This window comes from Ctenopharyngodon idella, chromosome 5 (assembly GCF_019924925.1).
Source record: "Ctenopharyngodon idella isolate HZGC_01 chromosome 5, HZGC01, whole genome shotgun sequence".
Lineage (NCBI taxonomy): Eukaryota > Metazoa > Chordata > Actinopteri > Cypriniformes > Xenocyprididae > Ctenopharyngodon > Ctenopharyngodon idella.
Genome location: NC_067224.1, coordinates 7,180,928 through 7,469,285, shown reverse-complemented (window position 1 = coordinate 7,469,285; position 288,358 = coordinate 7,180,928). Strand labels below are relative to the sequence as shown.

The 288,358-nt window shown below is 36.4% G+C and overlaps 7 protein-coding genes across 16 annotated transcripts in view; all 7 read left to right on the top strand.

Annotated features, from left to right (window-relative positions):
- vps37d (VPS37D subunit of ESCRT-I) overlaps positions 1-13,498 on the top strand; it is a 52,599-nt gene extending 39,101 nt beyond the window's left edge. Inside the window, exons 3-4 of the mRNA XM_051893217.1 lie at positions 2,635-2,717; positions 12,618-13,498. Coding sequence (XP_051749177.1) covers positions 2,635-2,717; positions 12,618-13,097 — 563 coding nt within the window. The 3' untranslated portion in view covers positions 13,098-13,498. The remainder of the gene's footprint in view (positions 1-2,634; positions 2,718-12,617) is intronic.
- Positions 13,499-38,453: 24,955 nt separating this feature from the next.
- Positions 38,454-46,757, top strand: prkrip1 (PRKR interacting protein 1). Of its 3 annotated transcripts, none has more exons than XM_051893223.1 (7): positions 38,454-38,647; positions 38,756-38,834; positions 42,357-42,457; positions 44,825-44,910; positions 45,019-45,080; positions 46,035-46,150; positions 46,321-46,757. In XM_051893223.1, exons 1-6 carry the CDS (start codon positions 38,522-38,524, stop codon positions 46,127-46,129), a joined length of 549 nt encoding a protein of 182 aa, XP_051749183.1. In that variant the 5' UTR covers positions 38,454-38,521; the 3' UTR covers positions 46,130-46,150; positions 46,321-46,757. The 3 variants fall into 3 exon arrangements, with proteins under 3 accessions (XP_051749183.1, XP_051749182.1, XP_051749184.1); XM_051893224.1 differs by having other exon boundaries at positions 38,463-38,647; positions 46,038-46,150; XM_051893222.1 differs by having other exon boundaries at positions 38,456-38,647; positions 46,035-46,757.
- Positions 46,758-47,609: 852 nt separating this feature from the next.
- upk3b (uroplakin 3b) lies at positions 47,610-59,686 on the top strand. Its single transcript, XM_051893218.1, has 6 exons — positions 47,610-50,481; positions 53,366-53,500; positions 53,625-53,859; positions 55,924-56,006; positions 56,388-56,517; positions 56,860-59,686. Exons 1-6 carry the CDS (start codon positions 50,418-50,420, stop codon positions 57,053-57,055), a joined length of 843 nt encoding a protein of 280 aa, XP_051749178.1. The 5' UTR covers positions 47,610-50,417; the 3' UTR covers positions 57,056-59,686.
- A 3,366-nt stretch (positions 59,687-63,052) lies between these two features.
- Positions 63,053-111,440, top strand: rasa4 (RAS p21 protein activator 4). The gene is made up of 21 exons (XM_051893213.1): positions 63,053-63,565; positions 69,111-69,167; positions 70,474-70,587; positions 72,012-72,073; positions 80,084-80,216; positions 81,757-81,838; positions 81,932-82,066; positions 86,226-86,317; positions 93,329-93,446; positions 93,984-94,137; positions 96,390-96,454; positions 98,208-98,320; positions 98,408-98,600; positions 99,688-99,825; positions 100,110-100,254; positions 100,522-100,694; positions 106,992-107,129; positions 107,287-107,422; positions 107,778-107,898; positions 108,125-108,183; positions 110,086-111,440. Exons 1-21 carry the CDS (start codon positions 63,501-63,503, stop codon positions 110,211-110,213), a joined length of 2,421 nt encoding a protein of 806 aa, XP_051749173.1. The 5' UTR covers positions 63,053-63,500; the 3' UTR covers positions 110,214-111,440.
- Positions 111,441-113,461: 2,021 nt separating this feature from the next.
- On the top strand, positions 113,462-158,205 carry clip2 (CAP-GLY domain containing linker protein 2). 3 transcript variants are annotated; one of them, XM_051893204.1, is made up of 17 exons: positions 113,462-113,826; positions 114,434-114,654; positions 127,060-127,577; positions 138,432-138,556; positions 141,146-141,359; positions 141,539-141,736; positions 141,874-141,977; positions 143,162-143,222; positions 145,864-145,908; positions 147,315-148,280; positions 148,691-148,748; positions 150,449-150,532; positions 150,684-150,840; positions 151,511-151,670; positions 152,149-152,337; positions 152,497-152,559; positions 156,512-158,205. In XM_051893204.1, exons 2-17 carry the CDS (start codon positions 114,540-114,542, stop codon positions 156,521-156,523), a joined length of 3,069 nt encoding a protein of 1,022 aa, XP_051749164.1. In that variant the 5' UTR covers positions 113,462-113,826; positions 114,434-114,539; the 3' UTR covers positions 156,524-158,205. The 3 variants fall into 3 exon arrangements, with proteins under 3 accessions (XP_051749164.1, XP_051749163.1, XP_051749165.1); XM_051893203.1 differs by lacking the exon at positions 145,864-145,908 and adding an exon at positions 143,756-143,860; XM_051893205.1 differs by lacking the exon at positions 145,864-145,908 and having other exon boundaries at positions 113,463-113,826.
- A 3,004-nt stretch (positions 158,206-161,209) lies between these two features.
- gtf2ird1 (GTF2I repeat domain containing 1) lies at positions 161,210-192,976 on the top strand. Of its 5 annotated transcripts, none has more exons than XM_051893211.1 (27): positions 161,210-161,625; positions 171,668-171,794; positions 171,880-172,021; positions 172,419-172,598; positions 172,714-172,897; positions 174,054-174,349; positions 174,522-174,617; positions 177,067-177,150; positions 178,339-178,522; positions 179,064-179,089; positions 179,406-179,523; positions 181,406-181,449; positions 181,559-181,639; positions 183,711-183,797; positions 185,998-186,048; positions 186,131-186,196; positions 186,350-186,533; positions 186,654-186,715; positions 187,521-187,586; positions 187,794-188,061; positions 188,195-188,223; positions 188,319-188,366; positions 189,651-189,728; positions 189,841-190,033; positions 190,127-190,164; positions 190,262-190,377; positions 191,822-192,976. In XM_051893211.1, the coding sequence occupies exons 2-27, from the start codon at positions 171,669-171,671 to the stop codon at positions 191,888-191,890; spliced, it is 2,916 nt and encodes a 971-aa protein (XP_051749171.1). In that variant the 5' UTR covers positions 161,210-161,625; position 171,668; the 3' UTR covers positions 191,891-192,976. The 5 variants fall into 5 exon arrangements, with proteins under 5 accessions (XP_051749171.1, XP_051749170.1, XP_051749167.1 ...); XM_051893210.1 differs by having other exon boundaries at positions 171,665-171,794; XM_051893207.1 differs by lacking the exon at positions 161,210-161,625 and adding an exon at positions 164,504-165,381 and having other exon boundaries at positions 171,665-171,794; positions 187,524-187,586.
- A 1,483-nt stretch (positions 192,977-194,459) lies between these two features.
- On the top strand, positions 194,460-223,674 carry dtx2 (deltex 2, E3 ubiquitin ligase). 2 transcript variants are annotated; one of them, XM_051893215.1, is made up of 9 exons: positions 194,460-195,424; positions 197,326-197,914; positions 204,674-204,732; positions 214,112-214,249; positions 216,916-216,983; positions 217,306-217,467; positions 218,308-218,469; positions 218,758-218,847; positions 221,607-223,674. In XM_051893215.1, the coding sequence occupies exons 1-9, from the start codon at positions 195,112-195,114 to the stop codon at positions 221,865-221,867; spliced, it is 1,842 nt and encodes a 613-aa protein (XP_051749175.1). In that variant the 5' UTR covers positions 194,460-195,111; the 3' UTR covers positions 221,868-223,674. The 2 variants fall into 2 exon arrangements, with proteins under 2 accessions (XP_051749175.1, XP_051749176.1); XM_051893216.1 differs by lacking the exon at positions 214,112-214,249 and having other exon boundaries at positions 194,464-195,424.
- Positions 223,675-288,358: the final 64,684 nt, after the last annotated feature.

The following is a 288,358-nucleotide window of genomic DNA, read 5'->3' as shown; positions in this document are numbered from 1 at the left end:
TACGGTAGTTTTATGAGAAGAACAGAAAATTAAGTTATTAGAAAAATGTAAGTTATTCTGTGGAAATCCTCTCATGCATAGCTTTTAAATCTCATGCACGCTTGCACGTTCAAACGTGTAACAGTTCTTGACATACTGACAGCTTAGTGAGCGAGCTGTTAATTCACCGCTTGCTTGATTCAGTGAAAAAGTCTTTAATTTGGTAACTGGGGGTGGGAATCAGCAGGAACTTAAGGCCCTTTCAAAACAAGAAAGATAAATATAATGGAAACTATATTGGATAACGTTCTATTTATTATAAGCGCACACAAAGGTTGTCATCTGTCACCTTAAATTATCAAGTTCTTTAAATCGAGTGGATTCTGATTAGCTATCAATGTTTTTATTATTCATCAGCTTGAAAAATTGTCCTGAAAGTGATTCCAATGATATTATTATTGTAATATCATCTATTATTTATTATGATAACATTGAAATGAGTTATGTATAGTGTAAAGTTACTCAAAACCATGGTATATTGTGATCTTTTTCTCTTTCACTGGCATTGGACTTTTATGCTTTGCACAATTCTATGATTGAGTCATTTTGTGAATCTGTTCAACCAATGAACTGATAACAGCTGGCTCAAAAGAATCACTCTATAGCCGCTTTTCCACCATCGAGCCAGATAGGAACTGTTTCAGTTGTATTTCCACTTCAGCCTGGTACGGCACAGCACGATTACAAACTATTCTCTGCCCATAATTCTCATGATGGTTAGCTAACTGTGCTGAACCGTAGAATGCGTGTAGTGACATCGCCACTCAGGATTGGTCACTTGTCTGCTGCCAGCAGTTACCTGGTTACCAGTTTCTCTGTAGCTGGCTAAGCATGCTATTTTAGCGACATTAACACAAATTAAATATGAAATTAAAAGAAATATCTCCATAATGCGGTGGCTGTTTACATCTCATATCATCTGTAAACTCTTGCTTTACCAAGGCAATGACTTGACACATTTGTATTAAAGGTTAGTTCACCAAAAAATGAAAATTCTGTCATTAATTACTCAACCTCATGTCATTTCAAACCCCTAAGACTTTCATTCATCTTCAGAACACAAATGAAGATCTTTTAGATGACAGAATGCTGTCAGATTTCCTTCCATTGACTGACATTGTAACTACCACTTTGACGCTTCAAAAACTTCATAAAGAGATCGGAAAACTAATCCATATGAATCAAGCGGCTTTAAAGGGTTTAAAGGGTTAGTTCACCTAAAAATGAAAATTCTGTCATTAATTACTCACCCTCATGTCGTCCCAAACCCATAAGACCTTCATTCATCTTCGGAGCACAAATTAAGATATTTTTGATAAAATCCGAGGGTATCTGATGATCCACATATAGGCAGCAACAACATTGCACCTTTTAAGGTCCAGAAAGGTACTTAAGACATTGTTAAAACTGTCAACGTGACTACATGGTTCAACCTTAATATTATGAAGCGACGAGAATACTTTTTGTGCAAAAAAACAAAACAAAAATAACAACTTTATTCAACAAATTCGTCTGTCCCCTTTCATACTGCTACACTATTTTCGTTGCAGAGCTTCAGTGTTTACATCCAAACGGCGGCTCAGTATTGGCCGGCTCTGGTCACGTGAGCAGCACAACGCATGTGTGAGCCCGCGTTTAGACACTGAAGCTCTGCAACGAAAATAGCATAGCAGTATGACAGGGGACAGACGAATTTGTTGAATAAAGTCATTTTTTTTTGTTTTGTTTTTGCGCACAAAAAGTATTCTTGTCGCTTCATAATATTAAGGTTGAACCACTGTAGTTTTGTTGATGGTTTTAACGATGTCTTTAGTACCTTTCTGGACCTCAAAAGGTGAAATGTCGTTGCTGCCTATGTCCTCATATGCCCTCGGATTTCATCAAAAATATCTTAATTTGTGTTCCGAAGACAAACAAAGGTCTTATGGGTTTGGGACGACATGAGGGTGAGTACTTAATGACAGAAATTTCATTTTTGGGTGAACTAACCCTTTAATTTATGCATTTACTCACATGTAAACATTGATCAGCGAACAATTCATATGGATTAGTTTTCCGATCTCTTTTCCGAAGTTTTTGAAGCATCAAAGTGGTAGTTACAATGGCAGTCAATGGAAGGAAATCTGACAGCATTCAAAAAGATCTTCATTTGTGTTCTGAAGATGAACGCAAGTCTTATGGGTTTGAAACAACATGAGGGTGAGTAATTAATGACAGAATTTTCATTTTGGGGTGAACTAACCCTTTAAATTCCAACTAGCTCTGTTATCAGCCTCACAGTGGAAAATAAAACCATATCCGTACTGGCAGAGCCGGATTTGCACGGAATGGAACGGTTAAGCAACAAGAGGGATTGGCCCGATGGTGGAAAAGTGGCTTATGTAACAGGAGGTTGTCTATTTATTATTATTATATATTATTTTGTGTTGTCTTTCACATTTTTTTGTCATGGGGCAGTAGATTCAGCAGCGGGGCAGCTGGGGTGCTGCAGAGTCACAGCAGTATCTATAGAAATGACTTTCACTCCTCAGTTCTGAGCCAGTGTCATGTTGAGAATTGAAACTGACTGAGATTAAATGTTTGTGGTTTTTCCAGAGGCCTTGACGGAGAAGCACAGCCCTCAGACTGCCCACAGTCTGCTCCAGGAGGAGGTTGCACGTGCCGAAGAACAGTCTGAGGTGATTTCAAAGTCCTTTGCATCCTTTATATATCCAAAAAGTCTTTTGGTGTCTTTTATGCTCAGTCCCTGCCCACACTGTATCAAAAGACGGGTAAAATTTTGACATGTTATTTTTTTTAGCAGTTCTTTCAGGATGTTTGTTTATTCAGACACACTGTTGAATGAACATGCCCTGCCAACTGAACCAGAACAAAGCAGAATGAAAGCCTGACAAAAGTGCAGAAGGTCCTTACTCTACACGACACAATCCTTATTTACACAGAACTGGTTGATCCGGCTCTGAATTTGAGGGTGACGTGAAGCTGAAAATCCACCATAAAATCCACTAACCTCTGCACTACTTACAAAGATGTACCTGTGATCTAATCAATGATTTAAAGCATTGACAGCCTATGTGTCATTAATAAGAGATGAGGCAAACACATCAGAGCTGATGTCATGTCTCCAGCACTGTGGTTTGTCCCAGAGGTGGAAAACCAGCACTCCCAACATTTCATTAAGAACATTTCTCCTCACATGGTGTTCAATTGTCTTTCTTGCTTCTGTAGATATACAGTAGGTGTATAACTCAGCTTATATGGAATTTGATGCTTAACCCTGAAAATTCTGACATATGAAATAAGTCAGAAAAAAAAACGTTTTTGAAATGGAAGAGTTCATTGAACATTCAGACAAAATATTAAACAATAAAATGCATGTTTTTTGATTTTTTTTTGAGTATCATATTTGATACATTATGCTTTTATGGCTTATATAGTATAAGGAGAATATGGAACATACTCAAGGAGGGGGAAAAAAACACCCCAATTTTTTTCATAGGCCCAAAATGAGCAAAAATATGCAATTGGGTGCAGTTGCTGATATTTATATGGCTAGAAATTAAGATAAAATTCTGATCAGTGAGATCTTTATAACAGTATAGCAGTCCAGTTAGTGTTCATTTTGAAATATTACTTACAATATAAAAGTTATTCATGCGTTTAGTTAAAGGATTAGTCCACTTTTAAATAAACTTTTCCTGATAATTTACTCACCCCCTATGTCATCCAAGATGTTCATGTCTTTCTTTCTTCAGTCGAAAAGAAATGAAGGTTTTTGACGAAAACATTCCAGGATTATTCTCCTTATAGTGGACTTCAATGGCCTCCAAACGGTTGAAGGTCAAAATTACAGTTTCAGTGCAGCTTCAAGGGGCTTTAAACGATACCAAACGAGGAATAAGGGTCTTATCTAGCGAAACGATCGGTCATTTTCGAAAAAAATGTAAATGTATGTGCTTTATATAAACAAATGTTCGCCTTCTAAGTGCTTCCGCCAAAACCGCATTTCCGTATTCTCCAAAACGTTTACGCTGTATGTCCTACGCCTACCTTATTCAACTTACAGAAAAAAATGTAACTGGCGCTGCGTTCGTTCCGTAAGTAGAATAGGGAAGTCGTAGGACATACAGCGTAAACTTTTTGGAGAATACGGAAACGCGGTTTTGGCGGAAGCACTTAGAAGGCGAACATTTGTTTATATAAAGCATATACATTTACATTTTTTTTCGAAAATGACCAATCGTTTCGCTAGATAAGACCCTTATTCTTCGTCTGGTATCGTTTAAAGCCCTTTAAATCTGCATTGAAACTGTCATTTGGACCTTGAACCGTTTGGTGTCCACTGAAATCCATTATATGGAGAAAAATCCTGGAATGTTTTCATCAAAAACCTTAATTTCTTTTCGACTGAAGAAAGAAAGACATGGACATCTTGGATGACATGGGGGTGAGTAAATTATCAGCAAAAGTTTATTTAAAAGTGGACTAATCCTTTAATAAAAATCGGTAAAGATTTCACAGCATAATAGCTACTCAGCAAAATACTCATATACTCAAGAATAGAAAATGTCCCATAAATTTAGAGCCTAAATATACATATACACTACATAAAGCAATGCAAAAATTAGTTTGTCCTTTTTTCTTGGCATTTTAATAAAATGCTATGTATTAAAACAGTTTCATTTGCAGATCAATGAGTCAGTGAGTTGTTCACTCAAAACTGGTTTACAAACCATTTGAATGTATTCATTGAAAAGATATGACTCAGAAGAACGATTTGTCCACATATTGAATATCACAAATGATTACGTGATATGTTAGCCTCACAGACTATTCAACAGAGTGCTTAAAACAGCTCAGCACAACATGTGCCATTGGAAAAATACTCCTTAGATGTCTTCTCTTGTTGTCGTCTCAGCCGCCCTGCCCCATCCGTTCAGCTGCATCTGATTGGTCTACGTGGGGTTATCCATCCTCAAGCTGTAAACAAGCACTGTGTCTTCCACCTCACACAGGCCCGATCGATAGCTCTGTGACTTTGTCATTATGCCCCTGCCGTCTGATTGATGATCTCACTCCATCGTAAGTAAGCTGTACAGAGAGCAAGCCTTCAGCAGGACCTGTGCCAGACAAAACATCAGTACGACACGTGTGTTTCTGAGCCGGATTAAAGCCGTGGATTCCCACGGGACTTGCATATTCTATTCGTAGGGAAAAGGGCTGACGGCAACCGTTCATAGACTGTTCTTATATGAAACTATAAAATTTTAATGATGCCTTGATTGAGGAATTATAAAGAGCTAATAAACAGCAGGAGACCACATGAATAACTGTAGGAGGGCTCTGCTTTATCCATTAAGACAAACTCCTTTAAAAAGTAAACCTTTGAATTTATAACTTTTGGATACTTGTAACTTTGTGTTCATGCAATAGTCATTTTACTTTTGATTACACTGGGAAACCCCACTGAGGTAAGGCATTATTACTATTGCTCATGCTTGAGGGATTTCAACAAACCCCTGACCCTAAATACTAACTTATAATGTAATGTTTTTTCGTGATTGTTTAGAAAGGTTTGCTATGCTGTTTTAAGATTAGATTTTTTGCCTGCCAAACAATTAAATGAGTGAAAAAAAAACATTGACTTGCATTGAAAAAAGGGATTTTAACCACTTAGCAACAGTTTAGTATTATGTATAAACTATTAATATACACTCACCGGCCACTTTATTAGGTACAACTTTTCAACTGCTTGTTAATGCAAATATCAAATCAGCCAATCAGATGGCAGCAGCTTAGTGCATTTAGGCATGTAGACATGGTCAAGACGATCTGCTGAAGTTCCAACTCCGCATTAAAATGGACAAGAAAGGTGATTTAAGTGACTTTGAACGTGGCATGGTTGTTGGTGCCAGACAGGCTGGACTATTTCAGAAACTGCTGATCTACTGGGATTTTCACGTATAACCATCCCCAGAGTTTACGGAGAATGATCCGAAAAAGAGAAAATATACAGTGAACGGCAGTTTTGAGGGGGCGAAAATGCCTTGTTGATGACAGAGGTCGCAACAGTAACTCAAATAATCATTAGTTACAACCGAGGTCTGCAGAAGAGCATCTCTGAATGCACAACACATCAAACCTTGAAGCAGATGGGCTACAGCAGCAGAAGACACACCGGGTGCCACTCTTGTCAGCTAAGAACAGCAAACTGAGGCTATAATTCACACAGGCTCACCAGAATTGGACAATAGAAGATTGAAAAATGTTGCCTGGTCTGACGAGTCTCAATTTCCACTGCGTCATTCAGATGGTAGGGTCAGAATTTGGTGTAAACAACATGAAAGCATGGATCCATCCTTCCTTGTATCAACAGTTCAGGCTGCTGGTGGGGATTATTTTCTTGACTTAGTACTAATTGAACATTGTTCAAACACCACAGCCTACCTGAACATTGTTAATGACCATGTCCATCCCTTTATGAACACAGTGAACCCCCATCTTTTTATGGCTACTTCCAGCAGGACAACGCACCATGTCACAAAGGTCAAATCATCTCAAACTGGTTTCTTGAACATGAGTTCACTATACTCAAATGGTCTCCACAGTCACCAGATCCCAATCCAATAGAGCACCTTTGGGATGTGGTGGAATGGGAGATTCGCATCATGGATGTGCAGCTGACAAATCTGCAGGAACTGTGTGACGCTTTCATGTCAGTATGAACCAAAATCTCTGAGGAATGTTTCCAGCACCTTTTCAGTTTTCATTTTCATATTTTCAGTTTTCTTCATGGCATAGATTCAACAAGGTGCTTCAAACATTCCTCAGAGATTTTGTCGGCTGCACATCCATGATGTAAATCTCCCGTTCCACCACATCCCAAAGGTGCTTTATTGCAGGGTTATTCAAATACAATTTGAGAAGGTCCAGTCGCAAAAATTTCCTAAGTGGGAAAAGTCTGGATAGATGTTGTCATTTATCGGTGCTCTAGTACAGCACAATAACAAACATACTTGTCCATTCAATAATTTGGGATCAGATGTTTTCAGGACTATTATTAAATATATTAAATGAGACCATTCAGACACATTTTAAGGAACTACAAACAACTTCTTTTTTATGACTGTGAAAATGTGCATTGTACAGGCTGTACTTGTCCATATGCTATTACTTGCTGCGTCAAGGAGTTAAATTAAGAAATTAGTAAAACAAAAAGTATTTAACAAATGGTTTCACTTACAAAAATATATTAAACTGCACATTTGTGACAACATATCAGAGCAAAAGTGGTTGCATAGTAATCAAAAATGCAAAAGAAGTCACTTTGAGGCATTGTACGTGCATTGTACGCGCATTGTGCATTTCCCTTAATTGAATAAACAATAATAATAACAAAAGTGCACAATTTATGGAGAACAAAGGAAAATCTGACTGCGTAGACCTTTTTCCATGCATGCACTAGTCACTCTGTACTTTACATCAGTGACTAACGAGAAAAATGACAATTGTTCTTCTGCCAATACTTTGAACTTTGGAAATAGTTGTGTGAGTACAATTCTAAGACAATAGTGCAGGTGTTCATTGTGAAGAATGTTGACTCTCAGCAATATGTGGAACCAAACATGGTCAGGATGTGGTGCCATTTTGTTTAGAACAGGGAAATCAGCTGCAGGCACCATCTTTCCCCAGAAAGCAGCAGGATCACAATTACCAACCTGCTCTTTCAAAGCCACATTTTCTTGCGGTTCAATCAATTCCATTTGTTGTGATGCAACATTTGCCAGTGTGAAGATCTGTTTTGCTTCCTCTGAAAACTTATTTGTGACCAAGAATGGGTTCTGTATGATCAACAGCAATTATCCTCCAGGAACAAAATCATCAAAGCGAGTCTTGAAGTTGTCCATCAACTTCTGTATGAAATTAGCATGGTAGGACATCTTTCCCTCCCTTGATTTGCTTCAAAAGTTTGAGGAAGTGGACAAGTTCACTGTGGAGATCAGTCTTGAAAATCTTTAATTTCCTCTGGAAAGACCTGACTGCTGTTATCACATTGCATACTGTGTTGTTCTGTCCCTGCAGCTTAACATTGAGCTCATTAAGATGAGATGTAATGTTTGCCAAAAATGCAGCTGTTTGCATCTTCTCCACATCTTCCAAAAGCTCCTTTCTCTTATAGGAAAGCTTTGATCTCCAACCGAATGGCCCAAAAGCACTCAAAAACCCTGACAATGACTATGTTTACATGTGCACCAATAACGCAATATTATTTGGCACTGTGATGAACATCACAATGTTGGGTTTGCCTACACTGCCGTCATGTTCTTAATGCCGTCTAGATGAAGATACGAAGCAGCTGACTGAGTTGTGCTGACAGAGTTTAGCAATTTGGAGAAGAGAAGACTCTTTGGTCAGAGTGGTAATAATGCGAGTAAGGTGTTTACATGCCTATTTATTGCGATTAAAATCGGCGTACACCACCTAGTTTAATGCGATTATGGTTACTATGATTATGAGCTTAATCGCATTACTTTAATCGAAGTATTGCGTTTACATGAGGTAAAGTTTAATCGCAATATTGCCAAAATCCCATTATAATCGCATTATGAGGGTGCATGTAAATGCACTCGTTGTGCAATAGTAAGTCATCATAGCTGGCATTGACCTCTGTCAGAAAGCCTCTTAGCAGACAATGCTATAGGGACGAAAGTGTTATCAAAAAGTTTATCAGTTTCATCATTGTTGTCATGACCTCAGCATACTCTGGCCCAGACTAGGGTCAAAAATACCGGTACTTCAGTACCAAGTCGGCGTCATGGCCTCATGGATGTCCTTTCCTCATGTGTGTGCTTCAAGAGTTGTTAAACCCAAAAGGTCTTCACAGAATTCCTTCTTTGTTTCATCATTGAATCTCTCTAATACCAGAAGCTGGGCACAATCAGTCGTATCTGTTGATTCACCCACAGCTAAAGAAATGCATGAATGGCTTCATCAAGTTATGAAATCACATATTTCACAACTAATATTTCAGTTCTTCTAATTGCTGTGGAATCTGGCAATGGGATCTGTTTTATCTTTTTGTTTACCATCAAGCAAGGCCTCGAAAACCTCACTCATACTTTCTCTTACCATCTCTGTGTCTGTAAATGGCTTTTTTTGTTTTCCCAAAATCCAAGCTACTGTATTCTTATTGAGCACTACATTACACATTCTCGGTCTGTCAGGGAACGGACAAGAACTTTGGTAGACTTCTCATATTGGGCTTTGAGCTGATTTATTTTTCTCATTCTTAGCTCTGTGTTTTGAGGATACATTTGCTTGATGACTGTTTCATGTCTTCATGGCTTCACTTTGGCACTTTTGACCAGCGCTACAGACTCATATAAGGCACATTGGTTTTGAACTTGTCGAGGGGAGAATGAATGCATACTTTTCTGTCCACTCGTCTTTAAAAATTAGATTTTTGCTATCAACTCTTTAGAAACAGCTTATTGTACACGTTAATCGCCATTCTAAACTGCGCTGTTACATTACGCACACACATAGACAGTAGCGTGCAGATCGCGCGCGCTCACAGAATCATTCAGTAGCCCAGAAATGTATTGTCAACACTGTTCTGTGATTTCTCAGTAAAATAGCTTAGAAACTGAAAAGTTCTAGCATATATGTAACTAAAACCCACAGCTTCACTAGAGAGAAGCTGCCAGGTAGAATTAATTCACACACTCACTCTCTCACTAGGCATTCATATAAGTGTAATCTTTACTGTGCTACATTATCCCTATCTGATTTAGAACAAGCAGAAATCTGAGAAATATAACGACGGCGTAGGCTGTGTGTAGCACGCGTAGCCTACGACGTAGCCTGATGTGCACCTCTTCAAAAATGTTACAACGTGTCAATTCTATGCGGACCGCAAGCACTGTGATTGGTCTGCTAGAACCCCTCCCTCAGGTCAAAAAACTGGCGCGGAGCACTCGGAGAAGAGCGAGCATTTTCAACTTCCATAGGAATGAAAAAAAGGCTCTGTTTTAGTGGACACATGCAGTCATACTGCAACAAAAGTTGTTACCTATTTGGCGCTTCTATTTGTAAGCTTCTCTGACGACGTACATGACAAGCTGCTTCTTCTTCGGCTTTTGCCTTGATCCTCAACATGACCGCGGACACTGCCTACTAGTGGTCTGCATGCACGTCGACGCGGACAACGACGCAGAAGTATAAATAAAAACAGACGCATAGACTACGCCGCAGAGGCTCCGGCATAGGTCCGAAGCAGAAGTATAAATCAGTCTTTAGGGCTCGTTCACACATTTTTGCTTTCAAAGACGCAAGATGCAGGCAGTGGAATCGGGGGGAAAACGCAAGATCTCAAGATGCGTTTTTAAAAAAAAAAAAGTTGAACTGATTTTTAACTTGAGCGCCGCGTTTTTAGAATGCCATATCATGCGCGAGACGCTGCAAAAGACGCAAGACATGAGCGCAACGGACATACATGTCTGTCTATAGCGCGTTTACATAGAAAAACAATGGAAAAGTAGCGCATTGGAATGGAAAAGTGCTTCTGTGTGAACAGCCCCTTATTTGTTCATTAATGACGTCATCATTGACTAGTCGACGTCGACTCGACTTTAATCACATAAATGTCGACTTTAAAAAATCTGAAGTTGTTCAACCCCTAGTGCAAAGATGTTTGTATATAAGGATGCGATTGGATTAGATGCAGATCTCTTAACGCTCACAGTTGGATAGGACGCAGAACTCGTCATGATATCCAATTGCAAAAAAAAAAAAAAAAAAACACGATTGGATCGAATACAGTTTGCTCACTGATAGAGAGCGAAAGTCTGCACTGGGTCAGTCAATCATGTTTGAAAGCTGTCTAAAATTATTTTTTTGACTTTGATATTGTTTAATGCTGTTCGGTCCATATTGGTCCTTTGCTGGGTCCAGACATGGACCGTGGTCCACCATTTGAATATGACTGCTCTATTGAATTAAGATCTGGTGACTGTGGAGGGCATTTTTGTTTAGTGAACTCATTGTCATGTTCAAGAAACCAGTTTGAGATGATTTGATCTTTTGTGACATGGCACATGGATACACTGTGATCATAAAGGGATGGACATGGTCAGCAACAATACTAGGCTGTGGCATTTAAACAATGCTCAATTGGTACTAAGAGGCCCAAAGTGTGCCAAGAAAATATCCCTCACACCATTACACCACCAGCAGCAGCCTGAAGCGTTGATACAAGGCAGGATGGATCCATGCTTTCATGTTGTTTATGCAAAATTCTGTTAAATTGATATTTTCTGAAAGAACAAGAGGACTTTAAAAAATCATATATTTGTATTCATGCAATAGCTTCTGGATCCTTTTACTTTTTATTTGTGGAATAGTAGCTTTACCTGCAATTATAAAATGCCAATGTGACGTAGATTGGGTAGGACATCATAACCTTGTTTATTTATTTGTTCATTTATTTATTTATTTGAGTCACACACTGCATGTTATTGTCCCACACTGATGTGTAGTTTGCCAAGGGCAGTGTCCTAAAACACTTTATTGTTCTGTCTGCGAGGACATTTAGGGGGTGGGTTTGTGCAGATGAGACTTATCAATTATTCAATACCCCATACTGAGACAGACAAAGTGCAGGCACCTGCCCCATCCACCAGAGGCTTCAGTCGACACACGAGGTCATGTTAAATTTATACTGCGATTATTTGTGCAGACATCGTGTTTGGGTGTTAAACTCTAAGATGTAAAAAACAATGTGAGGTAACCCAAAAATGTCCTTTATGTGTTAACATCTAAATTAATTGATATTCCCTGCTAAAAAAAACAAACAAAAAACATCTTAAAAGTGACATGGTAACCCATACTCGGAATTTGTCATCTGCATTTAACACGTTAGGAGGATTGAGTATTGAACACACACACACACCCGGAGCAGTGGACAGCCATTTTGCTCGGGGAGTGATTTGGGGTTAGGTGCCACTAACCATTAGGCCATGACTGCCCCAATTTAAATGAGCCTAAAGTGTTCTCTTTTGATGGTTTTAGAGAGGTTTTAGGCACTTTTATGCTTGTCAGGCTGGGAGATCAATACAGTAGATCAGAATTTCCCAAACAGGGGTTTGTGAAAAAATTTAAATAAATACATAGGCCAATTAATCGAACTTAAAACTAAAATTTGCAATTCTTTCTATTTAGTGCAACTTAGAGCAATTATCAATTCAAAGGCTGCAAAAATAAAAGCTAGACCATCTTAAACCTGCTAAGACCAGCAGTCTACCTTAGGCTGGTTAAAGCTATTTTTTTTCCAGCAGTGTTTATTTAACTCAAAAATATTTCTTGAAATGACAGAATCAATCAGACTGATTGAGATTATGCCACCAAAAGTCATTTTAAAGTTCATATTAGGTGTAAAAATAACTTGTTTTATGCAACTGGGCTTTGACATTTGTCTTGGAACATGATGAGTCAAAAAGACAACTGCGTCACACTTGTTATGAATCCGGCTTGACTTCCCGTCCTCTTATACCTGTTTATTTGTCATTTGACCTTCACAGGAGTTGCTGGAGAGGTTCATGGAGGGCCACGTGCCCCTGGAGGAATTCCTTGATTCTTTTCAAAGCCACAGGAAGACGTACCATATCCGCCGCGCTCAAGCCGAGAAGCTCCAGGAGTTCAACAGACCCGACAGGAAACCGAAGAAACAGGAGGAGCAGCAGAAGAGGGAGGAGGAGCACAAGGAATCCCGGCCCAACGGCATCAGCGCCCACGGCCCTCCTCGTGTCTTCCAGCTCAGATACGGTCTGACCCCGGCCATCCTGCTGCCTCTTTCCTCTTCCTCCGCTTCAGTCCTACCTCCTCTGGACTCACGCTCATGCCAGCCGCAGGTCTCAGGGCCTGGCGCCCCTCATTCCTGCCCCGGGCAGCCCATTGGCCTGAGAGTAATAGGACAGTTACCCGGCTGGCCGGTGAGACCGGTCCGATTGCAGCAGCTGTACAGGCCCAGTCCCCATCAGCCCGAGCCTCCGTGTCGATAACGTTCAGCACCGCGAGTTTGACGCGAAAGCAAAGTCCGCAAATTACGCAAAGACCACGTGAAGCCTTCATCGAGTCGATATATAATACTGATGCTGCCATGAAATCAAACATTCATGTACCCAAAAAGGGAGGAGAGCAGAAAGCCATAAAGTGTTTGTTAATGTTGCTTGTCATTGTTGCTTGTTCGTTTAACTTCGTTATGTTTTGTATTTGTGTGGATTTAGTTGGGACATGGCAGGAATTTAGCTGCTGTTTGTATGAGGGAAGTGCCCTGATTCATGAGACACTGCTCTTTGACTGGAAGGTCTTTTGGACCGCTGAGGGACTTGTGAAATGGCACCTTTTTGTAATGTTAATGGGTGTTCAATAAAGTCTAATCATGATGTTTATTTTAAACCAATATCTTGGTTGTTTCGTATTTTGTTCTCTGTTTCCTTGGTGTTGTACTTGATTTTACTACACTGTAAAAATCTGTTCTTAGGAGCCGTTCACACAGAACTTTTTTTTTTTGCATTCCACTGCGCTACTTGACCATTGTTTTTCTACAACCTGAATTCCGGAAAAGTTGGGATGTTTTTTAAATTTGAATAAAATGAAAACTAAAAGACTTTCAAATCACATGAGCCAATATTTTATTCACAATAGAACATAGATAACATAACAAATGTTTAAACTGAGAAATTTGTACAATTTTATTCACAAAATGAGCTCATCTTAAATTTGATGCCTGCTACAGGTCTCAAAATAGTTGAGACGGGGTTATGTTTACCATGGTGTAGCATCTTCTCTTCTTTTCAAAACAGTTTGAAGACGTCTGGGCATCAAGGTTATGAGTTTCTGGAGTTTTGGTGTTGGAATTAGGTCCCATTCTTCCAGCTGCTGAAGAGTTTGTGGTCATCTTTGACGAATTTTTGATTTAATGATGCGCCAAATTTACTCTATAGGTGAAAGATCTGGACTGCAGGCAGACCAATTCAGCACCCGGACTCTTCTACAACGAAGCCATGCTGTTGTAATAGCTGCAGTATGTGGGTTTGCATTGTCCTGCTGAAATAGACGTCGTCTGGAGGGGAGCATATGTTGCTCTAAAACATTTATATACCTTTCAGCATTCATAGTGCCTTCCAAAACATGCAAGCTGTCCATACTGTATGCACTTATGCACCCCCATACCAACAGAGATGCTGGCTTTTGAACTGAACGCTGATAACACGCTGGAAGGTCTCCCTCCTCTTTAGCCTGAAGGATACAGCGTCCGTGATTTGCAACAAGAATGTCAAATTTGGACTCGTCTGACCATAGAACACTTTTCCACTTTGAAACAGTCCATTATAAATGAGCCTTGGCCCACAGGACACGACGGCGCTTCTGGACCATATTCACATATGGCTTCCTTTTTGCATGATAGCGCTTTAGTTGGCATCTGCATATGGCACGGCGGATTGTGTTTACCGACAGTGGTTTCTGGAAGTATTCCTGGGCCCATTTAGTAATATCATTGACACAATCATGCCCAGTGAGTGATGCAGTGTCGTTTGAAGGCCCGAAGACCACGGGCATCCAATAAAGGTTTTCGGCCTTGTCCCTTACACACAGAGATTTCTCCAGTTTCTCTGAATCTTTTGATGATGTTATGCAGTGTAGATGATGAGATTTGCAGCCATTTGTTGCCCCCGTGCCAACTTTTTTGAGACCTGTAGCAGGCATCAAATTTGAAATGAGCTCATTTAGTGGATAAAAGTGTAAAATTTCTCCCTTTAAACATTTGTTATGTTATCTATGTTCTATTGTGAATAAAATATTGGCTCATGTGATTTGAAAGTCTTTTAGTTTTCATTTTATTCAAATTTAAAAAAAAAACGTCCCAACATTTCCGGAATTCAGGTTGTATGTAAACGTGAGCTAGACGGACTTGTTTAACCGTTGCGCTTTGTGTTCTAAAAACACAGCACTCAAGTTAAAATAATTTAAACCTTTAAAGAACGTCTCTTGTTTTTAACCACAAAAATGTGTTCTGTGTAAATGGCCCCTTAATCCATATGTTTGTCTTTTTATTTTTATAGTGTAGAATCATTCTTGAAATGACAAATGTACCTGAGTTTTAAAAATGAAATGGTTACATTTTATGAGTACATTCCTTAGCAGATCTAGGCAGGTGGAGCTGGGGGAGGTGGAGGGTTTTAGTGCGCTGCAGGACTAGCCAATGAGAGCGGACACTCTCATTGGCTCTAGTCAAAAAACACCAAATTGAAGTCATGTGGTGCAACTTGCATGCAGAAAAAAACAGAACATAGAACATGTTATCATCGAGAAGACCTCTGCATGACTGTTTGTATTTTAATATATCAGATAATATAAGCTTTTTATTGTCCTGTTTTATTTTTATAGCGTAAAATCTTTCTTGAAACAACAAATTTACCTGAGATTCAAAAATGAAATAGTTACATTTTATGAGTACAAATCTTAGTAAAATTATTATTTTTAATTAGTTTTCTTTAGTTTTTTTAATATTATATTGTTATATTATATTTCTTGGTCATGGTTCACCTCAAAATCAAAATAATGAAAAATAAGTAATTAAGACAAGAACCATTATTTTATTTTTTTATTTATTTATATATATTTTTTTGCGTTGTGAAATTATTTTAATGACAATTAAGCAAATTTTCCCCTAATTCTCATTACATGTGTAATATATGCGTGTGTGTGTGTGTGTGTGTGTGTGTGTGTGTTTGTGTGTGTGTATTGTACTGTAATGAAGTAAAATTCTTTGAAAAAATAAATTATTATTGAGAATATTGTGAAATTCAGGCACATTACAGTAATGAGAACCACGTAAACTGTACATAAAACTAATGTCACAATGCAAAATTAGTAGTGTTCCTGTAATAAGAATGTTTTCTTTGTTTTATACTGTAATGTAGTAAAATTCTTTAAAAATTAATTATTATTGAATATATTGAATGTTTTCTTTCTTTCTTTCTTATATATATATATATATATATATATATACACACTGATCAGGCATAACATTATGACCACCTTCCTAATATTGTGTTGGTCCCCCTTTTGCTGCCAAAACAGCCCTGACCCCTGAAGGTGTGCTGTGGTATCTGGCACCAAGATGTTAGCAGCAGATCCTTTAAAGTCCCCCTGTGGTGAAAATCAAGTGTTTAATGTTGTTCATATGTGTATGTGGTGTTTTTAACATGCTTTAAGACAAACCATTGCTGAGTATTTTCTTTTTAAAACTGCAGTAAACCAAAGACAGTCTCAAATCCGCGGTTTGAAATCGCTGGTGTTTCTGACGTCACAAACTACCTTGTAGCCAATCACGTCAACGTGCCGGCAGGCTTTAGCATATCATTACTGACTGTGCAAGGGAGTCTCAAAAGAATCTGTTGATATGAAAAATCACTGTTGGGTCCAGACATGTTTTTGTGAGATTCACCCTATTATTATTTTTCTACCATCAGACAAGTTTTGTTTTATTAAGGATTTTTCTTCCAAGTACATGATAAAAAAGATTGCAAGTTAGATGAACTGATTATGTATGTTTGTCTGCGCAAGACTCGTTTCACAATGGGAACGGTTCAGATGGTTTATTTATTATTTACACAGCTGCAGCTGAAGTCTTTGAAAGCCCAAACTTTGCCTAACACTTTGTTGTTTCAGGTTTTTTCACCCATTGCAGTCGAGTTTGTAGTCAGAATGTATGGACACGCTGTTGTCTTTGACTGAGCTCTCATAGACGGGAGATTTTTTTGTTATGCCTTTATTCTTAAGCTACAGTTGAGTAGGGTTACAAATAAACTCAGATTAGCACAAAGTACATCATAGTAATGTGTCCTTAAACCAGCATCAATGAAAATCATATCTAAGAGTGAGGGATTTATTTATGGAAATCCTGTTATGGACTCATTTGGACATCAAACACTGTTTATTTGTTAGGTGTTTATGTCCAGGCCGGAAAGTTCTGCATTCATTTTCAGTGCTTGTATTGTATTTTAAGCAGCTATGGGAAAATATGTTACGTTATGAATCATTACAAGGGAGAGAAGGTATGTGCCTTTACTGAGTGGAATTCAGCAAAACTCGAGGATAATGTCAGGGTAATACCACTGTCTGGAAACATAGTAAAGGAAATAAAACCTCATTACAGGAATAAAAAAGGAAAACCTTATAATAGTTCAGCATAATTATTTATAATTATTTCAAACAGAAGTAAGAGTTCAATCATGACAAAAGTATTTTTAGCATGCTAATAAAAATGGCAGTGTTAATGTATTTGGTTTTGGCGGACTAGATCTGCTGCTGCCGTTAGATACACAGACATGCTGCTGAGCTACATGAATAAACATACATAAATCTCATAGCAGAACTAGGCAGGTGGAGCTGGGGGAGGTGGAGGAGTTTAGAGGAACTCTGATTTGCTGCAGAATCAGCAGAGGCCAATCAGCTTGTGCCATGGGGTAATGGTGTGATTGCTTGGAGATTTCATGTAAAAGACCTATCAGCTTGCGCTCTCTAGAGATTCATGACTGAACTAGATATTTTAACAAAACTGCTTCCTGTTCCTTGTTCCTTTGCTTCCTGTCCACTCTCAATGACCCTATCTTAAGGAAGAAAATCCAAATTGAAGTCAACTTTCATGCAGAAAAAAACATAACATGAACTAACATTTAAAAATACTTCTAAAGCATTTATTAAACTTAAATTAAATTTCCTAATACGTTATTAAAATCACAAGTTGTATCTGTTAATATTATTTAATGGGCCTGAGCTAACATCAACTAACAATAAACAGCAGGATTTTTATTAACTAACATTAACAAAGATTATTAAATAATGTAACAAATGTATTGCTCAATGTTAGTTCAAGTTAAAGGGTTAGTTCACCCAAAAATGAAAGTTTCTGTCATTAATTTCTGTCATGTCGATCCAAACAGGTAAGACATTCGTTCATCTTTGGAACACAAATGAAGATATTTTTGATGAAATCTGAGAGCTTTCTGTCCCTCCATTGACAGCTACGCACTACCACTGTGACGCTTCAAAAAGTTCATAAAGAGATCAAAAAACTAATCCGTATGAATCGAGCGGTTTAGTCCAAATTTTCTGATGAGACATGATCGCTTTAGATGATGAACAGATTTAATTTAGGCTTATATTCACATACAAACATTCATCAAATCATCATACATCAATTATGTAAACGGAAGCTCAAGCAAGTGAGTAATTAATGACAGAATTTTCATTTTTGGGTGAACTAACCCTTTAAGTAATGTATTAACTAATGTTAACAAATGGGACCTTATTGTAAAGTGTTACCAGCTCTTTATTACAAAACAAGGTTATAGAATGTCATGTGTTGCGACTCCACAAAAATGTAATATTTATGAATCAGTAATGAATTATTTGTTATAATAACTTTTTACCTTGAAAATCATATTTAAAAAATATACCCTTTGCCGAATAAGTGGCTAAATTCATATGAATTCATACAATCTCATTCATACATTTTAGTACATTTTGCTTAACTATTTCTAAAAATGTTATGTTTTCGAAAACGAATAAAATCGTATGAATTCATACAAAAAAAAAGGTACCTCATAAAATAAAGTCAGCATGAAACAGAATTTGCAATCTTTTCTTTTCTTCCCTATTGTGATGTATATCCAAGTGAAACAGCTTCTCAAAAAAAATGTAGGGCAGGACTTGATTTTGTCCATCAGGAATTGATTGGATGGTTGTGGTTTGCTATTGCTGTGATGTCATGTGATGGACAGGTTGCCCCGCCCTCATGCCAGTAAACGCATCATCAGAGATGAAGAGAAGAGAAGAGATGTCGCTGCAAGAGGGAGGGGAAGATATTTTGATTAAAGATTACTAAGGCACATGTTCACGGGTATATATTATTTATAATTAATACTGCTATATTCCATAAAAAATATAAAACTGTCAATTTTGATTTCATGGTTCTCATGAGATCATGCTGGTTTTAAACCAGATTATTAAAGGTTTTTCATTTTCTTAAAGGAGACCTATATCGCCCCTTTTACAAGATGTAATATAAGTCTCTGGAGTCCCCAGAATGTGTCTGTGAAGTTTCAGCTCAAAATACTCCACAGATCTTTTATTATAGCTTGTCAAATTTGCCCCTCTTTGGGTGTGAGCAAAAACACGCTGTTCTTGTGTGTGTCCCTTTAAATTCAAATGAGCCCGCTTTCCAGAAGAGGGCGGAGCTTTAACAGCTCACGCTTCGGTTGCTCAACAACAACAAAGCTGGAGAATCTCACGCAGCCAAAATGACAATTGTCAGTAACGGTGTTCAGCCTTACGTTGTTCAAACCGGAGTCGGACACTGATGGAGAGACTCAGGAAGAAGTTACAACTTTTAGAATGAAACTGGATGTTTCTGAATGGTTAGTGGATAAATTTATGTAGTTGCTGTGGAGTTGATTCAACTCATCGACTAGCATGTGCCGTCATGTTAATCTTTTGTGCAAATCCAGCATTGAATTGACCCTCGTTTGTGAATTAGTCCAGCGTAAAAACACGGAATGGTAACAACACTCTACTACAACTCTTTCTCTTCTCAAAGCAGCCCAACATGGCCTCACCCCCCTTTGTTGTGTGTTCCCGGGGGCAGGGTTTATGTAAATTTTGGGGTTTGTGATGTTTGTGAACCTGGGAAGAAGCTTGTTGTAGTTCCTACCAGCCGTTTGTTGTAGTCCTTAAAAAGCGTTTTCTGTAAAAGAAAATATCTCCATTTGCATTGAACTTTGAGCGTCGTCACTTTGCAGATGTTGTTTATGCTCGAACAGCAACATTACACAATAACTAAAGTTTAAAAAAAAAGTGAAATGATAAACAAGGACCCTTTTAATGAGAATATAGCAAACATTATCCAAATATTCAACGGATTACCTTGAGAAATGTCATGTTAATTGTGGGGTCAGAAATAGCTACAGTATACAGTAATGGAATTGGCCAAAAGATACATTTTTTAAATCAGACCACTGTTTTCCTTATGCTGTGGTGAATCCAGCCTCAGTATGACATGAAACTCACTCACTAAATCATCTACTGAAGAAGCATGACATCACTGTTCAAGAATTATCATGAAGCCTAGAGGCACAGTGGTTTCTAAGAACATGAAGTCTCTTCTCAGTGTCTGTGACCCTTCAGACATCCCGTCATAGTAGCAGTGTCAGTCCACAAGGTCAGACAGAGTCCACATCTTTCAACTCATCGGCACATCTAGAAAAAGGTGACCTTGAACATGATATCCCTGATCCAATTCCCCCTCCTTAGAGACCCTCAAATCCTGAAACTCCAATATGTCTTCATTTTCATTCCACAACACTGGAGATGCAGAGGGGCGGCCTGGAGGAGTCATTTGACTCTTAAAAGCCAGAGTTTGTTTATCAGTCTGCAGGGTTTTATTTGCGCAGTGGATTAACTTGTTCTAGCATGTGCTTATCATGGACCAGATCAGCGTTTTTCATTATGGAGGCAGGAGGAATGTTGTCAACACATAAACGGGAAGGTGTTCTCTGTTCTTTACTGATTTCATTTGGTCGATTTCATGCTGCAGATTTCAGTCGGGTGTAATCATAACAGATGTCAATCAAGGAAATGCACAAGCGCAACATCTGTAATGCATAATGTTTTACCATATTTTCATGCTTCCTTGTAGCAAAAAAATGTTAAGTGTTATATTTAAAACATTACCTTTTTGAAAATTCATAGGGTGACCAGATTCCTCATGGTGGAATACGGGACGGGTGGGGATGGGTGAGCAAGAGGTGGGCAACATGATATAAGAAATTTTATTTCATTATATATATAGGCGCTCAAAGAAATAGGCTACAAACAAATTACAAACAATATGACAAATACTATAGAGATACAAATTAAATAAACTTGTTTTTCAGATACAGTAGGTTTATTTAACATGTATACATCTATTTAACATCTTTTGTTGTTTGATTAACATTAATGACGGACAAATATTTAATTAGGCTACTGTCCCTTTAAGACCGAATTCATGGATGTAATACTGACACATATCCGGTTTTCACCCACCTGTTTACGTCCATTTAAGCCATAACCGACTATATTTAGGTGAGATACTCCACACGATGGACATTTTGACAACTATATGTGCATTTGACCATTCAGGCGCATAGAGAAGTGATCGCGCGCTGTCTGAGAGAACTGGGATCGCGTGCAAGTAAAGAAAGAGTGTCATTCAGCGATATTCTGCCTATCCCGCCTTCACTAATGGCAAGTTAATCAATAACGAATTGTGATTAGATGGTTATTTTGTTCTACGACGAATTGATTGGACTGTTCTCGCGTGACAGAACACTACTACTACTCGTTCTATGATTAGTTATAATGAAATTTTAGGAAAGATGAAATACGGGACAAAACATGTTTTTTTTTTCCAAATAAGTCGGGACACTAAAAATAAAGCTGAAATACGGGACTGTCCCGGGAAAACGGGACGTCTGTTCACCCTTTATCATATTCATTTCATCATCACAAACTGATGAAAAACTTTGCAAAATTTTGAGGTCAGTAAGGTTTTTGAACGTCTCTTATGCTCACCAAGTCTGCATTTATTTCATCAAAAATACTGTAAAACAGTGAAATATTATAACAAATTTAAAGAACTTTAAATAAATAAATAAATAAAGCATCATATTACTATTTGAAATAGTAATATGTCCAAACTTTTGACCGTTACTGTATAAATTGTGTTTTCATTTTGTAAATGACTGAGTTTGTTTAATTCCATAACCATAAATGCAGCTTGGCATTAATGTGATTCAATCACGCTGTATGCCAAGGCACAGACAGACAGATTTCACAGTGTGCTTTGCATAAAAAAGGAAGATGGAGGCTTTCTCATGAACAGAACTGCTTTGTTCAGCCAGATGACATCTTTGAGAAACATCAAATGATGTGCTCTCGGGCCTGTTGATGTCCTGTGGTAAATTTCAGTCACAGCAGCATTATTATACATTTCAACACTGCAATTTTTGATCAGTGTGAAGCCAGTGTATTGTGTTGCTTTATGAATGCTGAGCTCTCCATGAAATGACTTGACTGCTTGCTGCTCTTGTCGAGAAACACACACATTATTGTGTACAGGGCCGTGGAAAGTGGACGTCAAGACCAAATGGCGCCCGGACCATCTGGTGTGCATTCAAACTGCTGTTTTGAGGGAAGCGTAATGTTTTACCTAATCGTTCCATAATCTTTTCGATGTTTTTAGTTGGTGTTTCTCATTGTAAGCTGTTTAGATGGTTCCTGGATGGTTACTGATGCAATGTCCCCTGGAGTAAAAAGAAGGGTTGTGACCTTCTTTCGCTCTCAGACTGTGCCCCTCTAGGCTGTTTGTGTTGGTCAAATGGTTCATCAGGGCTCAGCTTGTTTCTGGATGGGCTGATCCCTTGATTTAATGCTGAAGATGAAATGAAGGACTAAAGAAGACACAGGAGATGATTATATCTCATGGCAATCATGTTATGAAAGACTCATTTGGACAGCAATTCACCATGCACTACACTTGATAAATGTTCTATAGGGTAAATCTAGGGTGAATTATACCTAAAAAAAAAAAAAAAAAAAAGAGGGGAATTCGTTAAGAATGTTCCCACTGATGGCATTGTATTTGCTCACGCTGTCTGCTTTGTTTTGCAACAAATCACAGTAAAAATACAGTATAATATTGTGAAATATTATTATAATGTAAAATAACTGTTCTATTTTAATATATTTTAAAATGTAATTTATTCCTGTGATGGCAAAGCTGAATTTTCAGCATCATTACTCCAGTCTTCAGTGTCACATGATCCGTAATCATTCTAATATGCTGATTTGATGCTCAAGAAATGTTTCTTAAAATTATCAATGTTGAAAACAGTTGAGCTGCTTAATATTTTCATGGAAACTGTGATACATTTTAATTCAGGATTCTTTGATTAATATAGCATTCAAAAGAACAGCATTATTTGAAATAGAACTAATTTTATAAATGTCTTTACTGTGATTTTTGATCAATTTAAAGCATCCTTGCTAAATGAAAGTACTATTTTTTTTTATCTCAAACTTTAAAAAAAAATAGTGCACAGTAGATTAATACTAATTTAGAAATATACTATGTCAATTTATGTTCATTCATAATACCAAAGACTATAGAATAACACAAGATGCGTCACTCGTATTGTTTGAAATGGGAGAAAGCAAAAAGTATAGAACCCAAGAGGCGAAACTCTGATGCTTTTTGGGTAACAGCCATGAGGAGGCGCTTTGGTAACAAGGCAGCCATTTTGGGGTGAAAATGCCAACTAGACAATAGAATCCAACACATCTTATGCACCCAAAATCGGCGAATCTCACAGCCAAATCAGAAACACAATAGAAAATTTCTCAAATTCAGTAAATTTTATGACACCTACAGTAAATGTTGTATTGTCTTAACCTATAAATGTTTTATGTGATCAGTTGTGGAATCCAACCATTACACATCTGAAGTAACGTAGTTAGCCTACTTTATTGAATATTTCCATTTTATGCAACTTTACATATTTACTATTAATAGTAAATTAATAATTAATAAAGTTAAGATCATCACGTTTGTAGCGTGATCAAGGGGATTAAAACGTATATACAGGTGCTGGTCATATAATTAGAATATCATCAAAAAGTTGATTTATTTCACTAATTCCATTAAAAAAGTGAAACTTGTATATTATATTCATTCATTACACACAGACTGATATATTTCAAATGTTTATTTCTTTTCATTTTGATGATTATAACTGACAACTAAGGAAAATCCCAAATTCAGTATCTCAGAAAATTAGAATATTGTGAAAAGGTTCAATATTGAAGACACCTGGTGCCACACTCTAATCAGCTAATTAAATCAAAACACCTGCAAAGGCCTTTAAATGGTCTCTCAGTCTAGTTCTGTAGGCTACACAATCATGGGGAAGACTGCTGACTTGACAGTTGTCCAAAAGACGACCATTGACACCTTGCACAAGGAGGGCAAGACACAAAAGGTCATTGCAAAGAGGCTGGCTGTTCACAGAGCTCTGTGTCCAAGCACATTAATAGAGAGGTGAAGGAAAGGAAAAGATGTGGTAGAAAAAAGTGTACAAGCAATAGGGATAACCGCACCCTGGAGAGGATTGTGAAACAAAACCATTCAAAAATGTGGGGGAGATTCACAAAGAGTGGACTGCAGCTGGAGTCAGTGCTTCAAGAACCACTACGCACAGACGTATGCAAGACATGGGTTTCAGATGTCGCATTCCTTGTGTCAAGCCACTCTTGAACAACAGACAGCGTCAGAAGTGTCTCGCCTGGGCTAAAGACAAAAAGGACTGGACTGCTGCTGAGTGGTCCAAAGTTATGTTCTCTGATGAAAGTAAATTTTGCATTTCCTTTGGAAATCAGGGTCCCAGAGTCTGGAGGAAGAGAGGAGAGGCACACAATCCACGTTGCTTGAGGTCCAGTGTAAAGTTTCCACAGTCAGTGATGGTTTGGGGTGCCATGTCATCTGCTGGTGTTGGTCCACTGTGTTTTCTGAGGTCCAAGGTCAACGCAGCCGTATACCAGGAAGTTTTAGAGCACTTCATGCTTCCTGCTGCTGACCAACTTTATGGAGATGCAGATTTCATTTTCCAACAGGACTTGGCACCTGCACACAGTGCCAAAGCTACCAGTACCTGGTTTAAGGACCATGGTATCCCTGTTCTTAATTGGCCAGCAAACTCTCCTGACCTTAACCCCATAGAAAATCTATGGGGTATTGTGAAGAGGAAGATGCGATATGCCAGACCCAACAATGCAGAAGAGCTGAAGGCCACTATCAGATCAACCTGGGCTCTTATAACACCTGAGCAGTGCCACAGACTGATCGACTCCATGCCACGCCGCATTGCTGCAGTAATTCAGGCAAAAGGAGCCCCAATTAAGTATTGAGTGCTGTACATGCTCATACTTTTCAGTTGGCCAAGATTTCTAAAAATCCTTTCTTTGTATTGGTCTTAAGTAATATTCTAATTTTCTGAGATACTGAATTTGGGATTTTCCTTAGTTGTCAGGTATAATCATCAAAATGAAAAGAAATAAACATTTGAAATATATCAGTCTGTGTGTAATGAATGAATATATTATACAAGTTTCACTTTTTGAATGGAATTAGTGAAATAAATCAACTTTTTGATGATATTCTAATTATATGACCAGCACCTGTAGGCAGACCTAGTGGAGTAATGTAGTATAATAGTAAATTACTCCACTAGGTCTGAAATACGTTTTAATCCCCTGGATCACGCTAAAAACATGATGATCTTATAGAACATTGTGCATTGCTGTGTCTGTTATCCCATAATTGCCACTTTTGGACACAGTGGCTGTGGTTTTTTGTTTACATAGTCTTGCTTTAATCGACATTAATATAAGACAACACTGCAAAAACAGTTTCTGTCAAGCTGTTATATTGTCCAACATTCACAATTTTCCTGATGCATGTCCTTAATTTAATTTCATATGTTGGTATTAATTCAGTGTTTATAATGCTAATACTTGAACTTCAAAGAATTTTAACCCAAACTGACAGGTTTTTTTTTTTGATAGCAAAGGTTTTGTGAAAAAAGTGTAAGACTTAAACACAAAGTCTGTAAAATAAACTTTTAAAAGGATTTGATGATCACTAGTGATAGTATTTTATTCTGTGTTGTCATCATTCAGGTTGGATTTTAGCTTTAATGTATGTTTTTTTTTTTTTTTTTAACAAAGCAGCTGATATTGCCATAGAAACTAGCGGACTGCCGACTCGCTTTCACCCCAAAATGGCGGAAGCGGAGGGCCGCTGCCAGAGATCGTATTATTATAGGGAGGTAAGAGGGTCTGTATCTCTTACCATTGGAGAAAGCGTAACGGCTAACTTAATCACATGTGGCACCTCTCAGCCTATCGTGTCGCTGTTCGAAACTCCTCCCTGTGTACCGCCAATGCGTACCGCCCGTACCGCCAGTTAACATTAGCCGTTACGCTTTTTTGGCTAAAGGTTGCAGACTTGCTTTCCAGTGGCTTTGGCTGCTGCTGGGCGCCGGTGTTGCATTGGAACGTTTTATTGAGATTTGCTTCTTGTCAGTGTATATTCTTTGGAGAAAGTGCAACGCGCAATATGGCAGAATAAGTCCCGCCTTTTAAATAAGAGCCAATCGCTGATTGGTAACGTTATTGTGTCAATGCAATGGCAGTCAGACGTGCACTTCCTATAGAGACGCACACGTAGGACTGCGAATGCGCATTAGCTTAATCCAGCCTGAAAAATACCATTTTTTGTCATGATTCGAGTGTTTAGAAACAAAATTTATGAGACAGTTGTTGTCAGATTTCATTGGTGATTTAAAATATGAAATTTAATCGATAGCTTGGCAAACAGCTTTGAAGAATTTGATGTTTCCCCATTCAAAGAGATAGGAGCTGCACTTAAATGCCCGAGAGGTGTTTCTAAGATTGCCGCCGAGTGAAATGACTTGTCTTAAAGGGACTTTGATAATACATTGTAGTTAATTTATGCAACTCAAAATGTCAAAATGTATTAGGCCTATATGAACATTAATGCAAAATGTTATTATTTTTTTATTTAGCATTTGTATATTATCATATTGCCTCTATTTTATAAAAGCAACAAGCCTCTCAATGTCCTACCTGCCTGTCGACGTATGTTTTTTACATTCCCTCGCGCACCCTGTTCGTGCAGATATCATATGTCATCAACACGTTTCATGCTATGCAGCGTTTATACAGACATACCTCAGTTACGGAGCACCGCAAACAAACAGCAGCCATCTTTTAAAGTTCTTCCAAAACAACTAGCTTATGCTGCGTTCACGCCATAACTACCATAATTAAGAGATGGCAACCTGTGACATTCTAACAGGAGCTCTTCAGACTCTGAATTATGCGTATTCATGTCAACGCCTAAATGAATCTGCAGCAGTCAGGTACAGACTCTCTAAGTTGTTTATGTTCATTATCATTGTAATGTTATGTGCTTTGAGACATTAGATAGTTTAACGCAGTCTCTTGTGACGCTTTGCCAACAGCAGCTGTGTGTGTGTGCATTCATGTTCATGTTTTGGGGGAGTCGTGGCTTTGGATGGCGATTTGCAGGGAGGGTGGGATTGTATGCTTTCAATGCTAGCAGACTAACATTAGCATTTCTCAGATCACCTGCTGCACCTTTAAGTATCATTGTCTCTATAGATTGGCCTCTGCCACATTGAAACCTCTGATTATCCTGATCTTGTCCTGTGTCCTAAAATCTATAAGCCTTTAGGTTCACAGGATTCTGTTTAAGTCATTCTCTATCCTTTTGAAAATGTCTTATAGTAATACGCACTGACAGACAGGCTTGATGTTTAGGGTAGCTGAAATATTCAAATGAGAGCTCATCATATCTCACTATTCTCAGGATGGGGTATGTGAAATGAGCCTCAAATACAAACTGTCAAAATTGTTCCTTGTTTTGATGGATGCTGGGTAGGCAGACTGCTGAATGCAGTATCAGCTGGAAGGTAATGAGAAAATGAGAAGGGGGATGATATATAGCCACCTTTGATCCTGCACTGCTATTATCAACTGAATCGACTAGCCAAAGTGGACGAGATTGTAAATTTGACAAGCTGTTTATATGAGGGTGTGAGTGAGAGAGAAAGAAATATAGAGAGAAGGAAGAACGACAAAGCCATTTATCACAAACCACTGAGCCATTTCAGATGCGATAAGTCAGATCCATACTATGTCTCTGTTTAGATGAGATACTGCAGGTTTTGAACAATGATTTGATTAAGGGTAAGTCAGTTTCACGTGGCAGCCATCTTGGTAATACAAATAATGCAGACATTTTAGGAAAGCTACATTGTAACTCGACAAACTACAACCTATACTCATATTTTAAAGTCACCATAAAATCAAAATGGACAGTTCTTGTTTTTTTATGGAATATTGGAGTATTTATTATAAATGATTTATCTGTGCAGGGCATTATTTTCTTTTAATTTATGTGCCCTTGTAATCTTTATTGAAAATATCTTCCCCTCCCTCTTGCAGCGACATCTCTTCTCTTCTCTGATGATGTGTTAACTGGTGTGAGGGCGGGACAATCTGTCACTCACATGACATCACAGCAATTGCAAACCACAACCATCCAACAGCTGCGTCCTCCAAAGGTTGTATTTGTTGGTCGCATACATCGAGGCGGTCTCATTTAAGAAAAGTAACCTTTATTGCAAAGTAAGAAAGAAATTACAGTATTTTACACCTCACAAGGAATAACAGTCAATTTTATTTTTCTTAAATAAGACATCCTTGATGAAGTATGCAGCCTACAAATGCAACCTCCGGAGAATGCAGCCTCTGAAATGAGACGCAGCTAGAGATCAATTCATTCCCAATGGATAAAATCAAGTCACAATATACATAAGATATACATCACAATAGGAAAGAAAAAACTATCACAACTTCCTTTTTATGCCGACTTTAATGTACAGGAGTTAAAGTACAGTTAATCTACGCTTTTGAAAAAGTAGCTAGCTACACTACAAGCTATTAGCAAAACATGCTAACACGATTACTACATTGAAGCTACTTAAGTCAGTACTATCTCAAAGGGATAGTTCACCCAAAAATGCGTGACCTGCACCTGAAGCATGTGTGAAATCACTCCATTCTCATTGGCGAAAAGTAGTCTATAAGGACAGCCGGACCAAATATCGTCAGCTTCTTATTGGCTGAAGTTAGTTGCTCTGAGGCATACAGGATGTATGGGATACAGCAGGGTTCTTCAAATCTAGGGCCCGTCCACACGGAGACGAGTTTAGCTGTATACGCAAAAATTTGGTATAGGCGTTTCGTCCAGACGGATCCGGCGTTTTCAGAAGGTGAAACTGCTATTTTTTTAAACCGGGTCCCAGAGTGGATAAATCTGAAAACGACGCCCTTGCGTTTTCGTGTGTACAGCCAATCCGCATGACGATGATGTCATCACCCCACGTGTCGACCATAGTCAGACACCGCTAACAGCACAAAACAGCAACAATAGCGTACTACATGCTTGTGTTTGTGCCGCAGAAGCTACTGAGCCTATTAGCTTTACTAAAATAAAGCTTTATTTCTAAGCTTTACCAAAGTCTGTATATAGCACACAAGGTTTATGCGCATGCTCCAAGTCTTATTCTCCATTTTTAGTGTATCCCATTTTAGTGTAAAAGAAATTAAATAATTAAAAAATTAAAAGGGATTTAAGGGAATAAAGAAGAAATAAGAACGGTAAAAGAAGTTCAAGGTCTAATTATAGCGTATAGTTGTGAAGTAGTCCATTTAAACTTTTTGCAAATAATATTTTATTTAAAAATATGCACACTTACACTCTTGTTTGTATGTCTAATATGTCAAAAATGTAAAAGAACATAGTCTCTTGTCTCATCACATTTAGTTATGAATGACATCATTTAAATTAGATATTTTCAGTTCAAAATGGAGAAATTCCATAAAAAAGTTGAGTAGTTTGCGTCACTGTATGTTACTGTGGGTCTTTAAACATATCCATCGTAAAACAGTCACATATAAAATGTTTAGCTACTTATATCCTACCGCGCACACACTCTTTCACTGTAAAAAAAACTAAAAGCATCACATTGGAATTCACACTTGTCTTGAGTGAATAGTAAGCCCCGCCTTCTATGATCTGATTGACCATCATTTTGACATTGACGAGCGCTGTTAGACCAGCCTAAAAATGTAACTTTTTCTTAATGACAGCATTAAGAAATATCAAATATTTGAAGTCGTTATTTTTGTTTTGTTTTTGCGCACAAAAAGTATTCTCATCGCTTCATAAAATTAAGGCTGAGCCACTCACGTGGACTATTTTAACAATGTCTTTTCTACCTTTCTGGGACTTGAAAGTAGTAATTAAATTTCTGTCTATGGAGGGGTCAGAGAGCTCTTGGATTTCATCAAAAATATCTTAATTTGTGTTCCGAAGATGAACGAAGGTCTTACGGGTTTAGAACGACATGAGGGTGATTACTTAATGACAGAAGTTTCATTTTTTGGGTGAACTAACCCCTTAAGTAATTACTTACTCAAAATAAGTACCTACTCAAGAGAGTATGCAATTTCGGATGCAGCCATACACTCACGAAATTCCTTAAGCATTTCTCCTCGGGGGAGCCATTAAGAAGTGTGTTCAACTTCATCAAGTGGACAAGTGAAGTTTAATTGGACAGACCCTTGACCCCTTGATTTTGACCAGGGGAGCAAGTCTACTCATAAGGCAGATCTATAGACACGTCACAACAGCAACTTGCCATGCTCGCACTTAATTTAAGTGATCAAGCTTAGGGCGTTCCATTTACAGCCCATTGGAAGGGTTCTGCCAGTAGTGGCCACTCATGCAACACGAAGAAATGACGTGAAAGAAATGTCTTAGGCGAAGGGAAGTCAGCAAGGGAAGAGCATAAAAAAAGTGGACTTAATTGCAGCCCTGAGAAGCTGAAATTCATGGTTATGGTAAGGAGTGTGACAAAACACGCTGGAAGCGGTTGACCAATCACAAAACACTGGTCCAGCCAACCTATTAGACCCTAAAAAAACAAGACTTTGTTAAATTTGCCATATCTGATTATTGTGCGGGACCTGTCAATGTGGTCATTATGGCCTTGCATAAATGTATCTCTGTAGTTAGGCTTGCTCTATAAAACAGTATTTTTAAGGCTGGTCCAGCTAATGCTCATGCACATTAAAGAGCAAATAAACAGACAATGGCTCTGTAACAAATTTCACTTGAGAGCCAGGACTTCATTCCTACAGTCGTCATATTGAGTGTTGCGCCATCTTGTCTGCAATTCATTTTTCTAAAAGTGGTCTTTCTTCTCCCCCTTGTACTGTTTTGATATCCTCAGATTTGTCTGATAAAGCATCAGCTTGCACGTGCTAGTGTACGCATGATGTGCGTAGTGTTACATGATTAGTGTCTAATTGTGTTAGTGTTAATGCTTCATGCTTCTATAAGGGAACATCATTCTATAGAGTGGACACATTTGCCCTGGAGGCAGCAATAGCCATGCACAGGCATGACAAGCTAGTCCTAGGAAGTGACACTATGGGCTTTTATGAGAGCAGGATTGGTTTGAGTCACACACAGCGTGTAGAGAACGTGCTTTACAAGTTGACGTTCAAGGGCATTAATGAAGACTGCAAGTGCACTCAACGGCTCAGGTAGGATTCAACATCTCACTGAATGAACGCACAAAACAAATCCACACTGACCTACAAATGAAAGTCAATTATAAAACTTAAAATCAAGGCCACAAAAATCTATTGATCATTTCCATCAATATTTCCCAGGAAAAAGATAGTTTATTGAACACACATGTTCGATTTTTTTGTGACAATATGCCCAAATTGAATTCCCTCAGTTATTCTGATTTAAGATTTTGAAACCCACATATAAAACATGAGGAAAAATACAAAATCTACTAAATCTTAAACTAAATTTAAAATGAAAACTGAAAATATAAACATAAAGGCAAATTCAAAATATTAATAAATAATACAATAGTATATAAATAATATTAAAATAAAATTATATCATTGGCAAATTGTTTTTAATTGTTTTAAGCATAATACAAATATAGGGAGGTTTATGCTGAAAACAAGAGGATTTTTTGCCAATAGATTAAGAAAATTTAAACATAAATTTAAGCTAAGACTACAGGAAAACCATTGTTTTTTCATGCACTATAGTCAATTTTGAAATTTTGGGTTATTTACTTCCATAGTGGAAAGAAAACATTTTATCACACTTTTTCTATTTGTCTGTAGATTTCAATTACAATACATTTAAAGGCAATTTTCTCAATATATGTAAGCAATAAGGTACGAGAGGCTGTGCTGTATCGTGAATAAGTCACGGCTGAAGGGTGTTGTTGCAACCCCTTCAGCCTTGACTTATTCACGATACAGCACTAGCCTCGAGTAACTTGTTGCTTTTATAAAACGGTTACCACACAATAAAAATATTAAAGCCAAAAAAATGTATTAATGCAACTTTCATGAAGTAAACTTTAACTAAAAGCCTTCCTTCCGCCGGAAAAAATAGTCCCTGACCGTGAACAGCAACAGAAGTTACATTATTACGCCATTAGATGGCGTCAAAGACTGTCTTTATGAGTGCGTCAGTCAGTAGCGAAGACTTTTAAAATTGAAAAGACTGAATTTTTGTGAACACGGAACAAGACGCAACTGACAAATGCTTTGACTAGCGCTGTCAGTCACAGGAAAACCCCTTAAATGTTAAAAGGACAAGATAATACATCAGACATTTAAACAGATGTTTTTATTATGAACATAGGACTGACCTGAAGGAAAATGCTAAATCTGAATGCAGGTAATTATCTCGCTCAATCGATCTCTTTCTCACAATACTCTTCTACATAATACAGTAAGCTTCAATGAACAATATCAATTGAGAACATACAGTTTACGTTGTTAAGAGTGGTTGCTAAGGGAGTTGTGTAGTGATACACAGAACCATTGGGTGAAGCGGTCATAACCGTGTTTTATCGTGAATAAAACAGCTATTGACCAATCAGAATCAAGGACAGGAACTAACCGTTTTATAAATATAAATATACACTGAGACAGAAACCTCCACTTCACTTATATACATCAAACTTTACAGTTTTATTCCTATTTATATTCTGCAATTTAATAATTTATCATTTCCCTGATTTATATAACATTTTATTCCTAAATCCCCATCTGTAAAAACCTTCAACTCTAAATGTCAAAGAACGAAACAAGAATTTTCAACCTTGCTTTATCCAATGTTCAGATTTCTATTCTGGAAATGCAAATTAGTGCATATTTAATTAGATAATGCCTAACTTGCATATTCAAATGCTTGAGAAACTTGTCATACAAAACAATTGTCTTAATGTACTGTGATTCAACTAGAAAAGTATATTTTGATTCGTGATTTCAGTTAGTTAAACTTTTTACACTTCATATATCTTGCCATAATTTTAGAAGTTGATATATGATATGGTAACACTTTATTTCAATGGTTCACTTTAGACAGTCTACTAACTGTAAGTAACTTTGCACCTACGTCAACTAGCAGTCATTAGAGTAGGCTATTAGTAGACTGTCTGCTTAATATCTGCTAACACTTTATTTTGATGCTCCCCAACAGACATTCTACTGACTATAAGTAACTTTGCAACTACATGTCAACTTATTCTACTAACCCAAACCCTAACAGTCAATTAATACTCTAACGAGAGTTAGTTGACATGTAGTTGCAAAGTTACTTATAGTTAGTAGAATGTCTAAAGTGGACCATCAAAATAAAGTGTAACCTGATATTTTACTGGAAAACAAGCTAAAAATAACTGATTAAAAGGAAGATTTGAAAAAAAGGCACAAAAAAAGAAGAGACAAATGCAGTAGGAGTAATATCATGATGCCAGCTCGCTCCAGCATGTTTGAGGAATTACCCTACACAATCCGTTTGTGATTATAATCAGAAAATCAACAGCAGCATTGTGTGGATCTGTTAGGCTGGGTCAGATCTTGCATTCACGGTCGAGTGGAGATGTGAGATACGGCTATGGTTGAATTCTGCTGAATATTTCACTGCACACTGATAACTATTAAAATCAAAACAGCCCGTCTGCTGAGCTATCATGTTCATAAAACACTATACGATGATTATAATGATGGCTGAAGCCTGGGAACTATTGCATTTAACATCACATACCGCTGGCATTGACACAATGTGCAAATTATGTTCCCCCAGCATGACAAGGACACAATACACCTGTTTCACACTTACTATCTTTTAATTTAATTTTATTTCAAATAAAACATTATCTGCTGCCTCACCACTGTCTTCACTTCCTTCCTGCCACAAAAGAGGAAAAGACGGTATATGGTGGAAGTTATGTCATTGTCAAAACATGTTAGTGCTTTACGGGTTGATGGTGGTGAATCACATGGTGAGTATATGTTGGCTGATGTGGATTGTCTAATAGGCCCGTTGGGTCACACAATATGTGGGGAGAAAAAATTTAGCATTTAGAATGAAATAGTGCATAAAGGATTTAAAAGTGTATATGATATTGCATTAAATAAACCTATAATTTTGTTCCAGTTGGGAAATACATACGGTTGGTTTGAGGATTGAAAAACAGATGTGGCGGATATGCTTCCTAATTTATATGCATCTAAATACAACTCTGAACAAATAGGGGTGGCAACTGGCAAGCAATGGAAATGCTGATGACCTTGTCCTGCCTGTATGCGTCCTGTTGAGGAAGGGTGAGGTGATGTCTATAATAAGGATGATATTTAAGTCAGTTTAACCGCAAAAGATACCACATCTAACTACCAGCCTAAATCATTTTCATGTAAGCAGCGTGCATATGGGTCCAAAACATACCTTTTGTGAGTTCTTGTTTTTAATGTTGATAATATTATACGAGCAAGAATGCAAATCCAAATATCCACACGTTTGCAAATGTGACATCGATTTTATAGAACAGTTCAACAAAAAAAACGGGTAATATTAAGTGATGTTCTTCACAGTATTGTCAGTATTTACTCTATTTTGCAACGAAATAATAGTTCCAACGAAAGCCACAGCAGAACTACAACAGACACAGCGGTTTCGTGAACGAATCTGTGACTTTGAACGAATCGTTCGTGTATTCATTCATAAACACAGCCAATTGCTTCGTTACTGAATGGACGAATGACTCGGTCACGCATTAAGACTTACTTCCACCTACTGGCATGTTTCAGTATGTAAAAGAATCACTTTTCACGTTTTTATCATCATAGCATATTTTACTGTTGAACATTTTTTTTTTATTATTTAAAACATTATTAATGTTGTAAAGGTATTTATAAAGATAAAAATGCACTGGAAAGTCAATTTAGGGGAAGAGAGGGGGTACGCAGAAGGATGGTAAATGCCTCAGGGGGTACTCCACTCTAAAAAGTTTGGGAACCACTGTTTTATGGCAAATGTACAGTTTCTCTCATGAAGAGCCTTTTAGGGCTACATTGTTGACCAGTGTGTGTTGCTGCTGCACCCGCATGTGCACACACTGTCTGAAAGTTTCCACTGGCATATGTAAATACAAGGGTGTTAAAGTATAGATATTTTTAAAAGCTATGTCTGCAGAAGTAGACGTGTCCATGGGCCAAAGAGTACATTATAATAGGTCTTTGTCTTCACAGATGTATTTGATTTCCACGAAAAGGATGAACTAACACCTTATTTGTACATCTTATGTCTAGTACCACTGTCCAGACTGTACTTTGGACCTGCAAAATGCTGTGATGCATACAATTGTATTATTCTTGATTCACTTTAATAGCTCTTGTGGTTTACCGGTGTTGGTTATGCCCAAAAAAGGAATCTTCTGATGTCTAGCTTTAGTTTAGGGTATACAAAGGTCCATTTTTCTCCTGTATGTTTAGTCACAATCTGACATCTTCTCAGTCATGACTCATTTTCTGCTCTTTGCATTTTTATATCAACGAGATCTCGTCTAACGTTATTCTTCATAGGCACGATCATTTCACTCAGACTTACAGATTTATACTTAGATTTTTGATTAACATTATGTTCAGATTGGGTTAAGATTTTACTAAACTTATATTAAGATTTTACTAAAGTTTTATTAAGATTTTTACTAACATTTTTCTTTGATAACACTTGTATATTGGATTTCAATATTTCAGAGATATTGGAAGTTGATTGATAACTATTATTCTGTTATGATAATTTTCATTTATTAAATTTACATTTTTATCATTCAAAATTAATATGTCTATCATTTATTTTCTGATTATATTTTATTAAGAAATAAAATCAATTTAATCATCTGACCTTGGATCTCCTAATTGCATCACTGTTCCATCAAAGTTGTTGATATGAGTAGTCGATTCAATCACGTAATCTATCAAAATTTAATTGTAATACTTTGTATTACAAATAAAAAATAAAGTACCTGCGACCTCCGGTTACGACTGTTGCAATTCACCCCCTACTGGTGGTGGTGTTGGGGGTAACGCATTACAAGTTACATAATCAGATTACTTTTTTCAAGTAACTAAAGTAACGCATTCATTTTAAATTTACACCAAAATATCTCAGTTACTTTTTCAAATAAGTAACGCAAGTTACTTTGTTTTCCCCATTTATTGACTATTTTGTTATAAAAACAAACAGCCCAGCCCAGATGAGAAAAAAGTAACGCAAAAGTAACGTAATGCATTACTTTCCATAAAAAGTAACTAAGAAACGCAATTAGTTACTTTTTTTAGGGAGCAACGCAATACTGGAATGCATTACTTTTAAAAGTAACTTTCCCCAACACTGGTCGTAATAAACTTTGAATTTGTTCATGAAGAACACATTCAAACATAATGCAGTGAAAAGGAATATGATAAATGTAATTAAAATAAGAACTTAATAAAGGCACTTAAGTAAATAAAGAAAGCAAAGTGAATCATGTCACATCTTCATTCAACCAGAAAGTTTCAGACGAACCGATTCATCAGATTTTCCAAAGCTGCATATGAGACGAGACGCACGAACCGATTCACTTGAAACAGACAAAGATACATTACAGCTATGACTGTGTACACTACTTGCTTTATGCAAGCACTATATAGGATAAATCAATATACAGGATTTACCCTATTATACATTATCGACACGAATTGATAGGTGAAACAATAAACAGCCACCCACAAATAGTCTATAAACAAAGCATCAGGCTGTCTTTGAGGTCACAAGAACAACGGTTAAAGTTACTCGTCAGGCTACAGAAGAATACCAAAATTCCTCCGTTCAATTAGGTCTAATACATCGAGAGTCACGCAGACCTATAACAACCCAGCCACAACACATAATTGCGAATAACATGCCTCACCTTAACACAGGCCTAGGGTCAGCTTCCTTTGCTGTTCAAGTTAACGTACTAGACATGAGTGGAATTTGCACCGCAGCGCCCCCACACCTTGATGCTCATGACAAGAATAGCATGTACAGTTATCTTTATTGAACTGAATTAGGTTGAAATCGCCGTCATGCATGAATGAATGATATTTTTGCAATTTTACACATAATAATCCACGATGATCACATTACACAAAACTGAAATTGCACGTCAAAATAACACATTGTCACTATTTTTTGAGACCCCCCAAAATTTCACAAATCACGTTTTCAGGGGAGCCCATGTCTTATTAAGGGGAGCCGAGCTCCCCCTAGCTCCCCCGTAGTTCGCACCCTGTATGTTTATTTGATTTAATAACTCAGACCTACCTATATTATCAGTGCAAAATTTAATTCAGTCATTAGCTATATACACATGCTATTTATTTGATACCCAAAAACACGCAGCGCCAGGTGGGTCCTGGGAAGAAGGAATAGGATATAGCATCGATAAATTATTTAAGTATGAATTTGTGTATATGTGAAAAATTAGAAAAGAGCAAAAACAAGGAAGAAATTGATTAAAAATAAACCATCACTGTGTCCAAAACCGCTCCCTATCCACTATATAGTCCACTACATCGGATTCGGGTGTCGGCCATTTTGTAGTGCTGTCCGAATTCTGAGTGAACGACTTCATTCCCTACATTCGTTCACTACTTTATACCTACAATTCTCTCTGATTTCGAGTGTACATTCGATGGACACTCGCTGAAGCACTATTTCCCAAAATCTAATGCAGAGAGGACTGAAATAATGTACACTTGTTAATGTGTGTTTATTTTTGTTTGCAGTTTTTTGCAAACACATTAAGCATGAAAAAAAAAAACAATTATACAATCGATGAAACTCATGAGTTTTGATGAAAGTCATGATTATTGTTTTTAACATTATTTTATAATGTAAGTAAAATATAAAATAGTTTTATCACGTGTCGAGCCGTTTCTGTAACAGCTCCAGCTCTCCGACGCACAGTGTATACGTCAGCGTCCGAATTCACTCACTTCATTTCGTTCACTCCATGCAGATATAATGCTCTCAAATGCCATACACTATATAGGGATTAGTGAATAAGTGAACGAGTGAGCGGTTTCGAACACAGCTCATGACTGCATAACAGCAAAAGTATGTGGCGATATGCACACAGGATGCAACGCGCCAAAAACAGAAGAAGAAACCCAAAAACTATGTAGATCCACATCAGTCCAGTAGGTGGCAGTATGTGGTCTCAGATGAGTGAACTGCCACAAGTGAACAGAAGAAGAACTCAAAACCTGCCTCGAAGAAGACACTGGAGGAATCATGGCGGAGGATAAGAAAGATGCGCGATCAGGGAAAGCTCCTAAAAAAGAGTCTCAGCCTTTAATTATCGCCAAAACTCCAGCAGAAGAGCAGCGCTTGAAGTTGGAGAGATTGATGCGAAATCCTGTGAGTTTAAGCTTTACATCAAACTAGCGGTTTTACTCAGTGTAGTAACTCATGATAACGATTCATTGCACATCAAACAGTGCTGAGTTTTATACTGTATTTTTTAAGGATAAACCTGCGCCCATACCGGAGAGACCAAAGGATTGGAATCCACGCGCTCCACCAGAGTTTGTGCGGGATGTGATGGGTTTGTGTTGTTTGTTTACTGTCTCAGATCTGGGGATGGGAATCGTAAGTAATGTAAAGATTCGCCCGATTCCTCTGAACAACTCAGATGCCTTATTGATAGTATCATTAAAGATTCTTTTAGTACTTCTAAGTAAGAAATATTTATAGAGAGAGAAAAAAAAGCTTTTTGCGCTTAATGCTCTCAGAAAATGTTTCCAAATGAGATAACTGCAGATTTTAGCAGGACCGCTATAGCGCAAAAGAAAGGCATAAACTTAATACAATTCTTGCAAAAAAGCAATAATAAAAGCATATTAATTAATGATATAATTAAATGTGTGGTTGTGGTAACATCATTCATTTTCAACTGATTACTTAAATTCATGTTCAAACATATACATCTCATGAATTGTAGGTCAGTAAAACACTACCACTTCTTGGTTCAGCTGGACGTGATTAAAGTAACAATTTGTAATTGCAGTTTAGTAAGTGGGTGAAATTAATTCAGTAACGATCCGAATGTTTCACAAATGTGTTTGATTCAAGTGGTTCGATTCACTAAAAAGAACCGCTCATAAGAATCATTCGGTCGGGAATCAGAAAGTGCTGTCTTTCGCTGTGGTAGTGATGTTGCGGCGCCCCTGAATAAGTAAGCTTAAAGGGTTAGTTCACCCAAAAATGAAAATAATGTTTCACAGACGAGGCTTAAGCTAGTCCTAGACTAAAATGAATGTTTGAGCTGAAAGCAACTTGTACTGACATATCTTAAAATATGTCCATGCCATTGTTTTGTCTCAAGATGCACACCAGTAATGTTTTTTCTAGTGTACGTTTATAAAAGTTACTTAAATATCCTAATTGAACTAATGCCTAATCCTGGCTTAGGCTAAACCCTGTCTGTGAAACCAGGCATTAGAGTGTTTGGGTTGTGCATTTTGAAGAATTATTTTTAAAACACTTGCAGAAGTTGTTTGTTTGAACATTGACTCCCCATATTGCCATTGGCTGCACCAACAGGTAGTCCATCCCCAAACTCACACCATTGGAGCAGAGCTGTCTCTAGGTATTGTGATTGGCTAACACTCAGAACAAACAAACAAAAACATATGCTAATAAAGGGAGATGCATCTCAACGTTTAAATGGTTAGTTTACCCAAAAATGAAAAAATCATCAGTTACTCACACTTATGTTATTCCAAACCCGTAGGACTTCATCTCTGAGACACAAATGAAGATATTTTAAATGTAATCTGAGAGATTTCTGTTCCTCCATTGACAATCCACGTAACTACTTTGTAACTTTGTCGCTTCAAAAAGTTCACAAAAAGAGATTGTAAAACTCATCCATATGAATCGGTTTAATCCAAATTTTCTGAAGAGACACGATTGCTTTATATGATAAACAGATTGAATATAGGCTTTTATTCACATGTAAACATTGATCAGCGAACATAAACAGAATCTCAACCGTACTTGGTTGATGCATGAGAACAAACCTTATTGATTCTTGCGGAAGCTCAAACGTGCTGCGTAACACATGAGAATGAGCCTCGTTTGTTCTCGCACGTCAAGCAAACATGCTTGAGCTTTTGTTTACCACAACTGATGTGTGAGTTGATGAATGTTTAAAGGGTTAGTTCACTCAAAAATGAAAATAATGTCATTAATTACTCACCCTCATGCCGTTCCACACCCGTAAGACCCTTGTTAATCTACGGAACACAAATTAAGGTATTTTTGTTTAAATCCGATGGCTCAGTGAGGCCTGCATAGCCAGCAATGACATTTCCTCTCTCAAGATCCATTAATGTACTAAAAACATATTTAAATCAGTTCATGTGAGTACAGTGGTTCAATATTAATATTATAAAGCGATGAGAATATTTTTGGTGCGCCAAAAACCCCCAAAATAATTTATATAGTGATGGCCGATTTCAAAACACTGCTTCATTAAGCTTCGGAGCGTTATGAATCTTTTGTCGAATCATGGTTCGGATCGCGTGTCAAACCGCCAAACTGCTGAAATCACGTGACTTTAGCGCTCCGAACTGCTGATTCGACACACTGATTCATAACGCTCCGAAGCTTAATGAAGCAGTGTTTTGAAATTGGCCATCACTATATAAGTCGTTTTTTTTGGAGCATCAAAAATATTCTCATCACTTTATAATATTAATATTGAACCACTGTACTCGCATGAACTGATTTAAATATGTTTTTAGTACATTAATGGATCTTGAGAGAGGAAATGTCATTGCTGGCTATGGAGGCCTCACTGAGCCATCGGATTTAAACAAAAATACCTTAATTTGCGTTCCGAAGATTAACGAAGGTCTTACGGGTGTGGAACGACATGAGGGTGAGTAATAAATTACATTATTTTCATTTTTGGGTGAACTAACCCTTTAAATGTGAATAAAAGCCTTAATTGAATATGTTCAGTGTATAAAGCGATCGTGTCTCTTCAAAAAATTTTGTCTAAACTAGGGATGGGCATTTTTCCAAAATATTGTATTCGAATATTTGGCCTCCTAAAAAACGAATATTCGTTTATTTAAATGACGTTACGAGAAAAAGTTTTTTTTTTTTTTTTTAATTAAGATTTTGTAACCATTTCTGAACAAGCTTACGATTAGGCAATATACACAACAAGCTTACGTTATATCTTAAGGTTTTCTTTTAGTTCAAAGCATTAAACAATATGTGCAAACAAAATATAAAGAACAAAAGCATTTAAGCTCAAGCAGCGCGAACGGGAAAAACGCTAATAAAGCAGACGGCGGCAGTTATCGTACAGAACGTACATAATACACTCGAGTCAGTATATGGTTATCGTGTTCATATTGTTTCACATGTTCATGTTGAGAAAAACAATAATATCCACATGCTCGGGTGAGAAAACGAGCTGCGCTAACAGACGTTACAGAAGACATAAAGATAACAGTGTGCTAAGCTAAGTTTCTAACAGCAGCACTTTGTGTTTTCGTAAATATGTCTCCCTCGACGAAACTTGAAGTATATGTCTCGAGATAATTTTGCTATCAGATAAGTTATCTTCTCTGCTCACTTGGGGTACAGCTGCGTTCACCTGTCGTGAATGCAGTGATGGACAGCTGTCTTTCCTCATTCGACGGTTGTTTTGATTTCATGTGCTTTCTCATTATGGCGGTGATATTATGATAACCCGGTTTCATTAATTAATTTGATTAAAAATAAATCAATTTTGTAAGATTATTTTCATCTATAAGTAAATTCTAAGTAAAACTAACCCTTTAACAGTGAATGACCCAATATTTTTTGTTGATCTATGTTGTTATACTATCAAGTTTTCATATGGATTCATATTTTGTCCTGTACTTCATACAAAAACTGTTCATTGATTCCATCATTCCCAGAATTTCTGCCCACGCAAATAATCTGTCAGGATAACAGAATTTATTTATATGTAATTTATTTTTATGTAACTCAGCCACACCACTCTTCAGGGCCGTGGAGGGGTGCTTATGTCTTTATTGAGTGCTGTTATGTTTCATTTTCTCAGGCTCCAGTGCTGGAGCGGGCAGCGGTGAATTCCACGTGTATAGACATCTGCGCCGTCGAGAGTATCAGAGACAGGAGTTCCTGGAACGAATATCGGACAAGGTAGGTTTATTTTTGCCTAAAGCACATGATTATTAACTAGAAGCTGCTTTACAATGTATGTATGTCACTAGTTCAATTTACACTAGGGCTGTCACTAACGATTATTTTAAAGATTGAGTGATTTGATCATTTTTAATGGTAATAAAAATAGACCAAAATTGTCCGCACACTGAAAGACATGCAGTTAGACCAGGGCAAGGGTCTATCACAAAAATGACTGCACTGCTGTTTGGTCTGTTTTTAAGACACCTTTCACTTTTTTTTTTCACTTTGCAGATGTTAAATTAAAGTCATTTTTTGATAAACCCTTGCCCTGGTTTAATTGTATGTCTTTCAGTGTGCGGACAATTTTGTTTTTTTGGTTGATCAAACTTTTCTTGATTTGCGCACCTGAGAACAGACTGGTTTCCTTTTGGAGCGCATACAATATCTTTTTTGATGTAATAAAAATAGACCTAAGTGAACAATAACCAGTAAAATGACTTAAAATACATGGGTATAATAACATTGAGGCAATAATAGTTGGTTCAGATAAAGTATCTAAAGAAAGTAATCATATGATTTTATTGAACAACACTGCTAAAATACACAATGTAATATACATAATATAAGCATCAACAGATGCCTACAGAGGGCGCTAATGGCCTGGTGGTGTTGTTACTTTACAGCAGATTAAATTCTTGTTTAATATTGGCCAAATATTTAATTCAAATGTACACTAATCTTTAATACTTGGCCACTTTTTTACAATAGAAATGCCACAGTATCACCTGAATGTATTTTAGTATTTTTATCTTGTATTAATATGAAATGTCGTATAGTTTTTTTGTTAATTGTATGAGTTTTGTTGTTTGTTCTGTTTTTGCCATTGAAAATAGCCTTGTTGCTGACATGACATGACATGACATGACATACATACATACATACATAAATAAATAAATAAATAAATAAATAAATAGAGGGTTTAAACTTTTATTTTGAAATTGCGGCACTTCCGGTATTTCGCCGGTTAATTGACTCGGGCAAATTGCAATAAAGGATTTTTTTTTAAATCGTGTACTCTAATTTAATCAAGGAATCACGGCAGCCCTAATTTACACCATAATATCAGTTTTTCAAATAATGCTCTTTTACTTTGGAAGTGTATTGACATATACAGCTGGAAATCTCTCTGTTTCACGTGTTGACAAATTGGTGAAAATATAAGGAGCTCAGCATTGTTGCAGAACAATATACATGTGAATGATGGATATTTTACTTTAGTTTTAGAAAGTGTGTCATGTTTATCAGTGACATGCAGAGCACTGTTTTTTTCAGTCCACCCCTTTTTTTTTTTTTTTTATACTTTAAATTATTGCTGGTGAATAGTGCTTTAGTGGAATGCAGTTCTACCCGTTATTTGTAGCGGCTTAACAGAATTTAGGTGTGGTGTCAGAGCAGCGGTGGATCTGCTCTGCTCTCAAGCTCACAGGTGCAGAGGAGGTACATTTTGCTGTTGCTGTGTCGAGCAATATTGATTTGCTTTTGCCACTGTAATAGTAGTTTAGATGTGAATAAAAGACTGGATTAAATCTGTTCATCATATAAAGTGATCGTGTCTCTTCAGAAGACTTCAAACCTTTTTATTCATATGGATTTATTTTACAATCTCTTTATGAACATTTTAAAGCATCAGAGTTTTAGGTGAATAGACTTTTAATGGAGGGACATAAATCTCTCAGATTTCAATTAAATATCTTCATTTCGTTTTAGATGAACAAAGTCTTATGGGTTTGGAACAACATAAAAGAGTAATTGATGACACAATTTTCATTTTTGGGTGAACTATCCCTTTAAGATTAAATTGATTAAAAATGACATTTTCAAACATTATTTTGCATATAGTATGTTTCAGGTCTTGAACTTGGCCTGGGTTAATGTGGTCTGTTTTCATGAATAATAAACAAAAGTTTCTTTGCGAACTCTGCTTTACACTGTGCCTCATTTACAAAACAATCTGCAGTAAAATGTTCCGAACAAACGTGACGTGATTCAGGACGCCATTAAAAAATACACCATCCACTTTTTCCTGATGCTGGTATCTTTCTGAAGTCTGTACAGTTGAGTTTGCCGATGTAATACTCAGGTGTTTATATATGAATAAAAGCCTCAATTAAATCTGTTCATCACAGTGATTGTGTCTCTTCAGAAGACTTTAAACCTCTCCATTTAAAATTTTTAAAAATAAAATTTTCCAACATTATTTGCATAGAGTATGTTTGTCCTGAGTTAATGGGGTCTGTTTTCAAGAACAAAAAAAAAAAAATCTAATATTTCAAGATGGAGTAGAGCTAATATTGATATTGACATAACTTTTCACTCTTGCAGCAAAAGCTGGATGAAGATTATATTGAGAAGGTGAAAGAAAACCAAAAGGCTGCTGAGGAAAGAACAGCCAAACGCAGAAAGAAGAGGTTTGCAAAATACCATCTTGTGTTTGATTTAGATACTACAATCTCTAGAAATCTCTAAGTTTATCTCTTGTTTCTGAATCTCAATTCTTGTTCTTTTGTGTCATTTAGGGAAAAGTTGAAACAAAAGAAGTTGATGGCCAAGAAAGCCAAGATGGAGAGCCAGAAAGAAGGTTAGACATACAAGTATTAACTCCCTTGTTTATATTCTGTGGTATTACAGAATTTAATCACAGTGGACACTTTTTTTTTTTTTTTTTTTTTTTTTTTTTTTTTTTTTTTAACACCACCAGCAGGAAGATATCTACTAAATAAGCAAATGTCATTCTTTATAAGCATTTATCATTCTTTTATAATAATTAATAGTTAATTATAGGGTTGTCAAAAGTACAACTTTGATACCAAGAAGGTACTGAAATTTTTACAAATGTGATGATACCAGCATTTCGCCCTACCATTTTGAGTGCTGTTGAGCAGATTCTTAAACACCTGATTGGCCATTGTGTCCATGCGCAAAACGGGTACATCTGTGATTGGCTACAATGATCTACGGTTTAAAAACATGTAAACAGACATCACTGACGCTCTTCACCGAGCGCTTACACAGATACACACGGGAGCATTTGAAAGCAGGCGTCAATCAGCGGATCCATCAGACGCCTGCTTTCAAACACTGCTGTGTGTATCTGTGTAAGCACTCGGTGAAAGCTTCAAAGATGTCTATTTACAACAAGTTTTTAAAGTGTTGATCATTGTAGCCAATCACAGATGTATCTGTTGAGCGCGTGAACACAATGGCCAATCAGAGGTGTTTATGAATCTGCTCAAAATGATAGGGGGAAATGCTAGTATTTTTAAAATTTTAGTACCGACTTGGTACTGAAGTTAATTGATGTTTGTTTTGTAGAAATGTTCTATTGATCAGTGTCCAAAAGGCAAAATAAATCCTCTGTTTGTGTTGTAACACCCATGAATGTGAATATTTAATCTAGGCACTGTATTTATTACTGCTATTTTTAGATGACAGCACAGGTCATCATCATCATCATTATAGTAACTGCACCTATTGAATTTGAGTAATTTCAGCTTTCATCTAAGCGGTGTGCAATAACGTGTCTTTGTGTCAGCAGCCTCAGAGGACGCGTCGTCATCCTCGGCTTCTGAAGCAGAGGAGCAAGATGATGATGCAGAAGTGCCCAGCTTCATCATGGGGAAAAGGTGACCGAATGAAGGAATGGAAGTTTCCAGCATATATTACCATGTGATGCCAAAAACACCTCAGGCAAAGAACAATTACCAACGTGTTCTGACGACACTTTTTTTTTTTTGTTTGAAATGTTTTAGAAGTGCTCTGGCATCCTTTATGGTAGATGTTAAACGCTTGAGGTTGATATGGTCTGATGTTCAACACTTGACCTGGACATTTAAAAAAAGCTGTAAAAAGCTTTTTCTTCACTGGAGTGTTGATTAAAATAATTTGGTGACTTTACCTAAAGCCTTCATGTATAATGCATTATAAAAGTATTTTAATGCATTAATTATGCCCTGTAATGCACCTTATAAGGCATTGTATGGTCTCATGAATAATTGTAATCTCAGTTATAATACATTATCTATTTATTGAGCACACCTTTTGAAAGTTTAATGCTTTAAAACATGACAAACCAAACTCAGAATCTGCAAATATTATAATGCATTTTAACTTTGGTTAGTTATTTATGAAAATATTTAATGCATTATAATGCATTATACATAAAGGCTTTAAGTAAATTGTTACCAATAATTTGACCAGGATTGACTTTTATTCTATTGTAAATATGTATTTTTTAAATAAACAGTTATGGGAATAATTGTGTGGCATTTCATGGAACAGTTTGTGGATGCTGTAAATTCATCTTTGCCATTACAGGAATAAATTACATTTTAAAATATATTAAAATAGAAAAGTTATTTTAAAATGTAATGTTTTACAATATTACTGTTTTAACTATTTTGGATGAAATAAAAATGCTGCATTGGTGAGCCTGAGACTTTTCTAAACAAAAAAGTGTGTGTGTGTGTATATTTATTTATTTATTTATTTATTTATTTGGTACTTATGGTAACACTTTACAATTAGGTTGATTTATTAACATTAATGTATTAACTAACTTGAACTAGCAATGAGCAATACATTTGGTTACAGTATTAATCTTTGTTAATGTTGGTTAATAAAAATCCATCTGTTCATTGTTCACTTTAATTCACAGTGCATTAATGTTAACAAATACATTTGGTTTTAATAATGTATTAGTAAATGTTGAAATTAAGATAAAATAAATGCTGTTAAAGTGCTGTTCATTATTAGTTCATGTCAACTAATGAACCTTATTGTAAAGTGTAACCATATATATATATATATATACACACACACACACACACACACACAGACATACAATTTTATACACTATATATATTCCCAAACAATTACCTTAACATTGCTTGCACCAGATGAGATGAATTTCTATACGCGCACACACACAGAGACACACACAAACACTATATTGCCAAAAGTTTTGGGACGCCTGCCATTACGTGCACAAGAATTTTAATGACATCCCATTCTTAATCCGTAGGGTTTAATATGGAGTTGGCCCACCCTTTACAGCTATAACAGCCTCAACTCTTCTGGGAGGCTTTCCACAAGGTTTAGGACTGTGTTTATGGGAATTTTTGACCATTCTTCTAGAAGCGCATCTGTGAGGTCAGGCACTGATGTTGGACGAGAAGGCCTGGCTCACAGTCTCCGCTCTAATTCATCCCAAAGGTGTTTTATCGGGTTGAGGTCAGGCCAGTCAAGTTCCTCCACACCAAACTCGCTCATCCATGTCTTTATGGACCTTACTTTGTGCACTGGTGCGCAGTTATGCTGGAACAGGAAGGGGTCATGAAGCATTGGGAGCATGAAATTGTCCAAAATGTCTTGGTATGCTGAAGCATTAAGAGTTCCTTTCACTGGAACTAAGGGGCCAAGCCCAACCCCTGAAAAACAACCCCACACCATAATCCCCCCTTCACCAAACTTTACACTTGGCACAATGCAGTCAGGCAAGTACCGTTCTCCTGGCAACCACCAAACCCAGACTCGTCCATCTGATTGCCAGACAGAGAAGCATGATTCGTCATTCCAGAGAACACGTCTCCACTGCTCTAGAGTCCAGTGGTGGCGTGCTTTACACCACTGCATCCGACGCTTTGCATTGCACTTGGTGATGTAAGGCTTGGATGCAACTGCTCGGACATGGAAACCCATTCCATGAAGCTCTCTACACACTGTTCTTGAGCTAATCTGAAGGCCACATGAAGTTTAGAGGTCTGTAACTATTGACACTGCAGAAAGTTGGTGAAAGCATGCGCTGACCCCGCTCTGTGATTTTACGTGGCCTACCACTTCGTGGCTGAGTTGCTGTTGTTCCCAATTGCTTCCGCTCTGTTATGATACCACTAGCAGTTGACCGTGAAATATTTAGTAGTGTAATTTCACGAATGGACTTATTGCACAGGTGGCAACCTATCACGGTACCACGCTTGAATTCACTTAGCTCCTCTATATATATATACACACATATATATATATATATATATATATATTTATATACACCGATCAGGCATTATGACCACTAACGATGAAGTGAATAAGACTGATTATCTCTTCATCACGGCACCTGTTAGTGGGTGGGATATATTCGGCAGTAAGTGAACATTTTGGCCTCAAAGTTGATATGTTGGAAGCAGGAAAAATGGGCAAGCGTAAGGATTTGAGCGAGTTTGACAAGGGCCAAATTGTGATGGCTAGATGACTGGGTCAAAACTGCAGCTCATTAGTTAACATGAACAAATAATGAACTGCAGTTCTACAGCATTTATTAATCTTTGTTAGGGTTAATTTCAACATTTACTAATACATTATTAAAATCTTGTTAACATTAGTTAATGCACTGTGAACTAACATGAACAAACAATGAACAACTGCATTTCATTAACTAACGTTAACGAAGATTAGTAAATACAGTAACTAATGTATTGCTCATGGTTAGTTCATGTTAGTTAATACATTAACTAATGTTTAACTAATGAACCTTATAATATCCAAAAGTCTGAGACCACATCTACAATTTTAGATTTTTTAAATACAGTAGTAACCTGAAAATTTGCTGATTCTGTAGTTATGCACACTGTTTTTCTGACCTCATTTATGGAGACACAATAGTAATAATAGATATAATGGTTTACTTTAAAAAAAAATCATTCGTACACACAGGCACATTTAAGATGGCAAAATAAGAAACTATTTTTAAAAAACAATTAATTTGAGGATTTTATTACAGAAATTATCTCTAATTTCCCATGTTTCATCTAAATGTGCAATAATCTCAGCATTAACAGAAAAAATTTAAATTACTGAAAGGACTAGCAGTGTAATTGTTCATTAGTCACTAATGGACTCTGTTGTCATGTGTACCACATTCCTTTAATGCACTATACTTGTGAATTCTCTCCACCCTGCATGACCACTCGGTAAATACTGTTAATAACTCTGGATCATAGTCTGATTCACCTCAATTAGATTTTTAGATATTGTTGTATTACTACTGTCATGATTGCAGCTCACCCGTCTAGTCTTTGCAAATAATATTGTTTTACATATTCACATATAGGCCTCTAATAAGAAAGAGAACGTTAGACAAAATGTCAATGACGTCTGCCTATAAACAAGTTCTTATGCTTCATGTCTAAGCAGGTCTGGTTAAGCTGGTTTTAGCTCAGGTAAACACAGTTTTGATTATTTGATTACAATTGCTGGAGTTGTATAATTTGCAGCTTATGTCACAGAAAACCAATATGATGGTGTAAATTAAATTTTAAAAACATGTTTTTATGCTTATTAAGATATTAATTAATGTTCTGCCCTCAAGACAGTAGGAATTGAGCATTGCTTGTATTATTGATTATATTGTATGAATAGACGCCACACCCCTGCTTTTGGATGTCATGTCAACTCATGGAAAACATGGGAAGGACGTCACCATTTAGAGGGTTTGTTAACTTTAACATTAGTCATTCAAACAGCCTTTCGTCTGACTTTGCTTTATTTTCTATTCAGGCATCAAATATGCTGCAACGTCAAAAAAGGGTACCTTGAGACTGTAATCGTGGCATTGTCAATTAAAATGTGTTTGTTTAATATGATTAAAGCAGAAAACATTTTAATATGATTCAAGCATTGTTCAAAGCTTACAAAGTGACAATAGTCAGTCTTTGGAATTTCAGAGCACTTTTTTTATGCCCAAAGCACCTCCCAGTTTCTACCTGGGATTCACACACCCTCATGAGAAACTCCCCCTCCCCTTCAGCTTCTTTTTATAAGAGTTGATTATCTGCCAGGCTTATTACTGAATTGGAGACACCAGCCAGGTGTGATTCTGCTCCGGATTTTATTTATTAGAAACTATCTGCGTCCTTGTTACAAGATGAACACAAACACAGTGATCCGTTTGATGTCATTGCTGTCTATCTGGATGTGGATTGGACAAGGTAAGTGCATTTTAGCTTTAATTGTCAATGTTAGTTTTGTCTTTTTATATTGTTGTTACTATATAAAAACTTCTTCTTTAATCATGTTGTTTACCTTTTTCTCTTAGTTTAACCCTGGTCCTCTCCTCCAGCCATTTATATATATATATATATATACATATATAAAAACATCATTTTTTAAATTTGTCAAAAAAAAAAACAAAAAAAAAAAAACTGGCACAATCCAGAACACACACGCATGAATGAAGGCATCAGACTATAGAACATCCCCAGAACACACTTACTTACACATACACACCTAGAAATTCACATTAAAATGAATACATTTACAATGCAGACCAAATATAGAACATAACATATAGTTCATAAAATGAAAAATATTTGTACTGTTGCCCCGCATGTCTATTCATTATTTAACATTTTTAGAACATATAACTCGTTTGTATTTTTGGTTCATTTCTTAATGAAAATATGATTATAAATATTATATTATATTATATTATATTATAATTATATTAAATAATCAATAAAAATATAATATATGATAAATAGGGACATGCAAATTGGCTGATATTCCAATGAAAATAACATATGTTTGCAGAATCAAGGGGACATATCATGCAAATCAGATTTTTTCCGTGATTTTTCCGTGTTTAAGTGCTATAATAGGGTCCCCGGTGCATATACCATCCAGAAAACGTGAAAAAGGAGTAACCTAGTAACTTTGTTTTGGCAAGCCTTTCTCTGCAAGCATGTGAAAAAAGAGCAGCTCAGATTTCAGATTTTGTTCCCCTTGTGATGTAGGAAGGAGATCTTATTATAATATTACCACCCCTTAATCTGCACGTTTCCATCCACTGCACTGCCATTTTGTTTTCGCAAGCGAAAGCAGTGTAGGTACCAGTTCTAACGCCATAGAAAAAGTTCGAGCAAAGCATGCTAACTGGCTGCACAGACGAGCACAGTCCTGTTAGCTTGGATAGCCTGCAAGTTGACTCTGGCAAGCTTGATTGCTAAAAAAGGAGCGTTTCTGTACGAGCGATATTTTGGAAAAAATATTAGACCATTCACAGCATTTGATAGCAATCATTAATGTTAGAATGGTATGTATGGCTCTGTTTGACAAACAGGTACGCTATGTATAGTGGGCGTCAATATGGGTTTAAAAGATTAACATGCTAGTCGATGAGTTGAATCAACTCCACATCAACTACATAAATTTATCCACTAACCATTCAGAAATGTCCAGTTTCATTCTAAAGCTTTGTTGTTGAGCAGTCGAAGCACGAGCTGTTAAAGCTCCGCCCTCTTCTGGAAAGGGGGCCAGGAGCAGCAGCTCACTTGCATTTAAAGTGACAATCACAAAAACTGTGTGTTTTTGCTCACACCCTAATAGGGGTAAATTTGACAAGCTATAATAAATGATCTGTGGGGTATTTTGAGCTGAAACTTCACAGACACATTCTGGTGACACCAGAGACTTACATATTACAATATTACATATTGTGAAAAGGGGCATAATTGGTGCCCTTTAATAGTTTTAACAAAGTAAGAGGGATCATAAAAATCAGATTATCCAAGTAATGACAAACAGCATTAAGAATCTAGTGTCTTTAAACTTTTAAACAGGTTTGGATGCAGGTTTTTATAAAATTAGCTAGGCTATTATTTTGTCTTGTGGACTATACAGTATTTAAATATCTGTTATGTGAAATATCTTATTCAGAGTAGTACTAACATTTTATGATACCTCTTATTTTGTTAAAACAACATTTTGCAGATTCTGCAATGTACTTGTATAACTGTATTTTATATTGAACTACACGGAGTCAGATCTATTAAACAATATAACTAGGTTAAGTATCAATTATAGCAGTAATAAGGAACACACTTAGCTCACAAGTTTTTTTTTTTATGACCTAATACACAGATATTAAAGACTATAAATAATATATTAAAGACTAACTCTTAGAATAAATGTTTCTATATGGAACCTTAAAGGGTTCTGTCAGTAGAACCTCAATAGAACTTGCTTCATATGTAGAACCTTTTAGGGGTTTCCATCATGGGGTCATTTTATGGATTTAGATTTAATTAATTTTGTTTTAAAGGCACACTATGTAAATTTTCACCGTTAGAAGTCACTTATTCAAAACAAAGGCGTAGCTTGATGACACCTTTATTTCGCGGAATCATGGGAGGTGTTGTCTTCATGTCTACAGCCGGTGGAAAAGAATCAGGACAGGACTCGGGCAGAAATCATATTCATGACAAGATTATTAACGTTACTGTAGTATGAAGCAGAGCAGGACCGAGTGCTGTGCGAGCAGAAACGAATCCAAATTTGAATCCAAAAATCTTACATATTGTGCCTTTAATCCTTTTTTTATTTTGATTAAACTTTATGAATTAAACAGCTTGTAAACATACTTTATCACTACAAAAAATGAAAGAAAATAAAGTATTAAATAATGATTTAAGACCTTTCTCCTTATATAGAACCTTTTTGGCATAAAGAGTTCTTTAAAACTGAGCCAAGAAACCTAGGGTTCTGTATACCACTGAACCTGTGTTCTTAGAGAGATAATGAAGCCTCTCGTATGTCATGTTCATACAAGTCTTAGGAGAAACACACTAAAAGGCAAGACTGAGCCTGTATGTTCTGTTCCTTGCCAAATTTTTCAATTGATACACCTGTACCTCTGTAAAAACAGAATTTGGGGTTGGTAGGTGTTACGCAATCCATTTTCCCTATGACAGGTGCAAGTAAATCAGGGCTGAACCCGCTATTATTCTGTGACAGACTAGAATGGGGTTAAAGAATGGGGATAAAGAACAATGTGGTCACTTAAATTGCTCTTTAACTGTCTCTTTCTGTCTACAGGTCAGCCCCAGCTCACACCGAATGATTTCCAAGCCAAAATCACCAGCAATACGGTGATACTGAAGCAGCCGTATTGTGTTTTTGATCAGACATGCAATGGCTGTGAGATATGGCTGGTAGCTGCGCTGAGCTCAGGTAAAATGTCTTTAGAAATTAAGGTCAGGGTTCAATAATTTTTTTTTTCTAAAATGTTGCAGCACTGAAGGTTTTATGCAAATGCTCCCGTCTGTTTAAATGATCAATCCTCTTTCATCTTTAGCAACCAGCACCTTTGATGCTCAATTTAACAGCTCAGCTCCCTACGTCCTCAGCCTGTCACCCTACCCAACAGCGTTTAACCCATCATCAGGGAACTTCTTTGTGACCAAAGTTGGACCTTTGGCAAGCTTCCCTTGTAGTCAATCCTCCAATGATTTCTACTTCATAGTCGGAGCCGAGGGGAAATGTAGTGGCATCAACTGTAATGGATTATTACCTAATGGATCCATTGTTAGGTAAGACCTTTTAATGTACTGCAATGTGAATCTCAGACCTTATTTTACATATAGATTCAAATTCGCCTTTATAAAAAACACATAGGAAATTTGTGTTGATTCTAAAGACAATTCATGTTGACTTTAAAATGCTAATCCTTTTCCAGGATTTAAGATTACAAAAGCCAACAAAACTTTCATTTTGATGTCATGTTGTCATTGCATAAGTTTATCTCCGAGTAGTAAATAAAGTAGTAAATGTATAAGTACATTTATCTCCAAGTAGCCAGTGCTTGAAGTGGAAAAAAAGTGCCGGTACTCCCGATGCTCAGTTCAAAACACGTTTCTGAAGAAGGGAGGGTACGGCGGGCTTATGTACGTGCAACATTTCGGAAGTGCTGGTGTAGTGCTTAATTTCAACCCCCTGCCAAATTATCAGCCCTCTTATTGAAGTCGATACCTGAATGCCTAATCTTAACCCCACCCTAATCTTAACCCCTCCCCCCGACCTACTCCTAAACCTACCAATACTAGGGGGTAATAATCTGGCAGAGGGTCGAAATTTCGCACAACACCAGTACACAAGGAAAACTGCTTTAACCATAAATTTATCATGGATTTATTTGAGCAATATCACATGAACAAGAGTGTCATGGCTGAATATCTGCCTGGCTGTGATGATATTCAGATCTATAGCATGATTTCAATTGTAAGATTTCTTTTATACAACAGCTAAAAAAAAGTTAATTAGATTTAGACACAATATTGACATTTACGTCGCCTGTTTTTTTCTTACACTGAAGTTTTTAAAAGGAGTCACACTCAAAACAAAGTCAACCTTTGTGCTTTTTTCTGAGCAACAGACAGTAGTTCCTGAATTAAAGGCACAATATGTCAACACATTTAGTCTTATTGTTTGAATCTCATTTTCTTGATTTTCCGAGAGTACCATATTTTCACAATGCCTCAGAGAAAAACACTATTTTGTCAAGTGGCTAACACAGCATAATCAGATGCAGCTTTATTTTTAGTAACAGTAATACAGCATTTTCTCCATCATACAATATGTTTTAAAATTAATTGCATGCCATATGATATTCTAATATCGATCTAGCTTACTGCAGTGTGCAACAATTGTCTCACAGCAGTCGCCAAGTGAACACTCAAAGTAACGTTATAATATATATACATATATATATATATAACGTTATAATATATATTTCAACACACTCAAATGTATCTAATATGATAAAACAGCGCTGCGTTACCACACATACGCTTGACCGGAAGAAGCAGAAGCGGCGACTGCGGCATAATAAAAGTTCTGCTGCTCGCAAGGCATGTGTCGCTCCAGCGGCCTTGTTCAGCTCCAACATCACTCGGCCCTGCTCTGCTTCATACTACAGTAACGTTAATATTCTCATCCATGAACATGATTTCTGCCCGAGTCCCGTCCCGATTCTTTTCCACCGGCTGCGAGGTGAAGACGATATCTCCCATGATTCCGCGCTCAAACTCGGTGTCATCATGCTATGCGACCTCTAGCGGCGAAAATCTACATAGTGTGACTTTAATTAGTGCATTTGAACTAATTGTTAAGTGAATAATTCAATGATTCACGCATAAAGACAGTCACTTGTCGCTAACAATGTAACCTGCAGAAAGAGTCATTGAAAAATCCCCACCAGCAATTACTTGTTTATTTACAAGATCTTAAAAAAATACAATACTTCTCAAATGCTAGTTCTTCTGCAATGCTGTCCTTATTTGAGATCCTCAACTTAGTCATTGAATAGTTTACTGTAAAATACTGTAGTTCGTCAGAAGGGTAGCTTGTCTGCAGTTTCAAAGTAGTTTCTTAAACACTGGATTTAAGTTTGCTGACCGTGAAATCGTAACTGTGTATCAAACCAATTAAAGGTGCTTGCTGTTTTACTGCCTCTAGTGTTCATTTCTGTTGGAAACTAGAGTGATATGTACGTATTGGTACGTATTTTTGCGACTCGTGAAAACATTCCCACAGGTACGTCTTTCCATGAGACCAGGTTGTGTATTGCAACTGTTTTTCACTTTTGTTTTTCACAGTTTCAAATATCTTCTCATCGATGTGAACAACCAGACTATTGTTAATGCTTCAAACTGGTCTCCCAACATTACGCTTCTGACACGTAAGAATGCATAATTTCAAATAATTTGAATTACCATTCTGTAAATATTGGAGTTATTGGTCAGACTTTAGATTAGGGTCCAACTCTCACTATTAACTAACTATTAACTATGACTTTTGCCTCATTAAACTCCTAATTACTGCTTATTAATAGATAGTAATCTAGTTGTTAAGTTTAGGTATTGGGTAAGAAATAGTTAGGATTAAGGGATGTAGAATATGGTCATACAGAATAAGGCATTATTATGTGCTTTATAAGTACTAATAAACAGCCAATGTCCTAGTAATATACATGCTAATAAGCAACTAGTTAATAGTGAGAATTGGACCCTAAATGAATGTGTTACAGAGTTATTAATGTCTTAATAATCTATTCATACAGTACAAAACCCTCAAACCATTAATGATGGTCTAAGTGCGAGATCTGGTGCCATGGTTGTCATTACTACCATTCTATGTGTGGCTGCGGCTCTGCTTTTACTCCTTTTCTTCATCATGTTATGTGTAATCTGGTGAGTAAATCATGTAAATCAATCATGTCCACCTCACAAATACAGTGGTGCCAAAATATAGACCCTTAAATCACACTTTAAAATGATATATTATCATATATTACTTCTTAAGTGTCCAAAAACTTTTGGAGGCAATCTTATTAATTTTGTCCAACTATAATTTTTTTTCCAGACAATATAGCCAACATAAATATTTTTTTTTTTTTCATTGTATTTTGTAGCAGTCTAGAATGCATTACCATGTATTTAATTGTCCTGTTCTCATTATATGATTGTATGTAATGTCATCTTATGCCAGTGCAATTCATTTTCCTAACATACAACTCAATCTTGTCCATCAAGCTGTGGCAGGAAAGAAGGGAAGCCCATATCGGGGGTTTCCCAGACTGTCATGAACTCAATTCGTATCCCCCGATATGACACCCACCTGAAGGAGCGAGGGCACCCCTACGACAACCCAGCGTACGAGTCGGAAGTGAAAAATTATTCCACATCGGACACTCTGCCCAAGTCTGGAATACAGACACAGAAGCTGTGAGCTCCCATAGACACCATCATTGCAGTGCATATTCCATGGGAAGCTAAATTACTATGCAGTATTTCCATTTCAATATGTCACAAGGCAAAATAGAGGAAAGGAAGTGAACTTTAAATTAACCCATCAATTCTATGACACACATCATCATGTATGTTACATTGTTGTCCTGGGATCAGAACTGTTTCCCAGTGTAATATTAAACCAGAATGGTTGTGTTGAAACTTTATTTTTTTTAGCCATTATTGTACATGATCAAAAAAACAAAACAAACAGATGGAACAGAAATACACTACACTGACTACAACATGCAAATTCACTAGATGGCGCTGTTTAGTAACCAAGCAAATGTTATATTGTGACAGTCATACTGTAGTAGCCAATTTACTAGTGCAGTGTTTCCTAACCTTCCTTGTCTTAGGGTTCAAATAGGCTTAAATATCCTTTCATTGACACCAAACCAGGAATTTGTTCATTTTAAGTCATATTATTCTGGATATTTGGTAAACTCAGTTGTTAACAGCTTACTGCATTAACTAACATGAGCAATGTAATTTAAAGCATTAACTTTTGTTAATGTTAGTAATTTAAAAAAAAAAATCATGTTAATGTTAGGTCACAGTTCATTAACTAATGTTAACAAAACAAAATTTGTATCTGTTTGTATTAAATGTATTAGTAAATGTTGAGATTAACTGACTAAGATTAATGAATTCTGCAGAAGTATTGTTCATTGTTAGTTCACGTTAACTAATGTAGTTAACTAATGTTAACAAATGAAACTTTACTGTAAAGTGTTAACTGATATCTTTTATTATTAATATTATAACATTTTTATTACAAAAAACAACAGAAAAAAAATCAACAGCAAAATTTAATTCAGTGAAATCAACTCTGCTCAGAGTACATATGGTCCCTCTCTATATAGTGTTAAAGTAACACTGAAGCAGAGTTAAAGTTAATGAGATAATTATTAACTTTAATTAAGTGATTAAGAGATGATTGCGCATTAGTGATGAACACCTGCTGTTAACAAGCATAATCACTGAAGAGAAACACTGTAATGAAGGGTCGGCAGAATGGGGATCCATTTGCAGCTTTATTAGGTTAAACACCAAGGCAGACAGGGTCAAAGGCAAAGACATAAACAGGAACAGGCAATGGTCGAGGCAGGCGGCAGACGAACAGTAACGGGTCACAGGCAGAGATCAGGGCAGGCGGCAAGCAAACACAGTCCAGTAAACAGGCACAGTTCAGGGCAGGCAGCAGAGAATCACAACGGGTAAACAGTCCAACAGTAACAGAATAAACAATCCACAGGAAAACACTCAGAAATGATCACCGGGGCAAATCAAGACTTCGCGGTGAGTGTGTGTGTGCGGCTTAAATAGTGTGAGCGTGATGGGGTGCAGGTGTGTGCGCAATCAGTCCCAGGAATGAGGGCCTATGGGAAACGTAGTCCGAATGGGAACAGTCAATATTCGGGTGATGGCTCCCTCCGGTGGTGCGGAGGAGGAGGCGAGGGAGCCACATTCGTGACAAACACAAGAACTACAACTGATTTCCAGCCACAGCCTAAGATGAACTCAAGTTAAAAGACATGAAATCTCTCAAGATCTGATTAAACAACTCCACAAACAGCATATTATCTCATTAACTTTAACTCTGCTTCAGTGTTATTTTAACTCTATGTAGAGAGGGACCATATGTTCTCTGAGCAGTGTTGATTTAATTGCTGTGTACGGGTGTAACAATATATCGTGTCACAATATATAGCAATACAAAAATGCAACAATATGTATCGTGGATAGTTCACCCAAAATGAAAATTACTGTGTGAGAAAAAATTCAAGTTGACTGAGTTTTAGTGCCAGTACTACTTTAAATTACTATATATAATGTTGAATATAATGTATAATAATGCAAATAGGGAATATTTGTGAGTCCTGATAATGCCAAATGTCTTATGTTACCAGTAAAAAGTGGCCTGCATTATTTTAAATATATCTAGTCAGTGACAGAGTGCAAACATATTCATCTCAAATAAATCTGTGTTTCAGTGTTAGAATCATGAATATTTTTATTCTGGTGTCACTGTTGTCCTGTGCATTGGGTTACCAGCACCAATTCCAAGCCTATTCATTTCCATCCCCAATATAATACCAAATTTAGCATTTTAATCAACAGTAAAATTTTTTGTTATCCTTTTACCATATGTCTTGGAGTATCGCAATAATATCTTGATTAATATCATGAGTTCAGTATCATCATATGTATCGAATCGTGACATGAGGGTATCGTTACACCCCTATCATCCACACAAATGTAGACTATAAAAACATACACATTTGACATTATTTTGTCTTTCATGTTTATGATTTGTTCTAATCTGTTCATTCTAATCTATTAGCAGATTTATTGTTTGACAGCCCTAATTTTTTAAAAGTTGTATTTGTGTTATATGTTTACAAAGCAATTACCCCTATTGTCTTAATCGTTATGATTAATGAGAGTTATAAATGTATGTTTATTGCATGTGCTGTATCTGGTCATTAAGTTTTTCATGATTGTTAATCACTTTTTATGCAGATTGCTTAAACAGTCTTATAGTGTGACAAATACATTTTGAAAAATACAGCCGTTCCATGTAGTTTTTCAATTAATATGTCATAAAAACATACATAAAAATTATCATTAAAGCATCATACAACCTGACCATCATACAACCTTATTATAGCAAATAAAGTTTAATGTTTGCATGTTTCTAAGCTAACAGCATGATACTCTAAACCTAAAAATTCATAGCACACATACAGTACAGTATTGGCTAATTTGTTTTAATTGCTTTTTTTATTAATACTTCTCAGTAATGATTTACAAGTTTCTAACATTCAATGTTTCTCTCATTTATCAGTTATTTTATTTTATTCAGCTCATCATAGTGCAATCTAGGATTGTCTTAAAGGGATAGTTCACCCAAAAATGAAAATTCTGTCATCATTTACTCATATGTATGAATTTCTTTTTTCTGCTGAAGACAATAGAAGATATTTTGAAGAATGTCTGTAACCAAACAGTTGATGGACCCCACTGACTTCCATAGTATTTTTTTTCCTTCTTGGTAAATCGGTGGCAAATTCGTAAAATCTCATTCCTTTTGATATGACTCACTGATGGTTAAATTTAGGGGTTGGATTAGAGGTGGACCTCCATGCTTGTGTTTTTAATAAAAATCCTATATGTTTTCGTCCAAATTACATTGTACAAATTCAAATGAAATCACCAGCTCACAAAGTAGTTGTTTTCTTATGAGATCCTCATATACCACATGGAAAGCTTCTGCTAAATAGCGACTCACATTCACGCACACACTTTATAGCCTATATAAAGAGAGGGTTGCGCTCTGGTAACTCTTTGATAAATCAGTGAGTCACAGAAGCCCACACAGCATATCCCCTCCTCTGGTCACAGCTCTAAAGGTGCAGGATCTGTCGTCTGTATTCCTGGATCAATGAGTCACCCGTGCCCACACTCACGTATTAGATCGCCTATATTTTGTAAAAACACATATTTTGAAGGAAAACCTCACTGGAGCCTAAACAGCATTGGCATTTTATCTAGTCTGAGAATGTTTTTTGAATCCTATTGCGTGAGCTTCCTTTTCATTCCTGTATAGTCGTGGTCAATTTGTCTGTCTGGAAAGAAACTCTGTTGTGACTGAACAGTGAATCACCTTCCTTTTTCCATGATGAAGGCACACTTCTCGATCTTTTTTTTGATGTTGACAGCACTTGTGTAGCTTATATCAGAATCTGCCAGTGTATTCACGGCTGACATTATGTGAGAGTCCATTTCCATCAAAGACCATAATCAAGGAGTCTTTCATTTTTTTAACCTTGCTTATTTATGCATTGAGCGAGGCTGTCAAACTTCAAAGCTACGACTGGTGTGCTTAGAGAGATATTTTCTTTCAGTTTCGTCTATATTTTTATGTGAGTCATTTCGGTTAGTGTGGAGTCTTTTTCCATTATTATTGCAGACTGGGGTTATTTGGTCACATCATGAGTTTATCAGTCATAATAACCTATGTTGAAACATAAGTCCTCTGTGAAAAAGGAAGTACACTGTCATATTACACTTACAGCTCTTGGCTATTCTGAATCACCCCTTTGAATGTTTTTAGTACTGCTTTTTCACACTAAATAACATTGAATCATTAGAAAAAAGGCATTTCAAAAAGCGACACCAGACAGATATTTCGAGAAATTACAGAGAAGTGGACAGCTGTCAGATATTTAAATTTAAATGCAAGATTGCAAAACAAAGAAGTCACAGTAGTGTGTTTTCATTAGCAGTGGTTTTGCATGTTGATTTACATCCATTTCAAAACCTTTCTGAATTCTTCCCTCCAATATCATCATATCTTTGGGTAACCAAGTGAGCCCAATAGAACCACACTGACACACATTCAGAGAATTGTCAGCAATATAAGGAATAGTATTTTAATGGATTGTAAATGTCGAGTTGGGACAGGTTGCCACATGTGCAAAACATTTTTGAATTGTTTAGTTTTATAATTATTTTCTCATTTAAAATTAGCTGAAAAACCTATAAAAGGCTATTTATTGGCTGGTTTTATTGTGAAAACTTACCCCGTACACTGTAGTCTCATGTGCTTTCAGTTAAAGAATTAGTTCACTTTCAAATGAAAATTAGCCACTTTCAAATGAAAATTAGCTTTACTCACCCTCAAACCTAGGTGTATATGACTTTCTTCTTCTTTCTGATAAACACTCTCGGAGATATTTTAATAAATATCCTAATGCATCCGAGCTGAAGAAAGTGCTTCCATCCTCATCCATCCATCATAAACTTGTGCTCCGGGGGATTAATAAAGGCCTTCTGAAGCGAAGCGATGCGTTTGTGTAAAAAAAAAAAAAGCCATATTTAACAAGTTATGAAGTAAAATATCTAGCTTCTGCCAGACTGCCTTCCGTATTCAACGTACAAATAAAGTATAAAACTCTTGCAGTTCAAAAAGCTTATGCTACGTCCTATGGAAAAAGTTTAACAGATGCGACGCCAGTTTACACTTTCTTTGTAACTTGAATAAGGAAGGCGGTCTGGCTGAAGCTAGATATTTTACTTCATAACTTGTTAAATATGGATATTTTTTACACAAAAGCATCGCTTCGCTTCGGAAGGCCTTCATAAACCCCCCGGAGCCGTGTGGAGTACACGTTTATGATGGATGGATGTGGATGGAGACACTTTCTTCAGCTCATACTTGTGGGTCCTGTTCACTGCCATTATAAAGCTCAGATGTGTCAGGATATATATATATCAGAAAGAAGAAGAAAGTCATATACACCTAGGATGGCTTGAGGGTGAGTAAAGCTTGGGCTAATTTTCATTTGAAAATGAACTAATCCTTTAACTGTATATTTTATCCTATAGAGGTTTTCAATCTTTTAGATGCCACAGACCCCTATATATGATCATTCTCATGTGAAGGACCCCGATTTAAAAGACAGATAAAATGAATGTATAAAGATCCAATTTATACTGTGAAAAATAAATATTATAATTTTATATTTTGTTTAAGTTTGTTTTTTAGTTTGTGCTTCTATAATTCATTTTAATATATTTTAATTATTTATTTTATTATTATTTATTTTATTTTTTTATCTATTTTTAATCTATTTTTTATTTTAATTGTATTATTTATGTATTTTGTCCTCTAAACGTTTCCACGGACCCCCTTGCACTTCCTCGTGGACCCCAGTTTGAAAACCTGTCCAAGTCAATAACGTTTTAAATGTTCAAAAGCTTTTTGCCAAGCCTTCAAGATACGAATGTCTAAACAAATATTGACTTTCAAAACACTGAGAAATGTTTACTGGAATAAAAAGTGTAACCCTATTAGTTTTCATGTGTTTAGTATCGAATAGTCTACCGAGACAATTGTTTGCTAATCTTAGGTAGCTCTTTCTCTCGAGGGTGAGAAATGACTCCTCTTCCCCTCACGCGGAGAATTCAATTTACCCGTCGCGTCACGCCACACCTCTCAAAAGTCCACAATATTCAAAGCCGCTTACAGTCGCGTACTTTCATTTTATAAACAGTTGCGATGATTCTAAAGGGAACGTTGTAGTTTTATCGCGTCGCGTCAGCCTAACCTTCTCTCTTCTAGTGTTTGTTCTAGTCAGTCACTCCTCCTCCTACAAACAACCCAGAGATCAAACCCGCCTGTGTGTAACGCGTGGATTGTATAGACGACCGCTGGACCGAACGGCAGTGCCGCTTCTCAGCACAGGGTTTACATATGATAAGCTTTATAGATAGAAAAGCCTGTTTGCGGACATAATCATTTCTGCAATGCTTATGAGAATGCGCGTTATTGAAGGAATAAGAATTGTCGGCGCGTGATATAGTCACTGAATGACAGCATGGCTAAACGAAGCACACTATTCATCAGGATTGTGGAAGGAAAGAACCTGCCAATCAAGGACATGTAAGTGTTAATGACTTTTTTGTTTTTTGTATTTATATGATGAATTACACAGACATATGTGGGAAGACATGTGTTCAGTGTACATGATGATAAATAAACTGAAAGCAGGATTTGGGAGATATATCATATATTCACAGATACCACATTAGAGAACATTTCAGTGTTAAATAGCAAGAAAAAAATCCTTTTACATTAAACTTTTTTTTTTTTTTTTTTCAATGACCAGATAAAATAAATAGGACTTAAAGAGCAGTTCTGGAATTTTAATCATAAACATGAACAAATATTGCCTATATCCTATACTATATTTGAAAACAAAAGTGTAGTCTACAAATGATAACATATTCTGTACTACCACGAATGAGCATTTGTCATATAAATATGATGTGTGATATAAATATATATAAATGATGATTTTAGTTTCAATTAATGAAATTTAAAAAGCTGTTTTATTATGTAATTTGTACACTTGCCACAGATGCTGGGAATTACACTATAACAGAAACATATAGTGCATTTCTCTCAATCAATATTATTATTAGATATTACTCATTAGTATATCAACCATATCATCAGATTCATCGATCATATTCAGATATTTTACACTCAGAGTTATTTATCTCAAATACACAATTTGCTTATTTTCTATCGTTTTTTTTTTTTTTTTGGAAGCTCGTGCCAAACTACTGTATAAACACTCTTTTCAGACCCTTAATGAGCAGTATAAATGAATTAAGCTTGTTAATTGGTTCGCAGTTTGAAATTGGCAGCATTCCATGAATTAATTTGGCACTCTTTGTCTGGTATGAGGCTGGAAACTCACGTCTATAATTTTGACCACAACAGCCCAGATGACAACGGTTTATAGGTTTTCTATTTGTGGAAAGGACAGCTCTCCCACATTCTGAGGAAATGACTTCATTGGTTAGTAAGGTCATCTGCATTAACATTTCAACAGTGTAGTCATGTCAATGCAAAGAAAATGTGATTCTCTGCTCTTCTCTTCCTGAGTTCACTTCCTTGTATGATTAAATTAAATTATTAGTCACTCTATCAAATTTGCTGAACTAGTCAGTGGGCCGAACCGTCGGAGCAGATGTTACGTGGAGTGTTTGTATTGACACTGTGGTGACATTGCCAAACGGTGCACAGAGAGAGATTGTAGACATTCTCCACAAACACTCCACAACCATCCCTCTTTATGTACACATGCCCTGGCTGAGCTTTAGTAAATAGTATGCACCTTTCTTCAAATGATTGCAAGGCTCTGGAAAGATTTTGGACTGTTTTAGATAGGCTAATTATAATCAAGCAGCTGGTGAGCGATCAGCACCTGGGCAAAGGGAAATGAGCACTTGTTTACTGTGATAAATGTTCATTGATTGGGACTTTTACAAGATCATTATAAATAGAAAGTGCAATCAGATGTTGATATTGTTGTCAGTAATCAGTAAAATGTTTTTTTTCCCCCTTAACCCTGTGTGTAACTCACCCTGCACTGTTTGATACCTTAGATTTTGATTTCATTTTGATTTGCCAAAGTCACGTGATTTCAGTAAACGAGGCTTCGTTACGTCAAAATGTTTTCGAAAAGTTTCAAAATTTCAATGGTTCACCACTGGGGGGCATGACTTTGGCAGTTTGATACACGCTGCAAACCACTGATTCGAAACAAAAGATTTGTAATGCTTCATGAAGCAGTGTTTTGAAATCGGCCATCACTAGATATTGTTGAATAAAGTTGTTGTTTTTTTTTTGGTGCACAAAACGTATTCTTGTCGCTTCATAACATTAAGGTTGAACCACTGTAGTCACATGAACTGTTTTAAATATGTCTTTAGTACCTTTTTGGGAATTTGAAAGTGTTAATTAACTTGCTGTCAATGGAGGCCTCACTGAGCCATTGAATTTTATCAAAAATATCTTAATTTGTGTTCCGAAGATGAACGAAGGTCTTACGGGTATGCAACTACATGAGATTGAGTAATTAATGACAGAATTTTCATTTTTGGGTGAACTAACCCTTTAATTAAATCACAGCCTTTGCGATTTAATAATTGCACTGTCATATCGTGATTTTTTTTTTTTTTTTTTTAAATCGTGCAGCCTCTACGCCTAGTTGTAATTTGAGAGCATAATTCATTCTTTTAGCTTCTCATTTTTCCATTGGCAGTAAGCTTTGTGTTCAGTCAGTTACAGCTAAACTGTACAGTTGACATGGTTGTGTGATCCAACAAGAGATGATAGTCTGAAGACAGAATCACTGGAATAACAAATTAACCCATTGGTCCAAGTGTAGAGCATGCAGACAGATGAGTTTGTAGCTTGTTAAAGAGCTTTCGTTGTAACACGAGCCTGGATTCTGTCAAGCCAGATTCATGTATTTGTGACACAGAACTCACTTAACCCTCATGTTCTCTGGAGATGACTTTAACGTTGTTATGTCTTAGGTCCCAGAGATACCAAAGATGTGTGTGTAAAAAAATACACTCTAAAAAAGCTTAGTTGTTTCAACGCATGTTTGGACAAACTCAAACCTTGGGTTTAAAAATTTAATAAAAATTTAAGCCAGTGGTTAGGCTTGTCTATATTTGTCCCAAATGGGTTGAAACAACCCAGCATTTTTTTTAGAGTGTAGGAGTGTCAACCAATTAAAAATTCAAATCAAATTAATTACATGATATGCTGATTAGTTACATTATATATCCATGTACACATTCAGACTGACATCTATAGGGTGTGTTTACACTTGGCAGATTTGGTTTGATTAAAAGCGGACCAAGACCCCTGAAAATGTGGACCTTGGTCTGCTTCCAAATGAACTTTGGTGAGGTTCGATTGAAATATAAACGCAACATGGACCAAAGACATTTAAACGAACCAAAAACAGGACATGATGTCACAAGATGTCACCCTAAAAGGACAGAATGCTCAAACATACCTGGTTTATATCGTCATAGGAGCTACGTTGCCCATTACACAGTACAGGTATTTGTTTGTGTAACGGAGGAATTCCTGACACTGTTTTGAGTCCTTTACACATTTTATGAGCTCTTTGTGAGTTCTCAGCTAGTAAAAATACCATCATATGTACGCACATACAACGAGCGCATTTAATTTAGAACTCAGTATTGTTTTGCATGTTTGGTAAGTTCTGTCACAAAATATACACCATAAAAGCCTTTTGTTGTTGTTGTTTTGTATCTATAGGTTCGGTCTTAAAAATGACAGCGTGAATGCTAAGCAAACCAAGACTAAATGTATCATTTTCTTTTTTGGTCCGGACCGAAAGAACCAAGAGAACCGAACTACAAGTGTGAACAGACTCTTAGTGGCCACTGCTTTATGTTTTTAAGCATTTTACGCCATGAGCCTTTTGTTGTTGTTGTTTTGTATCTTTAGGTTCGGTCTTAAAAATGACAGCGTGAATGCTAAGCGAACTAAGACTAAATATATAATTTTCTTTTTTGGTCCGGACCAAAAGAACCAAGAGAACCGAACTACAAGTGTGAACAGACTCTTAGTGGCCACTGCTTTATGTTTTTAAGCATCTTACGCCATGAGCACTTTAAGCGCTTATCATCTTTAAGCGTTTTAAGTTAGTTGAAAATTTCCTTTTTATGAAGGAGCATGATTAACTGCGGTGATATTTTTATCGCAAAGTCAAGAAGTAACAACCTGATACTTAAAGTTGCGTTGAAACAGACCTATTTTCTTTCATATTGTGATGTACATACGAGTTTAAAGTCGCCATGAAATGGATGTTGCGATAGACTTTTATCCCTATTGTGATGTATATATGATGAACAGAAGAATGTAGGGGGGACTTGATTTTTCCTACGGAAATTGATTGGACCCTTGGTTGCTGTGATCTCATGTGAGTGATTTTGATTAATAATTACAAGGTCAAAAACAAATAAAAACAAAACATACATGGATGAATCATTGAGAATAAAATATATAACATGAATTTACAAAATAGATAGGTGAATTTTCATTTCATGATAGCTTTAAAGTTCAAGTGTGTGTTTAACTAGTAAAATGACTCTGGGGCCTCTCAGTCCCCAAACAGAACATCATGGTTACAGAAGATAAGAGAAGCAGAGAGAACGAGGGAGGAATCTCTCCTCTTCCTTCTTTTGTCATCATCTCTATCCTCCTCCTGCAGGTGGCATGAGGATGATAGTATGTGGTTTAACTGCCAAGCCTCAGTGCTGTTTGATGTAGCACCTGATTCTGACAGCCACAGGTTTCCCTATTACACTGATAACAACAGGCGAAGATGAATCACCGCACGATGCACTCATTCTCCTCTCTCTGCGCACACACACACAAATACTCATACAGCTCACCAAAGTTGCCAAGGGCAGTCATTACCTCCACAGAAGAATTTCAATATCCTCACAGTGACAACGGACATCTCTACAAATGCTCTCTGTCAATTCATGGCTCATCTGAGACAGCCTGCAATGAACAAATGCTCACCTATCAGACAGTGGGATGTCGAAATGAAAATGGAATTTCTCTCATTTTAAAATATTGGAAATGACATATACACACAAAAAAGGTATTATTTTTTGGACAAAGAACAGGAAGACATTATTATATGCCTGTAATTTAAATCTAAAGTGTGTAATTTACAAGGAGGAGTGTATAATACCTGGAGAAAGCTATGTGTTAGCATTTCCCATTCATCCCATAGGAATTTTCTTAATTGGCATGTGCAGGATGAAGACAGGAAATGATCTACAAGTAGTTTGGCATAAGCTTTTATTATTATTTCTTAGAAAAAACATAAGCAATGAAGCAGTTTTGTTAAAATATTATACATTTATTTTTAATGCCAAAGCAAAGACATGTTGTGTGACCAACAAAGTTATGTTTTAAAAATATAATGATTTTTACGAATGACTTATACATATTTGTAAAAGAAAATGTATATGAGCAATATCAGCTGTGATTCGGCCGTAGGTAATCACAGCGTGCTGATATACAGCCATATCGCATGGCTACAAGTGTGATATTGTGTTTATACAACAGTTCGACAGCGTGTTTAAATAAGAAGTGTATAAATAAATAAGAAATAACAACAGAGTGTCTTTAAAACGCTCTTTTGTGCAGAACTTTTTCCTTCCGCCACTGATTCAAATCTCAAGTTGACAGTTTGACCAAGGCTTGGTTACTAATTTTAAAATGTCACTTTAGAACTAGTAACAAAGGAATGTTGATTCCCTCCACTGAAACTCATTGCATTACCAACATTACCATTAAAACAAGCATTACCTGTGATATAACATTCAAACATTCATTTTATCATAAAAGAGTATGATAAGAAGACAAAAATATTTTTCATTGATTCTTGTAAACCATAAATGTATATTATCTTTATATATTTAAATAAGCCTTGTTGCTGATCTGAGAGAGCAACAGTTGCATAATTAGCATGCAATTAAAATTCTGGAAACCAATCAAGTGTGATCATGAGATTAATAACTATTGAGCTTTTGCCAGTATGCAATAACATTATTGTTCATTTCACTTGCAGAACTGGAAGCAGTGATCCATACTGCATCGTGAAAATTGATAATGAGGCAATAATTCGGTAGGTATGATTTTTTTCCCCCTGACATTTCAATTTGAGCCCCAGAGTTTGGTGAACTAATATTGGACTGTGTTGCTATACAGCCTATAATAAGTCAATTATCATAAACCGAACAGGTTAGAAATGAAATTTTCTGTGAAGCAGAACTGATTCAATTTGTGCCGCATAATTGAAATCCCTCCTGTGCGTAGATTGCTGTGTGGTTGTACCTCCACACTTGGTAGCTATATAAAGGTCATACTAAACAAACCTCTGATTTGAGGTGTTTGAGCTGGAGGTTCAAAACGCAATATATATGACCGTCAGTACAGTGTGGGCATATTGATTCCTGGTGCTCCACGTGGAATTAAGAGTAGGAGGTACAGAAATGAAAATCCATCTTATATGCATGAAAACACTGCTAGGAACTGCTACCACAGTGAGAGAAGTGAGAACATTGGAATTTTGAACTGAACTTACTAAGTTTATTATATTGTTTTATTTGTTATTCACTGCACCGTCTCTTTTGTGACTCACTTTATTTCCAGTTTCTATAAAAATAACTTATTTTCCAGTCAACAGAAAGGTTTAACAATCATACTATTGATTTCTACTGTGAATATTACTGAGTGTTCTCTGAGCCACAATGATTTCTTTGGTCAATAAGTCACATTCTTTCCCCGGTATACTAAATCTGATGGTAAATAAATATTAAGTATGGATCGTAGTCTGATGTTTGTTTCCTCAGGCTAGCTTTATGCTAATTATTACTGCAGTAAATAAGCCTTGTGAGTCTGTTGAGTGAAAATGTTATATACAAAACACACTTGACGATTGACAATCTAATCTTTGCTTAGAATTTCTGATTGGATATTGACATTTGGATAACTGTGGTTAAAGAAAAACTGCTGTCTGGTTTTGTTTATGTTTGAATAAAAATCAATGTTTTTATACTTATTTTCCAGACATTTTTTATACCAAATTAGGGGACTTTAGCACTTTTTGTTTAAGTTTCTTAAGTTTATTTTTTCATTTAATAATAATTATTTCATTTCAGCTTTAATTAAATGAATGAAAACATTGTTTAATAGTTTTAGTTTAAGATTAGTTTAACAACATTGGTGTAAATATATTCTGATTCAGACTCAACAAATTAGATTTTTTATATGGAACAAGTAACGCATTTGATGTCCAAAATGTCACAGGATGAATGTTATCATTTATAGGCACACTGATGATTTTAGCTTCGTTTTACTTCCGACTGTTGATTATATTGTGTGGTATAGTAATAGGTTTTTTAAATTCCTTTTTTTAATCTATCTCTCAGGACAGCAACAATATGGAAGACACTGTCTCCGTTTTGGGGTGAAGAATACACCGTCCATCTTCCTCCCTACTTTCGTACAGTGTCTTTTTATGTGCTGGATGAGGACTCTCTCAGGTCTGAACCTACATACTACTACTTAATCTACATACTACTTACATGGTTGAAGGTGAAGTGTGTGATATTTTTCTGTTAAAATACTTTGCCCTGTTAAAGTTTGTAGAGAAACATCTATAAGTAAGCCATTCGTTAAGGTTGACTTCCCCTAAAATGTCACTTTCAAAACATTTCTCTGGCTGTTTGAGCAGTCCGACATGGCAACTGTGGATCAACCACAAAAATTGGAAATGGGAATGCACAAGCTGATGAAATGAATACTGTTGTTGCGCTTTAAGTCACCAAAATCGATTACTATATCGATTACTATATAATACAAAAGTATTCAAAAAACAGTAGGTGGAAAGTACCTGGATGACTTACTACTTCTGTCTAGATTCTAGAGTGTGCATTCAATGGACAATTTACTATCCCATGAGGCCAGGTGAGAGGATTTGTTAATTCTCTAGAGCTTCTCTACTATATAGTATGCTAAAAACTATGCAAACAGAGCAGTATGTCCGAATTCTTAGTATTCGAAAAACAGTAGCCAAAAAGTACCCGGATGACTTACTACTTCCAGTGAGATTCTGAAGTGCGCATATGATGGATACTTTACTATCCCATGAGGCCACGGGAGAGGATTTGTGAATGGAGTTGAAAGGACGTAACTGACGCTGGTAGGTCATGTGACAGTAACAACATGGCGGATGTAGTACGTACGAATTCATTCATACTACACGCATTCGTACTACATAGAACGTACTTTTTCAACGGTCGTGAAGTAAATTTAAATTCAAATGTAGTACCTACTCACCAGTACTTGATTTCGGACGCAGCTTTTTTTTAATGGTTGCGAAGAAATTCAAATTCAAATGTAGTACCTACTCAGACAGTTTGTGATTGTCAGATGCACCTCTTGGATCCTCCCACAACACGCTAGCATCATTTAAGTGATTTTTACATGGGTATTATCTTCAGAAAATGTAGAAAACTAATTATTTTCCGCTTCATCTTCAACTACTGACATGATTAACATGATCAATTGTAACAGCACTGTAACTGTGGTTCATATACGACTTATACCAGTCACACTTTATATTAGGTGTCATTAACCATTAAAAAAAGGTTAGGTACAAGGTTTGACATTTGTTCTGTGTTCATGCTGTATTGCAAAACACTTTTGCTGCTATTAAGGTGGGATACGGGTAGGGACAGGTTTGGTGGTATTGGTGTGTGGGTTAATTACAATGTAATTACAGCTGTAATTACATGCAGGTATTTTTTTTTTAAATAACTACAATTCAAAAACATGTATGTACACAATAAGTGCATTATATAAAATGATTAATTTAAATGTTAGTCCATAAAGACACTTAATATAAAGTGGGACCCTTATGCTGCTCAGTAGAAACCTACAGTCTCAAAAACTGTTCTGTTCACAGCCGAGATGATGTCATTGGGAAGGTGTCAATCAGTAAGGAGGTTCTCACTGCTAAACCTCAAGGTAAGAGAGTATTTTCCAGAGAGTATTTACGGTCTTTATTCAGTCGCTGTGGTAAAATGGGAAATCAATATCCAGAGCCAACAACACATTTTTCAGTGTCAACAAGACAGAGATTGTAAGATGAGTGCTGCAAGAAAGTTTTGACAAATAATCAAGTCAGACCCTTATTAGTCACGCACAGTCATACATGTGGACTTTAAACTTTGGACTTTATAAGACACTTGATTGTCATGTGACTATGAAAAGCCACAAACTTCCTCAAGTTATTTTTAGTTAAAACTGCTATACATCTGTTTTTTAAACTAAGATATGATCAACCCCTAACACTAAGGCCGTGTATTTTAGCCAGCTGAAAACACCAGCACTCTTCTGAAAATGCCTTGCTGCTAGCGCTTAAGAGAGTTTTAGTGGTGTAGCGTTTTTTTTCAGACGCCATATGTGCAATGATACGGAATATCCGCGGAACTGTTAGTAGAATCTGATTTCGCAAATAGTTGGTTTCTGAAGATAAAATGTAGACACAATGTTACGTACTTGCTCTGGCACTTGTTTTGGATGAAGACTTTCACTGTGATTGGATGGCTGGGTAAAAAGTGACGGTGATGAGCGCTGCGTTTTACCCAAAGTTTAACATTCTTACCGGTAAAAAATGCTGAATGCTCAGCGTGAAATAGATGCTCAGTGCCCCTACACACTGCTGTTCTTTTAAAAAATGTGGCACTCCCATTGAAAACAATTGGAGAAAAAAAAAACTACGCTAGCCTCAGGAAAAAACGCTTTGGTGTGGCCATGGCCGAAGGAACAGAATTAGTCATATTTTCTGCAAACAAGTCTTAATATCTTACATAATTTTGCTCAAAATGTTTCTAAAGCAAATGTATTTTTTATTTGAAAATAAGACAAAAATATTGATAAGGAAAACTGAAAGAAAAACTGCATGAGATGACTTTAAATCAACATCGTTGTAGTAGAAAACTCCCTTGTGTATATGACCACACATTCTGGTGGGGTTCCTGTGAGGTGGCGTTTTGAGTGCTGGTGAGTCATTGTGGTTGTCTAGGCTTGTAGCTCATGTCTATTGGGCCTGAGGGGCAAGGACACGGCAGGGTTATCCATTATCATGACACAAAATGGAACAAAGCATCACTCATTGTACCCCCATGTTGTGTTGATGACTAGTCATACAACGCAGGCTATCCGTGATGGAATAGAAAAGCTAAATGACACCATTCATTAACATTGTTTAGTTCTCTGTGTTGGTGTCTCAGACAGATAGGGTATAATAATGATTGTTTAAATATGCAACTCAGCTTGTTAGCACAATAGCCTAATGATGATTGAGAGCCTACTAAATGTTGCCCAGCAACCCCAGCCCCATTTCAGGACTGCAGCAGCTCTGTCAGTGTTGTGGCTTAAAGGGTTAGTGCAGTTCTCAAAATATTGAGCTGTGGTTCTCATGTGGGTAATGCTGGTTCAAATCTGGCTCGCAACAGTTCCTAGTATTGTTCCCCACAATTTGCTGTCATTGAACACTAACGGGCAAAAGGCATTTTTTTAAACGTTTTTGAAAGAAGTCTCAAATGCTCATCTAGGCTGCATTTATTTGATTAAAAATACAGTAAAAACAGTAATATTGTGAAATATTATTACAATGTAAAAGAACTGTATTCTAATTTAATGTATTTTAAAATGTAATTTACTAAATGTCCTGAATTTACTGTTTTGACAGTTTTTACTTTTTATTCATTCTAATATGATTTGGTGCTTAAGAAACATTTCATATTATTTTCAATTATTTTCAAAACTGTTGTGCTACTTAATAGTTTTGTGGAAAGCCATGATACACTATCACTCACAAGTTTTGGGTATGTAAGATTTACAAAAAAAAATATATTTTATTCAGCAAGGATGCATTAAATTGATCAAAAGTGACAGTAAAGATAATGTTACAAAAAAAAAAAAATATATATATATATATATATATAATTTTTTTTTATTTTTTTCGTAACATTTACTATTTTGACAGTTTTTACTTTTTTTTCATTCTAATATGATTTGGTGCTTAAGAAACATTTCATATTATTTTCAATTATTTTCAAAACTGTTGTGCTACTTAATATTTTTGTGGAAAGCCATGATACACTATCACTCACAAGTTTTGGGTATGTAAGATTTACAAAAAAAAATTATTTTATTCAGCAAGGATGCATTAAATTGATCAAAAGTGACAGTAAAGATAATGTTACGGGAAAAAAAAAAAAAAATTATATATATATATATATAAATACAGTGCTCAGTGTAAATGAGTACACCCCCTTCGAAAGTAACATTTTAAACAATATCTCAATGAACACAAAAACAATTTCCAAAATGTTGAGAAGACTAAGTTTAATATAACATCTGTTTAACTTATAACATGAAAGTAAGGTTAATAATATAACTTAGATTACACATTTTTCAGTTTTACTCAAATTAGGGTGATGCAAAAATGAGTACACCCCACAACAAAAACTACTACATCTAGTACTTTGTATGGCCTCCATGATTTTTAATGACAGCACCAAGTCTTCTAGGCATGGAATGAACAAGTTGGCGACATTTTGCAACATCTATCTTTTTCCATTCTTCAAGAATGACCTCTTTTAGAGACTGGATGCTGGATGGAGAGTGATGCTCAACTTGTCTCTTCAGAATTCCCCATAGGTGTTCGATTAGGTTCAGATCAGGAGCCACTGAATCACTTTCACCCTGTTCTTCTTCAGAAATGTGTTTAGGATCATTGTCATGTTGGAAAAGTGCACGACGACCAAGGGCACGGAGAGATGGTAGCATCTTCTCTTTCAGTATAGAGCAGTGATAATTTCAACATTGATAATAGTGAGACCTATTATTAATAATTGAGCACCAATAATAATTGCACTCCAAATCAGTTTCTGAAGGATCATGTGACACTGAAGACTGAAGTAATGATGCTGAAAAGTCAGCGTTGCCATTACAGAAAATATTATATTTTAAAATATATTTAAAAAGAAAAAAGTTATTTTCAATTGTAATATTTCATAATATTACAGTTTTTACTGTATTTTTGATACAAATAAATGCAGCCTTGGTGAGCATATGAGATTTCTTAAACAAACCAATTCCAAACTTTTGACCAGTAGTGTATACATGTCCTTACCAGGCATGAGCCAAAGAGTTTATAAGATGCTTCCAAAAGAAGTGGATCTGACAGTAACTATAACACAAGTCAGCGTTCATTGACTTTTGAATGAGTCTTTATGCTGGTTCTTTCCCTCTCTTCATCTGTCCTCTTCCCACTCTCACCCTCTCTGCAGCTATAACGAACAAATGGCCTCACATAACCTTTTTCTCCAAGGGCTCTGAAATAGCATTTAGTGAAAGGACACATTCTGCAGAGCACAGAAATAGCCCTGTGCTCAAGTTTCCCTTGGTTTGACAGGGTGTGAACATTCAAGTTAGCTATAAGTCAAATCATAGTCTAACCTCACAGATAACAGGATGGTGTGTAATTAGCTGACAGCGGAACGGTGGCTTATTATGCAGGTTGGCATATATAGACTCTAATTATGACATTCTTAGAATGGAGATGCGCAAGCACTGAGGATATTAGTTAAATCTTTTTATCTGCATTTCCCCCCTGCATTTCAATGCTGTGGATCTTGTTTCTTAAAAGGAGAATGCTCAATTAATTTGAGTAAAAGAGTTTAAATGAAAGCAGCCATCTGCTACAAATGTTTGGGATATGCACGGAAATGGTTAGAACAAACATACAAGCCCGAATCCACCTTGGTTCCACACTCCCTCGGCTCCACCTGGGACCATCATCCCTACGGCTCCACTGGGCTTCCTCGTCCTCTGGCTCTGCCTTCGCCATGGACTTCCAGGCCTTTGTTTGCGACTCATCCCTCTACCCCTTTGGCTCCATTGGGCTCCTCCTTCCCTCCAGCTCCACCTCAGTCCTCCGTCATGCCATCTCCACCTCGATCCTCCGGCATCCTGGCTTCACCTTGTACCTTTTACATTGGTCAAGCCAATCAAGTGTGACCTCTGTGGAACTTAAAAGCCAACACAAAGTTCCCCCAATGCTTGATTCTTCTCCCGATTGCTGTCCGTGTGAGACCTCACCCGGCCCCAGATGCCTCAAAACAGCAAGCCATGTGTACCTTCCTTGACCATCACACTGCAAGTTCATAATTGTTTCTTCATTCAACGCGGAAGAAATCAATTGCAACTTCAGCACTATCGGACCAAACCATCGAGACTTTCTCCTGAGACTGTATATCCAAACGCTCTTCAACAACTAAGGCAAATGCAAGTATTGTACGATATACTAAATCGCTGTTAATTTAGTATTAAGTTGTGAACCCCTTTGTTAACAAGCACTGCGATCCCTCTTAGCACCAAGAGCTCTCCAACAGTGTGTCTCTCCTTCCTCCCAGGTTTCAGCACCAATGTAGCAAAGTTAAAGGCTCAGGGAAGAAGGAGGCAAGAACCGGCAAACGTTAAATATAATTTTAATGACCAAAATAAACAAACAACAAAACGAAAGTAAAGCGGCAGCACCTCACGGACCACTGACGCATATAAACATAATAAAACAACAACAGAAAGTCCCAGGCCTGGTCCTCTCTCTTCCTTCATTGTCGTCACTCCTCCTTTTATCCTTCTGGAGCTCCTTTGTGGGACTTAGAGACCAGTGTGGTTCCCACGGCTCTCGGCCCCGCCCTGCTTGCCACACACCCACAACTCACTATCCTCTCAGCAGCCACTTTTGCACAGGCCACTTATTTTCTGAAGAAAATACAAAAACCATGTTATTATTGTTATTCACTCTCTGTTTTTGTGTTCTAAACATTTAGCCTGTGTGTGCAGGTGAAGGAAGAATGCTCTGTTGTAAAGAATTTTGGCTAGTGGCTTAGCATCTGTTTGAAGCAGAGACCTTGACTCTTTAAAGGTTGGCCCTGTGTGTGTGGGGTGGGGGGGGGACTGTTTTTGAACATATTTATGAGGCAGACCTTTAACTGCTAAGAGACTGTCAGTCAAAGCTTCCTACCTGTTGTTTCATTTTCTTATTGTATGAATACTGTATCTGTGGGAAGATTACTTTCATTTAGTTCACTTTAGCTTTTTTTTTTATCGTTCTGTTTCCTTTCTTCAAATAGATTTCATTTGTGCCACTTGTTTGTGGAGAAATTCATCTGCATGAATGTCATGGTTTTTGTCATGTAGTTTCAGGGGTTGGACGATTGAACTGAGGAATGGGCTATTTCAGACTATTTTCTGCTTATTATAGTCATTTTGCATTCCATTTTCTTTTCAGCATATTTCTTTTGAGCAATACCTAGGAACAACAAACAGCATTTTCCTGAAATGCTTGATGTCTGCTTTAAATTCATATGCTTTTTTATCAGTCAGTGTTGTCTGGTATATTTAAGATACAAATTTCATTGAGCTTCAAACAAAAATATGAAATGTATGCATAATCAGATGCTATAATCATGCTCATTTCCACTAAATAGATTAAAAGCATCAGAATTTTTTTTCTTCATTCAGCTAAATGGAAAGGTTTTCCTTGGCAGACCCAATTTATTTTTGGGCTACTCAACAGAGCGATAAAGGAAAATGGACCTTGACGAGTGATACGCTGGAATACTAATCGAGAGGAAAAACTGCCTATCAGGCCACAGGAATAAACAAGCCTCCGCACCCATGAAAACAAAAGAACTCGTTTTACAATTTTAGACATAACCAGTGCAAAATCAGAGTGGTTTGATGGTCCTTGAGTCAAGCTTTCAGCAAAATACAAAAATGGTTCTTCAACAACTGCATTTACTAAAAACCGAAGGTTGCTAAAGCATGGAGCCCCACACATGACATGTTACATATTACTATTATTGAATAACATTAGATGGACTTCAGGGAAAGAAATAAAAAGCTATGAAAGCATGTAAAATGGCTTGTTGTATACCCTATTCAAGTCATTATTCCTTTCTCCAAAACTCTGAAATCTTATTTGTATCCTTGTCTTGTGTGTCACCTGACTGATTGCAACACAGCAGAATGGGGAAAGAGATTTACACTGTAAAAAGTAATATGTTATATCTACATAATAAAATTGTGGCAACAGATTACAAGCAATATTATTAATTAAATTCAACAAATAAGAATTGTCAAAGATGAGTTAAGAACTTTTTAGTTTTTATTGCCAACATTGAAGACACCTGATGATAACAAGCAGAATCACTGAAGGAAAGAGAAACACAAGAACTACACCTGACTTCAGCCACAGCCTTAGATGAAATCAACTGAAAAGACATTAAATCTCTCTTATCACTAACAAGACTGACTTTATTTCTGTCATTTGTCTACCGTTCTTTTTGAGAATTAACAGAGGTTTAGACGTTAATGTTTTACTGAAAATATTTGGTTACCATTGTGGTGATCAGTGTTTCCTTTAGTTGGGCAGTTTGACTTTGCTTTTTGTGTCAGTTTGTGGTTTTTGTAACAGTGTATATTAAAGCACATAATTCATTGAAAAAGAAACCATGCACAGAAACGATCAGATGAAAAAGTTTTAATAATGTAGGATGTAGGATTTTTTTTTAATACACAGACATACAGAATCAGCATATTAATCAAACAATGGTGACGTACTTCATGCTGCAGTGCATGCTGCGAGTCATGAGTTTTATACTATGGTGGTTCCCAGGATGCATTGCAGCATGAAGTATGTCACCATTGAGATTAATATGCTGATTCTGTATGTCTGTGTATTAAAAAAAAAAAATCCTACAGTGTATTGAAAAAAGAAAATTACGAATGTCTGATCTGTTCCCACAAATTCTGTTATTGAACATCTATTAACATCAAATAACTACTTTTGATCAGTTATGAGATTAATCAGTTTTTCTTTAAGATTATTAGAACTTTTTCACCTGATCAATTCTGTTCAAGGTTTCTTTTGCAACAAATTATGTGCTTTAATAAACTCTGTTACAAAAACCACAAACTGACACAAAAAAGCAAAGTCAAACTGCCCAACTAAATGAAACACTGATCACCACAATGGTAACCAAATGTTTTCAATAAAACATTAACATCTAAACCTCTGTTAATTCTCAAAAAGAACGGTAGACAAATGACAGAAATCAGTCTTGTTAGTGATAAGAGAGATTTAATGACTTTTCAGTTGATTTCATCTAAGGCTGAGGCTGAAGTCAGGTGTAGTTCTTGTGTTTCTCTTTCCTTCAGTGATTCTGCTTGTTATCATCAGGTGTCTTCAATGTTGGCAATAAAAACTAAAAATTTCTTAACACATCTTTGACGTCTGTCTGTTATTCAGATATTTTTGTTTAAATTTTACTCACTTTTAATGGTTGACTTTTAAGGAATTAATTTGATTAATTCTTACTCGATTCTTATTTGTTGAATTTAATCAATAATATTGCTTGTAATCTGTTGCCACAATTTTATTGAGTAGATATAACATATTACTTTTTACAGAGGTACAACGGAGCAGATCTTCATTGAATAATAGCTTAAATCTCATTCTGTTCACATTTTAACACACAATTATTGAACATCCAACATGCCAGTAAATACTCTTGGCCTACGATAAGCTTATTCTGTAGAAATACAGCAAGGCCATTAATTCTATTACCCTAAGCCTCTTAAAGCTAGAGTTACTGAGGAGGGACATGATATATTCCATTTATCCCAACCGTAGGCCTACCCAATGTGTGTGTACAAGTTTACTGACCCTCCCCTATCAGGACATGTGTGTGTGTTTGCAGATATACAGTAATGCAGTGGAAGCCATAATAATACTGCTCTTAATCCTGCTTTTGCGCCATTGTAGTGCTGTGCACTATAGACCGCTTTAGGGTCCCTGTCCTTGAACTTAGCCCAGCATAACTTGAATTGATTCATTTCAACGTCAATGGCAGATACATAAATTCTCCTTTTACACTTCTTGTCATATTTGTTTAGGTGTTGATGGATGGATGAATTTAACAGAGATTGACCCAGATGAGGAGGTGCAAGGGGAGATTCACCTCCAGATTTCAGTGCTGGGAGATCGAGTTATCCCACGAAAACTGTGTTGCCAAGTTCTAGAGGCAAGGTGAGGAACTATGAGGAGCAGCAAATGATTTATGACAGGGAACTTGTTATGTTTTTGTGATTAGATTATGCATTTTATCAATCCATGGATGGGAATCGTAAATAATAAAAGAGTAAATGTAAGTTCTGGTTCTGATTCCTAAAGTGCCCCTATCATGCTTTTTCGAATATTACCTTTCATGTAGTGTTTAATATAGCTGTTTGTGAATGGAAAAGGTCTGCAAAGTTTTAAAGATCGAAGTGCAGATAGATGGAGTTATTCAGGTGCGTAACCCTCATTTCAGAAGAGGGGAACAGAAATGTCAAGTGTAATGCCAGTTTTTCTGACTAATTGACAGTTTTTTTATTTCTTGCTTTTAATTGGCTAAGAAGTAAAATACACTGCTGAACAATAACCAATGAATTTTATTTGTTTTGGGGTTTTTTTTGTTTGTTTTTTTTTCAACAATAACCTTTGAATTTAAATCTAGATTTATTCACATTGGCCCATGAAAACCTCTATGTGAACGTACTTCCCTGAAAAATGTCCCCTGCATCCCTGCATATTCTAATCCCATGGAGTTATTGTCTCCCAAAAGAAGGAACCAATTCTGAACTGCCTGAAACGAGTCATCAGTAATTCAAGTCTTTCTTCCTGTATAAACCTGCGTAGGTTTATCACAAATTTGCATAATGCCAGCCTGTGGTCTTCATTGGCTGCCTGCAAAAAACGTCAACTTTGACCTTCAAACACTTTTTTGTAGTTGTAGCTGAGGCCTAGAAGAGTTTGGTTTGAGAAAATGCTGTTTTCTGCACTGCGAATACAAATCCACTTAGCATGAGGACTCGGGCTCGAATTGATGAGGTAAAACTAATGAAATCATTACTGTTAATTTCACAGTGTGTACAATTGCTTAAGAAGCCTCCGGAGATGAAATTCAGATATGGTAATGGGGGGTTTGTTTACGACACACACTGTAAGCGGTAGACCAATCATAACAGACTGGTCCATCTGACCAATCGGAGCAGAGCAGGCTCTCAGAAAGGAGGGGTTTAGAGAGATTGAATCATTTATTGAACAATTTCAGCCACTGTGAGAAAAAAGGTGATACTGCAATGTATTTTATGAGAAAATTAAAGTGTTTTTGACCTTGGATAAATGTAAACCTATTGAGGAGACCTCCAAAACAAAATTAGGAACCTTTAAAATAGCATAATAGAGGCACTTTAATGATTCTTTTACTTGTAAGGATTTTTATTTGGAATGCAAAAAAAGCTATTTCATTGAAACATTACTTTTTAATGACTTTTCAGACATCTGAATTAGTAACCCTTGGTGAAATATAAATGATGTGAAATATGAAACAAGATCCTCCAGGATTACATGAAAATAAGTTTGAAAAATGCTAAGACAATGTATTCAAAAGATTTTGAATTGAAAACAAAATTTCTCTCAGTGTCTGTGAATCATTGACTGTTGGAATGGGGCTTCAGAGATTTTATCCTCATAAGCTACATTTGGATTTGCATCTAATAGCTTCATGTATCGGCTTTGTTTCTAGAGATCTTGCAAAAAAGGATCGCAACGGGGCCTCTGATCCTTTTGTTAGAGTGAGGTACAATGGCAAAACCTATGAGAGTGCGGTAAGGACATATCTCTGTAAGATTCTGATTTGCTCTGCCACACAGTTAGATCTGACTGTCTGTTACTGATTACCATGACCCTGCTTCCTCCAGGTGGTTAAGAAGTCCTGTTACCCACGCTGGAATGAGAGATTTGAGTTTGAGCTGGACGAGACTCTGGCTGACAGCCTTTTGAGTGTGGAGGTGTGGGACTGGGATCTGGTCAGCAGAAACGACTTCCTGGGAAAGGTGACTGCACAGAATAGACATTTCCTTCTGCAAATCCTGGAATATTTCCTCATGCTCTGAAGCTGACCTTTGTCTTAGTTTAAAATACAACACAAAGCATTTAATTAGTAAAATATTGCATGTTTAATGTTAGTTTTACAGGATAGTTCAACCAAAATGTAAATTATGTCGTATTTTTTTTTACCCTCATATTGTTCAAAACTCGTCTGCTGAACTTAATGTGGAACACAAAAATATATATTTTTTGAATTGTCATGCAACTCTTTTATGTTGTTATTCATTGATAATCTTCACCTTCAAAACCCTGAAGACTCATCTTAAGTAACTTACAAATGTGAGTAAATAATGAAATAATTTTACACTGTAATAAAAAAGGTTTTTGACCAGTAAGCACACCAGGTTAGTTTAATATATAGTTATTTTGTGTGTATGTGACAAAATGAGACAAAATATAGACTTTTTCAGTTATTTAGTGAGAAAAATTATCCAGTATTACATATCTGTGAGTGGCAAAAATATGTGAAGCTCTTAGCAGTTAATGTGAAAGTGAAATTAGGCTCCATCTGTTCTTAGATGTTTTTAGTCAATGGGTTGACAATCAGGTGTCAGTTTGTGCCCTGTTTTATTTAAAGAACAGGGATCTAGCAAAGTCTGAACTTCACAACATGTGTTGGTGAAAGTGTATCAGTTCTACAAACACATGGACCTCAGAAAAAGAGTTGTTGTTGCTCATCAGACTGAAAAAGGTTATAAAACCATCTCTAAAGAGATCTACAGTCAGACAGACTGCGTACAAAGGGAGAAAATTCAAGACAATTGCTACCCTCCCCAGGAGTGGTTGACCAACAAAGATCACTCCAAAAGCAAAACATGTAATAGTCTGCGAGGTCACAAAGGATCCCAGTGTAACTTCTAAGCAACTAAAGGTCTCTCTCACATTGGCTGATGTTAATGTTCATGTGTCCACCATCAGGAGAACACTGAACAACCATGGTGTGCATGGCGGAGTTGCAAGGAGAAAGACACTGCTTTCCAAAAAGAACATTGCTGCCTGTCTGCAGTTTGCTACAGATCATGTGGACAAGTCAGATGGCTATTAAAAAAATGTTTTGTGGATGGATGTGACAAAAATCTAACCTTTTGGTTTAAATGAGAAGCATTATGTTTGGAGAAAGAAAAACACTGCATTCCAACATAAGAACCTTATCCCCTCTGTGAAACATGGTGGTGGTAGTATCATGGTTTGGGCCTGTTTTGCTGCATTTGGGCCAGAATGAATTGCCATCATTGATGGAACAATGAATTCTGAATTATACTAGCGAATTCTAAAGGAAAATGTCAGGACATCTGTCTGTGAACTTTAATATCCAGAGAAAGTGGGTCATGCAGCAAGAACGAGCCCAAGCACACAAGTCATTCTACCAAAGAATGGTTCAAGAAGAACAAAGTTAGTGTTTTGGAATGGCCAAGTCAAAGTCCAGACCTTAATCCAATTGAAATGTTGTGGAAGGAAGCAAGCAGTTCATGTGAGTCCTTCAAGTCGTTGTGCAGGACTGATCAACAGTTACCAGAAATGTTTAGTTGTTGTGTTTGCTGCACAAACCAGATACTGAAAGCAAGAGTTCACATACTTTTGCCACTCACAGATATGTAATTCTGGATAATTTTTCTCAATAAATAATTGACAAAGTTTTATCTCATTTGTTTGATTGGGTTCTCTTTGTCTATTTTTAGGACTTTTGTGAACATTGGGTCATATTTATGCAGACATATAGAAAATTCTAAATCACAAACATAGATGACACCGAACATTAACAATAAAAGGGCTTAATGCTGCCCAATTTCCTACTTCCCACTTCTGAAGTCGTGATTACGAGCTTGTCACATTCAAGTTCTTTATTGTGGAAAGAACAGGAATCACGGAGGATACCAGTTTTATTCTTGGGAAATTTGGGGGGAAAATCTTATTAAAGCCAAAATGATATTTATGGACCCATTCACTGGCACCCATATAAACATTCACCCGTCAGCTTGCTGCCGATCCTGGAATTTAGGTAAAATACAGGCTATTTTCGCTGTGTATAAAACATACAGTATGCTTCAAATGATTATTCATATACTGTATGTAAACATGCACCACTTTGCTTGGGTATCAAAAAAACTTGGGTATCAAAATTGTCCCCAAGCTTCCCAGTGGTAAATACTACTTGAGAGGGCGTTCAATGTTCGATTTTTAACTATGAAACTCATATTTACGATCATTCCAATAGCATGTGAAGGCAGCATAAATACACACAGGAAATAGGCCTAATAAAACAGAACACAGCACAGGTGATTAACTTAAAGGGTTAGTTCACTCAAAAATGAAAATAATGTCATTTATTACTCACCCTCATGCCGTTTCACATGCATAAGACCTTCGTTAATCTTCGGAACGCAAATTAAGATGTTTTTGTTGAAATCCGATGGCTCAGTGAGGCCTGCATAGCCAGCAATGACATTTCCTCTCTCAAGATCCATTAATGTACTAAAAACATATTTAAATCAGTTCATGTGAGTATAGTGGTTCAATATTAATATTATAAAGCTCCGAGAATATTTTTGTGTTGAATCAGTGGTTCGGAGCGCCAAAGTCATGTGTTTGCAGCAGTTTTCCGGTTTGACACGCGATCCGAATCATGATTCGACACAAAAGATTCATAATGCTCCGAAGCTTCCTGAAGCAGTGTTTTGAAATCGGCCATCACTATATAAGTTGTTATTTTATTTTTTTTTGCTCACCAAAAATATTCTCGTTGCTTTATAATATTAATATTGAACCACTGTACTCACATGAACTGATTTAAATATGTTTTTAGTACATTAATGGATCTTGAGAGAGGAAATGTCATTGCTGGCTATGCAGGCCTTACTGAGCCATCGGATTTCAACAAAAATATCTTAATTTGTGTTCTGAAGATGAACGAAGGTCTTACGGGTGTGGAATGACATGAGGGTGAGTAATAAAAGACATTATTTGCATTTTTGGGTGAACTAACCCTTTAATTTGAAACCATGAATGAGAACTCAGGTAAACGAAACAGGGATTACGAAACCAAACAGAGCATGATCGTTACACTTATATTATTTACAATGTGGGTGAATATTATTTAATATTACAAATATTTTTTACAACCCAGGCTCACTGGAAAAACATACCTGTGACATAATTTCTGCAAAACGATGTTACGTTGCGTATTGCACATTTCACAACAGTTTCAATGTCCAGTGAGTGGCGCTAAAAGCAAATTCACTTTTATCTGAAACAGATGAATCTGCCAATGTTTTATTAAGTTGGTTGTTGTTCGTATCGCGGCAGTTCTGAATTGAAATGTCCTGTGAGTGGCGCTAAGTGATTAATGCTATATCGCATTTGAAAATAATGTACCACCTACACTAAACACAACCCTAAACATTTGCTAAAGCAACTATGCAATTATAGCTTGCTTCTACAAGTCTTTGAGCTCTTTTTTCATGACTTGTGTTTCACGGGACTCTTACCCGAGCACTCTACATCACAAGTGCAGTGCTGTACCAGGTGAACTACTGAGCAAGTTTACTATGTCAGAAAAACCAAACATATGGAGCTAATTATGTGATGCAAACGTCAAAATGTATTAGTTTACAAATAATACACTATGGGAAAAAGTGTTTTGAGGTCATAATATAATATTGTGCAAGGAACTGTGTTAAAATATGTCTTTATTAATTGATAATCTGCCCCTGTAATCATAATTTTGTATGAAAAGTATTAAAAGTGATTGCTGTTTTACTGCCTCTAGTGTTCATTTCAGTTGGAATTAAAACTGCAGTGATTTGTATGTATCGGTACGTTTTTTGCGTTTCGCAAAAATGTTGGTAGATGTTGGCAGAAATGTTGGTACGTTTTTCCAATGAGCCTTTTTTTTACTTGTCAGTTCAGCATATCCTGAAGTTACGGAAATAATTCAAGCATAGTCCCTGTTTCGTAACATTGTGTTTGTGGCTGTTTGACAGATGTTCACTGTGACATTGCCTTTGTCAACCAATAATAAATGTTCCAATTGCTGTGTTTAGCTTCGGTTGCTTTGACAGCTAATTGTCACGCCGATTGATATGTGCGTCCTCTGTTTTCCTTCAGGTCCTGTTCAACATCAACAAGCTTCAGTCTGCCCACCAAGAGGAGGGCTGGTTTCGCCTGGGGCCTGACAAATCTAAACACAGTGAATATGAGTGAGTGTATTTGGAATTGTGGCATATATGCACACCACCTAAGCAAACCTTGAACTCTGGTTACCACAGCAACAAGTATTCACCTTTAACGGTTGCCTGTGGCAGAGAACATTAAGCAAATGGTGCAAGCACAATAAAATACAAGGGATAATAAAACTATGCTTTGGAAAAAGTGCAACTTTCCCTAGTCAATTCCTGGGAATTAGTCTGAGCTAACATTGGAGGATTGTTACGCACTCTTCCCTCAGGCTCTAACAGTGTTACGCTTGTGTGTTCTGGTCCATGTGTTGACAGGAAGTACTAATCCTTTCCCTGGCTAAATCCTGGGATTTTTTTTCTGTTCATTCGCTCTATCTCCCCTCCACCCGGCCCTCCTCTCCACCCATAAGAGATCATTTGGCCACGTGGATTGACAGTGGGGATTATATCTCAAGCTGGCACTGGAGGAGTGGGATGGAAAGGCTTATGTAAAAACTCCAGTACGGGGGATTCGGTTGGGTGATGACAAAAGCTATGCGTCATCTGAGAGCTTGTGCGAGTATGTAGGTAGATTAAGGCAGGAAGTGTCTTTTGGGGACATGGCGTGTCCGTGTGACAGACTTGTGTCCACATGGGCAAAGGAGTCATTGACATTCATTCAGTTGTTCATTTATTCATGCACTTGACTTGATTGAACTTACTGTCCAAATCCGTCTATGGGTCATGTAGTTCAAGCTCCACATCTACACGAATAAATGGATCAGGCTTGAGCACCTTTCACACAGTGTTATGTAGACAAGGCGTAATATTGTGTAAATATTACGGAAAACGTTTTCAGCATTTGAGCATCACAAGTACACTCTATTTTGTTTTTAATATTGCTAAAAAAAATGTTGGACCATTCCATAATCGTATCTTCTTAAAGGCCAAAGGATTGTATTTAGGGCATACATGGACTGACTGTCCATGATTTCAGGATTAACCCTCATGTACTGCCGAGATTGACTTGTTTGGGGTCACAGATTGACTTTATTGTCCTTAAGTTTGGGGGTCCCAGAGACCATGTCGTTTCAAACCTGTATGACTTTCTTTTTTCCTTGGAACATAAAAGAAGATATATTGACGAATGTTAGTAACCAAAGAGTTTTGGTTCAATGGGAACCAAAATTAACAATCTTCCGAATATTTCCTTTATGTTCCAAAGAAGAAAAGAAAGTCATATAGGATTGGGACAATATGAGTGTGAGTAAATGATGACATTTTCATTTTTGGGTGGACTTATCCCTTTAACCTCATTTTTTCTCTGTAAACTCTTGTAATTTGATCCTCTGACCTAATCTAAACCAGTTTGACAGATATTATTGGACCACTAACCCAGAAGTAATGTAACATTTTTCATGTACTTTTGAAATAACTTAATATGAACTATAACTTCAGATTTTTTTAATAAGATTAGGAAAAGTTTTTGAGTTTTAATATGATACTTTAATATGATAAGTTGTTTGGGCTATTAAAGGGCCTTGGGCTCTCTAAGGCCTCAAATAGAACATGCAGGTTAATTTTGTAAAAGTCTTTTCTCAAAATGCTTTACAGTGGTATACATGATGGTAAAAATGGCAATGCATTGTGAATCTAATCTGACAATGACAATTCATTGCAAAATGCATTAATTACCAGAAATTAAAAATGGATTTTACTAACAGAGACACATTTTTAACAGAGATGATTTTTTTTCTTATGCTCACCAAGGCTGCATTTATTTGATCAAAAATACAATAAAAACAGTAACATTGTAAAATATTATTAAAGTTTAAAATAACTGTTTTACATTCATCTATATTTTATGTAACTATACTAATGACTACTTACTGAGCAACGCTTGACAACTAAACTATATTATATAAAGTTATCACAATGTTATTTTCAAAATTGGCAGATTTCGTCAGCCTTGAATATGCTGATATACAACCGTCTGTTCCAAACAGTTTTTACTTTTTTTTCTATTCAGAACAGATTTAAAAAAACAAAAACAAAAAAACAAGATGGGAATTAAAATGTCACAGCCAATCCTGAACAAAGGATTATTTGACTCTAGGTTTTTGCCCACATGCAATAAAAAAACAATGTTTGATAATCATCTCTGAGTCATCATGTCCCTATATATATTTGCAGCATCTGAGATGTTGTTATGCACTTATTTTTATATTTCGTGAGGATGCCCCAGAAGTAATTAGTGATTTTTCTGTAGGAAGTTTGTTGGGTTTTTTATTCATTCTGATGTCATCCTGATGAAAAGTTTCCCATTAAGCTCCTATAATCTCTTGCTCCCCTTGGGTGATCCGCTCTCATCTCAGTGAACAAATCAAGCTGTTGTTGTTTTTGTTTATTTTCTCTTTCTCCTCTTTTCACTCCCTCACCGTCTTCTTCCTGATTGGATTTTTGACGGCCCACCATCTGTTGCCTGCTGTTCAGTGACTGGCTGTTATGGTGGCACTTGCCACACACACATACTCTCTTCCAATTCCCACCTTCCCTCGAGTATTACCCATTTTTACAGTGAGAGAGCATGTGGCGTATGGAGTAACTGAATGTACAAGTTACAAAATATTAATGCTAATATCATCTCCACTGCAAAAAAAATTAAGATTTTTGGAATGACATGGCTTTAAGGGAGTCATATCATGAGAAATCTATTTTTTTTAATCTTTCAAAATAAAAAGTACACACATACAGATATGTAACTCTAATATGTCAAGTCAACAAAATTAAACAATAATTTCGAACTTGGCTTTATCCAATGTTAAAATATCTGTTTTGGACATTTTTGCAAATTGGTGCACATTTCTTAGTACATATTGAGTTTTTCTTTTTTTTGTCTTGAGTAATTCTCTCATTCGTCAGAGCAGTATCTTCGTTTTGTGGACCTGGGACAAGTTTCGCCCCATGATGAGTAGACTATACCACAGTGGATCTTAGTGGACCCCCCCTTTTGTCATATTTGCTGTCACATTCTTGCTTGTCCCCCTTTGTATCTTGTACCCTTTGCCTAATAAACAGGTACAACTCTTGCAATCTTCCTCCAGTCACACCTTGTGGTTTGTGTATTCTACATGTTAAAGGAAGCAATTAAAAAAACAGAAGATAGGTCACATTTCCATTTCAGCACCGATTAGGCCGTTCAGAGTACAGATAATGTGGTTGAGTAAACACAGAATCAGTTTTGCTTGTTTAGTGTGAAAACAAAACACTGATGCTTAACAGACTGACCTGATGCAAAACCCAGTGAGCTGTGCGGAAGCAGTATATTAAGTCATCATAGGCCTATAAAGATGCTCAAAAATGTAGGTAACTTCGAAGGGTAGTTCACCCAAAAATGTATATTTCTGGATGAACTATCCCTTTAAAGCTGCTGTCTGTAACTTTTTTTTTTTTTGGTTAAAATTTATTCAAAATCGATTTTTGAGCAAGTACATAACCATCCAGTGTTCAAAACTATTTCCTTACCTTAGCCCAATTCATAACGGTAAGCTTGTAATAATGTTTTCTAATTCGGGTGGTACTGGTAGGTTTCCACAGGAAATTCAAGCATGCAGCCATTCGTCTTTGTGTCTGTTTACACAAAGAATGAGTCCCTGCTAGTAGGCTATATCATGTGAGGATGCTGCTGATAGCGGTCTAGCGGATCATTTATAGCCTTTTCTCACAGCAGCTGGAATAATTAAACTTATCATTTTGATGATATGTTACAGTCTGACAAATGGACAAATGGACGATGACGAATCGTTAGATTTAATCACCATTGGTAGTGCGATTTATTGTAATGCTTTTTTTTCTCAGTTGGTCAGAACAAAAGTGGCAGACATGTTACTTGTTCAGATGACATTCTCCGGTGAAAATTCTTATTTTGCTCAAACTTCCAAGACTACAGTCTGTGATTCCGAAGTACAGTATCCAGCGGTGTGGTGACTGACAGCCACACATTCTCCCTCAAAACATTAGATTCTTCCGCACTGAGGAGCCGCGTTGATGAACAACCCACGTAAAGATGATAATTCCGTAAATAACTCCAATTGCAGGTTTCGAACAGAGATGGCGACAAAAAGGCAAAACTTACGGACTGCAGCTTTAATTATGCCACTGTCTAAGATAACTTATTTTGACCAAATTCTAACGCATCATCATATGTAACACTTATATACTGGTAACGCTTCAGTATGGGGAACAATTCTCACTTTTAACTAGTTGCTTATTAGCCTGCATATTGGCTGTTTATTACTACTTACAAAGCACATATTAATGCCTTATTCTGCATGACCATATTCTACATCCCTTAACCCTACCCAATAACTTACTAAATATTAATAAGCAGTAAATTAGGAGTTTATTGAGGGAAAAGTCATAGTTAATAGTGAATATGTGTTCCCCATACTAAAGTGTTACCTTATCCTTCATGGAGAAGTGAATCCCAGAATGCATTGCTCAGTGGAAAAATAAATCCAAGGTTATGGACTGTCGACCCCAAAAAACGAACGTTTAAGGACACAAAAGTGGATACAGGCAGTGAGACAGAGCGCAACGGGTCATATTACTATAAGAAATAAATTGGAGGGGAACATAATCGGCGACAGGTTATGCTAAACAAACAAAGAAAAAAACATTAATTATTTTTAACCATGTCAAAGAATTATTTCACCTGTCGCCGAGTACGTTCCCCACAAATGCGTTTCTTATAGTAATATGACCCGTTGCGCTCTGTCTCACTGCCTGTATCCACTTTTGTGTCCTTAAACATTCGTTTTTTGGGGTCGACAGCTTATAAAAACTTAGTTCTGGGTTTTTTGGCTTGTTTGCTGTACACCTTGTCACATAGCAGCTTTTAGACATTGTTCTATTTTTTGTTTTAAGCCAGAAATGACAAAGAGGCAGCCTCATATAAAGTCAATGGGGACTGTTGGATTGTTCCATCCCCCCCGGTGGGCGTGGTTTTCAGATTATGACGCGTGTCGCTCTGTCTCTATTGCTTGCTCAACATTTAAAAAGTCTGGTTCAGTGTTCACTGTAATCTGGTCCTGCTGGTTCAGAGTTCCTCTGAAACCCTCCACCTTCCCCAGCTCCACCTGTCTAACATGCTAATGCTATTCAGAGAGTAGTCGTGAACCAAATATATTAATATTACTCCAAAATGAATTACATTTATTAAAGAGGGGGGTATAATGCTATTCCATGTATTCTGACTTATTTACACTGTTAAAGAGTTGGATTCTCATGCTAAACATGGCCAAAGTTTCAAAACATGAGTTGGACGAATGACGGAGTATTTCTGTGCCAAAAATTCTCTTCCAAATCCTTACAGGATTCGGGGTCTTTTTTTCGAGTATGGGCCTGAGTGATGTAAACGGGGGTGGAATTCCTTGTACAGGCACTTCTCCCGGAAGGGTGCGCACGCACACGTCGACCAGAGCGAGAGAGCAAGAACACGCCCATCAACGCGCGTTCGGCTTTACGGAAGTCGTCGGCAGTGCTGCACAGGTCACAGGACTTCACAAAATCAACAATGTCACCAAAGAAGTGTGTTTTTGGTTTTGAGGGAAAGATAACCTTGCTTCCCAAAGAACCCAGTGTTAAGTAGAGCTCAGAGTTTTTTGATTTTGACATTGATGCGCTCTCGACATTTGTTATTAAAATAACCATAGAAACTGATAGTTGCAATCACTTTTTTATTGGTTAAAATGAATGGAGAATATCTTGTGTTTCCTGTGGCTGCTCGAGCCCTCAGGATCGGTGCTTATGGTTTTATAAACAGGGCCCAGTTCCACGCCAGATTTACAGATCGTTTGAAACTGAAAGATGGAGCGGTCACAGCGGTAATGATCATGAGTCAGAACCGTAGGTGGTGAGTTTTGTTGGCAATAGGCACCTAAGTGCATATAATGTAAACAACACGAACGTAGAGAATTCATAAATTCATTATTCATCATTCACTATACGCTATATTCATTATAGTGATTCAAAAGTTATCCATGGATAATGCGATGGTGTATTGTGTGTGTTTAAAGGAACACTCCACTTTTTTTGAAAATAGGCTCATTTTCCAACTCCCCTAGAGTTAAACAGTTGAGTTTTACCGTTTTCGAATCCATTCAGCCGATCTCCGGGTCTGGCGGTACCACTTTTAGCATAGCTTAGCATAGTTCATTGAATCTGATTAGACCGTTAGCATCACCTTAAAAAATGACTAAAGAGTTTCAATATTTTTCCTATTTAAAACTTGACTCTTCTGTAGTTACATCGTGTACTAAGACTGAAGGAATGCGTAATAGCACTACTACTCTATAGGTACTCAAGATTAACATGAGATTGGCAGAAACTGTGTGTGATACAGTGTGATGAGTATTTTACCATTACCTCATCATCATGCTAATGTCAGAGTTTACTGAAATGAGTTGAGTTGTCTCTCCTGTGGAGTGTTTCAGTGTAGTTTGCTGTGTTCTGCTTATAGAGTGTTTCAAATAAGTCATTCATGAGTTTATGGCAGCTCGGATGCTGCCTACGTGGGCAGTAGGTTTGCTTGTATCTAGATTATACAGCTGTATCTGAGAGCCATTTTTACTTCATACATTTCTGAAGCCAAATTGTCTCCAAATGCTCGCTGCAATATTGTGTTTTTCAGTTGGGTTGCCACGGTGTCCTCATTTTCTGTTCCATCATGACAGAGTTGGAAAACACAGCCACCCACATTTACAGTAATAACATTTACTGTTTGTCTTTTTATGTATCGCTGAACAGAACAGTGTCCTTAATGGAGTCATTCTGCCTAATTTTGTTTGTCTACCATGCTGTGCTTTACTTCCTGGAAAGGTTTCACTGTGTTTTTTCCTTAGGAGTAATGTTTTCTTATGTGAAACTACAGGTTAAGGGTATTTTTTCTCATTTTCCATTAAACATTAAAACCACTTTTTAATTTTAAAAAGAAGAAGCTGTATGTTCTTTAACCTAATATAGTATTGTTGCGATTCTCTTATTATTTCCTAGAGGAACTCTGGGTTCTCTGCGGCTTCAGCTACGGCTTCGAGATGAGGTTGTGTTGCCATCCAGCCATTACAAGCCACTCACAGAACTACTCAGCCAGTCGGTCGGCTCTCAGCTCAACGTGAGTCTGATGCCATTTGGACTGAGCCTTATCTCAGGGAGTATGCCTGGGCATTATCTCTTAAATTCACATGGCATATTCCTCGTAACAAGATAACAAGACATAATTCAGTGTATGGATTGCGAAATGCGGCACTCGTTGTTATCTGATCTCATTTGTATGCATGTGATGGATACTCTACTCGTGCCTGCAAATGTTAAAGGGACAGCTGACCTAAAAATTCTCACATCATTTACTCATCCTTACAGTGTTTTTTCAAACCTGTACGAGTTTTTTCTATCCTTAAAACACAAAAAATGTCCTCTTTTCCATAGGTTTTGTGTTCCAAAGTCATACAGGGTTTGAACAACATAAGAGTGTGAATAAATGATGACAGAATATTCTGTTTTGAGTAAGCTATCCCTTACAAATGTTTCACATCAAAACAATAAAGCATGTTCTCTATGGTTAATGTGTTATTGTTTTAGCTCACAGTATATTTTAAGTTCATTTTAAGCATAACCTCATTTGTCACTGAAATGACTGTGTTAATTGTAGGGCAACTGGCCTGATTTCATCATGCTGATTGATGAGACCACTACAGCAGAGAGCAGACAGGAAGTAGCTAATAATCTGGTGAAGCTGTTTTTGGGTCAAGGGCTTGTCAAGGAGTTCTTGGATGTTCTGTTCAAACTGGAGCTGGAAAAGACTAGTAAGCAAATTAGAATATATGTGAATTATCTGTTTATTAGGGCCCGAGCACCGATGGTGTGAGGACCCTATTGTAATTGCTCAGTCAATTATTCTTTCATCTCTGAAATGAATCGCATTTTTGAGGGCCTAAACATGCTCGAAAACTCATGAAACTTTGCACACGCATCAGAAGTGGTGAAAATTTACGTCTGATATGGGTTTCAGAATTAGGTGTGGCAAAATGGCTCGACTGCGCCACCTACAAAATTTCAATCAAGCGCCTTTCGCACTACGTTTCACGTACAATTATGAAATTCGGTAGACATGTGTAACAGCCTACAAAAAAGCCCCTGGGTGCAAAATCTGTAAACCCAACAGGAAGTCAGATATTTTGAATTTTCTCTGAAAAATTTTGGCAGTTTTTGCCATTTGCACACGTTGTACTTTAATGAACTCCTCGTAGAGCTTTAATCAGATCAACATCATATTTGGTCAGTCTAATCTAAAGACATTAAATTGCGAAGATCTAGAGTTTTCATTGAAGGGCGTGTTTGTGGCGGCCTGACAAAGTTCGATGTCTCGCCATGAAACAGGAAGTTGTTGTAACTCAGGCATGCAGTCTCCGATCTGCCCCAAACTTCACATGTTTTATTAGAGTCCTGGCCTGAAGACATCTATATGCCAATATTCAGTTAGTCATAGCGCCACCTGCTGGCAACAGGAAATGGCATGCTTTACACTGTAATTCACTCCCAGAAACACATTTCAATATGCCACGAAGTGCCAAACATACTAGAAACATGTTAAATCATGCAACACTTGGCTAAGTGCTAATGTATGCGACTGATGCCACGAAACAGGAAGTTGTTGTAACTCAGGCATACAATGTTTGATCTGCTCCAAACTTCACTTGATTGATAATAGTCCTGGCCTGAAGACATCTACATGGCAATATTCAGTTACAGTCAAAGCGCCACCTGTTGGCAGCAGGAAGTGTGGCACTTTGAAATGACTTTCCCATATTTCTCCTGTATTTACTCGCTTACATGCATTTCGCCCACTGTTCACTGTTTTCCTAAGGCCAACGGGTGGCGGTGAGCGTGGGTGCGAGGGCCCTTTCATCGCTGCTTGCAGCTTTAATTGCTCAGTCAGTTCTTCTTCTTCTCTGAAATGAATCACATTTTTGAGGGCCTAAACATGCTCGAAAACTCATGAAACTTTGTATACGCGTCAGAAGTGGTGAAAATTTAAGTCTGATATGGGTTTCAGAATTAGGTGTGACAAAATTGCTCGATAGCGCCACTTACAAAATTTCAATTAAGCACCCTTCGCGCTACGTTTCATGTACAGGAATGAAATTCGGTAGACACATGTAACAGTTCAGTACCTACAAAAAAGTCCCTGGTTGCAAAACCTGAAAACCCAACAAGAAGTGAGATATTTTAAGTTTTCTCTGCAAAAGTTTTGCAGTTTTTGCCATTTCCAGACGTTACTTTAACGATCTCCTCCTAGAGCTTTAATCAGATCAACATCACATTTGGTCAGTCTAATCTGAAGGCCTTTGCGACGTTAAATTGCGAAGATCTAGAGTTTTCCCTGAAGGGCGTGTCTGTGGCGGCCTGACCAAGCATAAAAGAGGAAACTGTTATCACTCAGGCATACAATGTCCGATCTGCCCTAAACTTCACATGTGTGATAAAAATCCTGGCCTAAAGACATCTACATGCCAATATTCAGTTAGTCATAGCGCCACCTGCTGGCAACAGGAAATAGCATGCTTTGCACTGTAATTTATTCCCTGAAACACATTTAAATATGCCACGAAGTACCAAACATGCTAGAAACACTTTAAATCGTGCAACACTTGGCTAAGTGCTAATGTATGCGATTAATGCCACGAAACAGGAAGTTGTTGTAACTCAAGCATACAATGTCCAATCTGCCTCAGACTTCACATGTTTGATAAGTGCCCTGGCCTGAAGACATCTACATGCCAAAATTAAGTTATAGTCATATCGCCACCAGCTGGTAGCAAATACAAATGACTGACATTATCCTCTCTATTTATGCATTTAAATGCATATTGCCCAACATGCTCTTTTTTCCTAAAGCCACCGGGTGGCGGTGGCACGGGTGCGAGGGCCCTTTCATCGCTGCTTGCAGCTTTAATTTTGAATTATTTTTGTAACACCCGTATTAGCAAAAACATTTCTATATCTTATGTGCACTGCTATTGATGCTTTGATTTGCGTTGTTGTTGTTATCTTTCAGCTGAACCCAACACACTTTTCCGCAGTAATTCATTAGCATCCAAGTCTATGGAATCATTTTTGAAGGTAAATATACTTATTAATATACATTGGTTATGGTGACCGAATGGAAACAGGAGACATTTCCAAGTTCAGTGGTCAAAATATAATTAAAATCTGACTTGTTATTAGTCATTCATTACAGGTCATACATTTGTCAGGAGTATGTTTGGTTCATTGTGTTCTGTTTTGGTTTCGTTTTCATGGTTTGCCTGATGTTGTTCTGCTAGTTTGTTTCCATAGTTTATTATTAGTTCCACACCTGTTCTTAGTTCTGTTAATCATTATGTGTATTTAAACCCTTAGTTCTTCTCAGTTCTGTGTTCAGTCTCGTATTTGTATTATGTGGTTGTGTTCTATTTTGATTCCTGAGTTCTCCTGCGTTTTCCAAGTTATATTGTAATAAAGAGTTTTTCCTGTTATTTCCCTACCACACCAGCAAACTGTTACATTTTTGAATATATATATATATATATATATATATGTTTTTTTTTTTTTTTTTTTAATTGTTGTGGGTTCCATATACTGTTCCATATACTGTAATGCTGGGGTAAACTCTGGGGAGAGAGTTAATAATAATAATAATAATAATAATAATAATGACTTAAAGATATAAAATATGGTAACTAGTAAACTAGGAAAACAAAACTGAGCAAACCTGACAAAACACCATAGAAGGTAGAAGACCCAACAAAAACAAACACTAGGGCATACTGGAAATACATGGCATCATTCTAATTAATAACTATAACAATGTTTGTGGGTCATAACGACCCTAACTGGTTTTAATACAACTGAATTCACCAAAATCACACTATAAAAAAAAAAAAAAAAAACAGTAAATAGAAACCATTGCATAACAGTATTTTATTATAACAAATTTATGATTTTACAAAAACAAATTATAAAAATAAAAAACAAAATAAATTAAAATAAATATGAGAATATATGACAAATAAAACTAAAAATGTCTAATTGTATTTAATATTTTATTTTCAGAAACTGTGAATATACTGTAAACTGTTACATGTTTTTTTTTTTTTTTTACTTTTCAAATGTTATTTTATGTTTGTGTATCCCAAATTAAGCAAATTATTTTGGAGTTTAGGTTCATTTTGAGCACAAAGTTTGTGCTTTCTGTGAATATAATTGTTGAAATTATAATTGTTTCATTGATTTTTTTAAAAATTTATTTTATTCATATCAGAGTGTACTTTCACTTTTGTAGTATAGTTAAGATGTGTGTGTGGGAATTACTGCATTCAATAATGTTTAAAATTGTGTGCAAAACAAAAGCCGAGGCTGTCCCTTAGAAAACAAGAAAGTCTGGTCACCCTAATGTGTGTAGCATGTCTAATAATTGTGCAGAAATCTTTCAACTAATTTAAAGTGTATATGAAAGCCAGAATTTTGTCTTGCAGCATAAAGTTTGATCCTCATTATTTATTCCAACCAAGAACTGCCCACTTAGACAGAAAGGGAGCATCTTGAGAAAAGATTACGAAGGCAAACATACACACATTGATGAATCAATGTACAAGACCAGAATCAAAACCAGGAACATCCATTTAGAAATTAAATATGGTTCATTTGGATTTAATGTTAAATCTAACATCAGGTTTTGTTTTGTTTTGTTTTTTTTGTTTTTTTGCTGTACTGTATATCTACACCAGCTTATACCTCCTGCTGTTTTATTATATTTCATTCCAGTTTTCATGATGTGATTATGTGCAATATTACACAAAGGCACCTTTGACTTGTCTTTATTTTCTCATTGCAGGTGGCTGGGATGCAATATCTGCACAGGCTTCTTGGCCCCATAATAAACCGAATCTTTGAAGAAAAGAAATATGTAGAACTAGACCCCAGTAAAGTAGAACTGAAAGAGGCAGGGTAAGACAACTATGACTCATGCTTACATTTTACATTTTTAAAAAGGTCAGTTTTTCTGAATTTTTCGTGGGTCTTCTGGTATTATAGGTGTGCAGGTTTGCACCGTCAGCAGACTGAGTCTGATATTATTCAGCAGAGCTCCAGCCTCCTGCAGTCGTACCTGTCTGAGCTGCTCACCTCCATTCTGCAGTCGGCCTCCTACTGCCCCCTGCTCATCTGTCAGGTTTTCCATCAACTCTACCTCAGAGTGCAGGAACGCTTCCCTGACCAAGAGTACCGGGTCAGTGATGTTCATTTTCATAAATGTTATTTATGTGATCATCTGGGACATTCTGGATTCACAAGGTGTCCCAGTGTCCTAACAATTCACTAAAAACGTAATTATGTCCAGTTTTCAGTTGTTTTACCAGCCCATTTTTGCCTGGAAAAAAAAAAAAAAAAACAAAATGTCTAAAAAAATTCCATATACGTACAATGATGGACAGGTTCAAAATTTTGAATATCATGCAGACTCAATGGTGGACTATTTTGCACCATTTTAAAATTAGACATTAAACGGATAGTTCACACAAAAATGAAAATTCTGTCATTATTTGCTCACCGTTATGTCATTCTAGACCTGTTTGACTGTATGACTTTCTTGCATCTGCAGAACAATAAAGAAAATAATAAAAAAATGTCTGTTTTTTTTGTCCATACAATGAAAGTCAGTGGTGTCCAGTGTTGTTTTGGACCACATTGATTTTAATTCAAAAGAGTTTAAAATATCATCTTTTGTATTCCGCATACAAAAAGGCATACGGGTTTGGAAATGATTACATTTAGCAACAAACAGCAGTGCTGAATGAATCCGCATTTCTGAACAAATCGGTTGAGTGAATAATTCAATGACTCACTCATAAAGACAGGCACTTGCTTCATTTCTGAATGAATCAGCCATTTTAAACAAATCAGTTGAATAAATGATTCAATTGCGGTGTCTCATGTCCTCCTGAGGTCACATTTGTTGGTCGTATAAGTCATTGAGGCTGCCACATTTTAGTAAAGTACATTCCAAAGTCATAAAGAAATTTCAATTTACACTTCACAAGGAATAACGGTCAATTTTATAACGGCTACTTTTCAGAAATGAGACATCCTTGATGACGAATGCAGCTGACAAATGCGACCCCTGGAACAGATTGTAATTGCAGTATTATGCATTCATGCAGTTCAAAGGTGGATTTTATAAGATACTGATAAAAATGATCACACATACATTTAATGAGGTTAGAAAAATATGTCATTATAAAGGTAAAAAATGTCCCTGGAAATAAACATATTTAGATCTTTGTTTTTTTATGACCTGGTTGTATATTCTTCCTCAGAAGGTGAAGTTCATTGCTGTGACCAGCTTCCTGTGTCTGCGGTTCATTTCACCTGCCATCATGTCTCCAAAATTATTTCACCTGCGTGAGAAACATGCTGATGCCCGTACGAGCCGCACACTCCTGCTACTTGCCAAAGTATGACCAGTTTTCAAGGAAAACATTGTTGTGAATGCTAGTAACATATCAACTGAAAAGACATAGTATCATTGTCCAGCTGTTATATCTCTTTAACTTAACACAAATCAAGCTCAGATACTTTCAGTTAATGGAGAATAAGGTGTTGCACTCACTGTCGCAATAACATTAACTATTTATCTCACAGTATAGTCATGGATTATGACCTGCATACATTCATAGACCTCATTATGGTTAATATATTCCCTCTTGCATCATCGTGACTGCCCTGTGTGTTTCCTCAGGCTGTGCAGACCATTGGGAATATGGACACTCTCGCATGTTGCTCTAAAGAGCCATGGATGGTCCGCTTGCAGCCAGCCATACAGCAAGGCATCACCCAGCTCAAAGACTTCATCACAAAACTGGTCAACTGCCATGAGTCAGAGGGTGAGCTGCTCTAAATTAGTCATTAGATGAAAAATTGAGTGGATCCCCATGCATGGCTGGAGACTCATTCATACCTGTCATATCTGTTCAATCTTTAGATAATTAATCTCCATTTTTTATCCTTTTTAATTTTCTTGTTGAAGCAGCAGGTTTAATCGTGTAGTTCAACCAAAAAAGAACAGACCCTTAAGAAATGGAGCAGACAGTCAAGAACCTAATTTTATTCACTTGCCTTGCTCTCTCTATTTGCTTTATTTTTTAAAACAGATCTTGAGCTTCAGACACGAATGAGCCTACAGTGTGGCACTATGGAGAAAGAAGGCTTCCTCTTCCTCCACAGGACCAAGGACAAGTGTATGCCCATGACATCACCCTTTAAGAAGTACTATGTCACACTCAGTAAAGACACTCTGTCTTACTCTCGGACGCAACACTCTAAGGTAAATAGCACTGATGGCTTAACTTTAATGTGGGTTGAAATTGTTATTGTGTTATTTATTTTCAGCAACCAGCAGAGTAGAAACATGAAACATGTACTTACAAATATACATGAACATAGAAAATGGAAAAAGAGAATATATAATATTTTAATATATAATTTAGTTGATATTGAGTGAATATTTATCTGCACCGGATGTCCTGACTCATAACAGATATTACCTTTCGAGTGGAACTCAACGCTGCATCATGGATTGACGCTATGGGAACACTTCGTGTAAGCTGGTGTCTGAAGCATGTGTTTACACAAACCAATCCACGATTGGCTGAATGTGATGATGTAACAATGTACCGCAGTACATCACTGAAGGTCTATAAATAGATAAATATATGCCAGCCAAATGCGTCATCAGATTCTAATTGCCTAATTCGCATGTATGTTTTGCTTCACTGTGTGATTTGTTTGTCCTAAACCATTTCTCTTGTCCTCTCCACTACTGGCGAAAATAAATGGGTCACTTGGTCTAAGCTTGATGACCATTACTGAACATCTGGCCAAGAGCAACCTCCCTGCCGCCATTTCCTGTTTATCCCTGACCTCCACTCTGAGGTGTCAAGGTCTTGGAGGAACCCATACTTGGAGTAAGTTCATATGCCGGCCACTTCAATATACTCTGGGGTGGTCGTTATGCATGAACACAGGTACGGGGCGATGCTGAGGGTGGAAGAGATGCTTGCAGGCTATCTCTCCCCCTCGAGTGCAAACCTGCCTTACCGACCAAACCTTGTAGGGCAACATCTGCCCTCATGGGTAAGGCTTATGGGGCAGCAGGTCAGGCTGGTGCATCTCTGCACACCATGGTGGTCTTGCAGGCCTACCAGGCTGACCTGCTTAATGACTTGGACTATGATAAGGGATTGGCCCCTGAGGCGGTAAAAGAGCTACGCAAGGCCACAGATGTCGCCCTCCGTGCAACCAAGCAGACGGCCTGTGCTATTGGCCTTTCAATGGCTGGTAGCAGTATCTGGTAGCAGTATCTGTGGCTCAACCTCATGAGGATCAAGGAAAAAGACAAGGCTTTCCTTCTGGATGCCCTGATTTTGCCTTCTGGTCTGTTCGGCAACACAGTCAATACCGTCGTCGACAGATACCGGGAGGCTAAGAAACAGTTGGCGGCATTCAGAGAACTGATCCCTCGCCAAATCCAGTAGCCGGCTCCATCCACCAGCCGCTCCAGGTCAGGCCCTACTCACAGAGGCAGGGAGACTTGGAAGCGTGCTCAGCCACAGTCTTCCAGGGGGAGACAGGACCTTAGGGCTGCTATCTCCTCTAGGATGGCTAAGAAAAACTCCTGGCTGTTATGGGCCCTGGCACCCGAGGGAGGTCCTTTTGTCCTCAAAAAAAATGTACAATGCAGGCACATCTGTCTCCTGCATATGTAGAGTTGATCCTAGCTGCTATGAAAGATATCAGGCTAGGTCAGGAGCTTTCAGTCTTACAGGCTCAGAGACTTTTAGGTCTCATGGTGGCAGCAGCCAACATCATTCCACTAGGCCTTCTGCACATGAGACCGTTCCAGCTCAAAAGCAGAGGGTTCAATCCTCTGAATCATCCCTCCAGGTTCTTAAGAGTCATGCGTCATGGGCTACGTGTTCTATGACTTTGGAAGGAGCCATGGTTTTTGAAGAAGGGCCAGGTTCTTGGGCGTGCTGCCATCGCAAGACTTTAACGACAGACGCCTCCCTCACGGGATGGGGTGCAGTTTTCAATGGCCGTCCAGCCAATGGTCATTGTCATTGCCACATAAATTGCCTAGAAATGAGGGCAGTGTTTGTAGTGTTGAAATACACCTGAGGGGCTATCATGTGTTGGTCTGCACAGACAACACTTCAGTAGTTCACCAGGGCAGGCTGCGTGTTCAGGCTGGTGCAGCAGATCCTGCTCTGGGTGGAAGAGAAATTTGAGTCGTTGAAAGCAGTTTACATTCTGGGGCATTCAACTGCCAGTCAACTGTCAACTGCCCTGTTGGTTCAGTGCTGGAGTTTAGCCTTTCAATGTGTTGGACCCTGTCTACACTAAAGATCTATATGGCCACCACTTCAGCTAACCACTTACGTTTTGGATGGAGCTTCTGTTGGAAGACATACTCTGGTGTCTTGTTTCTTGCGAGGTGACAGACGGCTGAGGCCTAACTGTTGGTCACGAGTTCCTTCCTGTTGACTGTCATTGGAGGATTAGCAGAAGCACCATTTGTGCCATTGGAGTCAGTCTCTGAAAAAATGCTGACTCTTAAAGTTACTCTTTTACTAGCATTAACTTCACTTAAGAGAATAGGAGACTTGCAGACCCTATCAGTAGCCTCTTCTTGCTTAGACTTTGTTCCAGGTGATGTCAGAGCTATACTGCACCCAGACTGGACTATATTCCAAAAGTTCTTTCTATGGCCGGTTAGCCAGTAGTCTTGCAGACTTTCTCATGAGACACAAGAGCAAGAATCATCCGCTCTGTCTAGTCCATGCTTTGAGAATCTACAATCACCGCTCAGGCCAGTGGTGTAAGTCCTCTCAGCTTCTGTCTGCTTTGGTGGCTGCAATAGTGGAAATGCTGTCACCAAGCAGTGTATCTCTCATTTGATCACTGATTCGATTTCCCTCACCTATGAGGCACGCAGAATGGCTTCACCTCTAGGAGTTAGGGCCCACTCAACTAGGAGTGTTGTCTCCTCCGAAGTTTTTGCTAGGGGTGCACCCTTGCAAGATGTTTGTGCTGTGGCAGGATAGTCCTCTCCACAAACATTCATCAGGTTTTATAGTCTGGACATGGATTAAACTCCAGGGTCTCAAATCCTTCAGGGTTGATCTGGCCTCAGCCTGCACTCAGCAACTGTCTGTGCAGATACATAGCACTGTGTGTCGGGCACTGTCCAACATTGGTATTAAAGGGGTGGTATAATGGCACTTTTACAAGGTGTAAAATAAGTCTCTGATGTCCCCAGAGTGTGTTTCTGAAGTTTTAGCTCAAAATACCCTACAGATCATTTTTATAGCATGTTAAATTTGTCACTTTTTGAGGGTGAGCGAAAATGCGCCGTTTTTGTGTGTGTCCCTTTAAATGCAAATGAGCTGCTGCTCTCAAAAGGGTGCAGAGTTTCAGGAGCTCGTGTTATCACTTAGCAGAGCCTCACATTACCTCATGCAGACTCACTGAAAATGTCAGAAACTGTTCAGCCTTTTATGTTCAAAATGGAGTCGGACAATGATGGAGAGACTCAAGAAGAAGTGACAACATTTTGAATGCTTCTGAACGGTTGATGAATTTATGTAGCTGATGTGGAGTTAACTATCTTAAATTTTTTAAAAGACAATATCTCAGTTTGCATTGAGCTTTCAGCGTTGTAACTTTGCAGATACTGTTTATGCTCAAACAGCAACATTACACACTAACTAAATGATGTTTTATTAACAAAATTCGGGAGGAGCAACGTTCAAATAATCTGACTAATCATCACGTCATTTCAGCCAGCTGTTAGCAATCAGTAATCAACATATCTTCCCAATCAGCATGAGTGAAAGCATATATATAGACACAGTCGACTCACCCATATTCCTCGACAGTTTTACAGCATCCCTCCACCACCCCGTCTCTTCACACTTGTCTGGTTACTTTCCTAACCAGAATATGGGGGGAGTACTCTGGGTTCGGGCCAAAATACCGAGCTCGGAGCCCTCTCCTTGGACAGCACGCCAAATACGCATACTACTACTCATACTATTTACTATCTGATTATTTGTAAGTGTGAACTCGTGAAAGTTAAAAAAGTGAAATCGCAATGAACCACCCCTTTAAAGTTCCCGTAACATCAAGCCATGATGCACCGTTGAGTTCCACTCGAAAGGGAACGTCTCAGGTTATGTATGTATTTGTGGTTTCAGTGATGTACTATGTTGCTATGTCATTATGTTCAGCCAAATGTGTAAATATGTGCTTCCCGCGAAGCATTTCCGTAGCGTCAAGCCATAACGCGACGTACGTAAATAACGTACGTAACCTGAGATGTTTCTATGGTCAATTTTATGTCCCAGGGGATTTTTATTAATGCAACCAGATTTGAGATTTCAACCAGATTTTCTTTTTGTTTTCATTTATTGTTGTTACCTTATAAAAACTTTATTGTATTTATTGCAGTATATTCGTCCTAGACCCAGACTTTCGATCCCAAAAAAAGAAAATTGACGCTAGAGGTTGTAGCCTTTAGCCTCCTTGTTAGAGCGTCCGACTCCCATGCGGACGGGCCGTGACACGAATGGGAGTGAGGTTTAGGGGGGTGAGTGTAACGAAGGCCAGCTAGAAGCTGCTGTGTGAGTAAACCTCACTCCTCTGATCTCAAGAGATGCTCTAGCGACTGACGCTAGAGGTTGCAGCCTTTAGCCTCCTTGTTAGAGCGTCCAACTCCCACGCCCGAGACCCGCACAGAGTGGGGCGAGTAGGACCTGGGTGAGGGGTCACATTGGTGCCATGACATGGATGGGAGTGAGGTTTAGGGGGGTGAGTGTAACGGAGGCCAGCTAGTAGTCACTGTGTGAGTAAACCTCACTCCTCTGATCTCAAGAGATGCTCTAGCGACTGACACTAGAGGTTGCAGCCTTTAGCCTCCTTGTTAGAGCATCCGACTCCCACGCTGGAGACCCAGGTTCGAGGTCCGCACAGAGCGGGGCGAGCAGGACCTGGGTGAGGGGTCACATTTGGATGCCTGATGTTTGGGTACGCAATCATGTGAGACACTTCTGGGAGGTCATTACACCAAATCATTTTGATGATCAAACCAACATTTGAGATGCTGTGCAATGAAATTGGTCCACTGGTTAGTTATCCACTGTTCCACTGTTCCACATCCACTGTTGACACCGTAGTTTATGCGCATGTCTTCTTATTGGATGAAATATTTATCCACGTCAGAGTGCGCATTTTTAGAATTAATGCACATCTTAACATTTCCATCCAGCATTTTTGATATCCCAAAATGTGCATAAAATATAAGTGAATGGAAACATAGCTAATGTGAGTGAAGAGCATGCCTTAGGTCAGGGGTGTCAAACACACGGCCCGCGGGCCGAATACGGCCCCCAAAGTTGTCCAATCTGGCCCGAACTACAATACAATTTTATTGTTTGAACTACAATATAAAAAATAGAGATGCACTAACATTAGTCCACTGGCCATAAATCCAAACGTGTTTTAATTTTATTTTGGTCAATCTTTATTCCGGGCTTGCAAAGAAACTGCTTTGTAAATAATTTCATTACACTAATTTCATTTGTTTGGAAATATTTACAAAGTCTGTAAACAGGACGTTAACACAGGCACACGCTGAATATGGACACAAAGAGGAGAACAGACGCGCCAGCAGAGAAAATACTGTACCATGCAGAAGCTCACAGTTCACGAAATATAGGAATAATAATATTAATATTGAATTGGGTTGATATAAATGTAGGGTACTGTCTCTGAAGGGTACTGTCTTAAGAAAAGTTTTGATGGCTTTTCCTCTTATCTCCGTATAAAGTAGTAACCTATTTATAAACGCAGCGCTGCTTTGTGTATAGCAGTAACCATGGAAACGCTATATTGCTGCTGTTCCATAAGCGCCACCTACTGTTAAAAAGCTAAAGCCAGACCATGCTGTTTTTGCTGTTAATCTTGAAATTATACAATAATGTAAATTAAAAACAACTGCTCATGTGCATAACATCTTTGTTGGGATTGTTATAAAAATGCAGTGTTTCCCTCTAATATCAAAGAGCTGCTACACATATTTTTTTGTTTAAGGCCAGTTTGGCCTGTGAACAAATAAACAACAAATACATTTGCTTTAAAAAAAAAAATCTGCAACCAGTATCAGAATCGGCCAGTTTGCTTCTAAATGGAATTGGCCATTCAAAATAGGTGCATCACTATTAACAAATATTAAATAAGCATTATTTTAAAATTCTAATAGTCTTTTCGCTGTAAAAACAAATGCAGTTTTAAAGAACAGTGTACTAGTTTTCATGAAAATTAATTTGTTGTTTATATGGTTAATATTAATGTAACTATCAGCGCACTAAGGTTTAAAAAAAAAAAAGGCAATTCGGCCCGCGCATGGTTAATTTTTTCCAATCCGACCCTCAACCTAAAATAAGTTTGACATCCCTGCTTTAGGTGAAATATAAGTTTATTATATATCAAAAGTGTCTATAGAAACTCCCATATATACAGTATATAAGATATATTAAGCAGGCTCTGGTCTCTGAATCTGTAGAAGAGCTCGTCTATTTCGCTGCCAAAGATCCGAGCGGTAGAGAAGGTGGAGGAGAAGTGCTTCGGTAATGCCAACGTCATGCAGATTATCTCAAGTGAAGATTCGGGCCAGCAGGAGACCCTGTACCTCGACTGCAAAGTTAGTATTGCACTGGATTCACAAATAAAACGTGAATGTGGCTATTCATAAACACTGACTCAGACATGTGTTTGTTGTTGGTGAGATTGTATGAATGGGTCCTGGGTTATTTGATGTCTCATTGTTTTATACTCTTTGTCTTTTTGTGTGACTGTAGACTGTAAATGAGTTGAATCACTGGCTGTCAGCTTTGAGGAAAGCCTGTAGTCACAACACAAACACTATGAGCTGCTATCATCCTGGCATCTATAAAGCAGACAGATGGAGCTGCTGCCATCAGAAGGAGAAATCAGGTACTGCAAATATTAGATGATGTACAAGCAAACCAGGCTTGTGATCTGTTTGGGGTCTCTTATGATATCCAAGGATGAATTTATTTGATCACAAATATAGTATAAAAACAGTAATATTGTGAAATAATAAAATAACTGTTTTCTATTTGAATATATTTTAAAATGCAATTATTCAGTTAAACTGCTGTTTAAAGGATCCCCTCTGCTGCTCTCCTTATTCATCTTATAAAGACTATAAATTTCTTTCAGTCACTTTTGATCAATTTAATGCATCCTTGCTAAATAAAAGTATTAATAAAAAAAAAAAAAAAAAGTAAAAATCCTACTAAATTGTACTGAAACTCTTTGTTCATAGACCCAGGCTGTGATAAAACCAGACATGGAGTAACTCTGCAGGAGTGGTATGACCCGCTGGACCCAGACCTGGAGGCTCAGCTCATCTACCAACATCTCAGTAGTGTCCAGCATGCCATGCGGTAATGTGGCATTAACATACTGGGCCTGTGTCTGACATTTATGACAGCTGAAATGATCGATTCATGCACATTATTCTATACAATAATTATTCAAATAGAATTAAATTATACAAAGCAGTTCAACATACATGTCAGTTTTGTAATACGTTCTAAATTTGTGTAAAATCCATGTAAATTACCTATAGGTGCAGGTCGTCTAGAAATTATGTTTTGTACTTTTTTGCAGAGATAAGTATTTCAAGTTGAGAGAGCAGCAGGGAGTTCAGGAGGCAGATTCAGTAAGAGGTAAGTTATGAAGCCTGCCGGACATATCCCTCTCTGCTTTCTTTCAGCACTGTTATCATTAACTAAAGCTATTGAAATCATTTTATAGCTGAAATAAAATAAAATATAAAAATATTAGAAAACGTAAAATAAACTTAAAAAAACAAAAGTTTAAAGTGCCCCTATTATGCTATTTTAAAGGTTCCTAATTTTGTTTTGGAGGTCTACAATGGGTTTACATATATCCACAGTCAAAACACATTGCAGCATTATCTCTTTTCTCACAGTGTCTGAAAAAGTTTGGTAAAGGATTCGGTCTCTCTAAACCCTCCTTTCCGAGAGCCTACTCTGCTCTGATTGGTCAGATGGCCCAGTCTGTTGTGATTGGTCTACCGCTTACAGCATGTGTCGGAAACAAAATGGCCATCTGAATTTCAGCTCCGGATGTTTACTTAGCACTTATAAACACAGTGATATGAACAGTAACGATGGCGTTGGTTTTACCATATCAATTCAAGCACGAGTCCTCATACTTTGGAACTGCATGCAAAGTGGATTTGCTTTGGCAGTGCAGAAAACAGCGCTTTCTCGACATGTTGACAACACAAACCAAACTCTTCCAGGCCTCATTCACAACTACAGTGTTTGAGGGTTAAAGTAGACATTGGTTGCAGGCATCCGGTTAATTCACCCAAAAATGAAATTTCTGTCATACTCACCCTCATGTCGTCCCAAACCCGTAAGACCTTTGTTCATCTTCAGAACACAAATTAAGATATTTTTGATAAAATCCAAGGGTTTCTGAGCCATACATAGGCTGTGACGTCATTGCACCTTTTGAGGTCCAGGAAGGTAGTAAAAACATCATTAAAAAAGTTAAGGAGAATACTTTTTGTGCGCAAACACAAAACAAAAATAATGACTTTATTCAACAAATTCATCTCTCCCCCGTCAGACTCGTACGCTATTTTCATTGCAGAGATTCCAGGTTCTACATCAGAACGCCGGCATATTTGATATTTTTGTAATATACATTTATTTTTACATATACATTTATTTTGTTATTATTATTTTACATATATTTTTCATGTACATTTACTTAATGTTGATTGTTTTTGTGAAATGTGAATTATTGTGGTAATTATTATAGTTAAATATATAGTAATTATAGTTATAGTAATTATAGTTAAATTACTAAAACTTAAATTTTTAGTTAAAAAATACAAAAAAATGGCTAAAATGACTAAAACTGAAATAAAAATAAAGCTAAATAAAAATATTAAAAATAATAAAAATTAAATATGACAAAAGTACATAACAAAAGTACTAAAACCTAAAATGACAGCTAAATAAATGCTCATTCAAAATATGACCAAATACTATATAATATATAAACAATAGTAAAATAACACTGCTTTCTTTTCCAATGTAAATTTTCCTCCATTTCCATTTAAAGGAACACTCCACTTTTTTTGAAAATAGGCTCATTTTCCAGCTCCCCTAGAGTTAAACAGTTGAGTTTTATCGTTTTCGAATCCATTCAGCCGATCTCCGGGTCTGGCGATACCACTTTTAGCATAGCTTAGCATAGTTCACTGAATCTGATTAGACCGTTAGTATCTCGTTAAAAAATGACCGAAGAGTTTCAATATTTTTCATATTTAATTTCATTTTTTAACGACATGCTAACGGTCTAATCAGATTCAATGAACTATGCTAAGCTATGCTAAAAGTGGTACCGCCAGACCCGGAGATCGGCTGAATGGATTCGAAAACAGTAAAAATCAACTGTTTAACTCTGGGGGAGTTGGAAAATGAGCCTATTTTCAAAAAAAGTGGAGTGTTCCTTTAATGTACCATTTGTTCTCCTGAACTGGCATATAGCGGCTTCCTATATCAATACATGACTGTTTTATCTTACAGACCAGAAGAAAGCAGATGGATTACCAAAACTCTTCAGTATTCTGCAAGACCTACATGATGCACATGCCGCGGTGGAAGAAGAGGAAAGACTGAAGAATAAAAACGTTTTCTTGGAATTACAAACGTAAACAAGAGGACTTTTGTTTGTAACTTTTGTTTGCTTTTCATAATTCACAGTGTTATTCAGTCACTGAGCTCATAAACGCAGGATTCAGAACCTGCTATTATTTGACACATAGACAAAGAACTGTAAGTTTGATTAGTGCATGTGAACTTTTGAACCGATGTTTGGTGCATAGATGGATATTTAGAGGGCTGTGATCACAATCCCTTTATTAAGGATAGTCGTGGTGTGTATTTGGTATTAAGGCAAACTAAAAGTGCAGCATAGTTTTAACTTACTGCAATGATTCCAGTAGGTTGGTAACTCAAAAACGGTGTCTTGTTGGCATTTCTGCAGGTTTTACATGCATTCAGACATGCTTTATTTGTTTTAACTTTAACAATTTTCCATTTGAATGGTATTAATCACCATTCTTCTTTTATTTAATGTGCTTTTGACTTTAAAAAGCTCTGTGGATATGCATGTCAGCTCTTCCTTTGTACAATTTTTACATTAAATCAGTTTTATTAAAATGTTTATATAGATTTTAAAGATGTTTTCTTTTAATTTATTTTTTAATTCTATAGTGGAGGAAAAATGTGTATTCTTGGATCTAAATCCCATACAACGCTGCCATTCCTGTTGTCTCAATGCCTTGTCCGTATCACATGTCATGTTTTGGATGTATTGTTGTTATGTCTTTTTATGATATGTACCCTAAACAAGTATGCATTGTGCATTTCACAAAAACTGTATTTCTGTAACGTTTTTAAACGTGGAACATTATTTTTTCCCATGATAGTATTTCTCCACTAGGCGGCAATAAAGTGTTACTTATTCAAAAGCTGAATTCAGCCCAGAGTCACAGTATAGCAGTGCTTGTAAATACAAGACTGTTTAAACCAGTTTTAGAAGATTATCACGAACTTCTCTATTGGATGGTGTTTAAAATTCCTCTGCAGCCATATTTAATAATGGCTACATTTTAGTAATTATGTGCAATACACAAATCTCTAGCAATCACAATGCATTAATGTAATGGTAAAGCTATAAGGATTTTTTTGAGACTTAATTTAACACTCAACTATGTAGTTTAACAGTCACAATGTTAAACTCGAAAACTGTTATCATTCACCTGTGTGATTTTCTCTCTTGCACAGAAAACAAAAGCTGATATTGTTCATTCTGCCCAGTTTCATAAAGTCATTTGATAACTGTGTTAATAAATTTCAGTCTTGCACATTCTGCAAAATATCTCTTGTGTTCTATGGAAGAAAGTGTAGTTTATGGCTTTGGATACTCTGTGTTCTGGAATAGTCTTTTTTATGGTATATGAAAAAATATTTAATATATTCATTGAGTATGAGTAAAGTCATGTGACAGTATTTTAGGCAATATAAATTATGAATTAAGTATATTATTTACTAAAACATTTGGACCACTTTATTATCATTATTATTATTTTTTTTTGTTTATTAATTCAGTTGTGCATTCATTTATTCGTCATTACTCATTCTTGTTATTAGTTTGAGACTGAGAATTTTGCATTTACATCTTATAAAGAGTCAGTTAAAGTGGTGCCTTATGTTTACAAGAAAGAATGTGCTTCCTGTTTTCCCTTCAGTAGTCGTTTGAAACATAACCCGCACTCTCTGTTATTTTCTCTTCTTCTCTCCACCTCTCTCAGTCTGTTTTCCTCTCCCTGTGTTTTCTTTTGATTGAAACACATTATTGTGTTTCACCCCCTTCTGTACTATTAAAGACAGGCACTATTATTTCACATGCTAAAGAGGAGGTGCTGATTGGAGGGCTTTTTTTTTTTTTTTTTTTTTGGTAGTACAGCTGAGCTCTGTGTTCTGTTGCGCATTAGGGATGAGACAAATAACTATGGTTATTTTGAAATGGGAATATAGCATGCTGGATCCTTATCTAATTCAATAAGGTTCTGCTTTTCTGACCTTTCCTCACTTATCTTAAAGCTATTTAAGCATGTTTTATTTTCCTCATGATCAAAAACATGTTTGTGGAAGTGTGTTCATGCAGCAATCAATAAAAAAGACCTGAAAATTAAAACATCTCTCTCATTCTTTCTCTGTTTTCTGTTCTTTTCTCTTTTTTTTGAGTTGCTATATGGATAAAAGTGTCTGCTAAATGCATAGATGTAAATGCATCCTCTTTTAACATTGAGGAATATATGTGGGACTCGTTTGAAAACCTTAAAGTCTTTTAAAAGTAAAAAGCTGTTTTTATAATAGTTTTTATGTTAAAGGGATAGTTCACCCCCCCAAAAATGAAAGTTCTGTCATTTACTCACCCTCAAGTTGTTCCAAACCTGTATGAATTTCTTTCTGAACACACAAAAAAATATATTTTGAAGAATATGGTTAACCAAACAGTTGACTTCCCCATTGACTTCCAAAATAATACTATGGAAGTCAATAGGGTCCAACTGTTTGGTTAACGATATTCTTCAAAATATATTTTTTTGTGTGTGTGTGTTCAGCAGAGTTCAGAAACTTGAAGGTGATTAAATTTCAATTTGGGTGAACTATTTCTTTAATGTAAATTGTTTTTATGTATCATACAAACAGCCTACTTTAACTGTAGGCTATTTAGACTTTTTTTTTTTCATTTCAGGGTTGCAAAAACTTTAACAACAAATTGTTAAATAAAACTAATTTTATCTTTTAAAAAATTATTATTATTATTATTATTATTATTATTTAAATAATCTATATTATGTGTCTGTGTTGTGGGCAATTTTGGTCTTTATTCATGACCGGAAATACATACATTCCACAGCAGCTGGACTTTTTTTTTTACTGAGTTTCCGGAATTTGTTGCAGCCAAGATTAAGCTTATAAAACATGGCGACAACTTAAATAAAATTTACATTAAACAACAATAAATCTTACATATCTTGATTTTTGCTCGTTGTAATAAAATGTATAAAATCGTATTAAATGTATTTATTTGTTTAAACAGCCCAGGGCTGCGTTTCCCAAAAGCATATCTTAAGTAGATCGTAGATCCATTGCCACGAATAGTCTCTCTACGGTCAATTTAGCTCACGATGCTTTTGAGAAACACATCCCTGGTTCGTATCTGCGTTGATGAAACTGTCATGCTGTCAAGTCGTAAACGTATTTATTATTTATTTGCCTAAAATAACTTTTCGCTCATCAGTCGAATCCGAAAAGGATGTCCGAAAAGACCGGTTTTGTTCAACCAATTCATTGAAAAGATTCGACTCAAAAGAACGATTCACGAATCGGACATCTCTAAACGGCCCCCCTGCCCGAAGGCTTTTACCCCTCCTGCTTAATGACTCTCATCTATTCAAGAACCATTTGCTCACCACTGACACACTTTCCGGACATTTCTCGGCATTTATGTAAAAGAGCTTTACTAAAATGTGCCGGTGTCTGTGAACCTCGCATCCTGCCCCACTCTCACCGCCAGCTTTAGCTCAGCATCCATATTTTTCGCATCCGTGTGGGAGAGAGAGAGCGAGCGAAGGGAGTGGCAGACGCTGACAAATCTCATGCCGGGAAGCCGACTGAGCCATCCCTGCACACATCATCTGAAGTTCGCCGGCGCCGACTTCTTTTTAATTCACAGGATTTGGACTTCGTAAGGTAATAGTGCTGTTTGTGAGAGCGGATCGCGTTTGTGTCGCTTGACAGGGGCGTGTGAAGACGGTCGCGAGCACGCCGCAGTGAAGAGCCAAAACAATAGAGCAGCATAGTCTACGGCGCAGAAATGAGCCAGCACACTAAACTTCCGCCTCTATTAGGATACATTATACGGTTTATGCTGCATTAATCTCTCTTTTGAAGTGGAATTCACGTATTGAGTTTTTAGCGGAGCTAATTTGGGGTTTGGAAGGTAGCTGTGGTGACAGCATATCGAAACTGCCGACCTCAGTGGATAATGGGTTTCATTTCACAGATATGCTAGAATGACCTTGCTATATTACTGATTTATCACTTAGGATATGTTGCACTAGCGAAAACAAGGCATTTACAGTCTGTCGGTGTCGATTACATCGTTACAGCTTCATTCAAACAATAAAATGCGATTTTTGTGTCCTTCTTTGCCCTGAAGCATATTATTGATGCTGTAGCTCAGCCAGTATCCTGTTAATGAACTGACATGGGCCATGCAAGGCCATTCATTTAGCAAATTGCATCCAGTCAATAGGATTTGTGTATTGGCCTAAATGCTCATGATGGTTGTCTTCAGTCCCACAGGTAGAATGGAGAGGGATATCCGCCATCCTCACATTTAGTGCCTCGATTAAGAAACACTTAAATAAGCTGCGAAACTTGAAGTTTCTCCAGTGGACATAATGAACATGCTGAAGTCCAGTGGCTTGAAGATCCCTGGCAGGGGTCCTAAACACTCCAGTCCAGTGGGACGAACAACTGCTGGCCCATCAACCAGTCCTGCGACTCAGAAAGACAGTAAGTCAGCTTCTTTTGTGCCTCGCTTGCCTCCAGACCCTCTATGCAATGATATCTCATCATATTACCCGTCACTAGGACCAGACAGAATCTGCAGTCATTTCTGCACTAGTGTTATTTTAGCATTATTTACTATTATAGTATTTCTAATATAATATTTATTATATTTAATGTTATAATTTAATATTATAATTAATATTATAATATTTCTATTTAGCTTTAATTTATTTGATTTGATTTTTTTAATGTTAGTAATTAGTTGCCAAGGCCACATTTCAAATGTTTAAAGGGGACCTATAATGTCCCTTTTGCAATATGTAATATAAGTCTCTGGTGTCCCCAGAATGTGTCTGTGAAGTTTCAGCTCAAAATACCCCACAGATCATTCATTATAGCTTGTCAAATTTGCCCATATTTGGGTGTGAGCAAAAATGTTTTTGTGTGTGTTCCTTTAAATGCAAATGAGCTGCTGCTCCTGGCCCACTTTCCAAAAGAGGGCGGAGCTGTAACAGCTTGCGTTTCGATTGTTCTACAACAACAAAGCTGGAGAATCTCATGCAGCTAAAATGATGATTGTTCAGCCTTAATCGGACACTGATGGAGAGACTCAGGAAGAAGTTACAACTTTTAGAATGAAACTGGATGTTTCTGAATGATTGGTGGATAAATTTATGTAGTTGCTGTGGAGTTGATTCAATTCAACGACTAGCATGTGCCGTCATGTTAATCTTTTGTGCAAATCCAGCATTTTGTCTGGCGTAAAATGACGGCATGGCAACAACACTCTACTACAACAACTCTTCTTCTTCTCTAAAGCAGCCCAACATGCCCTCGCTCTCTTTGTTGCGAGTTCTCGGGGGCAGGGTTTATGTTAATTTTAGGGTTAGTGATGTCATTAACCTGGGAAGAAGCTTGTTGTTGTCCCTACCAGCCGTTTGTTGTAGTCCTTGGCTTAAACAGTTGTTGTAACTATTAAAATAGTATTAAATTTGATACCATGGTAATACCATGTTTATGTGTAATACCATTGTATATGAGCATGGGTATCATTCACTGCAATGGTATATATCAAAATACCATTGTTTTATCAACTGATACCATCATTGACCGTAGTACCACCACAAGTACCATCAGTGGATTTGCAGTGTGATTGAAATTTAGATTTTTTTTCCCTGAAATAGAACCAGAGAAGCTGTAGTGCATTTTTGTTACTGTCTACACTACCATTCAAAAGTTTGGGCACAGTACGTTTTTTTTTTTAAATAGCTTTATTCAGCAATGAGACATTAAAGGGATAGTTCACCCAAAAATGAAAATTATTCCATGATTTACTCGCCCTCAAGCCATCCTAGGTGTTTATGACTATCTTCTTTCAGCATTAACTTCCGCGATGTAGTACACAATGCCATGACGTTCTACACTACGCCATGACGTACTACGCGTTATAGCATAGAACATAGCGTAGTACATCATGGCGTAGTGTAGAATGTCATGGCATTGTGTACTCCGCCGCGGAAGGTAACGCTTTTTGGACGTACGTCGAATGTGTATGGCTGTCGCATTGGAAGCTCGTTATTTTACTTTATAAAGTTTTAAATAAGGATATTTGTCTTACACAAACGCATTGATTTGCTTCAGAAGACCTTTAGTAACCCCCTGGAGTCGTATTGATTCATTTTTTATGGATGGATGCATTTTTTGTCTTCAAAATCTGGGCAGCCATTCACAACCATTATAAACCTTGGAGGACTAAGGATATTTTTTAAGGGTGTACTCACACTAGGCACGGTTGCCTTGAACCGAGCCCGAGCGCGATTGTCCCCCCTCCCCCCCCCCGCTGGCCTGCACTCACGCTGCACTTAACGTTCCGGGCCGGAGCATGCTTGCGTCAACTTTTTGAATGGAAGAAAATGGGAAGAAATATATATTATCATTTATGCCGTGCATTGATTTTCACTTGCACGTATCAGAGGATTACAAAGACAGTTGACGTTAATAGAGGAAATTACAGCTTTACTCGCAAAGTACAATTCCTGTTCATCAAAGGTCAGAAGCAGACCCGTGATAAACCCAAATACACTCAAAATAATTACATGAATTGATAAGTGTACTATCAAAGTGGTAAAAAAGATGTTTGCCATCGTAATGATGACAGTAGTACAAGCGGGCCAGGGCCGGCTAAATGAACCGCGCCCAGGCACGCTTTGGAGCGATCACACTAGTCAAACGAACCGGGCTTTGGGGGTCAAACGCGCTCAGGCATGGTTCAGAGCGCCTAGTGTGAGTACACCCTAATACAACTCCGATTGTGTTCGTCTGGAAGAAGATAGTCATATACACCTAAGATGGCTTGAGTGTGAGTAAATCATGGGATAATTTTCATGTTTAGGTGAACTATCAATTTAAATTGATCAAAAGTGACAATAAGGACGTTTTTTACCAAAAAAATTCAAATAAATGCTGTTTTTTAAAACTTACTATTCATCAAAGGAGCCTAAAAATGGCCTATTTTGGTTTTCACAAACATAAGCAGCAATTTGCAAAACTTTGCAGTCTTAGAATAAAGTACATTTTAAAATATATCAAAATAGAAAACGGTTCTTTTAAATTGTAATAATATATTTCACAATGTTACTGTTTTAACAGTATTTTTGATCAAATAAATGCAGCTTTTTTGAGAATACTTTTTTCAAAACTAGAGATGCACCGATATAACGGCTGCCGATATTTATTGGTCGATTTTTGATCAATTTAAAACCATCGACATATCGACTATTGCATGAAAAAGGCTGATATAACAAACTGAAAATTAACTGCGTGAAGGCATAATGTCTGTTGCGTAATCCAACATTTTTCTCTAGGTAAAATAATTAAATACTTGCTTTGGACAAAATACAGCAGGGCTCGACAATAAGGACTGCCCGTGGCCAGCGTGAACGATGCTCGGGAGTGCTACATCTTCATGAAAGTTTGTCCTTTGTTGGCCTGTTGAATGTTAAATGGATCCAATCCATGTTCAGTAGAAATTATTTTATGATGCAGCAATAAACTAACTAGTATACCATAAAGCATGCATTTTTGAACTTTGGTAATTTAAAACAAGACTAAAACACACATCTATTTTAATGACAAAAGTTCAAATAAGAGAGCAAGTGACAAAAATCGGCACCGAAATCGGCCAATAGTTTGTTAAAATCGGTATCAGCCAAAAAAAAAGAAAATCCAATGAGTGCATCCCTATTCAAAAATATTTACCTCAAACTTTTGAGCAGTAGTGTAGCACAATTTGATCACTCTTCAACTATATGTGAGTTTTATACAAAACGGTAGACCGTTTGAGAAGATCAATGGGTGCAGATCACTTTAATCCTTGACGGTTTGATCTGTTGAGTTGTGGTTTATTGTGATTAATGTGGTTCATTTTCTTTTGAGTCAGATGACAAGTGCTGACACTGGTGACACAGACATTGGTTACATAAATCACAGTGAGCTAATCCCTGCCTCGGTGACGTGGCCGACCTCGCATCCAGCCACAACGAGACCAGACCACGTTATTTACATTAGTTTGGTGTGTGGAGGGTGTCATGGTTCAAGCAGACTGTGGAATGCTTTGTTCGTAAAACATACAGGAAGTGCAGTGAAAATCAGGAGTTGTGCTGCTGCTCAAATATAGAAGTCATCACACATGTGATTCCTAAAGGCAATTTTAGAAAGCCTTTTTACGCAAAACTCATTTGTTGAGAAAGTCTCTCTAAGTTTTTCTATACCAGCATTTTGATTTTCTTCATTCTGTACTAACAGCATGTGTTGTACGTTTAACAAAAGCAGCTCAAGATACTTATAACTGTGTGGGTGAAATGTTTTTATTTTTAAATTCATACCACGGTAATAATGTGTTGTCGTTGTGTCCTGTGGTCTAATACTACCCGTCTGTGATTTGAGCGAAATGCACTAGCATTGATCGTAGTTCTCTGGCTGTTCTCAGAGACCAAACAAGAAGACTGTGTGCTTGTGACAAAATGTGACTTCAGGAATGCACTTCAAAGTATTTCCGCAAATTCTTTTTAGCGAGGCTTCATAAAAACACTTTCATGCAGAAATATTTGACCATCTATATTGCTTTGTATGAGCTGTGTGTGTGTTTAACTTGAATCCATTATCACTTACCTTGACTTCTATGATTGTCAAAGATGGATATTATTTCAGTATTGTGGTTGACATGAATGGAAAGGTCCTGAGTAACATGCACTTTCATCATCATAAATGAGGAGCAGCTGCTAAAGAGCAAAAAGTCCCATATCACAGATTATTAAACACATGAGTGGTTAATATTTCAGCATAAAACTACAGAGCATAAAAAAATCTGATTATGAAGCTATTTAATTGTGCTGCACACATCTTGAATAATAGTTTAGTAAATATTTATAAAAAAGAAAATTTGGCTACACCCTAATTTAATTAAGGACATTTTTCTAAAGTAAGCAGATGACATGTTTTTTTCTATTCAGTAGTCTTTTTGAATTAAGCTGAAATTTTGAAGTCATATCGAATTAAACATTGATAAAATTCTTAAACTTAAGTTTTTAGAAGATGTTCACAGTTAAAGGGATAGTTCACCTAAAAATTAAAATGATCCCATGATTTACTCACCCGTAAGCCATCCTAGGTGTGTATGACTATCTTCTTTCAGACGAACACAATCAGAGATATATTTAAAAATATCCTTGGTCTTCCAAGCTTTATAATGGTAGTGAATGGGGGTGCGATTTTGAAGCCCAAAAAAATGCATCCATACATCATAAAAATAATCCATACGGCTCCAGGGGGTTAATAAGGGCCTTCGAATGCGAAGTGATAGGTTTTTGTAAGAAAAATATCCATATTTAAAACTTTATAAACTAAAATAACTAGCTTTCGGCAGACGCTGTATACATACTGCACAAGTTGACTTGCACCACAAGAGTACTAACCCCTGAAGCGATGTATGACGCAGGATGTAGGAGTATCATAAGCTTAGACGCCTCTCGTGGTTTTAACAAATAAGGCTGTGCAACAAACTTAAGCTCCTCTTTTCTTATATCGAAATCCTCTGACATTTCTCTTTAAAATTTCTCGTTTTAGACTTCTAATCCGTGACCGGTGTTTTGTTTTGCTCTATCCTCTGAGCTTACGCATTCGTCATTATGTCATGCGTCAGGTCAGGGTTACTCTTTCGCTTTAAATCAATGCATACAGCTGTCTGCCAGAAGCTAGTTATTATAGTTACTATGGATATTTTTTTACAAAAACCCATCGCTTCTCTTCAGAAGTCCTTTATTAACCCCCTGGTGTCGTATGGATTATTTTTATGATGGATGGATGCATTTTTTTGGGCTTCAAAATTGCGCCCCCCATTCACTCCGAATATAAAGCTGGGAAGAGCCAGGATGTTTTTAAATATATCTCCAATTGTGTTTTTCTGAAAGAAGATAGTCCTATACACCTAGGATGGCTTGAGGGTGAGTAAATCATGGGATAATTTTCATTTATGGGTGAACTAATCCTTTAAAATGTACAGTTTTTCTCTTTCTGGAAACAGACTAAAATATTGATGACTCATGTTGCACTACAAAGATTTTTGTTCAGTCAAATGTCTTCTAGTGTGAGAATGTCCTTCCCATCTGTGACCAACATCAAGTAGCAAATCAATAGTTGATGGCTGTGATGTAACTAAAAACTAAAACCTATTGGCTATTCTCCATCCAAACTTTCAGTTTCAATAGGAACATAGGAAAGAAAACTAGTCTCTTTAAATAATTTGGTGGCATTTTTAGGCTAATTGTTTGAAATTAAAGTCTTTTAACTGATAATAAAATTTCCTGCATTTTGGATTAAGAATTTTGCAGCATTTTACAATCAGAAACAGTTTATCGTTATTTTGGCTGTCATAGCAAATAACATTGTCGCACCAATATTCTCAAACTGAGACAATTTATTACAAAAATGGTATCCAGAAATATAAATCCATTTGCCAATATACAACATTAACAAATAAATACAAACAAATCATTTCACACCACATTCTGATGTTTAGTTTGAGCACTAATTTTGTAAACTATACTAATGCATGAACCAGTTAACAATATAAACATCCTTTAAATGGTTCAATTTTGTTTTTTTTAAATCTATGTTTGACTCTCTGCTCATGTAAAATGGCATGTCAGCCGCCCACAGACTGTGGCTGTGTACACTCCCTAAACTAGAGTTTTCCCTGAAGATTTCTTACATATGCAGTCCAGGCACAGGAAATTAGTAGCATATTGATTCAGACACAGACACAAAATGTCTCGTCAGTAGCTTTCAACGTGTTTTTGGGCCAAAGAATTTTGTATGAAGTCTTTATGAATGCTTTGGTCAGTAGCAGTTTTGCTTTAAAATGGTGCCACATAGTTCTTTATTCTATTTTCGTAGTCTAGTTTCTCAACCTCAGACGGAGCACCACTGAATCATTTACACACTGTTTGATGGGTCATATAGACAAATGGCTAGAACTGGTGAAACTGCAAGTTCCAATCTGATTGGCTGGCTACAATGAAAATTAGCAAGTCAGGGGCTCACAGATCTTCATCAGTTCACCAGAAAAAGGTCAATTTGGACAAAATGATCTGATTTAGTCTGATCTCACATACTACTGTATCATCCAGAGCGATCTCATCATTTGAGTGGGAATTGAAGCTTGTATGCACTTGTAAATGGACATTTTCATTGCGGTCAGGCAACTGAGGGATGAAATTGATAGGACAAGAAGAACAGTCATTGCAGTTCATCATTCAATTTGACCTCTTCCATGAGATTTTTCATTTGACATCAGTGTTCATATTGACAAATCTGTGCATGTCAATATGGTTTAAACATTATGTAAAAAGATAGAATGATGATTGGTCATTTTGCATGTTCGTCAGATGGCAACTTCCTGTCTAAGTGGGCAGTTTGCGGCCAGAACACACAATGTGCACCATACTTTATTCAAATAATGTGACCCTTCCAAGTAGAATAGCCAAAATTTTTTTTTTTTTTTTTTTACCTAGTTTTATGAACACTCCCTCCATCTATCTTTGGTCGATCAAACAGATAGTCCCGCCCTCAAGTCAAACCATTGCTTGGGCCAATGATGCTGTGTTTGGCTGGTCTGGATGCTCAAGCAGAGCCGTGTTATGCTTTTTTCAGGGAATTAACCTATAAATTACATTAAAATTACTCTTGATTAAATTTGTACCTGCATATCAAACTGGGATAAGAAAAAAGGGCCATAAAAAAGTTACACACATTATGAATCCAAGGTTTTTTTTTTTTTGTTATCAGGAGATACTGTTCCATTTTGAACTGAGAAAAAGAGGGAGTGTTTGAGGTGAAGGAGTGATCAGGACACCACAGAGAGCTTGTGAGAAAGAAATTTGTGCGTGTGTGTGTGTGTGTGTTTGTGTGTGTGCGCAGGGGGCGGTTAAAGGCTGAGCTGGGGTCATTGTGTTAGCTTGTGTTGCTGAATGGTGGGATTGAGATGGTGGGAGGAGGAGTGCAAGCACAATACTGAAGTGAGGCTTGTGTTCTTCTCTTCTTCCTGCATCACTCCTTTTTCTTTTTTTCCCCCTGGCTGATCTACTGTTACCGTAGCAACGCAGCCACATGGGCAAGCAATGCACCAGAGCTTCTGCTCAAGCCCCGCAATGGGCCGGGACTTCCTGAATGGGCCTAGTTTTCTCTAACATAGCGTAGTGCTCGTGTACTCCTATTTTGAGTCCCGGCACATGCACAGACACACTCCTTTCGCTTATGTTTCACTGCACTGTGCTGAGTGTGCTTCACTGCTGCTCTATGTGTAATGGACATTTTGGATTGTGATGGGTCATCAGCTTGTGAAACAATGGACCAGCATGTGCAAAAAAACTGAGTGTAATACTTTCTAAGTTTAAATACAGCTCTGGAAAAAATTAAGAGACCAATGCAAAATTAGCAGTTTCTCTGGATTTACTATTTATATGTATGTGTTTGAGTAAAATGAACATTTTTGTTTTATTCTATGAACTATTAACAACATTTCTTTCAAATTTCATTTAGAGCATTTAATTGCATAAAATGACAAGTGGTCAAAATAACAAAAATGATGCCATGTTTTCAGACTTTGAATAATGCAAAGAAAACAAGTTTATATTCATTTTATACAACAGTTCATTCTGATTCTCGAATCTGATTGGCTGAGAGATCTTTCCAGCCATGCGATTATTCTACCAGTATCACCACGGGAACAGTTTCACCTTTTGAATCTCTCCGCTTTCAGCATTCTAACAGTGAGTGTCATGGTGGACGAGCAAACCCACCATATTTTTACAGATACTATTGTTATTGTGTCACAGAATGTAGATTTAAGAGTTTTTTTTTTAGTTGTAGTTCTTTAGACCCTTAAATATGCAATTTATATGTAAACATAGCGCCTATTTGAAAATTTGTTTAGATGCTTTCGGAGATGTGAGCTTCAGGCTGTCAGGAGCTGTTTAGCGCTCGTACCCACCAAGAACAGTTTCATCTCAGCTAGTCCTTCGGCAATTTGCCGCTGGCTCTAATGTAGATTGTGTTTAAACATGAGGTATAATTCAATTTGGGTATATCAAACGGGCAATCTTTGGTCTTATTAATCTATTACTTGTTCCAAAGCTAATAAATTTGGCTAAAGGGTTATATTAAATTCCATAACTTTATATTTACATTGAACTTAAACTACTAACTAGAGCGCTGCTCTTGTACTTTGACTGAACTGAACTGTTTGCTTGTTTATTTCCTATTGTACAACTTCTTATACTGTTGTAATAGCTATTGTTGTTAATTTAAATATTATTGTTCAATATATAAGATTTTATATAAATAACATGCCTTATTTGGTATTGAGAAAGGGTCCATTAGTAATTGTGATTTTGACTTCAGTGAAAGTTACAATAATACACCATTATTGTGTGGCAAAGACTCTTTGTGAGTGAGTCAGTCGCAAAGACTTTTATATTGAAAGGGACTAAAACGAGGATGTTGTTTTTACTTTTACAACGTCTTACAAGATGCAACTAACATGCATTGACTAGCGCTGTCATAGGAAATCCCCTTAAATGTTAAAAGGACAAAGATATCACTTTCCCCTAGCGGACATTCAAAATGATTTTGTCATTGGATATATGATTGACCTGAAGAATATCATCTAGATGCAGGTAATGCACTCGCATTTGAATATTTTTTAATAATTTTGGCAGTAGATGAACTGTTAAATGAGTGATCTTGAGATGAGTCCCAGGTGATTTTTATAAAATGTACTTTGAATGCTATCTTCTCAGTTTTTAAAAGATTAAGGCAATTATCAAAATTTGATACAATTTTTTAATTTTCCAACAAAATAATTTTTTTTCCAATTTTTGCATGATTTGTTACTTTTAATTACCCCTCAGCAGATCGCACCTAATATTAAAATGTGTAATATTTTTTTATATTGTAACAGTAATATTGATCACACAAACACATAATAAATGTTATAATAAAAATTACTCTGAAATTGTTTTGATTTGTCATGTTGTTGTATGATGAACAGATTTCATTTAAGCTTTTATTCACATAGAGACATTGATCAGCACAAATAGAGCACATCAATCATGGTAAACGGAAGCTCAAACATGCTTGCTTGACCCACGAGAACCAATGAAGTTTGTTCTTGTGCATTAAGCAAGTAAAGCTGAGTCTCCGCTGATCAGTAGTTTTTGTATTCTAGCCAGTTTTCTGGCAAAAAAGAAGATTTGTTTATATATTTCCATTTACAGCTGACGTTTACACATCTGCCTCTGTGTGGTAAACTACTGACCTCAATAATATTTGAGCAATGTCCAAAATTCTCAACGTAGACAGTCTGTCAGCTCTTTGGAGGCAGACCAGCCCAGTATTTTTACTCACCATTTCTAAACTACAGCAAATTAAATAAGGATGTTTTTTTTAACTGATAAGGAGCTTAAAATTTTATTCATATCAGAGATCTTTAAACCACCATGTTTAACAGTCAAAGAGCATGTTGGAGCAATTAAGACAAAAGCGGTCATTATCCCCTCCCCCCAGCACCAATACCACCCCACACGCATACACTGAGGTATAAAAGACTGACTGAACACATGCTAAATGAGCCGTGGCTCACACATCATCACTGTATCCTTCAAGCGGTATCGGGTAAGTGGCATGTGTCAAAAGCGGCACATGTGCAAGGCACCCAGGTTCATAAACTATTTCACTGCAAATCCCACTGACCCAGATTCGTTCATAAATTAGAGCGTTGCTCAGCCTTGCATGAAGTCTGCAGTGACATCCAGACATGAGCGAAATGATGGAAGTACTTATTTGATGCTAAGCTGCATAACTAGTGTTGACAACATATGCTGTGAAATACTGAGAACACTGTAAATTCTCAAAATGGACGTTTTTCGACATCCCTCATGTTATTTATCATGGACTTATCAATCTCCAGTTTTCAGTCAATAACACTTACACTGTTCCAAGTAAATATCCTTGTTTCTTCTAAAAATGTAAAATTACAGAAGTAAATACGTTGCGAAATGTGAATCATTTTAACATTTAAAACTTAAGATTTTCACTGAATATTGTATGGCAGGGATTGAAATCTTTGGGGTCCATTACAAAAAAATGCTGTGACAGTACTTTGGTACAGTGATGGTATCATCAGATGTTAATATACCATGGTACTTTTATTGTACCACAGCACTAATTGTTATTCATATACACTACTGTTTAAAAGTTCAACTTTTAAAGGGTTAGTTCACCCAAAAATGAAATTTCTGTCATTAGGTACTAACCCTCATGTCGTACCAAACCCGCAAGACCTTTGTTCATCTTCAGAACACAAATTAAGATATTTTTTGATGAAATCCGAGAGGTTTTTTTTTATCCACCATAGTCATAGAACCGTTGAACCACTGTAGTCACGTTGGCTGTTTTAACGATGTCTTTACTACTTTTCTGGACCTTGAATGTGAATATATATATATATATATATATATATATATATATATATATATATATATATATATATATATCTCTAAAAAAAAAAAAAAAAAAAAACTAATTTCATTCACAATATCTTAATTTGTGTCCCGAAAATGAACGAAGGTTTTACGGGTTTGGAACGACATGAGGGTGAGTATTTAATGACAGAAATTAAATTTTTTGGGTGAACTAACCCTTTAACTCAACTTTTTAAAAGATATTAATCATTTTATTCAGCAAGGATGCATTCATCAAAAGTGAGAAAGACATTTATAATGTTACAAAAATAGTATTTAAAATAAATGCTCTTCTTTTGAACTTTGAAATCAAAGATTCCTGGAAGAATGTAAAACTGTGAATGAAACTTTTCAACAATGAAGAATATGAAGAAATCTTTCTTGAGCAGCAAATCAGCATATTAGAATGATTTCTGAAGGATCATGTGACACTGAAGACTGGAGTAATGATGCTGAAAATTCAGATTTGCATCACAGATAAATTCAATGAATTGCATTTTAAAATATATTCAAACAGAACATGGTTATTTTAAATTGTAATAATATTTCACAACATAACTGTTTTACTGAATTTTTGATCAAATAAATGCAGGCTTGGTGAGAATAAGATACTTCTTTAAAAAAAAAAAAAAATCTTACCAACCCCAAACTTTTGAGCTGTAGTGTACATCAGTTTTTGAAGAATATCACACTATTAATACTATGGCTGACCAAGGAATGCTTTCTGGTTAAGCTAGTTAAAATGTCTGGTAGGGACACACCAACATCCTGTGATGGTGACCAGACCATCCCTAATTATGTCAAATCAAGCAAAAATCATGTTTAGCCTAATGCTTTTACAGTGGAAGCCTATGGGGCAAGCAATTTCAAAAACATTAAAATATATACTGTTATGGTAATATATCAAATAAACTGGAGATACAGAAACATGATACACAAGGATACAAGAAATGTACTGTTTATATGGCATGAACTCCACCCACAGTAATTACCTTGGTATCGCATAATTTGAAGATCATACACCAACCAGCAGTCCAGCCACTAAAAGGATGGTTTAGACAACTTTACATCTCAAATAAGACCCATTTTATTGTATGGCAGAAAGAATAGAAATACTTTAAAAAGTCTGAGCAACACAGAACCCTCCAGAATGCCTTGCCCTGTAGACCTCCATTGTAAGTCCATTATTGAAACAAATTTGTTTAACAAATAAAATGAGGCAGTTCTTTGGTAACTTTCTTTCATGACACTGATTATGTTGATTGAAGCTTTGTTTTATTGAACCTGGAATATTCCTTCTATTGAATTTTTTTCTGCTGTTTATCCACAGGTTGCCCCTACAAGCAGATGGCTCCCACCCCCAGCAGCAACGCCTCAGACAAGTCCAGCTCCAAAGCCTCTGAGGTTGGTGACGAGGTGGCTGGGGACTTTGTGGTCGGTGAACGTGTCTGGGTGAATGGTGTCAAGCCAGGAGTCATCGCCTATCTTGGAGAGACCCAGTTTTCCCCAGGACAGTGGGCTGGAGTGGTGCTGAATGACCTGGTTGGAAAAAATGACGGCTCTGTCAATGGAGTGCGTTACTTCGAGTGCCAGCCTTTGCAGGGCATCTTCACCAGGCCTTCCAAGCTCATGCGGCAGCCCATCGGGGATGTGGGTGATGAGCAGCAGCAGAATACACAGCTGCAGGGTGGTGCGGGAGCATCCGGTCAGCGTGTGGTCATGCCGCTCAGAGAAGGCATGCTCAACAGCTCCGTCAAAACCGGCAACGAGTCAGGATCCAACATGTCTGATAGTGGATCTGTGAAGAAAGGGGGAGAGAAGGACCTTAAGGTTGGAGATCGAGTGCTGGTGAGTGTTGAAGATTTTCAGTGAGTATAATCAAAGACTTTATATGAACCAAGACATATCACTCATTTCTATGAATAAGAGAAAGTGCAATGCGCGGAATGGTGGAATAAAGGTGCGGCCACATTTACCATTACTTGGCGACAATTCGTGGACGAAAATTCAATAGGAATCCGTGCACTCTGGCATTAGGTTTATTACGCTGCTGTCAATTTAAACGGGACCTATAATTCCCCTTTTACACACTTATTATAGCTTGTGTCCCTTTAAATGCAAATGAGCTGCTGCTCCCGGCATGCTTTCCAAAAGAGGGCGGAGCTTTAACGGCTCGTGCTTTGGTTGCTGAACAACAACAAAGCTGGAGAATCTCACGTAGTCCAAATGGCAAATGTCAGTTATGATGTTCAGCCTTACATTGTTCAAACCGGAGTCTGACACTGATGGAGAGACTCAGGAAGAAGTTACAACTTTTAGAATGCAACTGGTCATTTCTGAATGGTTAATAGATACATTTATGTAGTTATTGTAGACTAGCATGTGCCGTCATGTTAATCTTTTGTGCAAATCCAGCATTGAATTGACCCTCGTTTGTGAAGCAGTCCGGCGTACAATGACGGCATAGTAACAACACTCTACTACAACATCTCTCCCTCTTTTCTAAAGCAGCCCAACATGGCCTCACCCCCTTTGTTGTGTGTTCTCGGGGGCAGGGTTTATTTCAATTTTAGGGTTAGTGACGGGAAGAAGCTTGTTGTACTCACCTTGGAAGGCCTGTTGTAGAACAGTAAACAGCGAATTCTTTAAAAGAAAATATCTCCCTTTGCATTGTAACTTTGCAGATGTTGTTTACGCTCAAACAGCAACATTACACACTAACTAAAGTTAAAAAAGTGAAATCATAATTAACCACCCCTTTAAGACCGAATGTGCGGATCCAATGCACTGATGCATATCCGATATTTTCACAGCTGTTTACGTTCTAAGACATAACTGACTGTGTTTACGTGAATATTCTCCAAAATGGACATTTTGACATAATGTTCTGTGTATTTGTCCATTCAGACACGAAAGAGAGATTAATTCAGTACTTGTGTGCTGTAAGAGGTAGCTTTTTGTGTGCACGGCTGCGCGCTTCAGGTGTGTGCACACAGAAAACCGTACAGAATAGAGTTCTCTTTCATGTTGCCTATCTATCCATATGTCTGCTCTTCTCATTCTCCCACACGTTTACATTTTTGAATGTTTTATGCATTAAGCGTATGCCAACTCGTATCCCGCCAGGGAGATTCAAATGTGCGCATTTAGGACATCAGTTCTGACTGGATCTCTCCCAAATCGTCCCTCCCTAATATTTTCGTCTAGTTTTTGTTCATTGACGAAAGTGTCGATAGATTTTCGTCATAGTTTTTGTCATTCAAAACTGTTTTTTATTTAGTTATCGTCTCATTTTTGTCTGTGAAAAAATGACGTTGATGGAAAAAAAAAAGACAAATTATTCATCAACGAAAATTAACACTGGTTTGTGCCCTGCCTTCCACTGGCCCACTGTTTCCAGTCAGTCCAGTGAGATATAATGTATTAATAGTTCAAATTGTGTGCTGATGCATAATGTACTGCCATAGGATAAATCTTGTTTCCTGTGTGGATTGCATTTTTGTTGTCTATCTTGCAAGTCTTTGTTCGATCCAGCCTCATGAAAACACTGACATGGATGTCGAAGCCGGTAAATGTTGTTGGGGAAAACCTCTGTATAAAAAAAATCTTTAAATTGACAATCATACAGTTATATATATATAATTTTTTTTTTTTTTTTTTTTTTTTTTTTGCTCGCTGGTACATTTTAGTATGGTATTATCAATTTTAGATTTGCCTGTCCCTAAATGTCATGTGCTGTATAAAGCAAACTATTGTTCCGATCTGGCTGTGAACGACTAATGTGTGGCTTTCCTTAGATTCCTCATGTTAGGTAACAGATGCTGCCCAATAGCTGTCTGCTTGAGTATACAGTTGATTGGCTATGGGTCAAATTGCTTTCCATTTAGTATAGCACAGTCCTAAAGCCTTTCAGGCAGTCAATATTCTTAATCAGATGGGATTACTGCTCCATAAACCATCAGCCATTGATCTCAGCTATCTACTTGTTTGCCTGCTTCAATCCCAACTGACACTTGATTGGTTTGTTCGGTGATGAACACATCAGGGAGGATCCCCACACAGACACACGTCAGTTTCTAAAAATTGCGTACTTTTATTTCCCAGAGGCAGATTTTTATTAAAACCACCAGATTTAAAATTTGATTTCAATGTTTATTGTGAGAAAATGATTTATCTCAGTTTTAATTTTTTACATAAATTATAACTGTCCCTCTGGGGCTAATTTACTGTAACTGCATTTTTGTTGAGCTGAGCGAAGTCAAAGTTATTGACTATGGCATTCAAACATCCACTACAGATGCTGTCGGTAGAACATGGGTTGAATTTAATCTAGTATATTAGTGTTGTTGAACTTAAACATTAAATCCTGCTGGATAACCCTGTAGAATTGTGTACAAAAATATTTAGCATTTTGTATGAAATATAGATTTTTTTTAATATAATTTCAACACACTCACATCTGTTAAGTGGTATCCCAGTGTACAATATAAATGAACTGCATTAGAAAGATGTCAGATCCCTGTTGTTTCCCCCTACCACTGGTATCTTATTACCATGACTGTGCTATAGTGCATGAAGGACCTCTCAAAGTCAGTGCTTTTCCATTGTTTGCTCTCCCAAGACTTCCAAATGCACATGTGTGAAAACGATGCTCATGTATCAGCAATATGTGAGCCAGAGCCTAGGACCAGGACTCAACTGACCAGCTGACCTCAACATTGCCTTGTAGCACTTTCACCTCATAGCTCATACAGCAGGGCTAAACATGTCGCAATCCACACCAAATGGTGCACTCAACCTCCTTAAAATCCTTCCAATTTTTTTGACTCAAAATGCACCACTTTCAGCAATAAAAAAGCAAATTATCAATTTGATTTGCACTCATACAGATTTTTGTATCTGTAATAGTTTTATTTTACTAGTGAGAACTCATTTTTATTTGTATAGGAAGCACTTTTCCTGGTAGATAGCATCTGTTTGTCCAGACAATCTCTTATGTGTTATTTTAGTCGCCCTGGATAATAACCCTGGAAAATACCTTATAAAATACCTCTGCAAAATTGTTTAATTGATTCATTAATGTTTTTTTTTTTTTTTTAACCTCACCTCATAATGTAATCAAAATGTCTTAATCTCGAAAACTCAATCTTCTGGTGAAACAACAGACTTCTCTCTGGTGATGTATGTCGGATTTCTCAATCAACAACCAGTGAATTGAACCAAGTACACGCCCTACATTTTCTTTTCAAAAACCCTTTTACTCGCATGTAAATGTCACAATATGAAAGAAAAGATTTGTTGCAACTTGTGCTCAGTGTATGCCGGACTTCTCTAATGGACCCTTTACACAGACTGTGATGACGTGTTTCCACAGTTATTAACATCACAAATCTAGTCATTTTTTTTTAATATATTAAATTTTACCCTTTTTTTTTTTAATATGCATTTATAATGCTATATTTTGTGTAATATTACCTTGGCAGTGAATGACAAAAAACGGCTGAGGGAGTGACAGCAAATTTGACATCTTTCTCTTCTGACTGCTGTTATCAATCTCTCTATATTTTTCCCTCTCTTGGAAAGTTGCTATCATGGATTTTTTCTTTTGCTTTCAGAGCAAATGCAAATACAAAAAGTATATTTGCTGTTGTGGAAAGAAAGACATTGCTAACATGAACCAGCATGTTGCTTCTAGCATGTTTTATCACATTGCTAACATGTTCTAACACATTGTGTTGCTAGCGTTTTTTACCACATTGCTAGCATGAATCAGCATGTTGCTAGCATGTTTTATCACATTGCTAGTGTTATTTAACACTTTGCTAGCTTGAATTAGCATGTTGATAACGTTTAAGCACATTGCAAGCATGTTTTACCACATTGCTAGCATGGATTAGCACGTTGCTAGCATGAATTAGCACATCTGCCGTCTTTTCTTTACCCTGCACCCAAATATGCCTACTTCCCTCCTATGTAGTGTGCAAAAATACAGTACGCAAAAAGTAAAAAACAGTATTTTCTCAGCTTTTTGCTAATTAAAAAATTTTTTTTTTATTAAACTTACCCACATTCAAGTGTTGATTTATTTAAAAAAAAAAAAAAAAAAAAAAATGAATGAAGCTACTATATATATATATATATATATATATATATTTGAAAGCAGAGCCTCTGTTCTTTCTTTTGACATAATTTATGTTCACATATTCATACAACAAATATTTATAATTATATATTTTGGGGGCCTTGAAAGTTTTGTGAATATGATCAAAAATGCAGGCATTGGCTTGCAACTTAAAAATAAAACGCTGGCAGGGGAAGAGTTAAAAATTCAAACTCACATCAACACATTTGTTATGAAGTTGCCATCTCTCCTACATCCATTATAAAGTTAGTTAGCTTTTGAACCTCTTGAAAAGACCTGGAAGATGTCCATTTTGGATAATTTTTTATTTTTTATTTCAGAAGTATATTGACAGTCATAAAGCATTATATTTGTAGCCTGATTTAGAGAAGTTCTTCACGCTGATGTTATTGAGCAGACTTCTGAATTGTCTTAGTCAGTTCAGACAGTCCATCAAAGGAACTGTAAGGTGGTTCAAGCCACTGCCAAGTTGAGGCTTATGCTGACTGATCGTGGATCTGCAGTGTTGCGAGTGAGAGTGAGACATATTGAGAGAGGAGACGATCTGAGTCAGCTTTCTCCACTCCTCACAGCTCATCTCTGTGCTGTGCTCCTGTATTCTGCTGAATTTATAGTTCTTCTAACACCCAGAAGGTCTATTAGAGAATAGCTGCTCAAAGCCATATTGTTTTTAAGTGACTTAGAAGCTTTTGCCAAACGTGTATCTGACATATGTTCTCACAGTCATAAATTGCTGCTGTTTTGGTTTGAGACGTCAGCTGTTCCTATATGAAAAGCAGCAGTGAGATGACATGGTAAAGTAAATATTGCACATCTGGAACGTTCCCTCAGGAATGTTTGTGTTATCACCCTATCCACACTTGAGCGTACTGTGGCTCATCTGCCACGTCAGTTGCACAAACTGACTCCCTCACTGGCAGGAGAATGTGATGTGTCTGTCTGAATATATTCTCTTCCGGACGCTCTCCTTTCTAATGCCAAACCGCAGATGTCACAGGAGCAGAATGTCTCGCAGTGCTCAAAACACCACTTGATGAACCTGTGAAAACATAAACAGCTCTACTTAATTTCTAAGCTTTTGTTGATGTCATATGATCTGTGTATTTTAGAAGAATGATGAGGTCCCACAAACTGACAATAGGAAAAAAGGAATTTTGCTTTTCACATGAATAAATGCATTTGTTGGGCTCTTGTGTAGAAACACATTTGTTGGGCTCTTGTGTAGGTAGGGATTGGAATCATAAGAAATGTTACTGTTCTGATTACAATTACATTATTAATGTCCAATTACATTATTCTTTAAGTACTTTTCAGAGAATAATTTGCATGGTCACAAAAACCAAATGATTAAAATTTGTATATTTGTCACTCGTTTCATATTTTAGAAGAAATATAGCATTCTGCTAGCTTCCCTTGTGAAAAAGAAGTACACTTTAGCATACTTTTAACAAGAGTACTTTTTATGGAAATAATAAACTTAAGAGTGAATTGAAGAATGTAATATTGTTGGTAGGGCTGGGCGATACAGCTAAAAAAAATGATCACAATATAATGTTTTATATTGATCGGTATCGATAATTATTGAGAAAATTTTAGTAGAAAATTTTTTTTGAATTTAACCAATTTTTTTAATTAAGGCAAACAACAAATAATTTTTAAAACAAAGCAAAATAAAAGGTAAACAAATCTTTTTTTATATTTTATATGAAGATTACATAAATAAGTGTTAAAGAAACTTAGAGCTGCACAATTCTGGAGAAACTGAGAAACTTTTTTGTTTGTTTCAAATCAAGATCACAATTCTGAATGACAGCTAAACGAAAAAGTAATTTACTAGAGGTTCTGACAAAATATTAATTGCTGCAGTCTATTTTACAATTTTAAATATATTTGAATTAATTATTTAAAAAAAAAAAATCTGTTTGGATGTATGATTCAATGAATGTTTCATTACTGGATGAATCAGTGTATTTGAAAGAATCTGTTGAATGAAGATTCAACGTCAAATACATTTTTTTAACAGTCACTTGTCGCCACCTGGTGGTGAAACAATGTAATCGATTAATGCGTCATTTTTATTTTCAAGTTTCTTTCAAAAGCTGATTTGCTCTATTTTGATCGACAACATAGACTTTAGTTTTATCTGAACTATAAACTTTTATCTCAGTACATCTGTGATAACCTGAATATTTGTAGCACAGAAATAAAGATACCGTGTGATTGAAAACACTGTTTGTGCAGCTGTTAATACCGACATGACAACTGCTCTCTCAAGACGAACTTTGAAGTAGATCAACTGTAAGACGTAAGGAAACCATGAAACTGCCACACTGACGAGCTGACGTACTTTTTTATTCACAACCTCCTCGTCACTGGCAGGTACAGCACTCATTTTCATGTGTTTGTGTGTTTGATCTCACGTGGCGATTGCGCAACTGAACTCCACAGCAACTTGTTTGCGTGTCACTCGTTTTGCGTCATATAAGTGAAACAATATCGAGAGTTATATCGAACGTTTTTTCTATCGTTATCGATTAAGACGTACCGTCGATAAATATCGATACCGTTTTATCGCCCAGGCCTAATTGTTGGACACTTTACTGCATGCTATTTACAGTGAATGTAATGGGTTATAATGAAGAATGTGCTTCCATCCACATCCATCCATCATAAACATGCTCCACATGGCTCCGGGGGGTTAATAAAGGCCTTCTGAAGCGAAGCAATGTGTTTGTGTTTGTGTTAAAAAAAAAAAAAAAAAAACATATTTAACAAGTTATGAAGTAAAATATCTAACTTCCGCCAGACCGCCTTCCGTATTCTACTTACGAAGAAAGTGTAAAACTCTCATAGTTCAAAACGCTTACGCTAAGTCCTACGCCTTCCTTATTCAACTTAACTGACTCGATGCTAGTTTAGTTTTTTTCCGTGATTCGAATACGGAAGGTGGTCTGGCGTAAACCCTAGTCTCAGCTCAGACAGAATGCCCCACGCTCCAGTCTGGCGGAAGCTAGATATTTTACTTCATAACTTGTTAAATATGGACATTTGTTTTTTACACAAACGCATCGCTTCGCTTCAGAAGGCCTTTATTAACCCCCCGGAGCTGTGTGGAGTACACGTTTATGATGGATGGATGTGTATGGAAGCACTTTCTTCAGCTTGGGGTAATTATTATTTTTTTTTTTTTTTTTTTTTTGAAAGTGAACTAATCCTTTAAATTCAATTAGCTTAGCTTAACTAGAATGTTTTTGAGCCACTTGGGTAGGATATATATTATATGTAATTTCATAAAAAGTTCTATTGTCTTTTTAATATGGTTAAAGTTTACTGCCAACTGTACTGACAAGCGTTTATGATTAACTAAAATATACATTATTGAACTTGTATTTCATGTATTTAAATATATTTGTAATTACACATTTGTAATGATGAAGCTGCAATTATACACATTTAAAATGTATTAACTTTAATGTAATATCGAATAACACTACAGTTAAAATTATAATCAAGGACTTTGTGTTTTAGTATGTTAGAAGTGTACTTCTTTAAAGCACAACTAAAGATTATTACAGCAATTTAAAATGTACTTTAAAGTAAAATGTGTAATTTGACATTATTACAAATTGCACTTTTTAAAAGTGTACTGAATGATAGTTTGCTTTAAGTACACAAGTGGTCTTTTATTTCATCAATATTATATTATCTGCAAGTACAGTTTTTTTTTTTTTTTTAAATATACTTTTAACATTTGAAGTACACTACAAGTGCACATTTAGTACAATTTTACAGAGCTATGCTCAGAGCTATACCCACAATGTGGTCAAACTGATCCACACTGCAGCTTGTTATGGCCAAGAACCGCCCACTTAGACAAGATGAGACTGTATGACCAAAATATAAAGCAACCAACCACAGTTAATTTTGTTTTTACGTGCCATTTAAGGTGGATTAATTTGAAATTCGTCATACAATAATAAAAAATGAAGTGTGGGAGGGAAACGCTTAATGGTATGGTCTCTCCAAACAGTTGTACAAACAACACCTAAGAAAATGGCTGAAAATGTATATAGAACTTTTGTTTCCAGGTGAAATGATACAAACTGACTTCCTGTGGTGTGCAGAGGCCAGCCAATCATATTGGAACTTCTTCGTTCAACACTTCTAGTCTGCAATATGCATCAGACAGTCAGTTGAACAGACTGTGGGCGGAGCGTGGGGCATTCTGTCTCAGCTGAGACTAGGGTTTCCGCAAACTGAGAGCTTTGGCTTTTCGTTCCATTTAAGTAGAGACAGATTAAAACATAAAAGTAGACACAACTGTAGGGCACATATGTAAGCATGTATTTATGCATTTATGGTCCACTGTTTACATATCTCTTCCATCACACTCTCTGGGAATGGCTAAACCTCATACCCTCACGAAAAGCTGTGTATATCTTTGGCTGAGAGGAGTGGTAGATGTGTTTAGTTTTGTTCCAAAACAATTAATGTTTTTGATCCCCAAGCAAGCAAGTATGACTTTCATTAATTCTTTGTTTTATCTGTTGCTATTCCTTTAGTTATTGTAGTCATTATGTAGTGGCTCTAGGATTTTGACTTGGGATGGATGGATGGTTTGCTGCTTTCTCTTGTTCTGTTTTGCTGTGTCATGACTAAGCATCGCTAGAAAACCTTTTGGTATGAGACTGGTTGATAAGGAACAGTAAAATGGAACCCTTTGAAGAAACGTGCCTCAAGGTTCTGTACTAGGCCCATTTGAATTCTTCTTTGTCATGATAATTTTAGGTCAAGATTTAAAGATACATGTTACTAAAATATTAAATGTACCTATAATGAATGATTGACAAAAATACAGAACAGCTGCACAATACAAAGGCATTTTTGATGCATTCAAAACATTGTTTTGGAGAGGGTTTGTTTGATCGTTAAAATACATCATATTGGTCTTTCTTTAAAATGGAAAATCTGATCTTATTTTAGTTAACAATATTAAAGTGATTAAAGCCAGTATATATTGTTGTTGTTTTTGGGTCTGTTTTGGGTCAGATTTCTAGATTTTCAATCTTTTTAGTGTATTGTTTGGCCAGAATAGATTGCAAATACTGCAATATTAATCAATGATTTTTAGTATTTCTGCTGCCAATCTAAATTTAACAGAATCTATTACTTGGGTGAAACAGGTTCACATAAACTCTTAATATCCCAGTCATATGTAATAATGACCAAAATTAGTGAAGTAATTTCAGAGAAACAATGTACATGTTTTTAGTTTGTTTGTTTTTGGGATGATTTTATGGAGAGGTTGTGACTACGAAACAATGAGACTTTGAGACTCTAATTCAGTTTATGTTGCTATATGTCATGTTATGCATAATTTAGCAGTAAAGCTATGAATGTGACCTGCTTGGAACCAGAGCCTTTTCTTATAGCAGGTCTTATCTCTTTCATTGTGTTTGCTGTGATTGCATGTGTGTACGGTGTGTGAGAGAGAAATTATTTTTACAGTAATATGAGTGAATGCTTCTGAAGCACACAGAATGTGTGATATACACTTCCTTGTTAATGAAGCATACAATATGCTTTCTTATGTGTAGTTGTGCCATCACTAATGAATAGTCTGTGACCTCCTTTTTTCCCTAGTGCTGGGTTGATGAATGTAGGCCAGTTCAACCAGCACAACAGTCATTCCCAGTTGCATCTCAGCACCAGCTGGGAGAGTTTACTACTCTACACTGCTGACATGCAGTGAGACTACTTCTATCTACTTTCCTAGATGTAAAATTGTGTAGACAGACATTCAGTTGTAATAGACAAATATTTGGACATTTTAAGCGTAATATGCCAACTCGTGTTACTATGGAAGCTTGTTTCTGCCACTAAATAAAAAAATAAAAAAGGTAATTGTGACTTTTTAATCTCACAACTCTGACTTTTCTTCTCACAACTGCATTTGCGAGTTATATAGTCAGAATTGTGTTATATAAACTCGCAATTGCGTCTTAAAGAAAAAAACATCAGTCTTTTTTCCCTCACAATTGGACTTTATATCACGCAGTTCTGACTTTATATCACGCGTAATTCTGACTTCATAACTCACGATTGTGAGTTTATATCTCACAATTCTGGGAAAAAAGTCAGAATTGTGAGATATAAACTCGCAATTGCAAGAAAAGTCAGAATTGTGACATACAAAGTCGCAATTACCTTTATTTTTTTATTTCATGGCTGAAATAAGCTTCCATATATTACTGACCTCCTGAAGGTTCCAAAACTTTTCTATTTTCAAACTTCACATTATATGATTCCCTGTATGTGTGTATTTGTGTGTGTGAGTATGTATATGTATATATGTGTGTATATGTGTAGTTATATATAATCTTTTAGAATACACTGACTGATCAATTTTCAGTATTTTTTTTTTTTGTCTTTTTCTGTTGAGCATTTCAAGAGACCAGATCTCCGTACCTGTTTTGTTCTACTAAATAACTGTAATCACATTAAACCATGTGTCCATGTTGCCAGTATGTAACACTGAATCTACTCTGCTCTCTCCTCAGGTTGGCGGCACTAAAACAGGAGTTGTGCGTTATGTGGGGGAGACTGACTTTGCCAAGGGCGAGTGGTGTGGAGTGGAGCTGGATGAGCCATTAGGGAAAAACGATGGAGCTGTAGCTGGAACCAGGTACATAATTTGTCTTCCACTAACATGTCCTGTCTTTAGCAGCACCCTCAATAGCCTTTAACACTAATAGGTCTCAATGTTTCATACCTTTTTAAAAGAGGTTTGAAGACTATTTAGTATGTTAATATATCTCAGTTGTAGCATGGCCTACAACATGAAATAAAAATGGATCTGATTTATTTTCTTAAAGGGTTAGTTCACCCAAAAATGAAAATTTTGTCATTAATTACTCACCCACATGTCGTTCCAAACCCGTAAAACTTTCGTTCATCTTCAGACCATGAAGATTTTTCTGATGAAATCTGAGAACTTTCTGTCCCTCCATTGACGGTCTATGCAACTACCACTTTCAATCCCCAGAAAGGTAGTAAAGACATCATTAAAGTAATCCATGTGACTCCAGTGGTTTTACATCAAATTTATGAAGCGACGTGAGTGCTTAATTAGTGCAAAAAAACAAAAACAAACATAAAACTGAGGTTACACCACTGGAGTCACATGGATTACTTTAATGATGTCTTTACTACTTCTCTTGGCCTTGAAAGTGGTAGTTGTGTAGGCTGTAATAATTAATTAATGAGTGAATTTTCATTTTTGGGTGAACTATCCCTTTAATACATCCCAGGCATTTTCTAAAGCAAAAAATGTTTGTCTTCATAATCTTTCATCAATATCTAATAACTTTTTCTGCATTCTGATATTTAACTGCCAGTGTTCACCATCCAAACAATTCCTAATAGACAAACTCCCACCCTACAAAGTTTTTTTAGGGAAGTATTGTCAGATTACTGAAGTAAAATGGGTTGCGAATGCAGTTTCATGTTGACTTATAGTATTAAAATACAGGCCAGGTAATCTGCACATGTAGTGATTCACATGCTGAGCCAAGGTTAAACCTCTGCTGTCTTTTCACTGAAGAATGGGGATGGTTGAGTGCCAAACAGGAATAAACGGCTTCATGGATACTCATTAATTGTTGACATTTGGCCCAAGGCTGGATTTAGTAGATTATGTAGTTTGTTTTTATAAATGATGGCTTGACAGAGGCTGGACATCTGCCGGTGTTCAGTTTAGATGATAAGAAACATTTTCTAAGAGACAACAGTAATTTATAATAGACCTTTACCATTTAAAAGTTTGGGATTCATGCATTTTTTTTAAACTTTGAAAGAAGTCTCTTATGCTCACCAAGGCTGCATTTATTTGATCAAAAATACAGTAAAATCAGTAATATTGTGAAATATTATTACAATTTAGAAGAACTGTTTTCTATTTGAATATATTTTAAAATGTAATTTATTCCCATGATAGCAAAGCTGATTTTCAGCATCATTACTCCAGTCTTCAGTGTCACATGATCCTTCAGAAATCATTCTAATATGCTGATTTGCTGATTTTTTTTATTATCACTTTTGAAAACTGTACTGCTTAATATTTTTGTGGAAACCCTGATACATTTTTCTTTTTCAGAATTCTTTAATGAATTGAAAGTAAAAAACAAAAAACAAAAAAAAAAACACAGCATTTTATTTGAAATATGAATCTTTTGTAACATAAATGTATTTTGATCAATGTATTGTCCTTGCTGCATAAAAGTATTAATTTCTTAAAAAATCTCAGTATAATTTAGATACTATTATAGTTTTATTTTGTTTTAATTTTAAAGTTTTAGAAATTTAAATTTGTTTTTATATATATATATATATATATATATATATATATATGTATGTATATGTATATGTATATGTGTATATATATATATATATATATATATATATATATATATATATTTTAATAAATTTTATTTCCTTTTGAGTTATTTTAGTACATCAAGTTAAACTAAGTGAAAATGAGAAATGTTGCTTTGGCAACTAGCAAAAATAAAATACGTGAAAATAATATATTTTTACATTTTATTCCAGTTAACGTTTATTTTATTCCAAGTAACAAAAATGTTTTTATATAATTTATGTTTTAACTGTAATAGAGATGCACTGAAATGAAAATTCTGGGCCGAAACCAAAAATTCTGGATGCACTTAAATTAGCATTTGTTTTGTATAATTGCATTACTATTAGACTTTTTTAATGAAATTCAATAATTTTAATGATACTGAATTTAAAAAAGGCAGTAAAATAAAATAACCACACTTTTATTGAAAGTAACACTAAAATTGGACAAAAAAATATATTAATATTAAGATGAAAATATATTATTCTTTATTCAATTCTATGCAACAGAATCAGATTTAACAGATTTATTTTTTGACCAATTATCCAAATAATTATCCTATTATTACCCGAGCATGTGAGCAGAACGTAGCGTTGAACACTGAGGGGCGGGGCAGCATATATTTTTGGCTCATATTTTTGTCCGTTTTTCTCTTTCGGACAAAATCCTGAAAATAATTTTCGCCGGCCAAAATTTTGGTGCATCCCTAATAATACCCCTTGTGTGTATGTTGAAATTCTAAGGTTTCGGTAGGAAAAAATCATACAGATAACCATCTGCTCAGAGTGTTTTTTAATGTTCTATATGCTACCCTTGAATATACTGCTGTATGTGCTCATTCTCTCTGTCTCTTCTTAGATATTTTCAGTGCCCACCCAAGTTTGGCCTCTTTGCTCCGATCCACAAGGTGATTCGGATCGGCTTCCCATCCACCAGTCCAGCTAAAGCTAAGAAGAGCAAGCGTATGGCAATGGGTGTGTCGTCTCTGGCTCACAGCCCCTCCAGCTCCTCCATCAGCTCTGTCAGTTCTGTGGCCTCCAGCGTGGGGGGGCGACCCAGCCGCACTGGCCTGGTAAGACACTTTAAAATGCCAGTGCAAATCACATGTCTAATGTTGACATTTTGCAGCATTGCTTCCTGATGCCACTGTCATAATGTGTTTTATCACTTTATTTTTATCCTGGGGTAATATAATGCATTTTTTATTTCTTGATAAGAACCATTTAACTATTTAATATGAAATCCTTGCAGTTGACAGAGACGTCATCAAGGTACGCACGGAAGATCTCTGGGACCACGGCTCTGCAGGAGGCCCTGAAGGAGAAACAGCAGCACATAGAGCAGCTCTTGGCCGAGAGAGACCTGGAGCGGGCCGAGGTCGCCAAGGCAACCAGCCATATCTGCGAGGTGGAAAAAGAGCTGGCGGCGCTGAAGGCCCAACATCTGCAGGTGTGACTCGCACATATAAACATAACACTTATATGAGCATTTAATTTACTACATTTACGCACAAATACAAACATTTAACACCATATTCAAATGAATTTCTGAAGAACAAATGACCTTTTTTTTCTTATCTCATTCAGTATATAACAGAGGCCGAGAGCAACCTGCAGCAAGTCAAAGCCCAGCTGGCAAGCACCCAGAAAAGCAAAATGGATCTGGTCAATCAGCTTGAAGAAGAGAAAAGGTAAGAGTTTTTTTTTGAACATTGTATCCTCACATACATTGTATAGTTGCATCCTGACATTTGCTGTCATTATCAACCTAGTGTTATTGTGTCATTTTTCTTCGGTTAAAGGTCCATTAAGTATTTGTTTTTTAATAAAAACACATAAAAAGGTGCTGAAAAGCAGATGAGGGTGGGGTAAGCTGGGACTCTTCTTACTTAAGATGTCCTCTAGACAAAGAGAAATAACAGCCATTTCAGGATGCCACTCTCTGAAATTTGAAGAAAGCATCTGTATCAATAGTTCTTGACCGGGGGCCTCAGCAAACTTCTAAGGGGAAATATATTATTATTTATACAATTAATATTAATAATATTATTCATTAAATGAAATGGTCTTAATTAATTGAACTTTAAAATGTTAAAAAAAAAACATAACATGAAATCATATTTTTTCCCCCCCCTATATAACTGTTGTTTCTCATTGCATCCTGAGTTTGTTTATAAAAAAAAAAAAAAAAAAAGATTAAAAACAAGCAACTTTGTCATAATTGTAGCAGAAATATTGGCACTATTTGATACTACGTTTAAAATAAATATAAAATTGGAAAAACAATTTCCTAATGGACAGAAAAGTAAAAAAAAAAAAAAAAATCATTCTGAATATAAACAGGCAGGAAAAGGTGTAATATTCAGAGTGATTGAGTATTTCCTGTCCTCACCCCACAGCTTTTGGGAAAAATTCTTCATCTAATGGTTTGGCTGAAGATTATCCATTAATTTTTACATGGTTTTATACATTGGTAATAAAGTTTAACAGAAAGTTTAATTTGGCATGCAAAAAAAAAAAAAAGTTGTAGGACAAAAAATGCTTATCATTTTTCTCATGTTCTCTTAATTACAGCCAGCAGTATATGATGAGATATATAATTGTGCTCCATTAGCTAGATTACTGGGGCGACACAGCTTACTTTTTGCTGATACATCTTAGCCTACTCTTCACTCTTGTCATCGGTGATAAATACACCTGCAAATAGTCTATTTCTACAGTGGTGTTTGTTAATTAAATACTTTTGTTTTGGTGTGATGCTGCATTCACACCTATAGGTGTCAGCATAAAGTCCAATACTGCTTTATCTGCCAGCGAAACAAAAAAATACGTGAAGAATTCCCTGACACCTGGTGGTTATTGTGTGTTATGACAGGAAGGTGGAAGATCTTCAGTTCAGAGTTGAGGAAGAGTCCATTACCAAAGGAGACCTGGAGGTATCTGCCATTTTTACTGCCACTTTACTGGATGATGCTGTGTATTTTTTTTTTTTTTTTTTTTTTTTTTTTTTTAATTGGAGGATTTCTATTAAGAAAATAGAAAAGAAAATTGATGCTATTACCGAATTATATAATTGATAAAACATTTAAAATGTCTTTTCAAATGTTTTCGGTCCTCAAAAATCATGCGTTATGAATATTAGACATGATCTACGACCTTATGACAGTACGAAATGCTGAACAAACTTTACTTTTACAGTCTCATTTTCATTTACGAAAAATTAAATGCGGTGTCCACTCTGACTAAAATCTGTTTAAATATCAGAATAAATACATGTCCTTCCATCCAGCCCTTACTGTCGTGCTGAATAAAAAAACATACTCTGTCCTGCCTTTAAACTTTTTCACACTTTGGTATTGTGATTGGTGAATAGCTAAGACCTGTTAATCTTTTTCTCTGCTACCTATGTATGTCTTTTTTTCTCTTTCTCTCGTGTCTTTCCATTTCCCCCCTCTTTTTCTCTCTTTAGACTCAGACTAAACTGGAGCATGCCCGTATTCGGCAGCTCGAGCAGTGTCTGCATTTGGAAAAGTCTAAAGCAGAGCGGCTTCAGAAAGAGTTAGAGGAAAATATGGTAAACATGCAGGGAGTGGAAACACTGTAGCCATCTCTCCCATTGCCATGTTTCTGCCCCTTTATTAGAGCCCATGTCTATGGGCCTCCACTGCTTGTGCTTGATTGACCAGGCCTGGGATCTCCATCATTCACCAAAAGCTCTAATATACATACTTATTTGATCTGACGTGTTTGTTAGGGCTGTTAAAGTTAATTTGTCCAACTCATTAGATATATTTTAACTAAGCAAGTGGATCAGAAAAGATCGGATATTTCAGTCTTGGGTAGATTTGGATCAAATTTAATCTCACCCATTTTTATTTGCATTTACATTGTCAAATGAATTGGAATTTACTTCAGCTCTGATCAGAAACTGCAATGCTGTAAAACCCCAGAGTCATGAGTGTTGGAGATCTTTGTCTGTTCTCTTGTGGGGCACCACTGCTCCTGATAGCCAGCAACTGCTTTCACCTTTCATTTGCAAAATATTTTTTCATGTCTGTCTTTTTCTGGTTCTCTAAGCATCTGCCTGAGACCTTCCGGTGGAGCTGAGAAGTGATCTTTGCAGTGATCTCATTTCCCCACATCAACGTTCATATTATTTTTTTTAGATGCTGAAATATAGCCTCCAGCCTCTGAAAGGGTTGTGATAAAACTCCCTCTGACACTTTGGCTTTGTATTTGTAGCCCTTATTTTTCTATAATTAGACGTAGTTGCTAAGGCATCACTGTTATCATTGGTCATAGATATTATTCCTCTTCTGCCCAAAATTTTTGCACATAAATCATCCCACACAATTTGTGCTTCACTCTGTGCTGGATACAGGAATGTCTTGGAGATGTGTGGTTGAACTCCAACCACTATAGCAACACCCTGGTGACCACCCAGAACAACCTAGCAATGCCCTAGTGACCACCCAGAAATCCCAGAAATGCCCTAATGACTACTACTAACACCCTAACAGAACCCTAGTAACGCCCTAATGACCACTACCTACACCCTAGCAGAACCCTAGCATCACCCAAAACACCTTAGCAACTACCTAGCTACATCCAAGCAAGAACACAGAACACCATAGAAAACACCCAGAAACCCTCACAACTGCCTAGCAATGCTTTATTGACCACCCAGAAATCCCAAGAAATGAACTAGTCACTAATACCAACCCCTTAACAGAACCCTAGTAACACCCCAGTGACCACTACAAACACCCTAACAGAATCCCAGTGACCATCCAGAACACTTTAGCAATGCTTAACCACTCAGAACAGCCTAGTAAGAACCTAGTGATCACCCAAAATACCTTAGCAACTACCTAGCTACATCCAAGCAAGCACACAGAACACCCTAGAAAACACCCAGAACACCCTCACAACTGCCTAGCAATGCCCTAGTGACCACCCAGAAATTCCAAGAAATGCCCCAGTGACTACTACAAAAACCCTAACAGAACCCTAGTAACACCCTAGTGACCACTACCAATTCCCCAGCTGCCTAGGTACATCCAAGCGAGTATGCAATGCCCGAGCTACCAACTAGAAGACTCTAAACACCCTAGCAACTGACTAGCAATGCCCTTGCAAACATCCAGAAGACCCTCACAACAGTCTATCAATGCCCTAGCAACTACCCAGAAAACCCAAGAAATGCCTAAGTGACCATAGGGAAACACTCTAACAGCACCTTATTGTCCATCCAAAACCACCCTAGCAGCATCTTAGAAAATGCCCAGAACACCCTCACAACTGTCTAACAACACACTAGCTTCCAAACAGAAAACCCTAACAGTCACCAACCAATGCCTAGCGATGTCCTAGGAACCACCTGTGACACCCTAGCAACACCCTGACAACCACTAACAAAATTCTAGCATTGTGGTGGAAGTTTTGCGTGGGGAAGCACCACACACATTTACTTCAGTAAATGTAAAAGTCTCATTTTGGCTGTCCTTGTGAATAATGGTGAGTGAATCCAGCACAGTATAGGCACTCTAATCAACAGGATTTCACATTTATCAACAGGTCAGAGGCAGGTTCCAGCCAGCACCCATGAGGCTGAGTGTCAAGGTGATATAAAGGGAGTAACACACTGTGTGGTTTTCAGAGTGACCTTCTACTTTAATGATGAACTTTATATTTAGATGTGTGCTCCTCTCACTTCTCTCTTGTGGTTTGAGACTTCATCTATGAACTCTTGTAGTATTATCTGATCTCTGATAACCTCTAATGATAATTTCCTTAGAAATATCAAATTTTCAGATGACTCCAAAATGACTAACATTAATATTTGGTGTGCTCCTATGAAATGAAAAACATCTTGAAATATATTTTCTTCTGAATCATAGTAGTAATTGCCTGTGTTCCTTTGGACTTGCTGTGTGCTGTGCCATTTCATATTTGCCTGGCTTCTTCTTGATGGACCGATTGAGGAAGGCTTGCTTGGGCTTGATTTCCACAGGAATGCTGGTGTAGTTTCTTAGGTTGCACTATATCTGCTTCTTTGCACATGCAAGAGCCATTTTTTCAAGAAATGGTCATTCACTGAAATGTTTGCAGGCCAAGCAAAATGCTTTGTTTGCTTCCCATGCCTGTAATGCCTTCCGGTTGCAAATCTCTAGTGGGCAACTCCCTAAGATTTTTCATTCAAATGTTTATTTAGGGATGCACAATATATAAACATTGGGTTTTACAGATAGCTAATATAATGGCTTTTTTTTAAACAATGTTATATATATATATATATATATATATATATATATATTATATAAAGACACTCATATTATCAGCTTCTAGTATAATAATAATAATAATAATAATGTTTAATTATTATTATTATTATTATAAACAGTTCTCAGTAGTCTACTATAATTAAAAAAATCTCATTTATCATTTTATAAATTATAAAAATTTAAAATTTAAATTTTAAATTTTACAATTTAAATTGTAAAGTGCATTTGTAACTGTGCATCATGGAAGTATTTTGTATTTTAATGAAAAAAAAAAAAAAATCATTGTGTCTGGACAGGATTACTTCCATTACAATATTACAGAATTACTTTTATATTACAGTTATGAGAATTGTGTTTTATTGAGTTATGTTTAAGTGTCATTCAAATCATGTCAGAGTGCATACAATTTTAATGACCCTAAAATGATCATTTCCTCATTTTTTTTTTTAGGACCTGTACAGGTTTACTCCATATTGGCTAATACAGTTCCTAGTATATATTGTGCGTCCCTAGTTTAGTTGTTTATATTGTTATTTTCATCACCATTTTGTTATTAATAGGATTTTTCAATTAGATGTAATAATAACAAAACACTTCACTCTGTTTAGAATTACTAATTAAAACCTAAGACTGGGGTCAAAGGTCTTAAATCTTTTGAGAGTTGCCCCTGAGCAGAAGAACTGGAGGTTCTGGCATATAAACGGTGGAAGATGCAAGATTTATGACCCTCTCTCTGTCCTCTAGCAAACTACAGTTGAGGAGAAGAGTCGGGTTATGCAGCTGGAAGAGGAACTGGCCCTGCGCAAGGCTGAGTTCGAGGAGCTCAAGGTTCGGGTTCAGAGGAGCTCCTCCGGCCCAGGCACAGATGCTGGAGACAGTGGGCCAGGCGTAATTTCCGAGACTCTGGTCTTGCGGGAACAGCTTCTCTCTGCAGGCCGCGAACGCCGCGAAGAGAGCAGCCAGTTGCGTGAGAGGTACGAGGCATCCCTGAGCACCAGCCAGAAAGAAGTTGAGCGCCTTAAAGCCACCACAGAACGTCAGGGCCAAGAGATCTCCGACCTGAAGCAAAGACTTCAGCAGGCCACTCGTGAAAACATGGAAATGATGGACAGCTGGAAAGACAAGCTTGACGCTTTGGTTGGAGACCATCACCGTGCTCTAGAGGAACTAAAAGCCTCATTAACAGGCAGCCGTGGGGCCAGTGAGGGCAACGGAGGAGAGGGTGAAGGAACCACACCTGAGATGAGAGCAGCTCTGGAGAGCTTAAAGATGGAACAGCAACTGGAGTTAGAGAACTTGAAGGCCAAGCATGAGATTGATGCTGCCGTGATGGCAAAAGAGCGTGAAGACCTACGTGCCCGACTTCAGGATCTGCGGGACCAGCTAGAGGAGAGCGAGCAGAACTGGAAGATCCAGGTGGAAACCAAGAGCAACCAGCATACTCTGGAGATCAAAGAGGTTTTAGAGAAGCTCCAAAGGGCTGAGTTGAGGATCAGCGAGCTGGATAAGTCTCATGAAGAGCATGAGAATGCCACCCTGCTTCTCAAAGAGCAGCTGGAGCTGGCTGAGAAGAAGATGGTAGATTATGAAGCCCTGCAGAAGGCTGAAGCTCAGAGCCGAGCAGAGATCCTCTCTCTGCAGGAGAAGCTGAGGGTCAGTGAGAACCGACTACAAGCTGTGGAGGCAGATCACACCACCCAGGATGTTAATGTTAGTGACCTCTGGGACAGTACCCCATTTTTTTACGATTCTTGATATCTAAAAATGTGTAGAGTTGAAGTTAATGTTATTTGGGTTATTTTGTAGATTAGTCAAAAATTCCATTATAAACAAGGCTACAATTGGAATCTGAGTAAGTATTTGCAACCAGTCCGAAAGGATCCTAATGGGATGAATAAGAATCAAGATCCTACTGGATAAACTGAAATCCTCAAAATATAGTATGAAATTTCCATTAGAATCCAGTGGGATGATTCTTAGATGATCCTTATGTGATCCCATTGAAATCCTATCGTATTAGATCTAAATTATAACACAAATTCCAAAATCAGTCCTGTTCAAACTTTGAGAATTGTTGACTGGGGTTCACTTAAATATGTTGATATTTTCTCCTCATCCAGATGATTGAAAATAATGACAACTCTGAAGAAAAGATTAAACTGAAACAGAATATGGAAGGTATGTGTACAAATAATGACAAATTATTATGTGGTATCTTGTAACTTATGTACTGTACACTACTGTTCAAACGTTTGGGGTAGGTAAGATTGATCGGATGATTAGTTTGATTAGTAAGATGATCACCAAGGCTGCATTTATTTAAGCAAAAATGCAGTTAAAACAGTAATATTGTGAAATATTACCACAATTTAAAATAACAGTTTTCTATTTCAATATATTTTATATTTCAGTGTCACATGATCCTTCAGAAATCATTCATCAATGTGCTGATTTGGTGCTTATGAAACATTTCCTATTATTATCAATGTTGTGCTGCTTAATATTTTTATGGAAACCATGATACATTTTTTTAAATATTTGATGAATAGAAATTTCATCTTTTATAACATTATAAATGGCTTTACTCTCACTTTGGATCACTTTGCATCAGTGCACTTTGCACTTTGCAAGTATAAATTTTTCAAAAAATAAAAAAATCCAAACTTCTGGGGTCCGTTCTTCGTACCAATACATCTGAGATGATTTGACAGATGCTAGATCTTCTAATCGTGATAAGTGAACTCTGGCTAATTTGGTTCTTCAAACGAATTTGCGGATTGGATTAAAATATCTGGATTAAGTTGTCTAAGATTACTGTGCGTTCTCGTGTTCCCTGAAAAGGGCAGATGTATCGATGCTCGAAGCCACGATCAGCAATGGAGCGATTGGCTGGCGTCAAGACGGCAATGTAATGACATCATATATTTAAAAAGAGACACCTGACGAAAAACTTTTTTTTTCTAGACATTTATAAGGAAACAGCCAAGCGAATAAAGTGACAGAAGAACGACATAAATGTTATAATAGATAAATAAAATGTGCAGTTTTTTTTTTTTTTTTTTTTTTTATTATACATGATTACCCAATTGTTTAGTCTATATTCACGATTTCTAATATTTATACAGGCACTTTTTTTTTCAATGTTGTAATTAGCAACTAATTTACCTTTGAAGCAGATTTGACAGCATTAATTAAAGTTTCTTAAGGGTCAAAATCAAGTTATCTGCATCTCCTATGCTTCATCAAGCCACTCCCATAATAGCTGTCGCGGTTCAAATTAATGCACACACGACAGACATAGACTGTCTGTACATCATGTGTGTAAGACTCCAATAAAATTATTAGGTAATTATTCACTCACGAATGAATCTCTCAATGAGTAAAACTGCCCGTGTCTATATTATGATATACTAAACGACATTATAATATTATTTCCAAATTTATTTTTAAATCATTATTATTGTCCCTGGTTTACATTAGGGTACTCTTGTGGGAAAGTAGCAGTGACTGGGACAAACTTTGAGCATCACCTCCGCTTAAAAAGATGCAATCTAATCCTATTTACATGAAATAAGCCTGCTCCCAAGCAGGTTTAAGCTTACGGACCTGTTGCTATGATAGCAAGTCCAGGATGAGCGTCAAAGAACCGAACAATCCAGCCAACTGAGTTAGCAACGTACGAAGAACGGGCCCCTGAACATTAGTGTTGGCAGTGGTATACTAAATCCTTCTGGTATAATATTTTATTTTTCTTTTAATCTGTAATTATACTGTAGTTTCTGTCATAATCAAAATCGTAATCAAAAACCTTTTCACACATTTCAGAACGTGAAAGATGTTCTCTATGCCTGTGTTTATAACTTCATACTTTCTATTAGAAACTCTGGAGAAACTCACAAAAAGAGAAAAAGAAGTATCCACTCTAACAACCCAAGTAGATGCCCTAAAGACCCAAATAACTGGTAATTATCACACATAAAGAGTGACATTTCGCATTCTTATTATATTTTTATAAAACAACAAAGAGAGCTACAGTATATTTAACATAACATAGGATGATGCTAGTGATGTATTGTTCACTTTCTAACAAAATCAACTGCATCTTGCTTGTAGCTTTGGAGGAAAAGGTTCGTTTAGGAGAGAAGGCAGCAGAAGGATTCTTTAGGGAGAAGACACGTTTGGAGGCTGAGCTGGAGTCCATGACCAAGAAATCCCATGATGCATCAGGCCAGCTGGTGATTATTAGCCAGGAGCTTCTGAAGAAAGAGAGGTAAGGAGCATAACATGGACTTTGTGATTTATTACAGGTGTGGGGTTTTAACCGCTTGAGATGGTAATGACAACATGAGCCACCTGGAAAGTTATTGTCTCAGTTAATATTCTTTGATAGTCTTTCTTACACTTGTACACTTGAAACTAGTATGTACTTGAAATTAGTACTCCACCTTATGTTTTATCCCTGTCATGGAGAACCATCATCTGGATTGGATTGCTTCCCGTTACACTAGGATAAATGGTTACTCATCTACCATTGCTGATTGTAATCCACTCAAGAGCAATTTAAGTCATTGAAGACAATTACGTTGATTAAAGCTGTGACCTAAACATTATTTAGTCTTTTCAGTCAATACTACATGCTGACAGTGAATATCCTGTTAGGGGTTTATTCTCTGCCCTCGTAGAACTCTGCATGGAGAACTAAAAAATATGTACAGATGCACATTCCTTTCAGTAATTTTATTACTAATCAAATACGTTGGATGAATAGCAGACACAGGCAGATCCCCAATTACTAGTGATGCAACAACAACCAAAAATATTTGGCCAAAAATTAAAATTCAGTGTGGTTTTGGAGGGGCAAAATTATTGACCTAAATGGTGACCAAATATGTTGTCTTTTTCTCTCTTTGTTTGTGTGTGTGTATGGGAATGTGTATCAGGAGCCTGAATGAGCTTCGGGTGTTATTGCTGGAATCTCCGCGCCACTCTGCAGGAGTGGATTGGGACCTTAGCCGTGAAGTCCACAGGGCAGAGTGGAGGATGAAGGAGCAGAAACTACAGGATGACATCAAAACCCTGCGGGAGAAACTTTTGCTGCTGGTGAGACATGGGCAGAAACCTGCGACTGCAGCTGTTGTCTTTGTTTTATGGCAAACATCTTATGTCACTGACCCTTTTAAATTAAAATTTAAGATGTTTAAAATGTAACAATTTAAACCTGTTTTCTATTTTAATATATTTTAAAATTCTTGTGACGGCAAAGCTGAATTTTCAGCAGTGTCACACCTTCAGTGTCACATGATCGTTCAGAAATCATTCTAATATGCTGATTTGATGCTCAAGAAACATGTCTAATTGTTATCACAGTCGATTGCTTAATATTTTTGTGGAAACCATGGAACATTTTCAGGATTATATAGAAAGATAAATAGAAAGTTAAAAAGAACAGCATTTGATGATATTTGAAATAGTTTTTTTGTAATAATGTAAGCATCTTTACCATCACTAGTTTGCACCTCACTTTTTTATACTTACACCGATACGTTCACTGATATATTGTTCAAATTTCTTATATCAGAGTTGTGAGAGGTCTTCTCCAGACCACCGTCGATACTCTATGATGGACCCATCTGCTTCAGACACAGAGGTGGCCCGTCTGCGTCAAAGGCTGCTGAGCACAGAAGATGCCCTGAGGAATGCTCTGGAACACAACCAACACGTGGACCAGCTAGTGCAGGCGATGCGTACCCGCCCGGACAAGAACCAGGTAAACATGCAGACAGTTAGCACCTTAACCTGCTACTTCTTCTTGGTGTTTCTTCAACTATGGGCAGTTTTGGCCCTATTTATAATTTGTACACTAACAAAATCCAACAGTATAATAAATACTTAATTAGTTTATTTCACTCTTTCTTCATCTTCACAGGCACATGCTAGTGCAAATTCTGCAAATGGAATTCATCAAGAAGACACTTCCTTCACACAAGAGGTTAATTAGATTTACATTTATGCATTTAGCAGATGTTTTTATCCAAAGCGACTTACAAGAGAGGAACAAAAGCAATTTGTCAAGGAGCCAACAATATTCAGAATATACAATGCCAGGTATATTTGACAACTAGATTAGGAAGCAAGCTAGAGAAGAGGAGAAATTTGTGTTTGTGTGTGTAAGTGAATTGGTTTAAGGGTGTTCGATGGTTAAGTGCTTGCAGCAGTGGTGTGTCTTCAGATGCTTCTTGAAAGATATGATGGTCTCAGAAATTTGGGTAGAGATTGGCAGCTCATTCCAACAGAGAAAAACAGAGAGGGTGAAAGTTTTGGAGAGTCACTTTTTGTCTTGTTGTGTATAAAGCATCGCTGAATCAGTGACTTTAGCTGGCTGGAGGGAGCGTACATTTGTAGGTGGGAATTGAGATAGGGAGGTTCTGTTCTAGCTGCAACCTTAAATTTGATTCTGGACACAACTGGGAGCAAGATCAAGAGCGATCAAAAGGGGTGTGACATGGGTTCTCTTTGGCTGATTGAAGACATGCTGCAGCATTCTGAATAATCTGCATAGCCTGCCAGTAAAGCACTGCAGTAATCCAGTCTTGAAAGGACAAGAGTTTGGACAAGACGTTGTGTGGCATACCTCTGGAACAGGAAGGGTCTGATTTTCCTGATGGTATAAAGCGCGAACCTGCAAGACCAGGCCGTTGTTAAAATATGGGTGGAAAAGCTCAGTTGGTCATCAAACACAACTCCCAGGTTCCTTGCTGTCCTGGTTGGCATTAGTGTTGTAGACCCCAGTTGGCCAGTAAAGTTTTGCCAACTGACTGGTCTGCAGGAATTACAAGGAGCTCCATCTTTGTAAGGTTGAGCTGGAGATGACACTTCTTCATCCAGGCAGAAGTGTCTCCATAACAGGCAGAGATATGAGCTAGGACAGTGGATCATCAGGTTGAAATGACAGATAACGCAGTGTATCATCTGTAAAGCAGTGGTAGGAGAAGCCATGTGCCTTTATGATAATTCCCAATGAAGTTGTATAAATGGAGAAAAGAAGAGGAGCGAGTACTGAACCTTGAGGCACCTCAGTGATTAACCTATGTGACTCAGACACCCCCCCTCCTTGACACCTTGAAAGATCTGCCTATGAGGTCAGAACGAAGCCACTGAAGTACCTGTGATGCCCAATTCAGAAAGGGTGGACAGGAGGATCTGGTGATTTACAGTGTCAAAGGCAGCAGGCAGGTCTAGTAGAATAAGAACAGACGATTTGTAGTTCGCTCTTGCCAGCCATAGATTTTCAGCTTTTTAAGCCAGACTTGTTATCAAGTAGTTCGTTTTGTGAGATAAAAGTTAAAAAGCTGATTGAACACAACTCTTTCAAAAGTTTTTGACAGAAAAGGAAGATACACTAGACTGTAGTTGTCAACTGCTGTAGGATTGAGTGTTGGGTTTTTGGGCACTGAGGTTACCTGAGCCTGCTTAAATACAGTGGGAAATTAGTTGGTAGTGATAAGGGATGTGTTGATGGTGTGAGTTAGAGTGGGTTGGTGAGATCTCCTGTAGAAGGTGGGAGATTGATCGGATCACAGTGACAGGTTGTAGGAAAGCTGGCACAGAGTACTTTGAAGACCGATCTCTGTGAGGGGAGAGAAGGAAGAGAAGAGTGGGATGTGTGTGGGTGGAGATTGGCTATGGTTAAGTGGTGCAGAGAACTGGTTGCTGATGGTTGCCACCTTATCAGTGAAATAGCTGGCAAAGTTATCAGCAGTCAGAGAAGAGGTGGGAGGAGTTGGATGGCGACAAAGTAGAAAGGATTGTGTCGGAATTGTTGCTAATTTTGTTTTTGGTAGTAAGAGACCTTGGCAACAGAGTCACTAGTGGAGGAAAAGATAGGAGAGAATGATACTTGCTAAGGTCAGCTGGGTCTTTAGTCTTGCACCATTTCCTCTCAGCAGCTCTGTGAACCAAGGGCTGGATGGTGTCACACATGCTGGCCTGGAGGTGAGAGAAGAGATATTATCAAGGTGGAACATATTGCGCTTTTCCACTGCATGGTACGACTCTGCTCGGCACGGCTCGGCTCTCTTTACTTTCGGTTTGCTTTTCCACCGCAGTTTAGTACCTCTTCAAAGTGGGTGGGATTATAGACTGATCGTATAGTTGTTCAGCCTCTACTGCTGTGGATCCGCTCCTCGGCTACCACCTCACCAACTTGTTGACAGCAAGTCATTTAGAAAAAGTTGTGCGAACAAATGATGCTGCCGTGGCTGTTACTGACTATTTAAGGGGGGCATGTAGGAGAGAGAGCGGAGGTTACAGTGAAAGGTGATTGTCTATGTGGATGTTGAAGTCACCAAGAACTACCAGAGGCATGCCATCCTCCAGAAAAGCTCTTCCAGGAAGGTGTGCAGTAGATGACGACAAGATGAAGTTTGGCTTTAATAACAGTGATTTCATGATATTCCAAAGAAATGTAATTTCAGGGTGAGAGAGGAGTGAATTTCCAGGTGTTGGAAATGAGTAGACCTGTCCCACCACCCCTCCCAGTTGGATGAGGGGTATAGGTGAAAGTGAAGTCAGTGGAGTGGGCTGAAGGAGTAACAGTGTTGTCTGCTGACATCCATGTTTCAGTCAAGGCACATTAGGTTTTGCCTGACTGGCAAAGGCAGAAATGAATTCAGCTTTGTTGACAGCCACCTGACAGTTTCACAGTCAGACAGAGAGGGTGACAGGCTGAGGAGAGGAGATGGCAAAGGACCGTAGGTGCCTTGGCGTGTACTTCTATGTGAGGACATGCTTATACTTCTGTCTGGCATGGACAACAGAGATGAACTGATAGCAGTTTAGCGTGACAAGGGAAAGTAGAAAGGGAGAAAAGAAAGGGATACTTGGTTCAACCTGTTGTGACTTGTGCAGGTAGAATCACAGATCTTCACCAAGTTGGTCTTTAGCCAAATTGGCCCCCCACCAGAGGGGGGCTTCACACAAGGGCTGCCGCTACAGTAATGTTTGCTAATTAAAGGGTTAGTTCACCCAAAAATTCTGTCATTAATTACTCACCCTAATGTTGTTCCAAACCCGTAAGACTTTCATTCATCTTCGGAACACAAATGAAGATCTTTTTGATGAAATCTGAGAGCTTTCTGTCCCTCCATTGATAGCTACACAATTACCACTTTGACGCTTCAAAAACTTCATAAATAGATTGTAAAACTAATCCATATGAATTGAGCGGTTTAGTCCAAATTTTCTGAAGAGACACAGTCGCTTTATATGATGAACATTGAATTTAGGCTTTCATTCATATATAAACATTGATCAGCGACCATAAAGCTCAACCGAAACTGCTTGACACGCAAGACCAAACCACTTGCGGAAGCTCAAACATGCTGCGTAACACGAGAATGAACCTCACTGGTTCTCGCACGCGTCAAGGAAACATGCTTGAGCTTCCGTTTACCACGACTGATCTGTGAGTTCATGAATGTTTATATGTGAATAAAAGCCTAAATTCAATCAAAAAAAAGTGATTGAGTCTCCAGAATATTTGGACTAAACCTCTCAATTCATATGGATTACTTTTACGATCTCTTTATGAACTTTTTGAAGCGTCAAAGTGTCAGTTGCGTAGCTGTCTATTGAGGGACAGAAAGCTCTCAGATTTGATCAAAAAGATCTTCATTTGTGTTCCAAAGTTTTACAGGTTTGGAATGACATGAGGTGAGTAATTAATGACATTTTGGATGTACTAACCCTTTAAGTACAACCACACTAATTGCTGAGTCCACCTACTACATAAACAGCTCAAATCAAAGCATACAAAGTGTAAACTGAAACTTCAACTGGATAGCTCTTAAACTAGCAACAATTAATAGATCTTTACTCTGTTCAAATAATAATGGAGAATCCTAATATTTGTATTTTATCCTAAACTCTATTTCTCTTTCTAGGAAGAACACTGATGAGAGCTAAAACAGTTCTTGGATGTTTAGGGAAGAATGGAGGTGTAATGGGAAAGAAGAAGTCAATTTGATGCCTAGACCTTTGGACTAATGCTTCACTGGACATCTTATTTTCAGTTTACAGTTAACACCAAAACAACGACTTTATAAATGAACAAACAGAAACCACAAATTGAAGAATATCTAAAATAATCTGAGATGCTATTAAAGACATAATGGAAGTGGTTTTTAAGGTCAATGGTACAGCACGGACAAACGGATCCTGTAGACTACCTCCGAGATGGACAATGATGTCTGACTTAAACAAGAGAGTGTTGGTCAGGATACTTGAATCCTCGGAAAAAAAAAACAATACCCTGCTATACTCCCAATTGGTTGTAACCAGTTGCAGTTTAGAAAACATTTTTGGCCTCAATTTATACTGTTTAATTTATTTGCCATTTCTTTGCTTTTCACCTTTTTTTTTTAAAATGGTATATTCAAAGAGATAAACTGGCCAACTCTCAGCACAAGGTTTGAAGGACTTGGGCTGGTCATTGGTCACTAGATTCTGTAGCAAACAAGTAAATAAAACAGACAGGATCCCTTATTCCATACCTGCTCATTCTTGTGTTGATTTATTTTTATTTTTATTGAGACTTGAATTTTAATGTATGAATTATACAGTATTCAGCAACCATGTTTAACAGAATTAGCAAGTTAAGGTGCACCGTAAAGCTTCAAGAACCAGTATTGCAGTTTCAGTCAATATTAGTGCATACCTTTGTAATATTATAAAATATTAGCAGACAATGCCAACTCCCAACCTGTAGTTCAATTCAAATGAACAATGAACCAACAGCTTTCTTTTCTTGTTTTGAATCATTTGCTGAATCATTTCATTGGCTTGTCTTTTACTTCAGCTGGTGGTGAGATGTGATTGGAGTATCTTAAGGGGAGGTACTACACGCATAAGTAACCATTTTGGCTGAATTTAACAATTTTGACTCTCTATTTTTCATTGAACTGACATATTGCTCATATAGCAAATACAATAATCCCACGTTTCACCACTCCAAATGCATTTAGCTATTTTCATTAGCATTTTATCTTTATAAAAGAGCAAGAAACATGTTTATTTACATGCACACAATGTTTTAATATTTGACGCAAGCAACCTTTTGACAAAAAAGTTATTTAATATTTTTTGTCATATACAAGTAAGTTCATTTTGATAAAAGGAAAGAATCACATGTAGTGCCTCCCCTTAAAATAACAAAAAAGACTGTTCTCTCTGATCAGATTTCTGTTTGTCCAAACAGATCTTTGTATTTATGAACTAAAACAAATCTGATGTTAAAACAGTACAAACTATAACTGCAATCTCATAAATCAGTGTCTGCTCAATGGTATTCCAGAATTTCTCTCCTTTGAAAAATCATGTGGATGAAACACTGTGCAATTTGGCCAAGTTTGTTCATAAAGCAACTTTCTACTGATGTGATTGTCATTAGAACCAAGAAAGCATTTGTTTTCAAAAAGAATAGGGAAAATGATAGGGCTGGCCCCAAGTTTTGCAGTTAAAATTGATTTAGATTGCAGTTGGATTCAATAAAAATGCCTTTTATCTGTTGGGAAACATTTCACTCACCACTTGCTGTAATGGATCCCAAGAATCAGTTATTAAACATTAACAAAAGAGACACTTTGTAGTGTATTATTTGTAATGAATGGTTTCCTTTCGTTTTCATAATGGAAGGGTTTGTATATAAGCACTTTCCAAGTCACCACTATATACCATATACACTATATGAAAGAATTCATCCATCATTCTCTGGAAATGGTGATATTTAAATGTCGTACTTTTTAATTTAGCATTTATGAAAAGGTTACTGTTGCACTTTCATAAAATTATTTTTCCACCATACTGGGATGCAGCAATATTCAAGTTAGTGGTCAACAATTATGGAGCTTTAAGTGGCTGATTCTTCAAATGTTAGTCCTGATCCTAAATGTACAGCCTTCAAAGGTGCCAGTAGTTCTAGCACTTTGTAGTAGCAACTAATAGTGAAATGTTTCAGGGGTTGGACATCACAGGATTGAAGGTCTGAGCAGAATTAACTAGCAAATATCATTATACCACATTATTCGTCAATATATATAATAAAAAAAAAAACAATCAATTTGCTTTTTCCCATAATCGAGCTGAAACATTGAGCTTAACGAGGCCAGTTTCAGCAGCGCCATGACACGTCTGAAAGTGAGGCTTTGAGGGGTAGACTATGGCAAAAGCTGTAAAAAGCTTTATAAAGCTCCTATATCAATTATAATGGAGTTCTTTGTCAACTGAAATTTCTTGGAAAGATATTTTTGCAGTGTTTCATCAGCAGAGCAATCCACTGAAGAGATGTACGTCTATCCCTCACAGCCTCGCTTTCATTTCCGTTAAAAATTCCCGTCAAAGATGGCGCTGCTGATGTGAATACGGTCTATAAAGCCATTATTTATAAAAGGAGAAATGTCAGCGCCATTAAACAAAGTAAGGGGGTGCAAACATGATATTTTAATTTCAGTAGCAGTAAAATGGACCTGTATCTGTCTTAACTGTTGAACGAATTTTTGTATCACAGCAACAGGCAATCCTGAGCAATACTTAACATGACCGACATGACTAATAAAAATCTTGCAAAAGAAAATCATTATTTCAAGAGGAACTGGCAACATTATGCAGGTCAGAATTCATAATTACTGTCAAGACTTGAGAAAATAAATGTATCAAAAATGTATCACAAAAACTGAAAATAATATTCTTAAGCGAATAAAGGTAGCCTTTGGTATAGCTACAAATTATTTTCCAGTATCTTAGGCCTATATCACTTCTGAGCATAATGTTGTTATTCTGTGTCAATTCCAATCAAGCTCACATATGCAAAAAAAAAAAAAAAAAAAGTGAAAATTTGATTTATGACAATTATATACACTGTTTAACATTGTTAGTGAACAAATTAAACTAGTGAGAGTATAAAAAAATAACACTTTATTTTCTCAAAATCCACAGGGCCAAACGAATCCTATATTTAATCGAGAGACACGCTTAATACAAAAATGTTATCAAAGTGTTCATTCCTCATATCGTTTGGAAGATATGAGCATATATTTATAAAGGCTATTATAATATATTTTTCAAGTCTAATTCGCCTGTAAGGCAATATCCGGAGAGCACCAGGTCCATCTGAAGATAGGCCTACATATCTGCAAGCAAGAACGTGATTTTCAACAGCGATTCTTGACCAGCCACCACAGAATAACAGAGGCGAGAGATAAACGTATTACAATGCTACGCCGTTAGGGGGGGCCATAAGATAATAAAAAAATCTTTTTAACTGCGAAGGCTGATCCTCTGTGCCTCTCTTATTAGTCTTTGTTGTTGGACAGCAGTTTGTCATCACAGATGCATCATGCTGCCTTAATATCCTGTTTCACATGCTGGACTTTAAGAACTATTATACAAAATGTATATGATTAGGCCTACATTAATACTACAGTGAAAATGTATAGGTCAATATAAAAAAGTTACATTATAATTTTTTCAAAAATGTTACAGTATTGTTACAGTATTTTTAAATTTTAAATGTAGGCCTACAGTAATATTAAAAGTTAAAAACAATGTTGTAAAATGTAAAAATTTTGTGTTTGCTGGATCCTAATCCTATGAGCATGACTGGTAGAAATTTGGTCAATATAAATGTCCTGATGTCTGTCAGGTAGTTTTAAGTTTGCACTTTGTGAACGTCACCGTGGCCACACCCAGAAATTAAATTGGTTGAATTCTTAGAAATAACTTCTTCTTTTTGTTGTTGTTGTTGCTATTTTATAGACCAAAATTAAATCTGAGACACATGTTTTGTTTGTCTTGACCTAGACATTAAGAGAATTTTTGATACAGTTCCAGAATTATTGCCAAACATGTAAGTATTCTTATAGCGCCACCTAGTGTCAGATGAATGTGAGTGTTTGGGATTTGGAGTCTGCGATTGGAAACACTTTACAATAAAGTCTCATTTGCTAACATTGGTTAATGCATTAACTAACATGAACTAACAATAAGCAATAGATTTGTAATAAACACATTTATTAACCTTTGTTAATGTTACTGTTAATGTTCATGTTAATATACAATTTTTGATCTTAAAAATGTATTAGTATGTTGAGAGTAACATTAACTAAGATTAATAAATGCTGTAGATGTATTGATAATTGTTACTAGAACTTATCTGAGGTTTATAATATGCATTACTTTTTATTATATGCTATAATTAAATAGTAAATAAATACATGAATGCCGAGTGTAACAAGTGTAATTTTTTATTGTTTATGATTATTTATATTCATAATATATCCTATATATATATATATATATATATATATATATATATGTATATATAATTAAGTAGGTAATTTAGTTATTGTCAAAATGTCAGGTATTCATTATATTAAAGATTCATTGCACAGGGTATCTGAGGGCATCAGGGGTTTCTACATTGCATTATCTTCATCATATGATCAGAAATGTATTTACTTTTTCATGAAACCGGTGTTTTATTCCAAAACTCATCTGTATTAAACGGTACAGGCTGTTAGTCAACCCGTTTGCGGTTATTTGCAACGGTCTAGTTCATCTTAAAATAAAGCAACAATAACATGGGGGGCTGTGGCGAGGGGAAGAGAGAAATATAGACATGTTACAGTCACAATGTCAAAAGAGTTAGTCCTGTGAGTGTCGGCGAGTGCTGGTCCAGCGGTTCTTTAATCCTGTATGTAAATGACAGCCAATAGATGCTGTTGTTGAGTTGGGCTGGGATTAGCGGAGGCGAATGACTTTCAATTTTACTGGATTACAGAACAAAGAAAGGGGAAAGGGGACACACTCCTCTGTTAAAGAAAACAGAAAGAAAACGGGACATATTGATCAAATAAATCACGTCGATTGCATTTCAACAGACTACAAACCATTCGAGATTATGACATTTAACAAAGTCGCTATCGCCTTTCTTTAGATGGGAATTCAGCTCTCACTGTTGGATTAAACGGAGAATAAACCTATCCGGGATTGACAACATAAGGTAATTAAACACGGGGAAATTGCTAGGGATTATATATAATTCTGTGTTTGTATATATGAAAAAACATTTACGAGCATCGTTCTTGAACACGTGACTTTTTATGGATGTTGAAAAAGTGAAATTACAGATTATAATTTAGGGGGAGGAGGATGGCTAGGAGTGTTAGCACACTGGCTATCATGCTAACGCTCTGCACGCGAATGTATGACACTCAACGCGATGTTTTATACGCTTTTATGAAAGTAACACGCGTTATAAAACGCTGTAGATAAGATTAACAATTAAACTCTTTCGCGTTCCGCGTTTTTGTCTAACAGTAGCCGCAATTCTCCCGTTTTGTTTGTCTTGTAAAAATGGCAACACAATTTGAGTGCTAGCAAGTTGCTGAAAAAGAGCAGTTGCATTGTTGATTGGGTGATAAATTATAGTCAGTCGTGTTTATTTCGTACAGTCTGATTAAAATCGCCGTCATTGGCGTGGTCACGGACGCGTTTTTCGACCTGAGAAGGTCATGTTTACAATGTCAAATCCACCTATCAGTTGTTGCTAATCTGCGTCTACTATGAAGGCTGCTTTGGTGGATTATGCATAACTGAATGTGTCCCAGTAAGTTTGCTGCTGAGCAATGATATCACATGTCTCTAAACTTGCTCAGTTTTCCCTCGAAGGACTTCTCGGCTGTCAGATCCATTCATGAAGACAATGAGAGTTTATGATTTATGTCATGCTGTCCCACTATGAGTCTCTGACTGAAACATGAACTATCCCAGAATGACTTGCTGTCGGATTGGGCCTCATTGTCAAGCACTGTTTATTTATAACAGTAATAGTTGTCCTTGTTTCTCTGTGGTTTTTCTTCACCCAGATTTTATATCTGACACAGTACCGCAGTGTAAAAAACTATTGAATGTTATTAATATTGCCATGAAGTGTATAAGCAAAATTATTAAGAAGTAGGCTGAATAAGAAATTTTACAATATTGTAAATTCATAAACAACAGAACAGTGAGATTGAACTGTATGGATCAAACAATAGGCTAATTATCCATTTTTACAAAAAATTAATTTAGTCTAAATATTGGTGAAAAGATACAGAAAGCTTTTTCTCCTCCCCATAAAAGACGATAAGCCTATTTATTTTCAATTCTTAGCTATACTTGATTATATGGCTAGATTACATTTTATTACTTGGATTTATCATTGTTTTGCTCAGACCTGCATCTCACCAGGTGAGAACTACCTTCACTAACAAAAAGGACCAAATTTTATGGTCATAGTACTGTGGTATTATTTGAATTACCTTGTAAATACAATTGTATATGAATACAGCAAACATTCAGTACCATGGTTTATATAAAAATATCATGATTTCAGTACTTTTTGTAAGGTCTACTATGACATTTTTTTTTAGAAAGCTGGTTGATTCACAGCTCATAATGTTGAAATGATCGAATTCTGATGAAATAGGTCTTTCAATCCACATATTCCCAAATGTTGAATATGACATAGCAGAAATCGTTTTCTGAGCCCTTTAAGAAGATGTAAAAGGATTAGGCCTAGTTCACTTTAAAAGGAAAATTACCCCAAGGTTTACTCACCCTCAAGCCATCCTAGGTGTATATGACTTTCTTCTTTCTGATGAACACAGTCAGAGTTATATTAATAAATATCCTGACGCATCCAAGCTTTATAATGGCAGTGAACTGGGCCAATGAGAGTAAAGCTCAAGAAAGTGCATCCATCCATCATAAACGTACTCCACACGGCACGTACGTTATGCTTATGCTTTTTTACTGTACGTTGAATGGATGTGTCAGGATATTTATTAATATTTCTCCAATTGTGTTCATCAGAAAGAAGAAAGTCATATACACCTAGGATGGCTTGAGGGTGAGTAAAGCTTGGGGTAATTTTCATTTTAAAGTGAACCAATCCTTTAAGCACTTTTTTTGTAATCTAAACTATGATTATATGGTTAGTTGCATTTTATTATTTGCTAGTATTGTTAGTCCAACAGACCTGCAAATCACTGGTTGAGAACTACTGAATCAGACAAAAAGTCATATTATGGACATAGTACCATGGTATTTTTTGAGTAACCTTGGAGTAGCATATTTATACAATGGTATACTAATGGTATAAATCAAAGTATAATGATTTCAGTACTTCTTTTTAAGATAAATTGGTTTAAACATTGACATTTGACATTGCTTTAAAAAATGTAAGCTCCTAATAATGAAATAAACACATTCCCATATATTAGTTGGGTATTACATAGCTAAATTTTCTGTTTTAACAGTAGTACATTTTTGATGTGTACAAAAAGTAAGTCGTGAAACGCTGAACTGAGTCTTTTCTGAAGCGGATCAAAGTCAGGGCAGTACTTCCCATGCAGGCCACAGTTCTTTGTGTTTGCTCGATGCAACATGTTTGTGTGGCCTTGGGGAAAATGTCCAGGGTGAAAGGAGTTAGGACCAATTAAAAGTCAATTATCAGCCCTTGAGCTGAACGATTTAGATACAGTTGTGTTTCTGAAGGGATCTGTGAGCAGAATCTGTACAAAGGCTATTAGCAGAAGTATTGTGTATCAATGGCGGAGCCACAAGCCTCTTAGGGCAAAACCGCTCATAAAACCCACGTTTCCCTTTCTTGAGATGCCGGTAATATCTTTAAGCACCATACAGGCAGTAATTCAAGAAGTAAAGGAGCGGCTACATTATGCTTCCCCCTGAGCTGAGGATCTCAGATAGCGTGAATGAAAAAAACAAAACTGTATTTTGGCAGGGCGGACTCCTAACAAGGAGGAAGTCATTAATCTGAGCATTTAAGCATGTCAGTCCGGATCCTTCTTTTCCTGCAATTTCTTTTAGGAGTGTCACCAGTTTTTTCCTAGTGTTTTTTCACCCTAAGAAAATATATTTGTTATAGTTAACTCAAGTCTTTTGACTACTGCAAAAAAAAAGCTTAGTGTAGAGTACAAAACAAGTCATTTATACATGAAGCTTAAGGTGTCAGATGAATGTAGTTTCTCTTGCAGATAGGATAAGCCCGTTCAATGAGGAAGTCTTACCAATCTCTTTTTCTTCAAAGCGTTTTGTTAAACTTAGAAGTGTCAAGATGAAGCTATTAAATGACCTTAACCCTTTTCATACAAGACCATTTGCTAAGGCAGTCATCGTTATTAATATACGGCGGGTAAGATTCAATATTAACTATAACCTTAAAGAGATAGTTCATCCAGTTGTGAAAAAAAAAAAAAACATTTACTCAGTGCAGAAATATCTCTGTTTTATTCTTACAATGGACTCTTTTCACATTTTCCGGAGTTCTCAGAAGCGAAAGTTGTCATAATTGGGTAAACTTCCATATTGGTGAATGGATTGGAAACCAAAACAAATATGATTCTTGCATTTACATTTGCCCCAATAGCCAAAGCAGCGTAAGCTTTTTGAAGAATACGAAAGTACGGTTTTGGCGGAAGCACTTAGAAGGTGATCATTTGTTTATATAAAGCATATACATTTACATTTTTTTTCCGAAAATGACCGATCGTTTCGCTAGATAAGACCCTTATTCCTCGTCTGGTATCGTTTAAAGCCCTTTGAAGCTGCACTAAAACTGTAATTTTGACCTTCAACCGTTTGGAGACCATTGAAGTCCATTATAAGGAGAAAAATCCTGGAATGTTTTCATCAAAAACCTTAATTTCTTTTCGACTGAAGAAAGAAAGACATGAACATCTTGGATGACATGGGGGTGAGTAAATTATCAGGAAAATTTTATATGAAAGTGAACTAATCCTTTAATGACTGAGGAAACGCTCATATTCTGCAAAAAGGATCCATGGAAGTCAGTGGTAACCAAAACTGTTTGGTTACTGTCATTTTTCAAAATATCTTCTTTTGTGTTCCACAGAAGAAAGAAAGTCATACACATGCACTGAATAAAATTTGGTGTAGAAACAACTTTCACATTTAGGGTACATTTACACGACAACAGTGTATTAAAAAATGAAAAAAGTTCTTCTTTTGTGTTTTTCGTGTACAGATGACAATGTTGTCAAAACAATCTCCGTTCTAACAGATCTGCAAAAATGACTAAAAACACTATTATACTACCAGGCCAGTAGCTGGCAATGTCACTTTGTAAAGAAACACTTTGCACCTATAGAGTGAACACGTTCTATGTATGCGCATGACGTCAGCGTCTTCACAAATTTGCGTTTTTGTAGTTTACATGGTATCATTTTCAAAAAGCTTGCAATTTCAGGCTCGTTGTCGTGTAAAAATGCATAAAAAGTTTTTAGTTTTTAGTTGAAAAAGCCCTGTAGGCTCTATTTACACCTGGTATTAAGGAAATTAATTTTTTCGATTGGATCACAAGTGGACGACGTAAAATACAGGTGTAAATAGGGTCTAAAATGTTTTGAGCTTATCCACTTTCAGAAACACTTCCAGAGGTAGTCGAAAACGCATTTGACCAGATTGCTTGTAGACGCTCATGTCGTTGAATGCATTCGAACAGCCACGGAAGACCGCCTACTCTCTGCTTACTGACCTAATGTGTAAACATTATGAAAAGCACGCAGGCCAGACGGGATTTAAACTTTGTCAGCTGAAGACGAAACACAGCACAATGATCTCCCACCATTCCTGATTTATAACCACGTTCAGCGTGGTCTTGAGCAGAAACGAAAGTTGATGCTCTCTGTATGTTTTTCCATCATCTCCGGGTGCGTTCATATGCAAATTGCGTGAGCTTATTTCGTCCATTAGTTCGAAAGATCTGAAAAAGTCCATACATTTACATTTACATTTACATTATATCCGATGGCTCAGCGAGGCCTGCATTCACAGCAATGACATTTCCTCTCTCAAGATCCATAAAGGTACTAAAAACATATTTAAAACAGTTCATTTGAGTTCAGTAGTTCTACCTTAATATTATAAAGCGACGAGAATATTTTTGTGCACCAAAAAAACAAAATAATGACTTTTTAACAATATAGTGATGGGCCGATCTCAAAACACTGCTTTGGAACTTTACGAATCGAATCAGTGACTCGGAGCGCCAAAGTCATGTGATTTCAGCAGTTTAGCCGTTTGATAGGAGATCCGAGTCACTGATTCGATTCATAAAATCTCCGAAGCAGTGTTTTGAAATCGGCCCATCACTGTATTGTTGAAAAGTCGTTATTTTTTTACATTTTTTTTTGGCGCACAAAAGTATTCTCACTTTATAGTATTAAAGTAGAACCACTGAACTCACATAAACTGTTTTAAATATGTTTTTAGTACCTTTATGGATCTTGAGAAAGGAAATGTCATTGCTTTGAATGCAGGCCTCACTGAGCCATCGGATTTAATCAAAATGAATGAAGGTCTTACGGGTGTAGAACGACATGAGGGTGAGTAATAAATGACATTATTTTCATTTTTGGGTGAACTAACCCTTTAAGTATTTTAGTATTTTCTTGTAAATGGTACTCCAATAATCATTGTTTACAACAACGAGGGTGAGAACATCATGATTTTTGGGCCAACCTTAACTTTCCTTGAGTATTAAACTTGGCTTTTGGATGAGATAAAATGGGTGAAAATTTTTTTGAAGGAGCGACCCAAAACACCTTAGCTAATAGCTACCTCATAGCAAATTGTGATGACAAGTTTTGCATGTGCAAGCAGTGCTCACATTTTAGCATGAGAACATAGCAGGACTTTATTTTTCATCTATAAGGACCCAAAGTAGTGAGTAAAGGCCCATTCACAGTACACCAAGGACGATAACTAGATATAGTTCTAAAAATTATTCTAAATATAAAAGAATAGCAGAGTCCACACTACAACTATAACGATAATGGCACAGAGAAAAAATATATAATTGGAATCACTTTAAGAATGATTTTTTACCCCAGCTGACAAACAATAAAAACATTGCGAGCCAATCAGAATCCATCCTACTTTAAAGATCTTAAGTATTTAAAGCATATAACTGCGGTGTGAGCGCTTACAGTAAACAGAAAGATATTGTCTGCTGGTGTGGACGCTAATATAGTTATCGTTATAGTTATCGTCCTTGGTGTGAAGGGGGCTTATATTTGGTCATTTGAATGAACCAGTAAGCGAACTAGAGATACAAGGTGTTGGTGTTGTTGTTCCAGTGTTGTACGTAATATTATGCTCAGGCAAAGGCATCCGGCTTTGAGTTGTAGCAGGATTTATAGGAGGTTTTCAGACGAGTAATAGTAGTACTGGGCTCTCTCTGTGCAGTCTGTGGTTTTGGCTTTGCCCGGAGGCTGGGATAATGGCTCCCAGTGTCTGGAGAGATTAAAGGCCAGAGCTGCATTGTTCACATGCCTCGAGATTAGTTTCCAAGGAAACGGATTGCGGTTGCCATGTGAACACAAGGCCCGGAATTAGGATTGCGTTATTTATTTATTTATTTGTCTTACAGCTCACATTTATCATCCCTGTTGTTTTTGTTTGTTTTTCATCTTTAAACTGTCACTTCATTGGCACTCATTTTTCTCATCCGTACTCAAGTTTACAGCATTGTAGTTCAGAGACGACGTGGCTGAAATTGAGATTGGAGTCGTCAGGGGGCGTCTGTCGAGAGGGACGGGTAAAGTAGTTCACTTTAGAGGTCTCATGCTTCCAGGCCCTGTCTTGCTTCCAAGGAGAACAAATTAAGGATGAAGGGTTTTAAGGCAATAATCTGAGCTAGCTTTAATTGGTTGACAAAGGCTTATCGTAATTAGCTACTTTCACATGTGTGTGACGGATTTTGGTGTATTAGCACAGGAGAGGGTATTACTATCACTTTCCAAAGCTTCTTATAGGTTTTTCCATCCTTCAATACGTTTTGTACAGCTGTAAATGTTTTAAAAAGTTAATAGGGAACTTGAAAGCTTTCTACTTGTTAGTATATTAAAAAAAAGTTTGTTTTTGCAAGTAATTATAACACTATTATTTACTATTAGTTGTAATAGTATGTCTGTGGTTTCTGAGTACTGTAATCAAGGGGTAGACGGTACATTAGTGTTTCCTACAGAATTCTGTTTTAATTATTCACTATAATGAGTCAAAATCTGCTAAGGGGAAAATAAAAGTAGCAAATCATGTAAAAAAAAAAAAAAAGAAAAAAGTATTGGATAATGATACAACATTTTATCGAAGTTTGATAATTGCCTTAATCTTTTAAACAACTGAGAAGATAATGATCAAATTACATTTTATAAAAATCACCTGTTAAGTTTATATTACATCAGCATATGAGAGTCAAATTTGACGATTACAGGGGCTCATCTCAAGATCACTCATTTAACAGTTCATCTATTGCCAAACTTATGAAAATAAGATCAGTCAAGAATAGAAAATTAATGAAAATATTCAAATCAGGAATGTCAGAATCAGAATGCATAGTTCGTGCATAAAAAAATGTCCATCATAATCAACACACGTTGACACGATGTTCAATAACCCGGTGTCGTTTTCCAATTGCCGTTTATTCTCTTTATCATGCAGTGTGAAGTTCTTCACCAGCAGCCATATCACCCTGTAGCCCAAGACTGGTTGCCCACTGAAGCTAAGCAGGGCTGAGCCTGGTTAGTACCTGGATGGGAGACCTTCTGGGAAAACTAGGTTGCTGCTGGAAGAGGTGTTAGTGAGGCCAGCAGGGGGTGCTCACCCTGTGGTCTGTGTGGGTCCTAACACCCCAGTATAGTGATGGGGACACTATACTGTCAGAAAGCACCGTCCTTTGGATGAGATGTTAAACCGAGGTCCTGACTCTCTGTGGTCGTTAAAAATCCCAGGATGTACTTCGAAAAGAGTAGGGGTGTAACCCTGACATCCTGGCCAAATTTGCCCATTGGCCTCTGTCCATCATGGCCTCCTAATCATCCCCATATACTGATTGGCTTCATCACTCTGTCTCCTCTCCACCAATAAGCTGGTGTGTGGTGGGCGTTCTGGCACAATATGGCTGCCGTCGCATCATCCAGGTGGATGCTGCACATTGGTGGTGGTTGAGGAGATTCCAAAATGTAAAGCGCTTTGAGTACCCAGAAAAGCGCTATATAAATGTAAGGAATTATTATTTCCCTGATCATTCTGATTCAATTTCAGCGAGTGAAGAACAAATTTATACTCACATGCGTTATGTATTATGCACGTTACCATCTCCGACAGACAGAATGTTGAAGTCGCTCAGGCCGCCATTTTTTTCCCTTTTCACAGAAAAGCGATGACATACTTAAAACATCCGGTAGTGTGGGTTTTCCAGAAAATGCGTGTACTCGCTAGACCTCTGCTTCTCGTTAATACTATTGTGCACATTGTTGACAGACATCAATGCTGTGATATTCAAATGATGTGGATTTGAAAACAGATGGATCGTAAGCTAATAATTTTATTTATTTATTTATTAGAAGCAGAGATTGTTCTTTGTTAGAAGTAAGAAGAAACCTCATTGCTTGACTGGCTAACGTACTCTCTGCCGTCTCAGTCGATGACATCTTTGTCGTGTCGGCCAGACGGCCACCGTAGCTTCTCCGAAAGGGAGTGGGTGCGAGGGGTGTGCGCCGTTAGTTGCAGTTCACAACCTCACCGCTAAATGCTGCTAAAATTTACACATTGCACCTTTAAGGAGTGAAGTTTATTTCATGGCTTCAATAAATTACTAAGTTACTCAGAGACTGACATGTTTGGCTTGTCAAAAATGTTACATTCAGCTGTCGCAAATTCGTTGAATTTTGAAGATCAAGTTCATTTTTTACAAGGAAAGGAGTGGTTTTGACAAGTTTAACAAAAATTGTATAACAAAAATCTTTTATTCAAACCCATGAAAATGCAGATGCTGTTGTAAATAATAGTGAAAAATCACTTTTTAAAGCTGTTGTTGAATTATTACCCCTTGGCAGATTTTGACTCACATGTAGTATATACAGTACTATACAGAAGTCTAAATTCATACTAGAACTGTGGAAACTTCTCCAAGATGCTTGAAGAAATGTACTTGCAAACTGCAGTACTGTGAACTGTTTTATAGGCAATAGTACAAAATAAATGCTGTACATTGAGGATGTTTTCCAAAAAAATGACATGATAGATGTTACTTATTAATATACGAACTTATATTAACTAAATCAAATTACTATTTGGTGTGACCACCCTTTGCCTTGCAAACAGCACCAGTTCTTTTTGGCAGACTAGACGTTTTACAGTTTTTAAGGTGATTTGCAGTTTGGTTGGATAAGTTTCCACAGTTCTTCTGTGGATTTGGACTTTGTTGCTTCTATCTCTTCATGTAATCACAGACAGATTTGATGATGGTGAGATCAGATCTCCATCTGTTGTAGGACCACTTGTGCATACAATTAGTTTCAATATATGACACAAACCCAGCAAAGGCAAATAACAATAACATACATACAAATAAACAAACAACAAAACCACGTTACATAGTAAATATTATTCTTAAATCCCTAACCTTAAAATTCAGATTTTTACAGTATGTGCTAACTGCAAAGTGTTAAAGCTTTCCCACTGGCTCACTAAGAGAAAATATATAAATAATCATCCTATTGTGCCTAAAAGTGCCTAAAGACTTCAGCACTATATATTTATGATGTTACAAAAGATTTCTTTTTGAAATAAATGTTTTCAAATTTTCTATTTATCAAAGAATCCTGTATGAAAAAAAATGTATCATGGTATTTCACAAAAATGTCAAGCAACACTACCTTGAAAATAATAAGATGCACCAAATCTGAATATTAAAATGATTACTGACATGAGTCATATGTTTGTGAGTCAGACTACACTGAATAATTGAACTGACTGTTTGTTTTTATGTGTATCCTGCATTGTATGTCTCTCACTTACTTGTGGCATCATTTTATTCAAATTAAATATGGTATCTGCTCTTGAATAACGTTTGGCACAACAGCTGTTATGTGTTATTAGTAAGTTAGTGAGTTTGGTGTAGTGTTATAGACCTGCATTGAATTTCAGTGTGCTTCATTCTGTCTTTCCCTCAGAAGAATGGCACAGATACGGAAGCTGGGCTGTGATGGGATGAGGACCAACTCGCGCCCAGAGCTCAAAGTTCCCCAAGTGTCAGCCAGACAAGAGATCCTCACCAGCCTAGTGTCTGCTCTGGACTCTGTGGTAAGACGGATACTGAAGATACTTACAGTGAGAGTATTATGCAACATTTTTTTGGTGGATGACTTGAAACAAAATGTGTTTGCAGTGCACTGCCATGTCTAAACTGAATGCTGAGGTGGCCTGTGTCACTGTGCACGAGGACAGCGTGATTGCTGTGGGAACAGAGAAGGGAAGAATCTTCCTAAACTCCAGAAAGGAAATACAGACAGACTTTCACAAGTTCTGCAGTGAGTCAACATGAAATTCACATTTATCCTTTTTGCTTTCTTAATATATGTGTATATTATTCCAAAGAGAAAAAAAAAACAATTTTGTTTGCATGGTAAATTGTCTTGGTAATCACAATGTAACTGTTAGGGGTGTAATGGATCATAGGATCTGTATGGACCAGGTTCAGCACGTGTGTGATTCGTGGATTATTTGCAAAGTTTAACCATCATAGAGTGAAAGTTTTATTATTTGCATGTGTTTTGTGTTGCTTTCTGTTTTGTTCTTGTTTTGTCTTGCCAAATATTTCACAATATTAATGTTTCAACTGTACTGTATTTTTACACATATAACAGTACAGGTGTTTTGAGGCTATTTGTGCTTTTTCCTCAGAAGTAACAGATTTATTTTCCACAGAAGTGTCCTGTCTGCAAGCGTTAACTTCCATGAACTCCCACGCCAAAGTTCCTGATGTGGACTGCAGCAGGACTGGCAAAGACTGCGGGCAGCAAGGCAGACAGAGAGCCTTAACAGACGCTCATTCCAACATCTTTGTCCTAAGGAAGATGGTGGAGGAGGTGTTCAGCGTGCTTTATAGTAAGCTGATAGTAGGGTTTTCTTCACATTATTGTGGGATAAAAAGCAAAAAAGGATGTACAGTATTTGGCACAAAAGCAAAAACATCTTTATCCACTTAAATGTAATGTTTCAGGTGAGGCTGTTGGGAAAAGCAGCCTGGTCCCTGTGCCTTATGACTGGATTCTCAAGGATCCCAGCTCAGTGGTTGTCTACGGCCTGCCTGATGGTGTGACTTTGAGAAAGCCTTCGGAATATGACACCAAGACCTTAATGAAGATCTTAGAGCAGAGCAACCGCATCCGCTTCATAGTCAAAAGGTCAGTCTTCTAGTTGATAATACACTGGACAGAATGCAAATGCTAAATGCCAGTTTTTTCTGCACAACAAGATTGTAAAATGAAATGGAAAAAAATGCATCTCTTTGAACTACTTCATATAAAAATTTTAAATTATATCTAATATTTTTTTACAGGGTATGTTGATTTTCTTTCCTGCAAAACCTCAAAAAATAAGATATAAGCTTTTGGTCAGGTGTCTCTTACCATTTTACATAGAGGTTGTCATTGCTGTCAGAAATAGATAAAAGCCATAGCAGCAACAAAAATAACAAGAGGAATGAAAACATGTAATATGACAAAACGTGCTGACAAAATGGAAATGATCTACATACTCTAAAGTTTGGGTATCGGATTTTTTTTTTTAAATAATCAAGGATGCACTAAATTGTTAAAAAGTGACAGTAAGATTTTTTACATCATTACAAAAAAAGATCTCTTTAAAATAAATGCTGTTCTTTTGAATTTTCTATTTATCAAATAATCCTGTAGCATGATTTTCAGAAAAATATTAAGCAGCACAACTGTTTTCAACATTGATAATAATAATAATAATAAATGTTCCTTGAGCTCCAAATTAGCATGTTGGAATGATTTCTGAAGGATCATGTGACACTGAAGACTGGAGTAATGATGCTGAAAAATCAGCTTTATAATCACTGGAATAAATTACACTTTAAAATATATTCAAATAGAAAACGGTAATAGTTATTTTATATTGTAATAATATTTCACAATATTACTGTTTCTACTGTATTTTTAATCAAATAAATGCAGCCTTAGTGAGCATAAGAGACTTCTTTCAAAAACATAAAACTTTTTTACTGACCACAAGCTTTTGAACGGTAGTGTAAACTGTACTTGTTTTGCACCATATTTATTACAGAATCCATAAAAGACATGTATTTTAATAACTGAATCTATTGTCAGGTGGGTTGTATTTTGAAGTAAATGATATGAATGACTGCTTTCATTCAAAAAAATGTTTGATAAATGATATTGATTGAAGTTCATTGGTGTGAATAGTTGATGTAAAAAATAATTTGCAAACTTGTAGTGATTTTTAAACAAATAAATGATGAGTTTTAGATAAACACCTCATGAACAAAGACCAAAAATTGTGTGTGTGTTTTAATAGAACACCAGAGGAACCCTCTCGGGATGCCAAATCCTGTCCGGAAGTCAACCATCACTCTTCGACCTCAAAGAGCATAAGCAACCATGCCTCCGTCAAACCCTCTGTGCAGGAAGTGTCTGCTAGCAACTCCATGCTCTCCAGCTTCCTGTTCGGTATGCCCATGTCCTCCCAGCCCCACCCAGACAGCAAACTGGACCTGAAGCCCACATCACTGCACAGCATAGGTAAAGAGCGGCTGGGCATGTGGGCGTCCGCTGAGGAGAAAGCGGTTCAGGCCAAGGAATGTGCTGACAATGGTAAGAGCCTCCTGTTGTCTTTCTATATACATTGGCTTCCACTCACTTTCTATGGAAATTACTGTTGCACTTATGATGAGTGATATCACACATGTATAGGCTGAACCATATGGATATGGTTTTTTTTTATGTACTTTGAGCTTATAGCTCTGACTGTGTGTGTCTCTTCCAGGCGAACGAATAGGGCTGGCAACGGATCTTACTCAGAGCCCTCCCAGCATCCATGTCTCCAAGCGCCTTCTGTTCTCCATAGTGCATGAAAAATCAGGTGGGCGACAGACTGTACTCACCATTACAGTGTCTGGCCAAGGACAAGCTGGCCTTCATTTCAATGGGTTTTATGGGGTCCCAAGCAGTGTCTAATAGAACTAGAACAGGATATAGACCAAGTTAGTTTCCTCCCCAAAATACAAAGACAAGGAATCTTCTCACAACACTATGAAGGGATAGTTCACCTAAAAATTAAAGTTCTGTCATAATTTATTCACCCTCAGGCCGTTCCAAACCTGTATAATGTTATATTTTTAGTAGCACATAAAAGGATAATTTTTTAAGAATCTTAATGCAGCTTTTTTTCTATAAAACAATATTTCATAATAATCAAAAAAAGACCAAAAAGCACTGTAAAAGTTTGTTTTAGACTGACTCATGCACTATGATACAGCAGGGTGGAATTAACTAAACATAAAATTGCTTCTTTTTTTTTTTTTATTAAACAGTGATTTATTGAACAAATTGTGTCTCTCTCTTTAAATAAATTCAATTATAATGAACATTTTCTTAAGGATAAAAAAAACTATCTCAGCTAATGCACTATATATAGTACATTATATAGTACATTATTTTTTAGATATAATAATCAACACTTAAATGAAAAAAAAAAACATGTAAATTGCAAACAAGGCAGGTTTTGCATTAACTTCTCATACTAATTTTTGAAATATAATCATTTACACAGTTACTTGTTTTCATGACAAATTTAAACATTAAAATAATGAGACATTACTAACAGTTAAAGTAAATATGATAAATATATCAGCTAATATAGTGTATATATTTAGTGAAATGCTCCCCTCTAGAGTTCATTTCTCTAGTGAACTAACATGCTGTGGACACTAAATGACTTGCTTGAGGTAAATGTAATGATACATGAGATATTATTCTCAAGCTGTTTTATTGATGTCTTTCCACGTTTGAGAGATTACAAGTAAACATATCTATACATAGATCGTCTGTTCTTCTTCTTCTGCACTTTTTCCTGTTGTGGTGGTGAGCAAGCAGCGTTGCATTACCACGTGCGCCCCCTTCTGGATTGGAGTGCGGATCGCCTGTGACCGACTGTATTTGTCGTCTGACTGCATGCATGCCATGTCATCCGTACATACATGTACCATTACACCCCTAATATATATACTAATATACAGTCAAACCAAAATTTATTCAGACACCTTGAACATTTCATTAATACAGTTTATTCACTATAGTTTAAAAAAAAATGGTAATAAAATGTGACAAGATCTCAGAGTTAAACTGTGTCAGAAAAAAATAATCTTAATTATGTCAGATAACACTTAAGCAAAACATGTTCAGGTCAAAGTGTCTGAATAATTTTTGGTTCCAAATTTTCATCAGTTTTACTGGTAGTCCACTGTATGAAGAATTTTTGGGTATAATGTGTCACAGTTTACTTTATTTTTATTTCCTCACTTACATAAATGAACTATAGTGTCCTGCACCCACTAGTAAAAATATATCAAAAATATCAAAAATGTCTGAATAATTTTTGGTTTGACTGTATATACAAGATCAGAGTCCTTTTTAAAGCAAGACATTACAGGTAAATACTAAATAGGGTAAAAATTTAAACTAATCTAGCCTATATCACCATACTCTTACCAGTTGATTAATCAGAGTACATTAAGAAAATTGTTTTGTATTACAAGTTTTCTGAAATAGTATGTTAAAATATACAAATGAGGCAAATGAGCCAGTTTCAAACCTTCAGTGTGGAGTATGTAAGTGCTACTGAAGTGATGTCTGGCACAGTGCATGAGAAAAAACGTTTTGAGAAAACTACCTGAAATCTGCAGAAACAAATAGATAAAGTGTAATAAAACCTTTTTGCAGTCCATTTCAGAGCTTTGATAGAGGGGATATAGCAAACTAGTCTTTTTTTAACCGTGACATATTGACATGCTAACAAATAAACTGTTTAGTTTTTAAAAAAGCAGCATGAAGATTCTTCAGAAAATAACAGCATATGGGTTTGGAACGATTCAGTTAGTAAATAATAACAGAATTCCTTACAGTAAGAAAATGCAGCTAATGTATAATTTCATCTCTCTGTAAATAAATCAGTCATATCTAATGATCCAGAGTGTGTCGGTGGTATTTGTTTAGATATGGCTCCAGGCGTATGAGACGTAAAGAGGGTTGGTCTTGGCAGAGTGGGCAGTAGTAATAGGAGTTTGGCCAGGTCACCTGGGCTACCAAAGTCTGTTCTCTGCAAAAGATCAGCATGAAATCTTCAGTCACTGCAGAGAGTCAGGACCTGCCTTAATTGTCTCCTATGTCTAAACGAACAGTGGAAAACCTCAATGTATCCAAATAGATTTCAGAAAATGTTGATTAAGACTGTGGCATTATTTTTTTTCCTTAACAGGGAACATATGAAAGATTGTTAAATGATACATTTTTGTTTTGTGTTGCATGAACAGAAAAATGGGATTCGTTCATCAGGGAGACCGAGGATATCAACACCCTTCGAGAATGTGTTCAGATCCTCTTTAACAGCAGATATGGTGAGCTCACAGACAGTGCAGAATTCACAGCCATACCACTGTACAATAAAATACTGCATATTGATAGAAAAAGTGTAGAGCTGATGTGTGTAATGTTTTCAATGTTAACCTTGTAAAGTTTGACATTAAATAATAGTCAGAAATGCACCATTTATTGAACCTTTAGACAAAATCTAAAAAAATCTAAAACACACAGTTTGCATACATATTTTTTGTTGAGTATCATATCTGATGCATCACGCTTTTATGGCTCATATAGTATGACATAGGAAAATATGGAGCTCATAATATGGCCAGAATATAAGATGAAATTCTGATAGCTTGCAATATAAATCAGTGAGATCTTTATTATATTATAGCAGGCTACTTATAAAAAATGCACAAATACCAGTTGTCACTCTATATCTCCTAATAATATGTCTTAGTAAGTTGATATTTAAATTCTTAGTTATATGATCAAAACTCTGAAGTTCATTGTGGGGGCAAAAAATATAATGCAATGCTACATAATGATGATTGAGAGATGTACAAATAAACATTCCTCAAAAGTCTGATGTATCAATACTCAAATTTTAACATGATTTTTCTAAAAATGGTCTATGGATAATCAAATAACCCAAGTTGTTTCAGTCAGCAAGTCTTCATCTTGAAATATTACTAATATAAAATTTATTCTTACATTTACTTTATAAAAATCAGTAGAGATTTCACAGCAAAAAGACGTGAACCACAACTTGAAGGGTGACGGAATAAAATTTTACTAAAAGCCCTTTTACTTGCTAATACAGTATAAACTGTCAATCAGATGACAGAAGTCATGTAGTAGATTTTGTACAACAGGTTTTACAGCAAAGTCATGTTGATAGTTTAGAGGCCTTAGAAATTTGCGCATTAAATATGACACAGTAGGCTTTATAGGGTTAATCTATTTTCTCTTATCCCATTATTAATATGCAGAGAACTGTAAGTAAACCATTATTAGTAGCTTGATCCCCCCGAAAAGTATAAATACTATGTCTCTGTGGTGCTATAAAAAACAGCCAACAAAGCAACATTGGCTCAACCAATGGTGTGCATTTGGGGCGGGATTGTTTAAAAATCTGTTTAAAAATTCCTTTCGTTAACATTGGTAGCGCAGAAATTACACACTTCAGCTTTAACTCATCACTTAACTGATGTTCATTTCAGCTGAGGCATTAGGCCTGGATCACATGGTTCCTGTGCCGTACCGGAAAATCGCCTGTGATCCTGAGGCGGTTGAGATCATTGGAATTCCAGACAAGATTCCCTTCAAGAGACCATGCACTTACGGTGTGCCTAAACTCAAACGGATCCTGGAAGAAAGGCATGCTGTCCGCTTCGTTGTCAGAAGGTGCGAGGCTCCGTCTGAACATACTTTTATTTTGAGAACTAATGTTGACCTGATTAAGGAGATTTCCTTTTATGTGACATAGCTGCTCAATTAAGTACATTACCAACGTAGTTAAACTGAAACAGCGGCGGTGTGATTTGTAGCTCTTCCAATTTCAACGTGTGACGGTGGTGTCAGAGATTTAATTACTGATAACCTTTCATTTTTGGTCATGTAATTAACTGTGGGGCTCATTGAAAATGAATCCAAATATTGGTTCTGGATATACTGAGTTTTTAAATTTGCTTCATCTGAAAAAAAAAGAAAAAAAAAAATCTAGCCGTCTTTGCCATCTGGCAGAGAAGCGCTAGGCATCCAAAGTGGAGCGTCATGCTGGTTGTGGTAACCGCTGCCATACATGAGCCAGCGTGGAGCCGCTGATTTGGCATAATGAGGAAATCTCCTGCTGTTCGGCACCAGACATGCGTAAACAGCATTTCAGTTTTTAATAAGGTTTAGCTGGTCTTACAGGAAATAACAATTTTCTTTTTTCTTTTCTTAGAATGTTTGATGAACGGATTTTTACCGGTAGGTATTTCCTGAACCAGCATCCGTCTGGCGCCTCGTTCCACTTGTTACATTGTAATAGCATTGTTATAACATTATATGTTTTCTGAACTAAGTTAAAATGTCTTGTTACCTTAAGGAGCTATTTCTACCTCATCTGACCCTTAAAGTACACTCATTGGTGTAACCTATTATAATCAAGTTGATTCAGTACTAAAAAAAAATATATTGATTAGAATTAACTAGATGTTACCACATAAAGCACATTTTACGTGGCATTTTTTTTATAATATACAGTATGTGTATGTTAAACTTGTCCATTCATATTCTTTGTAAGCTGCTGGTAAAGTAGCTAAGGAGGAGGGCAAACAGGATGGTACCGAGGACGGTTTCCCAGATGGCCTCAGGGTGCCGAGCTCTTCCCTAGAGCTGGTCAGCAACACTCACAGTAGCAGGTACCAATTCACCTTCCCCGTCACCACAGAATTTTCTTAGATAGTTTGCATTTTCACTTTCCTGTAATGATGCACTGACAGAACTTTTTAGCTGAAAATATGAACCGAAACTCTGCTGAAATGGATCTGGTAACTTTGACAAGGATAAAAAGACTAATAAATGTGACAATAAATAAAAAAAAAGTTAAACAAATGAATGAATAAATAAATTAGGGATGTCATAATTAGCACGTTAACACATGCGATTAATTATTTCAGTTTAATGCGTTAATTTTTTTTTAATGCAGTTAATTTAACATCCCTTTTTTCATCATAATTTGGCTAGTGTTACATTAAATATTCACACTCTTATTCACGCAAATGCTTTTAAACCATGACAAACGAGAACGCGCTGTCTGTGACTGTCGTGTCTGTGTGAGACAGTATCAAGTATCAAGTTCTCTTTCATGCTTGAACAAACAATTACACAGAGAATTATGGCAAAATGCCTGTTTTGTCGAGCATCCTCATAAGAGCAGTCTTAAATGAGTTAAATAACATCCTAAATCAGTTAAAGAGTTGTGAGAAAATGAGATCCGCGTCACGTTCTACAGCAGCAGGTCTTAAAGTCACAGCAGCCTAAAAAAACAGTTGCTGTGATGTCTGTCATTAATGTTAATCAAAGAACAAAGGTAACAGAAAAGATTGTAGCTTTAATAAGGATTAATCTATACTTAATTTATAATTTATGCAGTGAAGCCAGTAAGGTGTTTGATAACTTTATTATTTCCTACCTGTTACACAGGTAGGAAGGCCACAGGTAAATATGACATTTATTATATAATGGGTTTATGCAAAGATTGTTTTAAGTTCACATAAATTAAAAGTTGTTATTTTTTTAAAGTCTAATAAATGTTGAAATTGATAGCTGTTAGTTATACTGTAACGTTGAATGTCTAATTAATGTTTAAAAAAATCAATTTCATAGAGACATCAGTAATAGATACTGTGATACTGGGCTTCATTCATAAAAAAGATGGCATTAAACAAATATTTATATTTAATATACTGTCTTTAAGTTGATTCTACATTAATTTCGAGGGTAACTGTGAAATTAATACAATATAAAAATATTTTAAAAAAACTCCTATGTTTTTAATCGCAATTAATTACAGAAAAAAAAAATGTGCGATTAATTAGTTTTTTTTTTTTTTTTTATCGATTGACAACACTAAAATAAATTAATGGTTTTACATTTTCCCTAGTAAAACAAAGGGAACATATTTGCATACATTTTCCTTATAAGCAATAACTGTCATGGATAGTGGTTCTTGGAAAGATTGCAAACATGTACTTACCCATGTACACAGACAGTGACATCCCATTTAAGGTTGTGCTCATATTATAAAAAAATCAATGAGAGAGTTAATGAGTAAAGGCTTGTTCATACAAAGAATAATGACTATAAAGATAACGATAACAATAACTACATTAGCATCCACACCAACGAACAATATCGTTCTGTTTAATATAAGCATAATAAACAGTTTTGTCATCTCCTGCTTGACAAAAATGATATTGTTTCTCTGTGCCTTTTTTGTTATAGTTGTGGTGTGGACTTTGTTATTCTTTTACATTTAGACATATTTAGAGTTATCGTCCTTGGTGTGAATGGACCTTAATTCTTCATTCTCTGTTTTCTGTAGAGATTTATTTGATTTTAAAAATGTATAAGTTAACAGAATGTATAGTTATTAAAAAAAAAAAAATTAGATTTTTGCCTTTTGGCCTAATGTGTAAGAAGTTCCACTTTCGGCCAATAAATTTTATTTGGGTGCATCACTTTTTCCCTGTATTTAAGAAGAAAGTAGAGATGGAATTCTTATTAATGTTTTTGTTTCAGATCGACTAGCTCCTGTGTCAGTCCCTTGGCTGAGTGTGAAGCAGGTAGATCTCCCGCTCATCATTTTAATATAACTTTGGCTTCTGCCCTGTAGTTTTATGAATCTGTAACTTATTTTTACTGTAAAATAATTAATTATGTTTTATTTTTCAGGGCCATCTGGAGACTGTCTGCCTTTGAAAAAGATCAAAACAGAACCCCCAGATGGAGAAATTATCCAGGTGACAGTGCCAGGTATGGTCTCACAGTCACACAGTAAGCCTCACACTGAGAGTTTTAATATTTCGGGCCTGGTACCTCAAGTTTTGTTCTCTTTTTTTGCGTTATTGTTAACAATCATCTGTGCAGAAATTTAAATAAAGTTGTGAGTTGAAAGAAGCATGAAATCCCTGTAGGTCTACTGGATGGGAATGCATTAGCATATTTCACTTACTCACAGAGAGGAAGTTTGTCTTTGATGGTTGCCTTCTGATTTAAAAATATTTGCTCTCATTTTCCACCCTGCTGTGCAGTGATCTGAGCCTTTGAGGACAGGCAGGGCATTTTGCATTACATGGCACATTCATTGGCTAAACACTGTGAACTGAAGGAACATCATATATAAACTGCAAATTTGAGCTCAACTGCTGCATTAACAGTGTTGAAAAACATCATTCTGGCCAAATGTGATTTTTACCTCCTCTCTACCTTCCATCCTTATTTAAAGACACTATTTATTTAATAAATATGCTGGGTATCATTATGCTTGCCTCATCAGTTCAACTTTTTTTGCAATCTTTCATCAATATATTCTGTACTTTCTCCATCTCTCAAACCACTCTGAATCCAATTCCAAACACCTGTCAAACAAATCCATGATAGATAAAATTAATTCCAGGCTGTTTGTTTTTTCTGTCATTTAGTATCCTATTTCACTTGGAAATATGTCATATCATGGAACTTTGCATTACAGGAATAAATGACATATTAAAATATATTAAAATAACAAATAGTTGTTTTAAATTGTTATATATAAATCAAAGCATATTAGAGTGATTTCTGAAGGATCATGTGACACTGAAGACTGGACTTATTAATATATATATATATATATATATATGTAAGCAATAAGGTACAAGAGGCTGTGCTGTATCGTGAATAAGTCACGGCTGAAGGGCGTTGTTGCAACCCCTTCAGCCGTGACTTATTCACGATACAGCACTAGCCTCGAGTACCTTATTGCTTTTATAAAACGGTTACCACATAATACAAATATTAAAGCCAAAAATATGTATCAATGCAACTTTTTCATGAAGTAAACTTTCACTAAAAGCCTTCCTTCCGCCGGAAAAAATAGTCCCTGACCGTGAACAGCAACAGAAGTTACATTATTACACCATTAGATGGCGGCAAAGACTGTCTTTATGAGTGTGTCAGTCAGTAGGAGATGGTCCTCACTGCACAACACGAGATCCAGGGGGCGGGTTGGATCTAGATCCAACTCCTCCCACTTTACATATCCTTAAACCTACCCGTCTATGCCCACTGGATCTCGTGTGTTCTGCAGTGAGCGGCTACTGGTCAGTAGAGAAGACTGTTACATTGAAAAGACTGAATTGTTGTGACAAGGAACAAGACGCAACTGACAAATGCTCTGACTAGCGCTGTCAGTCACGGGAAAACCCCTTAACTGTTAAAAGGACAAGATAATACATCAGACATTTAAACAGGTTTTTTATTATGAACATAGGACTGACCTGAAGGAAAATATTAAAATCTGAATGTTGGTAATAAACCTCTTTCTCACAATACTCTTCTACATAATGCAGTAAGCTTCAATGAACAATATCAATTGAGAACATACAGTTTACGTTGCTAAGAGTGGTTGCTAAGGGTGTTGTGTAGTGATACACAGAACCATTGGGTGAAGCGGTCATAGCCGTGTTTTAACGTGAAAAAAAACACAGCTATTGACCAGAATTAAGAATCAAGGATAGGAACTAACTGTTTTATAAATATATATATTTCATATTAATATAATTTCACAGTATATTATTGCATTTTGATCAAACGCAGCCTTGGTGAGAATATGAGATTTCATTTTCACTGGCCTCATAATAGATGATTCATCAATGTATTCTAAAAATAATGAACCAATTTTATCAGCATAACTTTTCACAATTCAGAATCAAATTCCAGTGAATACATGTTATCTAAATTAAATGCATTTTGAGTGCCATTTTTATTTTGGTTTTTAAATTTACATCCAAATTCGTCTCTCCCTGTCTTTCTCTGTTCCTGTCTTTCTCTCATCCTCTACTCTCAGAGTCCAGTGCTTCTACAGAGGAGCCAAGTGAGCCTCAGGCTGAGCGGGTGACCCCTGACCTCTGTCGTCCCAAGGAACCTGTAGCAGGTAACAGCATACTGGCCTCCTTCTTACCTAATATCTGAATGTAGTTCCATATCCATCTTTTTTCTCTTGCCTCTGGTGGTATATCGATAATCCCAAACATATGACACATCAAAGCCTCTAATATAACCCTCCGGTTTCTCATCCAGTTACAAATCCCTCCATCCCGTCTATACCTGCCCTCCTACAAGCTTTAATGCCCGTCTCATAATCTTTATATGTACATGTACGTGTTAGTCCCACTAACTGTCAAGTCCATTCTTGTTAGACATTCATTTCAGTGAGCTTATGCTCAACACAGGCATATTAAATGCTGATTTAGACTGGAAGAAACCATGTCCTAATCTCTCAAAAGGAACTGTACATGAGTACGAACCTCTGTGAAGACCGAAACAGGACAGCAGCACTTAATGTACAAAAACATTTTAACCAGAGATAATAACATAGGTTGAAATGTGGTAAGACAAGAGTTTTACATTTCTTATTTTAACTCCAAACCCAATACCCCAGACTTACCCAAGCAGTTGTCAGATCCAATGTGAAACCTGTTCCCCATGCTGTGCTAGTTCTCCCACTACAGTAAACCCACATCTAATAGTACTCCCTAAATAGACTCCCAGTGTTAGTGCCCCTAATATATAGAAATATACTGTGAGTTGATATGAACGCTCAACCGCTGTCATGTGTGTTAACGGGATTCCTGGGTTCTGGAAAATCAGGGAATTTTAAAGTTCTTTTCCAGGCCTAGAAAAAAAACAACTTTTTTTGTTATGCTGTAGAATATTTTGTCACATAGATAAGGCTCTTTTGTAGAGTAAACCTTGCAGGTAAGCAAGTGATGTCTGAATCTTTTGATTTGGTTCTTTTCAGTGCTGTTTTGGCTCTAAATTATTTTATTATTTGTATACTAATATACTATTTATTTATAGCTTTTATTTATATCTTTTTAAGTTTTCATTTTAATTTATTTTAAGTTTGAATCATTTTTGTTATATGCTTTTGGCATTTTTATAGGTTTTGTTTTAATATTTCTATTTATTCTTTATTTTATTAAATTTCAGTTTTCAGTTTATTTCAGTTTTAGTAATTTTAGTACTTAAATGAAAATTAGAAATGTTGCCATTGCAACTAAGTGAAATAAAATAAGTTTAATTTTTCATCTAATATTTATATTTTATTTTATTTCAATTAACAAAAAATATTTTTAATCATTTTAGTTAACAATAATAGCGCTGGTTCTTTTCCATGAATCTGATCACAGATCAGTCTGTATCTAAATGATTTTTAAAAAAATCCTTATTTTTATTCTTACTGTGGAAAAGTAATGGAAATTCATTGGTCACAAAGTGTGGTTTATACAACATGTATTTAATAATTAATGTTTTATATCTAATAATATAAATATAATCTAAACATCAAACTAAAAACTATTCAGACGTTTTTGATATATTTTTACTAGTGGGTGCAAGACACTATAGTTAATTTATGTAAATGAGGATAGCAAAATAAAGTAAACTGTGACATATTATACCCAAAAATTCTTCATACAGTGGACTACCAGTAAAATTGATAAAAATTTGGAACCAAAAGTTATTCAGACACTTTGACCTGACCATGTTTTGCTTAAGTGTTATCTGACATAATTAAGATTAATTTTTTCTGACACAGTTTAACTCTCTGATCTTGTCATATTGTATTACCATTTTTTTAAACTATCGTGAATAAACTGTAATAATGAATGAAATGTTCAAGGTGTTTGAATAAATTTTGGTCTGACTGTATATATATATATATATATATATATATATATATATATATTAAATATATATATAATATTCAATTTCAAGATTCAATTTTTTTTTTATTTCAATTTTTTTAAACAATAATTATTAGGGAAATTACCGGGTTTTTAAAAAAAAAAAATCATTTGTACATGAATCTGGTGTAGAAACCTGGTGTTGTTGAAGCGTTCATATTAACTCACAAATTAAGCATTTTGACTCATAATTAATAACACTGGATTTGTTATGTTGAAGTTTGCATTACACAAATGGTCACTGGAGTAAAACACAGGTGAGTTGAATCATCAAAACATCTCCAGCAAAGCGTGTATAATTCATGTGTTTTTGATCAAATCATACACATAGGAATACTTCCCATGTGCTACACTGATGGTAACGTCATTCTGTTTGTATCTCTGCAGAAGATTTAACACCGAAGTCTACACCACAAGGGCTCAAGAGAGCTGTTGAAGGTAAAACTCAATTTTGAACTATCACTCAGTTTTGTCTTCAGATATTATGGGCTGTTGGTGTGATTGTCCTCCCTTTCCCCAGAAGACATCGGAGAGATGATCCTTCAGCTGCGAAAGCAAGTCGAAAGCCTGTTCAGCTCCAAGTACAGTGAGTCATGGACTTACTCACCGTATCATTTACAATCAACTGTGGCAGCAACCTGCAAAGATTCCTCTGGCTTAAAATATACACAAATAATAGATTGCAGAATTTATAATGGTGTGTCATATCGAGTCAAATCACCTATCTTTCTCATTCTAGGTGAGGCTCTTGGTCTGCCTGAACCGGCTAAAGTGCCATACTCCAAGTTCCAGATGTACCCAGATGAGCTGTATGTCACAGGGCTGCCAGAAGGGATGACTTTTCGAAGACCGAACTGTTTTGGGGCAGCAAAACTCCGGAAGATTCTTGCCGCCAGTAGTCAGATTACATTTGTTATAAAGAGGTATAGGCATAAAGAACACATTAAAATTATTAAATAAGTTTGTTCAGGCTTACACAAAACCACTACAATCTTTCAAGAAGCTGTTTGACTATGATGTACCTTTTTATCTGTGTTTGTCAGGCCAGAATTGTTGACAGAACCGGTCAAAAATGAAGGTGCCTCTAAGACAACCTCTGATTCAGGTAAACCAATATTTTTTATTTTATTTTATTATTTTATTTAGAGTTTTCATGATTCCTCGATTCAATTTGAGTACCTTGATTAACCGGCAAAATACTGGAAGTGCTGCATTTCACGGACGAGAATCCAAAAACTGTATTATTAGACCATTTTCAAAGGCTGCACGATATATATTAAAAGGCATAGTGCTATTGTGAAATCACAAAGGCTGCGATTCAGTTAAATAATATATGCACTGCGGGTTTCAGGGTGAATCGCAACACAATTATTTACATTCGTGCAGGTTATAAATTAAATGTTGCTTGGTCAATATTAAACAAGGATTTGATCTGCTGTAAAGTGACAACAACACCAGGCCTTTGGCGCCCTCTGTAGGCATTTGTTATAATATGTAAAGTACATAAGTTTATCATGTTTTTATTGTATATTACATTATGTATTTTAACAGTGTTGTTCAAGAAAATCATATGATTACTTTTCACACTTAATCTAAACCAGTGATTATTGCTTCATTGTTTTTATACCTATGTATTTTAAGTAATTTTAATGGTTATTGTTCACTTAGGTCTATTTTTATTACCACAAAATTATCCAAGTACTCGATTAATCGTCAAAATAATCGACCGATTACTCAAATACCAAAATAATCATTAGTGACAACCCTAATTTTATTTTATTTTACAAACCATTTGTCTTATGTAGGGTCATTTTGTTTTGTTTTGTATCCATTTGTTGTGTATTCCTTCTGTTTTATCCAAAATATCACTTACTAATCTAATATAATTCTCCTTTTGATTAAATATTCAGCAGAGACTGACTCTAAAGACCAATCAGATGACCCGGGACCTGCCTCCAAAAGACCAGGATTCTCAGGTATCACTGTGATTAAGTTATCAGGTGTTGTATACAGTAAGTTAGTGACTTTATTGCATCCTGACTAAATGAAAAGATTCAGTTGATCCTTGTGCCACGTGTCTGTCTTTTGGAAGCCAGTTCATGTTCAAAACTTCATTCCCTCCTGTCCTTTCCTGATATGCTATCACTAAACCGTTGGCTTTTCTACCATTGTTCTGCCCTCAGACAGTTTAGAGGCCAAGCTCTCCCGTATCGACTTGGCGAACACACTGCGAGAGCAGGTCCAAGACCTGTTCAACAGGAAATACGGCGAGGCACTGGGCATTAAGTATCCTGTGCAAGTGCCTTACAAGAGGATCAAGAGTAACCCTGGCTCAGTGATTATAGAGGGCTTGCCCCCTGGCATCCCCTTCAGAAAACCCTGTACCTTCGGCTCACAGAATCTAGAGAGGATATTAGCGGTGGCAGACAAGATCTCTTTCAGCATTACAAGGTGAAGCACTGCACCAAGTTTTTGAAAAGCTTTCGAACAAAAAAAAAAAAAAAAAAAAAAAAGTGAACATGGATTATTTTGTGTGATATATTGAGTTTATTTAAGGATTACAAAGTCTTTTCTATCTTTTCAGGCCTTTCCAAGGGCTTATTCCCAAGCCAGGTAAGCAGTCAAAACTTAATAGCACTTCTTTTTTAAATTGTCTATTTTTGCTGAATTACTCATGGAAATAACTTAAATCATTTTTATTTTGCCAGCACCACGAAGAATAACCATATTAAAGAAAGGTTACACCCCAATAAGCGGTAAGAATAAGGCATAATTTACTGTGTACCATGTCTACACTGGACATTCAGAGCGTTGTGGTGTGACAAAACTATATCTAGAACTTTCAGTCGATGGATGTCCCATTTCTATTTTTGATTGGCTGCACAGCTCCTTCAGCCACTTTTGCTGTTTGACAGATATAGAATTATTTTACTTATATTACCATTCAAAAACATTTTTGTAATGTTATTGAAAGAAGTCTCTTATGCACACCAAAGCTGCATTTATTTGATAATTACAGTAAAACACTAATATTATGAAACATTATTACAATTTAAAATAACTGTTTTCTATGGAAGCTTGTTTCCACCATGGAATAAAATAATTTTAAAGATAATAGCGACTTTTTATCTCGCAATTGCGAGTTTATATCTTGCCATTCTGAGAAAAGGTCAGAATGGTGAGATGTAAACTTGCAATTGCGAGTTATAATGTTATAATGTCAGATCTACAAGATATAAACTCGCAATTCTGACTTTTTTCTCACAATTCTGACTTTTTTTCTCACAATTTTGAGTTTATATCACTCAATTCTGAGAAAAAAGTCTGAATTGCGAGGAAAAAAAAGTTAGAATTGTGAGATAAAATGCCGCAATTACCTTTTTTTTTATTTTTTTTTTTTTTTATTCAGTGACGGAAACAAGCTTCCATAGTTTTCTGTTTTAATATATATTTTGAAATGTCATTTATTCCTGTGATGGCAAAGCTGAATTTTCAGCATCATTACTCCAGTCTTCAGTGTCACATGATCCTTCAGAATTAAAAAATAAAAATAATAAAATAATAAATTTAATAAAACTGAATAAAAAATAAAAAAGGTAATTGCGGCATTTTATCTCACAATTCTGACTTTTTTTCCCCTCGCAATTCAGACTTTTTTCTCAGAATTGAGTGATATAAACTGTGAGGAAAAAAAGTCAGAATTGCGAGTTTATATCTTGTAAATTCTAACATGCTGATTTGCTGCTCAAGAAATAGAAAGTTAAAGATAACAGCAAAATAACATCTTTTTACTAGTATAAAATTGCCCATTATTTAAAAAATGTTGTATTCAATTATGTAATAATTTATAATTTTCTAAAATATATTTTAAAATGACAAAATAACCCATGTCCAGTGTATTTCCTTTGAAAAATAAAACCGTACAAGTCTAGCTTGAATCTGACAGTCTGTCTAGCATAAAAGGCTATTTTAATGTTTAATCTATCAGTAAACTTATATTAAATATCCTTATACTTAAATATTTTATCACTGTTCAACAGAAGAAGATGAGGTCAACCGAATGGGAGAGAAAGTGATATTAAGGGAACAAGTTAAAGAGCTCTTCAATAAGAAATATGGTACGTTAATTACTAAAAACCTATTTATTCCTTTGTGCAAATGTGTTTTTGTCATTCTGAAATATTCTAATGTATATTATAATATTCTAATTTGTGAATGTATTGTTTTCAGGTGAAGCTTTGGGATTGGACCGCTCAGTCATTGTTCCTTACAAGTTAATCCGTGCCAATCCAGGCTCACTGGAAGTGTGTGGCCTTCCGGATGATATCCCCTTCAGGAATCCAAATACTTATGACATAGTTCGGTTGGAAAAAATCCTGCAGGCCCAAGATGAAATTACTTTCAATATCAAAACCCCCCTACAGTAAGTGCTGTGCCAAATGTGATTATAGTGATTATGTTGGATGAACATTGCTTGAAAGTGTTGTTTGATCTCATTGATTTTGTCTTTGTTTAGGCCTTTTACAGAGTTGTGTACTCAATCTTGTAATAAAGGTAAGAGCCTTTATTTGTTATTAAACATTTTATGTACTTTTGAAAAAAATTCGAATTGTTTACAAATATGTGCAAATGTTTACAACCTCTTTTGCAGAAGGTAAAGAAGTGTCTACGAATCGACGCAAACGTAAACGAGTACTTGACAACAGTCAAGCATCCATGCCCACTGGAGCAGACTCAGCACTATCAACCAATCAGATACCTGTCATGGTATGCAAACACATTACAAGAGGTTTTCTATTTCCACTCCACTAAAATTACATCATCATAAAAGGCATTTTAAAACCAGGTTGAATGAGGAAGGTCAATGAGGAAGAAATGTGGGTGGGACTTGATTTTATATGACAGGAATGTATTTTGAAAAGTGGGTGTTATGGACAGAATGGAGCCAGACTTAATAGTCATTTGTGTATTGATTAACATTACACTGCTGTTCAAAAGTTTGGGGTCAGTAAGATTTATTTATCTTATTTTTTTTTTTTTAAAGAAATTTCTACTTTTATTTATGGAAACTTGTTTCTGCCACTGAATAAAAAAAGGTATAATTACAACTTTTTATCTTGCAATTGTGACTTTTTCTCAGAATTGCGAGTTTATATCTTGCAATTCTGACTTTATGACGCAATTGCGAGTTATAAAGTCAGAATTGTGTGATATAAAGTCAGAATTGCAAGTTATAAAGTCAGAATTGTGCGATATAAAGTTAGAATTGCGAGTTATAAAGTGAGAATTGTGTGATATAAAGCCAGAATTGCGAGTTATAAAATCAGAATTGCGAGATATAAAGTTAGAATTGTGTTATAAAGTCAGAATTGCGAGTTATGTTAAAAAAAACTATTTTTCAATAAATGCTGTTCTTTTGAACTTTCTATTAAGTCAGAATTGCATATTAAGCAGCACAACTGGTTTCAACATTGATTATAATAAGAAACATTTCTTGAGCAGCAAATCAGTATATTAGAATGATTTCTGAAAATTCTGACTGCTGAAAATTCAGCTTTGCCATCACAGGAATAAATTACATTTTAAAATATATTAAAATAGAAAACCACTATTTTAAATTGTAATAATATTTCACAATATTACTGTTTCTTACTGTATTTTTGATCAAATAAATGCAGCCTTGGTGAGCATAAGAGAATTTTTTTTTTTTTTCCAGAAGTGTTGCAAGTTCTTACATATTTTTTAAAGACTGTTAGAACAAACACATATGAATTTTGCACAATGAGATTGTGAACATGTATTAAAGGGATAGTTCACCCAAAAATGAAAATTCTGTCATCATTTACTCACCCTCAAGTTGTTCTAAGCCTGTATAAGTTTCTTCACTTAAAAAGATATTTTGAAGAATGTTGATGGGCCCCATTGATTTCTATAGTATGAAAATAAATAAATACATAAATAAATACATAAATAAAAAAAAAACTATCGAAGTCAGCAGGGACCTGAAAATGTTTGGTTACCAACATTCTTCAAAATATATTCTGTGTTTAACAGAAGAAAGATTTGGAACAACTTGAGGGTGAGTAAATGATGACAGAATTTTCATTTTTGGGTGAGCTATCCCTTTTAGACAGTTGTCAGTTGTATTGAACTTTCATGTCATTTTCTCTAACTGGACTACTAATAAAATGTCCTTTTTTTCTTTTTTCAGCAATGGCCCATGTACATGGTGGACTATAGCGGAGTGAATGTTCAAGTTCCTGGCAAAGTCAAATACTAATGAACTTTCCAATGCCGTACAGAAGACTTTCACCATTAAGGGACCTTTTTAAACGTTTCTGAATGCTAAATTCAGCTTTCCCCGGAGCTGTGGCCGATCGTGCGGCTTGCGCATGGAGACGCCTGTATGTTCTGGCAGGTGTTAGAGAGTGTGAACCGCTGGATGCAGTTGTTTCTGAATGAAGTGCTAATGATGGAAAAACAGCAGTAAATCAATCTGCCAGTGCTCTATTACTTAGAGGAATAGTACTCACCCTCACGTCAGTCCAAACCTCAATGCTTTTAAACTGCTCTTCAAGTGTTCCACTGAACAAATAACAACATACAGGTTTGGAATGACATGAGGGTAAGTGAATAATGACAGAACTATTCCTTCAAGAGGTTGTTTGTAAAAGGAGTAGCCGTTATTTGCGTATCAGATGAACTATATTGCTTTGCCACCAGGACTTGTGATAGCAGATCCTGGACACAATCATGGTTAAATAACCATTTCATAAAAAGCAGTAAGAATGAGATTTGGGAATTGTTTTTCCCAAATAATGCTAATCACTGTTGGGATACACAGCCTTGTTTGGTGCCGAGAGCTCGTACAGTACGTACATACTGGATACGACTCCTGTAGTTATCTGGGTCTCATGCCTTGCAAATGTTTGTATTGTTATTTATTTATTTATTTAAATAAAAACTTGTATATGCAGGGAATGTAAACTACCACATTCAGTATAGAGCATAAAGTACTGAATGACACGACTAATGATGCTAAATACAACTAGCTACTGTATGTATTCGGAGAGAAACGTCTGCTTCAGGTTTCAGTATGTCAAGTTGGAAAACCCTAACATGATAGCACTAACTTATATTCAATTGAGAGACTTTTTTGTATTATTTTAGCTTTGTAAGTTACTCTTAAGTTCGTTAAAGTAAGGCAAAGTGAGATATTTCACAGAGAAAACATCATGAATGTATTGTTTGTAAAGGAAAGAATGCTATAATGTTATTCTGTAATGACTGTCTCTGGAATCGCCAGTATTTATATGCTGTACCTTAATGCCATTTAGGCCTTTCAAATAAAATGTGTTGCCTTGCCGTTTTTTTTTTTTTTTTGCTCAAGATAATGCAGTGAATGCCTTTCTACGTGTGTGTATTAAGCATGCCTTATTACATAGCAGTTAAAGAATTCTGATGAAACATGACCTGTTTCAGATCGAAAATAGATTAATGATGAAGAAAGATTAAAGTTCCAAGTAATGTACACATTAGAGATCAGGCCATCATTGGCACCATCTGCTGGGCAAAAGGCAACATCACACATTTTCACTGATGTAGAAATTTTACTTCAAATTTGAATCACATTTTCCGCTTTTAATCTCACATTTAATCCTAAATTTCCAGACATTTTTATGTCTACAGTGTCTCATAAGGTATAACTGCATTATGCTCATAGAAAGAGATGAAAGTTAAAGGTGCAATGTGTAAAATTTGGGAGGATCTATTGACAGAAATGCAATATAATAGACATAACTATGTTTTCAGTGGTGTATAAAGACCTCACATAAAGAACTGTTATGTATTTATTACCTTAGAATGAGCCATTTCTATTTACATACACCGCGGGTCCCCCCTCCATGTCAAGTCGTCATTTTGCGCCGGCATGTTTCTACAGTAACCCTAAATGGACAAACTGCTCTACAGAGCGCTTCATCACTGTTATTCTTCTTATAAATCGTTCGTGTTTTTAGAGCAAGCTTGCATCATCACTACATTCAATACGCACAAAGAAGAAGTAGTAGTAGTCGTCGTCGTCTGGCTTATTAGAAGCAGAGACCGTTCTTTGTTAGAAGTAAGAAGAAACCTCATTGCTTGACTGGCTAACGTACTCTCTGCTGTCTCAGACGACGACATCTTTGACTTTTGTCGGCCAGACGGCCACCGTAGCTTCTCTATTTTGCTTCGAAAGGGCCCTCCTTTCACTAAAATTTACACATTGCACCTTTAAAACACCCTCACTGCTGGCTGCTGGCACCTTTGCTAGAGTAGTTTTTACAATTAGCTTGAAGCAATGATTTAAAGTTATTTAGCAGAATTACAGACTGTTTGAAATTCTGTCATCATTTAATTGCCATTTGTTGTTGATGCAAACCGTATAACCTTCTCTTTTCATACTAAAACCTTATTTATTATTATTATTTATTATAAACAACATTAGCCTACTTACTGAAAATCGATTCATTTGAGTCGAATCTTTTCAGCAAATCCAATTCACGAAACACTCGTCTAGTTCTCCAGTTCAGTTCACTAATCCCAATCATCCTGACGCATCCATAGACATATGGAAACATCTGTTGACTACAAACTGGACAGGAAAATTACCAGTGAATGATGACATAATTTTCAGTCTCGGACAAACTAGTATATTATAACTTGCGCATATTTGTACCTTTTAAAAGAAACTGTACAGGGACTTTTATTTTACTGTTTGTCAAGTTACAAAGTTACAACTACTTTCAAAATAAAAGTCCTCGGCCATGGAGACATGAGCTACAAGAGCCAAAATTTGATAACGGCAGCAGTAAGTAAACTTCCTATAAAACCTGGAATTACTAGTAATTTAAAACAACTCGCCACCTTATTTTTTATTTTAAACGTGTAAATTGTTAAGCGAAATGTAAAACAGATTTCCATTGAGGGGTTCTTGGTGTCTGGCTTCACAGTGTGTATCTATGGGAATCCACCACCAGCGACACAAACACACACCGCAGGCAAGGAAGAAACCATAGCGATATAACCCTTGCGTACTTTAAAAAAACCATGTCCATCAGTGTGTTTCTATTAACCACCTGACAACGTTAGTGTGCTGTCTACAAAATAGTAACCGTTATATTATATGATAGTGGCTTATGAGGCCGGTAGCCGTAGAGTAACGCACTGAATGGCGAAGAAAAGAGCGAGACGCGGCTAGTCTGAAGCTGCGACTCCAGCAGCCGAACAAGATGATGCGACGTCAGGGGGTTTATGGTCAAATCTGCGGCTAAATTAATGTGTACTACTGGATAAAACACTGTAGTGGCGATTTTGATCAATCTTTTACAGGATACGACTAGTTAGCTGACTGTAAACCAGGTGAAACTGAAAGGGTGTTGTTGTTAGCTGGGCCAAATCGTCACATTTCTTTACTCCAGCCTATTTTGGTCCGGACAGTTGGGATCTTTTCTAACAGACAAAATGGCAACAGGCTCCAGTTTTCATTCCGGAGGAAGTGGGTCTAGAAACGGACCATCTTTCGCATCACCATCTTCCTCCTCTGGAGTGCCAGGACAGGCTCAGCCGATGGCGGTGGTTTGGGAATGGCAGGATGATCTGGGCTACTGGAGGCCCTATACTGGACAGGTGAGCAGCTACATCGAGCAGTGTCTCCAGCATCAGAGAGGAGCAGCGACCGCCAGCAACAGCAGCATCTGTCTGGCACAGGCAGACCCCAGCCTGTCTGCGTACATCATCGACATCCCCAACCTCAAACAGTTCAGACAAGACACCGGTGAGTGTGACCTCAGACGTCTCGCTAAACTACTTTATGAAGTACAAAAAGTACTCTGGTGGTGCCATGGTACTTTAACAGTACTGAATATGAGTCGTTACCATATTTATATAGCATCTACATAGAACCTCAGTCAACTATGGTGTTATTATGGTACATATCCAAAAAAATATGGTAGTACCATGGCACTTTTTGGGACTTTTTTGTTATAACTGCATTAACTGAATGATATTTCATTAAATAACATGATTATAGCATGGGGCTTGTAATTAAACTTTGATTCATGTTGTGAAATGTCATGAACTTGGTAAAACTCCCAAATAAACTTCTTGACTGCTTCAAAACTATTCATGATTGAAAGAAGTTGTGATATTTATAAAAAAAAAAAAAAAAAGATCTAAAATAAGTTAAAACAGTAAAATTGTGAAATATTATTACAAAATAAATTTCTACTTGAATATATTTTAAAATGTAATTTATTTCTGTGATTGTAAAGCTGAATTTGATTCAGCCATTACTCCATTCTTCGGTGTCACATGATCTTTCAAACATTTCTTATTATCATTGTCGAAAAACATTGTGCTGCTTAATATATTTTGTGGAAACTGTGATCCATTTTATTCAGGACTATTTGTTGAATAGAAAGTTCAAAAGAAGCATTTATTTGAAAAAAAAAAAAAAAAAACTTTTAAACTTTCTAACATTATAAATGTCTTTACTGTCAGTAGTGATCAATTTTATGCGTTCTTGCTGAATAAAAGTAATAATTTCTTTTAATAAATAGTTTTTCCATTGATGTATGGCTTGTTAGGATAGGACAATATTTAACCGAGATACAACTATTTGAAAATCTGGAATCTGAGGGTGCAAAATAATCAAAATTTTGAGAAAATCACCTTTAAAGTTGTCCAAATGAATTCTTTAGCAATGCATATCCACTCACAAAAATACATTTTTGATAAATTTACGATAGGAAATTTATAGAACATGATCTTTACTTAATGTCCTAATGATTATTGGCATCAAAGAAAAATTTATAATTTTGACCCATACAATGTATTGTTGGCTCTTGCTACAAATATACCCGTGCTACTTAGGACTGGTTTTGTGGTCCAGGGTCACATATGTATATATATATATATATATATATATATATATATATATTATATGCTAATTTTTTGTCTACACTCCTAAGTATTTATGTTATAAGTATGTTATACTTTTAATTTCGGTAACACCACTTGACATTTTTAGGGTCATTATTCAAAATTTTCTCAAACATTTAAAACCAGCAGCAGATTAAGTTTTAAGAACTTATATCTAATTTGCATTTTAGACTAGATTAAAAAAATAGTATTATCTTGGACGTCTTTATTGGTTATTGACCCATAAACTATGCAACGTGATGGTAATACCATCTAGAACAGCCACAGTAGTTTACTGTAAGTAAATGTATTATTAGTTGTCAAGGAAGTGCTTCTAGAATCCTGGCTGAAACTAAGTAACTCAGTTGCTCCAAATGTATGATATTTATGCTTTATTCTTGATAACAGGTTATTAAGCTTGCTGGGTAAAGCTGTGCAGTGCTGCAGTATGACACATTGGATATATAGCGTTTCTGTTAGCTGGAGATTAGGCTTGTTTTGGGGGATGTTTGAATGACTTTCGACACCTGTGGTCTCTATGGAAAAGAACAGGAAAGAGATGACAAAAATCTCAGGAAATAAGCTAACAGATTTTGACAGGATGCACAGCACATATCGTGGACAAATAACAGCTCTTTCTCACATTGGTTTTTAGAAGAGAAACACTTTTTTATGGTTGAGAAATGTGTAAATGTTCTTTGGAATCATAATTATTTTGTTCCAATTACTGTGAAATTTTTGTTTAACCCTCTGTAGGAAAGATGCGTGCTGTGCGGCGATCCCTGTTCCCGCAGTCTTCTGCCCTAGGCAGTGGTGTTCTTTGGGAGTGGGCCAATGATGAAGGAGGGTGGACGGCGTACGAAATCCGAACCTCCATTTTGCTGGAGCACAGCTACCAGGCAGGGCAGGCCACAGCTGACCTGAGCCCACAGGGCTACAACTACATTGTGGACCTCACCGCTTTGGAACAAGTCAACAAGACCTCTAGCTACAGACGGCGCGTCAGGCGGCAAGGCAGCATGCCGTATCCTCTCACCTCTGGGTCGGTTATTCACTCGGGCCCAGCCTGTACCTGTCACCAGTGCGTGAGCAATAGCAGCACCGCTGGACCAATGCTGAGCCGGTCACGGCATTCATTCTCCGCGGGGCAGGCCAACAGGCCCAGTCTCCAGACGCAGCATGGAAGACTTCCTGGAGCCAGCTCCTCTTCAGCCTACTCGCCCTACCCCAGAAGACCTCTGTCGATGGGATCCCTGTTATGGAACAACCCATGGAGCACCCCTACTTCGGTGGCTCATTCTACAGGACCGCCACAGGCTTTTGGTCACCATGCAAATGGCTTAAGGTAAGACTACTAGGCCTAGTTCAAAAGTTAGTCCGTTGGAAGATGAAAATGCAGGTTATCATATTTTTTAAATACTTTTGCAATAATCATCTGATACCTTTAATGTATCATGGTACCACCACGCTATTTATTTATTTTCTAAGGGAAAGAGTCTTATTTTAGCCATATTTTTCAAGGACTTTACACACAAGCATGGAAGTCCTCCCACAGAGAGCAGTTTAAAAATACTCCGCTTTTGGTCATGATAAGGAAATGATGTTTGACCCGCATAGTTTCAAATGACACCAAAGGTCTAATGGTTGTATTTCATCAGCTACTGTGCTCTTCTCCTTCCTGTCATTGTGTCTGTTCTCTTGTGTACTTTGTAGTGGTAAGCTCAGTCATTCTGTGTGACTCCATTTGTGGCATAATTTTGATTAAAAAATAATTTTGGCTTGTTTATTAGTTACACAAAAGCAGCAAAAATTGTGGTAGCCCTTTATTTTACAGTTCTTTCTGTATGCCTTAGTATTAGGGGTGTAACGGTACACAGAAGTCATGGTTCGGTACATACTTCGGTTTTGGGGTCACGTTTCGCTCAATAGGAAAAATGGTCACACTTTAATTTAGGGTCCAATTCTCACTATTAACTAACTATTAACCATGACTTTTACCTCAATAAACCCCTAATTACTGCTTATTAATAGTTAGTAAGGTAGTTGTTAAGCTTAGGTATTGGGTAGGATTAAGGGATGTAGAATATGTTCATGCAGAATAAGGCATTAATATGTGCTTTATAAGTACTCATAAACAGTCAATATACTAGTAATATGCATGCTAATAAGCAACTAGTTAATAGTAAGAATTGGACCCTAAACTAAAGTGTTACCATACAAGGGAACAATTCCCCAATGCTAGGTTTCTTTGATTTTATTTTGAACAGACAGTAGTGCAAGGTGTTTGTTCCACCTAGTGACATTTAGTACCCTAGTTGGTACACTACAGCCTACTATAGTGTATTAAGCACTAAGCAGTAAACAGAATGCACTCTTGCATAGATCTTTTTTTTTTTTTTTTTTTGCTTGGCTGGTAAAAAAAACTAAAGATATTTGGTCACAATCAAAAAAAAAACAAACAAACAAAAAAACTGAAAAGCATCTTGTGTTATAAAAGTACAAAATAAATAGAATAATGAAAAATAAAAACTTGTGTAATAGGAGTGTTACAATTTGCTCCACTTAAACTATATTTAAACATACAAAGCTTAAAGGCATAATATGTAAGATTTTTGGATTAAAATATCCAAAAAACACTAGAACAGTGTTATATATTTTATTGACTTGTGTACTTGCATAATCCCAGATTTCCAAGAATGTTTAAATCCAGAGAAATAAGTAATTTTAACCAGGACACGGACCGTGTCCATTCATCACCTATCAATGACATCATACCTGTGTTACCCTCAGTTTCTGGTTTTATTTTGTAGAAACCATGGAAACACCAAAGACACTTTAAAATATTACATGTTTTATTAGACAAGGGAACAACTGTTTATATACCGAAAACTAATCATCATAGATGCAAACTCCTCACCTTTCAGTGACAACTGAGATCAAAATAGGTCACCTATGGGATTTGCATAGATCCAATGAGAAATTGTTTTTATGAGGGGGAGGGCGGAGGGGGGTACACTCGTGAACTTGCAAGGGTAAATAAAGAACTGGTTGTTTTAGAAAGTACTGTACACTGCTTGTTTTACTCTTTATTTTAAAAACTATGTCTATAAAGGGTAATATTTTATGAATGTGAGGTCTGAGATGTGGGAACGTTGAAAAGAGAGAGGGCAAACAGTTTGCAGTTTTTATTTATTTATTTATTTATTTTTTATTAGTATTGCCGTCTAATCAGCCAATATTGTCTTAAATAGTCTGCATAGCACTTCATATTTTATAACATGAGATTTTGACCAAATGTATTCAATCTTGATTTTGGTAAAATGTTGCAACAGTATGTTATTTTTTACATGAAAAATTACAGTTTTGGACATATAAGGTAATAAAAAAATAAATAAAACACTTAAAGTAACTACAAATGAGCATGTAAAGCAAATATCTTAAAAAAAAAAAAACAATTCAGTGCGGAGCATGCCCCCCTTACCTGTTTGCATCCCTGAATCATTGTTTTAAAGCTCAGCACTTTAGGTCTTATTGTTTGAATCTCGTTTTCTTGATTTTCTGCAAGCATCATGTTTTACCATGCCTCAGAGAAAAATACTGTTTTGTCAAGTGGCTAACACAGCATAATCAGATGCAGCTTTATTTTTAGTAACAATAGTACAGCATTTTTTACACACTACTTTTCAACACACTCTAATGTATCTAATATGATAAGCAGAGCTGCGTTACCCCACATACGCTTGACCGGTAGCGGCGACTGTGGCATAATAAAAGTTCCGTTGCTTTCGAGCCGGGTGTCGTGCTACGCTTTTGTTTTGAATAGGCGACCTCTAGTGGCAAAAAATTACATATTGTGCCTTTAAGCCCAACCCTCCTATACTTAATTTTCTGTGTTCCTCTCCGTTTTGTGCTCAAGCCTTTCAAAGTATTCTCTTTTGTTCATGAGCACAGAAAGACACATTCAGCGTGTGCAAATCTAGTGGACTTTGTTTTCAAGCGCTCGTTTTATTGTTGTGGCAGTTAGCAAACAGCGTTGTATTACCACGCACGCCTCCTTCTGGATTGGAGCGTGTATTGCCCATGGCTGAATGTATTTGTCGCCTGATTGCATGACATCCATACCGTACGGTTCGGTATGAATACATGTACACCCCTACTTAATATGTAATTATTGTGCAATAAATAGGTACTAACCCAGAACCAAACTTAACCTTTACCCATGTTAAAGGGATAAATTACCCTGAAATGAAAATGGAATGACCCTCATGTCATTCCAAACCTGTGACTTTCATAAAAGAAGATATTTTGAGATATGTATAGTGAAAGAATGGAAACCAAAACTGTTTGGTTACCAACATTCTTTAAAATACCCTTTTTTGTGTTCTGGAGAAGAAAAAAAAAAAAGAGAGAGTTGAATTTCGCATGTAAAAAGGGTTAATTTTCTATTGTCAATGGTGTAGCGTTGCATGAAGCCCAGCTCACACAGAAGTCACTTTCAAACCAAGCAGCTTTCTGTTGGTCAAAGCAATGAATTTGAAAATGAGTGAAAATCTGTGTGGGGAACTTTCACCCTCACACGAAACTCCAGATGACGCAGATTTTGATTGGAATGACTGGGTTCCGCCTGCGACGTTTCGCTGAGCAACTGTAAATGTCATCACACCTTAAATGGTGACATAATTTTCATTTTTTGGGTGAACTATCCTATGTAGTACCTTTTTATATTACACAGTAGTACTTTCCTGGGTAAGTACAGTTCATGCACATACAATAAAAAAATAAAGTTCAACCAGAATTGTGTTTGCGGGAATGGAAGTAATACACATTAAAATATGCAAAGTTTGTAAAAGTACAGCAACATAATTAGTAGACCCATAGTAAAACTACAAATTTGTAGCTGAATTAATATACTTTTTTTTTTTTTTTTTTTTTTGAATAATAAATACAATAATAAATTAATAATATTTTAATGTAAGAATTGTATTAGGTGCAATGCAAGTGCATTAACAAAAATATGAGCTTCACATTTCGAGCATGTTTTTCTAATTAAAATGTGGGATTAACAGGAAAACAACTGTGATAGCATGATAATGTCCTCTCTCAGTCTGGAGTCTGGACTGATTTTAATTCAAGAGCAGTAAGTATCATCCTTCCTTTTGTCCCCATACTATAATTGGTTGTTCCTCTGTGTAATGGTGTCATATCCTCCCCTCTGTGTGAATCTACAGGAGTAGAGGTCTGCTTTAGGTCACATGGAGGAGAGCAAGTCTGCACATACTGTGCTGACTGAAAGGGAAAGACCCAGATTTGAGTTATTGTTCTCTTCTGGTAAACTAGGTTGAAAGGGGAACGAAGAAATTTAAGACTCGTCTTTCTCACTCCTTATTCACACAGTCAGCTTACACTAGCATCAATAACTAACCTCAGTTTCATTCTCATTTGGACAAAGTACACCTGTAGATATGATCTGTGTCATAATAGCTCTGAAATCGAAACCAAAATCACCAGCTGAAAAGTGTAACTCAAGTAATAAAAAACCAACAATCTGGACAGAGCTTATATAACTTATTAGTGTGGCTTACAACAGCTTAGATTTGCTCATACTTAAGGTTAGGGGTTTGAAGTTTACATTTTTGTGCTTAATTCATCCTGCACAGTTTACGCTGGCTAATTTTACACAGTGTGAAATGATGAATATTTTCTGGCATTTAGCCTCATCACACCCAACAATGTCATAAGGTTCTCAGATGACTGTTGGAGTGTACTGTGAGCTGTTATTGCTGCGAATTGTAGCATCACTACTGAGATAAAGCTGTAAGTATAGTTCTGTAAGTAGCAGAAACATCTTAAATGAAGTTTAGATGCCCCTGTGTCATATGCATAAAATAGAAAATTGGTACATTGGTCAACCAAAAACTGTTGCTGAAAACATTGTATGATGCTGAATCTATGCAGACTACTGTTATATCAACTAGTAAAACATAAGCAAAAATAGAAAAGAAATTGGTAACACTTTACAATAAGGTTCATTATTTAACATTAGTTAACTACATTAGTTAACATGAACTAATAATGAACTGCACTTATACAGCATTTATTAATCTTTGATAATGTTAATTCTAACATTTACTAATACATTATTAAAATCTTGTTAACATTAGTTAATGCACTGTGAACTAACATGAACAAACAGTGAACATTTTCATTAACTAACTTCCGTATTTTCATTAACTAACGTTAACGAAGATTAGTAAATACTGTAACAAATGTGTTGCTCATGGTTAGTTCATGTTAGTTAATACATTAACTAATGTTTAACTAATGAACCTTTTTGTAAGAAATTACGTTCAGTTGGTTTTATTATGCACTAATTTGTTTTCTAACGCATTATATAGTAAGCTAGTAAGCTAGGCACTTTTTAAAATTAATATAATTCGTATATATCGTATTTAGGATTAAACATTAACTGACAGTTTGTGGAGACACATTTTCGAGGGAGGACCGATTTGTCATGACACCGGTTCTACAAGGGTGCAAAACAGGCCAAACAGATTTTGCAAACGCGCCAGTGCGTATTTATGTTTCCAGTCTGGAGAGCGTGGAGGGAGAACGTGTTGTTGCAGCATTGAGCAATGTAGCCAATCACAGACATATCTGATGATTTCTTGAACACAGTGGCTAATCAGAGGCGTTTAAGTTACACCGCTCAAAACGCTGAAGTTTGTTCAGTGCTGAGTTATGCAAGCTTGCGAATCCTCTCATTATAACAAACAAAGTACAGACACAATATTCATTGTGCAGTATAGACAACTTCATTCATTTTAACGGAAGTTTGTGAGATCGTGATGAACTGAGACGAGTGACAGCTTTTTTTTTATTATTTTTTTTTTAACGATTTTAAAGGGAGTTTGCAAATGTAATATTGCTTTTATACAACAATTCAATAAACATGAAGTTAATATTAAGTGACTTACATTTTAGGAATAGTATTCTCAGATTTTGCTCTATTCCGTCAGCGAAAATAGTTCCAAACAAAATGCGCAAACAAAATGAACCGCTGCGCATCTCCGAGCAAACACAGTTGTTTTGCTTATGAATGAATCTGCGTTTTCAAACGAATCTGGTGAGTCAATGATTCAACGACCCAGTCATAGATATTAAGACGCTTGCTTTGTTCATGAATGAATCAGCCGTTTGAACGAATCGATTGAATGAATGATTCAGTGACAAAGACAGTGACTTGTCGCCCACTAATGGTGGTTTTAGTTTCAATTTTAAAGGATCATTTCAGTTATTTAAATCATTTAATATTTCTTCAAAACATTCTTCAAAATTTTTATTTAAAACTTTCTATTTAAACTTTAATCTCATAACATAGTTATCAATAATTTAAATGCATTGATGCCACTTTTGAGCCTCATTAAACAGTCTGTAAATATACTTAAATGCCACCTTTTTGTTTTTCTGTGCCACCTCTGCAGTGCAAAGATGAATTTTGTTGATACATCATTTGATTGGTAACTTACTCTTCCTGATTCCTGACATAATTTATAAATATAAATTTATGAATTTGAAATAAAAGATGACACATTTTAAGAAAAACTGCCCTTATAAAGGGTATATATATCCCCAGGAAGTCATTTTAAGGAGTCAAATATCGCCTTATCATGGGAAGGTTAATTTCTGTCATTGATCAGAAATTTTTGAATTTTTTGAATTTTTTAAAAATTAGGAGCACAATGTTGAAAACAGTTTTGCTCCTTAAATGGTTTGATAAATAGAAAGTTCAAGTGTATTTACTGTCACTTTTGATCATCAATTAAACAGTTAGTTCACCCAAAAATGAAACCCAAAGGTGAAAGAAAGTCTTACAGGGGTGGAACGACATGAGGGTGAGTAATTAATGACAGTAAGCATCTTGCTTTCATTTTATCTTTACTAGGTCATGTACAACAATCTCAACCAATCAAATTCACTCTCTTTTGTATTACAAAAAGAACATGACATAACTCCTGTAATGGGAGAGAAGGCCATTGTCAAATGCTTTTGTTCTCATGCAATGAAGTCTACATGGATTAAAGTGTGTATATTTCTGTCTTCACAGCATCCCAACCATCCCTCTACACATGAACGGATCCAGTAGTGTGAACTCGGCGCTGGCAGGTACAGCACTCACCCATCACACATTCCACACTAGAGAAAATCCTTACAGTGAGGGTCTCATTGCAGAAAGATGTTTTATGCTGCAGTAGCAGCTGAACTGTTTCTTGGGAGTGTCAGTTTGAACCACTCAAATGTTTCCCAGAGCAGTGATAGTGAAGTTAGCTTTAGCATTCTTCACTGAATGTGTCACAAGTATATTCATGCCACAGATTTGCGCTTCCACCTTGATGTTTTTGTCTTACGTCGACTGCTTGTCACAAATCAGTTTATGACATTAGCAGCTTCTCTGAATCACCAGCTTGTGGGTTTTGAGTTAAAAGCGCTCGCCTTTCAACAAGTTTCAGGCTAATGGCGCGTGTCTGGGGATGTTGAATGTCTGTTGTTCTTGTAGCTGACAGCTGCAGCACCAAGATGAATGAGGCATTCGGGGAACAGAAAGACAGATCTGGAGCGAAGTGACATTTCTAATGTAATTTTCACTAGACTGAAGGTGAGGAGATTTTGGATAGGTTTTGAATAAAGTGATCAATTAAAAAAAAACTATTTAGGCTTAAACTTACAATTTATGAATTTGAGTTGCATATAAAATTTCCATTAATTTGGATTACAACGTTTCAACATAAACTTAATGTGATGCATATTTGTTAGTCATAAATAAAGGGATAGTTCATCCAAAAATGAAAATTATCCCATGATTTACTCACACTTAAGCCATCCGAGTTACATTAAAAAATATCCTTGATCTTCCAAAATTTATAATGGTAGTGAATGGCGCTCCTGATTTTGAAGTCCAAAAAAGTGCATCCATCCATCATAAAAGTAATCCATATGACTCCAGGGGGTTAATAAAGGCTTTCTGAAGAGAAGCGATGGGTATTTTTCTTTCAAAAACCCATATTTAAAACTTTATAAGCTAAAATAACTAGCGTAAGCTTAGACGCCTCTCGTAGTTTAAACAAATAGGGCTGGGCAACAAACTAAAACTCCTCTTCTCTTATATCAAAATCCTCCAACATTTATTTTTTAAAAAGCCTCGTTTTAGACGAAATCGTGACCGGTGTTTTGTTTTACTCTATCCTCTGCGCTTCCACGTTCGTCAATGCGTCGGGTCAGAGGTCTCTCTTTCAGAGTCGATTTGCTTGGGCCATCTGCCGGAAGCTAGTTATTTTAGTTTATAAAGATTTAAATATGGATAATTTTCTTACAAAAACCCACCGCTTCGCTTCAGAAGGCCTTTATTAACCTCCTGGAGCCGTGTGGATACTTTTATGATGGATGGATGCATTTTTTTGGGCTTCAAAATCACGAGCGCCATTCACTACCATTAAAGCATAAAGCTTGGAAGAGCCAGGATATTTTATAATATAACTCCAATTGTGTTCGTCTGAAAGAAGATAGTCATATACACCTAGGATGGCTTGAGGGTGAGTAAATCATGGAATCATTTTTGAGTGAACTATCCATTTAAATGAAACCCGTAAGATTTCTCTAATAGTACTAATAAACTGAATCCGAATACACAGTAACTAGGTTTATATATTTATCATCAATAAATCCAATTTGTTTTAATTTCATATAATTTAACTAATTGAATGTTGCTCGTTCCATATTTTAAACATGGTCATACCTTTTAACTGAATAAATGGAATTGTTTTCACAATGAACAGATTTATGCTGATTCTAAACATAAGTTGAATAAATGCATTTTGAAAGTGTGATTATTTAAATAAAATCAAGTAGATGCAAATAGTTAATAAACTACGCCATGTTTTTTTTGTGCAGAAGTCTTAGGGGCCGTTCACACAGAACGCGTTTTTCTATTCCAATGCGCTACTTTCCCATTGTTTTTCTATGTAAACACGCACTTGACGGACGTGCATGACCGTTACGCTTGCGTCTCGCGTCTTTTGCAGCGCCTCGCACATGAGCACTGTGTTTTTAAGACGCCGTGTCAAGTTAAAAGAATTTCAACTTTTACACGCAGCGCCGCTCATCACTGTCAGTTCCAAAACAGTGGACCAATCAGAAGAACTCGGAGGCGGGGCAAGCGATGCCAGCTTCTGTTTACAGTAGCAAGTTGGCATGACAACTGTTTTATATGACGGCAACATGGCGGAGGAGGCGCTCATTATTATCTTATTTTCTTTTTTTCCATGTCAAAACTTGTATCTGTCAATTCTGCTATTTGCCTATTTCTGTTATTTCCGTTATTGTTGTTATTGCATCACGTCTCAAAGGCGCGTCTCGAGACGCTCGCGTTGTACGCTGCGCTTTTTTTAGACGCAAAGACGTGTTCTGTGTGAACGGTCCCTTAGATTGTCACTTGCTTTATTTGTCTATGACTGACAAATATGCATTATTTTAAGTTTATTAGTTTGTTTGTTAAACCTGTGTATTGAAAATGTATGAATTTTTAAATGCTATTCAAATACATAAATCATGCTAAAAGTATACTTTTCCTGTCCACATTCCGCTCATCTCGTGAACATTTCATATAATGTAATTTTCATCGTCAGCACAATCCAATGATGTTTTGCATGGTTTTTGTGTCTGCACTGACTTGTGCATGGACAACACCATGTGTGCGAAAGATTGAATGCTCAAATAGAATGACTAACTAGGTAGTGCACGTGCTAAACGCGACCATCTATGCTCATGGTCAATGAAGTAAAAAAAAAAAAAAAAGCATTTTAAATGAACAACAAATTATGTCTTTAAGAAGAAATGCAGATGGTGTTCGGTAGAGAACTTTTTACACCTGGTGTTAACTCTTTCCCTGCCAGCGTTTTTGAAAAAAGTTGCCGCCAGCATTTTTAATAATTTTCACAAGTTTCATGGCCCCCAGAATATTCTGTTGTATGAATATCTGAACATGCAAAATATCAAAAGAAAGAGCAGACCCTCTGCTTTTAAACAAAACAAAACAAAAAGTTTTATTCTAGTTTCATTACTTTCTTTTTTTTTAATCAACATTTGAATGTGGGTAAGATTCATTTAAAAAAAAGCAACCTTTTGAGCAAAAAGGTGAGAAAATCACGTTTTTGTCAAAGACTACGTCTGGATCGGATTCACAATGATGATCAAATCATAGATGGAGTAGATCAAGTCCATCAACACCTCCAAAGCTTGCACAGTCCTATCCACCTTATTTTTCAGGTAAGAGCAGCACGGCCATTTGTAAATTGAATGTGTCTGGCTTCCGGTCTCATTCGCTTCCAATTATTTTTAGCTGTACAAAACAGCTCGTTTTGCTGCTTGATTTTGCAAACTGGTATTTCTTGCCATATTATTTAAATGTATTGTCTTAATTATAAACATGCTGGTTTGTACTGCACTTTGATTTTATAATTCGGAAGTTTCGCACATTCACAGAAAACACCAATAAGGTGGATAGCTTGTCCTGGGTCAACATTTCATTTGGTAACCTCAGGCAGTTTTGATTTATATGCTGTTTAATGTTGATGATCATGTTATTTTACTTATGCATCTGCTTACATATGCTATCGCTTGTTTCCGCTTCTTTTTCGCCTGGAGATTCAGTACTCTTTCAGAAAATACTTAATATCAGTACCGTATAACAGTGAAAACACGGAAAGCCGGAAAATTCTGTCAATGGCGGGGAAAGAGTTAGCATTAGACTCAGACGATCTAATCACTAATGTTCAAATGGCCGATCCAATCACAAGAAAGCAGATTTTTAATTTTTTTTCAAGAAGGTTGCTACATCGGCAGAATTGTTAATTGTTTGAATATTGAATGATAAAGAGGTAGTTCACCCAAATATAAAGATTGTCATCAATTATTATCATCAGTCTTATGGGTTTGGAATAACATGAGGGTGAGTAACTGATGACAGAGTTTTCATTTTTGACAGACTAGTGATATCAGTCTGTGGATATTAAACTGCAAAAAAGACTGCCGTTTACATTTAAAGACTGCATGTTCTGAGTGTCTCTGTTTGAATGAGTGGTGTAGTTTCATCCACTACATATACTCAGGCACGCGTGATGCTCATGGTGTTTTCAGCATCTGCTGTCTCACTGTATGAGGACATAAGCACATGAACTTCATCTCCAGAGATGCTCTGAGAGTCACTTCACGACCATTTCATCTGATAAAAACAGTCGTCATATCATATACACACAGGTACTCAAAGGTCTTCACGACAACCTTTCAAAATAAAAGTTACTTTTTTTTTTATTAAAGTTTTATTAAACAATTAAAACGGAATCCATTAAAAAATACAACAAAAAACACTGCATGTTGGAAAAATAAAATGGAATTTGGAAAAAAAAATTTGTAGTTTCTTAAAAATCAAATATTTGTTAAACTTGAATTAAATGATTAAATGATTGTTGAATTGTAGAACTTTTATGATTTCAATTAATTAGACGTGTTTTTTTTTTTTTTTTTTTTTAATTTCATTTAATTAAAACAGAATCCAGGAATATTAAAATGGAAAAAATGGAATTTAGGAAAAAACAAAAATGATTTCATAGGGCCCTGCATACATTTATATTTAGATAAGTTGGTAGATTAACCAAATAAATAGCTGACTTAATTGTCTTTGTGTACAACTGACCGTAACCAGATGCATTTCACAACACAGGTCTCGAGACAAAATAGTTAAACTTTAAAAACCCGCTGTGGTGAAAATCAAATTTTTATTGTTGTTTATACAGTCAAACCAAATTTTTTTCAGACACCTTGAACATTTCGTTCATTAATTCAGTTTATTCACTATAGTTTAAAATAAAATGATAATAAAATATGACAAGATCTCAGAGTTAAACTGTGTCAGAAAAAAAGTAATTTTAATTATGTCAGATAACACTTAAGCAAAACATGGTGAGGTCAAAGTGTCTGAATAATTTTTGGTCCCAAATTTTTATCAATTTTACTGGTAGTCCACTGTATGAAGAATTTTTGGGTATAATTTGTCACAGTTTACTTTATTTTGCTAATGAAATGAACTATAGTGTCCTGCACCTACTAGTAAAAAAAACAAAAAAAAACAAAACAATTATATCTAGTGTCTGAATAATTTTTGGTTTGACTGTGTGATGTTTTTAATGTGCTTTGAGACAAACCATGTGCAAATTCATCAGTCAACACCATTGCTGAGTATTTTCTCCTCAAAACTGCAATGTACCAAAGACAGCATCAAAAACGCTGTTTGAAAATGCCCCTAATTCCTACGTCACAAACTTGTAACCAATTCCGTCAATGTGTGGGGCGGGGCTTTTCCTATCATTATTTCTAAGGATGCTGATTTTTTTGGAGGCAGCTGTCTGACTCTGAGATGGCGAACAGGAACATGGTTTGTATAACATTAGCAACATATTATTAGCCAAAGGCTAATCATATCAATTACAGTTATGTGTCGACTTTTATTCATATTCTGAATGGATTATATATAGCCTAGAAAGCATGCAAAGGCCACTCCTTTTTACAATCAGTAAGAAGTCGTCACTCATCTAAGTTTGTGATGTCACAAAGTTTCATTAGAATCAATAAAGTTGTCTACACTGCACAATGAATGTCTTATTTACATTGTGTCTACACTTTAATGTGAAAATTTGTGAGCATGCAGAACTCAGCGCTGAAGAAAAACTCCAGCATTTTGAGCGGTGAGTGGATTCTGAATAAATTTAGATGCCTCTAATTGGCCACTGTGTTCAAGAGATCAACAAGCCTCTGATTGGCTGCATTGCTCACCGCTGCAAAAACATGTAAATAGAAACACATTTGACATTTTCCAGAACTCAAACACAAATACGCACATTTACCAAATCTGTTTTGTCAATATTATATTATTACAGTATCAACTGAGGGTGCTCTTGCTTTCGTTTGAGGGTGCTTAGCTTGGGCCTGCCTGTATAATTTGCTCTTCCTCTTCTTTTGAATCAATTTCTGGTTAAAACATATATGGCTGAATTAAACCAATATGCTCTTGCTTTCATTTGAGGGTGCTTAGCCTGGGCCTGCTTGTATAATTCACTCTTCCTCTTCTTCTGAATGAGTTTTTGGCTGAATTAAGCCAATATATCCACTTGTGTGGCATTTACTACAGTTGACCGAGTGGATCAGGTAGTCCGAGCTGGTGTTATTGAGTGGATGCAGAGACTAATTTGCATATTAATGGTTCCGTGTATAGTATACTAAATTAAATAAGGGTGTAGAGTTATATTCAAGCTATTTTAAGGCATGAAGAAATTATTTTCACAGGAATAAGCATTTATATTTGTCATTGTCATTATCAAAGATGAGTTTTAATGGATAAAATTATTGACTACAGGGGGACTTTAAAAGTTCAACTATTTAACTGTAGAACTGCCAGTTTCACAGACAAGGCTTAAAGGTGCAATATGTAAGAATTTTGCAGTAAAATATCCAAAAACCACTAGGCCAGTGTTATATATTTTGTTCACTTGAGTACTTACAATATCCCAAATGTTTCCAACTATTTGTAAATCGTGAAAAAATTGCAATTTTAACCAAGGCTCCGGGATGTGTGAGGAGTCGCCTGTCAATTGCATCATACCCACGTTACACTCTGTTTCCGGTTTTATTTTGTAGAAACCATGGAAACGCCGAAGACACTTTAATATATTACATGTTTTAATAGACAAGGGAACAACTGTTTTGATATATTTACAGAGAGAAAACTAACTATTGTTATATAGCTCAACACGTTTAGTCTTATTGCTTAAATCTAATTTGCTTTACTATGCCTCAGAGAAAAACACCATTTTGTGAAGAAGCTAACATAGCATAATCAGATGCAGCTTTATTTTTAGTAACAGTAATACAGAATTTTCTCCATCATACAATACGTTTTAAAATGAATTGCATGCCATTTATCAACACAAGCCATCCAGCATTTAATATGATATTCTAAAATCGATCTCTCTTACTGCAGTGTGCAACAAGTGTCTCACAGCAGACACCGAGCGAACGCACAGAGTAACGTTATCACATCATTTTCAACACACTCAAATGTATCTAATATGATAAACAAAGCTGCGTTACTTCATACTCATGACCGGACAAACGGAAGCAGCGCCAGCGACTGTGGCATAATAAAAGTTCAGCTGCTCGTGAGGCGTGTGTTGCGCAATCGCTCCAGCGGCCTCGTTCAGCTCCCACAACACTCGGTCCTGCTCTGCTTCATACTACAGTAACGTTATTAATCGCATCCATGAACGTGATTTCTTCCCGAGTCCTATCCCGATTCTTTTTTTCACCGGCTGTGAGGTGAAGACCACATGTCCCAAGATTCTGCGCTCAATTCTTGGCGTCATCAAGCTACGCCTTTGTTTTGAATAGGCCTCTAGCGACCTCTAGTGGACAGAAAATCCTACATATTGCACCTTTAAGCTAGTCCCAGACTAAAATGCATGTTTAAGCTGTTTTAACTAAAAGCAACTTGCACTGACATATCTTAAAATATCAGTGCCATGCACATCAGTGTTGTTTTTTTCTAAGGCATGTTTATTAAAGCTACTTAAATGTTCTAATTGAACTAAGGCCTAATCCTTGCTTAATCTAAGCCCTGTCTGTGAAACCAGGCCTAAGTTTAGCTATTTTTAACTTGACATGCTGTCTTAAAAACGTAATGCTTATGCTCAGTTTAGGGTTGTCAAAAGTAAAAATTTTAAAAATGTGATGCTATGAGTAATTGAGTAATGAGTAATTCGTAAACACCTCTGATTGGCCATTGTGTTCGCTCTCTTATCAGATATGTCTGTAATTGGCTACAATGATCAATGCACAGGATCGTTTGAAAGCACACGGAAGTGTTTGAATTTGAAAGCAGGGAGCTCCCGTGTGTATCTGTGTAAGCGCTCAGTGAAGAGCGTCACTGATGTCTATTTACCACATGTTTTTGAAGCGTTGGTCATTGTAGCCAATCACAAATATGTCTTATGAGCGTGTGAACACAATGGCCAATCAGAGGTGTTTACGAATCCGCTCAACAGCGCTCATTTTTAAAATTTCAGTACCGACTTGGTATCAAAGTCGGTACTTTTGACAACACTAGCTCAGTAATGCTGGGTACACACTAAAAGACTTTTAAAATCTTATAAGATTTTCAAAATGTGAGAGAACACAAACATGAGGACAAAAAAATCCTAGATTTAACCGTTTTGCTCCTATAGTGTGTGGTGTACCGGACAAAGACAGCACACCATACACAAACAGATTTTCAACCAGAGTCCCAACTGTGAACATGGGAAAATCTCTCAAGACTTCAGAATAAACATGGCAGACGATAGGCAGGAAGAAATTGCGATGATAGTGTTTGGAATGATTTTGGTATGTTTTACAGGACACGTTGTATAAACACTTGTGCTGTTGCCACAAATCGACAAGCTGATCCTCCATCTCTGCTGTCCAAATCCATTTAACTTTGTGCTGCGCCATGACTGCGTTTGTTATGCTTCCATCTTCTGTCAGCTCGCTTTCTGATTGGATATTGTTTCGTTTCACATGATAATCTCCAGAGTGTGCGTGTGTTTGTCCTCTGGGTTCCACCCCCCCACACATCAGGATTTCTGATCATAAATATTCAACATGTTGAATACTTACAATTCGAGATCGGGGCAGCTCCGACGTTCTTCCGAGCAGATTCAGACACTCTTAATACACCTCACAACAGGAAAATCTGGTAAGATAATCTGTAGAACCATCGAGATAATCGGGACATTACCTAGGATTGTCGGAAGGGGAGAAATCGGCCCAAAATCAGCCCGATTATCTTGTGGTGTGTACCCAGCATTATGGTCATGTGTGTTGGTGTGTTTCAAACCACATGTTTACGTGCTTTAATGTTATTTTTTGATGTATCAGGAAGCATTACTTGGACAGGTTTGTTTTCATGCTGGTCTATTATTATGTTGTAATGGATTTTAAATTTTCCTGCCCTTAAACGTTGCCTAAAAGCAACACGATTTGTGTTTGGTCGGTCAGATGGTCTCTTCCTGTCAAAGTGGACCAGAAGTTATGCACATAGTCAGATAGTCAAAAGTCTGACTCTGTGAGACCAATGTGTCCCACGTCTCCTCTGAAGGTGATTTGAGTGATTGGATCACGATTACTTTCCAAAGCAAATTGGACCCCGTGCACTGCATTTAGTCCTAGACGAATATTAATAACCGTTAGGATTGTAGTCAGCATTTATAGATGGATGTTTTGTCACAGATATTATTTCCTCTGCATCAGATGCAGGAGTGAGTAGGACCCTAAACTTTTCTTGACCTCATCAGAGCATGCCCCACTTGTGGTTGGCCTTTCCACTCTTGGCTCATTACTCTTCCTTTCCTTCACTCCTCCTCCTCCTCCCTTCCTCCTGCATGTCTCCACATGGCCGTTCCAGGCATGGCTTCCATTTTGATGTCAGCTGCAGGACTGGGAGTTCGCTTCATGACCGCCCCCTTCTCCCAGCGTGGCTCCAGCAGGCCCACCAAAGGCCAGCCCAGCTCCGTTAAGAGGGCAAAGAGACAGTCCAGGACAGGTAGTTAAGCACCACCAACCAGCCCGACCGAACCTGCGCTCCACTGGCCTGCAAACTGCTGCTTTTTGTTTAATTGCTCTTTTCCTTACCATTCTCCTTTCAAATTATATTTTCACGAGGGGGTTAGTACGGTAGCTTCATTCTGACATGCTCCTTCCAGCCATTGCGAGACGTTTGTTTTGTTATTTATGGCTTGCTTCTGCCGCCGTGTTTTCACCCATTTCATGTTTATGCCGTCATGGTCATGCTGTCTTGCTTCCATCCTCTCAATCACATAATGAATGTACTATTGATGGTATTCAGCTTGACACCTGCCTGCTCACCTGTGGGACACTGCAGACAGATGTCTGCTGGGGGGTTTATTGAAATAACAGTTGTTCCCTGGTCTATTTTTTTCTTTCTCTAACCCTAAATAACCTGTGTTGTGGTTAATGCTATTCATTTTAACGTCTTTAATACAGAATATATTAGGTTCAGACTGACACTCACAAGCAGTGTTAGTTTACTGCTTTAATATCAGCTTACTAAAACATCCTAAACACATTTTCCGTATTGAGCTATATAAGTGTTGTCTGAAACCTCGAAAAACTAACACCAAGGTCTGTAATCTGTGCTTTTATATGGTATGCAAAATGCTGAGTAAGTATCAAACATTGATTTATTAAAAGAATCCATATATAATGGATAGTTATGACTCTAAATTCTGATTGGATGAGCGACTTTGAAAGCCTTTGTAAGATGGCTGATGCACGTTCACATGATTTGAATTCTATAATAATGCGCTAAATCACTGGTACTAGACTAAGAAAATATATCACTTAGTGAATTGTTTATCTTTATTATTATTATTATTGTTATTATTATTATTATTACATTAAATGTAGCAAAAGTGTTTTCATAAAGAGCAGTAAGCTGTTTGAGGCTGTGGATTACACTTAAAATATAAGAATATTAGAAAATAACTATTTAGATAATTTAATTTGCTAAGATTCATAAATTATAACATAAATAAACCTGAGGCTGCGAGATTTTTACTACATTAGGAGGGTTTTAGATACAGAACCCCTAAAGGTACATGGTGATTGGAAGAAAATTATATTTCAATGCTTTCGTTCTCTCAAAGGTTTTGCATTCGCTTGCAAATAATTCGCGAAACTGGCAAAATTGGTGATAGACATATGAGATGGGAGGAAAAACTATATTTCAAGGCCTTTAAGAGAAAATGCAAAGTTTCTTAGGGAACACAAAAGTTTTGTGAGCAAATGCATTGAAATAACTCATATTTTGTCCATTACCATGGCCCCTTAGAGACTCCGTAATTAGGCACATATGCTGCACACTGGAAGCGTTTACATGCAAATCATAAATGTACAAAGCAAATTGCGAAAATTGCCTTGATTTTACGTCAAAATGAACTGATGTGCACAGATTGTCATGGTGTTCGCATACAAAGCAAAACCGGCCTACCCTGCCACCAAAACTGTGTTTCTTTTCTAGGGGAAAGCTCATAAATGGTTTAAGGTGCATACATTAGCTTATATGTGTCCGCGTATAATCAGTGTGTGAAAATGCATAAAAATGCACTCATTAAAACAAACTGTGATTCACAGTCACTATGAAGACTAGAGTGAGCAGAGTTTAATTGTTAATTATTCATGTACTACACAGTTTTTTTTTTTTTTTTGGCCAATCAAATGCACTCTATAATTAGACTGTCCTATTAAAGGGATAGTTCACCTAAAAATGAAAATTCTGTCATTAATTACTCAACCTCATGTCGTTCCAAACCCATAAGACTTTTGTTCATCTTCGGAAAACAAATGAAGATATTTTTTATGAAATCTGAGCAATTTCTGTCCCTCCATTGACAGCTACGCAACTACCACTTTGACGCTACAAAAAGTTCATAAAGAGATCATAAAACTAATCTATATGAATTGAGTGGTTTTTCTAAATTTTCTAAAGAGACAGTCGCTTTTTATGATGAATAGATTGAATTTAGGCTTTTTATTCACATATAAACATTGATCAGCGAACATAAACAGAAGCTCAGCCGAACCTGCTTGATGCATGTGAATAAACCTCTTCTGGAGGTTATAACTGATGTATTATAACTAATGTTTATATGTGAATAAAAGCCTAAATTCAATCTGTTCATCATATAAAGTGATTGTCTCTTCAAAAAATTTGGACCAAACTGGTCCAAATTTTTTTTTTTTTTTTTTTTTTTTTAAGATTAATTTTACAATCTCTTTATGAACTTTTTAAAGCATCAATGTGGTAGTTGTATAGCTGCCAGTGGACAGACAAAAATCATTTCGATTTACTTAAAAATATCTTCATTTGTGTTCCGAAGATGAACAAAAGTCTTACAGGTTTGGAACGACATGAGGGTGAGTAATTAATGACAGAATTTTCATTTTTGTGTGAGCTAATAGGACAGTCTCATTATAGAGAGCATTTGATTGGCCAAAAATCTGTGCAGTACACGAATAATTAATAATTGAACACACAGCCTAGCTAACAGACATGGAGTACAAGCTACAAAACTTTGATTAAGCTTTCATGGAGTCTTTAAGAAAATGTAATCTTCATGTCGTCACATGATTTTGAGTGCCAGTAATTGGAGTCACGTAGGTTAAAATGTGTCTTATGTATGTCCTTAGCTCCTGCTCAGAAATCAGAGGAAGTCATTAAGAAGTACATGGAGGAAGTGCCTGTGGTTCCAGATGAGGTATATTTTTATGTACTATGTACTAGCATAAATCTGTGATTTTCTCAGGTCATATTTCACCACAGAATTAAAAGAATATTATATTTTAGTTAAAGAAAATAAAGACTATTTTAGGACCATTTTCACATTTATTTTCATGACAAGTAAACACCTCTATGAAACAATGCAAAAAAATCGTAATGGTCCTAAAATAGACTTCAATTTCTGTATGCGAAATATAACATGACCTGATGACATTCACCCATATGTTTAAAGCTTCTTCTGGAAATATAATCAACGCCCTGCCCTATGAGATATGTGACATCTGGCTGTGTGCTTTCAGGACTGTATTATCTGTATGGAGCGCCTGGCCTGCCCGTCTGGTTATGAGGTCCCAGCTGAGTGCTCTCAGTCTCTTCAGCCCAACACTGTGGGCAAATTCACAAAATGTGGTCACACCTTCCACATGCTCTGCATGCTGGCCATGTACAACAATGGAACAAAGGTGTGCAATACCTTACCAACACTTTTAACTGTCATATTCCAGAACAACTCAAACAAAACATTTCTTTTAATTATATGCAACTATTTTAATATCTGTTTTAGGGATGCATGACATAAATTGGAATACTGTTAATACCCCATAAAACATTTGGAGTAAATGATGACGGAATATTCATTTTTGGATGAAGTATTCATTTAACAGTATTCCAATTTACACTGCCATTCAATAGCTTGGTGTTTCCAAGTGTTTTTTGTGAAGAAATCTCTTTTGCTCACCAAGGCTCAATTTATTTGATCATAAATACAGTAAAAACAGCAATATTGTGAAATATTATTACAATTTAAAATAACTGTTTTCTATGTTAATATATTTTAAAATGTAAATTATTCATGTGATGGCAAAATTGAATTTTCAGCATCATTACTCTTCAGTCACATGATCCTTCAGAAATTATTTTAATATGCTGATTTGGTGCTCAAGATTTATTATCAATGTTGAAAACCGTTTTGCTCTTTAATTTTTTTTATTGAAACCATGATAGATTTTTTTCAGGATTCTTTGATAAATAGAAAGCTTTAAAAACAGCATTTATTTGAAGAATTTGATCAATGTATCCTTGCTGAATAAAAGTATTAATTTCTTAAAAAAAATACTGACCACAAAATTTTCAATGGTAGTGTATGTCATGCATTCTTGGAATTACACTAAAATGACAAAATAGGTGCATCCATTACAAGGATTGATTTTATTAGCTCAAAATATTTTTTACATGAACTATTTCTTTTAAAGAGATTAGTCACACCCGTTTTCTCCTACTTATTACATGTTGTCACACTATAGGACGGGAGCCTGCAGTGCCCCTCATGTAAGACAATCTACGGAGAGAAGACCGGCACCCAACCAAAGGGTAACATGGATATCTACAGTATTCCTCAGTCTTTGCCTGGACACCCAGACTGCGGCACTATACAAATCATTTACAACATCCCGCCCGGAATACAGGTCTGTTTTGGCAAACTAATGTAGTGTTGTACTGTTTTATATTTATTTGCACCATGATTCAAGTGTATTCTTAACAATAACCATTTTAGAGGATGTAAATAAATGAACTGAAAGAAGTGCTAGAGGTCCGTAAGAACCAGCCAAATGTTTTCATCCAGCAGACTGACGTCAGCGTCCAACTGCATTTATTGGGGGCATAACTGACTCATTCCTTTGTGTGATAATGGCTTTGTCCTTGCCTTGGCCTGCACTAAGCACTCATCATCCTAATGCACTCTCTGTCTGCAGGGTCCTGAGCACCCAAACCCAGGCCAGCCGTATACGTGCAGAGGATTCCCTCGCTTCTGTTTCCTTCCTGACAATGACAAAGGCAGAAAGGTAATGGAGGGAATTGACCCAGTTCAGATAAAGATTCATGCCATTCTCATTTGTCACACTATTGAATCACTAGCCACTTTCATACATTAAACCTGTTAAATTACCGTTCAATTGCTGAATCAGCTGTTCCAGTAATGCGTGTTACACAAGCGCAATGGCTTTCTATGCTAACGTTCAAACGTCATTAAAACATCATTGTCTCAAAAAAAATTAGCAGGCTACTAGTCTGGGGGAAAAAAAGGAATTTAAATCCAGTGATTAAAAACGCTCAGTGTTTTCAGCCTCTGCCGCCTCACTATATGAGGACAAGAATGCATGAACTTTCTCTCCAGAGCCGCTCTGAGAGTCACTTAATGAGCATTTTACCGTTTCATTTGAGGAAAAACTATCATCATATCATAAACACACGGAAACTAAAAGGTCTTCACGGCAACCCGTCAAAATAAAGTTTGATTAACTTAAATAAATTGTGACAGAAATATGTTACTGTTGTACAGTAGACTTTAGCTACGTTTCAATTTAGTAATAATAATAATACTAACACTAATAACAATAATAATAATAAATTATTATTAACTTTATTTAAAGGAATAATCAGAATTTTTCTTCCATGTTTTAATTTTAACAGTAAAGCTCTGTTGTGCAGCACTTTATTTTACAAAAAAGTTTGTTTAATGTCATATAATTAAAAGATAAATTGAATTAATGTTAAATGTATAATTAATGTATAATTAATAATAAACGTATTTCATAGGGTCCTAAAAAAAATATTTTCTGTTAAACTTTTAATAAATTGTTGTTAAATTGTATAAGTTTCATGATTTCAATTAATTAGACATGCTTTTTGATTACTACAAATTTTTTTTTATTAAAAAAAAAATATTAAAATTTTCAAGTTTATTATATTTATAAAGCATATTTAAAACAATCATGGTTGACCAAAGTGCTGTACAAAGTTACCTGTCCATCACCAAAAATTAAAAAATAGACATTCACAAGACGTTAAACGCACAAGAGAATATGTCACAGTTATGGACTCATATTTTGATATTCTGTTTTGTTTTCTTTAGTTCCTGTTTCCCTGCTCTGTTTAGTTTCCTTTTTTTCTTGTGGTTACGTATGATTTGCACCTGTCTCTCGTTATGTTTGTCTTGTATTTATACTCTTTTATGTTCAGTCCCTTGTCAGTTCTTGTTTGTAATTAGTTTTGTGGTAGCATGTTCTACTGTTTAGATAGTAATAAAGACTGTGTTCTTAAATCTTCTTCGTCTTTGTGCATGCTTACCACTATCGTTACACAGTGGCACATACACACACACACATATATGTATATATAATCATCAAATGTTAACCTTTTTATACAAAGAAAATAAAATTATACAGTTATTATAATTATACAGGAAACTCTAGAAGTAATTTCATAAACATTGGATAATGCATACATTACTGATTGTAATTTTCAACCCATTCTTAAGTCAACTTCATCTATGTCAGCTAGTCTATGATGAAAGCTGAATTTGCCACCAAATGTCATGGGGAAAAAACATTAAAGTGAAATGAAAAATCTGTAATTTACTCACCCTCATGTCGTTCCAGACCCATAAGATTTATGATCATCTTTGGCACACAAATGAAGATATTTTTAATATTGTTTTATCATTTTTGTATCTCCAATGAAAGTCTTGCTACTATTTTCAAGCTTCAAAAAGACATCATAAAAGTAATCCATATGAATGAAGCAGTTTATTCCAAGACTTCTGAAGAGACACAATCACTTCATGTACTTTTTAAAGCTTGAATATGTCGATTATCTATACTTTCAGAAATGAACACAAGCGATGAGAAAATATACAAATATGAGCCGAAGTCTTATGGGTTTGCAAAGTTTAAAACTGCATAAACACTAAAATGTACGATACAGCGGTTGCAATAGGGAAAGTGGCCCATCTTTTTTTGTTCAGCCCTGTTATTTCAGTTCCTTCAGAAACTTTGACAGAAATTCTTTGACATTCTCTGCTTACGTCAGAGCGTCATAACCTTATACACGCTCGAACCTTTAAAAGAGTGTTTAAGCTCGGGCATCTATTGATTGTCGATTACCACAGAACATAATTTTTGTTTTTGTAACCTTTAACAAAGTTAATTATAAATTGAATTACATCGCACTCCATTTTAACAGCATAAGATTTCTCTTGCAGGAAAAATAAATCCTTGCATACTGCTATGAAGTAACAAAAGATATGCAGTATATCGTCGCTGTCAGGCAGAAACCTTGTATCTCCAAACCTCTACTTTTCAGGGAATGGGAAAAAAAACCCCACTATTTTTTAAAGTATTTAAACACTGTTGTCAAAGTTCATATTATGGTTTTATATATGATTCGGTCCAAAATGTGTGGAGCACTTCATTCATTATAAAGGAGGGTGGACTTATGAGGTTTGACCGACAGTTTATGGATCCAGTGGAGGTGGTCGAGGTTTAGTTACAAGCTCTTTGTAATACCTCAAATATTTGCAGAACCCACAGACAGATGTAAAGGGTGACCAATAGTAATGATTTATGGAGACGGAATATAGAGATACAAGATTTGCACCTTACAGCGACAATATATTGAATCACGACCCAGGTCTTGCTGAGCATTTCTGTTTCATGTTGATCTTTGTGCAATGCTCTGGTTTGCGTTTCTCTCTGTGAGCAAACCACAAACTGTTTAATTTAAATCTGAGGGTCTTGATTATCTCCATGGTAATCGTTTCCAGGTGCTGGAGCTGTTGAAGGTGGCGTGGACACGGCGCCTCATCTTCACCGTGGGCACTTCCAGCACCACAGGGGAGCCTGACACCGTCATTTGGAACGAGATCCACCACAAGACGGAGATGATGTCCAATGTCTCCGGCCATGGCTACCCTGACCCTAACTACCTGGACAATGTACTTTCAGAACTGGCGTCACAGGGTGTGACGGAGGACTGCCTGAAACGAGACGCTCAGAGCCAAGGGGCTCAAGGTTCAGGCATGTGAAACAGACCATTCCATCTGCTGTAGATCTAATAAAACTTGACGTAAAGGAAAAACTAGAGTTACGATGTTTGGCGAGAGGTTTGGATGTATGCGAATGTGCAAGGGTTGGCGGCAACTTCCTTCATCCCAGTCTAGAATATTAACGCACACATGGGGTCACTGGCTTTGTGGTCATCTTTACATTCACCATATTGTGAGGCAGCTATAGATGGTTCTGCAGGAATGGCTCTGTCTTAGATTGACGCCCGAATCTCGGGCCAAGAGGAGACTCGCCCTCAGTCATCAATTTTGGCATTCATCACAAAATATGATTGATCGTAGGGCTGTGATGTCCTTCCTGACGCACTACATTACAGTAGAGCACCTGCGACAATGATCCTCGTACTATTGCTGGGAATGGGAATCGATACAATATTTCTTTAAAAGCATAAACATACGAAGCCACAAATTTGCACATCAATGCAAATCATAGATCTTTACTAGTACTGTAAAATGTACTGCTTCAGAAATTAAAGGCACTTTTTTCAGAATCTGCAGCTATGAATTTAGTTTTTATTGTTTTAAAAGGTTTTTAACCTGTCAGATTTGGTGATGCCGTTCACTTGCTGCTATATTATTTTTTTTTTATTCCGATCATAAGGGACTTTATTTTTGTCTTGATTCCATGTAATAAGGTTTCTATGGTAGCGACGTTTTAATCTCACAATTCTGACTTTTTTCTCGCAATATCGATATAAACAATTGCGAGTTAGAAAGTCAACATTTTGGCAATTTTCACAATTCTGACTTTTTTCTCGCAATTGCGAGCTTATATCGCAATTCTGACTTATTTTCTTGCATTTCTGACTTTTTTCTCAGAATTGTTTATCTCACAATTCTGACTTTTTTCTCAAAATATCGATATAACTAATTGTGAGTTAGAAAGTCAGAATTTCTGCAATTTTTCGTAAATTCTGACTTTTCTTGCTATTCTGACTTTATTCTCACAATTCTGGCTTATTTTCTTGCGTTTCTGACTTTTCTCAGAATTTTGCGTTTATATCTCACAGTTCTGACTTTTTTCTCACAATATCGATATAAACAATTGCGAGTTAGGAAGTCAGAATTTCTGCAATTTTCGTAATTCTGACTTTTTTCTCGCAATTGCGAATTTATATCTCGCAATTCTGACTTCCTATTTCGCATTTCTGACTTTTTTCTCAAAATTGTGAGTTTCTCTCTTAATACTGACTTTATTTCTCAGAATCGCTAGTTTACATCACGCAATTCTGAGGAAAAAAAAAAGTCAGAATTGCGAGATGTAAACTCGCAATTGCTAGGTAAAAAAAGTCAGAATTGTGAGATTAAAAAGTCGCAATTATCTTTTTTACTTTTTATTCAATGGTGGAAACTAGTTTCAATAGGTTTCTATTGAAATGAACCGTTTTTATTTTTTTGAATATACGTTAATTTTAGCTATTTAAAAATACAAGACTTTTAAAAGCTCAGCAACATTATGTAATGCTGTTTAAAAAATGTCAATGCTTATTTAATTATAGTCCAGATCCTGAAAATATGTGTAGAAATGCAATTCCACAGCATTATTATTGAGTTGCAGTATTAGATGGTGCCACAGAGACAATCAGCAGTGTTTGATTAAATTACAGTTCATTACCACTGCGAGTCTGGAGACATTCATTCATTCATTCATTCATCATTATCTCTTATTCCATAGTATGGGATATTTGGTTTTACAATGTATGCAACTGTATATATAAATATATATTCAACTTCTAATCAGCAATAAACGTTACTCCATATAACAACACTTTTTTGTTTCCGTTACTTGTTAATGAGAATACTGCTATAAAACACTGAATTTTCCTAGGCAGCGTCAGGCATTTGATTTGCAACAAAATATGAAATGAAATCCACCAGTACTCTAAATAAATAAATAAATATACATACGTATATATATAATATGTGTGTGTGTATGTGTGTATATATATATTTATAACTGGATGGATGGATAGATTCTACAAAAATATTAAGCAGCACAACTGTTTTCAACATTCATAATATTAAATGTTTCTTGAGCAGCAAATCAGCATATTAGAATGATTTCTGAAGGATCATGTGACACTGAAGACTGGAGTAATGATGCTAAAATTTCAGCTTTGCATCACAGGAATAAATTACTTTTTTAAATGTATACAAATAGAAAAAAGTTATTTTCACAATATTACTACATAATTATTACACAATATATTATTACAATATTCTCACTGTATTTTTGACTAAATAAAAGCAGCCTTGGTGAGCATGAGACTTCTTTCAAATATTAATATTATTATTTTTTTTTTTTCAGCCTCACACTTTTGAACGGTGGGGTATATATGCCTATATAGATTTTGGGATGAAACATGGCCTGGACACGTTCTTGACAAACAGTCAAACTTTCACCATATTATCTCATTTTTGTACCCAATTTTCATATTTGTAATAGCTGAATGTGAATGAAGCCTCCCAGCTGGAATGTAAGGTTCTGTCAGTAGAGGACAGTGTTGCTCTATGCGACTGCAGGACATCTGCATCACAGAGCTGCTGCTCTTTTGCTTTATAAAGACAAATGCTTTTCACACACAGAGTGAGACTCTATTCTTCCCTCATGAAATTAAAGCTGAAAACTGTCACAATCATGTTGGTTGCTCAGAGCAGATCAAATGTGATCAGTTAAGAATCCTTTAGTATGTGTCTTATTTTCTCTGCTTTTGAATAACTGATGTGCATCCACAGCAGCTGCAGACTTGCCAAAGGGGTTCATTTTACTATGTAAATGCCCAAAATGAACTGACTTTGAAAAACATGCCTGATAAATAAGAGGCCTTTGTAGGTAAGAATACTCAATCGCTGGTAAGTGGTAATGCTGTAAGAAGATGCTTAATGCAAATGTGAAGATCAAACAAGATTTTAATGCTGATGCACAGGGAACACTCTTGTTCTCCAGTGTTTCAAGTGTTGTTTCAGATCACAAGAATGCAACTCCTTTGAAATCTGGAGTCCTTGTTATTACTGGGCCACAATATCCAAACCTGTGATTGCATGATGTTTATAGCATCTTAAAGAAATTATATGGCAGAATGCATTTAATCTTTGTGCACACCATTATTACAGCAATTCAAATTTTGAATGCCACATTAACCCCCAGTTTCACAGACAAGGCTTAAGCTAGTCCTAGACTAAAATGCATGTTTGAGCAACTTGTACTGACATATCTTAAAATATTCCAGTGCCATTGTTTTGTCTCAAGATGCACACCAGTAATGTTTTTTTTTTTTTTTTTTTCTAGTGTACATTTATTAAAGCTACTTAAATGTCCTAATTGAACTAAGGCCTAATCCTGCTTTAGGCTAAGCCCTGTCTGTGAAACCAGGCCTAAGTATTTGGAAACTTAAGTCACATTAAATAGCTAATAGTGTTGAAAATGGATAAAATAAATAAATAAAAATTATGAAAAAATGAAAATTATCCCATAATTTACTCACTCTCAAGCCATCCTAGGTGTATATGACTTCTTTTAGCCAAACACAATTGGAGTTATATTAAAAAATATCCTGGCTCTTCCAAGCTTTATAATGGGAGTGAATGGGGCTTGAGATTTTGAAGCCTAATAAAGCGCGTCTATCCATCAGTGAAGCGAGGTTCTTCTTCTGCCAGAACTAGAATCATGTACGGCTGTTACCGGAAGCCAGTGATTATAGTTTATAAAGTTATAAATATGGATATTTTTCTTACAAAAACCAAAGTCCCTTTATTGTTATCCTATAGTCTTTGCAAAAACGCATCGCTTCACTTCAGAAGGCCTTTATTAACCCCCGGGAGCTGTATGGATTATTTTTATAATGGATGGATGCACTTTTTTGGGCTTCAAAATCTCAGCCCCCCCCCATTCACTCCCATTATAAAGCTTGGAAGAGCCAGGATAATTTTTTAATATAACTTCGATTGTGTTTGGCTGAAAAAAGAAAGTCATACACCTAGGATGGCTTAAGGGTGAGCAAATCATGGAATAAATTTCATTTTTGGCTGAACTAACCCTGAATGTAACAAGATATTGTGAACAATTTTTGTCCGTATAATGGGGTCCAAAACAACACTGTCCCTTAATTAGGGGTGTGCACGAATAGTCGAATATTCGATCTGTAATTAATATTCGAAAAATAAAAATACTATTAGAATTTTACGACGTTGCTTTGCTGGCCGTAAATTCAGTGAATCCATGATAAATCCTTAGCAAGAAAACTCGCAGTTATAACTAAATGCACTGGGTGGCGCTGTGGAGCGTGTTTTACAAGTTTATTGTATTTGATGATCACATAAGGTTGTCTGCCTCGCGAAGTTTGGAATTACTTGGATGAAAATCAACAAAAATCTTACAAAATGGAATTACTTTTGATCAAATTAATGAATGAGTTATCATAAGATCACCACCACAATGAGAGAGCCCATGAAATCCAAACACCCTTCGAATGAGGAAACACAGCTGTCCATCACTGCATTGACGACAGGTAAGTGCTGCTGTACCCCCGTGTGAGCCAAGAAGATAAATCTGATAGTAAAATGATCTGCTTCATTTAAGTTTCGTCGAGGGAGACATATTTAAGAACAGAAAACACAAAGTGCTCTTAAAAACTTATCTTTGTGTCTCTGCAACGTCTGTCAGCGCAGCGCATTTTCTCATTTGAGCATATGGATATTGTTTTTCTCAACATTAACATGTGAAACAATATAAACACGATAACCATTATGCTGCCCTGAGTGTATATGTACGATAACTGGCGCTGTCTGCTTTATCAAAGTCCCTTTAAGACAAGTTATTTCACTCGGCGGCCATCTTTGAAACGCCTCTTGGGCATGCAAGTGCAGCTCCTATCTCTTTGAATGGGGAAACATCAAATTCTCCAAAGCTTTTTTGCCAAGCTTTCGATTAAATTTCATATTTGAAATCACCAATGAAATCTGACAACAACTGTCTCATACATTTTGTTTCTAAACGCTCGAATCATGACAAAAAAACAACAGTATTTTCCAGGCTGGATCGAGCTAATGCGCATGCGCAATCCTAAATGCGCGTTTCTTCTGTCTCATTTCGGAGGTGCGCATCTTAACGGCTGCTGCAGTGACACGTGACTTTACCAATCAGCGATTGGCTCTTATTTAGAAGGCGGGACTTATTCCGCCATATTGCGCGTTTCACTTTCTCCCATTCATAATAATACGAATGACGCGTCTTAATATTCTATATTAATATTTTTTTATGAGCCCAAATATTTGAATATTGAAAAATGCCCATCCCTACCCTTAATGACTTTAATTGTATGGAGAAAAAAAAAAAAAAAAAAAACACTCGGACTTTATTCAAAATATGTTTATCAATGTCTTCCAGAATAAATAAAGTCAGATTTGGAGTGAAGTGAAGGTGAGCAAATCACGACAGCATTTTACTTTTTGGATGAATTATACCTTTAGGTGTTCAAAAACTTTCTGGGGCCATTGTATGGCCTTTGAATCACATGGAGATATGATGTAGATTAATCAATACTCTGAGGAGACATCCTAAAAATGTATTACCTCTGGTTCTACACTGAACAAATATTCTAAAAACACAACACTTCGCATGCCAAGTCATTTTGGTACTGATTTACTGTCTGTTTATTGTACTCGCTTCTTCTGTATGCATGAGAAATCCTCTCTTTTGCTTATGAAAGCACTCCCACTTTCTCCCTCCCTCTTTTCTCCTTCATAACTGGTAATGAGACCCTCTCTGACTCCATCTTATTAGGAAACATCTATGCTGTTTGTTGTGTGTAATTAAAACAAGGAGCGAAGGGTGCTGTGATGAATTTCCTCCACTGAAGTGTGTCCCGCTGCATGCCCACAGGCTCATCTTCTCCTAAAATGGGCTCTTGCTGAAGTTTCTGAAAGAAATGAAAGAATATTTTTCTTATTCTTATTTAGATATTCTCAGTGTTTACTTTCATATTACATTTTGCATGGAAATTAAGACTGTAAAGCTAAATATTGTTTGTTTTACTGGTGATCTAATATAATTTGGTTTTATTCATGCATAGCCAATGTATTTTGACCATGGGTGTCAATTTTATAAAAAAAAAAAAAAAAAAATAGGTAGCACACCAAGTGTTGGTTGACATCATGACATGGCAAATGACTGGCTCATGAATATTAATTAGGTGCAGTATTTGCTTATTTCAGAGTCCGACCTGAAATGTAAACAGTGCCACTTTAATTAGATATGTTCAAAAATGATTTAAACAACTTTAAAACTGTATTCAGTAGTTTGGTGCTAATTTAAAGCTTTTTCCACATTAAGGAGTAAATTGTGTTTTAGTTGAGAGTAGGGATGTGTCACGATTTTCGAATATTCGATTAGTTTATTTAATTATAGAATATTGAATAGGTTATGCGATTAATGTCTTTAAAAAATTCCCCATGTTTTCGGTGCGGATGCGATAGTGACGCATTCATGTAACCAGAGGGTGGCGCGCGCTGCCAATAACGCACCTAAAAGCTGTCAATCAACTCTCAGACAACAGAAGAACACATTGTAAAAAGAGTACTCATAATAGTTTTCTATAGCGTTTTATTTATGTATGGTTTGGGTTGCCCCGTGAATGTATTTCGCCATGACGTGACCCGCGTTGTTTCACTATCTAAACGTCGGAGAGAATCCTCACGCTCATTGGCTGCCGCCTCTGTAGATACGCTAGTAGCTTAGTGTTGTTTGGCAATGCGAAGATCTTCGGAAGAGCGAAAGTTAGTAAGTTGAAGACACGTATTTACCAGCAGAGGCAACGGGAGAATCAGTATCTGTACGGCTGAAGAAGCAGAAAAGGTCCGAAGCCAGAAGACAGAAACACAAACAAAGACAAAATCTAACTTAAATATCGTTACGGCATACACAAGGAGGAAAGACTTGATTACGGGGAAAATCCGGAGTAGTGGTGCCTACTTATTTTTTTGTTGGACAGGTAAGGGTGTTAATTATTGTGTAGACTCACTGGTATTGGTGTAATGTAATTTAAATTTACGCAAAAAGAGACGATAATGTTGATCCACGTCAATAGATGGCAGCAGTCTAACACCATTGTGGCGTAGGTACACAAAAAAAAAGCGATACTAACGCTAGCTATTGAATTCAACTTGAATTACGTCTAATTATACTGTAATTTGATTTAGGAATCATTCTTGATGACCAGTTCAAATGAACTTGTGACTTTTTATTTAATTATCTCATCTGCCACTGGGATTTTTAATGCACAGATCAGCAATTGACTAACAAGCTTGACGTGTTGGTGTAGTGGTCATATACTTAATATACTTTTTTTATTTTATTTTAATGAACCAAAGTAGCTCAATTTTAGTTTCACTAGAATGGATAGCAAGCTGTAGAAAAGCAATAAATTGGAAGTGGTGTCATCCTTTCCTCCACAGGATGACACCACAACGAAATACTCAGCAAAACATTAAAAATAACACAGTCCAGCAACGGAAAAAAATGTCCCCACCGCAAATGACTCCTATACTGTTCAAATGTTTGAGGTCAGTAAGAATTTTTGGTAACACTTTACAATAAGGTTTCATTTGTTAACATTAGTAAACTACATTTGTTAACATGAACAAAAAATGATTAATGTTAATACTTATAGAGCATTTATTCATCTTAGTTAATGTGAATCTCAACATTTGCTAATACATTTTAAAATCAAAGGTTGTTAACATTACTTAATACACTGACAACTAATATGAACAAACAAAGGTTAAAACAATCCTTTAAAAATATATTGCTCATTGTTCATGTTCGTTAATGCATTGACTGATGTTAAAGGTGCAATATGTAATATTTTTTGTCCGCTAGAGGTCGCTAGAGGCCTATTCAAAACAAAGGCGTAGCTTGATGATGCCAAGGCGTAGCTTGATGATGCCAAGTTTGAGCGCGGAATCTTGGGAGATGTGGTCTTCACATCACAGCCGGTGGAAAACAATCGGGATAGGACTCAGGAACAAATCATGTTCATGGATGCGATTAATAACGTTACTGTAGTATGAAGCAGAGCAGGACCGAGTGTTGTGGGAGCTGAACGAGGACGCTGGAGCGATTGCGCAACACGCCTCACGAGCAGCAGAACTTTTATTATGCCACAGTCGCTGGCGCCGCTTCCGCTTCCGCTTTTTGAGTATGAGGTAATGCAGCTTTGTTGATCATATTAGATACATTTGAGTGTGTTGAAAATGTTATAACGTTACTCTGTGCGTTCGCTCGGTGGCTGCTGTGAGACACTTGTTGCACACTGCAGTAAGAGAGATCGATTTTAGAATATCATATTAAATGCTGGATGGCTTGTGTTGATAAATGGCATGCAATTAATTTTAAACATATTGTATGATGGAGAAAATACTGTATTACTGTTACTAAAAATAAAGCGGCATCTGATTATGCTATGTTAGCTACTTGACAAAATAGTGTTTTTCTCTGAGGCATAGTAAAGCATGGTACTCGCAAAAAATCAAGAAAATTAGATTTAAACAATAAGACTAAACGTGTTGAGCTATATAACAATAATTAGTTTTCTGTCTGTAAATATATCAAAACAGTTGTTCCCTTGCCTATTAAAACATGTAAAGCGTCTTTGGTGTTTCCATGGTTTGAAGCAGAGCAGGACCGAGCGTTGTGGGAGCTGAACGAGGACGCTGGAGCGATTGCGCAAAGCGTCTTTGGTGTTTCCATGGTTTCTACAAAATAAAACCGAGGGTAATGCAGATATGACGCAATTGACAGGCAACTCCTCACATGTCCCGGAGCCTTGGTTAAAATTGCAGTTTTCTCACGATTTACAAATAGTTGCAAACATTTGGGATATTGTAAGTACTCAAGTGAACAAAATATATAACACAGGCCTAGTGGTTTTTGGATATTTTACTGCAAATTTCTTACATATTGCACCTTTAATAAATGAGACCTTATTGTAAAGTTAGATTTTTTTTATTTTCCAGTTTTTGAAAGTCTTATGCTCACCAAGGCTGCATTTATTTGATCAAAATACAGTAAAACAGCAATATTGTGCAATTTTATTAAACTCTTTTTTTTTTTCTATTTTAATATAGATTAATATATATATATATATATATATATATATATATATATATATATATATATATATTTATATATATATATATATATATATATATATTTATATTCTGTAATGGCAAAACAGAATTTTCAGCAGCCCCTTGAGTGTCACATGATCCTTCAGAAATCATTCTAATATGCTGATTTGGTGCTCAAGAAATATTTCTTTTTCTTGTTCTTATTATTAGTTGAAAATGGCTGTGTTAGAGTGTGGAAAGAGTATAGTTGTTTATTATGATTTTTTTATTGGAACAGAAAGTTCAGAAGAACATAATTTATTTGAATTAAAATGTTTTGTAAAATTATAAATGTCTTTAATTTTATTTTTAATCAATTTAATGCTTTCTTGCTGAATAAAAATGTAAAACAAAAAGCTTACTGACTCCAAAATGTGAATGGTAGTGTATGTTTTTAGGAAGCTTTTGGAGGGTGTTTTATCTCTAACATGTTAAACTGATAGTCTAGTTAGATCTGATGGATAGTCTTACTTTATATCTTTGATCATGACTAGACAGCAAAGATTGCATAAAATGACACTTTCTAACAGGTAACTCAGACAAACATAGATCAACATGCTGCAGCATTATTTGTTCTGGTGAAATATTAATTTGTCAATCCATGTGTTTTGAAGAGCTCACCTAACTTGATGCATTAAACCAAGATTCCAGAGTAGGATGAGCATTAATCTGTGACATGCAGTGGTCTGAAGTCAAACTAAACTCCGGCCCATCTATCTCATGAGCTCAGTGACAGTCTCCCGCCGCGCCATTAATCAGTGTGTCACGTTTCATCTGGAAGTGTTGACACTCCACTCGCCCAAACGGCTGATCACACACAGTGTGTTCACAATTCCACAGGGCTAATTGCACATTTCGCAGTGGCCCTTGGTCCTGGTATGGGACTATGGAAACTCACTTTCTCTCTCGCAGTCACGCCACTATTAGTTCATCATTGTCAGCTAATGAATTCAGGCTCCATTGTCTCTCAAAGTTTGATGGGATGGCATGTAATTAATTGTGAGTTGTGCAGAATGCAGCTCAGGGAGTTTTGATGTCTAAGAGTGCTGATGTTCTTACATTGTATCATGTCCATTTCTTTTTTGTGAGCACTTTATTAAAACTCACATTCATCAATATTTCAGAATGGCTGACCTAAAGACTTATGCTGTGGCTAAAAAGTCAACATGAAATCAAAAATTAGCATGTTTACTTGTGGTCATATGTGGTGAAATATCATTGCAAAACAATTTCCTCATTGTAATTTTTTATCATAGATCTCTGACATGACTTTATTTTAACTCCTCCAACCATGTGTTTACTTTCTGGTTTGTAATGCCCACTTTTCACAAACGAATCAATTCAAGCTAAATAGTTAAATACATATTTTCTAATTGAATATTTTGTGTAACTCTAAATAAGTTTTGAGTAGGGCAAGTAAGAGGGTGTTCACAGCAAAGGATCAGTGTTTGGTTGGTTACCATAGTCCAGTAAGCCTCTAGATTCTATAACTGACCAAACTGGCAAATTTAGTACAGTGAATGGTAATTATTTGTTTACATGGAAATACATTATTTTATTGTATGAAAACAAGGAAGTTAAGGGTCTTAAATATTGTTAACTCTTCTATTTTGTTGAATTGTATATCATAGGCTGGAATTTGTACATATAACAGTTGTCCCAATTTTCTTTTAGACTTCTTGCAATCCTCAAGACTTTGAAATAACAAAAAATCTACAAAATGGTACTACAATTATATGTTTCCAAATCTCCAAAAGTGATTGTTTTTTTTTTTTGTTGTTTTTTTTTTTTTTTTTTTTTTTTGTGGTTGTAATGTTACTGCTTGTCAATGCCTTTAAAAAAAAAAAAAAAAGCTTTAGTTCAACTAGGACTCATTAAGTTGATCAAAAGTGGCAGTAAATACATTTATAATGTTATAAAAGATTTATATTTCAAGTAAATTGTTCTTTTGAACTTTCTATTTATCAAAGAATTATGAAAAAAAAAAAGCAATTAAACTGCAGTACCTGCAATTAAATAAACTGTATTTAAAAAAATAAACTTTTTAACATTGATTATACTTATAAGAAATGTTTCTTGAGTGCCAAATCAGCATATTAGAAAGATTTCTGGAAGATCATGTGACACTGAAGACTGGAGTAATGATGTTGACAATTCAGTTTTGCATCTCAGGAATAAATAATATTTTAAGATATTTTCAAACAGAAAACAGTTATTTTAAATTGGCAATAATATTTTACAATAGTACTGTTTTTGAACAAAAACTGTATTTTTGATCAAATAAATGCAGCTTTGGTGAGATCTTACCAATCCCAGTCTTTAGAATGGTAGTGTATATTTCATTTATGATAAATTAAAAGAAAATGAGCCTTAGGCTGCGAGTGTTCTTGTGGTGCCATCAGCCAATCATTGTTGTCGCTGATTAATAATGTGGCATTTACAGCTCTGGTGATTGGCTAAAAAAATCTCCTCCCTCAGAACTGGGCATCCATGAGCACGACCACAAGCAGGTTGTGTACTGTTTGCGTACTTCCAGTCTGTGCCAGCTGAGCATCTGCCGTTGAGATGAAGATAAATGCTAAAATGCTACTTTTTCCAGGTAGATTTCTTTGGTTCACACTTTTTTTAATATAATCAAAAACACTAGAAGTTGTCGAGTGCTGATTATAATGTGTATTCGTATTTGACCAAATATGGATACACGTCTGCACTCCCATTGGTATTTGCCACAGCTGCTTATTTGCATATAGTAATGCTCAATTTTGTCACATCACCAGGAGTGTCTGTTAGCATGTCGCCAGATATCAGCAACTCTTGTTGAAAATGAATGACTTTGGGTCACTGTACAACTGCAAACCACTGTCAGTGTAGACGTTCTTTAGAGATAAGTGCGTATGTGCACTCCTATTCCCTGTCAACACTCTAAATTCAGTGCACATACATGTTGCTGCATTAATATATATGCTGTTCATTTATATATGCTGTTTGATTTGAAGCCTTTGGCGCAATGAATGGCAGTTTGCAGAAAATCACACAGAGAATAAACAAGAGTTGCTGTCATTTGTATAGTAACACAAATATCCTCCGGCTACAGACAGGAATATTCTGTCTACTCACGTGTCTTCTTGCCTCAGGTTGCTGTTAACCTGATTTACACAAGTCCTGTTAGATTGAGCTAAGGACTCTCATGGTGGGATCTTCCTACTCCTGAAGCCATCCATCAAATTGTCTATCGATCTGTGGCATTTGGAAAATGGACAGGATTCTGTATTCCAGACACAGGCATTTGCTTGTTTCTCTACTTTAATGGGTAAAAGTAAGAGACTGAGATCTTTACAATGACAATGATGGAGAGCAGTTGTGATCAGCGGTTAGTTTAAATTGACAGTAGTGATTGGTGGCCTTCAACCCAGACTAAAATGAGCCCAATTCAAAACTCCACTGTGGCAGACTTTGATTTGCATACGTGATGCATCTTAAGTATTCACGTCATGTACGAGGCGAGCACTGTATATGTAGTCGGCAGACATACACAGGTGAGGCTGATCATAGCAAAAGCGTGTGTTTGTGTCTTTAAGTGGCTCTGTCCTTCGTGCCAATGCTGTCCATTGAGTTTCTGTCTGCGTGAAGATGAAACGGTAATAATGACAGCTCCCATCAATATGCTGCCCTTCAGCAAGCAGTGATGGATGAATAGCAATATTCAGTATAATTGAGAGCTGCTACCTGGTTTCTTTAGGTTTTCTTTCTTTTCAGTGGAATTGAAACACTGCATTGGATTATGCCCACTATAAAGGCTTTTTATACTACACTTTGACCTGAGGGTTTTAACTTTTATCCTTGGGTTAAGTTTCACAATAGTAATTTCACTTTTTAATTCTAGGCTATGAAGTCTTTATTCCACCCCAAAGTTAAAAACATGGTGCTATTTTTGTGTCAGGATAATGTAATAGTAATAGTAATAAAAACTGTAGTAGTCATAATTTTTTGTTAATATTTTGAATTAGATATTTTTTATATTTGTTTTTATTTAAATTTTAAGTTAAATAATTATTTAAAATTTAAGTTAAGTAGTTTTGTGTGCGTTTGTCATTTTTATTAGTTTTGTTTTATACTAGCCCATTGCTATAATTTATTTATTGTTATTATTTTCCAAATTACAAGTCACAATTCAACTATTACTTGGAGAAAGAATTATTTATTGTGATTATTTATTTAATTAATTATTTAATTATTGATATATGTAATTAATTATTATATAATATTTAGTTCCAGATTTAGTTGAGAGCCGTGAGGGAACGGCGCGAGGCCGGTAACAAATACAAAACGAAAGTAAAATACTGGCAGTCCCTCACGGCCAACTGCCGGCATTTTACTTTCATTTTGTATTTGTTTATTTTGTATATTAAAGTTTGTGAACGTTCGCCGTTTCCCGCCTCCTTCTTCCCGTATCAACTAACCTTACTGCAAAAGCGGTGCTAACCCTGCTTCTAAATTACAAGTGTGAAACGTTCCTTTACCCAGGGTTAAAAGTGGTGTAGAACAAAGATAACCTGTGGTTAAGCGCACTGTGAAAAGCCTTTTTGGGACCTTTTTATAAAAGCAATAAGCCATTCAGGTTTGCATTGCAGTAATGTTACTGTTCTGAGTTTCGGGGGTTTTCACTAACAATAACCTCTCATGACTTATTGCTTTATTTAACACTAATTTCTATTTTGGTGTAATTAGCAACCTGATGGACAACCCATATCGCAAACTGACAATCTTACTGAGCAAACTGCCAAATAGACTGATTACAGCACATTGAACTATCATTAAGATGTTAGCATCAAAAGCATGATGCAGTTTCACAACACAATGTGCTGAAATGAATAGTCTTATCTCTAGAGATCACGGAGCGACCGTTCATCATGTCTCGAATGAATGAGGAAAAGATGCAGCAGATTGCACTTAGTTTGTTCTCCAAAAAAATACACACTGCCGGTTCATTCTTCTGTGTGCCACAAGCTTTCCATGCGATCACTGTGAGTGGGTTAATGAAAGGGAAAAATTGCTGTCCAGCTCATAATCTTAAGGGCGACTCATTTCATTCCATACACGACTACACGTTCATTTAAAGGGTTAGTTCACCCAAAAATGAAAATTCTGTCATCATTTACTCACCCTCATTTCGTTCCACACCTGTAAGACTTTCGTTCATCTTCGGAACACAAATGAAGATCTTTTTGATGAAATCTGAGAGCTTTCTGTCATTTATTGACAGCTACACAACTGACACTTTGATGCTTCAAAAAGTTAATAAATAGATTGTAAAATGAATCCATATGAATTGAGCAGTTTAGTCCAGATTTTTTGAAGAGACACGATCGCTTTATACGCAGCACGTTTGAGCTTCCGGAAGAGGTTTGGTCTCGCACGTGATTCAGGTTCGGTTGAGCTTCTGTTTATGTTCGCTGATCAATGTTATATAAAAGGCTAAATTAAATCTGTTCATCTTATGAAGAGATTGAGGCCACATCCACATTTTCCTTGTCTCAAGAAATATCTGCATACACATGAAACCGACTCAAAACGATGTAGTATACAATACATGCCAGATCTGTATGAGAACGCGATTGGTTGTGTGTTGCTAAGCGTCATGCCACAGAGATACACTAAAAACGGAGAAGAAGACTTGGAGCATGCGCATAAACCTTGCGCGCTGTATACAAACTTTAGTAAAGCTTGGAAATAAAGTTTTACTTTAGTAAAGCTTATAGGCTCAGTAGCTTCTGCAGCATGAACACAAGCATGTAGTCCGCCATTGTTATTGTTGCTGTTACGTGACGTAGCGGTGTCTGACTAGGGTTGAGATGTGGGGTGATGACATCATTGTTTCACAAAATATACGGATTGGCTGTACACACGAAAACGCAAAGGTGTCATTTTCAGATTCATCCACTCTGGGACCTGGTTTAAAAAAATAGACAGGCTCTGAATCTCTTTAGAAAATTTGGACTAAACAAGTCAAAGTGTCAGTTGCGTAGCTGTCAATGAATGACAGAAAGCTCTCAGATTTCATCAAAAAGATCTTCATTTGTGTTCCTAAGATGAACGAGTCTTACGGGTTTGGAACGACATGAGGGTGAGTAATTGATGACAGAATTTTCATTTTTGGGTGAACTAACCCTTAAAGATCTGATCCCAGGTCAGAGGCAGTTACTAAGCAGGCTGTGTCCACATTAATCTGGATACATTTGAAAATGCACCATTTTCTCTACAATTTGGCCTCCCATCCACACCGAGACAGTGTTTTTGTCTGGTGAAAACAGCTTTTTGAAGACGCTGTCAAATGGATGAATTTAAATTGGCTGTTTTTGTGTTGTAGTGTTGGTCTGTGAAAAACTGAGGTGTTCAATAATGATGATGCATGTTTAGTCATGTAACGCATACTGTACTGATAGATATCAATAGTTATACCACCATTGTTGTGCCTGCTCTCTTAGTGTTGTTAACCTGCAAAGAAAACAGAATATTTACTCGCAATTGCTATCCTGTAGCAAAACATGAAACCAATTGCGATTTACACCATAAATGGAATGATGGTGGAGAACGAGCTGGACACACCATTAGTGGTGGGATATTTTGCTAATAAAATGATCATGCCAGAAGAATAGTGTGATAATTTTATGTCAGTAAGCTTTTATTATGTTTTACACATGTTCAGCAAGATGATTTAAACCAGGGGTACTCAAGTTCGGAGGCAAAGAGGGCCGCATTTTAACCACATGAAATGCAAAGGGCCACAAATTATAACTTGGATTGTAAGACTTTTATTTAGGCCTACTTAAGACAATATTTGTAGTTTTACTGAGTATTTACTAAAAGTGCAGTTTATTATCTAGCTTAGTCTTACTAGTACTTTAACGGTTGTCCTATTTAAAGTGTCACTGAACATGATAAATGGCATTTAAAAAAAAAAATTTAATGGCTTGTCTTGCTGTATTCTTAACGTACAAATGCATAAAGAAAAACAAGAACTGATGAAAAGAAGTCCTTATTCATATTGAAATGTCTGCATTGTTTTCACAAGTAATTTCAGTTCTGTGCTGATGATTACAGCGTCACGCGCACTGTACGCCTACCCTAGTGTACGTGTAAAAAAACGAAGTAATATTCACGCTAATTTTGAACGCAAATTATAATAAAAATACATTTATATGTAACATGATGCGGGCCACAAATTTAATGCTGACGGGCCGCCTGTTGAGTACCCCTGATTTAAACGTTTTCAGATGTTTCAGTGAGGATGAACAACTTTTGGAAAAACACTAGTGTATACAGAGAGTGTTTTGAAACAAAAATGTATCTGGATTTATGTAGACGTACCCACAATAAAATTCATTTTATTCTTTCTTTGAATAGACAGCAAGTACTGCGGCCCATCGCTTAATGTGTGCCTCTGACTTGATGTGTGTGACAGCCTCTCTGGTGGACACAGTGGAAACATCGAGCTTCACTGAATATAGACAGGTAAAAAATGCCCAGGCAAAACACTTTATATAATGTGCCGTGAAGAATGGGTGGCTAATGGATTCTGGCCAATAACCCTTCAGATTGCAGCAATAGCCAAATATCCTTGGAGCTCAGTCCTGTGTCCTGGTGAAATACTTGGTCTGTACCTTACACTCAAAAGAGCATGAATGAAATCTTAAGTGGCTCCAAACTGGGTCCACTGTCATCCTCACAATAGGACATCTGCCTGCTTTGCTTCATGCAGTTACAAACACCCCTTATCTCAGAAACTCGGAAAGAAATACTTTTCAATACTGAAGTTAAGAACTTCTAGTGGCTCATTCATGCCAGCTGAAATGTGGTCTTGACCTTTTCCAGTCCTTTTCTGGTTGCTTCATCAACATGGGAGACGGAGATAGAGGCAAGTTCTCTCTCACTGCGTCGGCAGATAGTGTTTCTGCCGAGAGATGGCAAATCAACAGTGGACAGTTGGAATGGGCTTGTGTGTTTTCAAGCAAACAATTCAGCCTTTTTTTCCCCCTTTCCATCCGCTAAGAGAGCAAACAGGGTTAGAGTGGGACACGGTGCTGACACGCTTCAGTCCTGCAACCTTAAGCACTCCTCGGGGTCTGTTTTGGTTTCTCATGCTCCGACAAGATTCATTTTTCCCCCTGCAAGTTCCATTTGGAAAGGGGAAAATAGTATTAATAAAATATTAGTCATTAATCAAACATGCTGGCTTCTTCGCCGGTCCCGCGTGGTTATTGCGGAGAATTTAACGCTGTGGCGGGTAGTAGCGCCTTACTTTGTTCCCTTCGAATGAACGAGCTTTCAAAATTTAAACCGAGTAATTGACTTGTGCTCCCCAGACGGAGCACTATAGTAATGGATGACTTAGACGCTCTCTATGTATCCAGAAAACACATTGCTTTGCGATGCAAAGTAGCATTTCCACCCTTGCAGGCGTGATTTATGCGTGCGTGTAAGTTATAACGGCTGGAGTATGTTGAAAAAGTGGCAGATCAAATCCAATCAGGACTGCGGGGAAGGAACCCAAGGCCCTCGTTTCTTATCACGCACCTTAGCCTATAAAAGCGCTGTTCGGGATTTGAGTGGTTCATTAACAACTTGAGGGTGAGAAACGAGTTCCACAAGAGTTTTGCTCATTCGGTGGTTAGGAGCTTATTGATTTCAGAAGCTCTTTGCTCTGTTCCGCCATATGCATTGCCTTGAATCAGCATGAGCAATGAAGGCCCCTAATTCATCATTACAAATCAAATGCTCACTCACATTTGCATACACTACCTATGCTTACCAGCACACATGCTCTCATTTGTCTCTGGCAATCACCATGGAGACTGAGGGGGAATATTGTAAATATTTAGAATTGTGGACTCATTGGTCTTGTGAGAATTATTTACTCTCTGGTAGTTATCGATAACTTGATATGAGTAGAGCTGAATTCAAACTGTAGAATTGGTGCATTTGTACATGGTCTTCAGTGGTCATTATTTGTGATTGAATTGGAGAGCTGTAAGCCCGCTAATAAATTTCATTCTGTCTTGCAAACACTGGTTTGAGAATATCAAAACTGAGAACCATTTCCTGTATTAACGTCTCAGTATAATGAAGTTGGGCCACCAAATTTATAGCGGATCTCTGAAGATTGTCTCATCATAAACTAATAACGAAACTCCCGCCCTGGGGTATTACTGCAGATAGGCTATAAAGCTTTCCTGTGCTAAACGCGTTGATGAAACAGTGAAAATTTATTTCACGCATTTACATTTAGCAGTTTGCATCCAGCTGAGCCATTTTCTAGATCTCATTAATGTAATAAGATGTTCCAGTTGACATAATTGAGTGAAACTTCAACCCTTTTTTTGTCCAGAGACAATCTCCTATAGCATGATAACATTGTGTACCCTTAAAGTACTGCATGTAAATCACATTAATGCATTTGACAGACGTTTTTATCCAACGAGACTTACAGTGCATCTAAGATATGCATTTTGCCAGTATGTGTGTTCTATGAGCATCAAACCCTTGACACTATTAGTGCCATGAAGCAGATATGTATTTGGTCCTGCCTACATATTCCAAAGTAGTAATGCATAAACATTGCATACACTAACATGCATATTAAAGTAGTGTTGTGAAGTTTAATACAAGTTAAGATATCGACAGGATTAGTGGCATAATGTTGATTATCACAGGAAGTAATCGTGATTTATCCCTCGTGTTTTTTCTTTTTAAAGCGATGAACCATAGTTACAGTAACACTAAAGTGCTGGGTATACTTCGTTTTTTTATGCGTACACAGTCGAACGCACAGCTTTGCAAAGTATACTTCATTTCACTCGTACACATACACAGGCGTTCGACGTATGCGCAGTTTTGAGCAATCTTTCGCTACGAGTTACAGCCCATGTAAACATCTTTATATTCTTTCATGCTAGAGTTGTACAAATGAGGGTACTTTCTAACCTTTTTTCGCACAATCTCTCGTCTATGTAGGCCTCCATCGTTGCTGTAGCTTGCATGCGTTCCAGTGTGGTGAGAAATCAAGTCCCCCCAGGAATCGGGTCTCCTTTAGGACCCCGAGTGATTCCATTGTTTCAGCAGGCTTTTAATGGGTATTATTTTTAGCGCCTGATTATAATCCCTGCAAAATCATGTTATGATTTATATTGTTTAAAGTGCGTTATAATGACCATTAATGTCTTTTAAATTACATGGTTCATATACTAGTATTTAACTGAATCTATAGGTTTCTTTAGTTAGCTTATGTGCTAGCATAGCAAACATTTACCCAATTAGCCTGCTAGCTTAGCTTATATAATATTAGATGTTTTTTGCTTCCAATATCTGTTTCCAGTTTGTTTTATTATGCAACACATAAGCATTCATTTTATATTTCAAACATGTTGTTTGTACACTTAAGGTAATAAACATCATACATAGCCATATCACCCTGTAGCCCAAGACTGGTTTCCTACTGAAGCTAAACCTGGTTAGTACCTGGATGGGAGACCTCCTGGGAAAACTAGGTTGCTGCTGGAAGAGGTGTTAGTGAGGCCAGTAGGGGGTGCTCACCCTGTGGTCTGTGTGGGTCCTAACGCCCCAGTATAGTGACAGGGACACTATACTGTAACAAGCACTGTCCTTCAGATGAGACGTTAAACCGAGGTCCTGACTCTCTGTGGTCATTAAAAAAGTAGGGGTGTAACCCCCGGTGTCCTGGCCAAATTCCCTTTATTGGCCCTTACCAATCATGGCCTCCTAATAATCCCCATCCATTGAATTGGCTCTATCACTCTCTCTCCTCTCCGTCTACAGCTGGTGTGTGGTGAGCGTACTGGTGCCGTTGTACTGTGGCTGCCGTCACATCATCCAAGTGGATGCTGCACATTGGTGGTGGTTAAGGTTAGACCCCCCTGATATGATTGTAAAGCACTTTGGGTGTACAGTTGTACATAGAAAATGCGCTTTATAAATATACCATTCATTCATTCCATTCATTCATACAATAGTGCACATAACAACTTTTGATCAGGCATTACCACCTGGGTCCTAAAGGAGACCCGATTCCTGGGGGGACTCGATTTCTCATGACACCGGTCTGTTCTGTTTATGCAGTTTTTCTTTGTCTACCTTGTGAATCGAGGACCCCATGGCACGACTGCCACCTTGTGGATAAACTAATTACTGCAAAAAAAAAATAATGTACATGTGCTACCTGCAAGTACGCGTGGTTAGAAAAATGTCATCTGTGACAAAATTCGTGTTCTCGTTCGCACATTACGCTGACCTTCGCGTACGCGTAAAAAGTGAAGTATACTTTGGACTTGAATGGTAAAGTCATATAGACAAGGTTAAAAAAGAGCTTTTTTTTTAACCTGTATTTTCATGCAGATTCATTATTTAGTGACAACATATTATCTGAGTCATAAAGTTGTGTAAGTTGTTATTTTTGTGGCGGAACTGGTGCTTTAGGTGGATAAACTTCTAGTTGTCACCGATATAATGCATGTCAGATTTTTTTGCTGTGTAAAAAGGCCTGTTGTATTCGAATGTGTATTGTGCAGAAATTACCGGATTAATTGGCTTAATATAGCCATGGCAGGAAGAAATAGATATAACCTTTCACATCAGGATTAGTAAGTGTTTAGTAATTATACACATAATACTACAGTCATGTGGCTATACTTTTTAAATGGTGTGTATTGCAATATACAGCACTAGTCTAAAGATTAGGGTCTGTACGATTTTTTTTTTTTTTTTTTTTTTTACTCAAAAATGTAAATACAGTAATATTGTGAAATATTATTACAATTTAAAAAAAAAATGTTTTCTATTTGAGTATATTTTTTAAAAAGTAAATTATTCCTGTGTTGGCAAAGCTGAATTTTCAGCATCATTACTCCAGTCTTCAGTGTCACATGAACCTTCAGAAATGAAATCATTCAGATATGCTGATCTGGTGTAGTTTATACTGTTTAGTGTTGGTTTGGTGGAGACACTAACACAACAGCATCCTGTGACCGGTGATACTCGTCTTTTCAGTAAAGTCTTGCTGTCTGTGTCCATTTTCCTTTCTTTAATATGACTCTAAAGTAAAATACTGCATTTGTATAGCCCATGAATCAACAGCTTGACTCCTGCACGGTAAAGCCATGTGTGTCCCACTGCTGATAAGCTGAAATATGTGAAGTGTGCAGAAGCACCAGTGCCTGTCACTGTACTGACTACTTCAGCATGCAGGCCGGATCAAATACTTATCTACCCACTTCTTTAAGCCAGATGTGCTAACTAAATCAAACATGAAGAGAGGGAGACATAGACACTGAATAAATCTGCCCCCTGAGTGCATGATCCAACTGAGCATGTGTAACAAATTCTTAAAAGCTTGTTGAACAGGTAAAGAGTGTGTCCAAGTCTATTAGCTCTATTAGCAAGTCTATCTGTATGCTAGTGAACTTGTCTAAAAGTTGGCAAAATAAATTTTTAGCAGACCTTTTTAAAACACCTTTAAATATACTTTCTCATCCAAGAAAATGGATGAGAATGTCCCTTCCCCTAAATATTAATTAATTATGTTAAAATTAATTATAAAAGCTACTACTTGTACCTCTGTTGTCCAAATAGAAATAACAAGTACAGTAGTACACTGAGAGAAGAAAAAAATAAAAAATAAAGATTTCTCGACGATCTTTACTTATTGAAGAAGCTTATTGGAGTTTATATTACGGGGCCACTGAATGCTTGAATCTGATTGGTCTGCAATTAATTATCGGGCAAATGCACGGCTAAAGTAATTCCAGGCAGGTCTTGACAGCGTTACATGTCCATATCACATTGCAAAATGATTTCAGTTATTTCCAAAATGATTTCAGTTACAGCCTACAACAGCAAAAGAACCAAAACTCAAAATGACACAGATCAAGCAAATAAATATAGTAAACAATAGGATAAAAACAACAAATTATTTCCATGCATTTTTTGCAACAAAATTATGTTTTATGATGTACGGAAAGCACATACCATCTTTCTCCCACTCAAACGCACACACATAGAGTACAGACATACTGTACACTCACACAGAAACGTGTTGTCAGCGCTGCTCTGATGATAAAATAGTTTAGCAACTCAAAAGCTACATGACATTTCTTACTAGCGAGGTAATAATGCCCCTGTTCTTGAAGCAGATAAACTTACAGTTTCTCTATTAGTAGTGACGCCGCTGCCAAACACTGTTGAGAGACGTACAGGCTTGTGTATTTCACAGATGCTTAATATCTCTCTCCCTCTCTTTCTTTCTCTCTCTCTCTCTCTCTCTAATAACTGAATTAATAACTGCATTAGTGTGCTATCAATGGCTTAAGCCTCCGTTACTAGCTCTAAATGATGTTTTGGAATTAGCAATGGAGTGTCACGGCCGCTGCTCTTTGCCCTCTTTTGCCGTGTGTTGTGCTCCCTCTATAGGTGCGCTGCAGTGCTACGAGGAGTAATCAGGTGGATTGTGTACACCGGTGCACAGATGTGCCCTGTCTAGAAAAACATCCGGGGATTCTTTCATGGCGTCGCTTTCTCCTTGCGCTGATCCCTGGCCAGGACCAAGGCATAAACTGGCGCTGCCGCATGCTTTGAGAGGCTTCGTAGCCGAACTTTTTGTGATTAAAAAACTAAAATAAATTTATTTGTGAAAACGTCGCTCTCGCTCCCTCTTCCTTTCTTGTTCATCCCTACCAAGGGTGTAACAGGAGGCATGGGATGAGATGCGTAAGTTACACACAAGAGCGTTTTAAGGACAAAAACCTGAAAAATGTCTTGAAATATAACATCTGAACAATGTCTTGAGGTGTGGTAACCATAGTATAAGCAGAAAAAGTCCATTGAATTATTAGAAAATAATGCACACATGAGGTGTAACTCCACTTGTTGAGGTGTGCATTAGTTTCTAATAATTCAACAGACCAGCGTTAATTATTCCTTACATATTTTGCAAGAAAATACTATTTCAGTATTACTATTTTTACTACTAGGTTTACTATTTTAATAGAATTGGTCTAAATAAATATTAAAAGATGTTGTACATATATCTTCTGTGGAAGTCTCCGGATCAAAAAATGTTTGTCCAATCATTGCACTCGGTCTGTCAAGCTTATGCTGCGTTCACGGCATGTTGTAAACTAATTAAGAGATGGCAACCAGTAACGTTCTACCCAGAGCTGTTCACAACCTCAGACTCAGATTTATACATTTCTATGTCAACACTATCACCGCGGAAATTAATCTGCAGCAGTCAGGTGGTACAAGTAGACCTCTGTAAGTTGTTTACGGTCATTATTATTGCGATGTTATGTGCTTTGAGACATGAGGTAATTTATGCTGTCTCTAAGCCTTTATGTATAATGCATTATAAAAGTATTTTTAATGCAGTAATTATGCCTTGTAATGCATTGTATGGTCTCATGAATAATTGTAACCACAATTATAATACATTATCAGGGGTGCACATAACTTTTTGGTCTGGTTCTCAAGGGAGCACCTGGAGATGTTGCTTGGTACTTACACTTTAAGCGACACACTTATCCTAAAAGCTGTCCTCATCACTTTCCTCCTGACTGCTCTCCTCACTATCTTCTTTTCTCTCGAACATGGTAGATGATAATAATGATTTTTATTTTTATTTGACTAAAATTAACGACACAGACAGCAGCAAGAATATTAGGGCTGCTGTCACTTTAAAAAGGAAAGCACAGACCGAATAACTGACACACATCCGGTTTCTTTCTGTTCACTTATGACATAACTGAAAGAATACTTGCCAAGACAGGTATTTTGACAAAATTTTGTGTGTATGTGTCTGTTCAAGCGCAAGAGGAATTAATTCGGTGTTTAAGCGCTGTCTGACTCTCTCTCTGCGTGCGCGCATTTCGGGGGTGTGAGGCTTTACGCACAGAAAACCCGAAAAGTCCCGATTTTCGGCTCTTCTTCCGCTTTTAAAATCGTTTGAATGTGTTAATTGGTGAGACAAAACACGTCCAAATGATAAACTTTCACTCTATGATGGTTAAATTTAGCAGTTAATCACATGCGTGCCGAATCGTTGGACCTTATCCGTACGGATCACGATTAACTGCGATCCATTGCACACCTAATATTTAAAGAACACACTTATCATCATGATTGCTATCTTACCAGAGACGGAGAAAAATCCTACTCCAGTAAGTAAACGTGTCCCTGTGAACCGGTCCTCAAAAATGTTGGTACTCAAAAGCGCTTCCCTCCATGTTTTCTCGTGCGCATCATTTATTTTTACCACTTATGTGCACCCCTGCACTTTATAATACTTTTAACATTAAAACTCACCTTTAGAAAGTATAGTGCATTAAAACACATGACAAACAACCAATTTCAGAATCTGCAAATATTATAATACATTTTGACTTTGTTTACAATTATTTATGAAAAGATATAATGCATTATAACGTACATTATGAATACCTTTATTAAATGGCCATCATTCGTGTTTGTTTTAACCTGCTTTGCCTGAGCCTTTAAAAACAATATCACTTTATTCTAAGGGAACGTGTCTGTTTCTGTTCATGTAGGTTTTAATCATCAGAACAACTCGTCGTAAACAACATCTCTAAAAATGAACGCAGGAGAGCACGCCGTCTTCAGATGAGCCGCTGTGAATCTTGGGTACATGTTTAAAGAGATATGACAGGGAGGAACAACCTTCTGAGTGCGCTCAAGTTCACTGACTGTGTTTGCTTTATAACACCTCTGAAAGTGGCAGTAGAGTGAAGGAAAGGCCATATTTCATCTGACAAACCCATCAAATGCTTGTAAAAGAGTTTTTTGACAGCTTATAGTTCCCTCTGCAGTGTTGCATAGCACAGATCTGCCTATTCTTTATTGTAGCTCTCATAAAACCTCTCTCTCCCACGCAAACATCATTAGGCTATGTCTAACTACACTTGATCCATGTGGTCTCAGCTCTCCAAATGTGCTGTCCTTTGCCCTGCTTTTCTGGTCTTGTCTAGTTGTTTGTTACATTGCACACCATCTTGTAGATTTAGATGATGCCGCTTTGCCCTACAGCAGAGAGGAGCTCGAGGACACACTTTCCATTATCAGTCATTGTAACACCTGCAGTTCATCTGCAGGGAACTATTTACAGGAGCTTTAGAACAAACAGCCTGAGATTTATCACTCTATTGTGTATGTAGTCTGGGAGATTTCTTGTTTATTGTACCTTTGTTGTCCCAGTACCATCTCTTTTGTCCTTGAAATCTCATTTTGTTATTAATGTCTAAAATTGATTTTAAAAATGGCGCCCAACCATCCTTTTATGCCTTCTAGCTGAATATATTAATAGCTCTCTTTTGAGATGTAGATATATTTTTTTAATTGGGTTCTTTTCACAGGCAAGATTATATTTTGATTAGTCATTGTAATATTTTGGTCATTATGATAAGCTTACAAAAAGCCAAAGAATCAGCCTGCAAAACAACTTGTATTTCACAATGAAGTAATTTTCTCTTTTGTGTGGCATGTACGTGATGTTAAATACATTGGCCTCCACAAATTACTAATTCGTGGACAAATCTCACTTAAAACATGAGGAAAGGATGTTATAGAATGACTTGCTATTGCTTTAGTTCATTCAAAGCTTGGTCCTTTGGCTTCTTTTGGGGCTATTTTCGTTGGTGAAGAAAATAATATATAAAATAATAAATTAATACTTTTATTCAGCAAGGATGCATTAAATTGGAACAAACGTGTCAGTAAAGACGTATACATTATTAGAAAAAAAAATCTAGTTCAAATAAATAGTTTTTGAACTTTTGATTGATCAAAGAATCCTAAAAACAATGCAGTTTCCACAAAAATATTAAGCAGCATAACTGTTTTCAATATTGATAATAATAATAATATGTTTCTTGAGCAACAAATCAGCATAGAATAATTTCTGAGGCACCATGTTGGCATCAGAAATATTTCCTTGTTTGAGAGCTCAGGGTATTTAGAAGATTACAGGTTCGAGATTAGAAGGTTCGAGTCATGAATGACCTGCTTCTCTCAACTGACTCTGGAGCCTCTACTATCTTGGTGGTGTTAGATCTGACTGCAGATTTTGACACAGTGTGCCACTCCATTCTGCTTAATAGACTTGAGAGTTGGCTTGATATCTCTGGTACTGTGCTTAAATAGTTTATATCCTACCTTACAGATTGTTCCCAGTTTGTTGTCTGGGGAAACAATAAATCTGACGTTGGACAGGTCTGCCATGGTGTTCCTCAGGGATCTGTTTTGGGTCCTATATTGTTCAGCATTTATATGCTTCTTTTGGGGCAAATTATTAGGAATTATGGCTTAGGTTACCAGTTTTATGCTGATGACACTCAGATTTACGTCAGCACTAAGTCTGATATTAATGTTACCTCCTCAATTCTTTCTGAGTGTGTGCAGAAAATAAAAATGTGGATGCACCATCATTTTTTAAAATTGAACTGTTCAAAGACAGAGGTTCTTCTCATTGGCACAAAAGCTGCTATCCATAAAGGTATCAATTTTATTTTAAGTATGGACAATAGTGTCGTAGCTCCATCTACGCATGCTTGTAACCTTGGTGTGATTTTTGATGCTCATCTGACATTAGACTCACACATTAAGAGTATATTTGCATTCCATCACCTTAGAAACATTGCTAGAATTAGGCCTTTCCTTAAATTGCCTGATGCTGAAAGGCTATTCACGCATTTGTTACTTCCAGGATTGATTATTGTAACGCTCTGTTTGCCTGCTAAATCTATCAAACGGCCACATTATATCCAGAATTCAGCAGCACGTGTTCTCACCTATACTCACCTACAATCATGTCAGCACATTACAGGCATCCTTTATAGTCTGCACTGGCTTCCTGTTCAGTCGTATATTGATCTTAAAACTCTCACTTTAACTTACAAGCCCCTTCTAATATCTGTGTCTTAGTTGCACTTTATGTGCCTTCTCGTTCTCTTCGTTCTGCTGATTCCTTTACTCTTCAGCAGTTGCCCTGCAAATCCATGGGTGAGAGAGCCTTCTCTGTTGCTGCACCTAAGTTATGGAACGCACTTCTTCTTACTGTCAGAAATGCTCCACATTAGACCTTTTCAAGAAGTTGTTAAAAACCTCTCTTTTTAAAATTGCCTACACACATTGAAATGATTAGTATTTTATTGTATTGATTAGTTGTATTGCAATGTTCAGCATTTTTTGACTATTATTGAAAGTTTTGTATTTTATTTGTTTTATTTCTAACTGTATGTATCACTTTGGGTACTAGAAAGCGCATTGCTAGTAAAATGTATTATTATTATTATACTTTTCGCTTAGTTGTAATTAAATCAGGTCCTATTAATGAGGTTGATGTCATGCTTTTACCCATGGATGCTTTTTGGAATAGGCAGATAATTGTGACCTGACGGACTGACTGAAATCATTAGACAAAATTAACTGAATACAGAAACAAGCAAGGTATCTCTCCTCGCTATAATGAATAAAATATTATTTTTTATATATTTCAAACTGATGTTATGAGATAAAAATATTCTGAAACAAGAATATTTTAATTTATTTTGTTTAGCCTAGGCCACGGCCCCACTGCAACACCTCTGTGGCTCACAATTTGGTAAGCACTGGTTTTGGAAATAAAATGTGTAGATAGGATTACTTCATTAAGCAGAAATAGACAGGAAGTGTGAGCCTGAAAACTGCAAAAAGCAATGAGTCAATGTGTGAAGAAGGAATAATGACTTATTTACATGCCACTGAGATTTAAATGACTAGAACTGTCTGTTTGACAAAACCTAAATGATCTAAAATCAGCCAGTGCGACTTATTTTCTGAGAGCTGATTGAGAGGCTGAAATAGTCATGGCTGACCATACGGTACATCAGTTTGTCCTTGTAAATCAGACAGACAGCTCTTTTGAAAGAGATTTAATTATTCCAATGGATGAGCCCAGTCAAAATTGTTGAGACTACTAGAATTAATCACAACAGTGTTTATAGTTCATAATATTTTGTGTCATTTAATTAAAATTAATTAACTGTCAGCTGTCACTTTCTGTTAGGTGTAATTGTCAGTCATAAAATTCACTGTGAAACGATCGTAATAATGTTGTGCTTTTTTGCACAGTATTTAAGGGAAAGTTTTAAAACAAGTTCAAAGGCAAAGTGCAGACTGTTCTAACAGGTTCTGAGATAAATGTCCATGAAATTCTTTTAAATGTTCCAGCTGGTCACAAATGGCTTTGTTGAAATGAGGCATTTTTCACAGCGTTGGTACCCATGATGTGTTCTTAACACCTTGGAGGAAGCTCTTAAACAAACTGTGATCATTTCAAGAAATATTACAACCATATCAAACCAACTGATACATGAGAAGGCCTTCACGATCCCCAAAGTAAAAGTGTTTACCAGTACTGGATGAATCACTCTGCACTTTCGCTCGACAAATTTAATTTCCATGCCAGGTTTCCTTCTGTACTCCCAGAGGAACATTTTATTGCTCAGAGGTTGTTCTTTCATGAAGTTCTGATATTTTTTCTTTTCTTTTTTTATACTCTCAACTTTGTCTTGGATGTTTCTCCTAAAATTCCTTAGGGAAAAAAAACTATGCTATAATATGCACATAATTACGTATTTTTTTACTGGAGTATAGAAGTTCATATTGAAATCTCAGATTTTTGATTACAGACTTCGATAATAAATTGAGATGCTTTTTTTTTTGTTGTTGTTTTTTTTCTGAGAAGAAAACCCAGATAAACAAAATCTTATTGCTCTTTAAAGATATACCTCATTTGTGATTTTTCATTTCTAGAGGCTCTCTTCTATGGAAGCTTGTTTCCAGCACTAAAAAATAAAGGTCATTCGTGACTTTTTATCTCACAATTCTGACTTTTTTCTCACAATTGTAAGTTTACATCTCACAATTCTGACTATTTCTTAGAATTGTAAGATATAAACTTGCAACTTTGAGTTATAAAGTCAGAATTGCGGGATATAAACTCGCAATTGCGAGAAAAAAAGTCATAATTACGAGTTTATATCTTGCAATTCTGACTTAAAAAATAACTTGTAATTGCAAGTTTATATCTCACAATTCTGAGAAAAAAGTCAGAATTGCGAGATGTAAACTCTTTCACAAAATTGTAAGATACATGCTCGCAATTGTGAGTTATAAAGGCAGAATTGCGAGATATAGCAGAAATTATGAGAAATAAAGTCGCAATTCTGAGAAAAAAGTCAGAACTGTGACTAAACCTGGAACTGTGAAAAAAAAAAAAGGAATTGCAAATTTGGACTTTATAACTTGCAATTGTGAGTTTATATCTTGAGTTTATAATTCGGAGAAATAAGGTGCGTCCCAATTCGCGTACTTATGCACTATTCCATGAGTGTATTCACACTAAAAATTCAAAAAAGAAAAAGTACACTTTAAATACCCGGATGATGCACTAAATTAATGGAAAAAACAAACTGGAATGTTGGACACTTCATGCACTCAACTGTCGCAGCTTTAATTACGTAGTGGAGGGGGAGGGGGTATCAGACTCATTTGTTAAACTACAAAATAACCTTGTACAATTCACGCACTACATGGATAAGTGCATAGTGCATAAGTACATAGTGTATAAGTGCAAAGTGCATAGTGTGTCATTTGGGACGCAACTAAAGTCAGAATTGCGAGACATAAAGTTGCAATTCTGACTTTTTTTTCACAATTGGGAGCTTATAACTCGCATAACTCGACTTGTAATTGCAAGAAAAAGAGTGTTATATTTCGTGGTGGAAACAAGTTTCCATACTTTTCTTTCTTTCTGTCTTTTTTATTTACTGTATAATCCTTATTTTGCAATTTGATGCGCAAGTTCAGATATTGCAAAGTACCCAGCTTCTTCTGTGGAGCAAATGCAATATTGATGTCAAAATATGTTGCCGTGTTTTACAGTTCAAAAGCACTTACACTGGACCAGAAAGTGCACACACAGAATAAAACAATGATGAATTTATGAGAGGAGCAAACCGAGACCTTCTGACATCAATAAATTGGCCCTGCATAAGAATCTCCCAATGGTATAAAGAACATAGGCCTCTTTTACATGTCAAGAAGTTGAAATACACAAAAGCACAGAGAGCATCGTTTAGAAATTCTTCATGTGTGACATATCTTCATGGCACAGAGGTAGTTGAGCAAAACTTGCTGTGTAATATGAAGATGTTTGATGTAATTACTTTGACACCTGCCTCACAGGATCCACATCGACCAACCTGCACACGTCAGTTCATTACTCAAGGAGCCCTCAAGGACAGCATCTCTTCAATATTCAGTGACTGCTATAACTTGTTTTGTTAGAAATATATATATGAACATGTAATGACTCTCAGTGGACACTGCGAGAATATTATTATAGCGCGCCAGAAATGAATTTCTTCTTCACACCAACACAAATTATCCAAGACTGACTGCAGTGTTAAAAAAAAATAAATAAAAATAAATAAATCCATATTTCACACTTTCATTTATAAATCGAAAGCTCTTCACTCTAGGTTCTAGATATGTTTTTTAAAGTAATCACTGTGCCACACATTTTTTTTTTTTTTTTTGTGGTAATAGTGCCATATCCTGACTATGTTGTGATTCTTATAGACATTTTAAACGCTCTTCCCCACCTATATACCTTATTAGACAGCACAGTGGTGGCCTTATGTCAGCCACCCTGAGATATAAAAAACAGTTCAACAGAATATACCACAATGATTTCAGGACATTTAATAAAGGAAGATTGCATATAAATACTACATTATGCCTGAGGAAATTCCGGCAGGTGGCGCTCTTACTGATACTCTGAATGTTATATAAATTTTGAACTATATTAATAGCAAAAGAGGCAGTGCAGAAATTTCAAACCCTTTGAACTTGATGGTTGGTCATGGTTCAACGATCTTTGTAATTGTGGTTTGAACATCTAAGCGGTGATGGTGAAATATCATATGGGCTATATAGGGGAATTCTGTGCTTCATGTGAGAAATGGAATTCAGTCGTTAGAGAGCAATTCTTCAGCAGTACTTTAGCTTCCTCTGGGAACATTCATAATGTTATGCTTAATTTTCAGCCATGTGCATCTCTGCTGCTCTTTTCTCATTAAACTCCTCATTTAAAGGATGTTACGTGATTGTTTTTGCATCAGACCGGTCAGAGCTGTTATCTGTTGATTTGACCATCTGTCTGGTGAAACTGCAAACTAGCTGGCAACAGATATGCCTGCGTTGTATGTAAAAGCAAGGACTGTCAATTAATTAATGTTTAAATTCAATGAAATAATATGCTGATTAAATTATCATTAGTTTGATTAATTTGCTTATAAATACTAAGAAAAGTCATGAAATTAAGATACACTACTATATTGTTACTGGAAAATAAAACAAAATACTCATTAATAAAATTATTTGGTTACACTTTATGAGTTTCATTAGAGTACTAGTTGAGTAGGCCTATTAGTAGACTGTTGAGGTTAGCAAAATAAGTTACTTGCAAAGTTACTTATAGTCAGTAGAATGTCAGTTGGGGATCATCAAAATAAAAATAATAAACAATTTTCTATTTTAGTATATTTTAAAATGTAATTTATTCCTGTGATTGCAAAGCTGACTTTTCAGCATCATTTCTCCAGTCTTCAGTGTCACATGATCCTTCAGAAATTATTATAATATGCTGATTTTCTGCGTAGGAAACATTTCTTATTATTATCAATGTTTAAAACAGTTGTGCTGCTTAATGTTTTTGTAGAAATTATGAAATGTTCAAATGAACAGCATTTATTTGAAATGGAAATCATTTGTAACATTATAAATGTCTTTACTGTCACTTTTGATCAATTTAATGCATCCTTGCTAAATATTAATCTCTTTCAAATTATAAAACAAATACTGATCCCTAACTTTTAAACAGTAGTGTAAAAAACAAACAAAAAAAAACATTGCAGCGGACAATAATTCAACACGAATGACTTTAGAAGTCAGTATGCAGTGTTGCCAGATTGGGTCGACGATTTCCAGCCCAAAAGCTCACCAAAACCCGCCCACTCCAAGAAAAACCTGCCCAAAACATTAACTGCCAAAATAATGTGATAGAATTTTATTACCATGTCAGTCAAGGCTGATAAGGACCTTTTTTTTAATCTCCTTAAAACAAAATGATGAAAAACTGAAAAATAGATTTTTCAGGAAAACGGATCAAAAGAGGGCAAATAGCCTAAATTGAAGAGTATTAGCAAATATGACTAAATGTCCATGTAGAAACTGTGTTAAAATGGCAATGAATCAAGGAATTAGCAGATGACTTTTCTTTGGAAAATGCATCATTTTCAATGTCAACAGTAAGAATAAGCTAATTTAAGTGCAAAAAGTGCCCAATAAAAGTGATTTTTGTTTTATTTTCTTATCATTAAACAAGTCCTCGCATTTAGGTAGTACTTAGAATTGCTATTTGTTTGAGATGATGTGTTAACTTCTTTTGACACTTTTTTTTTAATAATTACAGTAATTGTGCTAAATGAATGCAGTATAAAGAGCTCCAGTAATAACCGTACGAAATTTGTAGACTTTTAAATGGTGTGCTGCTGCCCCACCTCACTTACATGACTGACTGAGTCCTATGCTAATTTAACTGCTGCTAATATGGCCATGCCAACAGATTGAGGAGGTTTGATAAATCACCTGAGGAATAAACAAGCAGAAGGTAATAGCGTTTGTTGCCAACTTGCCGTCTGGTGAGATTCAGGGAGAGAGAGGTCTTGAGGATTTGAGCCGAGTCCAGTCACCCACATGCTTCACGTCTCACTGGATGGACACTATCCAACTGAACGCCGGGCGAGGAAAGTCACTGAATCTCCAGCGACCAAGGACACATCTGTGACTGTCCAAACGCATTAAGGTTCTATGCTGAAAGTTTCTAAGGGGATGTCAAATTCTCCTGGTCTCAGCATCGTTCACAGTGACAACATGAAGACCTTGGTCCCGGGTTCTTATAATATCCAGACCTGATCTCCTCTCACTTCCTATTTTCCAGCTCCCATGTTAGTGTGTCTTGTGTCCACGAACAGATTGAGCATGTCAAAACCATGTCTTCATTACAAATACTGTCTCGTTCAATGATTCTGCTGTTTGAGGGAGCTGTCAGCAATGCACTTTCATCCTCATGACTCCTTATGTACCCTTACAGCACCACCAAGTTCCGCTTCAACAACAAGCCAGAAATGTTTTTATTTTAATTTTTTTTACTCATGTTATACTGAATATAATTGACTCATATCATACCTGTATTATAATTAATGTTATAAAAGTGGACATTATTATAATGATTCACTTTTAAACTAAAAATATGATATGAATTTTAATGAATCAGTTTGTTTGCAAGTTGATACACGTTAATAATTGACAATTGTTCTAAAAATCATTCTATATATAGGGCAAGATTTACTAAACAAAAAAATGTTTAGCATGGAAGTGCAATTCCACAAATGCGCTGATGGGAGTGGCAAGTTTCACGTATGATGATCTGTTGTAAAGAGCACAGACACAGTCAAATCATTTACATAACGACCAACGCAATCTAACAAGAGCAGCGCAAATTAGCGTTGGGTCGCAAATAAGCAGAGCTGATGCCTGATGCTGATGCTCTCTTCAGGTGCACATGTTAACATGTTAACATGTTATTTGACAAACACATACACATATATAATATCATTTGCCAAGCCATGTTGGCCTACATATATACACATATATATATATATATATATATATATATATATATATATATAGGCCAACGTGACTTGGCAAACGATATGTTCGGATAACGTCTTCCTCTGGCATTCCAAAGAAATTAATACGAGTGGAAAATATTTTTTCCCTAAGTTCTACCACAAGCTCTCTGTTCTCTGTGGTGTCTCCCCCTAGCAGCAACAATTGCAGTTATGTCGCAAAATGGGTTAAGATATGCTTTTTTTGGGCGTTAAATAATGGCGCAAATACCAGTAAATTGACTAGCGCAAACATTAGTAAATCACGTTGCCTGATTCATTTAAATACTCTCCTCCCATAAATTTTGCGTCTGAAAGGGAAACTCCAACAAATGCATATGCAATAAGGTCAGCCGCAAAAACAACTCAGTCCATCCCTTTTCAGCGCTAATTTTGCACTGCATGTCTTTAGTAAATGCAGACAGTAATTTTTTTAAAGCCAAAAGAGGGTTTGCGCTGGCGCAAGCTGTTAGTAAATCTGGCCTATACAATAATAGAGTCCACACCACAACTATAACTATCATGGCACAGAGAAACAATATTATTGGAATAACTTTCAGAACAATTTGTTTCAGCTGATGAATAATAAAAACATTGACAGCCAATCAGAATCTATCCTTCTTTAAAGCGGCAGACAATATCATCTGTTGATGTGGACGCTAATATAGTTCTGTCATGACAACTCTCTGGAGAGATTGGCATGGTAATGGTAATGGATATGGCAATGTTAATGTATTTGGTCTTGGTGGAATAGATCTGCTACGCTTCTGCTGCTGCAGAGCAAGTACCGAGACTTGCTACTACCTACATTCACAGACATTGCTGTGAGCATGTAAGACATGCTGCTGCATGTGTAACATATATGAAAATACATGTAGCAGATCTATACAGGTGGAGCTGGGGAAGGTGAGGGTTTCTGAAAGCGCCCTGCAGACTTGAATGTTTAACTGCACCTCATTGGCCGCTGATGCAACAGAAACCAATGAGCTACGCTGTGTAGATGACGATGCGATTGAGTTAATCATCCTGCGCCATCTAGAGTTTCATGCCAGAACTTGGTATTTATCGTTATAGTTATCTTTATAGTTATCGTTCTTTGTGTGTACGGGCCTTTACAAGGAGACATGATTGTTTTATATGAGGAAGAAAACTTTTTGAGTCTTGTGCATCAAGCATGCATGGTTGAGCTTCCATTTACCATATTTGATGTGCTAAAAATATCTTTATTTGTTTTCCGAAGATGAATAAAAGTCATACAGATTTGGAACAACATGAGGCTGAGTAAATGATGACAGAATTTTCTATGTTTTCGACTCCATAGAGCAGCACATCAACAAAGATTGCTCAGCATCCCTCATTGAAAATCAATGTCTTCGAGCACTTTGTAATGCTTCTTTATACTGTTTCCTTGCCAGGCGTGATGCAACAAAATCGCAGCCAAAAATCAAAGTGTATGGATGATATTGCATGCTCTCTTGCACTCGCAACTCACTGCAAATCTGAAAACTATGGCCACATACCTTGTATTGCCATGATGCTTCTTCAGACAGCATCTTTTTTTTTTTTTTTTCAGTTTTCTATGTGGAACTTGAGGGATTTATCATATGATATTCAATGTTTCTAATTTTAATAATTTCTCCTTGTCCATGTTTGATGTTTAATATACTTGAAGAGCAGAATTTTGGTTTAATGAGTTGTTGATGTGGGCGGAGCTACCCAGCATGATGCGGCAAAAATAAAAATCAAGCCAATGTATTGCTTATCGCAGCTGGTCGTGCAAATATATAGTTTTGGAGGAAAAGCTTTTATCGCTTGTTGCTTTGTTCCTTGTTAGGAACATGTAAGTGAAGTTGGAAACAGGAAAAATCCTTTGTTACATTTCTTCTGTCTCTCTGCTGCTCTCCTAAGAAAGATGGACTGAGAGGGAAGGTAGTCCGAGATTTAAAAAGAATTACAGCAAAAGCCCACACTCCTTTAAAAGGACTTACTGATTCTATTGACGGTGACAGGAGGAGTGAGCAGTCCGTCATCTCTGAACATGAGCAGAAGTGGATGGAGGGATTAAAGCAAAGATTGGATCTGCTTTTAAATGATAATCTAAGCAAACGGATTAAAATCCAGAACCACAGACAATTGGTCGCCCACCAAACACAGGTCTAAGTTGATGTGGTTATCGTAGTCATACACCTACAGAATACTGCAGTAAAATCACATTACTGCTCCATGACCTCAGGACTGCATCCCATGTAAATCAGTTTGCAAACTCTCATTATCTCATTTCCCCCCTCACTGAAAATATTGGAAATACACCAAATTCAGCTGATGGAGTTCTGAATATAAATTGCATAAACATACCATCATAGCCATCAACAATTCTGCCTGTGGTTGTCCATTATTATCAGCATCCACAAACCAGTGAATAGGCACTTTATTTTCATTTATTTTTAATATGAATAAGTATTGTGCTACCATTTGTGCTAAAGAAATGAATAATGGCTCAAATGATAGTTGAGGCTTGTTGCGGAGAAGTGTACTATTACTTTTGTAACCGATCAGACTTACGTTTTTTGTAACCGACTTACTGGCGGATGATAAATCAAAAATTACATAGACTTTCAGTAAATTGAAGGAGGGACATGGGCCAAATTTATGAAACATTCTCAAGAATACAATTCTTCCTAACTTGTATTTTATTCTTATTTTCTAACTTAAGAATAAAGTTAAGAAAATTTTGTATTCTAAAAAACAACATTTGTTAAAAATGTTCCTACAGTCTTAAGATTGTTCTAAATAAAAAAAAATCAAATTCCTCAAAAGTATGTTCTTAGAAATTATCGTAAATAACATCTGAAAGTTTGGATAACCTCTATCTTGTCTTAAACTTATCAAAAGTAAGATGTTTAATGAATGTATTGGGTTCAAATAATAAAACATAATGCTAGCATAACATTAAAATAACACTAGGTAGATATAATACATATTACTATTCATCCTCCAACATAAGTGTTGCCACAATGATCGGTTATGATTACACGTTATGTTACTTTTTGCTGAATTTGAGTGAATTCTCTACAAAAACTACTCAAATAGGGACCTTGTTTTTCATTTTATAATTACAACATCATTTTCAGCAATATGACAGCAGTATTGACTATGTACTTCTAAGAATTTATCAGGAGAAATTTCTTGACTTCTATCTTAAGAATATTATTGTGAGTCTGGCTCCAGAATATCATAGATATCTTGGGCAAATAAACAATCACTCACAACTGTAGTGTTACATGTTTCCATCTTCCTTGTGCCATGTTTGTAGTCCTTTTGTTTATTGGTTCTCCCTGTTCATTAGTCTTGATTGTTCCCAGGTTTGTCTTGTTAGATTGTTACCCCTTGTGTATTTAAACCCCAGTGTTTCCTGTGTTCATTGTCAGGTCTTGTCCTTGTATGGCTGTTTGTTTGGTGGTCCCAGTTCTGCTCCAGGGGTCCATTCTTCATACGTCGCTAACTCAGTTAGCTGGATTTGATTGATGACGATTTGGCATGATATTGGATTGTTCAGTTCTTCGACACTCATTCTGGACTTGCTGTCATAGCAACAGGTCCCGTAAGCTTAAACCTGCTCGGGAGCAGGCTTATTTCATGTAAACATGATTAGATTGCATCTTTTTAAGTGGAGGTTATGCTTAAAGTCTGTCCCAGCCACTGCTACTTTCTTTCAAGATTACCCTAATGTGAACCAGGGACAATGATAATGATTTAAAAATGAATTTGCAAATAATATTATAATGTTGTGTAGTCTATCATAATATAGACACGGCCAGTTTTACTCGTTGAGAGATTTATTTGTGAGGTAATAATTACCTAATAATTTTATAGGAGTCTTATAGCCTACATATTTGGAATCATGTTTAAAAAACATTTAATTTATCTGTTATAACTTTTATGTCATTTTGAATCCTTCGATGGTTGTTGTTTTTAAAGGAATTAAATAATTAAATATTAAAAGGATTAAGGGAATAAATAAATGTAAAAATTGTAAAATAAGTTCTACTGCAGTTGTGAAGTAGGCCTAATCAATTTAAACTATTTGCAAATAATATTTTGTTTTAAAATAGGCACACATTCACTCTTACTGATATGACATGTCGAAATCGCAAAACATTTCTTGTCTCGTCACATTCATGTATGAGTTACATGAATCAAATGTAAATTATACCATATTTTACAATCAAAACAGCGACATTTAAAAAAAATAAAATAAAAGTTGAGTTGCTTGCATCCCTGGATATTACTCTCGGTCGTTCAGCATTCCTCTCGTAAAACAGTTAAATATTATTGTTTAGCTGCTATACTTTCCATGCACTCTTTCAGAGGTAAAACTAATGCGTTGCGCTGGAATTCATACTCGTCTTCTGTAAGAAGACCCGCCTTCTTTGATTTGATTGGCCATCTCACTCATTTTGACATTGACGAGCGCTGTTAGACTATTGAGACAGAGCAACCTAAAAACTTTTAAAACTTTTTGTCATCCAAATATCAAAGAGAGTTGCGCGTAAGAGCAGCATTAAGAATATAAAATAATGAGGGACATTTTGGCCATTTGGCTAATTTTTGGGGAGACTTTGGGGAGTCCCTCTAAATGTCTATGGTGGCTATACAGGTGCTGGTCATATAATTAGAATATCATCAAAAAGTTGATTTATTTCACTAATTCCATTCAAAAAGTGAAACTTGTATATTATATTCATTCATTACACACAGACTGATATATTTCAAATGTTTATTTCTTTTAATTTTGATGATTATAACTGACAACTAAGGAAAATCCCAAATTCAGTATCTCAAAAAATTAGAATATTGTGAAAAGGTTCGATATTGAAGACACCTGGTGCCACACTCTAATCAGCTAATTAACTCAAAACACCTGCAAAGGCCTTTAAATGGTCACTCAGTCTAGTTCTGTAGGCTACACAATCATTGGGAAGACTGCTGACTTGACAGTTGTCCAAAAGACGACCATTGACACCTTGCACAAGGAGGGCAAGACACAAAAGGTCATTGCAAAAGAGGCTGGCTGTTCACAGAGCTCTGTGTCCAAGCACATTAATAGAGAGGCGAAGGGAAGGAAAAGATGTGGTAGAAAAAAGTGCATAAGCAATAGGGATAAGCACACCCTGGAGAGGATTGTGAAACAAAACCCATTCAAAAATGTGGGGGAGATTCACAAAGAGTGGACTGCAGCTGGAGTCAGTGCTTCAAGAACCACTACGCACAGACGTATGCAAGACATGGGTTTCAGCTGTCGCATCCCTTGTGTCAAGCCACTCTTGAACAACAGACAGTGTCAGAAACGTCTCGCCTGGGCTAAAGACAAAAAGGACTGGACTGCTGCTGAGTGGTCCAAAGTTATGTTCTCTGATGAAAGTAAATTTTGCATTTCCTTTGGAAATCAGGGTCCCAGAGTCTGGAGGAAGAGAGGAGAGGCACACAATCCACGTTGCTTGAGGTCCAGTGTAAAGTTTCCACAGTCAGTGATGGTTTGGGGTGCCATGTCATCTGCTGGTGTTGATCCGCTGTGTTTTCTGAGGTTCAAGGTCAACGCAGCCGTATACCAGGAAGTTTTAGAGCACTTCATGCTTTCTGCTGCTGACCAACTTTATGGAGATGCAGATTTCATTTTCCAACAGGACTTGGCACCTGCACACAGTGCCAAAGCTACCAGTACCTGGTTTAAGGACCATGGTATCCCTGTTCTTAATTGGCCAGCAAACTCGCCTGACCTTAACCCCATAGAAAATCTATGGGGTATTGTGAAGAGGAAGATGCGATATGCCAGATCCAACAATGCAGAATAGCCGAAGGCCACTATCAGAGCAACCTGGGCTCTTATAACACCTGAGCAGTGCCACAGACTGATCGACTCCATGCCACGCCGCATTGCTGCAGTAATTCAGGCAAAAGGAGCCCCAACTAAGTATTGAGTGCTGTACATGTTCATACTTTTCATGTTCATACTTTTCAGTTGGCCAAGATTTCTAAAAATCCTTTCTTCGTATTGGTCTTAAGTAATATTCTAATTTTCTGAGATACTGAATTTGGGATTTTCCTTAGTTGTCAGTTATAATCATCAAAATTAAAAGAAATAAACATTTGAAATATATCAGTCTGTGTGTAATGAATGAATATAATATACAAGTTTCACTTTTTGAATGAAATTAGTGAAATAAATCAACTTTTTGATGATATTCTAATTATATGACCAGCACCTGTATATCTAACATATACTCTACATTTCATACAGTTATATCATGTATCATATTTTCTACATTTAAAATTTATAATGAACGACTGATACAAAGAGTCAAAAAAACATCTTAGGCCTAACTTACCTAATGCAGAGGAAGCCGCCTCTTTTCCGAGTTGTGACTCTGAAGCGTCAGAGTTAGAGCCCCCTCTCCTTAGTTGTGGGTTTATTTTAAAAAATGATGAATAAATATCCATTTAGTTTAGTTAGCCTGCTATTTAGCATAAGCCTAAACAGAACGAGAAGCGAGTCTTTGATATGATTCGCGAGTTGGGACTTGAGAGAGAGAATGGGTTTCTTGGTTTTTTAGTATAGTATTTAAAAATGATTTAGCCCTAATTTACTCATTCTACTCACTAAAATAATAGGATAAGACAAATAAAATGAAAAAATGTGAATTCTATAATTTATTTTTATTTTATTCATAGCTCCCACAAAATCATAAATGTCTCTGGACCCCCCAAATTCCGCCTATGAAACAGACCCCTGGTGTTCAATTTTGCTCCTTGTATTCCCTAGTGTTGTTATTATTTGTATTATTTTGAATCTTATTTTCGTTAAATCTTACGATACATTTACACGACAACGATGTAAGGTTTTTTTCTTTGCTTTTTCGTGTACAGGCGTCAACATTGTCAAAATGATCCCCGTTCACACGGATCCACGGAAACGACTAAAAACGCTTATGTTATGCATGCCAGGCCGGTAGTTGCGATGTCACTTTGTAAAGAAACGCACCGATTCATTCAGCTGACAGATTTTTTTAAAGGTTTAAAGGGGGGCACGACCAAAAAAGTTTGAGAACCACTGGTCTATAGACTGATCATGTAATAAGGTTCCGCATGACGTCACCGTTTTCACAAATTCACTTTTTTTCATTTTTTTTTTTTTTTTTTTTTTTTAGTTTACACTGAGACTATAACGGTATCGTTTCCAAAAACTTGCACTTTGAAACCTGTTTTCAAAAGCTTGCGGTTTCAGGCCCCCCAAAAACTCTGTTGTCATGTAAATGAATGGCCAAAACACATAAGTTTTCGATTTTTAGTTCAAAATGGTATCGTGTAAATGGCCCCTCACTCTGCATTGGATCCAACTCTTCCTCGTTTCTGATTTTCACCATCATTACAAGTAGAACATCACGACAGCAACTTTTGCATGGCCAAGCACCACTCACATTTACTGAAGAAAATGTAGTTCTTTATAAAGTATAAAATCTAGTTATTTTTAAAGTATAAGAACATTTGAGACTGATGTGGTTATAACATTACATAACACTTTCTACTGAAATTTGTCTTCATTCCTAGTTACTGTATGCCTGCGTATTTCCCATAATCAGGTCTGTGAATCAAATTAAGTCCCTAATCTTTTTAAATACAGGATTTGCTCTGTATAATTGCAGGTATGTGCTCCATATGAGTGCAATCATAAATTAAGGATCTGCATAACTGCTGAGCATTATGGGAATCCACAGTGAGGTTTAACTGGGGAAATCTGCAGAAGGGGGCACTCATTGAAACAGCTGTCATGTTGATCACCCTGACCAGCCCATTAACACCTCAAGCTGTGAATGCCAATTAAATTAACTTATTGATCTTTGGTTTAATAAAGCTATTAAATGCAGACATAGAGGAACAAGAAGGAAAGGAAAATAAAGAATGTGTGTGAGAGAGGCAAAGGTCTGTCCATTTAGAAGAAAAAAGTGTCCAAAGCTTTAAATGTGTCATGCCTTATATAGATGTGCAGACAGAAAGAGGGATTTCTCTAGGTTTGACTACTTAGACAAAGACAAGCTTAAGTGGTCAAGCTTTAAATGTGTCATGGCTTTTAGAGATTAAACTTTGCAAAGCAGCAATCTCACCAGCCAGAAAGAGCAACACCCTGCTTGGATGAAAGGCTCTAGATAACATGATATACTTTTGTGGTATAAAAACACTATTGCCTTTTCTCCTCCAAGTGCCATATATCTTTTAATCCCCTGCCACAGATAATGCTGCAATCAACATCATGAAATGCAAAGATAAATCCACCTGATTTAGAGGAAATCTGATTTTGTTTGATTTTAAACTAATGTATTGCAGTGTGAAATGACACTGTCATATTGCTCTCAATGGGCTGAACAACACGTTGGGCCCTAATTTAACGATCTAAGCACATGGTCTAAAGTGCACGGTGCAAATGCACTTGGGCATGTCCGAATCCACTTTTGCTAGTTTAATGAGGGGAAAAATGGTCGGCACGCCTGGCGCATGGTCTAAAAGGGTTGTCCCTATTCTCTTTATGAGTAATGGGTGTGTTTTGGGCGTAACTTGCAATAAACCAATCAGAGTCTCATCTCCCATTCCCTTTTAAAGCCAGTTGCGCTCGCGCCATGGCGGATTCACTATTTACATGGCGGAATTTGCAAGGGGAAAAACTAAACGCTTCTCTAGCAAGGAAACGGATCTGCTCGTGCACGAGGTTAAAGCGTGCGAGCAGACCATCTACGGGACAAGCCGGATTCCACCAAAGCATTTTTATCTTTATGCACACAATAATAATCTTTTACATTGTAATCTTTTTTACATATTTTTTACATTTTAAATATTTGGCGTGTGTGTGCTGCTGCGCATCCCTGTGTGTGAAAATAAGCATAGTGTACGCGCGTTGTGCACCCGCATATAGGCGCATATTACTAACACGCTCTTTAAATAACAAAACAAATATTGCGGCATTGACTTTAGACCAGGTTTCAGTTGGTCAATGCCGCAGTCTATTTCAGTGGCCTCAAAATAGCAATGCACCAACAATGTGCCTGAACACACCTGAACACAAATGCATTTGCCATTTAAACAACGTGGCGCATAACATAAAACTAGCAAAAAACACCTGCGTTGCGCCTGGCGCCGCATTGCGCAGGGTGTATGATAGGGCCTCATATCTTAAAACAATTTTGTTGAATGTTCCAACTTAAGCTGTGACATGCTATTGATTTATACACACACACACACACAGTATTTGTTATTTGGTATTTGTATGATTACTCAGAGGTCGACCATCCGAAAGTGAACTAATCCTTTAATAATAAATGCAGTCTTTTTATATTGCCATACAATATTACATCTCTCTTAGACAATGGGATGTAGTGGGACTTTCAGCTTTATTCCAAAAAAAAATAATTTAAAATATATACATTATTAAAGTAATATTAAACATATCTATTAGTTACCTGAATGTTTAAAAATAAAATTAGCCCAAGCTTTACTCACCCTCAAGCCATGACTTTCTTCTCTCAGATGAACACAATCGGAGATATATTAATAAATATCCTGACGCGTCCAAGGAAAATATCTAGCTTCCAGCCCGCTTTATGTATTCAACTTAGGAAGAAAGTGTAATGCTTGTCGCAGTTCAAAATGCTTACGTTACGTCCTATGTCTTCCGTATTCAACTTACGAAAAAAGTTGAATACGTTTCTTAGGTTTCTTCCTAAGTTAAATATGGAAGGCGGTCTGGCGGAAGCTAGATATTTTACTTTATAACTTGTTAAATATGGATATTTTTCTTACACAAATGCATCGTTTCGCTTCAGAAGGCCTTTATTAACCCCTAGGAACCGTGTGGAGTATGTTTATGATGGATGGACTTTCTTGAGCTTCATATTCATTGTTTCCCATGCACTGCCATTATAAAGCTTGGACACATCAGGATATTTATTAAAGGGTTAGTTCACCCAAAAATGAAAATAATGCCATTTATTACTCACCTTCATGTTGATCTACAGCCGTAAGACCTTTGTTCATCTTCCGAACACAAATTAAGATATTGTTGATGAAATCCGATGGCTCAGTGAGGCATCTATTGAGAGCCTAGCCATTCAAACTCTCAAGGTCCATAAAAGTACTAAAAACATATTTGAAACAGTTCATGTGAGTTCAGTGGTTCTATCTTAATATTATAAAGCGACAAGAATACTTTTTGTGCGCCAAAAAAAACAAAATAAAGACTTTTCAACAATATGTATATGGGCCGATTTCAAAACACTGCTGTAAAACACTGTTATGCTATTTCACAATTTTATTGTTTCATTTTGATTAAATAAATGCAGCCGCGGTGAGCATAATGCCAAGTTTACACTACAGGATTTTAAGCCCGATTTAATCCCGATTTGCAAATTAACGAGCTTGCCGACAGGTCGGGCTGTGATTGGGGGAAAATCAGCCAGTGATCGGCGCCCGCCAATCTTTATGTGTGAACTACTCAATGACACGTCAAAGAGGCTCGCTGACGCATCGCAGACACCTCGCAGACGCCAGACAAATATCTAGCATGCTGAATATCTGGAGCTGTCGGCCAACTCGATATCCTGTGGTGTCACGTGTCGTGACGCAACAGCCAATGAAATATACACTGATGCCTATGGAAGCAGCAATAACAATCCATTCAAATATAATTTGCCGACGTTTATTTATTTCAGATACACATTGTGTAAGTAACTATAATAAAGCTCACTCACTCTATTGTTCTCCCAGTTCACCGGCCACATGTATTTCGTGACAAATGGGTGAATTCACGTTATATATTAAGATTAAGGTCATTACATAGGTTTTTAAATGACAAAACACTCACTTGCACATATTTGAGAATCGGAATATCAGATAGTTGATGACATGGTGAGAAAAGCAATAGAGTACCTCAGGGATGATGCATTTTTTTAGCAAATTATTACATTATTAGCTAACTGCATTCTCCAAATTGTAATGTTGACATGCATTCTCTGTAAAGCTGCTTTGAAACGATATGTATTGTGAAAAGCGCTATACAAATAAATGTGAATTGAATTGAATTGAATTTTTGTAGGCAAAACCCGGAAGCGAGTTAGCATTTTAGGACTTCCGGTTCCATCGCCCCGAAGTCAATGGGTTTTTTGAATGGGTTTTTGCTAAATCGCCTGAAATAAGGTCTGTGGTTAACAAAGCCTCTAAATATTTTCACGTTTTGATCTATGACATAAAACACACCAGTTATAACCCGCTTGTGATTTTTTTTTTTTTTTTTTTAAACCTTTATTGTGTCTTAAAAACAGCGGTTGCTAAAAGGGACTACTTCCTTTGGCGGGGACTTTAGACGTCATCATGACAAACAGGACATTTGGACAGCATTTCTCATGAAAAAGTGGATAAGTATTCATACACAGCGCAGATCATAATCAGCGAGCATGTTTTTAAATAAAGTTGTTTTTTAAATAAAGTTTGAGGAAGCTTGGTGGTGGGGACGTTGATCCGCGACCATGGTGTGCTGTAGTCCGTTTATAGCCTACTGTTTGCTTTTTATATTTGACGACTTTATTTAGGCTTCAAAATGTATAAATGTTGTTTTAACTTGTAAAGGTTATCTTGATCGACAAAACGTGTAAGTGTCATAACCCTTTGTTAAACACAGAGCTTATTTTTTGCGATTTTCCAAATGTCTATGGGAAAAATGCATAGGCTTTCGATCGAGGGCACCCGTGCGCCGCTAACTTCCGGGTTGGCCTACAAAAACACGTCATCCCTTAGGTACTCTATACATCTGTCATATAGTGTGGCTGGCTGGCCGCGGTGTGTCACGTGACAAGCATGACGCGTTGTCATGGAAACAAAAAAGGGACACGTTCTAAAATAACAGTCGCCACTCTGGGAGGTCAGCCAGAATGTTTTAAACTTACGTGTGAAAGGGTTATTTTAATTTTAATTAAATTGAATTCAAAATTTAATCTAATTTCCTCCCAACATCTATTTTCAAATAAAGTCGTTGGGTAACAGTTGTCGTCAGCTTGTGTAGTGTGTAACCTCCTGTTGCAGATCATTTACGTAGTGTGAACACCACAACGACTTCAAGACTCCACAGCAAGTCACATAGTCTGAACAGCACAGCTGTCTGCCGACGTTTAAAGTCCTGTAGTGTAAACTTGGCTTAAGAGATTTCTGTCAAAATCATTAAAAAAATCTTACCAGACCCCAAACTTTTGAACACAAGTCATATTTTTTTAAAACTTACATGAATTTTTCACTAAACACAGCACAAATCATTTATTAATCTGTATGTTTCTTTCATTTCTCAGTAAAAATATCTAACCATCCTTAAAAATAAATAAATAAATAAATAAATAAATAGATGAGAAATTATGTAAGATAATTAGACAGGTTTTCAGAGAAAATTCCCATCAGCAAACTGCTTTAAAGCCTAAAGCTTACTAAATTTAGTTTGAATGTTACAGCAGGGGTCTTCAGAGTCTAAGACAGTCAACCTCCTCACTTACAAAACTTACAAGACAGCGCATTTGTACTTTTAGTCTGTGGATTTATCATCGTCATGCCTCCCATGTTATTTTCTGGCGGCCCCCTGAATGGAGGGGTTGAGAATCGCTGATCTTCAGGATAAGGGTGTAAGTCCGTAAGTGCTGGAGGGCTTTATAGCTGTCAGTACATATGATGGTATTTGTATTTGATCATGTGGAACAAAACAACACTGAAAATACTGATTTTTATGATGGAACCCTCCCTTCTCCTTTGTTCAGCTCACATTGTGATGGTTCATTTGACTTTGCTTTTGGGAGTATGTCACACAAAGCAGTCCACTGTAAATCGTCATTCTGATTTGTTGTGACTGCACTCAAAAGTAGATTCTCCTGTTGTTTGCTTGTGTTCTGAGTTTGATTGATGCTTCTGGTCATGGATATGGAAATGCTGTGAAATTAAGCTAAGATCTGCATTTTATTTATTTGTTTTTGATGTATTTTTGCAGTTGAGTTTGTGTAAATGATAATACAATCTGCGGAAAAAATAAACACTACATTTATCTCAGGCTCCCTCATCTTTTGGCTGCCCAGCGGTTGCATTGGAAGGCAGCAGCACATAAACAGCATAATCATCACCGGCGGTGCGTCAGCCGTAGCCGTGCGCTGTCTAAACATTCATGTCAAAACATTACTTCCGATGATGAACGACAAGGTGACTCAGCCCCTGTCACAGAGTTGTCAATGCTGCCACACTCCCTTCTGGACATTAACAAAGCTTGTGCTCTTGCACAGGAAGTGAGCCTTTGCCAACTGCACATACATTTGTCAAAACAAAAACTCATACATACTTGGCTCTCTTGAGGGAGATTCTGAATTGCATCTGTAAAGTGTCTGTGGTACTTAGTGATAGAATTTGTACTGGAGAACATGACTGCTACTGAAGAGATCTTGAGATTTTCTTATAGAGGTGAAGATGGCAATCTCTGCATTTGTATCATTGGAAAAAGAGTAACTGTCAGTAAGGCTCCATATGGATTGTGTACGCCTCGAAAACGAATGGTCCTGATGTCATTGAAATGAAAGAGGTCTATAATACCATGGTGAAAGCTATACATTAGCATTCTCATTTATCTCAATGGCAGTTTCTCATCTGGCACAGGACACTCTGGATGTGCAGTACAGTTTGTGATTTGAAATCTGATATATTTGCACATGGATGTTCAGTTCTGCTGCCAGGTTGTTTTGATTGATTGGCTGATAGAACCACAAGAACACACTGTTCCAAACTCTTTACTATGGTGATTTCCTGATCTTTGGCATCACAGACAGCAGACAGGGAAAATCTAAGTCAATTTCTTGATTTTAAGAGCAAAAAAATCATGCATTACTAAAACATCCATATAATATAATGGAAAAATGCAACTACAACTACATTAGTTAACATGAACTGCACTTCTACAGCATTTATTAATCTTTGTTAATGTTAATTCTAACATTTACTAATACATTATTAAAATCTTGTTAACATTAGTTAATGCACTGTGAACTAACATGAACAATGAACTGCTGTACTTTTTTAACTAACTTAAACAAATACAGTAACAAATGTATTGATCATGGTTAGTTCATGTTAGTTAATACATTAACTAATATTAACAAATGAACCTTATTGTAATGTTACCGGGAAAAATGTATATAGCCTACCAGTGGCGCGCGGTCCATATAAGCTGCGAATGCTCTGCATACCCAAGCCATTCGTGGACTAGCTAATTAATATTAACACTATAAATTACTATAAATTCCTTTGTTTGAGGTATACCATAAAGCTTACATGATAAAATGTTGGTAATGCGTATGCAACTGTCCGTCAAATATTTATTTGCGAAACCACAGTAATTTTCTTGAAATCTGCCAGTAACGGAGACTTCCGGATAAGCTGATCTTCCAGCAGCTGTGGCGCCTACACTCTGTTGTTATGTATCGTCATCATTGTCCCGCATTCTCATTGGTTTGCTGGTCTATGCAGGATTTAGGGCGCAGGGTAAGCTGTGCGCAAATCACTCACCCAAGAGGAAAATGTGCTGCTGCTGCCAGATCTCGATCTCCAAAAATCCAATTGTATTGGATACAAAACTAGACTAAATCAAATTAAAAAGTGATAACTGAAACTGTTTTCATAGTATTTTATTTTCTCCATAAGGAAATTTATTTTTACGAAAACTTATAGGCTAAAATGTTAAAGACAGATTGTAAGCAGTACTGTAACTATCCAAGTTTGGAATCGATGGTCTTCATTTGTTAATTCCACCAATTTGAATTATTTCAACATATATTTTTTTAAAAGAATACACTCTAATTTTATTTATTTATACTGGGTTTAATTTTATATATATATATATATATATATATATATAGGCTGGTGCACACTGTGCGATTTTGGCCACGATTTGGTCGTCTGAGACAAATTTTGCAAATCCTAAAGGATTCCTATAATCCTAGCCTAAAATCTGTAGTCTTTGATCGCTAGTTTGACATGTTCACCGACAGCCGATTAATGACCGTTGCGATCAAATTTTACCTCCGACGAAATTCTGGCAGTGTCAGAAGATTTGGCGCACAGTCCTGCAGTGTGACTTCTCCTACGACGAATGTCAAATTGTTTCCGTTTTTCAAGACAAGCCATTATCAAAATTAACGGTAGAGGTTTCTTTGTTAGCCACCATTTCAGTCCCGCGTGTAATGTAGCTCACTGTCACCGAATGTGTGTGGGTTGATGATGTAAAACTCCAGACAAGTTTTCATGCACGCGTCCGTTTTTAACGCGTCTTGACTGTTGTAAAGTCTGACGTAAATGACAGCTGAGATACCACAGTGTGACATGAGGATCATGTTCGTACAGTCTGACAAGCAACAATCGTAAAGGACTATTATAAATCGCACAGCGTGCACCTGGCTTTATTTATTTATTCGGCTTTAGCCGACGCACCATACGGTTTAAAGGTGATGTAGGCTATGTAGTTTGTGCTGCACTAGTGCCACCTAGAGGAATCACAAAAATACAGCATATTTTGAAAACGTGCGTCGAGTCCGACCCAAACAACACAATCACAGCTGTTAAGGTGATTATGAAGGCAGGTATAGGCTACTTTCAATAAAAGATCCAACATATTAGAAATACTTTTTACTGTGTTATTATATGTGTCAAGAGAGTGAGCAACTGAGTATCTAACACTCTGTGTAGAGTGAACGCGAGCGTTTAGCTTATAATAAACAATTCCAACGTACATCTGCACCGGGCACAGTTTTGACATGACAGCATACCCGGTTAAAAAAAGCCACTGGTATATACTATAATATAATGGGAAAAAAATGAAAGACCCATCGTGTTGGTTGCATGTCTTAAGGGACAAGATGCTACATTGTATTCTTTTTATTCTTATTTAAAATCTGTTTACTTTTTATTGAAATTAGTTTTAATTGATTGTCTTATTTTAATTGTGTTTTGTTAAACTATACACTGTATATGCTGAGCTTAAAGGTACTCGACAGAGAACAATATAAATTCCATTTGATACTTTTAAGAATCTTTAAAAAAATTAGAATAAAAAAGAAAAATCAGGCAGTATTAAAACTATATATGTGAATGTATGTTGATCTGATGATGTTGTATAATGAAATATTTACGTTTTAAATTTGCAAAAACGTTATTTTGTCTGAATATGGATACTTTTAAATGGTCATCAATAAATAAAGATACTTTTGAATGTATAGTTACGATGTCTCACTCCAATTTAATTGCAAATTTGTTGAAAATGAGCAGAAAGCCAGTCTATTAAGCCAGTTTATTAAGTAATGAGCTGTTTCTTCACAAAAGTTTATGCGTACTGAGGCATCCCTTTCATTGACTTCTATTTAGACAAAACAGCCTCTGGTCTCCCTGTTAGCCATTACGCTAACGTTTGAGCTAACCTTGAAAGCTTCCCCTGGGGGAAGGGCTCTGCCAATATTAAAACTTAAAAGGTGAAGAAATGGGATATGATGTGCAGGCAGTCATACTAATGAGAATCTGCACTTTTCTCTAATTTAAATCTGATATTTTTCAGTGTTAAAATACTTTCTCTTCAGTTTAATATACAGAGACGGTTATAAGCAAGCCATTCGTAGGTTGATTTTTCTGAAAAATGTGAACAGTGGTGCTATGAGCATTGCTCTGTTTGTTTGAGTGGCCTGCAAAAGGATATTATGTTGCTTCTTGCATGTTTTGCAACACTTTCCAAATGAAATATCCAGTGAGCTGTATAAAAATGCATTCAGTTTCATCTGAAACAGATGATCGTGAATTTGCCAGCATTTTATTATGTTGGTTGTTTTATGGGGGAGACCGGGAATGAAAGTAACATCTTTAGTTTGAGCATCGGTAACTCATTGATGGTTTGTGCTAGATCTCTCAAAATTTGATACATGGTAGCCACATTTGTCTACTACAGATATTACTTACTTGGACATACTACACAATCACAGATTATGTGAGTTAATGTCAAACATAAAGAGTTCGTTTGTTGCAATTCACTACTGGGGTGAGTTGTAATGCAACGTTAATTCATGCTAACAATGTGCTAATTATGTAAGCAATGTGTTAAGAATGCTAGCAACATGTTAAAACATGCTATCGACATGTGCTAGCAACATGCTAAACATGCTAGAAATGTGATAAAACATGTTAGAAATGTGTTAAAATATGCTAGCAATGTGTTAAACCATGCCTGTAATGTCTGTAATCAGTAATCTGCCCCTGTAATTGAAACTATCTATCTATCTACCGTACTGTCTATGTTGGTACGATCTATAAAGTCGGAACATTTTTGGAGAAGCATGTTTTTTCCAGTGAGCCTATGTTGATTTTAGCTGAACTAATGCTGTGAGTTTGTAACATGAAGCAGTGTTTGGGAAAACTGCTTGGTAAAAATGGTTATTTTTCCAGTTCCTTGGTTTTGGCAGTTGTGAATTAATTACTGAATGCAGATTTAGAATGAATGCAGATTTAATCACTGTGAAATCAAAATGTACTCTCATCACTTTCTGTTTACACAACATTCTTAGTCTTGAGAACGAGCAAAAAAATCATAATCTTTTCTCAAAATGTCCTCTGCCTCCACATAGGGTAGGGTTCATTATCTTTTTCCACTGATTTTCCACCGAAACCCTCTTAGTTTTCAATACTATCTTCCAACTAACTTTTCATTATCCAGTCAGTTCCCAAAGTTTATTTGGATAACACGTTACCCATTCACACTCCATGTTGCAGTAAAAATATCAAGTACCTCAAGCTTCTCAGTGTGTTATATGGATGTCAATTTACACAAATTTCCATGATTGATCGTTGTTTAAATTAATGATCAATTCATCGATTAATCGTTAGCCTTAATACTGCAATATGCATCTACTGCAGTGGCATATAGTGAAGAGCATGACAGGGTGTGCAAAATGCTGCTCAACGCCATGTTCCTCACCAAATGAATGAGAAGGGATTTTAATCTAAATAAATGGCTAATAGTTTTGTCAAAATGAGTTGATGTGATTGATCATTTATTAAATTACTTATTTAATAATCAAATATAATGACTAATACAATGTGTCACCAACGCCACCAATGATGCATGCTTGTCAGAATGTGTACTCCTGTTGTGGATGCGCTTTTCCTGGAACAATGCACTGAAAAGGGTAACTAAACCCAATGAATTTACAACAATTTATTAAAATAGTGTTCTCATTAATGGTATGTAATATGATCACCGGCACGCTTTACTACAGCGTTAATTCTTAACCAAATGCATCCCATATGAGATAAATCAAATATAGATAGGCTTACACAAAATAAACACAATATTACAACTTACATTTGCATAAAACAAAAGGCTGCGAATGCACAAACTTATAGTCATGAAGGTGTAACTCTAGCTGTAAAATGGTCCCAAACATAACTCTGGAGCAGCAAGCACGTGCATGAACCTGCTTAAAGGGTTAGTTCACCCAAAAATTTAAATTCTGTCATTTATTACTCACCCTCATGCCGTTCCACACCCGTAAGACCTTTGTTAATCTTCGGAACGCAAATTGAGATATTTTTGTTGAAATCCGATGGCTCAGTGAGGCCTGCATAGCCAGCAATGACATTTCCTCTCTCAAGATTATGAATGAATCAGCGTGTCACGTGATTTCAGCAGTTTGGCGGTTTGACACGCGATCCGAATCATGATTCGACACACTGATTCATAACGCTCCGAAGCTTCCTGAAGCAGTGTTTTGAAATTGGCCATCACTAAATAAGTCGTTATTTTGTTTTTTTGGTGCACCAAAAATATTCTCGTCACTTTATAATATTAATATTGAACCACTATACTCGCATGAACTGATTTAAATATGTTTTTAGTACATTAATGGATCTTGAGAGAGGAAATGTCATTGCTGCCTATGCAGGCCTCACTGAGCCATCGGATTTCAACAAAAATTTCTTAATTTGTGTTCCGAAGATTAACGAAGGTCTTACGGGTGTGGAACGGCATGAGGGTGAATAATAAATGACATTATTTTCATTTTTGGGTGAACTAACCCTTTAATTGACGATCGCTAAGTTTTATCGATTAAATGTATTATCGACATTTAATCGATCGTCGATTAATCATTAACATCCCTATGTTCTGACTAAAAACAAAGTGATGAATTGCAGACAATCTCACAATCTGTGAGAAAACATATCCTCTGTTCTTTGCTAACACACAGACCGAGCTCTAAGCTTGTGCTAAGAGCATTAAACAAGTCAATCAATGTGTTATCTTCTCACTGTAACTAAAGGTCACAACCTCATTTGGAGAAATGTATTGCCCGTGGCCATGCTCCTGTGATACAGATTAGCTGAAAAACATGCCATATCCCACATGTTGAGCTGTTAAGCTTAAGGTCTTTTCAAATTAAAGCTGTCAGATCTTTCGTTATCTGCTCATGTCACTTCCATAACATTGGGATCAAGCTGGGCATTATATTATGTCTGTGTCTTCGGGCATACTGGGTAATTCATGTCTCTTTCTCCAACGATAATATAAAGTGGAATGCTGATAAGCAACAATCACATAAATGGTGTAAAAGTTAACTATATGGTTGCCATCTCATTTGAGATGCACACTTTCATGTTTGGTCTTACACAAGCTATGTTTGCATACAAAGTTGCGAATTTAACGTGCATAAAATTAGAATACCGCATAAAACATTTGCGAATAAAGCACGATTTTCATCCCATGTGTTGAATTGTCACTTCCTTGGAAATTGGTGCAAAATAATTGTAATAAAAATGATAGTTGCTGGAATTGGGGAAGCTACTCTTGCTCTTTTTCGTACATTATTAATTACTTGTGCCTCAGAGCCCACAGAAGAAACGCAATAAACAATGTCATGTGATCTTGCGTTTGGAGGCGGTGCCTGGCGTTTGGGAACGCAATCATGTGAGACACTTCTGGGCAGTAATTATGTTGCAAAACAGACTTTGATCCCCGATTTTCCGAGTGGTAAATACGACTTGAGATGGCATTTGTTTCCAATTTTTAACTAGGAAACACATAAAAGGTAAAGTTAACAGGGACAGTTTCTAAAAAGTGCATCTAGTACAAAGTTAGGCTTAAGTATTTGGTGTTTACTTTATTAAGACAAAATTAAATGTTGGATCTTTAAAATCTCAAATAGGGGTGTGTCATTCAGCTCATATCATCAAAATTTCACTCCAGCTAGGCAGCCAAATTTGGCAACTATTGGCGACTATCCTCTAACAAAATAATCATCTATTTCAAACAGCTTTGTGCTTGATTTAAAGGGGTCATATAATGCCACTTTTACAAGATGTAAAATAAGTCTCTGACATCCCCAGAGTGTGTATGTGAAATTTTAGCTCAAAATACCCCACAGATCATTTTTATAGCATGTTAAATTTGTCTCTTTTTGAGGATGAGCAAAAACGCTCCATTTTTGTGTGTGTCCCTTTAAATGCAAATGAGCTGCTGCTCCCAAGAAGAGGGCGGAGTTTCAAGAGCTCGTGTTAGCAGCTCCTATTACCTTACGCAGACTCACTGAAAATGTCAGAAACTGTTCAGCCTTCTATGTTCAAACCGGAGTCGGACAATGATACAGAGACTCAAGAAGTGACAACATGTAGAATGCAACAGGACGTTTCTGAATGGTTAGTTGATGAATTTATGTAGCTGATGTGGAGGTAACTGTCTTAAAGTCATTGTTTAGCATATTCTGTCATGATAATCTATAAATCGTTCACGTGGGAACTGTTGTAAATGCCTACAGAGCCAAAGAATATATGCTGCATGATGACAGAACAGGTATAGTTTAGTTTAATTACGGTTATAACTTATGTCGTCATTTCGCTTTTATGAATGCTATTGAATTTCTGTTACTTACTGTATTGCAATAACATGGCCTCACCCCCTTGCGTGTTTTCGGGGGCAGGGTTTATGTAAATTCTAGGGCAGTGGTTCCCAAACCTTTCCTGAACTTTGAGCGTTGTTACTTTACAGATGTTATTTATGCTCTAACAGCAACATTACACACTAACTAAAGTTAAAAAAGTGAAATCATAATCAACTACCCCTTTAATTATGTAGTTGCACTTTACAGACCAAAGCACTAGTCAGCTGAAAGGCCTATATGACAACAGAAGCACAAACCAATTCAAGAAAAAACAAACACTCTAAAAGCTTATTTTATTCTTAATACATTACTAATTGGCAACGTAAAAGCTTTGTGCAGACATTTCTACAAAACAAACAAACTGTCAGGGTAATGGAAAACAGACCTTGCTAACAGTAAGAATTATGAGGAAATTAAGTAAAAAAAAAAAAAAAAAACATCCACGCTAAGGGTTCCCATCAGTATAATCACAATAACTGTCTGTAATCTTTCCTGTAATGTGGAATCAGCATTGTAACCTGAAATAAACAATTTTTTCCTAGGTCACACATAGTCTTCGTGGTGGCGGTTGAACACGGTCATCCAGTATAAAGTACCGTACCCGTATGAACTGCGAGCCCAGTACTGACAATAAATCCAAAATAAATGCAAAGAGTTTTGTAATATTAACTTAATCCTATTTAATAATAATAATAATAATAATAAATAATCACTCTCAGGACAGATCATCAAAAAAGTATAACTATTTTATAACTTAGAAGTATTTTATATTTAAAAATCTGTAAAAAGTCACTGACTGATTTGAAAAGTTAGTAAAAAATTAACAACAAAGTTACACATTACATAGTGGCAGTTCTATGGACAATTTTGACTGAATGAATATATACCGGAATATATCAGTAATTTTTGTTTGTTATATTATCTACAGTTCATTTAGATTGAATTCAAGTGAAATAAAGTAGTGCTGTAAGATTACATTTATTTGAATGAATTCGAATGAATTAACAAGAGAGAGAGAAAGATTGTGAGTGTGAATTACCTGCTTCTGTACAGAGTCTCTATGTAATAGTGGAGCTGTGAATTTAATTACAAAAACAGGGAAGTTATCACCTCATTGCAATATAATGTAGCTTTCAGTAGCGAAGCTGTTTTATTTACACAATGCACAGGGCAGAGGTTAAAAACAAGTTTCGGTAACCCTTAAGTATAGGGAACATGTATTCACTATTAACTACGACTTTTCCCTCAATAAAGTCATAATTTATTGCTTATTAATAGTTAGTAAGGTAGTTGTTAAATTTAGGTAGTTGTTAAGTTTAGGATTAAGAATGTAGAATATGGTCATGCAGAATAAGGGATTAATATGGGCTTAATAATTACTAATAAACAGCCAATAATATGCATGCTAATAAGCAACTAGTCAAAAAGACCCTAAAATAAAGTGTTACCCAAGTTTCTATGCTCTTGAATGTTTCTGTGCATGCGCAAATTCTTACCAATATATAACGTTTTCACAGTGTATACAGGCCCCTCTGCTCCATAATATGACATTAAAAAGCTATCTTTGTGGGCAAACGTGTTGCCCTCGCTTTGGTGGTGGCTTGAAATTCCAAGGGGAATTGGATATACATGTTTAGACGTACTGTAGATGCCCAGATATCTGATATGCATTTACATTCCAAGACATGCACAGATCGTTTGACATACAGTATCAGATTGTTTTGTTTCATCCATTGCTATGTTCGTCGCTGTTAATTGGATTCAGTGGCGCATTTGAATAGGCTGTCAATCCATAAACTTTGCCATGTGTAGTTAGCAGCATGTAAAAATATATATTATACAGAAAGCAAGCAAAGATCACTGCCTCTATAATCACTGAAGCTGTCAATTACTTGCATTCAATGCAAGGTACACAAAGCTGCACTCTTGCGAAAATTCCCTTTATAATCAATGAAGCTGTCTTCACTGTGCAGTGAATCTCTTATTGACATCGTGTTTATACTTTGTTGGTTATAATGACAGGATTTGCGAGTGTGCAGAACTCACGTTGAACAAAAACTCCGCCTTTTTAAGCAGATTTTGACTAACTTAAATCTGGTTGGCCATTGCGTTCATGTGCTCAACAGATATGTCTGTAATTGGCTACAAAGCTCAACGCTGCAAAAACACATTGTAAATAGAAACATTTGACACTCTTCACAGAGTGCTTACACAAACACTCACAGAACGCTTACACAAACACTCAAATTAAATTAACAAATTAATCATTAGCGGGATAAAGATTCATTTTGGCGGCCTCCAAATGCAGGAAAAACCCTGTACGTACTCCTCTGACTAAGTTAACGTTTTAAGATGCAACCATTAGTTTTTGTTCTGCTGGCTGATATGGCAGTGGTCTTGTATTTGTAGTGTATCTTGTATACCTAGTGGTGTGGAAGCACTATCATGCAAAAGTCATTAACTGATGCTAATGCAAAAAATTTACTATTCGCAGTCACACATGATTCATTTATTCCTCAAGGAAATATGTCTGATAACATGGATGTTATTGAGATAAATAAAGTAGTAGTATAAATATGGGGCCTCCATTAAACAACCTGCTCCATCTACAATAAAAAAGATTTCATTAATCTACTGATATGACTGGAGTTTCCATTTCATGTGAGTGTACATAATTTTAAACATATTCTTTAGATGTAAAACTTTTTAATGAGGGAAAATTACTTACTGAACCTTTAAATAGACTGACAGTATCAACAGCAATCATCAGAGCTGAGGCATGAATTGAATTCTCACACAAGTTCAGGTGCTAATGGGCAAGAGTTAGTTCAACACGCACAGACGCTAGTGATGTGCGATGTATGATAATCAAAATGTACTCATTACACATGCTTATACTTATGTGTAATTTAATTCAAATGATGAGGCCATGTAGAACCGTCATGTTTTGAGAAAAGATCTTTATAGGTCAATCAATATCTGAATTTTCCTATCAGTCAGTGATGAAGGGATTTATATTAACCAAATCAATGATAACGTATTAAAAATTATTTCTCTTAACGATGATCCTGGCATCTAAAATGGGCTCGCAGATGAAATATGGAGTTCTTGGAAGAGCTGAACAAACTGTCCTGGAGTCTGGCATGATAAATTTGCAGTAAGGAACATTACCCCTGCAAAACAAATTGCATTTATATCAGGAGCTGCTGCATGATGAATTAATTCAGAGCAGCTGAGAGTTAGTTGGAGTTCCAATGAAAAGAGCTCTATATATTATCTGCCTTTACCTTTTTGCTTTGGGTGAATGCAAGCATGTTTAAAGGAATAGTTCACCTAAAATAAAAATTCTGACATCATTCACCCTGCCAGTATTAAAGCACCAAACCTGCTGACTTACTTTCTTTCTTGGAATACAGAAGGAGAAAACTGTGAAGCCAGTGTTTGTCACTATTTCCAATGCAATTACAATAAATTATAATAAATAGATATCAATAGTCACAAAGTGCACACCCCTCATAAAAAGAAAAACACTTAAGCATACTTCTAAAAAGAGTAGTTGATTTGTAATAATACATTTGTAATGACGAAAGTTGCAATTTAGAACTTTTAAAATATATTAATTTTAAAGCTGCAGTCCGTAAGTTTTGCTCTTTGTCGCCATCTCTGTTTGAAACCTGCAATTGCAGTTATTTGCAGAATTATCATCTTTACGTGGGTTGTGTATTTGCACAGCTCCTCAGCGCGGATAAATCTAATGTTTGCTGTCCTCCGGAATCACAGATTCTATGTCTTGGAAGTATGACCAAAATAAGAATTTTCACTGGAAAATGTCATCTGAACAAGCAAGTAACATGTCTGCCATTTTGTTCTGACCAACTGAGAAAAAAAGCATTACAATAAATCGCACTGACAGTGGTGATTAAATGTAGCGATCGCTTAGCTCGGATCTCATCAAACCGTGCAAAGTATTATCAAATGGCGGATTGTAATCCAGAAAGGTCCAAATGACAATCATCAGCGACAACTGGAGATTCACCTGTAGTCAAAAGCAATGCTAATACACACTAAATACACATAGTCACACAATGCTGATGTTGTCAACATTAACATTTTGAGAATAACAAATTTGTATTACAAAATGAATTTTTTAAAAGTGTGTTTAATTGTATTAACAAATCAAATAAAAAAGTGTACTCTCAATAAGTACATTTGAGTGGCCTTTTATTTCATTGTATCATTATATTATCTGCAAAGTACAGTTTCAGTTCCAAAAAATATACTTTTTAAGATTTCAAGTACACTTCAAGTGCACATTCAGTACAATTAAGCACACTTCTTCTTTTTTTTCTCAAGGGAAAAGCACCATTGAAGAAATAATAACAGTGTTGCATAAGACTCCTTCTATATTCCAAGTGTTCTGAGGTCATATGATAGCTTTATGTGAGGAACATAAAAAAGGATTACAAATTATAATATTAAAATTAGCATATTTTAATAGTGACTTACAGTTGATTCAGACTGTATTCAGACCCTTTCATTTTTTTCCACATTTTATGTTGTAGCCATATGTTCAAATGCTTTAAAAGGTTTTTATTTATTTATTTTTCCTCTCTAGATCTGCCATATATGTGTGCATATAAACACCAATAAACATGGGAAGCTCTTTTAAGGGAGTTCACCCAAAAATGCTAATTCTGTCATAATTTATTAATGTTGACAGTGAAAGTCACGGAGGTCAAGATAACATTGGACCCCACTGACTTTTATTATAAGAACCAAAACAGAAAATTATCACTGTATATGCTTTTTAAGAGAAACCCTATGCAGTAGATGTCAACTACTAGAAAGAAAATAAGATGGGACTGTATGGTGATGTGCTTTGAAGAAAACACCAGTAGCCAACAATAAAGGTCTTCTTCTCCACTGAATTTTAAGCATGGACTTTGCTGGCTTGAAAATTACTCATGGGAGCACAGTGAGTTTTGGGAGCTTCGTTTCCCTTCTTGGGAATAACACCATACATCTTCCAGAGATAAGAGGCTGAGATCTGGCCAAGACAGGGTTGAATGATAGAGGCAATCCCACAGATGTGTGCATTTGATAGAGCTTGTGTCAATGTGCAGGCTCTGAAGAGAAACAAATAGTACTGAAAGCGAACAAGTTTGCCGCTATGATGCAGTTCAGTTGCTTGAGAGGAACAGCCATGTGTCCCAAAGTTGACATTAGTGATTCCCATAAATCACCACTGTATATATAATGTGTTCACTTGGCAAAATTCTCAGAGCAATCTTCATGGACAGGAGGAGGTTATATAGATGCACTGTTGTGCAGCTGCAGGTTCCATATTTTGGCAATGTCCACATTTTTTACAATTTCCATATTTTTAAGGTACCTATTTCGTCTGTGTAGAAAAATAATAGCCTACATATCCAGCTACAAATCCAGATTGAATGCTTTTTAGTTTGTGAGGCAAGAAATCCACTTTATTTTGCAAAGCGGAAGTAAGTTATTTTCCGTGAATTTGTGAGACTTCTGATTCATTAGCCACAATAGATAAATAACTATAAGAATAACTTTGTGCATTAAACTGGAAACTATTTGTGCTACAAACCAATGTGTTTGTGATTACGATATTAAATTAAAACAATATGATAACAAACACCAGTTTGCAGTTTCATGCAGCATAATGCACAAAAAAGAAAAAAAAAAGAAAGAAAGAAAGCAGATGACACCGGACATCTCACACATTTATGTTATAATTGGCCGCTCTTATGTTGAAAAATAATAGCCACATTTTTAGAAGAAAAAGAAAGAGTTTAGAAGGTCAAGGGTGTCAGATGTAACTCAAATCACACACCTCTAAACCTTGTAAACAGAAAAAGAGACAGGGGTCGGCAAGCAGTTTTTTTATGGAAGCTTGTTTCCACCACTGAATAAAAAATAAAAAAGGTAACTGCGACTTTTTATCTCACAATTATAACTTTTTTCTCGCAATTGCGAGTTTATGTCTCGCAATTCTGATGTTTTTTTCTCACAAGTGCGAGTTTATAGCTCACAATTCTGACTTTATAACTGGCAATTGCGAGTTTATATCACTATTTATGTAACTGTGAGATATAAACTTGCAATTGTGAGAAAAAAGTCCAAAATTGTCGGATAAAAAGTCGCAGTTACCTTTTTTATTTTTTTATCAGTTGCGGAAACAAGCTTCCATACTTTAGAAATGTTCTATGTTTTTGTTGTTAAATTATTTTTATTAAATTCTGTATTATAATCTTTGTGGATAAAATGACAAACAAAAGAAACTGTTATCATCCACATGTCAGAAACCTTTTCACATCACAATATTCAAACGTGGTGACACACACGTGAATACACTGCAGTTGTTTAGAATAATTAAGACCAGTTCTCCTGAGAGTGTATTCACATTTGCCTGCTAATTACCCATGATGCAGTTCTCAAAGTGAGGTTATGTCTCTTTATACCTCTTCATTGTCAAGGCTCATGCACGTGTTTTAGCTAATGCATGTGCATAGAGTTTTTTCTAGTAAGAAAGTGGATTTTGAGGAATTACATGTATGTTAAGGTTTCATATTGTTCGTCCATTTTTAATACTGATATATTGAGTTGGCCATCTCTGAACACATGAATGCTCTTTGTGCTGATGTGAAACGAAATTTTGTTGTGGCTGTTGTAACAAGAAATGTTGATTGGATTGTTTGAATGATTTGTTTACACCCCAGAAGTGCTTTTGCATCACTTTAATTAGTGCTAGGAAACGAGTGAAAGAATTGGAAAAGACAGGAAATATGGCGGCAGGTCTAAATAATTAGCTGTTATTAATATGTAGACTAGCAGATGCCTCTGTTACGAGTAATGGGTTTAATGTCGTGTCATGATGGTATGGAGCTGCCAAACCACTTGACAAATGCCTGTTAACCGACAATGGTGGTGTTAGAACCAAAGGATGAGTTTTTATCTCTTGTGCTAATGAACTTCTAAGTAATGACCTGCCAGTAAATAAGTTAATTGCAGCTTTGATAAAGGAAAACTTGTCAGCTCTCCTTATGGAGCGTTAGCCCTTTTGAAGCGGGCTGAATGTCTGTAGGAATTAGTGTGACTTAGGATTGATTGACAACGTACATGGTCATTAATTAGGGACCAAGCAATGAACTTGTGAAGGAACCTACTGTGTCTCGTACTTTTCTTCTTTTTCTGCTTCTGGCTGGGAGTGTGATGCTAGAACTGTGTGGTTAAGCATTAAACATTAAAATTCATAGCATTCTGAATGCTAAGGATCGGAACATTAATCCGGACAACTTTGGGGTCTGGTGCCACCAACAGTTCAAAGTTGACTGTTTTTTTCTGTTTATAAATTTTTAGCCCTTTGGTCTACAAATAAGACAGCTCAAATAACAAAAGTCTGTTATTAGAATAAAAAAGAGTCACACTTTAGATTAGGGTCCATTTCTCACTATTAACTAACTATTAACTACAACTTTTACCACAATAAACTCCTAATTAATGCTTATTAATAGTTAGCAAGGTAATTGTTAAAGGAAAACTCCACTTTTTTTTTAAATAGGCTAATTTTCCAACTCCCCTAGAGTTAAACAGTTGAGTTTTTACTGTTTTTGAATCCATTCAGCCGATCTCCGGGTCTGGCGGTACCACTTTTAACATAGCTTAGCATAGTTCATTGAATCTGATTAGACTGTTAGCATCTCGTTAAAAAATGACCAAAGAGTTTCGATATTTTTCCTATTTAAAACTTGACTCTTCTGTAGTTACATCATGTACTAAGACCGACGGGAAATGAAAAGTTGTGATTTTCTAGGCCGATATGGCTAGGAACTATACTCTCATTCCGGCGTAATAATCAAGGAACTTTGCTGCCGTACCATGGCTGCAGCAGGCGCAATGATATTACGCAGCGCCTGTGACCCCCTGCTTGCACAGGGAGCGTGGCTTGCAACCATGGAGACATTTGTGAGAGATGCTGCGTAATATCATTGCGCCTGCTGCAATTCGAAAACGGTAAAACTCAACTGTTTAACTCTAGGGGAGTTGGAAAATGAGCCTATTTTCAAAAAAAGTGGAGTGTTCCTTTAAGTTTAGGTATTGGGTAGGATTAAGGGGAGGTAGAATATGGTCATGCAGAATAAGGCATTATTATGTGCTTTATTATTATGTGCTTTATAACTAATAAACAGTCAATATCCTAGTAATATGCATGCTAATAAGCAGCTAGTTAATAGTGAGAACTGGTCCCTAAACTAAAGTGTAACCATAGGCTGTCATGAGAACTAGACATGCTGGAATGATGGTAAAAAACATTTTATTTAAATTGTGCCCATGTTGAAACAGACTTGTAGTGTGAATGTATGGCTGAAAAGCAGTATCAGTAACTCTTGGATCAGTCTTTCTTTTAAAATAATGTATTGAACATGGGACAGTATGTCAGTTTGTGTCAAGGCACATTTGCATAAAATAGCAATATTACCGAAGTTGACATTAAATGTTTTGCATATAATCTTTTTACTATAAATATGACATGCCAAACCATGGTTATTATATCATTCCAATATAAATGTCATTGCTTTGAAATCATAACATTGCTTTGAATTAATAACTACAATAATACAGTAACAATATTTTTCTGTATCTTTTATTCATTATATCAGTTGTTTGGCTATTTTTACTAAAGGTTGACTTTCATATCATTAGTAGGGCTGGGTATTGACTTTTTGATTCACAAGCGTGCGATTTGATTCAATTAGATTCGATATTGATTAATTTGGATGTATATCAGGTACAGTACATGGCAACTTTTCTCAAGGAAAAAAAAATCTAATGCTGTAAAAACTAATGCTGTAAACTATACAGAGAGTCAGTTAGTAGTACATTACTATAATATTTAATGTTAAAAATAACATTAGTATAGGCCTATAAACACTTAAAGTTTTTTTTTTTATAGTGATATAGTTATAATACTAACTTTATAATTACATAATTATTTCTACTTCAATTCATTTTATTTTATTTTTTTATAAATATGAACATTTAAATGGTTGCTGTCATAAAAAAAAAAACTTGTATATACTTGCATATACATATAACATTATACATATAAACTTGCATATATTTAGCAAAATGCTCCTCTCTAGAGTAACTATACTATAGAATTTATGGCCACTGAATGGCTTTTCTGAGGTTCGAATCGAATAAAATCGAGAAATCAATATTTTTCACCCAGCCCTAATCATTAGTAATCAAATGATCAGTAAACACTGCAGGTCTCATGAAGGTCACAGACATGGAGGTGCAGTTGTAATTTAATCGAGTGCTCACTAGCTCTTTTATTTTCATATGGAATTAATTTTTAACTTTGACATGAGCAGGTGGGCATAGGTGGGCATTATTCTGTTGACAGTGTAATTTGTCTTATTGTTGAAAAAAGTTTAGCTTAATATTTAAAAACAGACCATTGCTGAGAAATTTTCTGACCCAATAATTCTCTAAGACTAAAAATTAAATTAATAAAATTTATTCAGGACTGTCATACAGTTAGCTAATTGATAAGAAATTAAACCAACAATTTCAGATTTGCCTGATTATTCAACTCAGGTAAATCAGATGCTGAACATGGCTTACAGTTTACAAGCAATGCAGGGTGTGATAAATCATTAAAGAATAATATCTTTTGCTTTTTAATATCTATTTCAATGTTATATTAATGGTGTTGCAAGACTTCATAGATCACTAAGAGGCAGAGAATAATTCATTGTTAAACAGCAAGCAATGTGGGAAAAGTAAGAAGATATAACATGATATATCTCATATTTCCCACTACATGGGAAAACAGCTGTGTTTGCTTTTTTACACCATGTGTGTTTTTTTTTTTTTCTAGTCCTGCTATAAAATGCAATAAATGATTGATAATTGCAGGACTTGGTCAGTGATATCAATAAGAAAATTTAATATAATTGTATGATTTCTGATGCAGAATTTAACACAACATTAATTGTAACATTAATTAACACAAGATCAGTGTGGGTGAACCAGCTGCTTGTGATAATTTACTTTAAGTACAGTCAAGCAGCTCTTTTAAAAATAGTAGTTAGCTACACAGTAGGCTACAAACAATTTTTATTTATTTTTAAATATTAATGATATAATTTTAATCAGATACAGGTTTCTGGCTCAAAAAATGAATAAACTCAACCAGTCACAATCAGGATGACAGTATCAAATGTGAACAGAAACATTTAATAAATAAATACAACTAAAAAGCTAGAATACAGCTTAATTTATGGAAATTTATTTTCCTTAAAAAACAAGAATATCTAAAATGCCACACAGGGACTCCAACATTACATAAGAGAGAGAGGACTGTTTAGGATGTTCACTAAAATGAATCAGACTTTACAGTACTATAAAAGTAAGGGCCGTTTAGGATGAACTGATTCATTAGAACGAATCTGACTTTCCGATGGAACATAAACTATTTTCAAACTAATGAATATTTAGTTTAGTGTAGTTATTAGTATCACTATGTTTAGTTACTTCTCAATTCTATTGAAGAATCAGCATTGTGTGCCAATTAAAAGGATTCTTTTATTCAAATTTTTGGATAACCATTTTCTGTCAGCACCAACATGTTTTACCCAAGGTGCCTCATGAAAATATACGATCTGTAGGTCCTTTGCACATACAGCTCTTTTTATGAGACAAATCTCCTGTACATGTATTCAATAGGGCTTAAAATAGCAGTTGAAAATGCTGATGTGTATATCTGTGTACCTGAGGGAAATGTCAAAAAGTTTCCTCTGCCAATGAAGCATTTGTCCTTCAGGAGAAACTAGGACTGCAAATCGTGTCAAACACGCTGCGGTGTCATGTGCCCGCTGACAGTTTCGGAGATACACATTTCAACATTGTTTTGTGCAGTGATGTCTCTATATTTGACACCTGGGATAAGAGCCCAGTCTATGCGACACTCTTCTCTGTATCACGTTTAGCCGTCCTACTTTTTGCTAGAGTTTGCCCTTAGGGTGCTTAAGCTGAGCTAATACTCTAACCTTAAGCTAGCCTTAATTCCAGAGCTCTAGCTCAAGACTATATATATATATATATATATATATATATATATAATCTACTTCAGTGAGGTATTCAGAACCTATAGAGGAGATAAGTGGGTAACACTTTGGTATAGGGAACACATACTCACTATTAACTACGACTTCCCCCTCAATAAACTCCTAATTTACTGCTTATTAATAGTCAGTAAGGTAGTTGTTAAGTTTAGGTATTGGGTAGGATTAAGAATGTAGAATATGGTCATGCAGAATAAGGCATTAATATGTGCTTAATAAGTACTAATAAACAGCCAATATTCTAGTAATATGTA

Bases quoted from the DNA above. Each gene is read 5' to 3' on its own strand.
- prkrip1 (XM_051893223.1), top strand. From the start codon at position 38,522: ATGGCGGAGGATAAGAAAGATGCGCGATCAGGGAAAGCTCCTAAAAAA. The intron at 38,648-38,755 runs GTGAGTTTAAGC...GTATTTTTTAAG, and splicing joins AGAGATTGATGCGAAATCCT to GATAAACCTGCGCCCATACC. The intron at 45,081-46,034 runs GTTAGACATACA...TCTTTGTGTCAG, and splicing joins GATGGAGAGCCAGAAAGAAG to CAGCCTCAGAGGACGCGTCG.
- upk3b (XM_051893218.1), top strand. From the start codon at position 50,418: ATGAACACAAACACAGTGATCCGTTTGATGTCATTGCTGTCTATCTGG. The intron at 50,482-53,365 runs GTAAGTGCATTT...TTCTGTCTACAG, and splicing joins CTGGATGTGGATTGGACAAG to GTCAGCCCCAGCTCACACCG. The intron at 53,860-55,923 runs GTAAGACCTTTT...TGTTTTTCACAG, and splicing joins CCTAATGGATCCATTGTTAG to TTTCAAATATCTTCTCATCG.
- rasa4 (XM_051893213.1), top strand. From the start codon at position 63,501: ATGGCTAAACGAAGCACACTATTCATCAGGATTGTGGAAGGAAAGAAC. The intron at 69,168-70,473 runs GTAGGTATGATT...TCTATCTCTCAG, and splicing joins GATAATGAGGCAATAATTCG to GACAGCAACAATATGGAAGA. The intron at 107,899-108,124 runs GTAATGTGGCAT...ACTTTTTTGCAG, and splicing joins AGTGTCCAGCATGCCATGCG to AGATAAGTATTTCAAGTTGA.
- clip2 (XM_051893203.1), top strand. From the start codon at position 114,540: ATGAACATGCTGAAGTCCAGTGGCTTGAAGATCCCTGGCAGGGGTCCT. The intron at 114,655-127,059 runs GTAAGTCAGCTT...GTTTATCCACAG, and splicing joins TCCTGCGACTCAGAAAGACA to GTTGCCCCTACAAGCAGATG. The intron at 127,578-138,431 runs GTGAGTGTTGAA...CTCTCTCCTCAG, and splicing joins AGGTTGGAGATCGAGTGCTG to GTTGGCGGCACTAAAACAGG.
- gtf2ird1 (XM_051893206.1), top strand. The intron at 186,049-186,130 runs GTAAAACTCAAT...CCCTTTCCCCAG, and splicing joins GCTCAAGAGAGCTGTTGAAG to AAGACATCGGAGAGATGATC. The intron at 188,367-189,650 runs GTAAGAATAAGG...ACTGTTCAACAG, and splicing joins AGGTTACACCCCAATAAGCG to AAGAAGATGAGGTCAACCGA.
- dtx2 (XM_051893215.1), top strand. From the start codon at position 195,112: ATGGCAACAGGCTCCAGTTTTCATTCCGGAGGAAGTGGGTCTAGAAAC. The intron at 197,915-204,673 runs GTAAGACTACTA...CTGTCTTCACAG, and splicing joins CACCATGCAAATGGCTTAAG to CATCCCAACCATCCCTCTAC. The intron at 214,250-216,915 runs GTAGTTAAGCAC...GTATGTCCTTAG, and splicing joins AAAGAGACAGTCCAGGACAG to CTCCTGCTCAGAAATCAGAG.